Source organism: Mustela lutreola, chromosome 12 (genome assembly GCF_030435805.1).
Source record: "Mustela lutreola isolate mMusLut2 chromosome 12, mMusLut2.pri, whole genome shotgun sequence".
Taxonomy (NCBI): domain Eukaryota; kingdom Metazoa; phylum Chordata; class Mammalia; order Carnivora; family Mustelidae; genus Mustela; species Mustela lutreola.
In genome coordinates, this window is record NC_081301.1 from 99,071,407 (window position 1) to 99,359,764 (window position 288,358).

Genomic DNA, 288,358 nt, shown 5'->3' on the forward strand with positions numbered 1-288,358 from the left:
CGTCGTGTGCATCTTCCACACAGCAGGTGCTGAGGTCATGCCACGGGGGACGGCGTGCCCGTGGGTGGGCCCCTCCACCAGAGGCCTATTCCCTGCGGCCTGGAAATCACAGCAGGTGCATTTAGGAGTCACCTTCGTCTACCGCGCAGATGGTGCGAGCCGGGGCAGCGGACTCCGTCCTCCACAGTGGCCACACGCGTGGGCTTAGGCCATGCCACCAGTGCTCCTTAGGGTGCGACGCCAGCTTCCTCGCGAGAGCTGGCGTCTATACTCTGTCCCGGGATGTACGGTTGAAGCCTAAGTCCCAGGACCTCCGCCTGTCACTGTGTTTGGACACGGGGTCTTCGAAGAAGTAATTACATTTAAATAAGGTTGTTGCCAGGGGGGACAGTCAAGGTGACCGGTGTCCTTATGAGGGAAGAAGTCGGGACGGAGGTGCAGGCGGAGGAACATCCGCGTGAGGACACAGGGTGCAGACAGCCGCGGGCTGCAGACAGAAGGCTCAGCCCCAGCGAGCCCCTGCTCACACCGCATCCCCGGACATGTGGGCTCCGGGCCACGCGGCGGGGAACGCCTCCGTCCGAGCTGCGGTCTGTGGCACTTGGATCTGCAGCGCCGGCAAACTCCTCCCTAGCCGGGGCACACTTGGTCCCGGCCTCACCAGCAGAAGGCCGCGCAGGCGACTCTGTGACTGCGGGTCTAGGTCGGCTTCCTGTCTCTCCAGGTCTAGGTCGGCCACCATGCTGTGTGGGGCCCCAGCTCGCCAACATGGGGAGACCCCAGCCGAGGGCTGACAGCAATCACCAGACGCTGGGGGACTGAGGCCACGGGGCACCCCAGGCCCCAGACTCAGGGTCCTTCGGTTGAGGTCCTGGGCATGGTGGAGCAGAGCCCAGCGACCCTCTGCGCCCCGTCTGAATTCCCAGTCTACCCAGCCTGTGGGCATAGTGGCGAGCGGCACCATAAAGCAGCCTCGGTTCACCAACAAGAACACCCGCGAAGAGAAAGTCGTGACTTTCCAAGGTCACAGCTGGAAGGAGGCGGGCGCGGGCAAGCGCCTTCCCTGTGAGGAGTGGTCGTCAAGGGGCTCTTGCCGAGATGGAAGCTCGCCCAGCCAGCGGCCCGGGGGAGGCCCCTCGCGTGCGCACGCCGGCTGTCCGCCCGCCACAAGGACGCTCCCCGCGAACTGTGTAAGCGAATCTGCTGGCCGAGCTCCAAGCAGTGGCATATTTATTGAAAACATTCCTCCCCAAAGAGACGGCCAGAACTGATTCTCAGCCGACGGCGTCGGACCCCTGTGCCAGCCCCGTCTTGGCAGCATGGTGGGGTTTCTGATCACTGGCAACGCTTTTAGTCCTTCCACAATTATCTTCGCAACCTGATATAATACACTTAAATCAGCAGACGCAGAATCATCACTCGGAAGCTTTATCTGGTGTCCTCATGCTGCGAGAGCCGAGGGAAGCAGCATAATTATACCAGTTTCCTTTTTCTTGCTCTCTCTGCATCTCCAAATTCTTGCTAATTATATAATTATCTCTAAATTGTCATGCTGGAGCGTTTGCGTCCCGCTCCCTATCTGGAGTTTCCACGCGCGCCGCCTGCGTGTCTCTCTTTGGGCAGACGCGGTGCCCGCCGCCCGGTGTCCGGTCGCAGCCCTCGAGCAGGGCGGCTGGCGCGGGGTCCACCAGCAGCTGCTTATCGGCGGGGCTCCCGGGGCCACAGGCGCCGAGTCCCTGCTTGTTTGCTGTTTTCTCGTCCCTGACTAGTTGGCAGCCTTCCGGGCACCACCCCTCGCCTTCGGGGGTTTCCCACAAAGGACACATTTTTCCTTAGCTTTGACTTTCATGGAGATGCACAGGCTGGATTGTTCCTTTGACTTTTAGCCATTTTGTGTGCATGTTGTTCACCTGTCCTGGGTTTACGAGCCCAGACCCTTCGCGGGGTCTCTGCTGATTATGAGCAGCGGCTCTGCAGGTTCTGCTGGTGGTGACCAGACACAGCTGAGGGACGGTGCTGGAACGGATGGGCAGGGGAGCAGGGATGTCTGATGCCCAGCTTCCACCTGTCCCTGCCAAGCACCGCACCCTGGGGCCTCTTTACCCGGATGGCTGGGGTCGCTAGTGCACCGTAAAGCCTGAGCTGTCCACGGTGCAGGCTGCCCTCACCTCTCTGTCTCTCGGCCGTCCCGCAGTCTGACAACAAAGGACAGCTGTGGCTGACCAGTCGACTGCAAGCCCCCTTCTTCCAGAGGGCCCTGGAGTAGATCGCGAGCCCCCTGGCCCGCCACAGTCTCCCGCGTCTCGTGCTGCTTCTCGTCCTGCTGCTAGAATGGCTCTGCCGAGAGCTCTCCGGGAAGATCATGTCCTGGTTTCAGTCCTGCTACCCACGTAAGGGCCCTGCTTGTTTCCTGCAGCAGCTTCACTAATTAGAAGAGATTAACCTTGGATAGAAACACAGCCTGAACGTGTGCAAATCATATGAAACAGTGACTTTCACAGTGGGACAGAGGGCAGCCTAAGGGACTTATGTCTGTGAACAGCTGTGCCCTCAAGGCGATCCCCAGGGCTGTTCCACCGGGACGGGGCTACTGATGTCCTGGGTTCGCAGGGACCCATACGGGTCACAGAAAGGTCATGGGTGGGATTACTGCTCTGTTTCCCCAGCTCCCAGGGAATCTCAGTGAGGGGCTGGGGTCTGGAGTCCTGATCTGTACTGGAGTATGTGGCCTTCGGGTGGTGACCGTGCCTGCTTTCCTCCTGAAGTAAATGGGAAAGTGAACTCAGGTGAAGTCAAAGTCATGTGTCACCTTGGGTCGCAGGTGCCTCCAAGAAGTTTCAAACCAGAAGAAGCATCTTCAGAGGCAGAGGGAGACAGAGAATCCCAAGCGGACTTCCCAGTGGGTGCAGAGCCCACCGCGGGGCTCCAATCACACTCCTGAGATCTGACCTGAGCTGAAATTCAGAGTCGGACCCTGTGCTCGCTCCGGCAGCACATATACAGAGTCGGACCCTAACCTCCTGAACCCCCAGGCGCCCCCGCTCTAACTGTTCTGAAGGGCACAATTCAGTGGCCTTTCGTGTGTTTACACTGTTGGGCAACCATTTCCACCCTCTAACTTCAGAGTATTTTCATTACTCCAGAAGGAAGCCCTGTGCCCTGTGAGCCTCCTTCTGACCTGCGGTCGGGCTCCTGCCCTCACCCGGTGACCTCAGGACCACACACAACCCCAGCGCGCGTACACCGGTTGCTCCCCACCGCCTGGCCTCCCAGCAAACCCTGGCTCCCAGGCACCCCAGAAACCTTTTTAAGAAGGAAAGGCAAAGGGGCTGCCTGGGTGGCTCCGCTGGTCGTGCACTGACTCTTAATTTCAGTTCGATCATGATCTCAGGTCATGGGATCGAGCCCTGCGTCGGGCTCTGTGCTCAGTGGGGAGTCGGCTCCGAGATTCCCGATGCTTCTGCCTCTATCCCCCACCCACTCTGTCTCTCAAATAAATACATAGGTAAATTTTAAAAATGAAGGAAAGGTATAATATGGTTTATAAATATTTGTTCCTAAAATCCTCAATTTTTGAAGGCAGTTTAATGCTCCCTGGAACTTTACTGTATACGCACTGACCTGAGCAGATGTACGTGTGGACGTCGGTATGTGTCTACAGGTTTCTGCAGCTCAAATACACGGTCTGAGAGTTGCTTTTTAAGAATGTTATTTATCAGATATTAGATTCCGCTGAGTCCTGTCTTCCCCTGACTGTCAGGACAGAGCTGGACCTCGTGTCCCTGTGCGAGCAGGTGGGCTGGTTCGCACGTACGTGCAGGGGTGTGGAGTCTGAACTGGGGGCACAGGACTCAAGGACACACTGGGTCCCCACACACAAGCTGACACGGGAGCGCACAGACTGGGGCTCTGAGCAGGGCAGCGGGTCAGGAACAAGCAGTGTCCCCGCCCTCTACCGACGGGACCTCGAGATCGCCGAGAGAAACGCAAGAATTCGTGTTTCTCGTGTGTCTGGGGTTTCGTTAAGGTTTCTTTGCTTTTCTTTCTGGGGAGGCTGCATCTCACCTGCCCGTGGGAAGTTCTTCCACAAACCTGCCTGGTAATGAGTTTTCTAAGTTCAATCAAAGTATGCCGCCTTCCCACCAGAGCCTTCGGGGGGAGTATGAATGGACAGGCTCCCAGCGCCGGATTGCCAAGCCTCACGCTGTCCCCCAGTTCTCAGGGCACCTACGTTCTTGCTGCGTTTCGAGGGATCATGGGGCCAAGAGCTCAGGACGTCCAGCTGGGCTGGGCAGCTGCCACAGTCCTTTGCAGATGCGACAGCTCCACAAGTCACCCCAAGGGCCGGTCAAGGGGTGTGCCCGTGCCGCCGAGCGCAGGATAGACTGACAACACGGTAAGAGCCGCACAGAGCACGAGGCAGAGCGCTGTCCAGAGCCGTGAGGTCACGGTCACAGCACCAACGTGGTTTCCGTGTTTCCTCCTCTTTATATGTACTTCTCTGTGAATGGGAGTTATTTGTGGCAAATGAATATTTACCTCCCAAAACGAAACCCGCATGAGAGATGGATGCCACAGCCCAGAGAGGCATATGAAGAAGTCATCCTCACTAGGTGTGTGTCATGCGTTCACAGACCCCTGCTGCCAGTACCCGTGTTGCTTAGTCGTGGGAAATCGGAGATCTGAGCAGAGTGTTTGTGAGTGGCGTATACTGAAGCCAGTGAGACGGATGGACGGATGGACCGATGGACAGATGGACTGATGGGCAGATGGACCGATGGACCGATGGACCGATGGACGGATGGACGGTGGACGGTGGACGGTGGACGGTGGATGGCGGTGGATGGAGGGAGGGAGGCCTGACGTGTGATGGAGCAGACGCAGCAAACTGTTACTCGCATCGTCTGGGTGGTGAGGGTACCGGGTCCCTTTTAGCTTTTCTCTAAGTTTGCAGTTGTTTGTCATCGGTGTCGGAGAGAAAGCCTGTGGCCGAGTGTCCCTCACAGTTTCGTCCTTCACAAACCCAAGGAGCTTGTTAAAATCAAACCCCTGCCCCCGCCAGGCCCCCATGCGAGTTTCTGGGAGCGAAGACAGAGCCGCCGTTGGCACCCCGTGCCGCACTTCTTAGGGACCTGGCGTGTTCAAGACACGGGACAGAAGTGCCCGGGGAGCACTCACCCCATACACCAGGCGCAGCCCTGCCTCTCAGCACAGGAGCCCACAGCGGCTGTCTCCAACGAGCGGCTGTGGGCCCGACAGCTGGCCGCGGTGCCGGGGAGCAGGCCGCCAGCCTCCAGCCTCTGGGGCAGCAGAAGCCTTCCCCTCGGACATCGGACGGTGGGGAGGTGCCCCGCAGCCACACGTGCGAATTAGCACCATGAGCCGACCCAGGAAACAGCCGGACAATGCTGAGGCTCCCCACCCAGCCCCTGCGGCCGACCCTGCAGAAAAGATGTACAAAGAAACAAAATGCCAATGTGGGTCTGTACCCAGGAATGTCATGCTGTGTGACCCTAGGGTCAGCTGTCATCTGCAGGGCCAGGAGCCAAATATTAGTACGGGCCCTGCTTCAAAAATTGTTAAGAATTTCAGAATGGGGACAGCGGAGCAGGAAAACCAGCCCCGGCTGCCTCCAGGCGTGGGGCCCCGAAGCCGGCCCCGGGAGGCGTGTTCCGGGGGCTACAGCCACGGAGCCAGCGACACAGGGCACTTGAACGTTTGTGCTTTTGAAATCCATTATCTGGTCCAAAATTATACACATCCCCACCATAATCCCAGGAACAGCCTGTGTTTCCTAATTAAGTCACCGGCTCCACATGGTGTGTTTTTCACCTGAAGTGTGGCGGACAGGTTCTTGGTGCACCGCACACATGTCTCCCAGGCACCCAGGAGGCCTCTTGGTTCTAGAGGAACAGCGAGAAGGGGCAGAGTCTCCACATGGAAGTGACAGAGAAGGAAAGACACAAGTCTGATGACCACACGTCGCCCTGCGTTTGGGGGCAGAGGGGCCGGGCTGGGGGCTGCACTGGGACCTCTCACCATTTTGAGATTCCCGAGCTCTCTTGTTTGACCCTGAAGGGTTAATTGTGCAGGCCGTGTGCGTCCTGGGCTGTGGGGTGAGGACGTTTGAGCCCGTGGTCCCCCACGAACCTTCCCCTGTCCCTGAGCGTGCGCCCCGGACCCTGAGCCCCCCAGGCTACACGTCCCGGTGCCCCTAGCCCTCGGGAAGGACAGCCCCACGGTGCCGGTTCTCCGCTGGGTTCGAGGCTCCGAGGGCAGTGGGCTCCAGACGCACAGTGTGAGGCAGGTTTGTAGTAAGATCGGCCAAGACGAGGTTAGGGACGGGCTCCCTGGCCTTTTTCTCGGAAGAACCAGATTCCCCGAGGACGAGGCAAGCGCGGGGCCTCCGCGTCGGTCACGCAGGCCCTCCTCAGAGCCCTGGACGATGAGCCAGAAGTGTCGAGTAGGGCCGCGCCGGAGCCCTCAGCAGAGCGCCCGCAAGTGGGACACGCCTACGGCCTGTGGCTGCAACGCCGCGGAAACGTTTGCCGGGACCCTGCACAGGCACGTGTCGCCTCGAGCCGCGGCTCCCTCCTTGGACTGGCTTTGGTGGGGCGGCTGGAGAGCCAAGGCCGGGGGGCGCCGCTCGCGCTGCTGGGGGCGAGTGTCCGGATCCTTCCCGGGGCCCCAGTGTGGCTCCCCGAACTGATGCTCCCCCACCCGCTCCCAGCCTAGGGACCCCTGCGTTCACACCTCACGAAGGTCTACTTCACCCCCTCACCAGCAGTGCTGCGGCGCAGAAACACCCGGGGGCCTGGCGCGCTCAGACACTTGGATGTGAGCCGCGTGGCCGGCGGCACAAACGCTCACAGGGCAGGAGCGAGGTCAGCACAGAGAGGGCTGAACACACGACACACGCCGCAGAGGCCCGAGACACACACGCAGGCCCCCGGGCACACACGGGAGTGCGCACAGGCACCCGCTCAAACACGCCGGCTGACAATGCTCACAGGATTTGCACCGTCGCCGCGGGAACCTCAAAGCGGGACTGTGGCTGGCTCTGGGGACGCAAGTGGGACCTGGCTGGCCAGGTGGAGGCGGCCGGGGGCGTTAGGAAGGACACCTCGCGCCCATGCCGGTGACGTACATCCTCTCCACGGCCCCCGGGAGATGCGGTCAGAACGACTCAGTAAGCAGGCTTGGGTAGATCAAACGGGCCCGGGACCGACCCAAGGTCGGTGGCAGGCCCAGTGTCTGGACCAGTGACGTCCAGGTCTGGCTTACCTCCCCCACACGCTGGAAATGAAGAAGGAAATCACGCGTTCCTGTGTGTTCTCTGCCACTAGTCACTGGCCACGTGCTGGAGGAGACGCCCCGCTGGGTCCTGCTGGGAAGCGTTGGCCGTGGAGCCATCTGTGGTCTCCTCGGAACAGAGACTGAGCCATGGAAGGCTCCGGGCTGCCCCGCACAGGCACGGAACCCTCTGGCCTCTTCTCCTTCTAGAACCGACCGTCCATCTTCTCCAGAGGAAAGCTGCTCACTCTGGACAGCAGAAGGGTGTCGAGGTCGCAGGAACAGGCTTCGACCGAGCACATGGCCTACGGTTCCTGCAGAGAACCAGGCTCCGAATCACGCAGCGAGGACGTTAAACGTCATAGTAAGGACATGAGTGTCACATGCGTGACGTTGGTGCAAGAGTCTCTCTCGGTTGAGCCCTGGGCTGCACCCCTTCCGGTGTCCGAACCCTGCGCAGTGCGGGCGACCTTTGTGCCTGTGTTGCGCTCAGGAAATTAGGGAGTAGGGATTGTCAGATGCGGCGCACTCCGCCCCCATGCTGCTCCCCTTCTCACGGCTGCATGCCCGCCGCGGAGGGGGACAGCCGGGTCGCCATCCGACGCGGATCTCACGGCTCCATCATCGTGAACGCACACTCATGACCCGCTCAGTGCCTGTCTGGTTACCTTCCCGCGCCGGCCCCCGAGCAGCGCTCCCAAGCCCAGGCCCGTGGTGCCGGCAGGGAGGACCGCGGCTCTCCGGGGCGCCCTGCGGGACAGGCGTGGACACCTCAGCCCTTGCCCCCCTCCAGAAGACTGAAAGTCACCTCCAGGATGGCGGAGGCTGGGGCGGGGACTCGGGTGGCGGCAGAGCCTGAGGTCCTGCCGGGACGGACCGAACACCAGTGGCAGGAGATGCCCCGCCCCGGGGGGAGAGTAGCCGGCGGGCCCACCTTCCCGCTTGTGCAGCATCTACGCGGGTAAAAGACAACATTCAGCCCGGCAAGCTTGCCAATCTAACTAGCATTGTCCGACGCCGATTCGTGACCAGGCGGCGTCCCGTCCGGCGAGCCAGCGCTGGAGCAAGGGCGTGCAGGTCACGAAGGTTTTCTTGGGCCGCGGCCGGGCAAGGAGGTGCGAGCGAGAGGACGCCTTGTGCGATGCCGGGACGGCACTGGGGCGGGGAGCTGGGCCATGACGCCTGTGCCGTTGGGATGATCTCAGCAGCGCCGCCCGGGAAATGTCGGACGGTGAAAAGGTCACATTCCTGGGAGAGGCCGAAACTGTAATTAAGTCCGGGTTTGTGGTCACGGGGAGCGAATGACCCCATTTGTGCGTGTTGTTTCCTAACGTGTGTGAGTCAAGAGGAGCTCCTGCCCGGGACAGGAGGCCGCGTCCACGGGCCTGGAGGACAGAGCTGAGCGGAGGACAGGCTTTGGTCTGGGCAGGAAAGGCGCACACGGGCCCTGGGAGCAGGGGCAGGGGGCACAGGCGGTCTGGAGACCCTAAGCCCGTGGGGACTTCCGTCCAGCACCCACCCGAGGCTGGACGTCCAGCTGGAAGGGACTGGGCCGTCTCTGCTCCGCGTGGGGCAGCCTCCGGTAGCCTTTAGGACCTCGTGGGAGGTGCTCCCGAGGGAACCCAGGGGTGAAGGAAGCGCGGGGCCCGGGCCGGCCGGCCCTGCCAGCAGGAGAGTCGGCAAACGCCGCTCAGCCACAGTGGAGGGTGAGTCTGACGTGTCCCGTCGGCTCCGCCCCGCGTCCTGCATGGCCTTTCTGTGCGTCCCCAGTTCCGGGGTCTCCCGTCAGCAGACAGGGGAGGGGAGGAAGAGCGGGGAGCCCCGTGAGCTCGGGGTTCGCACGGAGTTGGCCAGCCCCTTCCCAAGCGTGTGAGGGAAACAAGCCGGAGTCCGCAGTGAGGACGTGAGCGCGGGAGGGCCGTGCTGTCCAGGGGGCTCTTCCCGGAGCTCCACGAGCCCCAGGCCGGACACAGGTGCAGGTGAAGCGGAGTCCGGCTCCCCCTGGGCGGGAGGGCGGGTCCGGAGGGGTCACCTCCCGAGGATGCCTTCCTGCAGGCGGCCCTGGTTGGGGCCTTACCCTGCCGCGCGCCACGGGGTGACACGGGCCACGCGCACGGATCGAGCTCAGGATTCCCGTCCGAGCGGCAAAGGGGACTTTCTTCTGTGGTGTGACCCACCCCGGACTCCTCCAAGGGCTCGGCTCGCGGAAACACCGCAGACCCACGACCGGGAGGCAAACCAGCCAACCTGACTTCCCCACCCCGTGGCCTCTTTCCTCTCACTCGGAGGCCGAGCCAGTGCGCTCAACGGGGGAGGGGCCCGGCGACCTTCTCCCTCCTTTCCGACAGGCCGGTCTGAGTCCCGCGCGGCCGCACTGTAGAGGCGACCAGCCTGTCCTGGGGAGGAGGAGGCAGGTCCCCTCTGCCCCCGAAGCTGGCGGCCGGTGCAGGGGCTGTTGTTTCCAATTTAAATTCTCATTTCTTATTCTATTTTGAGATTCTCCCGGGGCTTGGGGAATGTCGAGACGTGCCGGTTGTGAAACGCGGAGTACAGACCGGTCACGCCGGCTGGAGGCGGGGGCAGCGGGATGGACACCCGCCCCTCGGCAGGCCTGGCCTCCAGCACTGGGGAGAGAGCACGCCGGCTGGCGGGGAAGACGCTGCGGGGCACTCGCGTTGTCGAGGCCGCCTCCGGACGAGGCCCAGCTCCCGGCACGGACAGAAAGTAGGGCAGGCAGCCGGGCTGGAAATGCAGCGTGTCTGTGCGGCTGTGGAGCCACCAGACGCAGCCTAGCTCGGACAACGGGTCCATTCGGGAAGGCCAGCTGCTGAAGAGGTCACCCGACTCAGAAAGGCGGGGCCGGGAGCTGACAGAGGAGGGGGGCCGGGCAGAGGAAGGCTGCCCCGAGATCTCATGGAAGCCCGAGCTCGTGCGGCAGAGCGGCGGGCCTCAGTAGGACCGTCCGGACCCCTCGTGTACCCTTCCCTGGAAGGCGTCTCACACATTTAAAGACGTTTCTCTACTCTCCTCCCCCCGTGAGGCTCTGTAGTGCATTTCTGGCTCTTCTCCTAACGTCTTAGCTGTAGAAAGGGCATTTCCGTCTCTAGGGACCCCCTGGCGTTCCTCTGGCATTCGGCCGATTGGGGTGGGCTGGGTTATCGGATTAACACCGACGGAGCGCCAGGGAAAAGGGCATTCGGTGTTTTCTTGGCTCAAAGAGAAATCGTGAAGTCAGCCTTGATGCTGCCGACAACGTTCCCGGTGTCCTGGGCCAGACCCCGCGCGGAGAGAGGCGTCTCTCGGAGTCTCACCCAGGTTCCGCGGCCCCGAGGGCCGCCCAGGGCCAGCCTGCCCTTGGGGTCCCGCTCACTGCCGGTCGCCCCCCAACCCCGGGGTCGCAGCCCTGCCTCACCGCCGCCGGGGCTCCCCCAGGACACGGAGCTGAGAGGGTCTCTCTTCCAACTCTCCGCAGGCCGGGAGACAACGAGTCAGGAAGCGGCAGGATCCGATTGCTTGAGGAGAAACTGCTGGAGGTTTTCAGACAAGTCCGGCGCGCTGTGTACGTCAAGTCACCGCTTGTGTCTACTTGGAGTATGAATTTCCATGTTACTAGAGTTTCTTCTTTCTTGAGAAAGTGCTAAATATTTAAAGTTTAAAGTGGCCAGGAAAGTCATAATCTTACATTCAAAAAGAATCTCATTCTGTTCTAAAATTAGAGGTGGAGAAAGTCCAGAGAATCAGAACCCGTCGTTTCAGTGAGGATTAATGTTGGATCAAGTCTCGGCACTGGGTCCTTTCTCGCTCGTTTTATTGATTCCCGACAAGCCCTCGCCTCCACCCAGAGCACAGGTCATAAAGGGGGTCCCAGAGGCGGGACGGTCTTCCCAGGACACTTCTCGCGTGCGGGGAACGGGCCGGGCCCCGTCGGGATGCACGGTGCCGCTCCGGGAATGTCAGCTGCGGCGCAGCGGGTAATTACACGCTTCTGCCGTCGGAAGAAGCATTCAGGAAACGGGCCTCAGGCATATCCAGTTCGTTGAAACACTAAGGATGTTCCCGTCCATGGTTTGGCCTCCGCCTTGGCACCGGCGACTTACTATAGCATCGTCATTCTTCTGTGGGGTCAGGATGCTAACGGGGGAGCTGAAGAACTCGTGGAAATGCGCCAAAAAGAAGCACCTGCATTTGGTGCGGAACAGCTCTCGACAGGAGCAGCAAAAGCACAGTATTCTCCATTTTATCGGAGGCACTGAAGGGCACTTGAAAAAGAACCATGAATAGACCCTCACGCCCAAGACTCAGGTAATGTACTAGTGTCCTGAGCAAGTCTGGAAAGCTGTGCTTCCAGGCCCACCCGCTGGCCTCGGGGCCACCGTTCACCGCCGGGCGCTCTGGGCCGCACTGGGCTGGGCCAGGCCCTGGCGGGTGTAGACGTGTGGACTGCACACGTGACGCTCCCCACACTTTCTTCGCCGTGTTTCCTGGAGCTCGCCACGTGTGCAGATGCGATTCCTTATGTGAACGAAATGTGATCGACTTAACACTTGGCTCCTGCTGACAAATGTTCAGGTTGTTCCTGATCCAATGGCCCCCAGACCCCGCCGCTCGTTTGAATGTGCGGTTCCCTGAGACGTGGGCATCTTCATACGTGATTATCCCCGCGTGTGTGCTTCATTATCTGCGAATCACCTACTTATCTCGCCCCTTTTTTGTTGTTTTTTAATTTCCCTCCTTGCAGGGTTCTGACCATTTCGTAGGCACTCTTGATATATTCTGGATATTATTCCTTTGGTTGCTCAGTACTTTCTCCCTATCTGTTCCTTGTCTTTTCCAAACGTTTCGGAACGTTTCTTCTGTTCCTTATTTTTCATACAGAGGTGATCTCCCGCTTGCCAACTCAAAAAACAAAAAATCTTGTTTGGATTGTGATTGAAACAGATTTGTGTGATTTGGGAAGAACTGCAATATTTACGACACTGAGATGTGCCTCCAGAAGAACAGCGTCTCGGTACTGACCCAAACCGTTTCTCTGATAGACGGCCTCTGCCAAGTCATGGAAACATTTTCTGTTAATTCAACTGCTCACTTATTTAGGACCGCGGCTCGATTCCTTCAGCGGTGAGGGGACCCCTTCGCGGAGCCACCGCAAGCCCGTCACACACAGTGCTCAGAGCTCTGGCCACACTCACTGCCTGTCCTCGTGACCAGCCTCACAGGCCAAACGAAGCCCTAGAAGCTTCCGCCGTCAGCCCTCACAAGCCAACCACCTGAGCACCCATGGGAACAACAGTCTGGAAAGCAGCCGTCTAGAGATACACAAAGTACAGGCAAACGATTGGCGAACTGGGCAATGGTGTGTGCGTCTGTCCGTGTCTGCATGTGTCCCTGCTTACATGTTTCTTCTGTGTTTATGTGCTTGGGTACCTGTGTGTGTACCCAGGTGTGTGTGTATCTGGTGTGTGTGTGTGCACCGTGCGTGTGTGTACCTGGGCATGTGGAAGGGCATCTGACTGAGCACATGAGCGCACACGCGCGTGTGCACGCGTGTGTACGTGTGTTGGGGAACGGCGCACGGACGGCATGCGCGTGTGCACGCGCATGCACGTGTGTTGGGGAGTGCCACACGGACGGCAGAGAGCGTCTCCTTCTGCAGCCCAACGTCAGCCGCGCAGTGTCTCGGCTTCCAGCAGTCTCTAACCCCTGCGTCAAGCGCAGCTTTGCTGGTGTCGCTCACCCAGTGTGCAGAGGGACGCCCGGCAGTCCCTGCAGAGTTGGTGTTAACACAGACACTGCATTAGCGGGACCGGCCGGAGTGTACTGGTCTCTCAAGAGACGCTGCAACACACCCCTGAGACACTTAGACACATACGTGTCCCACATTTGCATAAAGCCCGAGACAACCCCGGCATGTGGCCCACAGTGGGGGATGGGAGGCACGCTTAACATTTCTTCAAATAAAAAATTTATTCCTAAAATATGTATGGATTGGTGTCCTAAATCACTTTAGCATCTAGAGAAGAATCGGTCCGTTCACCGCCTCCCACAACATCCGTGTCCTGCGGCTGCGATCCGCCTTGTTTCCATCAAGCCGGCACGAGTGAGGGGCTGTCCCCTCAGACCAACTGTCTCCTGAAAGCACTGGGAGACTGAATTATGATCTGATATTCAGGACTTTCTGTAATTGTTGAAGCTGCTTCTAGGAAGTCGGACAAAAGTCCGACGATGGTGTTTATCGTGTCCTTCCTTAGTGGGACAGACTCGCTCGTCCGGGCAGACGCGTCAGCGCTCCCGGTGCAGCCCGGAGCGCCGCACAAAGCAGGTGGGCTTAGCTGTGGTGCTGCTGCCGCGTCTGTGTCTTAATGAAAATATCCGCCCGGTATGCGGACCTCCACGCCCACAGAAGGGTCCGGCTTGTCGTTCGGCGCTGTTACACAAGGTGCCGCGCGCTGGGTGGCTTCTTTCCCCCCGTCCTGGAGGCGGTAGTTCCAGGGTCGGAGGGGAAGCGGGCACCTCCTGGAGGGCACAGTCCCATCACAGGTCCCCACCCTGTGGCCTCACCTCATCTATTGCCTCCCAAGGCCCCCACCCCGCCGTGACCGTTGCTCTGTGGAGGTAGGGTTCGACACATGAAATCCGAGGACACAGACTTTCAGCCCATGAGAGGCTCCAAGCCGGTGGTGGGGTCTGCTCCGGCAGACAGACACAGGCCTCCCTCGAGCCCCCTCCACAGGCTCGGCTGTAAGGCAGGGCACTAACCAGCTTTCCCCAAGCAAGCTAGCTCGGCCGGTGGCCAGGGAGCTGCTGCCCACCCCGGCCCCCCACGGCCGCACCCAGAGCACGCGGCGTTCCCGAGAGGCCCCGGCCACGGCTCCAGGAAGCGCCTCGCAGGCCGTCTGCAGCGGCAGGACCCACAGCGCTCTGCCCCTGAGCCTGCGAGGCCAGTGCTCAGCCAGGCACCTGTGCCCACGCGGCCACGACCAAGCGCTTCTCTGCAGGCCAGACACCGCGGTGAGGGAGCCCCCGGGCCCCCGGGCGGGCACCTCAGCAATGCGGGGCTCGGCCTCCCGGCCTCTGCCCTCAGGGGACAAGGGGGACGCGAGGAGCTGCGTGCAGACGGGGGGGGGGGGCACGCTGGAAGCCGCGCAGAGGGGCCACCAGCAGCAGACCAGCCGTTCCCACGTGCTTGCTGCTGTGACGTCGGGAGGCAGCGCTCCGGCCGGGGAGACTGAGCCAGGGTGTGTGCAGCCATCAAGACCCCCCCGTGGCTACGTGCACCCGAACGAACGAGCTCCACCTGCACACCCAGAGCCCGCACGGTGCCAGCGGAGGCCCGACCATCTCCGTGGGGCAGGCGGGGCTAAGCAGCCGCTGTGTCACTGGCATCAGTGAGGACCGGACCAGTGACAGGCTGGAGGAAATGGGTGCGTTCCCGCAGAGAAAGGAGTGCTAACCCGGGACGCTGACACAGGAGCCCCGAGGACAGGCCCCCGGTAGATAAGCGGGTCACCAGAGGACCCTGTGAGTCCTCTTGGCAGAGGGGCCTGAGTCCCTGGCCTCAGAGGCAGACGGCAGAACGCAGGTGAGTAGTCACAGCGCGGAGTCCGGGGACTCGCCCTTCAGGAGGGACAGAGTCCGCTGTGGGAAGACGGAAAGTTCTGGGGGCGGACGGCGGTGCTGGCAGCGCAGTAGTGGGAAAGCACTTAAGGCCTCTAAACTCCACACTTAAAATGGCTCAAGTGGTCGCTTTTAAGTTCTGTGTGTTTCGCCACAAGAAAATTTTTTAAATCAATTTCACCTGTTTCTTTATTTGAATATTTTTTCTATGAGAATATTTCTGCATTTAAGTTCATTTGAGATGTTGTAGGGTTTCTGGGAGCACATTTGCCGCAACGGATGTGGCTGCCTGGGTCGTTGGGACGGCTCGGGCTGGAGGGCACTCAGGGGCCAGTCACGGTGACGGTTCCAAAGTGCCGAAACATGAACACGGGGCAGTGTAGTAGCCACGCCCCGAGGGCCACTGGCCGGACAGGGGAGGCCCGTGTGCACTCGTGCATGCGCGTGTGTCCAGTGTGCACAGGCAGATCACAGCTCACGGAGCAGAGCCCCGCCAGCCGAGGCCGCCTGTCATTTGAGAGGCGAGACCCGCCTCCGGCCCCAGGCCCCATGTTTATTGGCCTGTGACCTCGAATAGAGGCCCTCAGACGGGACAGGATGGTCTACACGATGGACCCTATTTTAGGGTAGTTTTCAAGCTATTCCTATCCCCTTTAAAGCAAGCTGTGTATTCTCATCACAGGGAGGCGTGTACTACCCCTTCGGCATTGCGCACTCCCACACGTGCGACACTCTGGAGCCCCCGTTTGACTGTTGTAAGATGTCTGCGTGGCGCAGGATAAAACCCACATATTTGAGTCTGTGCTAACTAAAGTAAACAACACGACACGTAAGTCCATCGGGGAGAAGAGGTAGGTCACCGGCCGGAAGGTATCTACTGCTGAGCCCAGGGAGAACAAAGACAGGACAGAATTGTTACCAAACACCAGAGTAATCACCGTCGCAGCAAGATGTGCCCAACGTTCATGGAGAACAGGGTATTGCAGGGTCTCAAAGGAGCTCCCCCAAGGTCTTGATTAATTACAAGGGCAAAAAGAATCATTGTACTGGGGCACCTGGGTGGCTCCGTGGGTTAAGCCTCTGCCTTCGGCTCAGGTCATGATCTCAGGGTCCTGGGATCGAGTCCCGAATCGGGCTCTCTGCTCAGCAGGGAGCCTGCTTCCCCCTCCCCCTTCCTGCCTACTTGTGATCTTTCTCTCTGTCAAATAAATAAATAAAATCTTAAAAAAAAAAAAAGAATAATTGTACTATTTTCTTATTTATTTTTACCTTAAAACTTCTAATATTTCTTATAAATATTTGTTTACCTTATAACAATTTAGAATACTCCTTTTTTTTTCTTCTAGGAAATCCAGCAGCACTGCCTCAGTCCAGTACTCAAGGTCAGCAGCACCAGTCATCACTCCTACCGACATCTCGAGCCCCAGCCCCGTGGCCCGGACGGCACGTGTCGCCTCCAGAGCTTGTTGCCACAGCGGCGGACCCAGACTCCGGGACATCCTACAAACTCCCAGACCAGGGCTCCTCCGAGTGCCAAGTTCCGAAGGACAAGGAAAGATGGAGGGATCCTCACGGCTTCCCGGGAATTGAATGCCACGTGGCAAAGTGGGGAGGCCTAAGGGGAAGCGCACGGTGTCCGGGCTCTTCCTCACGCCGTACAAAGGCGCCGTGTTCCGACTCGTCTATGACATGGGTGCCCAGACGACTCCGTGCCGTGGAAAGAATGTTTTCCACAGACGGTGCTGGGACCACCGGATATCCACAAGCAAAAGAATGAAGCCGGATCCCCACCTCACGTCATGGACAACAATCAACTCAAAATGGATCACGAATACAAGTGTAACATCTACAACCATACAGCTCTCCAGAGACATACAGGAGTAAAATCTTGGGGACTTTGGATTATGTAATGATTTGTTAAATATGATACCAAAAGCACAAGCGACAAAAGAAAACATAAAAACAAAAGTGAACTTCATCCAATTAAACTTTTCCTTTGTGCAAACAAGACTATTAAGAAAGTGAAAAGATCCACAGAATGGGACATGACTTTTATCCAGAATATATAAAGAACTCTTACAATTCAACATTAAAAAAACAACGAATGTAATGGAAAAATGACAAAAGGATATAATTATGCACTTTCTAAAGAAAATGTACGAACAGCCAGTAAGCCCACGGGAAGGTGCCCAGTGCCATCGGTCGTTAGGAGAGCGCACGTCAAAGCCACACGGCGGTGGCCGCCGGGATCTGCACCACAGCAGGGCCGTGAGGGCGCCAAGTTGGCAGTCGGAATCTGCGCGTAGTTATTGCTCAAAAGAAAGCGAGGTGGTGCAGCCACTGTTTGAAATGACTCGTCAGTCCCTGCAACTGTTAAACACGGGGCGGCCATAGGACCAGCGATCCAGTCCTCCAAATCGACTCGAGAGAGATGAGACACACACACACGCCCTCCGCCGCGGCAGGACTCGTGACCGCCGGGAAGGAGACCCACTTCAGCCCTGCATCAGCCGGGGAATGGCAAGTGAAACGGGACGGACCGTTCGTACGTCGTGGGTGTGTGTGATCTGTCCTTCCTGGGCCATACAAAGGAACGAAGTCCAGAGAGGACAAAATGTGGATGGGCTTGGGGCTCCTGACGCCAAGCGGAAGCGGCCGGTGACAAATGACTATTGTAGGCTCCGCGGATATGACACGTCCGGAACAGGCCCTGCTAGAGAGGCAGAAACTACATTCGTGGTCGCCGGGGGCTCGTGGGAGGGTAGGAGGCGTCCGCTGGTGGAAAGGACACGGGGTTTCCTCTTGTGAGGGGTGAAAACGTGGTGAGGTCGGAGGGCCCCACAAGCCCGTGAACACACCAGAAACGACCAGCTACGCTTTCAGGCGGTGACGTGTGCGGTTTAATAGGAAAGCTCAGCACAAATGTTAAAAATGACCGAACGAATAATAAACGAAACCAAATCAAACAAGATCAAGCTCTGAGAAGCCAATTCTTCAGAAGTTTCCAGTTCCCGGCTGTCTTAGGATGTGTCCCCGCCCCCACCCCAGGGAGGGAAGGACCTCACGGGCTGCCCTTTTGCTTTCCCTTTCTGGGAACCTGTGCTCAGGCCGGGGCGTGTGTCCGGGCCCCTGCGCGACTCAGTCTCCATTGTCGCTCTTCATTCGTTTTCTTTTCTCTCGCGTCTCTGCCTGGGCTCTCTCGCAGCCCCGCCCTGAGCACGGCCCAGGAGCCTGTGCGGAGTGGGGTTTCTGGGTTCCAGTTGTGACTTCTGGCTGCACGACCCTAACATGAGTCTTGTTAGAAATGTGTGGAAAGAGAGCTAAAACCAGCCCTTAGAACGAGGATCAGCATCTCCCCTGACTGGGGGAAAAAAAATGCAGACTTCAGAGCACGGATCTTAGCAACACTGATTGGGTGGCTCAGAGGCCTTCAAGGTTCCTGCTTGTCTGGGGATTAATTCTCTTCCTACCTGAATCGCGGATGAGTGAGTCGTTTACGTTTGGCTCCAACAGTCCTGCTCACGGGCCATAACTCTGCCGTTCTGAAACGGCTTATCACGTGCCTGTTTGCTCCTGTTTTGTTCGTGCACGACCTCCAGCCCCTTCCAGCCGGGTCTCTTGCTGCTCTCAGTTAACTGTTGGAGACTCCAGCTCCTGCCCCCTGCCCCCACCACCAAAGCCTAGTGTATCTTTTTCATGCATTTACTTACTTTTTTTTTAATTTAAAAATTACCTAGCCCTGGAAGAATCGCCCAGAGTTCAGAGTGAAATACCAGTATGTCAACCATGATTTTAAATTTTCATTTCTGAAATCTTCTAGATTCTAAATTTCTCACGCACACGGACTATTTCCACGATGGCACAGTCATGAAAACAGCACTAGCGACTGGTCTGCTTTGACTCGGATCCCTGAGCCGAGTAACTTCAGAGCTGGCCTGTGCACGGTGCCGCTGCGGTTTCGGGAGCCGAGTTTACTCCGGGCTGCTGACATGCCGTCAGGAGTGAAGCAGACAGGAGGGCAGGTGACCCGGCGGGACCCTCGGGTGACCGGAAGCGGCGGGTGCCGGAGGGAGCCTGGCTCCACAGCCTGCCGCATGGCCACTCAGACACAAGCTCGCGCACGGAGCTCAGGCGGACTCACCGTTTGGAGAAGTTGGTTGGATCTGTGCACGCCGACGTGTCGGGAAGGCAAACGAGAAAACATACACAAACTGTGTCTGAAACAATTCGACGTCCTTCTCAAGGCGACACCGAGCCTCTGACCAGAGCCGTCGTGTAGCTGTCTCGAAAGAGGCTCTGGGACTAGAAGTGGTCTTTGTCCTGCTGGCCGCGGTCCTGGGCTGAGCTCCCCCCCGGAATTCCTCTGCCGACCCTGGCCAGGCCCGCCCTTCTGTGCTCTCCTCTGCAGCCGAGGGGATGGACGTCCGCAGACGGCACGCCCGGGACACCCCAGGGCCCACCATCCTCGCCTTCCTGCTCCGAGGCCAGCCTCCTGGTGAGCTGCCGCTGGAGACGTGAACGGAAAGGCGAAGGAAAGGCCCTTTGCTCTGCGCGAGGCCCCAAACCCAACGGCCTGGTGTCCTGACAGGAAGAGGGAAATCTGGATGCAGAAACGCACGGGCAATGCCGCGTCGCTTCCCAGAGCCGGCCACGGAGGAACACCAAGGGGCCCCAGGACGGTCTGCTCTGCGGTCCTGAGCAGTCGTGGCCTCTGGCCAGCAGGGCAGTGGTGGCAACTGGGTCGTGGGGACCCTCCCTAGCAGTCAAAACTGAAGTCTGAACAGCGAGGCAGTTGCCCAGCACCCCCAGAGGGAAGATACCCCACCCCCGCCATTGTACAGGACCCAGCGGTCCCTCCTGGCCCACAAGCCCGGGCACGGCCAAGAAGCTGGCGTATGTGTCCTGCCCCTTGGTCACTCAGCCGCCGGTGAAGCACCTGTTAGCGGCTGTTTCGCTAGATGTTTGGGCCACACAGGGTGTTGTCTCCTCTCGTGGATTAGAGCAGCTCCTATGCCAGTCGCTAGGATGGAACCGACTGGTAGGCAGGGACGAATGCTGCTCACCAGATGTCCCCAGCTGTCCACCTTGGGCACAGGCAGCACGGCACCTCCTGACGCCCCCGACGGGTGGGCCTCAGGACTGCCTCTGGCACTGGGCGGCAAGCACAGCCGTGTGTCTCCCTCGAGCCCAGAGCACAGCTTGCCAGAGCGGCCTTCCTCCTCCAGGGTCTCCTTCCCTCTGCTTGGCGACGGCCACCCTGGGGGCGCTACCCATCCCATCAGCCCCGGTGACTGAGGGACTGTCCCAAGGAACAAAGCCCGCGCCCCGTCAGCCCGTGGTAGACACAGTGCGAGAAAGAGAAGTCTACGGACTGAAGGGGCTCTTGTCACGGCAGTGACCAGCGTATCCCGAGTGGCCCAACAGGAGAGAACCAGTATCCTCTTTTTGGCTGATTATGGTCCCACAGAGGAAACGCACGTGCAAGTAGAGGGGCTCACGAACGTGCAGTCCGCGGCACGGGAGTCTGGGCACAAGACGAGGCAGCGTTGCAGGACCCATCAGGAAACTTCTAGAGGAAAGTCCCCCTCAGTGGAGACGACGAGGCAGACACAGCACCGAGAGCACCGGGAACATAGGCTCGTGGACACCAGATGGTCAGGCGCTGCGGTGCTGGCCAGGAGGGGCGGGGCTGGGCAGTCTCCTGGAGACCAGCATTTGAATGGGTCCCAACCAGCAAGCCAAGAAGCGGTTCAGTGCCCTGCACTGAAATAGCTCCAGTGTGCAGCCAGGCTCCTGTCCCGCAGGACGTGCCACGGGCCCGGGGCAGGAGGCGCGACGTCGGGACCAGCGACGTCACAGAAGCGAGCGTGGGAGACGGGGAGGGGCCCGGGGAGGCCGGAGCTGCTCAGGGCTGCGCGGCTCCATGTCCAGGCTGCCCTCCGGGGTGCTCTGCAGGCCAGCCGCGGTCAGGAGCGAGGCCCCTTTTAGAATCGGCCTCCAGAGACACAGAAGCCACGGGAGCTACAGGCTATAAATCCGGACGTGGCTAAGACATAAAGACAGAAGGACAAAGAGCCGAAGGGCTTTCCTTCAAGGAACGGGCCCTTGCGCGAGGGAGGCCGGAGAGCCTACTTGTGACGGCGCGCCGGGAGCTTGGGCGGCAGACGATGCTGTGATCCCGGGACAGAATTTCTTCTCCAGGAAACCTGTGTCTTTGCTCTGAACCCTTCAGTGGCCTGGTGACGCTCTGAACCCTTCAGTGGCCTGATGAGTGCCGCTGTCGCTGTCAAGAGTGGTTAGTGCCCTTTCCTCAGGGGCCGCTGAGGGCAGAGGCGAACCACGTCTGCTCAGTCCGTCCCTGTGGCCCCCGGGCGGCGAGCGGTTCAGGAGCTGGGACTCCAGCTCCCCGTCACGGCCCCCAGACCACCGCCCCCGCCTCCTCCCCCAAACCCCAGCTCCTCGGAGCCCAGGCCTTCCCTCACGAAGCCCCTTCTTCCTCCCGTCCACACAGGACCGACCCCTCCCCCGTTTGTGGAGACACTTCGCTCCCCGCCCTCCCACTGCCCCCCCTTCCCTGCTCCTGCGGTTGCGCTTGGATGGGCCACAGTGGTGCCGGCTGAGTCACCGTCCGGCCCTTCGCCCCGTGACCTGGCTCTGTCCCCACCGTGAGGGAGACCGTGGAATCAGCCTCACCCTCCTGCTCCTGGCCCTACCGCTGCACACTTGTCATCAGATAGTCATCGGGGCCCATGCATAGCCCTCGGGTACGGAGCTAGGACATCCCCGGACCTCTAGCTCCATCATTCCCACAAGCCAAACCCCTCACGCCTCAGAAGCAAACGTTCTGAGGTTAAAGCAACAATCATCCCGAAAGCAATGACTTCCCAAAAGGGAAACTTTTGAGATACGCCTGAGCTCAGGCCATTATGAAATGGTATCTGGGCAAAATAATGACCTTTCGAAAATGAGGTGATTTTCAGATAAACGTGTAGATAAACGTGTAGAGAAACGTGCAGAGGGCGGAGACGTAGGTCTGTAGGTGAGATATCGTCTCGTTTTATAGGAACTAACGTATCCAGGATCAATACACACAGATCCATACCTACATCTACATCGACTGCCTCCTCCACGCACGCGAGCACCCACTAATACCCGTCCGTCCGTCCGTCCGTCCCTAGCCCTCCGTGCACTCTCCTACCCTCCTGCTCCTCCGTCCGTCCAGCTATGCACGCACCCATCCGCACCTCCTTCTACCCGTCCGGCCATCATCACCATCTTTCCCTCCGCCCATCCGTCCGTCCGTCCATGCACTCCCCCACACCCCCTCGTCATCTGTCCGTCCACCTGTCTGTGCACGACCGTGTCCTTCGGCTCCAGTGTCGTCTTCCTTGCTTGACAATGGGAACGAGATCTCGACGTTCTCCTTTGTGTACACGGCCAAGGAACCGGAATTGTCCTCGGCTCAGCGGTGCGAAGGAAACCCCGTGGCACCAAGCCGCCCTCTGACGTAGAAGGGCTGGAGGCATCGGGAGGCCTGGCGTCGTTCCCTGCAGTGTGGACTTGTTGTGACCCACTCAGGGAAGACAGGGCCCAGGGCCACCTCCCAGAGACACACGGCAGCCCCGCAGCAGTCCCTGCTCCACAGCTCCGGCCGCTCCCGGCTCTCACCGCCGGCCCAGCTTTCCAGAGCGGCCACGCGGGCCGATGCTGGGTGACGTGTCCCCCCAGCCCACAGCAAAGTGCAACATGGCCAAGGTCTGGGAGCGGCAGCCAGCTTACGGGCTCAGGCGGTCAGCGGGGTGGTTACGGGGGCCCGTCAGGCCAGGGCAAGGCCCGAGGACTTACTCTGAGGCCTAGGAGCAGCTGGTTTTATGTTTTATTTTCCCCGTAACCTTCTATCGCTATGAAATTTCAGACAGAGAGGGAAGTTGGAAACACAGCAAGTGTCTGACGGCCACGCAGGGCAGACTCAGCGGCTGCCTGCATTTCCAGCGCCTCCTTTCGTGGGCACTGGGGTGCTCTGTGTCTGCCGGCTTGGGTCATCCGGAAGCGGCAGACTCAGGACCCTCTCCCTCGGTTACCCCATGGAACAAAACGGACGCTAACCCCCTCCTAATGTGCTGGGCCCAAACCACGTCCAAATGTCCCCGGCTGTCCCCAGAATGTCCCTCAGAGTCGGTGGAGAGGGCTCGCAGGTCACCACCTCAGCTGCCCCCAACAGGCCGTGTCCCTGCGCCCTGCGGCACCTGGAGCCGCACCGGCTTCCTGAAGGGTCTGGGCCCTCGGGAGGCTGAAGAATTCCCACGTCTGTCCCACAGGCTGGGTCCGTCTCACTGATCACTTCGGCCCCGTGGGGTTCGCTTCCTTCTTCCTGCGTTCCTACGCACGGAAAGGGACCCGGGTGCCCCCGTGACATGCAGGTCACACGTTTCTGTCGAGACCACTTCACAGACTGGCTTCGTGTCTCACGAAGCTGGTGCAGCTCTCGGGGGAGCTAGCGGATCGCAGGGACAAGGTGGGCCCCAGGGCCCTTGCCCCAGAGCAGGCCATGCCCTCGCACGGTACAACAAGCCTCGTTGCGATGCTGGGCCCCGGGGCCTGTGGTCCACGTCCCTCTCACGAGCGGCCGAGCACTGACGGTCAGCTCTGCGCCGAGGAGGACGAGCGTTCTGCCGCGTGGCAGGCCGGGGTGGCAGCCCCCGGGGTCTTCTGCCTGACGTGGGACGCTGGGAACCAGGGCGGGACTGGGTCAGAGGAAGAGGGCAGCACAAAGGCCGAAGTGGCAGGACCTGGAGGGGCTTGTGGAAAGGGGGAGTCGAGGTCTGGGGGGGGGGGCCTACGGGTGATGCGGGCCTCTCCCCGCCGAGCTGGAGCGCACAGGAGGGAGCGGGAGGGCTCCCGCGCCGGGGGATCTGTGGGGCCTGCGCAGGCGGCCGTGCACGGGGGGCGGGGCCGGGGCTCCGGGGCTCAGCTGTGGGCCAGGATCGGCAGAGCCAGGAACGGGGAGAGGCACCAGAAGGCACCCGGGGAGCCTGCGGGGGAGCGGGAAGGTCTCCAGACACGCTCGTTCCAGGGCCTGGGAAGGGGACCCCCGCGACAGGGTGACACGTCGGAGGCAGGGAGAGGAAAGAGCCGGGCAGGTCCCCGCAGCGCCCAGACCAAGTCCTCCCGAGGCCGCTTCCTGACGCCGCGTGATGGGCCTGGAGACAGAGTGAGTGGAGACATTTTCGGACAAAAAGAGGATTTTTTTTTTATTCTTTTATGTATTTTTTATTCTGCTTCATTTTCTTCCTCCAAATTGCGATGTAACTGACGTGCGTCATCGTATGGGTTCAGGGTCTCGGCGCCGTTTCACGCACACGGACCGCGCCGTGGTCGTCCGGGAAGGGTGGGGACCGGCCACCGCCCACAGACACAGCAAAGAGGCAAAAACGAGAAAAGGGAACGTCTCCCTTGGTGACGACGACACTCGGGACCGACTCGCGCGCGGCTTTCCCGGCGTCCGCGGCCGTGCGAGCTGTCTCACGTCCGTCCGGCCCTCCTCGCTCTCGCTCCCCCCACAACGGCGGGTCCGAGTCTCCGACCACCAGCATCCCCTCTCCCCGCCCCGGCTCCTGGGAACCACAAGGCCCGTCTCTTTTCTCAGAGTTTGGTGGTTTTTCGCTTTAGGGTTTCTGTTCTGGTTTGGGGGTCCCTGTGTAAGTGGTCACACGGTGCGTGTCTTTCTCTGACTGACTTCACGTAGCGCCACATCCTCGAGGTCATCCACGGCGCCGCAAACGCCCGAAACCCCCGCTTTCCCACGGCTCGGTGAGCCTCCGCGACGCCGACCGGCTGCGGCCTCTGTACCCCTCACCCGCTCGTGGGTGACTTGGTTTCCGCGTCTCGGCCCCTGGAAACAAAGCGGCTACGGACGTGGGAGGTAGAGATCTCTTCAAAATCCTGTTTCCGTTCCTCTGAGCATCGATCCGGGGCGGGACGGCCGGGCCGTGCGGCGTCTCCATCCGGAACTTCCGAGGAGCCTCCGCGCCGCTCCCGGCCGTGGCCGCACAGCCTGCGTTCCCACCGCAGCACTCGAGGGCTCTGTCCCCCACGTCCCCCCGAGAAGTGCTGTCCCTTTGGTGATGCTGTCCCAGCAGGAGGTGAGCGCTCCCTGTGGTCTCGAGCTGCGCTTCCCACATGACTGGTCACGGCATCTTCCCGTGTTCCCGTTGGCCGCACACGCGTCTGCTCACATCTTTCGCGCCAGTGACGGCTGCCCCGCCCGAGGGGCTCCTGGGGGCGCTGTCGTCCCCCAGGCAAGTCTGCAGAACGGGGCAGGCCGTCTGGCCGGGTCTGGTGGGCTCGGGGCGGGGGTGGGAGGGCGGCCCAGAGAGGGTCTGGGTGTCTGGACGAGCCCCTGCCCAGGGGACCCCTTGGTGCTGTACGACGTCACACTCACCGGCGTGACCCAAGTGACCCTAGCCCCTTGCGGCAGTGGCTGTGCGAGCCTGTCCTCACTGCACACCCTGCACCGCGGGGACCAGGGACCCACCCCCTGGCCGGACCCGGCTCAGGGCAGGAGGGACAGCAGTTTCCCAAACTTCCTTATGTAAAAATCACAACGAAACAAGAACGGGGGCCTGCGTCCTCGCTGGCCCGGGCCGAGGGATCTGCTTACGCGCCTTCCCTGGCCGCCCCCAAGGCAGAGCGGTCCCCTCTGTGGGACAAGGAGCATCCAGCCTCGGATTCTTCGTCTTTGGTTTTGGTTTCAAGCTCCACATGCATCCACAGACGGTGTTGGGGACACGGAAGGGCGGCCTGAGACTCCGATGCTGGCCGGGTCGTTCACGCACGCCCCCGGCCCCACACCCCACCTGGAAACACCGGCAAGCGGCTTGGGAACCACTTCAGAAACTCTCCTGTCAGGCCCAGAACGGCGCACCGGGCCAGAGAGGAATCACGATGAACGGGAAGCGACCGCGTTGGACGCTCAGTGAACCCGCCCTGCGTCCTGCGGAGGCACGAGTGTCCCGATGGGTCGACAAGGCAGTGCGCGCGGGTCAGTCAAGGCCGAGGCTCTCCTGTCCCCATGCCACCTCTCGCTCCCGCCCCCCCCCCCCGTCTTTCAGGAAGGAGCATTTATTTTTTGTTGTTGTGATTGTTTATGATTTTATTTATTGGAGACAGAGAGGGCATGAGCAGGCCGCAGCGGGAGAGGTACGCCGCCCACCAAGCAAGGAGCCCGACGTGGGGCTGGATCCCGGACCTGAGATCGTGACCTGAGCTGACGGCGGACACCCAACCCACCGAGCCCGCCAGGCGCCCCCAGGACGGAGCACCGGACGCATTCACGGAACGAGGAAGAAGGAGCACTTGGGTCGGGATGCGCAGAATCCCCTTCAACGGGGGGACGTCTCCGGCTCAGAGCAAACGGGAAGCCCGGAGGACAGAGGTGGCTCCGTGGGGAACGGAGAAGAGCCCGGGGCACCGCGTGTGCACGGGGGGTGGGAAGGCGGGTGACGTCAGGACACGGGGCACCTGGCCTGAGGCAGCGGCAGCCTGAGGCCATGGGGAGTGGCCGGGGGCTCGTCCCAAGGGAGCCCATGCGCTATAAAATCCCCCCACACACAGAGCCACGGGGCAGGGGCAGCTGGAGGCAGGATGGGGCGGCTTGCAACATTCTGTGGGCAAGACTTGGGGGCCTGCAGTTGCCCCATGTGTCCGGGGACCCTCAGGCCTCTAGGAGCCACGGACACCCCTCTGTACATAGGACAGCCCGGGGCCCTGAGAAACAGGTGACCGGGGAGGAGGCAGAACACTGGGCAGGGGCCTTCTGGAGCCCAGCAAGACGCATGTTACAGAGGCCCCAGGGACCAATCCCTCCAAGAGTCACGGTCACATCGTGTCTCTCCATCCTGTATCCAAGTACGACACCCCACGAGAGGAGGCGGGCGGAGGAGACCGCGTCTTCGCCACGAAGTCGTGTGAGCACAGGTCCTTCTGCTCGTCTCGGGGCGTCGCACGACCAGGCCTGGACATTTCTCCCAGGAACTCACAGCAAGGTACACAGGCGGCGGGCCTAGGGCAGGATTCCCGGCCTTGCTTCCAGTACAAGGGCTGTACACCCCACCGTCTCCTTAAAACCCGTCAGCAGGGTGATCCCCGCATCTCCCTCCCCACCCCTACGCCCCGGGAGGACCGTCATCCCCAGAGATGCCCAGGGTCCCTGCCCCCAGCTACCCTGTGCGGCCACCCGTATCCCATCGGGGCTGGCCCCGTGACCCACTAGAGAGGCCGGGCTGAGACTGCTCCAGGACCAAGACTTGGAAGCAGAGTCTGCGTTTGTGCTTTTAGGAGTCCTGGGTCACCGTGTCAGACGGAATGACGGCCATCGGACAGATCTGGCCCCGATGCCCGTTTTGTCAGTAGAGCTGTACTGGAGCACGGTCAGGCCTAGCCACCTCGCATGGTCTGTGGCTGCTTCTCCGTTACAACTGGAGGCTGCGGGACAGAGGCCGTGTTCACAAAGGGAAAAATACAGAAAAACTTTGCAAACCCAGATTTAAGGAGTCCACACACCACACACCACACACCACAGACAGAAAGAGGGCCCTGCCGTTCCTCGGGGCAGCCACGGTGCCCGGGGATTGGTGGCCTAACCGCCGGGTCAGCAGGCCCAAGGAGGACGGGCCGTAGAAGGGCCCTGTGGACCCCGGCAGCCCGCCGCGTAGGCGGGGAACGGCAGCCTCGAGTCACTGTGCCGGGTCAGCTGTCGCACAGTGGCCACCCAGACCTTCCTCCTCCTCCCGTCGCCCCACGGTGATGGGGCTGCGGCCTGGGTGCCGCCAAAGAGGAGACATGTGACCGTGGCCAGGGCCATTCCCGACGTGGCCAATAGCAAGACGGATCCGAGGGCAGAGCTTTTCTGGAGAAGCAGCATAACTCATCGTGAAAGCAGCGCCCCGACCACACACTTCTGTTTCCTGCCCCTCATACGTCACCCTACTCTCGGCAACAGTTTGACCGCACTCGACTTTGTGGGTTTTTGCCTTTTCAATGAATCTGATCGTTACGAAGGCATGGAGAACCCGGAGGGTCCCGCGGGACGGGAGCTCCTCCCACTCCCACTTGTGGGTTCTTGCAGAGGCCCTGAGTTCTGGAACGCCTGCTTAAAGAAACGGGCCTGGCACTTACGGGCCCTCGAGCGGCAGAGAGACAAGGAGGGCTGGGGCCTCGCCATGGTGCTCACGGTCGGCGGGTGAACCCGTCCACTCTCTCTGCTCGGTGCTGCCGTGACGATCAGAACACACTCCTGTGTCCCGGGGGCTCCAGCGCACCTGGCAGAAGCCTCAGGGCCTTTCCCTCTTGGAGTGGAGGGTGCTACCCTCAGAAGGCAACGGGCAGGGTCACGGTGGCCGACTCGGGGGATGCCGGGGGGACTGCCCGCCGGGGGAGCAGGTCCCTTCTCCAGATGACGGGTCAGGTGGGAGGCCCCACAGGCCTCCTCTTGCACGGCCAAAGGGACTCTACAGATGGGTCCAAGGTGATAGATTTTTAAATAGAGCCCGTCCTGGCCTGACCATGGGGCAGAGGGTCCTGTCCGATCTCATGCACCCTTAGGCCCAGAAAACCCTCCCGGCCAGAGGCACAAGTACAGGAGGCGGCTTTGGACGTTGCAGGCGTGATAGGGCTAGGTTTGGAGAGTCCGGGGCAGGGGAAGCGGTGGAAGGCCCCCAGCCACTGGGCAGACCCCACGGACGAGCAGCACCTGGGCCGGCTCAGCCCTGCTGATGCGAGGCGCAGTCTCCTGGCCCCTGGGTCGCACTGAAAAGCTCCACGGCCTGTCACGGGCTCGTCTCCTCCCAAGGAAGTCCGGCGGTCACCCGACTCTGCAAGACCAGTGCTTCTGGTTCTCACGACGCTGGCCCCAAGGACGGAGTTAGCTCTTTTCAGGGGAAAAAGAAAGGGCCAGTCCCCCTGCACACCCAGCCACTGTAGCCTTGCCTGTCCGCGTTCACCAAGGTGACCTCTCCGCTAAAGCTTCGTCCTCCACCGAGTGTGAAATCTCAGTGCTTACTCAGCAGGGCGAAGGCCGCCCGCTCCTGGCAGGCATGGGCCCTTCTCCGTGGCCCTGGGGGTGCGGTTGTCCCGGTAAGCAGGAGCTCCGTGGTGTAAAGCCCAGCGAGGGGCTGCTGACTCCCTTCAGGGGAAACCGAGGCAGGAGGGAAGTGGGGACACAGGACGGTTAGCCCTGGATTTTACCATTTTAGAAGCCCTCCTGATTTTACTCAATACTCAAGGAAAAGACCTGATGCGTGCAGTAACGTACCTGCAGGAGAGAACCACGACCCCCTCAGACCGGAGCTCCTCCGGGCACAGGAAGGCTCCTCCGAAACCGAGGCCTCAGAATGTTAGTCTCAAAATCCCCACGCACTGCTGAGTCCTGCTTCCTGGCCCCAGGGGCAGCGGCTGCCCCAGCCCAGGAGCAGCGGCTGCCCCAGCCCAGGAGAGTGGGCAGTGGGAGGGCAGGAGTGTCCCCACCCGCAAGGCCCTGGCCTGGGGGCCGTCCTGGGCCTCAGGCCGCTGTGGATGCCGGGGGTTCCCTCTGGGATGCGCTGTGGGCTCTGGAGGACTGTGGGGCCCCACACGGCGGTCACAGAAGGCATCCAGCAGGTGCCCGTAGGGCTGTGTTCCTACCACTGGATCTCCGCTCTCTGCCTGCCCCAACCCCTGCACCAGGTCAGGCCACCCTGCCCAGCCTGGCCTGGCCCTGCGTGCTGCACGAGTGTGGGAGGGGCCGGTGGAGGCGGACGCCCGGCAGGGAGGGGCGCTCATGGGGACCGTGGGTGGGACAGAAGCCTGGCCCCAGAAGGGCCTCTTAATGCCCTGAGCGGGGCTGTTATTGTCTGGATGGAGCTGGGAGAGAACAGAGCGGGGTCTGTCCTGACTCGGAGGGCCACGGCCAGACAGGCCTTGAGTGACGCTGGTCATGTGTGGATGCCCCCGGGGCCCATCAAGGTCCGTCCTCAGGCCAGGCCGGGTCCGCGAGAAGGAAAGAGACCCCAGACTCAGCGACTGGCCCGTCGCCGCCGGCCAGGGACTGCGAGGGACCGAGGGCTCCTTCTAGCACTGCCGTCTGTGCTGGCGGGAAGGCAGGGGGACGTCAGAGGAGCCCTGCCAGCAGCAGCCCCTGGAAAGCCCATGGCTTCCCCTCCCGTCACGGGGGAAGTCAGCCAGCTTCCTCGCCACACCTTCTGGAAGCTCCGCGGCGTGCAGGGGCCCCAGAGAGGACCCTCCAGGGCAGCGGAACACACGGTGGGCTCCAGGCAGCGTGAGTCCCGAGCCCCGAGCTGAGGGCTGAGTCCTCACTGGCCCGCCGGGGTTTAGCATGGGTTCCCGGCTGGGACATTCGGAGCGAACATCAACTGAGGCCCTCGCCTCCTCTGCACACTCGCTCCAAACCCTCCACTCCCCGGCCCTGCCCAGACCGCGACTGCAGAAGCTCTGGGGTCGGGACAGGGCTTCACAATTTTAAAAACCGCCCCGGGGGCAGCAGGGGGTTCAGGAGGCGCCAGGCGGGCGGAGGAGCACCTGCCCAGTGACGGCTTCAGACCCCAGTGCCCCCCTGGGGTCCAGGAGCCGCCAACCGGGCACAGGCAGGCAGGGGAGGGGCGTGCCGCGCGCCGGCAGTTCCCACGGGCTCCAGGGCCCCGCGCCCACTCCGGCGGCAGACACACAGCCGTCCCCAGGCTTTATTTACTTCTGCTTGACTCCAGCCCCGCCGCCGCTTCACATAAAAATCCCACGTACCGGGATATTAATAATGGCTCTGAAGCCAAGTGTCGGGCACAGGGACAAGGTCCTGCCTGGCTTCCACAGCAGCCGTGGGACGCCTGCACCAACGCCCGGGCTGGGAGCACAGGTCCCCGCTCCCCGCTCTGCACCCAGCCCCGCAAGCCCACGCCCCTCGGGGGGCTCTGACCCCCATCACCAACCAAGAGGTCAGCCAGGTGACCTCCGAGGGCCTGTGCTATGCACCAGGACTGTTGATCATAAATCAGCTTTGAGCTTTCTTTGTCGCGTAAGCAGATGGTCTCCGACCGCCGCTGTGACTTGCAGGAATGAGGTACTTTGCACTGGGGTCACCTAGGCCAGGTGCCTTTTCTGAGAAGGGTGGGACCGGCAGGCCAGCGCCAGAGACCATCCCCCAGCATTCCAGAAGGACCCATGGCTCAGGCCCAGAGTCAGGAAGTCGAATGCACAGGGCCCGACGCTATTTCAGGCCTCCCGGGCCTTAAGCTGTGGCCACAAGGTTCAGCTCTGCGGGGGGAGCACAGACCACGGGGACACATGGGTGTGGCTGTGTCCCAATCAAACTTTATTCACAAAAGACGCGGAGGGCCCTGGCCCACAGGTGGTGATTTGCCAGCCCTTGGCCCCACCAGAGCAGCTGCAGCCGAGAATCTCCCGGGCCCAGCGGCACCGCAGGATCCCACCCTCTGGAGAGCCGCTGGCTGGGGTGGGCAGTCAGAGCTCATCTGGGCTTTTGTACGCACGCCCCAGGCGCCTGCGCCTGTCAGCCCTCGCTCAGCTCCCCGGAGCCGGCGGCTTGCTCACCTCCGTGAAGGCTGCTCTCTGGGGTGCCAGCGCCCACACCAGCGCATGTCCCTTCAGGGAACCTTGGTGTCTCATTGTCAGGCATCTCTTGACCTCAGCGGAGAGGAATAAAAACTCTCCCCCTGGCAGGCGGCTTCACAGAAAATGTTAAATGCCTAGAGGCGTGCGGCGACATCGCCCAGACATGCCCGGCTCTCCTTCCGCACGGGGCCGAAGCAGGCGGGAAAGCCACAGTCTTCCCAGGGCTCGGAGGGCCCAGCTGTCCCCACAGAGGGCCGGCACTGCCACCGGGCCCGACATCCTGCACCCGGGCTCCACCAGGAGCCTGTCCCGGGTCTCGCCCCATAAGTATGTTCCCTGTTTTCCTGCCTTGGGGTCTCGACCTGCCCCATGTGATGCTGGACTGTGGGTCTCAGCTTGCCAGTGGGACCAGGGAGCGGCAGGGGGCCAGGGAGCGGCAGGGGACAGGCCCCGGCCGCCCACCCACCTCCAGTGCCTGCAACCACTGGGCATTTAACAACACGAAGGGGACGTTCTGCGCCCAGTGGCAGTCCCCCCGCAGCTCCAGGGAGGAGGTGTGGCGTGGGCCTAGCGCTCCTGCTGTGGCCACTGCAGAACCAGATGGGGACACGGGCTGGGGTGCCCTAACTCCCTCACGCCCACTGCCCGCCCACCCCCGAATCCAGTCTTCTGCAGGATTCCTGGAGCGCAGCCCCGGGGGCTGCCCAGGCTCACCGCAGCCCAGGGAGTGGGCTTCTGTTCCTTCTAGAGCTTCCTCCCTCCCGCCTTCCTGCTGTGTGAGCAGAAGCAACCCTGCAATCGCACCCCTGCCTCCTTCTCGCGTGCCCGGCCTGTCTCTCTCTACAAGGGTGACAAGGACGGGGGCCTCGCCGGCCACTCCCTGGAGCTTGGGCTCGATCCCTGGGGCCTGGGCCTCTGCTTCTGCAGCCGAGTCGTGGGAGGGCAGGCTTTGCCCTTCTGCCTGCATCGGCTCCAAGCCCTTCCTTCCTGCAAAGCCCTGGCCGTGTGAGTACGGCCTGGTGAGCGTCGGCCACAGCAGCCTGTCAGAGGAGGACGCCCCGCAGGCAGGCCGTGCCCGGCAGTGGGCACCAGACTTGCTGCCCAGACCTCCGTCCACGGCCAAGACCTCCGTCAGAGACCCGACGGGCGGCGGCACGTCCCCCGGCTCCAGCGACCACCCACCTCCCCCAGGGTAGGCGACCACAGAAGGGCGTGCGCAGCCCAACATGCCAGCCCGAGAAGGGGGGACAGACGCCGTGCTCACAAACCACAGCCCTGTTCTAGGAGCTGGCGGTATATATAGCGGAGCAGGATGTTTGCGGTGAGTCAACATTGCGCCGTAAATAAAATTCAAGCTGAGGACTGCAGAAACTTCTTTTGCCTGCAACGTCAACGAGACGTTTTCCCGAAACCAGCTCGGCATGAGCCTTGTCTCAAAGACGCCCCTCTCGCTGAGGGCTCAGGTGCCTGCGTGGCAGGGGAGGTGCCTCCGCTGCCGGGGGGGCCGGAGCCTGAGGAGCGTGGAGAAGCGTGCCCCTGGGTAGAGCAGCACGCTGACCCTGTTCCTCCTCACGCCTGCGCTCTGTGGCCCCAGTGGCCCGCCTGGCCCCCGGCACCAGGCTGAAGACTTTCCGTAACAGGCTGCCTCTCGGTGTAGTCCCATGGATGGGGCTCACGGTTCTTTAAATCGAGGGCTCCAGGCGCCTGCTGGCCCCACGCTGGGACTGACCAGTGAACGACTCTGCATGAACGTCAAGCCGCCTCGCGCACCTGCGCATCACGTGGACAGGGCGACTCCATCTCCAAGCCTGTCTTGCCCCAACTTTTGGGAAATGGAATTTGGCTCGTTGCATCGGTGCTGCTGGAGAATCCCGGTGCGGAGGACATGGGGCCACGTGTGAGGGAGGAAACCTCAAGGTCCTTGTGGCTGCTGCTCCCTGGATCTGAGCTGACCAGCACGGCCGGAGTGACAAGTGGAAACACAAGATCATGGCTACAGGAGCTCGGCGCTGGGTGGCAGCAAGCTTTGGGCCCCGTCTTCGTCTCTGACAACTCCTGCCCTCACCCTCCAGGCCCACGAGGATGCCCCAGCCGTGGAGAGAGGCCAGGGGAGGCACCCCCGCTGGAGCCCGCCAGAGCTTCCAGCCGCCAGGGGCCAGCAGCACGCGGCTGCCTTCTTGGACAGCCGCCCAGCGAGGCCTCTGGGTGACCGCACCTGCAGAGCAGAGCCCGAGGGCAAGCGCCCCACCAGCCCGGCCCACACTCCTGACCTGTGGAACTGGGAGCAAAACCAAATGGTTGCTTTAAGCCGCGGCATTCAGAGTGGTTTGGGCTTCAACGGATGGTCAGAGCACTGAGGCCATGACTCTCAGGGACACTGCACTGGGCATCCTGGTGGGACATTCTAGAAAGGCTTCCTGGAAGAAGGAGTGTCTCGGGGCAAGGGAAGGACAGGGCTGCGATCTCTCACAGAGAAAATCGCCAAGTGTCGGGCGTGCAGGCTGCGGGAGGAAGAGGGCAGACAGTGACGACGTAGGCAGAGACACTCCGGAGTCCCCGCTGGGCTGACCGCGGAGGAGGCGCACCCAGCCGTCACCCGGGGCCTCTGCGGGGGAGCGGCAGTCCCCTCTGCGGCCCCGGAGAAGTCGCGGCGGCTCTGCTGTGCGTCTGTCTGGCGGAGACGACGGGTGTCTACAGCAGCAGCTGGCGACCAGGGCACGTGCCACTCTCCCCAAGGCTCTTCCAACATGCTCAGGGCTGCGAGCGGGTGACCCTGGGCTCCCCGAGACGGGGCGGTGAGGGCAGCTGCCACACGCAGGTCCCACTCCAGTGGAGAAGACCAGGCCTCGCAAGGCACAGGAGCTGCCCGGGACCATGTCTGAGGCCCGAGTGCTGGAGACGGTTCACAGGCCGCCGAGAAAGCTCACTGGAACGGAAGGTCCCGTGTCTGAGACCAGAAATCCAGACCCTGCGGCCGGAGCAGCGCCACGACAGAGGGGCCTGGTCTACACGCCACCCCGTAAGGCGTCTCGTTCAGAACCTGTACGAGCCACACTCCCGGGCAAGGCGGGCGACCACTGGGGACGCTTCAGTGCCTGGGGGCGACCTGAACCGAGCCTCTGTGTCAGGGGGCCTGAGCGGGGTCTGGGATCGTGAGTCCCTCCCAAGCTCCCAGGTGAGTGGATGCTGCCGTGGGGCCAGGGCCATACCCGGGCCAGCCAGGATTCGGACAAGGTCTCCGAGAGGATGGGCCATCATTTCACAGGAGGCCTGCAACAGCTTGGAAATCGAAGGCTTGTCATATCAAAAAAAGAGGGAAAAACCCAAATAGGATGATACCCGTTGTTCCTGGAAACAGGAGACAGGACAGAGCAAACAGCTCACTGCCGCGATCACAGGAAGGCCGTCACGTGGTCGCCTTCTGCTCACGACAGTCACGGACGCGGCACTGCCAGTCACTGGTTCGCAGACTCTCGGCTCTGCAGGCCACAGGCCGGTGGGCGGGCCAGTGCTCTGCTCGGTGCCCCGGGAGGTGACGTCGAGGCTCCCATCGGGAGGCATCGGGAGAACCGTTTCCGGGCTCATCCCCGCCCTGCCCAGATAATCTCCCCTTTTTCAGGTCAACTGATGCCAACCCCTTTGCTGTGCAAGGTGACAGGTGACACAGCCCCGGGAGCTAACGCTGGGGGTGGGGGTGGGGGCCTGCTTAGGTTTTTTTTCTTTTTTAAGATTTTATTCATTTGTGAGAGAGAGAGCACAAGCAGGGGGAGTGGCAGGCAGAGGAAGAGGGAGAAGCAGGCTCCCTGCTGGGGCTCCATCCCAGGACCCCAGGATCATGACCCGAGCCGAAGGCAGACGCTGAACCGACGGAACCACCCAGGGACGCGCCGGCCCCCACACTTTAGATTTCTGCACCACAAGCTGGAAATGGTACCTGAGGCAACAACAGACAAATCACAAAGACTTTCTTCTAGGAGTTTTATGTCCATGATCGTTTTGAGTTAACTTTGTGCATAGAACACGGGCAGGATTGATGTGTTTCTTCCCCCGTGCAGATATTCAGTTCTTTGAAAACCTTTCATTTCCCTATCGAATTGACTGGGCATCTTTGTTGGAGATCAGCTGACTACTGCTGTGTGGTTCTCAGTCCACTGACCTACACCCACACTACCTGATTACCGTGGCTTTGGAGGAATTCTGGAACCCAAGGGATATCTATCCTCTAACTTTTCAAAAATCGCTCGGACTATTCTAGTCCAAGTACAATTGGACTATTGTACAGCTGACCTTCAAACAATGTAGGGTTAGGGGTGCCAAACCCCTGATCAGCAATCCACACAGAACTTTCGACTGCCCCAAAGCTTAACTAAAATAGCCAACTACCGATCAGAAGCCTTACCAGTAACACGAACAGTTGGCTAACACAGTATTCTGTGTTATATGCATTATGTACCGTACTCTTAAAATCGAGTCAGCTAAAGGAAAGGAAATGTTACTAAGGAAATCATAGGGAGAGAAAGTACATTTACAGAACCATCCTGTATCTATTGGAAAATGATCCACATCTAAGTGGACCCACCCAGTCGAAGCCCGTCTTGTTCAAGGCTTGACTGTATTTTCAAAGTATATTTTAGGATTAGTTTCTCAATTTCTGCACACAGCCCTGCTGGCATCTTGACTGGGATTGCACTGAACCTAGAGACGAGTTTGCAGAGAGCAGGCATCTCTGTGACAATGAGTCTCTCCATCCAGTAACACGGCGCATCTGTCCACGGACTCACGTCTGTTAGAGTCTGTCAACACTGTCGTGCAGTTTATCTGTGAACAGGAGTGTGCATCTTCTGTTAAATGTGTTTTTAACTATTTCATTTGGTGTTAGAAATGGAATTCTTTAAAAAAAAAATGTCATCTTTCAATTGTTTGCCGCAGGTACATACATGTACAATTAATTTTTGTACATTAACCTTGTATCCTGCGATTCATAGTAGTGGCTTCATCCTAGAGATTCATGGAGACCTACCATGCAATCATGCCAATTTATGTCCCCTACCAATTTATGTCTTTTACATCTTTTGTTGTTTTATAACCATGGGCTCTCAGTAAGATGACGACAAGTGATAAGACTGAGCATACTTCCTTATCAGGTTCCTGATCTTAGAGAGAAAGTATTCAATATTTCAATAGTAGGTACAGTATTGTGTTAACTCTACGTTTTTCACAGATGCCCTTTATCAGATGAAAGAAGTTCTTTTTTTTTTTTTTTTTTTGCTCAGTTTTCTAGAGGAAAAAAACAATTGCATAATCATAGTAAGAGATGTTAACTTTCCTCTCTCAGCAATTTATTATCAGTTAGAGAAAAGTATCAGTAGACACATAGAGGAGCCAAACATCACCATTTACTTAACCTAACTGTTATCAATACATCATTACATTTACTTTTCAAGTACAGGAGAAAATGACACATACCACAAGTCTCAAAAAATGGAAGTGATCTGAAAATATATGGTGCAGATTCACTGACTGCAACAGAATTAAGTTAGGAATCAATGGCCAAATGATATACAGGAAAAACTCCAATATTTGGAAACTAAATGACACACTTCTAAATAACCCATGTTTTAAAAAACAAGTTGCAAACAATTTAGAAAGTATTTCAAACCTTAGTGGGAGTGCAGATACATCGTATCCAAATGTGTGGGGTGCAGCCAAAGCAGTGGCTCGAGGGAGAGCTATAGCTATCCATGCCTGTGTTAGAAAAGAGGAACGGGCTGAGGTCAGTGCTCTAATAAGGGTCATTCTCAAGAGCCACAAAAGAAAGTAAGCACAGGAAGCACAAAGGAAATAGAAGGAAGAAAATAATCAAGAGCAAAAATCAGCAACATAGAAAACCAACATCACCAAGAAATTACAAAGTGAAATCCTAGTATTTTCAAAGCAACAAAGCAGGTAAACTGATACCCGGACTAGTCATGGAAAAAAGAATTACCAGAACATAAAGCATCGATCCCGAGCATGAAAGCCTGGTTGTCCCAGGGGATATGACAGTAACAGGACGACAGGTCGGTTTTGTGAAGGACTTGAGGCCAGTCAGCTTGGTGACTTCACGAACTGGACAAATGCCATGACAAATGCGACTCACCAAAATCTGGACGTGCTTAACGAGAAAATGGGAGGAGCCCTGTATTCATTAAAGATCTTGGCTTTGTCATCATAAACCCTCCCACCGGGGAAAGTCCGGACCCACCGAGCGCCCTCTGTGAACTCTGTCCAATATTCACAGAAGTAATAACACCGATCGCATATGCAAACACTTTCAGGAAACAGATATGGGGCAGCGCAGTGTATTCCTGAAACAAGCATAATGTAGACAGCAAAACAGTACAGAACAGTACACAAAGACGGAGGGGGCTTATTCTTCAAGTGCTGAAGTCAGAAAGGTAGCGCTCGGGGGAGACTCAGAGTCGGCAGGTTCCGTGGCAACAGAAATGACTAATGTAAGGCAACAAGCACGGACTTCAACTCCCGACATCATAATATTAAACTTCATGCCACGATGTCTCTTTAGAGCTTGCCACGTTTGATAATAAATCATCTTTTTAAAAGAAAAAAAACACCGAAAAACCCTTACTCTGAGCAAAGAAACACAGAAAAACACATTATTGGCGTAGCAGAAACCCAAATATAGTACATAGGACCCAGAAAAACTATGTGTCGGGAAGGGAACTGCAGGAGAAACACACCGGAAAGTCCAAGAGGGATACGGCCCGGGCTCCTTGTCGCTGCGGGGAGCGCGGAGTGTTCTCGGGGTGCAGCGGTGAACGCTTTGGACAGAGGTGAACACTTGCAACGTCTACTTTGACATTGTTCTCGCTGTGGTTTCTCCCTCTCTGCGCCGAGGGACCTTCTGGCGCAGCAGATGCGGGAGGACTTCCTGAAGTAGCTCTTCGGAGCCTGCATGCTACCTGGAAGCCGGCGCCCGGTTCTGCCTGTGACTCCTGCGCCGTGAACACCCTTGGGGGCCGCAGGAGGCCGCACCTCCCCAGAACTTCTGATGGGAAGTTCAGGACCCTGGTTCTGACAAAGGACTCCGTGGCCGGCATCTGACAGCCCCGGGGTCTGGAAGCACCTGGTCAAGCTGGAGCACGGTGGCAAGCGGAACAACTCGCAGAAGCTGGTGTGGGGCGGCACACGCCGTCACCATGGGACCCAGGGTCCGAGGCCCCGGGTGCCGGCTGCTCATCCAGCTACTGGACAAGACCCCCAAGAGCAGCGACGGGATCTGGAACTGTCACAGATTTCCACAGCCCTGTGGCCACCAGGTGTGGGCACGGGGCTCTGGAATTCAGGTTTATGATATTTTACACAAGCACCAGTCCAAAGAAACGGGTTCTTCAGCACGGACTGAGGGTGCGGCTCTGCTGCGGGACAGCAGCTCCCTAGCGTGGTTTTCCGGCCACGGGTTCTGGGGGAGCACCAGGGGATAGAGCACCGAGGAATGGACGGCCGGATGACATGGCGGGGGCTTAGCAGACCCGAGGGCAGACACAGTCTCCCCAGGCTTTCCGGCATGTTCCGGGAGGACACAGAGCGGCTGGAGCCCCTGTCCAGGTGCCCCTGCGTGGGGGACCGCCGTCACGGCGTCCCTGCATCGAGGACAAGGCAGCATGAGGCTTCTGCTGGAGACAAGGGACCGTCACACCACGCGGCGACTTTGGTGGGAGGCGGGAGCACAGAGGCCCAGCTCACCTTGAATCTTCCGAGAGTCCTGAAATGAGTCTGTTTCTCTGAGTCGGCCCCAAGCTTCACTCGCGTGCGGGGCCTCGCACACGGAGGCTGGAAACGCCACGTCTCCCTCCCGGGGCCACCTCCAGCAGAGAGCACAAGCCGGCCCCCGGCCTGGGGTCGCAGCCCCGCTGGCCAGCACTTCAACCTTCCACATCGCCACGGTTCTCTTCTACAAGGTGAACAGACTGCGACCTCCTTCCTCGGCTCTGAAACATGCCGACCCCTCCTCAGGAAAACCAAATCCCAGTGAGCTTCGCCATGGCCGCTGATTTCCTGGTAAACGCACCTGGGGACTCGCCCGGGCCGGCTGCAGGCGCGTTTGCCAGGAAGCGGGCCGTGCATCGTTTCTGTGGTTTGGCAGGGACATTGCCAAGCGGGGTGGGTTTGGGAAGCAGAGAAGCAAAGTCAGGTGGGTGAAGGTCTGGCTAGGCATAAAAGGACACTGGTGGGCGGTCCAGGGCTGGGACAGGCCAGCAGAGGCAAGGGCAGCCCCTGGGTCCTGGCCAGGAAAGGCCGTGGGCCCGACCCACCTGGCTCCTTGGCCACGGCCCCAGCTGCAGGGCCGTGCCCTCGGCGTCCCTACTCCCATACGCCGTGGTTAAACACCTCCGGAGGAAGGGAGAAGCGGGCTCTTCAGGGTGCAGGGTGAGCAGAACTGGCCTGCGTCCATGGGGACCCGCACCTGCGTCGTGCCCCGCCCGACACTCGCCCTTGAACCCCTCCTCCCCCGAAAGGCTCTCGGACCTGCCGGCTGGGGATGTGCAGGAAGCCCAGGGACACGCTGTGCTGGCCCTCCCCATGCCAGGGTGTGTGGGGTGGGGACAGATGGCAGGTCAGTCCAGCGGTCCGTGGAGCTACCAGACAGCACCCATCATCTCCGTCAGAGGCCTGCCCGACCCTATAAGCTCGGCGTCTCCCCCAGGACCCCCAGCACCTGGTAGAGCGCCAACAGCACGGGCTCGAGACAGAGGACTGGGCCTCGCCACACCCAGGAGTTGGTGGCCCAAAGGCTTGCCACAGGCCACCGTTGTGGCCACCTGTGCCTTGCTTCCATGTTCAGGGGCTGCCCTGAGGGTAGGGGCACCATGTCCCTTTCCCAAACACACTGTGCAGCGACAGCTCTACAGCTCCACATGGCCCCACCAGTGACCAGTGACCAGCTGGCCCAGTGATAAGGGCCACCCTCCTGGCCACAGCTGCTTGGGACAGAGGTATGTGCCTTGGCCAACGGCGAGCCACTACAGCTCCACTGGGAGCCGAGAGCACAGGGCCAGCCCTGGACAACTTGCCAACTTGCTACCTTACGTCGGGGGCAGGTGCAGGGGGCCCAGGCCCCTCACTGAGGCCTGACGGCTCTTCCAGCCTCTCCAGATGCAGCAAGCCCAAGGACAAGGACCCTGGAGGCGCACAAATTCGAGCAAGCATGTGACGAGCAGGCGTCCAGCCAGGCGGACCTCACGTCTTGGAGCTTCCCTCAGAGCCAGACGGGGAGGGTGGGTGTGCACCAGGGGCCGGGCGGCCGCTCTGGGCTGCATTGTCCCACCTGCGTGGACAGGAGCTCAGATGCCTTGAGACAGCACCGGCCCATCCTGCCCTGCAGTCCTGGGGGCATCGGGAGGCCAGGTCCTTGGCCAGGTCTGCACCTGGCCAGATACACGTGGCCTCCATGCCGGCCCCAGGTGAGGGGCACAGGAGGCTGGTCGGTGGCCCACCCAACAGGCCTATCCTGGGCTCTGGCCCAGAGCAGCCACCTGCCCCTCCACAGCCCTGAGCTCAGCTCCCACGTGACTCAGGAGAGATCATAAATGCCCCAGCACAGATTCCTGAATGCCTGTTTCCTGAGGTAGCCACAGAGCTGAAAAACACCGGTCCTCCTGTGACGGGCCTTCCGGAACCATCAGTGGCTGAACGACTTTCCCCTCGGTTCTTTGCAGAGTGAGCACTTCACAAGTACTACCACGGGCGGCAACACAAGCCTCCCAGTTTAGACCTCTTTCTTCCCTGAACGCGCTCATTTGGCAAATTAGCGGTTTGACCAGGTTGTTGATCATCTGTACGTGGTTTTTTTGGTTGTTGTTTGTTTGTTTATAAAAAGGGGGATTGGTGAAGGCTGTCACACGAATACTAATTGCAGAAATGCAACGAAACCAGGACAGCTGTTTCTCAAGGACTGGGCTGGCAGCGTGCTGGGGCCGCGTCCCCTCCTGTTGGGGGTGGAGACGTCAACCCGCATGGCCAGGGGGAGACCGACTGGCAGGAATCAGGGTGAGCAGTGGGGCAGTATCTGGGAAAATTAAAACAGTGCCTCCTCAACCCAGGGCCAGCCCTGCAGCTGCGAAGCCTCAGAGCAGCCACAAGGTCCAGCAGGAAAGCAGCAGCTACGAGGAAGGGCAGCCCCGTAAGGAAGGCTATGTTGCCGACTGGGGAAAATGTTCATGATTATTCTGAGTTCAAGAGCCAACCACGGGCCTGTCTGGAGAGTATGATGCTATCTTCTGCGGAAAAATGTACATGTGTGTTTACAGGTGTGCGTGAGTGTCTGTGCGTGTCCGCATGCGTGTTCCTGTGTGTGTGCCAGCGTGCACGGGTGTGAATCTGTCGCACGTGGGTGTGCACATGTCGGCTTTGGGAAGCAGTCAGGAATAATGAGGTCGAGGACACAGGTATGAGGACAGTGCTGTTGGACATGCTGAGCTGTGCCCTGGCTGGGCACGGGCCGAAGCACTGCAGCAACCATGTGCTCTGTCCCATAACCACCCGGCCCGGGGCTCACTACTGCCATATCCACTTCACAGATCAGGAAACTGAGGTAGCCAGTAGCCAAGTGACAACCCCCCCAGGCCCCTCGGCCAGTGTGCATCACATCCGAGTGCAGGAGACCCGCTTCCGAATCCCAGACCGCCACCACGGTTTCCCCGTCTGGTCGTGAGCGGCGAGGAGGACTGTCCAACACTTCAGGTGGCTGCGTGTCTTTTACTTTATTGTTTTTTTAACTTTTTGTCTTTTTTTAATTTTTTTACTTTTTTGTCTTAGTTCTTTTTACTTTTTCTCTTTTCAGAAAGAAAAGTACTCGGTATTTCCAGTTACTATTTCACAGCTGAGCGCGGTGGCCCCGCCCCCTCACGCGGGCGGGCGCTGCGGGACATCCCCTGGCCTCGGCCCCCAGGCGGGTGACGGACGCCAGCCCCGCGGAGACACAGCGGGAAGTGCATGGAGTTACACCACCAGGCATCGTGTCCCCCAAGTGGCTGCGGTGCTGGAGACGCTGACGAAATCCTCAGGCTGGGACCCGTCCAACGCGGCTTCGAAAACAGAAGGAATAGGCCTGCCACACCCTGCCTGTGGGACCCATAGTTAGCGGGGGGACCGGGAGACCCGTCCAGCCTCGTGACCTCAGCCACCCGCCCGAGGGGCTCCTCTCCCGCGGCCTCCCCTGCCGCTACTTTCAAGGTTTTCTGGCTCCGGTTCCCGGGGCTGCTACTGAAGGGGCGAGCGGGTGGATTCCGCGTGGTCCGTCGGCTGCACGAGCGCCCGTGCCAGCACCGCGTCACAGCCACGGACGCCAGCTCGGGCGAGGGGACGTGCCCGGCCTTGCGGCCCAGCCAGCCAGCGGGGTCTCGAGCTCCACCAGCCCCCGCCTGCCCTCGGCCGCCGCCTCCAGTCCGGCCTTATGTAATCCCCCCGAGACGGGCACAGGTCATCTGGAGTCTGGATACATGTGAACCCCCAGGGGAGCAGCCCGGGACGCCCTCCGGCAGCGCTGGCTCCGGGCTGAACAGCTCCTGCATTACCCGCAGCTGCCAGAGACCCCGGGAGACGGCCGGCGCTAACCGGGGGAGCCCTCAGAGGCCCCCCGAGAAACAGAGGGCCATGTGGGGGATGGGGTGGTCTTCCGATGACAAGCAGAAGGACAAACTGCCTGCTCAGAAAATGAGGGTCATGTGGGGGCCGGGACAGAGAGAAGAGGCTGAGTCCCCTGTGGGGAGCCCTGGTGGCCGTGAGGACCTTTAAGGTCCCGAGTCTTTGGAGCAGGTCCACAGACCCACAGTCTAAGACAACACCGGCCACTCTGAGGCAGGAGGGTGCCCCCCCAAGCCCCAGCAGGCCAGGGATGCGGCATGAGTGGTAGCCCCGCAGCTATGCAAGGACAGGCAGCCCCGCATCGGCCCAGAGGCACACACCTGAGCAAGGTCACCAGTGCACACCTGCGGGGAGTGGGCAGGGGCTGGGCCCCACAGCCGGAACCAAGATGGTACTCCAGAGAGACCAAACCTCTCCGGGGCGTCAGGGACCCTGAACCACAACCTGGGGATCTGCAGAGCTGAGCAGCGGGCTCTGCCTTCTTCAGAGTGTGGGGTGTGGTGTGTAGGTCGTTGTTTCTAGGTTTCGAGGGACTGAGGGGCATTCCAGAAGTCTGGCCTTGCCCCCTCGCCCACCCTGGGGGTCCTGTCTCTGCATTTGTCAGCGTTCCACGTGCAAGCTCCCTGGGCAGGCACACGTAAGGGTGGGTGCTCCAGGGATAGCAGCAGGGACCAAAGGGGGTCCCAGCGACGGACACAGCCCCTGCAGGGAATACTGAGTGTCGGCACACCTCGTCCGGAAGTGGTCTCGTTGAAGGCCTGCGCTGGCTCACAAGGCCTCTTGCCTTCCTCTGCACAGGCCTGGCTACTGCTCTGAGCACAGACTGTAAATGTGTCCTTCTGAGACTCTCATGCCCGGTCCTTACGAGGGTCCGGGCATCCTACTTCCCCAGTGCCACCCGCGGGACGCGTGGAGATCCGAGGTCCCACGGTGAGGCCCTGGGGACGGGGAAAGCCCAGCTGCCCCGCAGAGCGCTGTCCAAGTTCTGCAGGACAGCAAGGAAAAAAGGTGACGTGGTCTCGAGCACAAAGTCTGGGGATGGCTCGTTACGCAGCAACACCTGAACCACACTCAGGCTCCTCTGTGCCGCCCGCTCCGTCAAGGACCCGGGAACGGAAAGCCACGGTATGAAATGAAGGCGAATGAGTGAATTACTGTGCATTTAGCGCTAACGCCGAGAACCGGACAACGGGATCCAGAAGGGAAGGAGTCCGTAAAGCTGGAAGAAAAGCGCACACGGAGCGCCCGGATCACTCTGGGGTCCCCTTCTCCCTGGCTGAGTACAGACAGGCACGCGCATCTTGTCCTGAGCACAATACTGGTCTGTGTCCTCATCCTAGAACCTGTACATAAGCCAGGTTTCTTACCCTGGGGATTAGGGCAGCAGAGGAAGGTAATTAGGAGAGAGGGAAGGTTGTTAATCGGCTTTAAAACTGAGAGAAGACTCCGGAGAGCCTGGGCAGGCACAGTGTGGCCACAGGTCCCGGCCGGGGCTAAGGGCAGAAGAGACGGTGGGCGGAAACGCAGAACCGGGGTAGCTGCTCTGTGGGTGCCGGTGGAGACTCAGCCCGAGGACACCCGGATCACCTCCAGGCCTCCGGAACCGGGAGATCGCAGGTGTGACCGTGGGGGGCCACGGGGTTGCAGGTGTTTATGCTGCTGCTGCTGCTGCCGCACAGAACGGACGCAGCTCTGGGGAGATCAGGAACAGCAGAGACGCTGCCGGCACATCACAGGACAGCAGGGTCAGCTTGTGTCTCCGAGCTGCGCCTGCTGTTCCAAGCACGCGGGGCCCGTGTCCCCAGTGGTCGCACACTGCTGCGGTGGGACTCCCGGCTGTGGGAGGGGGGGGGGGCTCCAGCTGAGCACGGACCACCACGCAGGGCTCCTGCTGTCCACCTCCGGACGGAGGCCGTGGTCTGTCCCGGAGATGGGCGGTCCACGGTGCGAACTGGGTCAGCGTCTCGGGGTGAATCCCTACAACTGAAGGACGGAAGGCTCTTTCCCCGCGGGCGGTTTCGATTCCTACCACCACGGCCGTGCAAGTCGTCCACGGCCCTGGACCCTCACCCACACGGGGTGTCATCACGCCCACCTAGGGGCTCGGGAGACGGTTTCTCCTGAGAGGTCCCCTTCTCCCGAGCCTTCCGTTCTCAGCGCTGGACCCGGTCTCAGGGATCATGTCACGGGGGCACAGCTGGGTGAGCTGGGCTGTGGGGCCATCCAGCCAGGGGGAGCCGGCCGTCCCCGCCAGGACTGTCACTCTCCCGAGGGCTCCGATGCCGTCGAGGCTTCACCGACCTCCCCACTCTGTGTCTGATGGGCTTTTCGTCCCTTTCCTAACTTCATCCCGTTAAGGACCATGTGTCGGGGTCTAGATTTGGGGCCGGCGCTTTTAAATTATTTTGAAATACAAAGCTTTGGTTCTTTGATGTGCCTGCGGCTGGAAGCGTGATATGTGGGAGCAGAAGCCCACCGGGGCCTTGCTTCACGTCGCCCGCTGGAAGCTGGGGGCACAGCCTTGTCCCCTCAGGAGCCTGGAGGCCCTGGCCAGCAGTGTCCAGTGAGTGTGTGCCCAGGGCTGGCATCGCGCAGGCGTGTGGGCTTCTGTCCCAGCTCAGCTTCGGGAAAAGCCCGAATGGTGAATCTGTGCCCCCCTCGGCACAAACCGGTGAAATTAAGCGAATTCAGCAGCGAAGGAGACCCTAAGCCACCGAAACAATCTGCGCCGGGCCGTCGGCGGGGGCTCCGTGCCTGGGTCCGCTGTGGTGGCCTCGTGGGCTTGGCGGGGCCTCGCCCGGCCCTGCCCTCCCGTCCGTGGCACCTCCCTTGTCGCCCCGTCCCCTCGGGTACGTGACCAACCCCGTCCCAGGAGCAGTCACGCTCCTCAGCACACTGTGTGCGTCTGTGTCAGTGTGTGGTGTGGTGTGCATGCGTGGGGGTGTGTAGGTGTGTGTGCACGAGTGGGGGTGTGCGTGGGGGGTGTGGCATGTGTGTGTCTGCGTCGTGTGTGCTCTTGCACACCGGCCCCGAGCTGTCTTCGTTACTCCCAGAAGGCGTGTGCGGGTCAGGCACAGTGGAGCCCGAGTGGGCTCAGTTTCTGAGCAGAACCGAACCCTGTTGTCGAGCAGCCGGGGTTTGCTGTGCTTGATCACCAGGCAGCGGCTCTGGGAGGCCCTTTCTGTTGGCTGCCTGGAGCCCGTCCCGCTCAGGGCCAGTGGCTGACAGGGACCTGCACGTGCTGGGAGCTTAGCTGGTCGTGGTCCGACATGGGAACCTCCAGGGGTTCCAGGGGCTGAGCCCGGGGACTGCCAGGGGACGTACCATCCCCGTGGGCAACACGTCCAGCCACCCGTGACTGGTCCAGGGTCCACCCACCCGTGACTGGTCCAGGGTCCACCCACCGTTGGCATGTGGGTCATTTCCCAGATGTCCTGATGGCCCCAGGTACCTTGGGAGGGAGGCCTTGTGCTCCCCAAAGCCCAGTCCAGGTCATAACAAGTGTCCGTGTCGGGGAGTCCCGCCAGCCAGACTCCCCCCTCCTCCCCCCTGCGGAGCCTGGTCTTCCCAGGAGGGACCCCTGCCCACTGGCCCTGGGCCCTGGTGGCCGGCCTCCACCCCCCACCCCCCTCCACCCCCCCCCCCCCCCTGGCCTGACCAGCCTTGGCACTGAGGCTCTAGAACAACAGATGGGGATGTGTTGACACCGAGAGATTTAAGGGGACTCGGTTACAGCCGGACTGAAAAAGCTTTCTCTAAAATAAGAAAGCACACAGATTCCTCAACTCCCAGAAACTGCTGACAGCTTTGTTCTCAGCCCGGCAGGAGTAAAAAGAAGCTGACGACTTATTTTTGCAGGTTATGCTCATTCAAGTCTATTTTTAGGTCCTTTTCCTAAGTCAGTGCACTAGAATAGCACCGGGCTTGAGAACCACCATCTGCTCTGAGCAGCGAGCCCGGCTAGCAGGTCCGGGCCTGGCGCGCTCGGCCGCTCCCGGCTGTCCCCACGGACCAGAACGAAGGGCCAGCTTGCGCCCTGGGGAGGGGGCCCTCTATCCCACTGTCACGGGCCCTGAGCCCCGGGAGTGTCCACCGAACAACAGTTATGAGTTATTTTCTTTATAAACTGAGCACCACCAAAAAAATGCTCTTGGCTTTTACAAACGGAGCTCAGACAATCCCTTGCATTTAAATAGATTTCTTATAAAAAGGCCATCCAACCTTATCTCGGTCGTTGAGATAAAAATTAACCTATGGAAACAGAAAGCCACGCAGAAAGCTCTGAGGGGCCCCTTCCCCTGCTTTCCGGTGTCTGACAGCCACTCCCTCCCTCTGGAGCCCGGTCCTTCTCGATGCTCAGAGAGAGCCTCCCCCCACCACCCCCCGCTGGTGACTCACAGGCTTCTATGGAAATGCAGTTGGTGCGTGACGTACCTCAGCAGAGAGGGGAGCTGACATATGAGTAATGAGCTGCCCGGCACCCTCTGGAACCAGCACTTGCATGTGGTGCCCTGGGAGGCCCGGGGTGCTGGGCCACGGCCCTGAGCCCACAGGCCAGACCCGCCCTGGGGCTCTGCTATGTTTAGACTCCACTAAACTTAGCTCACTCCACCCTCTCGAATAACCAGGATAAAAATACATTTTTCTCCTCCGGGCCCAAGGGAATTTTGCAAGGGAAACCGGACACCCAGGTGGTCAGTGACAGGCATTTAAGATGCCGCAACCAAGACAAGCCTGTCCCGGGGGGGGGGGGGGCGCTCAGCTTGGGGAACCACCAGGCAGGATTCAGGGACGGTGGCTCCCAGGCACTGGCCCAAAGGGCCCATCTCGGGGTGGTGTCCAACTACGGACACCATGCGACCCATGGCAAGGGAGGCCCCCGATGGTTACTATTTCTGGCCTCTCTGAAGGTTTTCTGAAATAATCCCCCAAAGGAAATCACGCCGGCTCACACATGCACACACGCCTCCTGTCTCCCCTCCCCAAACACACAGTCCTTCTTGGGGAGACGAGCACGGACAGAAGCCTGAGGGAAGCTGGGCCACGCGGCTCTGCGACTCGCGGTGCAGCTCCTCTGCCGTCGGGAGCCAACAGGCCACCTCTGCCCAGCGCCCCCTCCCAGGAAGGGGCAGCGCTCTTGGCCCCGGCCCTTTCCAGAGCTGCCGCGCATAGGCAGCCTCAGCCAGCCCGGGGACCGGCTTCCTGGGCCTCTACAGGGACTTTGGGACAACTCCAAAGTCAATGTTTACCCACCGCCCTGGAACTTCAGGGCAGCCGGGGTGTGGGAGGTGAGTGCGGACAGGAGTCCAAACGCTGAGCCCTCAGCAGGGAAGCCAGGACGAGAACGGTCCCATGGGGAGCACGGCGGCCGCCCGCATCTCACCCAGCTGAGAGCTCAAGTACCACGGGGCCAGGTCCCTCGCAGGCCGCGGCTTTGGAAGGGGCTGTGCGTGTGTCGGGGGGTGGGCAGCCCCACTTCCCCTTCTCTCTCCTGCTGTTCGCGGCCACGTGGGGCAGTGCTGTAGGCTCGCGGACCTTCCCCGTGCACGTCGTTCAGAAGGAAGAAAAGCAAGCGGCCTCCTTCAGAGGTGCTGTTGAGGGAGTGGGATGTGTTATTGAGGAAAAGTCCCCGGTGGTACCTGGCCTACTAGCAGTAGAAGATTCTAGAACTGACCCCGTGCGAGACACAGGGGCTCCTGTACTTCTCGGCTAACACCGGCGGTTCTGAGGGGCTGGCCCCACGTGGAAGGAACTGGACATGTCTTACCCTCCGGGAAGAAAACGACTGTAAGTGACAAGCGTGGCTTAGGTGGCCGGTGAAGGGACCAGCTCTACGAGACGCCGCTCTCACGGAGCCGGGAAAGTGCGTCCACGCACAGGCAGCTGCTTCAGTGGGAATGTGGACTTGAAGCAGCCGGCGATCACCAAGCGGTCTCCTCGGTGTCCTAGCCGTGGGGCGAGGGCAGAGGTGAGCGAGAAAATGCACGAGGAGCAGAGAGGCCGGGGGAGACCTGCCCGGGGGTCCTCCACATGGCCGTCGGTTGTCCTCACAAGCCAAGGGTGGGGACGTGACCTGCTTCGTCTCCTCACCCCACACGTGGTGTCCTCAACTCCGGCCACAGGGCCCGAGTCCTCGCCCAGATAGGTCTGGATGGAGCAGAGGTCAGCTCGCCCGCTGCCTGGGGGCAAGGCTGGAAGCCGGCCAGCTGGCCGGGGAGGGGGGAGCTGGGAGATGGGGCCACGGGCTGGCGGCCCCGGGAGCTGGCGGCTCCGAGCATGCCCTTCTCTGGTCTAGTTCACTGCAAGTCGGGTGTGTGTTACTCGCCAAATAAAAAGATCCGCCGCGGGCCTCGGAGTCTCACCCTGCCCACACCCCTGCGCCGGCCGAGCCCGCGCCTTCGGTGGGCTGCAGCCGTACCTCTCCGGCCCTCCTCGCCCAGCTGCTGGAAGGCGGATCCCACTAAGCGGAGGTCCAAGGAGACCCAATCGCAAAGACAATGCTAAGAGAATTTGGTGAGAATCACATTACAGGGTTGACAAGCTCTGCCCTCCCTGCACTAACCCCAAATGCGGTTGTGAGGGGATCCTTCGCCCCAGACAAGTTCCAGGACCGTCTACAGCAGCACCAACAGAAGTGAACGAAGGAGCCACAGAAAGACCCCCCCCCCCCCCCCCGCCGCCACAAAGAAGTTCTCTCCAGGGACCCACTGGGGGGACCATCAGCAGGAGGCTGGGCGGCGAGACCGGCTAAGGAAAGTGGGTCCGCCGTGGACGTCCGGCCTCCACCGACCCAGTCACATCCCTGCTCTGCTGCGGAGTGCTCGGAGCAGGAGAGCTGCCTGCGCTTCAGCCCGGGTATCGACCGGTTCCTTCCCTCGCTGGAACAGCGTGCTGAGGCCTGAGTCGGCTGAGCAGCAGGCAGGCCAAGCCCGTCTGGCTCTGGAGAGCGACAGAGACCGCTCGTATCGGGACGAGCCCGCGAGGGCTGGGCTCAGAGCCGGGCTCGCTTGCTGGGCAGAACCGTGCCGCGGCTCCGAGCAAGCATGTGCACCCGCGGACACGCAGGGAGACGGCGCGCGGCAGTGGGGGTCGTGGGGACGATGATAGCCGGCTGGGCCAGGGCCGGCCTCCGCGGCTGCCATGCTTTCGGCGGCCGGAACAGCAGCCCTCCCCGCGGTTGGAAAAGTCGCCTGCCCACCCTAGAGCTACGCCCACGGCCACGGAGCGCGTGATCGACGTCAGCCCCGCTGAGCCCTCTCCGGGGCGCGTTCCGAGTTGGCGGTGAGGGAAAGGATCCCCTCGCCCCCAGTGGGGAGCCGGGCAGCTGGGAGCGGCCACCGGGGAAGCCAGTCGCAAGACCAGTCCCCGAGGAGGAGGCTGCGTGCCCGCGAACACGTGACGAGACACAGCGTGTCCCCGCGGCCGAGTCTGACAACGCCGCTCCCCGTCCTGCCCGCAGGCTGTGCCGGGGGTCCCAGAGCTCGCTCTCCCCTGAGCTACCCTGGGCTGATTTCCTGCCGCTCACCGGCCCAAGTCCCAGGACACCACGCATTTCCAACCGCACCCAACTGGGAAGATTTGGAAACCTTTAACAGGAGGCGGAACTGCGTTTGACCTTCTTAGTCCCATGAAACCAGCAACTGCCGTCACACTCGCGCCCGCCCGGCACGGGCATGGGGCAGTCCCATCTCTGTGGCCCGAACAGGGTTTCATGGGAGCGACAGTCTCGTCAGTGTCTCCGTCACGCGATGGAGACACTGTAAAAACTGATCCCCATTTCTTACGGCAAATTAAAGTACGTAAAGGTAAAATTAAAATATGGTAGAAGAGTGTTCATGCACAAGCCAATCTCATGAAACTCCTCCTCCTGGAAGAAAAAACCACAAACAACCAAAAAACCCCCAAAACTAAAACCTCTCCCAGAGGCTTCTCCGTCTCGCTCTGTGGCTTTCAAACAGTTGTTGATCGCATTCACGTTAAGACACTAGAGCACATTTGGTTATTTCTGAAGCACGTTATTCTGAAGCTCTGTTTGAATCTGAGTGTTGCGAGTATGTCAGGAAGTTCATCGTTCCCAGGACGTGCGCATCTGGGTAATGAGAACCGTCTTGTGCAAGTGGCCGTGAATCAGCGAGTGCTGTTGCGTAACGGGCTCCGGGGCGCGCGTCAGGGGATCCGAGCCTGGCGGTCCTGCCTCCTGCTGACCTTTCCCGAGGCAGAACTGGAAACGCGGGATGAGAGCTTCCTGCTGACGGACACTCATGGCCAGTAATTAAGTTGGATAATGTGGAGGAGCAGAAGGAGGGATTTCAGTTCCTTCAGAGTCCTGAAGAGAACCGTCTTTGAAGTCCCTGGTTCCCGGCCCAGTGCTGGGGCTGACTGGACTGTGTTCCTCTTGATCATTATGAAAACCACCCATTAAAGTGGAAATAAAATATTCTGCTAAGTGATTCCTGGCATTTGTGTTAGAAACAATAGCCATAGCCCCACAATAAGATTACTTTAAACGTAAGAAAAGAAAAGCAAAAAAAATCAAAGGCACTAGGAGCCCAAGCTGTACGCGTAATCCATCCAATCTGGGCCCGCCGCATTTGATGTGCTTGAGCAATACTGCTAGCGAGAAACTATTACTTCATCTTGCCAGTATTATCCAAAGAGAACACTTGCGAAATCCTCAAGACAAATATGCTGTAATTATTACATGAATAGAGAGCCTGTGCGGCAGAAACGGCCTTTGGAACATGCACTCAGGCCCGAGAGCAGCAGGGCGGTAATAAGCCACAGCAACAACAATGCCGCTGTGTCCGAGCGGCCCCGGGAGTGCGTGGCGCCGGCCTGCTGCTGTCAGCGGCAGCTTGACCAGAAAGCTCTTCGGACGCCCACCTAACAGCCCACTGCACAGTCTAGTTAGAGGGTGGCTGTCCCCTGGCACGGATTAGACATCACAAGTCATCAAACTGCACCTTGGTTATTTTCATTTTACTCTTTGTTTTGTTTTAGAAAAGGACTCTTTTTTCCAAAAAGAAAAAGAAAAAAGAAAAGAAAAGAACAGGACTCTTTCTTGGATTCCATCACTAGCGAAGTCCTGCTGTACTGGAAATCCTGTCCAAGGTCTGACAAGTTCAAATTAGCACACGGTTTGGTCACCATAGTTTCAATGTCCAGCAGTGGAGCGTGAACTGAGGAGCACGGGCGGAAAGTTCACACTCCTCCGGAAACACAGAACACCCAAGTGCCAGATTTCAACAATTACCTCTTGATTTTTACTACTTGAATTCTGCTTCTACGCACTGCTTTGCTTTACGGCTGTTAGCCTCACCGCTGGTGGTAGAGCACAAATCCTCCACCGACCAAGCCAGCCTCCTGGCCTGGCAGGCGCTGCTGCAGCTGGAACAGCAAACTTTTGCTTCCCGGGCCTAAATGCACATTTATGAGACAACACAGCAGTGAACCCTGTATTTCTCTGACTGCGGATACACTTAACATTTGGGGCATAAGGTGTATTTAGTATTGAGGGCTATAACAACAAGACAAGAATAAATATTATAATATGATTGATATGGTATTAGTATTAATGATAACATACTATTATCATGATTATTATTCAACAAACATCAGTTTTGATGTACCGGAAGTCAGGTGGCTACATGCCTTATTTTCCAACATCCGGGATACACGTGGTTACGTTAGAATCGTCCTGCGGGCAGGCGCAGTGAGCATCTCCAAAGACCAGCTTCTCCGTGTAAGCAGTAATTTCTAAGATCAACTTTTACAAAACCCAAAAACTAACCAAAAGCTTGCGAGAATCTGCTGAACACTTATGCCAGGAACGGAGCTGCATCCCATTGAGAACAAGCAGCTCTGCGGCACTTCGCACTGCCGCATCTCCGGTCCACTTTCCCAGCTCCTGGAAAACCAACACTCTCAAAGTCTGGGTGGCCATGACCTGCCCGCCGTCGTGTCTGTGACCCACCCAAAGCTCTTTCCTTAGAAACGTGTCATTATCTGACCTGTCGGCAGCAGCCCAGAGGATGGAGGACTGAGGAAAACCCCTCCCCGCGGGCCTGGTCTTTAGGAGACCTGCCTCAGGGGCCCCTCCCTGTGAACAGCTCTGTCTACCGGGCATCTGCAGAAAACAATCAGTGGCAACTGCTTAGCATCAAAGTGACCTAAGCCAGTGACAGCAGTGGTACAAAGAAGAAATGGGCCAAAAAACTTAAAAGGAGAAACTGGAGAGTGAGATGCTGTACAGGGCTGTAAAATGCTCTTGACATGCTCCTAGGAATCTGGAAGGCAGTGTGTATATGCAGGGTTGTCTGCCCACACAGGGAAGACCTGAGAAGGCCCCAACTCTCATCTCTGGCCGACCCCAAGGCTCTGCACAGAAAGGCAGTAAAGGCTAAGACAAGGCTGCCAACTGTCCCGCAAAGCACTGAAGGCAGGCATGGCCCTGACATGCACACGGCGCCCTCTGCAAGCCTGGGGCCCTTCCTGCCGCAAGGGTTTACAGGAATCCTGGTCCAGTCATTACCGGTCACTATACTAACTGGGTGGAGACTTCAGGGACCGCAAACAGCAAAGAACACAGAATTATGTCAGGCGTCCACGCTGCAACCCTAACAAACAGCAACCACAAACCTGGGGGAGGGGAGCAAGGCCCTGGTTTCCAGCAATGCCGTGTTAGATTATTTTATTTGTTGCCATATTAGGTTATTTCAAATACCCATTATTCAGTAACATATTGTCAGACGTGCAAAGAAGAAAGTGTCACTCTATACAAAGAAAAGAGGCAGCGACAGAAACTGTTCCTGAAAAAAGCAAGACATGGAATGTACTAGAAATGGTTTTAAATCCGTTAAATATCTTCAAAGAACCAAAGAAAAGAATAAGAACAATGTCTCATCAAACACGGACTCTTAATTTTTAAAAAATGCAAAAAAGAACCAAAGACCAATTCTAAAGTCAAAAATACGCCTAGAACAAAAAAATTCACTAGTAGTCTCAAGAACAGATTTGACACAGCAGAGGAATCGATAAACTTGAACACATATCCGTAGAAATCTTCGAATCTGAAGAGCAGAGAGAAAAAAGTTCAAAGGAAAATGAAGAGCACCTCAAAGGCCTCTGGGATACTATCGAGTGTGCAAACACGCATACCGGGAGTTCTGGAGGGAGAAGAGAGAAAGGGGCAGGAAGGGTGTCTAAAGAGACTCTGGCCAAAGACTTCACAAATTTGAAAAAAGACATGATTTCTACACCCTGAGCCTCTGTGAAATCTAAGCAGGATGAACTCGAACAGATCCACACCACGACACAGAATAAACTGCCAAAAGCCGAAGCATCTTGCAAGCAGCAAGAAAGAAATGACTTGTCATTCACAAAGGGCCTCCCGAAAAATGAACAGCCCATTTCTCATCAGAAACCACAGAGCCCAGAAGGCAGTGAGATGACATATTCACAGAGCTGAAGTAAAAAGACTGTCAACCCAGAAGTAGATAGCTAACAAAAATTCCCTCCAAAAATTAAGAAGAAATTAAGACATTTCAAGATAAACAAAAACAGAGAATTTGTCACTAGCAGAACTTCCCTACAATAAGTTCTACAGAGGGAGCCTCTGGGCTGGAGTGAAGGGACACTGGCTGGAGAATAATTCGAATCCACTGGAAAACATTAAGTGTACTAGGAAAGGAAACAGCACATAAAAACAAAACAAAACAAAAAAACCCAACCCCAAACCCAGTATAAATGTTTTTCATCTTTACCTTTTTGGCTCCAATCAGAATTAAAACACAAGTGTGTGGGGCGCCTGGGTGGCTCAGCAGGCTAAAGCCTCCACCTTCAGCTCAGGTCATGATCCCGGGGTCCTGGGATCGAGCCCCGCATCGGGCTCTCTGCTCAGCAGGGAGCCTGCTTCCTCCTCTCTCTGCCTGCCTCTGCCTGCTTGCGATCTCTGTCTGTCAAATAAATAAAATCTTTAAAAAAACACACACACAAGTGTGTAAAACGAGGGTATAGAGCTGTTCTCGCAGACTTACCATGCATACAGATTTAAATTCTATAACGGAAACAGCACAGAGGAAGCAGAAGAGTTCAAACCAACATAGGAGCAAAGTTTTTGTATACCATTGGAATTGGTTGGTATTGATCCAAAATAGATTTTATAAGTAAAAACTGTAATTGTAGTTCCCAAGAAAAAAGGTAAAAAAAAATTATAGCAAATGAAATAATAAGGAAATAAAAATGGTACACTAGAAAATACCTATTAAACGTAGAAAACCAGTAATGCAGGAAAAGAGGGAGAAAAAGATATGCCAGAAAGTGAAGCAGCAGACGTATTTCTTACCTTATCAATAATCACATTAAATGTAAATGATCAAACACTCTAATCAAGAGGCAGCATGGGCAGAACTAATTAAAAATACGATACAACTTTATGCTGTCTATAAGAAATACACTTTCTTTCCTTTTTTTAAAGATTGTATTTATTTGTCTAACGGAGAGAAAGCAAGAAAGGGAACACAGCAGGGGGAGCGGGAGAGGGAGAAGCAGGCCTCCCACTGAGTAGGATGCCCAATGCCGGGCTTAATCCCAGAACCCCGGGAACACGACTGGAGCCGAAGGCAGAGGCTTAATGACTGAGCCACTGCGGCACCCCTAGAAATACTCTTTAGATTAAAAAACGTAAACAGTCTGAAAGCAAAAGAGCAGATAAAAGAGATGGAATGGCCGTCCCAGTATCACACCGAGCACACGGCAGGACAGTAACGTCCACTGTGGAGAAAGAAGCACATTTTATAGCGACGAAGGATAAATCCATCAAGAAGACATAATGATGACGAATATATACGTGTCCCAAAACATATAAAGCCAAACGGGACAGAACCGAAGGGAGAGACAGACAACTCACCGACAACGCTCACAGACTTCACCGTCTCACTTTAAATCAGAACAAGGAGAAGAGCCACAGGAAACAAAAGAAGGAAACAGAGAGCGCCCGGGCGGCTCAGTCGGTTACGTGTCGGCCTTCGGCTCACCTCATGGTCCCAGAGTCCCGGCATCACACCCACATGAGGCTCCTGCTCAGGGCGAGTCTGCTTTTCCCTCTGCCCCTCCCCCACCCCCTGCTTGTGTTCTCTCTCTCATTGTTTCTCCCTCAAATGGACAAATAAAAATACTTAAAAACCAAAAAAGAATGAGGGAGTCCTGAGTGGCCGTCAGTTAAGTGTCTGCCTTTGGCTTAGGTCATGGTCCCAGGGCCCTGGGATAGAGCCCTGCATTGGGCTCCCTGCTCGGTGGGGAGCCTGTTTCTTCCTCTCCTTCCTCTGCTGCTACCCCTGATTGTTCTCTTTGTTAAATAAATAAAATATTCAAAAATAAAAAGAAGCAGCAGCAGCAGCAGCAGCAGCAGCAGCAAGACTACAAATGAACCAGACCTGATAGAACGCTCCTCCCAACAACAGAGGAATACATGTTCCTCTCGTACACACACGAGATTTCTCCAGGACAGATCATATTTTAGGCCACAAAGTTTCATTAAAATTTGCCAAGGACTGAAATTATACAATGATGAGACTGAAAGACATTTGTCAACCGCAATGTAATTATATTTGAAATCAATAATATAAGGAAATTTGGGATATTCACAAGTATATGTAAATTAAGGAATACAATCCTAAAAGACCAAAAGAATACAAGGAAAAAACACAAGAGAAATTTAAAAATACTTGGAGATGAATGAAAACAAAACCACACGTGTCAGGGTCCCCAAACCACCTTCAGGTTTGGTAATTCAGTAGGAAGACTCCTAGCGCTCAGCATACAGCTTACTCACGGCTATGACATATCACACAATCAATAGGATCCCAAGCAAAAGCAGCAAAGGAAAAGGTGTAGGGTAAGTATCAGGGGAGACCGGTCCAAGCTTCCACAGGTCCCCTCCCAGTGGGGTCACACAGCACGAGGGTGATTCCTCCAGCAATGAAGTATAACCACATGTGTGAAGTGTTGCCAACCTCACTAGAGACTCGGAGCCCAGTTTCCAGGGGGTAGACAGGCAGGCATCCTCTGCTTGGCAGATATCCAAATTCCATATCCCAGAAAGGAAAGCATAAACCATTTTGTTTGCACAGTGCAGGCATAACTCTTATCAGTTCGGGAAACGGGGGGAACTCCCCCAGATCTAGGTTTCCCAATGCAGGCCAGGGGCTGATCTCACAGCCAGCCCTTCCCGAGGACAGAAGCTCAGAACTGTTAACTCTTTTCCACAAACATATCAAAACTTATGGGATGCAAATAAAGCTTGATTAGAGAGACCAGTAGAGGTGTAAATGCCCATACTGAAAAGATCACAGATCAAATAACCTAAGATTCTACCTTGAGAAATTAGAAAAATAAGAGCGAACTATAGCCAAAGTAAATAGAGGGGAAGAAATAATAAAGATTAGAATAGAAATTAATGGAAAAGAGGACAGAAAAATATTAAAGAAAAGAAAACAAAACAAACCAAAGTTGACTCTGAAAGGTAACCCAACAGGCAAACCTAGCAGAATGGGCAATGAAACAAACAGGGAAGCCCCAAATCCTAAACTCACGAATGGGTTAGAGGGGGAACTACCACTCATCCAGAGAACCGTGAACCCTGCCAGTGAATGTGCAGGACCCAGATGAAATTCACGATTCCTAAAAAGAAGCAAAGTACTGAAGCTGACTCAAGAAGAAACAGAAGCTCTGGATCGAGGTGAAACAAAGAGGTGACCCATCAAAGCATTTCCAACATAGAAAAGCTGAGGTCCAGATGCTTTCACGGATAAACTTTATATGACTGTAGTAGAATTAGCACCAATCCTACACAAACTCTTTTTTTTTTTTTTTTTAAAGAAGGAAATACTTCCTAAATCATTCTATGAAACCAGTATTATCCCGATACCCAAAACAAAGAAAAACACCACAAGAAAGAAAACTGAACATTAATATTCCTTCTAAACATAAACTCATAAATCCTGAATATAATATTAGCAAGCTACATCCAGCAAAAAGGAGTACACACCATGATCAACCAAGCAATTTACCCCAGGAATGCAAGGTGGGTCTAATATCTGAAAATCAATTAAGATAACAGCATATCGGTAGAATAAAAAATAACCACTGCATCCTCACATCAACAGACGCTGGCATGTGGTAGAACAGTTTAGAAATTAACCTTTTTGACAAGTTTATCAAGAAAATACAATAGGAGAAAAATAGCCTTTTCAATAAACAGTGCTGGGACAACTGGCTATCAACATGCAGGGAAAAAAAAAGTTGGATCCTACCTCACACCATATACAAGAATGAACCAAAATAGATTAAAAAATCTAAATGTAAAAGCTAAAAGTGTAAAAATACTTAGACAAAACCACATCTTCATCACTTTGGGTTAGGCAATGGTTTCTTAGATATGCCACCAAAAGCACAATGAAGAAAAGGAAAAAATGAACTTCATTTCATCAAAATCTAAAATTTAGTGTTTCAAAGGACACCATCAAAGAAGTGAAAAGACAACCGATGCAAGAAAAGATTTATAAATCAAATATCCAATAAGATACTCATATCTAAAGTGACTCGTACCCAGAAGATATAAGGACCAGTCACAACTCAATAATAAAATGGCAACCCAATTAAAAATGGGCTAAGGGTTCCCACCGGTATTCTCCCCAAAAAAGATACACAAATGACAAACATGCATGAAGATTCCCAGCATCATCAGACATTAGGGAAATGCAAATCAAAAGTACAATGCGGTGCCACTTCACACCCACTGGATGGCTATAACCAAAGTCACAGTCACCGGCGAGCGCCGGTGAGCACGCTGAGAAGTTAGCACCCTCGTATGTTGCTGATGGGACTGTCATCTGGTGCAGGCACTTTGGAAACCAGTTTTGCTCTTCCTTGAAAAGTTAAACATAAAGTGGTCGCACGACCCAGTGAAACCCCACTTCTGGGTGAGCGCCTGCGACAAACGGTACCATTGATCCACAGGACCCAAGCCGCACCCGCTGTTTGTAGCAGCGTCGTTGGTGACAGCACCAAAGTGGACACACCTAAGAGTTCGCCAGCTGACGAGTGGATGGACACAACACGGCATGTACGTGCGCTGGGGAACGTCCAGCCCTAAAAAGGATGAAGTGTGGGTGCATATTACACACGGACGAACCCTAAAAACACTATAGTGAATGAAAAAAGCCAAAGAGAGGTTACTATCGTATGAAATTTATACAAAATGCCCAACATAGGCAAATCCAGAAACAGAAGAGTAGATTACTGGTCGCTGGAGGTTGGCAGGAAGCGCAGTCAGGAGACTGCCAATGAGTATGGGGCATCTTTAGGGGCCCAGGAAATAGTCTACAACTACACAGTGGTGGGCTGTACAGCTCTGTGAATACAGGACGATCACTGAACTGCACAGCTCAAAGGGTGACTTCTATGGTATGTAAATTATGTATTTTAAAAAATAAGTTGAAAAATCCACAAAAGTCAAAAAAGTGTCTTTTTTTTCAATTCTGATGCTAGGCCTCTAAACCCAGAATCAATACAAAATAGACCCCCCCCCCCAATGTATCCTTGCTTACTTTTTAAAAAGATTTTATTGATTTATTTTTGACAAAAACAGAGAGAGGATGAGCATGAGTAGGAAGGGGAGGGGGAGGGAAGCAGGCTTCCCGCTGAGCAGGGAGCCCGACGCGGGGGCTTCTTCCCTGGACCCCGGGATCATGACCTGAGCCAAAAGCGAGGCTTAATGGCTGAGCTGCCCAGGCGTCCCCCACAATGCACCCTAAACATGACTTCTCCAGGTGCCAGCAGCCGCGGGGAACACTGCTCTCCTGTGTGACAGACACGCCGAAATCGTTTTCTTACAGATGTGGCCTTTGCTCTGCGTCTGCCGGAGGTCATGGGCCAGCACGGGAGGAGCCGTCCCGGGCCAGGACTCGGCTCCTTTCCCTGGCTCCCATCACCACCCCGCACGCTCACTTTCCAAGGCTAGCTCATCCCTGGGGCACACCGGATACAATTAAAACGGTCAGTTCTGCTGAGTTTTATGGGAAATTCAACACAAATTTTCCTACCTACACACGCAAACGGGTTCAGATGCGCACCAAGCGCACGGAAGGTCACACACTGTCCCTGAACTCGGGAGTGCAGGCGAGAGGACGGGCCAGGGAACACTGCTGGTCTCTGGAGGAGAGCGGGGGGACGGTCGCATGCCATGTACACACTCCCACAAGGACCAGAGGGAGAGGACGTGCCCTTTCCTGTTGTGTGCCGGCGTCCACGGGAGCCACGGCCACCGCGCCCACCAGGCTCCCCAGGCATCCGAGTACCTTTCCACCAAATCAGCTGGGCACTGCTGCTTGCTGGCGGGTACGGCACGTCACCTCAAATCGGGGCCACTTGTGAGCAAGTTCTAAGCCTCACAAAAAGTGGGCGGTTCCAGAAAGAGCTGACAGACAACTCAGAAGAACTGTGACTCAACCCACGAGAGGCCGTGAGGAGTTTGAACTTCTCGGGCGAACCCGCGCTTCACTTTCTGTAAAGGGCACACGGGTCCCGTTCAGCCGGCTGCGAGGCTGGAAGTGAAAGTGAGCAAACTGGTTTTGAAAAGGTCAGAAGAGGGCACTTGCCCATCTTCAAATTCCTCCGAACCCTCGGCCTGGAGTCATCATCACGATGGGGTCCAGCCCTGAGCCGTCACAGCCCCGAGCCGTGGTGCCACTGTTTCCCTCGTCGGTGAAATGGGTTCACCACGTCTGACGAACCCACACGGGGCGGACTTCAGGGCTGCACACCACGGCCACGCCTCGGCAGGGAGGTGGGGGCCGTGGCTGTGTGGGAATGCTGCCCTGCTCCGGGGGTGGGCACACGTGCCCGCGGCGGCGGCCAGAGCCCCTCGGCATGTCCCCTATGGCAGCCGCGGGACAGCCGGCAGAACACGACACAGGGGCTGCCTTCCTCAGGGACCTGTCCCTCCCCAGCGCTCCAAGCTGGCATCCAGACTCCTGCTCACGGCCAGGGTAGGGCCCAGCCATGGGTCGCCACGGGGCACACATGGTTCTCTGTGCCTCCTCTGACCCAGCCCACCCGTGAGCAGCCCCGTAGCCGAGCATCTCACATCTCAGCCCATGCCAGAGCGGAAGAGCACCATCTGGGGGACTCTGGGGACGGACATGGTGGAGCTAGAGGGCTGCCCTCTGCCCCGCCACGCCTGCCGACAGACCTGCCCCGATGGCTCACCACCCGCTTCTGCCCCTGCGGCCAGACCTGGGAGGGCCTCAGCAGCTTCTCCTCCTGTTGACGATCCTTGGGTCTGTGAGTGACAGCACAGAGTGGCCCGTGCAAGTGTCCCTGGGGCCGGGGGCAGGTGTGGCTGCTCTGGCCAGTGGCGGCCTCTAAGGCCCCAGCGTCACCCTGCCCTTCTGACCCACAGACAGCTAGCAACCAGCTCTCCCCCACGGCTCTTTCCCTGGGTAAAAGACGGGTTTCTGGATGCAGCCCTGCACCCCTGTCCCTGACCCAGCCCATCCCTGGTGAAAACAGACGCCACATCTGTGGAAGACGGTGTTCCTGGCCGCAGAGCCCTTGGGCACGGACTTGTCCCATCTGGCTTTGAAAACCACCAGCAGCAGCCGGCAGGCCCGGGGGCGGGAGATGCTGAGCTTGGGCTCGGCATCGAATTCAGACGGGACCTGGTCAAAGGGCTCCCGTGTGCCTTCCAGAAAAGCAGAGTGAACCTCTGACCGAGCCGGTCCTGAACGCGAGACCCTGGGTGAGTCTGGCCAGTGCGGAGACAGCAAGACGCTCGCGACACTGCCCCGAAGGGCAGGGTGACCTGGGCCCCATGGGCTTCCTCTCCTGCGAGTACCACGGCGGACCTCAGCTCGCAGCCCGGGAGCCGGTGGAGCCGTCCGAGTCCCCGTGTGCTGGCTGCGAACACGCACGGAGACGGTGGGCGGCCTGCCGTCCTCGGGCCGCCAGACACGCACACGTCCGGGAGCTCCCGGGTCGTGAGGAAACCACGGCACCCATCAGGGCAGAGGCTCAATCTGTCTCTCTCTCTCTCTGACACACACACACACCAGCCGTCCCCCAGCTGACCAAGATGGCCCAGTCTCTGGCCCCAGGGGCGACTCCCAGCCCCACCGCCCTCCGGCCACCACCCTGCGCCCCAGATGCCGCTCCTGGAGTTGCCAGAGCCTCTCCCCTGGGGCTGCTCCCGAGACGACTCCCGCACGCAGGACACGTGGAGACGGTCGGGGCCTCAGCTCCGGTGCCATTCCCCTGACAACTAGCCCGAGCTCTCTGTGATCTGGTCCATGTCCCCATGAACCCAAACCGGCCACGGAATACAGTGTGTTCTGTACTTCCAGAGGGACTGACACCCTGCTGGCTCTGAGCTCACCCTGGTGCCCCCCGGGAACAGTCAGCTCGCTGAGGACGGCCGCCCCCCTACCTTGCCTCCCGAGGCTTGCGCTGCGTGGACGGGCGCCGTGAGGGCCGGCCCCGGCCACTCCAGGTACACGTCTGAGCCCGTCCTCGGCACCTTCCGTTCTCCCCGTCAGGCGTCCTGCTCTCACGCTGCCCTGAGAATTCACCTGGAAAACAAAGGCCACACACCAAGGGCTGGAAGGCTGGGAGCCGTCCCTCTACGGGACAGCCGGATGCCGGAAGGCTCCTGAAGAGAAAGGACTCCACGGTATGGGAGACAGTGGGCTCTGGCACCCGAGACCCACAGGTGTTTTGAGCAGAAGGTTCCGTCCCTAACGCCCCAAACACCCCCAATCAGGAGCCTGTGTCACCTATGCAGGAAAGTGGCTCTCATTTTGCCAAAAGATTACCCAGTAACTGTAAAATGCTATAGTTTTTCCTCTGTGACAAAGGTACACTTATTCTTTAAAATAAGAGCAATTTCACTGCTGCTTTGATGAAGCCTCACAGTGCTGAGGAACACAAGTTAGTATCTAACTGGGCGGGCAGAGGAAGACACAGCGCTATGATTAATTATTAGAGAGCGCTGCCTGCCGGGATTTTTGGACCCCAGATTGCAGCGATTCGGGACCTACCACCAGAAGGGAGAGCCGTGGTCCAGTGAGCGGAGGGTCAGCGGCCAGGCCAGCCAAGGTCAAGCGCGCAGCAGACACAGGCCTCTGCCTGCCGTCGAGCACGCCGCCCGCGAGGGACACGCCGCTGCTCTGGTCCCTACAGAGCTCTTTTCCAGGTGTGGTCAGGAAGCTGAGCTCAGTGACAAGCCAGGTTCCTGGCAGCCGGAAGAGAGGGGAGAGAGACTAAGGAAAACCATCGATTTTTTATTGAACACAATGAGCCAGTTTTCAAGTTTTATTGAACTGGAAATAATCTTTTAGATCACAGAAAGGAGTCCAGAAAACCTGAGTCTTCTCTGGGCCCCCGTGACAGCCCGTTTCGTCCCAGAGCGTCTGGGACGTGGCGGCCTCTTGTTCTTCGAGAGAGAAGTGACGAGTGAGCCGGCACGCGGTCCTGCAGACCCCAGACGACGGAAGGTGCTTTTCCCCGGAACCGGGGCAGTGCTCGGTTATGCATCCTCTCTCCGGGCCTTCTTACACGTCCCGGGGAGGCATGGGGGTCGCCGCGGCGTCGCCGGCTTGCGTCCGCTGGACACGGCTTCGGTGCAAGGACACGCGAATGCACAGCGTGCTGGGGGGCCGGCGGGCACCAGCTCGCCCCGGCTGCGGCCCTCTCCCTGAGAGTCCCGGGACCCCGCGCCGGCGTCAGGACCAGGCCCAGCAAGGCCGCTCTGCGGCAGACGAGACCCCGGCAGAGGCCGACGTCTACACTCTGGCGCCGCGCCCTAACACGGCAGTCCGCGCTCTCTGAAGCCCCAGGAGGGATGTCTCTGCTTCTGGACACACTGCAGTGACTTCCTCAGAACTCTGCCTGGCATCCAGCGGCGCTCGGTCCGCCACAGACCCGGCATCCGTGAGGACACACAGGTCACCCAGCGCGCGCCGAGCAGTCTCCCATGAATATAACTGTTCCCGCACAGTGAGAACGTGCTGCAGACAGACAAAGCGGCCCTGGAGTCTTTAAAGGACCACGAGAACCACGGCCAGCACCGCACCCGCAAGTCACCCCGTGTGATGTGAACGGCACGAGGCGATCGGAAGACGAAGCGTGCGCCTCCGCTTCGCCGAGCCCCTTCCCCAGGGCACCCCTCCCCCCCCCCGGGCCCCGGCCGCGAACCTGCCGGTGAGCGCGACGCCCTCCCCCCACCCCCCGCATGCGAGCACCGGACGGGGACTCCATGCTGGCCTCCTGCAACTGAGCGCTCAACTTCCCCAGGTGAAAAACAAAAGTTTTGGTGATTTTTAAAAGGTCAAAGTCTATGTGCTTTCCAAGGAAGCCGCGGTGCGGAGCGTGGGAACACGCGAACAGTCATCCACCCACACGCCGAATGTCCCCTCCCTGCAACAAAGCACAGCCGTGCTGCTCGGAGGGCAGCGGGCGGCCCCCAAGCCACAGGTGAGGAGGAGCAGGTCCCAGAAAAGCAGGGCTTCCCCAGTACCGCCGGACTCGGCCCTGGACACAGCCTCAGAGGGCAGTCTGCTCGGATAACACACCAAAGCTAGCTCCAGCCTCCCGGGAGAGCTGCGAAGGTCTCCCCACGCTGCACTCTGAAGCCCACAGCTCTGGCCACGCATGTACACGGTTCCCTCCCCAGGCGAGGCCAGCAGCGCAGACGTGCCCCCGAGCCCTCCATTTCTAGTCACTTGGCCTGGCCAGGGGTGAGTCGAGGAGAGGGGCTGCAGCGGCCGTGTTCACCTCCTTTCCTTCCTGAATCCAGGTGCCGGTGCCGGGGCGAAGCAGAGCCGCTGGGCTTCCCCTCAAATCCCTGACCCCACGCCGCTTCGACAGCCCAACCCGGGCGACACCACCTTCTTGGGGAGTTAGCCCAAGGGCCAGGCCGGGTGCTGGGCGATCTTAGGAGAACTCTGGCTCCAGGCCTCCTGCGGCCTCCCGCGGCCACGGGCCCCCGCTGAGCTCACACTGTCCACACTGGCTCTAAGACTACAGGGTGACCCGGCAGACTCGGCACTGAAGGGCGGCTTCTCCTCAGATCAGGGTGCGGTGACTTATTTGGTTCAAAGAGAATCGGGGAACAGAAAAATTCCAAGTTTTCTTTCCACCAATTTTATTTTTATTTGGTAATTTTCACTCAGAGTCTTCCAATTCCTTTCTCAGTCTGAGATGTATTATGCGTGGATGTACTGTATAATCCCTTAGAAACTTTATTTGGTATAACTTCACATTTTTGGTATATAGAAATAATTTTATTTCGTATTGCAGCACAGTAGACATACAATCGATATTATTTCCTAGAATGTGCAATATATAAATTATTCACATTAAAAAATCAAGAACAGAAAGCCTCATATGCAGGAAATATTTAAAAATGTGTCCCTATGTTGACTCTGACAGTATGCACTACTAGCTTTGTAAATCTGAGGGAACGCGACAAGACGCACATTTGAGCGACGTACACAGATGGGTCTGCTCCAGAAGCTGAACTCACTCGACAGAGGCTCACTTTGGTCATTGGGTCTCCAGGCGCGGAGGCATGTGTGGGTCCGAAAGATCCTTCCAGAGCTGCGCTCCTTACCCTGGGGCTGCGAGCATTTCTGTGTCTTCTACTCTCCTTTGTAGCGCGGGGACCTCTTCTCTTTAAAAGCAAGAAGACCTTCAAGCCTGTCTTTTGTTGGAATCGTCTAGAGAAACAAAACATTGTGTTACCTACACCAACAGGAAGAAACTACGAAAGTCTAACAAGCTTTATTTAAGTAGGAGAAAAGGAACTAGAAGGCGATCGAAAATTTTGAAATCTACCCATCATTTGAACAATTCTGTGACCAAATTTACATTCTAATTCCAAACACACTTTGCCCCCAATTTCAAATGTACTTTAAAAAACCGACATACTTTATTTTTTAGACAATTTTAGGTATACAAACGACTGAACAAATTTCAGGGTTGCCCCCTTACTGACACCTTGCGTCAATGCGGTACATTTGTCACAACTGAGGAACCAGGATCCACACGTTCTTGTTAAGCAAAGCCTGAATGTTGTGTGCACCATGGGTTCTGACAAAGGCACGATGTCACGGATCCACCCTAGAGCAGCCACGGAACAGCTTCCCCGCACCAAGTTCTTCATGTTCGATCTTCTCATCCCTGCCCTGTGCCGCCTTTCCAGAGGTCAGACCGTTGGAACCCTATCGTACCTGCAATTTTTAGACGGAAACCCGTACCTTAACAGTACGCGTCTGCGGTTCTTCTGTGTCTTGTCACTGAGTAATACCTGACTGCGTGCATGTGCCTGCACCTCCACATCTCAGCCGCTTCCACATTCGGCAGTTAGGAACTGAGCGGCTAAAACGCCAAGTGCAGACTTTGGTGCAGACATAAGCTTTCAACACAGTTGCGTGAACACCTAGAGCTACAACTGCCGAATCACATGCTAACATTATGCTTAGCTTTGTAAGAAATGGGCAAATCGGATCTTTACACCGTGTGATGTGGAGCGTCTGCTTCTGGGCTCACTCGCCATCAGCGCATCAACTTTGGGCAGGCTCAGCTCTTCCACCCGCTTTTTAGTGGGTTGTTTTCTTACTGTTGAGTTTTACAAGCCCCGTGTCTGCTTCGGTGCGCGTCCTCTACCGATGTGTACTGCAAAGACCCTCCCTTCCTGGGGCTTCTCTTTTCATCCTCTGCACAATGTCACTCCAGAGGGGAAGTTGTTGATTTCAATGAAGTGAAACACCAGTTTTTTCTTTCATAGATTATACTTTTGGTGTTAATTTTAAAGAAGTCACTGCCAAACCCAAGGATGCCTCCATTTTCTATGTGATATTTAAGAAGTTTCATAGTTTTTATTTTACATTAGGTCTATGGCCCAATCGCGTGAGATTTTGTGAAGGGTGTAATGTCAGTGTCTACATTCATTTTTTGTCACTGAAGGCCCAGATGCTTCAGTACTACTCGTTTTGAAGACCATCTTTTCTCCACCGAACTGCCTTTGCTCCTTTGTCAAAAGTCATTTCATTTTCTATGAGTCTTCTATGACTTTCATATGAATTTACTTCTGGGTTCCCTATGCTGTTCCACTGATCCAACTGTCTGCTCTTTTGTCAACCCACACTGTCCTGCTTACTGGAGCTTTACCGTAAGTCTTGGAGTTGGGCAGTGCCAGTCCCCCAGCTCTGCTCTTCTGCGCTACTGGACTGCCTAGTCTAACTCTTTGGACTTTCCATATGAACTTCTGAACTGGTCTGTCGATACAGATCAAGTAACGTGGCTGAGGTTTTTACTGGGATTGTACTGACTGACTCTCTAAATAAAATTGAGAAGAAATGACTTCTTAGTAACCCCGAGGCTTCCTATCCATGAACAGGTTGACCTGTCCATTTGCTTACACCTCCATCTCTTTCACCAGTTAGTTTTCCTCCTATAGATCACGTACTTTTTTTTTTAGATTTATACTTAAGCATTTGGTATTTTATATTAATGAAGATCATGTTATGCTTTTAATTTCAAATCCCGGTTCTCTACTGCCGGCGTACAGGGAAGGGGCTGAACCTGTCTACTACCCGTATCCTGCAACCTTGCTCTACTGCTTCTTAGTGGCGTTTCTGTTGTTGATTCTTTGAGACTTTCTACATGGACAATCACATCTTCTGTGAAGTTTTATTTCTTCCTTCCCAATCTGTGTATCTTTTATTTTTTTCTTGTCTTATTACATCAGCAAAGGTTTCTAGTAGATGTTGACAAGGAGCAGTGAGGACGATGACCTTGGCCTGACCTTGGCTATGACGTATGACGCTGGCTCCAAGTTCTTCTATAGAGGTTCTTATCAGGTAAGGAATCCCCCATCATAGTTTGCTGAGTTTTTATTATGAACGGCTGTTGGATTTTGTCACATGCTTTTTCTAGATCTACTGATACGATCATCTGACCTTCCTGTTTAACCTGTTGGTGTGATGGTTCATGGTTTATAATGCTTTCTGACTCTCAAACCTGGCTTGCCTATCTACCAAAAAAATCCATTTGGTTCTTTTTATACATTGTATCCATATATTTTATACAAATCAGACAAACTGAAATTGTTTTTAAACACCTTTTTATACATTGTTGGATTTGATCTGCTAATATTTTGCTGAGAACTTTTACATCTAGATCAGATCAATGACCTGTGGTTTTCCTTTCTTATAATGTTGGGTTTTGGTATCAGGATAATACCGACCCAGAATGAGTTAGGAAGGGTTCCTTTTGCTTCTATTTTCTAGAAAACTCACTTAAAATTTATATGACTTCATCCTTAAATGTTTGGTAGAATTCACCAGAGAAACCATCTGGGCCAGGAGCTTCCTATTTTAGCAGTTTATTAATTATTATTTTATTTCTTTAACAAACATAGGGTTATTCAGATCATCTGTTTGTCCTTGTATGAGTTTTGGCATGCTGCGTCTTCAAAGGAATTGGTCCGTTTCATCGAAGTTATCAAATCCGTAGGCAGAGTTGTTCAAAGTATCCCTTTATCATTCTCTCCGAGTCCATGGGATCATTCGAGGTGGCCTTTCCTGCATTTCTGATGTTGGTGATTATCTTCCTCTTTCCATGGTCAGTCTGCCTGAACGTCTGTCAACTCCACAGGTCTTGACAGAGAGCCAGCTTTTTCTTGTTGTGGTCTTTTCTTTCTGTTTTTCTGTTTCTGATTTCATGGGTTTTTGTTCTAAAGCTTATTTTTCCTTTTCTTCTGCTGACTTTTTCTTTTCTTTTGCTCTCCTTTTTCTACGTTCCTGAAGCGGAAACTTACTACTGATCCTCGGTCCTCCTTCTCACACACGTGTGTTCAATGCCGAAATGCTGCTCTCCCTAAGCAGTGCCCTCAGTAGCTTCTCCTCTGACACACGTGCCATTGAAAAGTACGCTGTTCAACCCAGAGTAAAAAGACTGATCCTACCATTACCAGGTGGGATTTCCCAGCTATCTTTCTGTTACGATTTCTAGTTTAATTCCACTGTGGTCTGACAAAATGCTTAGGATTCCTGTTCCTTCACATTTGGTAAGGTGGGATTTACGGCCAAACATACTTGTAAATTCTTCTCTGGACTCTAAGGCTGTCCATTTGTGGGAAGAGTGTAATTTTCTTCATTCGCGGCGTGTGCTCATCATGAAAGGTTGCAATGTACACTCGCAGACCAGGTGCAGGGGAACATTCCACTGTTCCTCCTAATTCAGGACACCGCCATGCTTAAATGGGAGCTCCAGTGAGTTTCCAATTCTCACAAAAGGTAGAACAAAATTCTTTTGCTACTTTGGATGCCCTAAATGAAGTTACATCTTTTAGAAAACAAGGAAGGAAAGAAATAAAGGAGCTTTATTCCTCTATACAAAGTCCTACTAATTTGTGTACGAAACAGAAAACTGTATACACAGAATCAGGGAACTTTCAGTGGGCAGGAGGGAAGGCTCAGAACCACTGAGTCTCATACACGGATGCTCCCCCCCCCCCGTAGGTCCACACCCACACCACTGCCTCCGCCCACCCATCCACACTGGAGGGAAGGTTCATATTGACACCCATAAAATATAACAGGAGACTGAGAGACAGCGACAGCACACATGGTACTAACTTGATAGAGTTTTCTAAATTAGCTAGACAAGAGACATTAGTGTATGGAAGAGAACCAGTGATTAAGGGCTAGTATAGTCAAAGAGCACAGACACCCACTTTCAACTCATTTGTATGATTTGAGAAGAGGTGTGGGCGTAGTCTTGCTCTGAGACATACCATTCACTTGACTTACACAGAAGGTTGACAGCCTCGCTGAGTCTGGAGTTGCATTACATACCTGAGCATAACAAGCTTCTTCGATGGCTAATCCTGTTACTAAATCAACCTGAGGATGAAAACATAATACATTTCAGCAGGAATTACTTTTCAAAACATGGAGCACTCGATATAAATTCAAACTCATAACACTGCTCCGAGAGCACAGAACACTTCGATGACACACAGCAAACCGGCCATGCGAGCAGCAGAGCAGGCTGAGCTGATGGCCTGTGCTCCAGTTCTGCCTCCGCCACGTGGGGGCTGTGTGACCGTGGCTGAGCTGGTTATGCTCTCCGTGGCTCAGAGAGGCTAACTGTACTGTCTACCACGCAGGGCGATCTCGCCTTGATAAAGCACGGATACACGGCCTGCCATGCAGAATGAGCCACAGGGCATTTGCTGTTAGTGTTGTTACAATTACACGAACATTTTTAAAACCATTCTGCTTTGTACATCTTTAAAACTGTATTTATTGCTAACAAATTCAACCTCTTTCTATTGCTAAGAGACCAAGGAAGATATGGCGGCCTCTGAGTCTATAAGAAAGAGTATCTTTCTGCAAAATTCTGGTATTTAAGCAAAACCCCACCGGGGTAATTAACGCCCAATGTATACCGGTGCCTGCATCGCTCCCCTGGCCTGAGGCCTGTGCTCCTGAGAAGTCGCCTCCCGGGGTAACCCCAGGACACGCCACACATCCGCCTCGTTAGTGCGGCTCCCTGCGCAGAGCGCGTGGTGACGTAAGGCAGAGAGAGCTCGCTTCGGCTCTGAGCCTGGAAGTGCTTCTCAGGATGTTTTTTATAATGAACGGTGTTGAGAATACACCGAGTGACCTTTTCTTTTGGTGTTCTAGGAACCACCAGCCAATAAATCTCTTAGCTGAAGGCAGAGACAGGAAGCGTGCCACAAGCTGCGGGACTCCAGGGCAATTCCCGAGTTCTGTGACGGAGGCGAGTCAGGAAGAGCCTGAGCAGAATGAAATCAACAGTAGAGCTAAAAGCAAAAAAATAACCTAGCCTGCAGTAACAATAGCATTGAAACAGCTGGATTTGGGAACATAAAATATAATAAATTAAACAGAATGAAATGTCTACTACTTCCTCCGACAACAAAGTCGAGTATCAAGGCACTCACCTCCATCCCTTGATTAATTGCTAATTTTGCCACTCTCATTGCAATGGGTCCCTAAAATTCAATTAAAGAAATAAGATATTAATTACGATTTATGCAAATTATGTCGTATGAACCAGTAAAAATCAGAAATTCCCATTGCTGGCACCATGGCAAAGAAACATCCGAAGCTGTAAGACAGTTAATGGGAAATCCCTCCCGGCTGCGCAAGGTCTGAACAGCACTTGGAGCAGCTCCCACGTCGGCGACGCAGCCCGCTTGCAGGTCGGCAGGGGCTGTGCCCAGGAGGGGGCTGACCGCCCTCCAGCAGGTCTCCCTAGAAGGGAAGCAGGCAAAGAAAAGGGGGCATCGTGCTTGCCATGATAGCACACCCACGAACGGCCCGACAGGAGCCCAGGCTGGCGATGAGGCCGACACTCCTGTCCGCGTCCGTCCCACACACTGGCCCCGCCCCTGTCCTCCGTGGGCCCCTGTCCTGTGCAGACACCGGTGCTCCGCGGGCCCCTGTCCTCCGCGGGCTTTCGGCACTGAGCACAATGACGATGTACGGGTAAGGCTGTGCCCTCCAGCCAGTGCTCCCACACCATACGAAAGCTTAGAGCCCTGATGCGTCCTTGGCGAGTGTGAGGGTCATAGACGGGAGAACTGGGTGTCCTTGGGAGAAGGAGAACATGACTTCTGTCATCTTTGAAAACAAGAGTGCCCCAGGTGGAATTTAGCTGTCTGATCACATTTTAAATCCCTAAGAACAGTTCCCGGGTCAGGAGCTAGGCCGCAGCAGCATCTCTGCAAGCGTCTTCCGGACTAAAGGGCAGGCTCGAAGTGAGGGGAGCCGCGGAGGGTCTGACGAACCAGTGACAAACGCCCGACGGCATGGAGCGTCCATTTTCCCGCGCAGGGGCTCTGTCATCAACTTTAACCCAGCTAAGTTCTCTCCCTAATCCGGACACTTAATAAATATCTTTCTCAGAGGCCACAGGTCTTCGAGGTTCACACAAGTATCTTTGTTAGAGCCCCCCGGAATGCCGTCTGGGGGTGTGGGGCTCACACGAGAACCGTGTCTTTGAGAGCGTCAAGTCTTCGACTGTTTTCTGAAGCGCGCGCCTCTCAGCGACAGCCTTAGCTGTGCCCTCGTGTCCCCCAGATGACGCAGACAAGATGCCGTCCCGCTCCCGCGTGTGCATGCGCCCCCAGCCCCTCGTGAAAAGGCAGCGGGTCTGGGGCCCACTCCTGAGGATGCCTGGGTTGTACTGGGCAGTGAGGCTCACATAACTAGAAAAACAGGAAACTGGAAATGCTAGCAGATGCAATGCTTATTTAACACGCCTCTTTCAAAACACAAAACCAACAGCTCTTCTTCTGGACCAACATTTTTTTCTTGAACAGGACAAGGGAACTAACATCCACTACAGAAATCTGATGGAAATACTAATTTTACAGAGGCTTTCTAGTTTCTGGAAGAGTAATCATTCAGTGACAAAAACTAGAAATAAAGACCACGGCCCCTCGAATTTTGTTCTGTAACTCCGGCATATTGTACAGTCACGCATCTCCCGAACCATTCAGCGTCTCCCTTGCCCTGGAGAGAAAGCTTAGGGGTTAGTGTCCTCAGAGGCAGGTCCCCCAGGCGAAAGGGATGGGCCGTAGGGATCCTGGCTTGGCCGGCGGTGAAGTGCTGCTGGCTGTCGGGTGGCAGGCGGGAAGGCGCGGGCACGGAGGGCACAGGAGAAAGAGTGACGAGGCCCAGCGGTGCCCAGGGACGCAGCTCACAGCAGGGAGCTGAGCACCGCCGTCCGAAGACCAGGAGAGGCCGTGGTGCTCTGCACGGGAAGGATGCACCCCTCAAACACAGCCCTGTTTCGAGGCAGACCTGCACCGGTCCTAGAGCTGTAAGCCGGAGGAAGCCGCGAAGCCGGTCGTTAGTCAGACCCTCCTCTTCCTCACACCTGCGCCTCGACCGCTCTTCAGGCGACACCACTCCAATCGCTTGGGGAAAGATTAATACCGAAGTTTCAGTTTACCTTAAGACACTAAAAATCTTTTCTGCTTGCTCTCTCCATCAGCTCCGAGTGCAGGGCTCTGGTTACTTACACGGACAGCAAATCCCGCAAGAGCGGAGTCCCGGGAGAGGGTGCCGCGGGCTGAGTGACAAGGACCTCGGCATCCGCACGGAGCAGTGTGCTTCCCGGAACCAACCGCACAGGGAGGCCCTGCCTGTCAGCAATCGGCGGACTGGGGCCCCTGTCGGGCCACCGGAAAGTCTAACAGCACCTTCTGAGGAGGGATGCAGAGCTCCCAACAAATGTGGAGAGCGTGTGCATTTTCCTAGAGGGAGTATCCTGAGATTCCCAGGAGGCTCCGGAGCCCCAGAACAGGCTACGAGTCCTGTTTGCGCCAAATGGTGCAGTCGGAGAGGAAGCCACTCTGATTCCAGGACTGGCCAGGGAGTGGTAAAGCCTGAAACCCCACTAGGGATAAAGACAAATCGCTAATTACTTGCACAGCAAAAGTCCTCTAATCTGTGATCTCAGAAGAAAGGAGCATCTGGAAAATACACTGAAGGGAGAGATGGAAGAAACTGCTGGAACGGGCCCCAGGATGCGCCCCGCTAGCCCTACCCTACCGTCACGCTGCTCCTGGGAACATCTGCGAGGAGATGCGGCGTGTCCCAGACTCCAGAGCTTCAGTGTGGGCAGACCACGGCGCACAAAGGGGCTAAAACAGTGCCTACGTCACCATAAACACGAACACAAGGAGGGATGTCTGGGGGCTCAGTCCGCGAAGCGTCTGGTCATGATCTCAGGGTCCTGGGATTGAGCCCCGTGTCGGGCTCCCTGCTCAGCGGAGGATCCGCTTCTCACTGCCTCTCCCTCCTCTATAGTGACGGGGGAGGACACACAAAGGCTGCTGTGCAGGCAGGTCACCTCACACCCGGCTGTGGCAAGGACAGCCCACGCTGCCTAACCGGCTCTGGTCTCCCCAGCATGTGCTTCTCAGTGGGTTTCAGCTTGAGGGGGACTCAGGGTGACAGCCCATCCATGGCTGTTTCTCTCCACGTGCACAGCTCAGGTCAGAAGGGTCAGATGGTGAATGACGTCAGTTCCTAGGAAGCTCCGACCCATGTGCCGATGGGCGCGTCCGATATTACCGAGCCCGGCCACAGTGGGGGCCCCAGACCACCTCCATTCTCCCGTCTCGATGCTGAAGGCCCTGCACGTTGATCTAGCTTACTGTTCCTGGTGTTAGGGCTACCAGGTACTTCTCTGCTTGGAAAACAGGACACGCACATCCCCGGCATGTGAGATGACTGTTGTGTCCATTTGCTATAAAGGTCTTTAAACAGAAAAAAGAAAAGAAAAGAAAACAGAAAAGCAATGTAATTAGCAATACCTGAGGTAAAAACTCTCGGGCTAGGTCCAGGGCCTTGCGGTAGGCGGCGTCCCCCTCTGGGTTCTGTTCCAGCACGTGGCTGATCAGGCCCACGGCTTTGGCTTCTTGGCCATCGAGCACGCGCGCAGAGAAGATGAGCTCCTTGGCCAGGGACACCCCAATAGCACGCGGCAGGCGCTGCGTCCCCCCTGCAGGGAGAACGGGGGAGTGCAAGCCGTGACTTCAGACCGTTCAGTCCTCACATCTAAACGTTTCACTCCTCGGTTTATAAAATAAACCAGGGCCACAAGTTTCTATGTCAAGATTAGTAAGCGGAGAACCACTTCAAGGCAGAATCCAGTTAGTTTATCAAATTAAGCCCACCCAAAACAGAACGTGAGCATCTTCTGTAACCATTAAGCGATTCTGGCACGATCTAGTCCTTGCGACACGGCTGCTGTGCTCCCGAATCGCACCCACAACCGTAACCACATCAGCGTCCCCCCCCCCCCCCCACGCCACGACGACCAGTGGGGGGCAAGCAGCTCCGTCCCTCCGTCCATTCACCAGTGGGGTGACAGGTCCTCTGGCTCCGACTAAACTTGTCAGAGCCCGAGGTCTTCAACTCCCCATGTGCTCTGTGCAGAAGCGCGGACGGCAGATGAACCGCCCACTAACGTCACTTTAACAGAAAGAGACCAGGCAGTCACTGGCACAGACAGCTCTGTCCCGGTGGCCCCGGAGCTTTCAGCACGAGCAGGAGGTACCCACTTCCCTGCCACCCACTGCACTCTAGCGACAAGACCAGGATCTCGTTAGAAAGAAAGTTAGACGAGAGCTAATATGCTTCCATTAATATTCTTACCTGGAAGCCTCAGTTTCTACCAGTACGGATACGGAAGTGACTGCGACATTAGGACTCATCAACACATCCCCCCCTCAGGACAGCTGCGGGGCGCCCGAGGCCGGGGAGCTGGGGCAGGCGGGCTACCGGGAGCGCACACCCGAACAAGCTCCCGGCGCTTTCTCTGGCCCACAAAGTTCAGATTTCTTTTTTTTTTAAATATGAGTTCCCAACACTTAAAAGTGGGTGGTGATTTCTGACAAACACTAGTTTCCCCCTGGAAGCCGACCGCCCCTGCAGGGCTTGAGACGGACAAGCTCTGCTTTCGGTGAAACAACGTGAAAAGCAAAGCAACATCTTTTCTTCTTCACATCTCAATCCAAAGTGGCCACGTGAAAAATAACGATCCCCAGTTCCAGAAGGCATACTTCCTCCACATGCAGCGCACACCCCGACACCCAGCGCAGCACGTGCGCCCGTGCCGGGAGCACACAGCCTCTGCTGCCGGTATGCAGCCACGGCAGCACAAACCACGGCAGCACGAACCACGAGCGCTGATTTGGGAAACGCGCGTGATTCAGAAACACACACACACACACCCCCCTCAGCGAACTGGAAAGCACTGCTATTTTCAATACGGCCTGGGTTTGAACATCAGTGATCACTGTGTCTGTAAAACACAGCTTAAGTGTGCACACTGCCCAAGCAGGGGGAGATGGTGAATCTGCAGGTGCTTTACTCGATATGGCAGAAAATGTGGGTTTGAAAAAAAATGAAGCATTGACAAATTTACACGAAACCATACACAGTGATATTGCTCCGTGTACTGAAGACAGGTCCGAGAACTTACGGGACACGGTGCAGGGAAGAGACAAGGTATTCACGGTGCTCCCGATGGCCGCTGATTAGAGGACAGACAGAAACACAGCTCATGCAGCTGAGGAGAATTCTCCGCAGACGGAAGAACTTGTGGAGACAGCATTCGTCCTGGGCACAGATCAGGAAACGACTTTCTCGTTTCTGGGAGAAGCTGGATGTCGATTGCTCAAAATTAGCGCACGTGACCCGCAACGGTCCTTGGCAGCGTCACACGTACTCAGCCGGAACTGCGGAGTCCTGCAGGTCCGTGAAGCTTACGCCTTTCACACTATCATTTCATCCACGGTGTCCTCCCCCACGAATGAGGACTTTGCAGAAATTAAAGAAAGGAACAGTGACGAAACCAAGGCCATGGAACACATGCACTGCCTGAGCTGAACAGCACGTACATCAGCCTCTGCCTGGAGAAACGGGTGCAGAGGGGTCCGCTGGAGGACGAGACTGCAGGGCGGGCTGAGCGCCATGCTGCTGCCGAGAGCTTTCTGGGTTTGCTGGAAACAGTGCACCAGAGGATCTAGGAGAAGTCTAGCCTTGGCTCACCAGCAAACACTGAAGCCTCGGCCTGTGGGCTGACATCACAAGCCATGCAGCCCAGGGACCCCGTGTACGTGGGCCATGCGGTGCTCGTCCTTCTGTGTCTGGCTTACTGCACTAAGCATCTTGCCCCCCAGGTTCGTCCTAGTGCTCCTTCCTTCAGAAGGCTGGTAAGACTCCACCAGATGAAGACCCAGTTTCATGTACTCTGACCTGGGGATGGTCACTCGGGTTGCTTCCACCTCTCGGCTATTAGGAATAAGGCCGCCATACACGTGTGTACCTGCTTCCTGTCCTTTTGGGTAGATACCCAGAGGCGGAGTTGTTAGGTCATACAGAAAATCTTTTTTTAGAAATTTTTTTTAGAAATAGCCATACTTTTCCCTACTAGCTGCACCACTAGAGCACAAGGATTCCAGTTTCTCCACATTCTCAGGAACATGCGCTCTTAGGGGGTTTTATCTCTTTTGGAGGGGGGAGGTTTGATGGCAACCAACCTAATGGGTGTGGAGGGGGATCTCGCTGTGGTTCCTGACTCCCTAACAGCCGGCCTGCTGACCTTCTGCTCACGTGCTTACTGGCCATCTGTGTATCTTCTTCGGAGAAACATCTACTGGAGACCTCTGCCAATTTTTTAACCTGGGCTGCTCTCCGGCACCGAGTTGTAGGGATTCTGTCTACACTCGAGACAGCAATCACTTACCAGGTACAGGAGTTGCAAATATTTCCTCCCATTCTGGGGATTGCCTTTCCTCTCCGTTGACTGTCCTTTGAAGCATGAAAGCTTTTCATTTTGATGAAATCCATTTTTTTCTTGTTGCTTGTGATTTTGGTGTCATATCCAAGAAATCACTGCCAAATCCAATGTCATCAAGCTTTTCTACCATTTTCTTCTAAGTTTTTGTAGCTTCACCTCTTACATTACAGTCTTTAATCCACTTGGGGTTAATCTTTACAAATGGCCCAAGGAAAGGGTCCCACTTCATTCTTCTGCATGTGGAAATCAGTTTTCCCAACACTCGCTGCTGAAAGGGGCATTCTTAAATAGTCACACAAATATGTCATTTAATTCACTCATTCCTACTGAAATCTTATCTTCAGGAAACCTGTCCGGTGAGAAGTTATCTGGCCCCGTTTCTTCTGCTGCAGTCCGCCGGCAGGAATCAAAGACTGACGCAGAACTACGGTACCTGCCTCCAACCCTCGGCACGTTGACTTTGTCATTTCCAACTTCATGAAAAGACTGTGTCCGGTACAGTTTGCCTCGCTCAGTTAAGACGGACACCGTGAGCGATAGCTAAGAACAGAAGTTACTACCCTGTGCACACGATCGACGAGCAGCCTCGGGCCCCCCCATCCCGCCAACAGTGCCCCTAAAGAGGAACGGCTTATGTCAACACTCCTGCAGCTGGAAAGCGCTTCTGTGGACAACTGTTCTCTAGCGTAAGATTAAACGGAACACGAGCACCCGTCAGGGAGTCCAGGCCGCGAGCCGCATGGCGCCCGCGACCAGAGACAAAAGATGCATGGCCGACACCTGCCGCCAGGGAAAAGGCACCAGATTTTCTGTCCCACGTGCACAGAGAAGTACTAGAGACGATGTATTTCGATTCACCTTTCATTAACTTCTGAACATTAGATTCCAGCTTAGGTATTAGCGTTAGGTCAAAACAGACACGCCGTGTCGCATCTGTCAGCCGCTTTTCCTACCCCAGGCTCAGCCACGAGATCACACAACCAGCTAACTTCCCGCAGGATTTGAGTTTAGGACCGTAAAATGCCACCTCCAGACAGAGTCTCGGGGACCAAACCCAGCACGGGACCCCACTGAGTCTGTCCCTGGCACAAGGAGAACCGCTCCACCCCGGCAGCGGCCCGGACACAGTCAAGGTCACGGAGCGCCTCGAGCCTCTGCGCAGAAGGTCGGGCACTGTCCGTCCTCCGCGCAGCTGTGCCTCGTGCTGAAGCCCCACTGTGCAGCTCGGAGAGTGGCGCTCATTCAGTCAGCTGGCAGAGACAGGATTCAGACGTGTTCTGCTGACTGTTACCTACCACGGGGTAAGAAAGCACACAGGGCAGATTATGAAATGCACTGATGCTTGTTTTAGAAATAAAAGGTGTGTATCTGCTACGGGCCGTATGTGATCACATACATAGGCAGACACACATATCAAACGTGCCCGGAAAGTTGTCTCTGTGAGTCAGAGAGTACCTGCTTTTCCTTCGTTTTTCATTCGTACAGCCTGGCTGTATTTCCAAAATGTTGTGCAGCGTATAGGAGCAGGACGGCAGGAGTGTGATCTCCAAGATGACAACACACGCGTGCACGCATTCAACGAGGACGTAGGGCCGCTTCCAGCCCTGGGTGCACACATCCAGCCATGAATGAACAAAGCCCCGACCTCGTGGACCCCACACTCTCACCGGGAAGCCCACAGCAAGCAAACAAATCCCTACTGTCAGAGAGCAGACGGGAAAGTGCCGGGGTGCGCCACGCATGGAGCTTAGACGGGATGGCCAGGGAGGGGCTCTCGGGAGGGGACACTGGATCCAAGACCAGGAGAAAGTGGGGCGTGAACCAGTGCGCTGGTCTTGGGGAGACCATGTCTGACTCACAGAGTGCAGGGAGACGGGGCAGGCTCGAGCCCAGAGTAGGGACATGCGAGTGGCAGCAAACATGGCCCAGGAGGAGCAGGGCCAGATCTGGTGGGCCCCGGAAGGCCCCAGGGAGTACTCTGAGGGTGACAGGAAGACACTGAGCATCTGAGAGCATTGTCTGAAAAGAGGGGCATGGGAACACCCTTCCATAGTGAGGATCTGGGTCTGAGGACAAGCTACGGTCAAGATGAGTGAAGATGAGGAGCGCAGTATGTTCCCACTACTCGTTGTAGGTTCCGACAGGCTTGGAAGAACCTTCCAAAACGAGTTCCCAAATGCTTTCAGTATCTGCCTTGTTTTGGCTGCCCCCATTCAAATCCTGGTTTTGCTTTTGGAGACCCCTAAGGTACGCAGCCTGGGACAGTGAAAATCCCCCACGGAGGCCAAGGGGGCCGGATCCTCCTCTCTGCCCTAGCACAGCCGGGCAGGCATTCAAGTGAGCTCTGCTCTGCAGGATGGGATTTCTTGGTGCGGGGCGTCCTGAATGGGTGGCCTTGGAGGGCTTATGGGCGATGCGGGGGTTGTAATGTGCAGACCCGATGACCCCGGGCTTCTACGGAGCCCTGCTGCTCCGCCACCACCGTGGCTGTCTGATGCCAGGTCTTCCGGCTTGTGTGCTAAGCCTTGTTCTCTACAGACTCGGGCCACCTGACAGTAAATGTCTTTTTCTTTTAGGATGGCCGGAGTCCATTTCTATCGTATGTTTCATGAAGGACATGGTCATTTAACCAGCAGTTTTGTTTTCCTCTTTCTCAAAACAGATGAAGCCAAATGGGAGTTTATCTGTTGTATTTCTTTGCAAATAAGATCCATTTGTTCAATCTCAAATTTATTGGTTTAGTGACCTACTATGTGCCAGATGCGTCCCAGGTGCTGGACACACAGCGGTGAGCCAGGCCGACCCCTGATCTGAGAAAGCTTCCGTCTGGGGCAGACAGGGAAGGGAAGGCGCACTAGAGCAGCGCAGGGACAAGACGGAGCGAGTGTCGGGGCGAGAATTTAATAAAGGCAGGGGAACAGCTTGTGACAGAACCACCAGGTCTAACGGACATTGAGTGGCCGGGGAGGCCTGCCGGATCCAAGCGAAGGCGTGTCTGCGTCGTATGGAGCAGCCCACGAAGACCACGGACAACACCCAGGGATGGTCCCGGCCACGCGAGGCCCCTCCAGTGAAGCCAGGCTCAGGCCGTTGGGAGATGAGGTAGAGGCCGCGGCAGGCCCCCAGGGGAGGGACGTGAGAGGCGTGGAAGGAATGGGGCTGGGCAGGCTTCGGAGCCCACAGACACTGTGCAGGCTTATGGCTCACTCTGTGGGTGGTGCAAAGAGCCTGGAGGGTTTGGAGCAGAAGGTGACGTAATTCAATTTGCATTTTAAGAGATACTTTTAAGCTTGCCAGAGGACAGACTACAGGCGCAGGACAAAGGCAGGTGCCCAGCAGGAGGCTGCTGTGTCCTCCACGCGCCACAGGATGGCAGCTCGGACGGACGGAACTAGAGTGAGGGGGTGAGGGGAGGCATTTGGTGCAAGTGTCCGAAACTGGTGAGAAATACACGGGCAGACAGGGAACCACTCTGTCAGCCGGCTCTCTGACCGGAGCAGAGGAAGGGGCACCGCTGTTGACACCGGGAGGGCAGGCGGCGGCGGGGCACACTCGGCCTGTGACGCGGGCATCTTTTACGTACAGAAGTGCGGCAGTCGTCCCTGCTTAGCAAGCATCACTGTCCCCCCGACGGTATTCCGAGCCAGGACCTGCATGAGATCCCTTGGGAGAAGGGTCACAACACAAAGGAGCAGAGAGCGTGGGCAAGACCCCGGGAGGTGCCCGGCGCGGCGAGGGACGCAGCAGAAGCGCAGGAGGAAGGCAGTGCTCGGCTGCAGCCCACCACTGTGGCATGGCTACGCCCCACAGCCCACGACAATGCTTCAACCTCCCTCACCGGGCACTGGGTCACATGGGGGTGGCAGGAAAGGTCACCTTCTTGCTCAAGTGTTTTGCCACCAACATAGGGAATAAAACTGGGGCTCATATTATTAAGAGAAAATGAAAACAGGTAATCAATTAGCAGTTGCCACCCCAAGTGGCAAAACTATATTAATCATAGAACAAAATGTTCTCATGTTTATCTATTATTTGTGTAGAATAAAAATATATTTGAAATGTTATAGTCCTGTTCAAAATTTCCTCCCATTTAACATCTATGAGTGTAAGAAGGCATCAAGAATCTTTCCCCTCTATCATCTCTCCCAGGACTCTCTGCTTCTAAAGTAGCAACGTCCAGCTAAGCCATGGCTTAAACCCAGCGAGCTTGTTTTTGCAGCAAAGGCAAGAGGTGAGCGTTTCCATGTTCCTACGATCCGCCCGCTGCTCCAAACTCCCTGCGGCCTCGTGGGCCTGCTGGCCTCCGACGCCACGGGGAGATGCGGGCCCCAACCCTGTCCTCCCAAACCCGAGTCCTAAACTGAACGTGTAAAGTAAAGCAAGCATAGACGCCACCTTCCTGCTGTTCCACTGACATCATGTGAACCGCGACGGCAAGCGTTCCCTGACCTTTCACAATCATACTGCCGCAGCTTCCGGGCTGCGGATCAGGTTTCAGTGGCATTTACAAGGTAGAAGAGGTTTCTGCTCTTTAGCTTTCCTTTTCAGCCTTTATCTTCTCCTTTCTCTTACAACTCCATGAGAAAAGAAGCCACAGTAATACCGGGGACACTTCCAACAAATCAGGCAAGTTGGAAACTGGGCAGCTCCCACATTAAGGGTATGGGCTGCTATAATGAGAAAGGATCTCTGACTTCTAGAAGTAGCCCTTCTGAATTATGTCCGAGTCCCCTCTCATAAATAGAAAGCCAATCAAGGTTACTTTTTCCTTGAGTTGTGGAAGAAATACTGCAGGAAAACGTTAGTTGTGGATTAGAATGCCTACAGCAACCGACCCCTCTGAAGCTCTGTCAGGGGGCTTCAGGCAGGGGCTTTCTTGACAGATCTGGCCTGGATGTTTACAAAACCGACTTCCTCTTGCTTTTATACCGAAACATCCAGGTCTCTGAGGAATGTGCTCTGTGAACAAACATGAGCGTGTACTGGTCTCATGACCGAACATGTCACAATCATGCAAAACCATAAAAATATTTATCCTTCAATCTGTGACCAACGTTTGAAGTGTTGCAATACCTTCTGTTCCCTGAGGGGTTATAGCACGTTGTAAAGTAAACACACACACACACACACACACACACACAGAGGAATGACACAGGGGCACGTGGGAAGAAAGTCCTCACTGGCTACCCCAGCAGCACCCACAGAAACACATCCGTGTGAGCTCTGTGTGTTTTATCCTAGAGAAGCATTGTTAGCAAAAGCTAAGAACTTTTCAGAATCGGGGCAGAGGAAAAAAGGTTGATTATCGAAAATAGTTTTCCAGAGCACGTTCAGCTGACCGGCAACAAATCAGCAGCCTGTGATGTGGTGTCTATTAGCGCGCACTCCGGAACCCCTGCTCGACCCTTCTCCCATTCACCATAAAGGGAAACAGACGTGGAAAGGTTTTATTCATATTAAGAAAAAAAAAATGTACTTCTTTAAATTGTCTGTGTAATTTCTACAGAAAATATCTGAAGCACTTATATTTATTTTAACTTTTGAAAAGAGATACTGCGGTACACCAGATGAAAGATAAAATCTCACTTTCTCCAACCGTTTGAAGACTGCCATGGTGGACCTCTGCCCACTTCGGACCACCCCGCGTCCACCACCACCCTGCGCCGCGCTGCCCTCTGCGACTCTCTGCGGTGCGGGGGCTCTGAACTCCGGTGCTAGCCCTGAGGCCGGGGGTGGCTCCGAGGGGCTGCTGGCGGCTCCCACCGGACCCGAGTCAGCCCGGCACGGACAAGCGGCCGGCAAACGGTCTCCCTCACGGCAGAATCGTGCGTGGAGCACGGGGACGACGGGGGAGGCGGCTGGGCTCCCCCGCTCCAGCACAGGCTTCGGGCGCGCCCAGCTGCCGCGATGCTGCCAGGCAGAGCTTCCTGTGAAGGTGGCGGCCGTGTGCGTCTGGGCCGTGCAACATGGGGGCCACCAGCCGCACGAGACTCCTCTGCACTGGAAACGCGAGGCGCGAGGCTGCGGTTCCAGCGGAGCTCATCTTCGTCAACCCAAACGGCCCTGCGGTCTGCAGCCACGGCACGGACCGCACAGCGTGGAGTCACCCGTCCCTTCCGCCCCCACCGTGAGCTCCTTTCTGGTCACAAAGTTCGTTTCTGCTGCAAACCCAGAGAGTCTGGTGAGATCTAGGCTTCATCGGACACGGAGAGCACCTCAGTGGGTAATGCGGCCGAGGTGCCAGGTCCGGCACAGCTCACCTGTCTTGCAGGAGGACAGGCCCCAGCACAAGGGAGAGAGGAGGCGGCACCTGCCTGGCGACAGACGTGGTTCCCCGGGCTCGCCGGCCTCTGGCACGCCCATGAGAAGGGCGCAGCCCGAAGCCACAGGAACCGCCTGCTCCTCCGCCAGAGCGGGGCCACACACGAGAAAAGGGGGCGTCCGCAGCTGGGACCGTGCACATCACGAAGGCCTTCCTAGCAGCCTGCAGCACAGACCTCTCCCGGTCTGCTGCGCTCAGACACGGCACCTGCTCCGAGGAAACGGAGCTCATGGAGAGAAGGGACCCACGGGCTCTCTGTATCCTGATGTCCGTCTCGCTGTGTACGTCTACCAAGCAAACTACTACTACTGTGACTGCAGAAATGTCCCTCCAGCAAAAATTCTGGGCCATGAAGTGACACCACAACTGCCGGACATATGTTCCATCTTCTCCCTTCGGACCCTAGTTAATTATGCAGATCATATACTTTAACATTTGACAAACATAACTGGTTTAATGTCACAGTCGCATCTACAAGTACATCACAAGGATCATGACTCGGCTGAGCCCCCTGTGTGAAATGGTCTGCGCATATAACTATGGTGTGGACTGAGCATGAGACACACGCGTATATCCATGACAGCCTTAGAGAAAATTCTTAATTAATTTTCTTTAATACAGTGATATTTACTGTATTAAGTTTCATGTTTACCGCCCGGTAAGTCATAGGATTCCTGAAGTCAAACACCAAATTTAATAGCTTGATATTTACAGAGATGCATTTACCATTTTATACTTAAAAAAGATCTCACAAGGGGCGCCTGGGTGGCTCAGTGGGCTAAGCCTCTGCCTTCGGCTCAGGTCATGATCTCAGGGTCCTGGGATCGAGCCCCACATCGGGCTCTCTGCTCAGCGGGGAGCCTGCTTCCCCCTCTCTCTGCCTGCTTGTGATCTCTCTCTCTCTCTGTCAAATAGATGATAAAATCTTAAAAAAAAAAAAGTTAAAAAAAACAAAAAGATCTCACAAACACCGGAAACAATTAGGCAATAATACTCCCCAAGTCAAATGGCTGGCGAACACGGGAAAGCAGCGGGCGCGCGGTCTGTGCTTCAGGAAGAAACGTCTTCGGAAGCCGCGAAGACTTCCCTAGGCACCGCCGCAGGAGTCCGTGCGTGGGGCAAGTCACCTCAAAACACAGCGGCGGGAAACAGTTCCTCCTCCACGGTTTCTGTGGGGCAGGAACCGCGGCCACGCATGGAGCCCTGGCCCTGGGCGTGCAGGCTGCCTCTCGACGCCTCGCCCCTGCAGCCCCCTCCGCACCAGCCACCCCCCAGGGCCGCACGCTGACCCGGCAAGAGCCGCCCACGATGAGCCGCTCGAGGCAGCAAATGCACAAGCCGGACCGGGAGGCGATCTCCCGCGCACGCTGCCACGTTCTCCAGGCGGCCTCTCCATGCCCAGGCCTCACAAGGGAAGGGCCCCGGTGGGGGGGCATCTGGACGGTGCCAGGCACAAGCACGGGGCCTCGGTGGGCAGCCGTGCTGTAAAGGCCACCGCTTCTCCTGCCCATGTGCCCTTTCCCGAGAGCCTTCGTCCAGGGCGCGTTCACAGAGTATTTCCCAACCGCACGATCACTCTCCCGTCTCGCAAAATGAAGGGGGGCGAGCGGACACGTCAACCGTTACTTCAGAAAGGAGCGGGGCCCGGTGCGGAGAGGACAGTGCGGCCGGCGCTCCTTCTGCAGAGCTCAGCCCGCAACGCAGCTCCGCCCCTGCCAAGCGAGACCGGAGCAGAGTGGGTTCTAAGAACCAGTGAGGGTGCTTTCGCCGCCGCTGTGCGAAATACGGCGTCATGTCAACGATGGATTGACAAAGATGTTCCTTTGAAAAATTAAGTTTGAGATGCAAGTATTAAAATTAAGCCATACTGTCAGTATTTGAAATGGAAAGCTTTAATAACACTGGAGACATAACATGCATCGATCACAGATTTAAAACGTATGTGGCAGATTTCTGTAGGGCAGAAATTCCGTGAGCTCGTGACTAACTCTTAGACTCTTCCTTTAAAAAGGCCACAAAAATTAGCTGAAAACTTGATGTGGGAGGAGGAAATAAAAGGGAGAAGTGCCACCCCAGGGCATAATCGTTGAGAAGCAGGTCAGGAACACACACGACGGACGTCCAGGACGGGCCACGTGGGCAAAGCCCGGGAGGGCAACACCTGCGCGCTGCGGCCACAACCCGTCTCCGGGGTGAGGACGGAGGGCGCGAAGGCAGCCCGTGACAGACCCCGAGATCGAAGCGGTCTTTGAGAGACAGGCGCGCTGCCTCCCTTCCTCTAGCCCACCGGCCTTCAGACACAGGGCGCCCGCAGAACTTCAAACACGATGGCCCAAAGCAGCCTTCAGAAATGATCTTCCGGGTCTACAGCCACAACATCACAGAACTGCTCCCCCGACCCACCTCGTGCTCCCCATCTTCGCTGAAGTCACCGACAGGCCGTACTGTATCACTCACATACACAACACCGCGACCCAGCATTAGGCTGCATTATGAAATAATGTCTAAATAAACAATCTCACTAACTCAATCCTTGGGGGAAAATGTCTATTCGGGCCTGATGCCCATTCTTTAAGTGGATTGCTCGCGGTTTTCTTGGTGAGTTACATGAGTTCTTTATGTATTTCGGATCCGGACTCCTTAGAGAACGTATCCTTTCTAAGTACCTCCTTCTGTTCACTAGGTTGGTTGCCGGTTTCCTACCCTATGCAAAAGCTTTGTTTGATGTAGTCCCAAGAGTTCATTTCTGCTCCTGTCCCCCATGTCTGTGGAGAAAGATCCAAAACCGCGTTGCCGAGATAATACCCGAGAGCTCAGAGCGCCATTTTCCTGTCAGGACTTCTTGAGTTTCCGGGGGTCCACATAGGTCCCTCCACTCTGAGCCCATTTCCGTGCACGGGGTAAACAAGAGGACCAGTTTAGTTCTTCGGCATGTAACTACCCAGTTTTCCCAACACCATTTGTTGAAAAGACTGCCTCCTCCCCACTGTGTACTGTCATGGACTACCTGTCTCCTTTGTCATAGCCTAACTGACTAAGTGTGGGTTTGTTCTGAGGTCTTCAAGTTCCACGGACCCCGGGTCTGGTTTTGTGCCTGTACCACCCTTTTTTGATTACTGCAGCTTTACAGTGTATCCTGAAATTAGGGAGTGTGAGGTCTCCGGCTTTGTTCTTTCTCAACCTTGCTTTGGCAGTTCAGGGTCTTTTCTGGATTTGTACAAATGTTAGGACTATTTACTTTAGTTCTGTGAAAAATGCTATTAGTATTCTAATAAGGATTGCATTAGATCTGTGGACTGCGTTGGGTAGGATGGGCATCTTAACAGTATTAATTCTTCCAATACACAAACATGGTATATTTTTTTCTATTTATTTGTATCATTTTCCATTTCTTTCCTCAATGTCTTTTTCTATTCCTTTTTTTTCGCCCCCCCTTCAGAGTTCAGGTCTTTCACCTTCTTGAATTTATTCATTCTCTGGTATCTTGCACTTTTTGATGCAACTGCAACTGGAATTTTCTTGATTTTTCTTTTTCGCTGGTCTGTATGTATTTGCACCAGATGTCTGTCAGTTCTGTATGCTACAACATTACTGAACCCATTTATTAGTTGTGACAGGATCTTGAGCATCTTGGGGGAGTCTTTAGGGTTTTCTATACATACTATCATGTCACCTGTAAATAGTTTGACAGTTTGAACTCTTCCTTTCCAATCCGGACGCTTTTTATTTTTCTTGTCTTACTGCTATGGCCCAGACTTCTAGTACTATGTTGAATGTAACATTGGCAAGAGTAGGCATTCTTGTGTGGTTTCTACTCTGAAGCTTTCAGCTCTTTATCCGGGAGCATGCTGTGGGTCTGCCGCACGTGGCCGTCAGATGGTGAAGGAGCTTGCCTGCTGCAAGTCTGCTGCAAACAGATGCTGACTTGGTCAAATGCTTTCCTGCGTCTACTGAGGTCATCATATGATCTGTAGCCTTCATTTTGCTAATGCATATATTAAACCATCATGCATATATTAAACCATCCTTACATCTCTGGGATAAACCCTGCCTCATATGAACCTCTTAATGTATTGCTGAATCTGGTTTTCTGTCACCAAAGACATGGCCTGTAATTTTTGGTTTTAGTAGTGTCTGTCTGGTTTTGGTGTCATAGTGATGCTGGTTTCACAGAATGAATTTACAAGTGTTCCTTCCTCTTCAATTTGTTGGAATAACTTGAGAAAAATAGGTTTTAACTCTTCTTTAAATTTTATTAAGAATTCAATTGTGAAGCTGATTAATTCTCAACTTCTGTTGAGAGGTGTCTTTTTTGTTTAATTACTGACTCTGTTTCACTACTAGTAATTCATCTATCCTGAGTTTCTATTTTCCTGATTCAGTCTTGGAAGACTATCTGTCTCCAGAAATTTATCTGTTTCTTCTAAGCTGTCCAGTGTGCTGGCATGTAATTGTCTGCCGTCGCCTCTCATGATCCTCTGTGCTTCTGTGATGTCCGTTATGGAACCTGTCGTCTTCCACTTCTGACTGGAGTTCCCTCTCATTCTTCCTTGATGAGTCAGGCTAAAAGTTTATCAATGTTGCTTATCTTTTCAAAACACCAACTCTTAGTTCCACTGATCTTGTCTACTGCATTTTTTGGTCTCTGTTTCATTTTTTTGCACTCTGATCTTTATTTCCTTCCCCCCTTTTGTTAACATTGGGCTTTGTTCTTTTTCCATTTCTTTCAGTATAAAGTCAGTTTATGTGAGATTTTTCTTGTTCCTTGAGAGGCAGGCCTGTCTTGCTATGAATGTGCCCTTGGAACTGTTTTTGCTGCATCCCAGAGATTCTGGAACATTGTGTTTTCTTCATTTGTCTCACGGTATTTTTTTTTTTTTAGGTCCTCTTTGATTTGTTGATTTAATGTAATTTAGTCTTAATGGACTTATTCAGCCATTAAGTCCATGTGGTAAAATGTGTTGTTCAAAGCTGCTCTTCTCTTCCTTTCTACCTGGATGACTGACCCACTGATGTAAGTGGGCTACGAAAGACTCTTATTATTACTGTATTGCGGTCATTATCTCCCTTTATGTCTCATTTGCCCCATGTATTTAGGTGGTCCTGTGCCGGATACACAGATATTTACAAAACTGTAATATCCACTTGTTAGATGGATCCCTTTAGCTCTATGCAATGCTCTTTTTGTCTCTTGTTGTGAAATATAGTTTTGTACATTTTGTCTGATATACGTAGCTTTTCTTTTCATTTCCATTTGCATGGAGTATCTTTTTCTAACCCCTCACTTCGTCTGTTTTTAGGTCTGAAATGAGTACCTTGCAGGTAATATACAATGGGTCTAATTTTTTTAATCCATGTCTTTTTTTTTCTTGCCCTGTATCTTCTGATCATAGCCTTTAATCTCTTTAAAGTAATTACTGATTAGGTACACTTACTGCCATTTTGTCATTGCTTCTGGTTGTCTTACAGTACTCCGATTCCTTTCCTCTTCTCTTGTTCTCTTCCTTATGATCTGATGACATTCTTTAGTGTTACGTTTAGATTCCTCTCTCTGTGTGTATCTACAATCGGTTTCTGGGTTGTGACTACATGAGGTTCATGTAACACCCTATGTATATAGCAGTCTATTTTCAGTTGATGTGGCTTCAGTTCGAGTACACTCTAAGTGCACCACATCTGTACTCCACGCCTCTGATATTCTTCCTTTGTGTGGGTTTGCCACGCCCGGACATGGGTCCGATCCGACAGCATCTCTGCCTTTCCTGTCACTCTCAATGTGGCTTTTTCTTTAAACCGTAAGCCATGGAAGAGCTGTTCTGCTGGTCTCCGGGTCCTTCTCAAAAAGAGATGTTCTACATGTTGCTGCAGGCTCGGTGTCTCCGCAGGAGGAAGTGAACGCGAGGTTCTCCTATGCCATCTTGACTGGGAGTCTCAGGCATTTTCATGTAACTAAGCTAAGTAAGCTGATTTCAGAAAAACTAAGTTGATGCATTTTATTATTTTTATTTTAGTAAGTCGTCTGTCATTATAACAAGACACATGGGACACTTCAGGCTGAAGAAGGAAAGGGAAAATGCTATAAAATAGATGGGCTTTTTTTTTTTTTTTTTCAATTTTTAACTTACATTTGTCAAACAACTCTGAAGTTTCCCTCAAAACAAAAGTAACACATCAATTTTGGATTAAAACCTAGAATGGTGTAATAATTTTTTGATAACGGGTGTCCAACAAAACACCCAGACTGCAGCTGCTGTTCTCGCTGGTTCTGAGTACGAGTGTTATACCACACCCCACCCCTGACCCCAGGCAAGGACAGTCGTGTCAAGTACATCAGCCAGTGGTGCACACAGGGCTTCAGCAACACCTGCAGGTCTCCTCCACCTACACTAGACTGCACCGTAACCAGCCAGCAGGCAGGAGGAAGAAGGACGGGTGAAGGCTGAGTCAGCCTAGCTGTCCCAGGTCCTAGCTGTCCCAGGGGGTCTGTCTTGGACCAGCCACGTGGGCCAGCTACCAGGCATGTGAGCAGCCCCCCAGCAGGACTAGGCCTGCTTGATGGGCTCAGCCTAAATCACTCCTGAATAAGCACCAGAGCTAAATGCATGGTTATTATTTTGAGCCACTAACTCCAGGAGTAGATTGTTCAACACTGACATTGTGGTAACAGACAGATGAACGCAGACAAGATCCCTCACAGGGAATAGGACCAGAAAGACACAACTGCAGTGAGACAGGTCCTGAGAACACAGACAGTAAGTACACAGTACGCAAGGGAAATTCTGATCTGCCCTATGAGAATCTAGCATGTGAAACAGACGGACACAGCACGGGTATACTCAGAGGCCTATCCATCTATGGCTTGCTCTGAACGTGACGTCATACGGGGACACGCCACACCCACCTCGGTGTGTGGTCCACGGGGCCCATGCAACGCAGCTAAGATAAGGAGTTGGCCCCCCAACCACTAATGGCCCGCAAGGCCTGATAAATTTACCAGCTGGTCCTTTAGAGAAAGTTTCCCCACCCCGATTTAGATACAAATACTAAGTTCAAGCTAAAGAACTCTGCACCCCACTTTGCTTTCAAATACGTAGGTAACATGTATGAAAACTAAGTGTACCCTAGGTCAGAAAGCAACTCTCAGCAACGACAAGGTAATTTATGCCAGTCTGTCATCCACAGAGCCATGAAGATCAGGTATCAAACCAAACAGTCTGCAAGGCTACCTACACTTCCACATTAAAAGCATACAAATAAGTTAATGGCAGGTAACTACCACAAAAAGACAGTTAAAAACCAGATGAGATTTCTATGTAAGTGACTTGCAAGAAAGTACCTAATATGATAAATATCTCAATCCTAAAATTCATCTGTATGTTTCATGAAAAGCAGAAAAGTCTAGCCGACTGAGATATTCGGATCAGACAGTTTTCCCTTCTAAAGCAAACAAAAGAATGCTGGGTTTCAAGATTTACATATGGATCAAGTTAAAAGCCCCGGGATCTGAAAGAAGAGCCAGGAACACCTGACCCACCCCAGGGAGGAAACCAGACTCACAGAAGTAAGCAGAATACAAGGGCCCCCGTCACCCACGTCCCAGCGCAACCCTCGGGTGCCGCAGCCCGGGCTCCGGATCCAGGTCCCAGGGCTGCGGGATGGAGGGTAAAGCTACAGCCAGAGCTGGGTTGGGGAGGCCAGAGGGGTTCTTTAAGAAAGCTGCCCTCGGGCTCATGTTGAAGACAGCAAGCTGGTGGCGGGGTCGGGGGGCGCTTTTAAAAAAAGAAAGAGGAAAACTGCTAGGGCAGTTTTGGCCACAGACCTGCAACCCTGCAGTCCTGCCTACCAGCGTCCCAGAACCTGGGACCGAGCCCCGCGTCGGGCTCTCTGCTCAGCGGGGAGCCTGTTTCCCCGTCTCTCTCTGCCTGCCTCTCTGCCTACTTGTGATCTGTCTAATAAATACTAAACAAAAAATGTTTAAAAAAAAATCCAATCAAGAAATGGGCAGAGGACATGAACAGACATTTCTGCAAAGACATCCAGATGGCCAACAGACACATGAAGGAGTGCTCCACATCACTCGGCATCAGGGAAATACAAATCAAAACCACAATGAGATATCACCTCACACCAGTCAGAATGGCTAAAATCAACAAGTCAGGAAATGACAGATGCTGGCGAGGATGCGGAGAAAGGGGAACCCTCCTACACTGTTGGTGGGAATGCAAGCTGGTGCAACCTCTCTGGAAAACAGCATGGAGGTTCCTCAAAATGTTGAAAATAGAACGACCCTATGACCCAGCAATTGCACTACTGAGTATTTACCCTAAAGATACAAACGTAGTGATCCAAAGGGGCACGTGCACCCGAATGATATAGCAGCAATGTCTACAATAGCCAAACTCTGGAAAGAACCTAGATGTCCATCAACAGATGAATGGATCAAGAAGATGTGGTATATATACACAATGGAATACTATGCAGCCATCAAAAGAAATGAAATCTTGCCATTTGCGACAACATGGATGGAACTAGAGGGTATCATGCTTAGTGAAATAAGTCAAGCAGAGAAAGACAACTATCATATGATCTCCCTGATATGAGGAAGTGGAGAGGCTACGTGGGGGCTTAAGTGGGTAGGAGAAGAATCAATGAAACAAGATGGGATTGGGAGGGAGACAAACCATAAGTGACTCGTAATCTCACAAAACAAACTGAGGGTTGCTGGGGGGAGGGGGGTTGGGAGAAAGGGGTGGGATTATGGACATTGGGGAGGGTATGTGCTAAGGTGAGTGCTGTGAAGTGTGTAAACCTGGCGATTCACAGACGTGTACCCCCGGGGATAAAAATATATGTTTATAAAAAATAAAAAATTTTAAATTAAAAAAAAAAAAAGAAAGAAAGAAAAATCTTCTGTAACAAGGTAAACTGCAAAACACTGCGTAATTCCCGCCCCCCCCCCAGCAGCACATCCCCTCTTTATGTCCTATTATCTTAAAATAGTGTACGTTACAGAAAGAACTACGTTTCCTCATCGGAGGAACTCGGATGGATCTCTAACAATGGGCATTTTCAGTGTCTGTCATTGAGAGATTACTTGGATGCTTTCGTAAGTACGAACGCTCTTCATCTTCAGGGAGAGTCACAGCAAGGACTTTGACAACAGCTTTCTGATATCTTGAAGGGTAACACAACTACAGGGTAAGAATTTCTAGAACTAATGGAAAAACTGCATTCAAGAAAACAAGGATTAACTACATGCAACTGCATAAACTTACCAGGAGGAGGATTATGATTCTTTTTTCAATGCAGCAATTTAATCAACTGTATCTTTGTAAACAAAGATGAAACATTTACTTTTTCTCCCTCTCTGCCGCACCCAATTTCAGGAATTCTTGATTATTCTTCTCATGGCAACAGATCTAGTTATCTGCTTCAGTTCTACAGTAACCTGTTCTGCTCGTAACAGGACAGAGTTGGGAACCCTAGCTATTATGACCGTGGCTCCGACTGGAATGATTCCTGCAGGTAAAGTCTCACAGCAAATCCTTGGCATGGCTTCCTGGCCTCAGGGGCTCTCAAAGGTCCGATCTGAGATTCCCTACAAAAGGTTTCAGGAAAGCAGTTTCTAAAATGAGCTACAAGGTCAAAATCTATTCTTGCACTTAAGTAAATAGTCTGGCCAAGCCAAATGCAAATAAATTAAGTCTCACTGTGACCATCTTCAGTAGAAAGTGGGGGTCATCATAGAAACAAAAATTAGGTTCGTACCTTTGAAATGATCAGATTCTAGTCCTGTTAACTGTCTTTGAGGTTTTGTTATGTAACTTTAAACCGGACTGGATTTGGAATTCTGCTGACTTCCTCAAATATCTGGGTATGACTTTGCAAATGAGTGTCTCCTATGTTCTTTGGAAGGACTAAGAATGGAGACTGATCTTGAACCTCCTCGTAAGGCTCGATACCAGGTCCTCCTCACTACGCAGGTGGCAGGCAAACGTCAGCGGCTTGAGCCTGGGTCTCCATCTCCTGGCTGAAGAAGGACCCCCCTGACATCTGGTCCTATGTGCACGCTGGAGACCCCGAATAAAACGGACTAGGAAGAGAAGTAGCTGACCTTGAGGCAGATCGCTTCCTCCCAAGACATCGGATCAAGACATCATACTTGAACCATGGCACACTTTCTTACCTCCTTCTGCTGCTCCTTTCCTTACTCTGGCACTTGGCCTGTGACGATCACAGCCTCAGCCGTATGTCCCAAGCCACTGCTAAATGAAATAACCTCTCAGACTCCTGGATTTGGAGTCAAAATCTCTCATCTGACCAAGCTGCTCTGCCCCACTAGCAGTGCCAGCCTGGCAGGCATGGTGTGGCCCTGACGCGATTTACCCGGGTCTGTGGCGGTCTTCGTTCCCCCGCACCTGCGAATGCCTCGCGGGCTGGCACCTCACTGGGCAATGCCTCTTACCAACTGCACCCTGACCGCAGACAGACACCCGCCCAGCCCGCCCTCCAGGACTTACAACGTCGCCTTCAAAAGATCTCCCAGCCCGCGCCTTCCCTAACCCCCGGCAGGCGCCTACTTCCCCGGTGAGGGGTACGTGTAAACCCCGCTACGCTCGGGAACCTCTCCCGAACCCTCGGAAACACCGCAGAATCCACTGCCGAGACAGCTGCGCACCGGAAACCCCGAGACACGTAGGCAAGGTTGTTCTTGGCAGGGGAGCCTGGATTTTCTTTCAGCCCGGCACGGAGGGCCTGTGCTGTGGTCAACACCACCTCCTGTACCTGTAGTAACACTTCTGGGGAAGTTGAAACTCAGCTACGTAAGACCACTGAGCCACATGGCTTAAGAAAATGACTCCTTCAAAGGGGTCTTTTTTGGGTTTACTTGATTTTGAGTGGTTTTGGTCTTAAGGACCTGTGTCTGGTATTTTTACCAGAAGTCTCTCTGCTGTAGACATCTTTGCCACAAACATTTGTGCCACATGACTAATGACTGTAAAGCGATTTGCCATAAAAGATAAAATAACACAAAAGAGGGGCATTCACTAAAAAGGATACAATGAAGCATGAAAAATAACAAAGTAACTCAATCAGTTAAGCCACTGCCTTCGGCTTAGGTCACGATCCCAGTGTCCTGGGATCGAGTCCCACACTGGGCCCTCCACTCAGCAGGAGCCTGCTCCTCTCTCTGCCTCTGCCTGCTTGTGTGCTTGTGCTCTTTGTGTCTATACGACAAATAAATAAATAAAAATCTTAAAAAAAAAAAAAAGAAAGAAAGAAAAGTAAAAAAAATTAAAAAGATTTTATCATACAAAATACAAAATATTTATTACATTTAAAATGTGTGTAGATTAATGGCAAGACTGCACAAACGACTGATTTTGTTTTGTGGACGGTACCTAAGTACTCGTCTTTACATTCCTTTGTTCACAGTAATACACACACACGACACACGTCCGCAGCCACTAACCACCAAGCAGACGATCTCCTGAAGGCCAGAATACCAGGAGAGGAATGAAAAAATAACCACCTAAGAAGCTGTGAGCCTGAAGTTGTGACTATGAATACCACAGAGAGTCAGAAAGAAAGAAAACACACACCCAAAGCCATCATGACTTGTGACCGTCACACAGAGATCACTGAAAGCCGTGAGGACAGAGAGGTCCTAGCCGAGAGTGACACTAGAGCCTGAAACTCTGATCGCATCTTTCAGCTCGGCTGAGAATCCAATCCAAAGGGAGGAAGTGTTTAGAAAAGACACAACTGGCCCCAAATGAGAATCCCGTGTGCCCAGCCCCACGTCAGCCAACCAAGACCCCCTACCCACCCGACTAACCCTAACCCGACTGCAGCTTCGGCCTCTCGCAAACGCGACACCTTTACCCAAGCAGCATGGCATCACCTGGTCGGCACGAGTGACACTATCTGCCCTATGGACCCCTTCTTCCCCCAAAGGAATGTAATTTTGCCCAAAACAACCAACTCTTCACCAGAATCTTCCCTTCTATGTCCCCTTCTGCCTGTAGATGCTTCCACGTGGTACAGCTCCTTGAAGCTCCGCTCCATGTGCTAAAAGGATGCTGCCGATTCATGAATCATTAAATAAAGCCAATTAAATCTTCAAGTTTACTCAGCTGAATTTTCTTTTTTCAACAGAGTCTACACCAAATGAACATATTCTTCAAGATTGAAGGCAAGAAAGTAAGAAAGATGAGATCATTTCTCCCAGCACATACCAGGTTAAAATTCCAAACTGAGGTCTAAAAGTAAAAAAAAAAAACAAAGCTATTCAAAAACGAACATCACAAACATACAAAAACAGATGAATCCTTAATCACCTGGGCTTGTATCTCAAAATCTATAAGTAAAAAAGATCAATGCATTTTTTAAAAAGCTCATAAACAGAGAGAGAGAGCATGTGCTAGCAAACTTCCAAGACAAATTAGTAAAGAGGAAAACTGGTCAAGAATGGGCCGGTGGGGGAAAAAGGCACAAGGAACTAATTGTTCATGTGTAACAAACTACTCAAACTTAAGACTGACAAAGCAATTTAGTAATAATGGAGAAAGCCAAAGTTATGAACAGACCATGGAAAATTCAAACGGTGTGCGGAGACCAGAATATGCTCCAGAGAATGCCACTTGGGCAGGAGGACTATTCTGAGCTAAAGGCAACGGAGAAGCAGCAGACATTAAAGCTGTAAAATCGAGCCTACATTTTCCTTTGGTAAAAGGTACATTCATAGGAATTCCCATCTGTAAAGGCGTCTCCCTCTCTCGCATCGGGAAGAGGCCAACTCCTAGTAATTCCCATCCGTGGAGAAAGGCAGGAACTTAAATCTATCTGCGTTGCGAACCTTACTCAACAGGACCCGATCACCACTGTTCTGCACACCCCCTCCCAACAGAAATCCAAACCTCTTTCCTTGGGTTCAGCCTAAGACGGCACAGAAGATCCTGAATCCCAACGGCCTCCTGGAGTTACTCACCACTGAATTTTCTCCCAGGTAGGGTCACTGCACATTTCCATACACTTTCTCTCGCTAATCTGTCCTTTTGTCAGTGTGACTTTCAGGGCCCCAGGCAGACACCTGCCCATGGGGGGCCGAGGAAAAGCGCTTTATCTCCCATACAGGCCCTTGAAAACACAAAACTACTAACTTTGCTTATAAAGAAAAATGAAAGTTCTATGAACTCAAAAATGCCCTTCCTCACCTACCACACTGGAAATGTCCCACAGACGGCCACTGTGTTAGTGGGTGCATGGGGTGCATGGAGTTAGCCCCCCATTCAGGAAGGCCAGCGGTACCTGGGGAGAGCACCCCGGGCCTCGGCCGCCTCACTCCTTGGGACTCTCCTCAAGACACACTAGTACGGTCCTGTCATGAAAACAGGTACAAAGCTTTTCCTGTGACTTCGCCATTACAAGAGAACAAACAAGTCTATCAGTAGGGCACAGGCCTCGTGGACTAGAGCACAGCTGCACAACAGACGGAAGCAGGAAAGACGTCTTTGCGGCTGTGACGGCAGGTGTGTTCGACGTGTCTTCCCGGTGCCTACCATACGCGTCACGTGGCAGGTGTATGCTTAACTTTTTAAAAAAACACCAAAATGTTTTCTAAAATTGGTGGTACCATTTTACACTCCCGCGTGTGGTGTAGTTCCACAGGCCACGTCCCTGCCGGCACGTGGGGCAGTTCATCTTCTTAATTTTAGCTACACTCGTCACTCAGGGTTTCGCAGGGTTTCTCAAGTATGAATTTTCATAGTGTGGGTTGAGTATGAATTTTCATACTCACTGTGGGCTCAGTATGAATCTCCCTTGTGATGCTGGACATCTTTGCACGAACCTATTTTCTAGTCACCCATTTTTGGTGAAACGTCTTCTCCAATCTGTTGATGAGTTTTTAATTAGGGCAAGTCTTCCCCGCTTCCTACTGAGTGTGGACAGTCCTTGTGCACGCAGAGAGCGCAGCGCCTCCTCCGACCCCGTCTGTACACACCTCCCCACCCACCACCCCCCGGCCCTGGGCTGGGACTCTCTCCTACTCTCTCAGCCCCGTCTTTTGACTAGAAATGTGTTCATTTTGATCAAGTCCAACATTCACATTTCCTTCTCATATAGACTGTGCTTTTGATATCTAAGAAATCTTAACTTTCTACCTGAATAGCAAAAAGATTGTAAGTTTTCTATTTTGAGGCATCGTGTTTGTGCCTGTGATCCATTTTGAGTTCACTTCTATATATGGGGAGAGATAGAGATCAAAGTCAATTTCTCTGGACAACCAACTGTTGAAAAGACTATTCTTCCTCCCAATTTTCTGCCTTTATGCCAAGCTTTATTTTTAAATGTTCGCATTTGTATTACTCATTACTTTTGTCTGTTAAGGGGCCTACAGAGCAAGTCTCAAAATATATTCCTTCTTCCTAAACATGTCTAAAAGTAGGGGCGCCTGGGTGGCTCAGTAGGTTAAGCCGCTGCCTTCGGCTCAGGTCATGATCTCAGGGTCCTGGGATCGAGCCCCGCATCGGGCTCTCTGCTCAGCGGGGAGCCTGCTTCGCTCTCTGCCTGCCTCTCTGCCTGCTTGTGACCTGTCTGACAAATAAAAATCTTTTTAACAAATACTAAAAGCATAAATTCTTAACAACGCTGGATTTTGACGAAGGAGGCCGTAGCCTAAAGGCTGTAAGAAAGCCCAGGGGAGGGGAGCAGCTGCAGCAGAAGCAGACACATGGGCTGGGCCGCTGCCAGGGCGATGCGCTGGGACACAGAAATTTCAAGAGTTGGCAGGTGAACTATACGGTCTAACCACCGCTCACTTAGGCAGTACTCGTGTTTGTCCGTCCCGTTTCCCACTGAAATGGGGTTCCGCGCACGCACGCACGCATGCACGCACACACGCACACCCTGGAGCGTGGCTATAATTAGCAGGCCAGCCTAACGGCATCTTGCGCTTATGGTCACCGGTGGAACAGAGCATCTGTCCGAGGGGAGAGCTCGGTGGAAACGGCAGAAGAGAGAATCAGAGAAATGAGCAGAGACAGCAGTATTTCCGAACAGCGGCCGAGGGTTCTGTAAACGCTCAGGCGGCTCCGGGAATATGAAGGCCACGGGCTCTGTGACGCACGAAGGAAACAGTGTGTCACAAAGCACCGCGGCAGCCTCCTCCTCCTGCTGCCGTCCCCCGCAGCCGTTGGTGTAGCAGTAACGTAAAGCCAGCGCCAACACACACTCCGTGATCCAATATGTTGTATACCTTTGCTCATTATCACGAATGTGACAGACAGAAGTATAAAGACCATGTTCAAAATACGCTTATCAACTACTCTTTTCTTCATTTTAATTTTGAAATGTTTAAATTTAAAAACTCAGAGCTCCTTGGAAACTGCAGTCTCTACTAAGCCCCTGCTCTGGAAAATGGAAAAAAGCTGGAGAAATAAGCAACAGTCTCCGGGTCCAGTGGGAAGGGCGGAGAAGCTTTAAAGGGACGCGTCTGCACCCGAGGAGACAGGCAGTCCCAGGGCGCCCAGGGCGTGGGGGAGAGTCACCCCGCCGCCACCACCTCCCCGCTGGCCCCTCGGCCCCAGGCTCCTCAGGCCTTGCCCGTCCCAGCGTGTCCTGTCGTCCAGGCCTTGCTCACACCCCTGGAAAGTCACCTTCGTGCCACAGTCGTGTCACACCAATCCGTGAAGGGCCATCGAGGTCACTGTGTCACTCAGCAAACATGTACTACACTTTCCAAGTTCTCGTTCTCTGCCGGGTCTGGTGTAAGGCTCAGGACTCACAAGAACGGGCCTCGTCGGTGCGCACACTTGGACGCGGCGGGGCCTCCCGCACTCCAGGGAGCAGCCGGACATGGGCCGACCACCTGGCTGAAGCCACATGTTTAGCGAGTATTGGATTCTAAACCAGTCATCAGAAACCTTAACCTAAACGTGGAGGGCGTGTTCATCGCGTCGTCCTGCCTGCGGAGAACAGCGCCCACGACCGAATCTCCTCACACGCAAGACAGTGTCAGTCTCCCGCCGCCCGTGAGCCGCGGGCTTGCTCCTCCCGCGGCCGCCTCCCCGCCCAGCCCCCTATCGGACTGTGCGCCACCGAGATGTGCCGACTCGCTCCCCGGGAGCTCTGTGTCCTCCAGCCCAGAAAGGAAGTCCCATTTCCTAGGTCACTCGTCAGTGCACCCTGCGGGGACTTGCGATGACACACAAGGGCCTGATAACCACTAGAAATCCCTCGCGCTGAACTGGCAACTTCCCTCCGTACGCAGAGAAGCCGCGAGCCCGTGTGACATCTCGCTGTGGCCTCAGAGGAAGGTGCCACTCCAGGAGTTTGGGGACCGGGGCTGCAGGGTCCTGAACCAATCTCAACATCATGAAGGGGAGGAAGACGGATGACCTTGCCACAGTCACTCTTCGGCAAGGTCAAGCACACCAACTCCCGGCTGGCCCCTCGGAGAGCGGCAGCAAGGGGCCCCTGAAGTTGGGGTGACCAACGCACGTTCATCTAAGTGCTGGGCCGTCAGCCGAGACGCGGCCGCGAGCTCTTCCCTCCAGTCCAGCCCGTACAGAACGTCCCCCTCCTGGGTCCTTCCACCGTGCAGGAGGCCGGGTGTGCAGTGCGAGCGCTCACACTCACTCCTGCTGCGTCTCTGCTGCTCACAGAGGACCCGGGCTGCTGGTAGGGTCACTGAGCAGCGGGAAACCCAAGCCAGTCACCGGCCGAGCGAGTACTCACCACAAAAGCCAGAAGCTGTGCCTTCCACGGCTACCTGCGCCCAGTGAGCCGTGAGAGAAAACGGAAAAGGGAGCCAATCGTGGCCACGGGCCAGCCAGAGGGGTTGTCCCGTGCCCCTAGACCCGCTCCACACGGCTCCTCCCCGGAGAGGCCTGCAGCCCGCCGGCTGGCAGCTCGGCAAGCACGGAGCACACCGGCCGGCCCACGGCGCGGGCTCACATCCGCACTGGAAGCTTCCCCACTCGCCCAGGTCCCCACGGCCCTTCCACGGCTCTGTGTCCAGCTGAGCTCGGAAGCTGTCGAGGACATCGACCAATCGACCAGCCCGTTGCCTTTCTTTTCTTTCTCTCTGTGTTCTTGAGGGCAGCATGGGGAGAGAAGCGGGGACCAGCTTTGAAAACTCTCACCAGCAGCAAGAACAGCTACCTGACAACAGACAAGCCTTGTCAAACCCAGAGGCAGGGGACATCTGTCTTGTGCTTATCGTGGGCCAGGTCCTGCTCTAAGTGCTTGATCAACTCATTTACCCTCACCCCAGCTCTGTGGGGTGCTGCCTTTGCCCCCACTTTCGGCCCCGGAGGTGACCGTGAGCAGTGCTGGGGTTTGTACACGAGCATCGATACTTCGTAAGGCTGCGTGGTTGACCGCACGGGAACCCAAACTCCCCACGGGCTGCAGGAGCACAAAGGGTAGGGGACACTTGGGCAAGAGGAGGTCACACATTAGAAATAAAACGCAAAAGAAACCTAAAGTCAGCACTACTGGGTTAAGAGACCAGTGGCTGTGGACATCACGCATGTTTGAGCTACACTGGAACAAAGTTACTGCTGAACTTTCCAACCTCAGGCTACACGTAAACGACTTCTTTCTCATGCAAAAGAAATTAGTTCTGTGGCCACTGTTCCCACGTCTGCTAGAACGCATAGGGGAGGGCCCTCTGCGCATAACGTGACATGAAGAGCTGAGCTCTCGGGTCTAGCACACACTCTGGCTTCAGACAACAGGTCATGACACATCCCGGAAACCGAGCTGCGCACACTAGCTTCCTCCGTGTTATGCGAAGTTCACACTCGCATTCCACAGACCATGTGCGGAAGCCTGTGAGCTCAGATTCAAGAGGCATGTGCGGGAACTGCCAACAGGATCAGTGGTGGCCCTGCGTGCCTTGTCACCCGTAACAGCCACCCCGTGGCTCCCATGGAGCGAGAGGCTTGGCAAGTGCAGGGAGACACGGGGGCCCCTCCGGGATTCCACACCGCAGGGTCTGTGGAGCCACGGGACGGTGTGCAGTCACGGCCCTGCAGGCCGCTCCCAGAAGTGGTTTCTTCATCCTCACGAGGTTCCTTGCGATTGAACACTCCAGAGCCTCTCTCCAGACCAGAGTCTGTCCAGGGCATCCGACCATGTCTCACTGCAGGACGTGATCTCTCTACTCCTGCAAGAAACTCTCCTGCATATAAACTGCATTTTAATGGCACTAAGTACAGTGAGAGTCGAGGAAACAAACTAAAATGAGTAAGAAATTAGCATAACAACGTCGCATAAGATCAGAGTGAAAAGAATCACACTTCAAACTAATTAAAATGGAAAGAAAAGTACTGTCCATTTTGGCAAACTTGAAGATTCAAGATCCACGGCCTGTCCCGAATGTACAGGCTCCCTTCAGAGAACAGGCAGAAGAAAAACCGGGCAAGGGTCGGGAGCGTGATTTCTGGCTGGCGCGCACCTCCGGTGTGAGCCTCGACGTCCTGGAGCTCGTGATGTGGGGCTACAAGTGCAGGGTGCTCTCGTGGCGTCGGCAAGTGCCCCGGCAGGGCCCGGGGAGGCTGCTGGGAGGAGGGGCGAGGGGTGCGGGGAGCCGGGAAGGGAGGGCACGGCCCCCCACCTGCAGCTCGGCTCGGGCCCGCGGGGAGAGGGAAGGTCTCCAAAGGCGGTGACGGGGCATGGACGCTGGTGCCCACGGCAGCCCCAGGAGGCAAGAGTCAAGTGGTCACCACCGGGACGAGTTTACGCTTTCTTCAGCGAGCGGCGTCGGCTATGCACAGGTCCGCAGTGAGATTCATTCGGCAGTCATCACACGGACGTACACACGGACGTACACACGGACGTACACGTACGAGAGAGGAGGGACTCCCAAAGCCCAGAGCTGCGCGGCTCACCTGGCCGGTAACAGAAGTCCGGGGAACCGAGCGGAAGAAACAAGAACGAGCTGTAACGTGAGAGACGGCAACCGTCCGAGCCCGTCCTCGGTTAACGCGAAGAGTAAACAGCTGGCGACGTCGGCAGCCGCGTCGGGGCGGTCAGCGCGGACGGTGTACAAGTGAGGGGCCGTGCCCGATGCCTGAGCACTGCTGACCAGCGACAATCCGGAGCGGCAGAGGGGCAGGACAAACAGCAGGACCCCACACGGTCAGTGGCCCCGGGGCCCCGGAGGAGGTCCGGCTTCCGCTCCCGCAGCGGCGCCCGCACGGTCTAGGGAGGAGCGGAGACGAGAGGCGACGGCCACCACCGCGCCGCGCTCCAGGGCGGACTCCAACGCCAGCCGAGTCGCTTCATGCCCGGAACGGACGACGTTTCAGCCTGACACCGGACGGCGGCGGTGAGAGTGAAGTCTAAGGTTAAGTAACAGTTCATACATTCCGTAAGATCCCCTCTGGGTCACAGGTTTGGACGTCTGGACTTCTGACAGTCTCACACATCCACTGAACGTGCGCGCCAGCACCTGCACGTTCCCCGCACGCGTCAGATGCTGCGCTGATCTTGGCCCTCGGGATGTAAGTCCAGCCACGGCCGACCTCAGCACGGGAAGTTTCGGAATCATAAACCTAAGCACGATAATCCACATGACTCATGACTTGTGTTATGGCTGAAAAAACTTTTACTATTTCCACTTTAAATGGCCCCCAAAGACTCGTTTTTCCACGAAGGTATCATGACATAAACATCACACACTTTGTCTAGCTCCACAGTTTACTTGCTTTTACACATGTAAGATGTGAGTGACGGCGTCACGACAAAAGGATGTAGCCCTGAAAAGCAGCAGCTTTGCACAGCTGCTCGTCATCAAACCGCCAAACCTCGCAGCAAAGGCTGATTAGATAAATATAGTCACACATGCCTAAGTCTGAAACAGAGCTGAGAAAAACTGTCACAGAGGACATTTCCATGGCTGTCCTGACAAGTCATTTTTAATAATTACATGTGCCCATGCAGTACACGCATGGTCTCACAGAAAAGCTGTTTTGGATGCCCCCTTGTGACTTCAGAGTCACAAAATGGCATATGTTAAGCTCCCAAACGCTAACCTGGTACCCCGCCATCATTCACCGGTGACGTCTATTATTTAAACTCAAAAGCATACCGTGAATTAACTTAGAAAAGGTCTTCTCTTAATTTCTCAAAACAGCCTCTTTGCTCACAAAGTGAGGCGCTGGAGGTTGTGCAGCTCTGTCTTAAACACAGATAAAGCACAAGTTCTAAGTGCTAGCATGTCATCCACTATTTACAGGAATAAAATACAATTAGATTTAAATAATGTCATAAAAACATTTTGTTTCAGTTTCACCTTATTTTAGAGACACCAGACACTGGTGGTACGTGGTACCTGGGAGGCCCTGAAATCGCTCTGGCCGGTCTGGGAGAATCCGTCAGTGAGGCTGAGCCGTCAGACACACCCAGACGGCACCGAGTAAGCTTACACTTCAGTTAGCGGCCTAAAATGACACTTCGTAGAACGTGTCCTCAAATAACCGTTGCTAATAAGACTACGACCGAGATTCCGTGAAGTTCCGACGTCTCTCGCAAGGGGACAGGAGGGACGTCCTTCGCCGGCCCGCCCCTGGCCCCCGCCCCCGGCCCTCCGTGCCCGCGCCTCTCCCCCGGCTCTGTTCTCACCCCAGCATCGGGACGTCTCGCTCGGGTGTCCCTACCTTTGCCCGTACCAAGTCTTGCAATCAGGCTGTGTAAGTCAGCCAACATTGTTCTTCGAATCTCCCTATAAATTTTACCATCTCTTTCCCATTTCATGCTAAAAAGGCTGCTAGGATTTTAACTAAGACCGCGCAGAATCTACTGATCAGTCTGGGGCGAACAGAATTTCATCTTCCGATGCACGAGCAAGTTATGTGTCTCCATCCGCTTTCGTCTTCTTTCGTTTCTCTCTGCCACGTTTGAGCGTTTTCAGTGCAGAGTTTGCACAAATTAACAAAATATTTCCTATTTTTAACACTGTTATATGAATAGCATTTAAAATTTCATTTTGCAATTGTCCCTTGCTAGTATACAGAAGTACAACTGGTTTTTATGTATGATCCTGTATCCAGAGACTGCTGGATTCACCGACTAAATCTGACAGGTGTTGGTGAGGTTCCTCTGAAAAGGATCCTGGCACCTGTGAACACAATTTTCATTCTTCATTCAATTTGTATTCTTTCCGATCCACATGCCTTTTACTTCTTCTTCTTGCCCACTGCACGGGCGAGAGCCTACAGTTGCAGTGTTAGGCAGAAGTGATCAGAGTGGACATCTTGCCTTGTTTCCATTATTAGTGGGAAAGGGTTTAGCTTCTCCTTACTGAGTGTGTGGGCAGGAGGTATTTTATAAAGGCATTTGGTCAGATTGAGGGGGTACCCTGCTAGTCTAATTTACTTTAAATCATGCATCACTGTTAATTCTGTCAAATGTTTTATCTGCAAACATTGGCATGATCGTACAATTTTCCTTTTCTTCTGCTAATGATTAATTATACCAACTGATTTATAAATGAGATGAAATCCGCTTAGTTGTGATATATTATCTTTCTTTAAATTTCTTTTCATTTTCTATAGACGTTTATTGATTGATTGTTGACTGACTGGGAACTGGATCCAAGGCATTTAGAACAGCGCCTGTCACGCAATTTAATCAGGGTCAGTCAGTGAGGGAGCTCGAGTTCACTGAGCAAGAAAGTGGCAGAGCAGGACAGACACGAGGTCTTCAAGCTCCCAGCATGTAGCCCTGCATCAGCCCTGCCCAGTCAGAGTCCTAACCCCCACTCGTCACCTCCATCCCCAGCCTCTCGGCAAAAGACAGGAGGAGAAATATAGCCATAGAGTTCCGACTCTGAGAAGCAAAAAGCTCAATCCCAGTGGACCCTTTTCCAGCATTCACAACAGTGTCCACGAACCGGGAGCACCTACGGGGGCTTCAGTTTACTTCCCACACCCAACTTTCCTTTTTATATATTATTGGGTTTGATGTCCTAAATTGTCAAGAATCACTACATCTCTTTTCATGAGGGACACTAGGTTTCCTTCCTTTTAATAATCTGGTTTGATCTGGCAGGAAAGTTGAGGACATCATAAAAAGTCAGAACGTATTCTCGCCTCCTGTGCTTCCGGAAAGGACTTGGGTAAGACTGTTAGTAGTTCTTCCTTGAAAGGCTGATAGATTCTACCAGTGAAGCTGTCTGTGCCCATAGTTTTGGTTGAGGAAAAAAATAATAATTACAAATTCAAAACCTCTTAAACAAAATACGTGAGTATTCAGATTTTCTATTTCTTCTACTATCAGTTTTGGTTCTCATGGGTCTTTCCAGCTGGTGAATTTTCTAGCATAAAATTAGACATACTATCCTCTGATTATCCTGTAATGGCTACGGGATCATAGCCATAGTGACGGCATGCAGAGTCCTTCTTCAGTAATTCCCGGTTCTTAAAAGTAGAGGTTTATTAGTTCACTAATCCCAGATCTTTCTTTATTCTGATATAAGCTTTTAAAACTGCAATTTCTAAGCAGTGCTTTAACTATATCCCACAAAATTTAGTGTTGTTTTCATTTTCACAAAGTTCAAATATTTCCTATTTCTTCACTGACCCCCGGATACACTCTGAAGTGTATTCTTTTCTCTCCAAGAATCTGGAAACTTTCATGTATTTTTCAGTTACTCATCTTTAATTCAATTGTGTTGGGGTCAGAGAATACAGTCTGTATTATTTCAATCTTTCGAATTTATTAACACTGATTGAGATTTATTTTATGTATTTAAGTTCCATCTTTCTATTCTGATGAATACTCCATGTACGACTTCAAAAGAATGTGCGCTCCATAGTTGTTGGGTGGAGTTCTCGGAAAAGATCAGTCAGGCCACAGTCATTTCAGAGTCAAGTTCAAGCTTTCTATACCCCACTGACCTTCCCACTTCCTCCATCAACTTATGTGATCCCTGGCAAAACAGGTGATTTCTTTATTTTCCTTTTATTTCTGAGAAAATTCTGCTTCTCGTATTTTGCAGTTCTGTTATTATACTTGCCGGCATGCTTGGGATTCTACCAGCCTGCTGGTGAATGTGCTCTTGTGTTATTAGGAGATGTCTCCGTGACCAGGCAGTTTCCTTGTCCTGAAACCCAGTTTTCTGGCACTAGTGCGGCCATTACGCTCTCTTGCCTCTTGTTAGTACGGCGTACCTTCTTCCACCCGGACGGTTTTAAACCATCAGCAAATAACTGAGTCTTACTTTTCCAACCAGTCTGTCTGCTTTGCAGACCTTACAGAAAAACTCACTAAATATAGTTATCAAGAAGGTTAGTTTTAAGTTCGCCATCTTGATTTCTGTTTTCCACTTTGCTTGTCAGACGTGTACTGCTGCTTCTTGTCTTCGGGACTGACGATTTTTGAGCTTTAATCCGATTTACCTTCACTATCGCCTTCTTACTCTCATCTGAGAACTTTCCAGCGGTTTGCCTGTAGGAAAGCAGCCCTTCTTGAACAGTCTTGTGGAAACAAAGCTCACAGCAATGATAGGAATGAGTGTTTATGCATCTCCCAATAACACAAAGACAGTATGCAGTTCCCATGCCCTTTAGCCTGCACCAAATCTGAAAACACTTCGGCCATTACTTTTTCAAGTATTTTTTCTTTCCCCACCTCTACTGCTAGCGTGGAGACCCCACGGACAACATGTTAGACCACTTGATACTGCCCCACAGGCCACTGAGGCTCTATTCATTTTTTAAAACTTTTTAAAAGTTTTATTTATTTTAGTAATTTCTACACCAAATGTGGGGCTCAAACTCGAAACCCCGAGATCTACTTCCTGAGGTTCTACCTACGGAGTCAGCAGGGCATCCCTGAACTTTTTCTATCCTTTGTGTGCTTTTGCTTTGATTTTCTACCTGTGTCTTCAAATCACTACAGTTTTCTTCTGCAATATCTAGTTTGTTAATTCCACCATTTTTTTTTTCACTTCAGAAACTGTAATTCTTAGCTTTTGAAGTTCCGCATGGTTCTCTGCATGCTTGCAATTCTCTCATTATGCTCATTTTCCTTTTAAATCCTTGAGCACAAATATAAACTATTCTGAGTGTCTTCTGCAAATAGCATCATCTTTGTTGTATCTGTTTCTTCCTGTTCACTGCTTATTCTTCTGCGGCACATTTTTGTTTCACTGTGTCTACTAATTTTTGACTGGGTGCCAGGCATTATGTGACCCTGTCTCCTGCTACCTTTTGTTGTTCTCCTTTAAAGCACACTGGGCTTTGTACCACAGGCAATTAAGTTCTCGGCAGAGCAGGCGGTCCCCTTGTGAGGTTTGTTTCTAAGCTTTGTCAGGGCAGGATTAGAGAATGTGTTATTTTAAGGCGAGTGCAGGTCTCCTATAGCATAACCTTTCCGGTATATACTTGACTCACAGTGTGTCCTACGAAGCCTCTCGACTCGGAATGTGGAACCCTTCCAGTCTCTCTCTGTGGAAGTCTGGGGGTTATTCTTCTTACAGTTACCAGGTCGTTCTCGGACTGGACAATGCAAGCACATCACAGCATTCAGCAACAAACTCAACAAATTGTGCAAGTTTCTGGAATTCTTCTTTGGTATAACTACTTCCTCTCTTATACTCCTATACTGTTTCCCACATATTTAATCCATTTCAACTTCCCATGAGACCATCTCAGACACCTTGGTTCTACTTTCTTGCCCTGGAGTCTAGAAAATGACTCTAGGAAGAAAGCTGTGCTGATTGCAGGGCTTCCCTTGACTGACTGTTTTGTCTTAGGATTAAGGATCTCTACTCTCCGTACCCAGTTGTTTCATATATTTGCCCAATTTTTTGGTATTTAAGATAGAAGGGTAAATCTGGTCTCAGTTACTCCAATATGGCTAGAAACAGAACAAGGATACACTTCTGAATTAGACCTAAGACTGAAACTTTGAACTGGGGTAAACAGAGGAGTGTATCTCTCATAAGTTACAAAAAGTGACTAAAAAGTTACTGAATCAATGAAGAATTCACTGATGGATGGAAAAGAAGATTTTAAAAAGTTCAGCTGAAGGCACGTGAAGAAAAATAAAACCACCCCAAGTTTCTATTCCATTTAGTTCACACTTTTCAACTAACTACCCAGTTCTCTAAATATATTTCTTTTTGCAAAATGTTAACAAAATACAACTTTAAAGGGTGGTTTGTAATATTTATTGTCTGCCAACCTTAAATTTACATTAGTTATATTCCTATAAAATTTAATGTAACCTCAAACAATCTGGGTTGAATCTATTTTCCAACAGCAACAATTTTTTTTTCAAGATTTATTTATTTGACAGAGAGAGATCACAAGTAGGCAGAGAGCTGATGCGGAACTTGATCCCAAGACCCTGGGATCATGACCTGAGCCGAAGGCAGAGGCTTTAACCCACTGAGCCACCCAGGTGCCCAGACAGCAACATTTTAATGTAGCATTATTTCCTAATCACAGAGAGATTACTTGAGGATAGGAGGATCATTTATAAGAGGTAGCAAAGCCCTAGACCAGTTGCCATGGTCTCTGTTCTCCCCTCAAACACAGTTAATTAGACAGGATTTTTTCCAGTGAACGCAAACATGGCCTCCCAGACTCTCACCATGGTAAGTCAGCACATGAAGGTCAATTTAATGGCCACTTGAACCCTATTTCAAACCGTAGCTAAGCTTGAAAAGCAGCTGCATGGCCTAGGCACTGTTCTCAACTACCTAACATATGTTACCTCATTTAATTCTCACAAAACCATGTGGACTGGTGCTTCCATTATCTTCAGCTAAAGCTGAGAAAACAGAGTAACTCAGTTAGTGGGCAAGCTAAGCTTCAGATCTAGGTAGTTGGTTGGCTCCAGAGTCCCAAGTATGACCTTTGGGCCAGCTGCCTATTTTGTAAAGAAGAAGTTGCTTTTGCCAGGAGGAGGGACGACAACTTTTGGAAACAGTGACAAACTAAAAAGGCCCCCGTGAGAAATTTGCCTGGGGAAGATAAACGGGAGTCATCAACCCCACTTACAAGGAACTCAGGAAGTGAACAGCCCTGGCAACCGCGTCCTCCTGTTGGAGGCCCTCTGGTTGTGCGGACGCTGCGGCACAGTGTGGCTGTGTTTGAAGTGACTCACATGTTCGTTCTCCTTAATTCCATGTATCTTTATCTTCAGTAAAGACAAAGAAGAGCACCAGGGCTGCAGACAGATCTACTTTTCAGTCAACTCGACCGGAAGGAATTACACACGACACGCGCGCTACATACGCTGGTAAGTGTCCTGTGACCCCTCCTCCCTCCAGTACCGCGGTCTACTACACGGGATGTTATCTGGGCCCCCCATGTGCTTACTACTCTACTGGATTCAGGGCTGGAATTCAAATCTATTAAAATAAAAGTGAGCTGAATTCACTTACTCTACCCATACGCCTGAGAGTACAGAGCACAAATGTTTTTGGCAGGGGTGGGGGGGGAGCTGTTCGGTTTAGTAAGGGGAAAGAGAGTTACTCATTCAATTGATGACTGCTATTGTTGTCCAAAGTGATGACGCCTAAAAACCCAAGAGCAAAGAGAAAGTTCTTATTACTTTATTTCCTAAGGTCATTATCACACTAATTCAGGTAATTACTTAAATCGTTAACTCTCTTTGGTAAAACTTTATTATTGGTCTGGATTAGTGAAACACTAAATTAGGAAATATTTTAAAATGCTTCATTTTCTCAAAATATGCACATGTAGAACAAATCTAATACAGAATTTATGTGTTCCCACCCTTCCTGAGTCCCATTCTCCAGAAAAACATTTCTGTTGTTTTTTGTTCCTCTGATAATTACCTCGATGCCCAAGATAGTAAACATATTTAGGTCTCCAGATTTAATAACCTTACATAATGTGTACAGGTTTTCCTAGATTAAAAAATCAGAATTTAGTTCATCAGTCTTCAACTATCTCTCTCAATTTTTAGCCCATCTACCAACTGTGATTTTTAAGTATACGGAGTGTAGTTAAGCTCCCTGTCCCACGGACGCGGCACTGGGTCGCACCTCCTCACTGGCGCGGAGTCTCTGTGCTCCCACAGTACACCTTGGGTCTGCCACACTTTTCCTGTAACAACGTCAGGACTGTGACCATTCATACTTTGAAGTAAACAGCAACCAAGCCTTCTTTATTACAGTCTTGTTCTAGGTGCTGACGATCAACTAGCATCTACAGTGCGATATATAAATACGATTTAATGCCAAGCCAAGAGGCATGCTGAAGTTACATTTAATTCTTTACAAATCCAATGTCATGATCTCCTGGCCACTCCAAGGGAAAAAAAAAATACTAGTTTTAAGATTGAAGAGCTCTACACTTCCTGCTGATTACTTAAAAATAAGGCCTCTCCTCCTACATTTAGGCCACAACAGGAATGTTTCCAAAGGTTTCTAATTGTCTCTTTCAGGGACGGTAAGGTCAAAGGTAGACAGAGGTCATTCCCCAAAGGTCCGCCCTTGCGCTCCGGCTCCCGTCTGGAACGGCTGCTGTCTGGACCTGTCTCACAGGCCATCCTCCTGCATCAGCTGTGGCCGCCCAGTTAGGTCACCTACTCCGTTTCGGGCAAGTCTGTCTTCTTGGTATTCTCCTGCTTTGCTGGTGTACACACTCAGCTACATTCTTAATAAGGGTACCTGGGGAGCTAACTTTTCAAGTCCTCAGCATCTCAATGTCTTTTTTTCTGCTGTTGTAACTGAATTCTAAGTAAAAAAAAAAAAAAAAGTATGTTTATCTTCGGAGTTTGTAGGCAATATATATAACATCCACTACCACTGATGAAAACTTTGATGCCAGTTTGACATGGAGAATTTTCCTTCCTCCCTGAAAATTTCTGCAATCTTATCTTCATCCTTAAAGCACTGAAATTTCACAAATACATACCCACGGATGACTTGTTTCCATTAATTGTGCTGGATCTCCATGGGTCCTTTTAATATAAAGACCCCTCTTTCCTGGCCCAGGAATGATCTTCCTTTGCTTTCCTGACCACGGCCTCCCCTCTCTTTCCTTCCGTAACTTCTGTGAAAGCCGAGTGTCACACCGTGCAGCTTGTATTCCTTCGGACTTGGATTTCCATTTTGGAAGATCACTTTATCCTCTTTTTACTTACGTTTCATTTCAGCAATCCTTTTAAACAATAAATCTAACGGCCCCTCTGGGTACCGCCACTGCTCCTGCATTAGCTCCTTCATCGAGGCCCTTTTTCCTCGTCCACGCTTGCAGCTGTCGTCCGCCCGGTGACCCGCAGCTCTGAGCATGGGAGCTGGTCTCCTGCGCTCTTGGGTCAGCTGGCATTTTAGGAAGGCCTCCTCTCTGAGAGGCAATTCTGAGCTCTCTGCACGAATAAGACAGGCAGGCTTCGCCTGACGTAAACAGAAAAGAGCCTGACTGTTGAGCAGCGGACGCTGAACAATGAGGAGGGCTTTACTGTGGGACCAAAGTCCACACGGAAAGTCCCAGTTCTCCCAAGTTCATTTCGTGTGTACAGAAGAATCAGTTTTTGCCTGTTCTGGCTGATCCCACACCCCAGCTGCCTCTGCTCTGAGTGTGCGCACATGCACTGGGAGGCTGGGGCGCAGGGCCCTGGTGACCATGACAATTTTATACCTAGCTCCTCAACTGGACCCTGTTTTGGGAATCCTCAGCTCTAAGTTATTACCACTAAAACAGCTGGTGGCTTTGAGCCCCTCCAAGATTCCTCTGCAGACAATAACGCCTTCCCCACCTTCACAGGCCCAATGGCAATACACAGGCTAGAGCTGTCTCATCTCCTATATTCCTTTTTCTTTTTTTTAAGACTTTATTCATTATTTATTTGACAGACAGAGAGAGATCACAAGTAGGCAGAGAGAGGGGGAAGCAGGTTCCTGCTGAGCAGAGAGCCCGATGCGGGGCACGATCCCAGGACCCTGGGATCATGACCTGAGCCGACGGCAGAGGCTTTAACCCACTGGCATCTCCTATATTCCAAACAAAGTTGCTGATATCTCATTTGTTGATGAATTCTCTCCCCTTGGTTTGCTATTTATTGGCGAATGGTTATGATTCCCCCACCAATGTTCTGTGCTATCATTTTGATGAGGTTTTAAAATAGGCAGGTAGCAAGTACCAGTGTTCAGGGTCTATCCTCTTGACCGGAAGACTTATGGCCTAGAAGCTTATAGTGGCAAGTTATGACACACAAGAACAGAGAGAACAGCCTAATAAAACGTCATTTACTGATGAGTAACACTCACAAATATTTTAAACAAATAAAATTTGATCATTTGTGGCCTCGACAATAATAAACTCTATGGGGCAAAGTCCCCTATGACCAACCTAGATGGATAAGAATTACACAATATCTAGAAACCACTTTGTAAGAATGAGCGTGTTGTATAATTTGATTTTGTAATCAGGTCAGGAGTTCCTTGGGATGTGCACTACGTGCGCTTTCACAGAACAGCTGCCCAGAAGGGGACACAGGACACAGTCAATCCTCTTCTTTAACAAATAAGAACAGCCCAGGAACTGGGGGTGTGCGCTCCGAGGTCCAGGAGCACGTGATGTCACTGGCTGGGCCCCCCCATCCTGTCCACCAGTACAGAACAGCCGGGGCCCCTTCCCTCTTTTTAACATCTTGTTCATGGGTAACTGAAAAGGTAATCGGAACTTAACAGAAATATTGTTTGGGCTGGACTGCAAACTGTACACAAGCTGGGAAACAAAATGTGACGTCAGAAAAGCCACCAGCACGTGAGGACGGCCTGCACAGCCTATGTGCGCGTGTTCTGGGTTACGGGTGCTTTGGAGGGAAGTGTGAGCAGCACAGTGCCAGGAGCATCACGATGCGGGGGTCTTCACTGTCGGTCCCGGTGGCACCAAGCGTCAGCGGAGCCCCCAACCTACCAACACCCAGATTCAGCAGCACGTGCACGAGAAAGGTCCGCCAGCCGGCAAGTGAAAACTCCCTAGAAAAAGTAGCACTTGCATATGGTGTCTGTCGTAGTTTACGGAGCAGTTTTTAAAAGGCGGCCGAGATAGGGACTTCGCAACAGCTCAGCAATACAGATAATCCCGTCACTGTCACTTCACAGAGAAAGAGAAGCTCACAGACCCAAGGAGGTGGCCCTGATGAGGACCCCGCCATGCAGTCAATGACGTAACCCCAAACCTGCAGCACACGGGATGCAGCCTGTCCTTCCCCTGACCACTCAGCCCCTCCCGCCACACAGGTCCGCGCTCGTGTGACAGCTGTGCCCGCCAAGAAGAGCCACGGCCTCCAGCTGCCTGCATTCTCCGGTTCCTTCCGACGCCCCCGATCGCCCCCTGCAGTCCTCAGGCCTCCGTGGGCGCAGACGGGAAGCGACTACTGGGACCGCGCACTTTCCCTCCTTGGCCGCCGCTGCAACTAGAGATGAGCACGTTCCACTGCCCCGTCCGTCCTCGCTGGCGGAGGCTCAAGGAGGTGTCGCCCATGGGCGACACTCTATGCCCTCGGAAAGCAACCCCCGCCCTGCTCCCTTCCCCCTGCTGTGTGTACTGTTCTCCGGAGGCAGCTGCCACTGGTTCCACACGGTGGACAGCAGAAGTGCCGCAGCGGGGTCCAGCCGGCTCCGGCCCAGAAGCCCGAGTCCCAGCCTCCTAGGCGGGTGGCAGTGTCCCCAGCTTCAGCCCCACGGTCCTGGTCTGCCAACGGTGGCTCCGGACGACCGCGAGGACGGCCTGCAGGCTGGCGCGATGGCGAGCGGACTGCCTGGCCTGGGGGCCGCCCAGAGCCCACTAGCCCGGCACGCTCCGCTGCGGGGGGCGGGGGCAGGAAGCACCGGGCCTGAGTCTGAGTCGGTCAGGCTGTCCCACTACTGCACCGGCCCGCCGCGCAGCACAACGCTTCTGCAGGGACAACGTCCCTGGGACGCCGCAGCGGTGAAAGCTTCGCCACGTCTCCGTCCAAGCCCGGCAGCTCCCGCTTATGCTTCGCACGGGGTCATTACAGCACCCGGTGGTGAGGCTGAATGTCTGCTCTTTCTTTTCTTTCTGGAATGGATCAACAAGATATTAAGATCGCTTCAGTCAGCTTTCCTGTCGTCTTCACGCCGACAGAAATGAATCTTCAATCACCAGGCGCGAGCGAGCGGTGCGGGGAGCGAAGAAGGCCTGGCGGCGGGAGCGCCTTCCCTCGACCCGGCGCGACGACCGCGGCCTTCACAGCTTCTGCGCGTAGCAGCTCCCGTCCTGGCCAAGGAAACGCGGCTCTTCGCTGGGCCCCACACGCGCTGCGGCCGCCGGAGTCGGACGAGACCGGGCCCGCCGCGGCCCAGGGCAGGGTGGCGGCGAGGGCGCTCTGCAGGCCGCGCTTCGCTTCCTCAGGATGACAACGGTCCCCGCGCGCCGTCGGGTAAACGAGCCGCGGCGCCTGTGTCCGCTCTCCTCGCCCCTGTGCTTGCAGAAGGCCACGGAGGCCGCTCTGGTCTCCTGCGGCCCCAGCGCCGCGGCCGTCACCTTCCCGGGCCCAGCCCGTCTCCGGACACAGGATCCGGGCGCCGGGAGCCGACCGCGCCCCAGGCCCGCAGACTGCCCGCGCTGCGGCGTGAGGCCGGCGTGAGGCCGTGGTGAGGCCGTGGCAGCCGTCCGCGGGGCAGCCCTGCACGGCCTCTGATGGCCTGCGGCCCGGCGCCCTCCTGCGCTGCGCTCCATCTTTCCGTCCGTTTAGCGCCGGCAACGGGCACTCCGCGTGCTCCCCCCGGCAGGGGCTGCTCTCCTGCGCGCCGCTGTGTTTTCCCGCACTACGCGCACCTGATACACAGTAAGGGCTTCCTCTAATACTTGAAGAGCAGGTGAATACACCGCAGACTCCGAAACAGGCCGGGCCACACATCCAGGCACAGCAAATGCTCGCGAGCAGAAGGACACGACGCGGCGCGTGAGCCTTCGCACCTGAGCGGTAACCGGCTGGGCTTCACCGCCGGGGGCTTGGCGGACGGAGTACGGGGTCGGCGGCACAGGCTCCGTGGCTGCTGCCAACGGAAACCAACTTGGGCGGATTTACAGACCGAGAATTCACGAAAAGGTTTCTGGGCGCCTCCACGGAACCAGGAGCGCTAAAGAACTGTGCTGAGAAAGCAGGGAGGAACCAAGACTCCCCGAGCGAGGATGACAGCCCCGCACCCCAGCGAGGCCACTCTAGTAAGAAGCCTGCCCCCCAGGGTGTGGACAAAGCTGCCAGGGCCGGAAGGAACCCTCCACCCACTGTCCCTACTTCTGAGGTCACGTTTTGACACAAAATCCTGAGCAGAAGCCTCCGCTAGCAGCCACCCAGTCAGACCCATAGAGCAGGGAGCCACGGCCTTGGAGGAAGGGGCTCCGATGCCGGGCAAGTGCACACGCGGCAGCAGAGTCCGTCAGGACAGGTAAACACGCTTCCCCTAAGAGCCCCTCCTGGCCCGCAGACACCCTAATATCCGCACTGCCAAGGACTCCACCGTGCTCGGCTCGTGATGCGTCAGTGAATCGGCTGCCCACAGCACCGTGTGTGAGAGCAGCTCCAAACGCACATGCTAGCCTTCACACATCTGAGCGGCGGTGCAGATCTCTGCAGTATCAACCGGCACAGAAAATGTCACACAGGCGCCGGGGGGGGCTCCGTCCGCCGAGGGTCTGCTGGACTCTCAGTGCAGGGCGTGATCTCAGGGTCCTGAGACGGAGCGCTGCCTTCAGGCCCCAGCTGGGCGTGGAGCCTGCTTCAGACCTCGCTCTCCCCCTCCAGAAGGAAGGAAGAAACAGACGGACAGAGGGAGGAAACTGCCGTCCAACTTAAGGTTTTCAAAATAAGGGCACCATTAAAGTGTTTTGAACTGCCCGCCTTTACAACTGAACAGAAATGATTTTCAGGGCATCTGGAATAACAGGAATATGTGTGCATTCATGAAGCAAATCAGTGAAAACCTAATTACACAGTGACCCAAATAACAAGGACTGGGCTGGGGGGGTGGGCACTGCTCCAGTTACAGAGCAATCACTGACTCTTGACAATTCAGTTGTTTGCATCTAAAAGGAGCCTGGGCTCTATGACTAATGCTCTTTTTGCAGCTTTAATTTTACGCAGCCACAAAATACAAACAACTCCTGAATCTAAATCTACTTTATTTCTCACTTCTCAAAACTGTGCAAGGACCAGCCAGCTTCTCTTGAGTTTGAGAGAAATAATCTGTTCCTTTCTTCCTTAGGCTCAAATGATGTGCACAAAAAGCCTCCGCAGGTCCACCAAAGGCAGAGGAGCGAAACAGCTTGTACAAGGTCTCTGGAATCTCAAGAATGTGTCCCCAAGGGCACTGAGATATGCCTAGTTAAAGACAAACTATACCAAGGAAAGCAGCAGAAACAGAACACAAATGTGCTAAAAACCGATCCAAAGAGCACGTAAACAAAATTTCGAGGTATGCCGCCTAGAACTCCGGGGAGCTACAGCATTCAAAAAAACAAACAAAACAAAACGAAAGGCTTCACGACAGGCTTCACTCAAGGAACACTTCCTCAATACCTACCAGTTAACAAACCCGGGACTGGACGCTGCCGTGAGTCAACCCAAGGGACCAGATCCACCCCGGCCACACACGGCTTCTTCTGTTTGCAGTTTCAGATTTTTTTTTTTTTTTAAGATTTTATTTATTCATTTGACAGAGATCACAAGCAGGCAGAGAGGCAGACAGAGAGAGAGAGAGAAGGAAGCAGGCTCCCCACTGAGCAGAGAGCCCGATGTGGGGCTCGATCCCAGGACTCCGATATCATGACCTGAGCCGAAGGCAGAGGCTTATTAACCCACTGAGCCACCCAGGAGCCCCCAGATTTTTTTTTAAGTAAACTGTACCCCCAACGTGGGGCTTGAACGCATGACCCCAAGATCAAGAGTATATGCTCCACCAAATGAGACAACCAGGAGCCCCCAGAACCCTTTTAAAGTGGCACCGCTGACTCCTTCCATTGTCACAAGGCCGGAGTCAAATCCTTGGGACTGTCACCGCACCTCACAGGTGAGAGACAGAAGCACGGGGAAGCAAGTCACTTTCCCAAGGCCACAGAGCAAGGATTCCACCCACTCCAGGGCCACTCCTGGCAAGGTCAGTGGTTTTACAATGGGTCGTATCTTCTCTGCCTCTTTCAGAAACCCTGAATTAATATATGGCTGACTTCAAAGTCGCTCATTTCAACTGTCAGGTATTTTGGTACCTACAGATCATTAGCTTTAGAGGAGTGCTGGAGTTCTTCCCTGTTTTTGCAAGTACTTGTTTCTGGCTGCGTATGAACATGGAACTTTCCCAATCATGTTTAAAGTTGGCCACAGCAAGAGAGAATTCAAATATATATATCCAGAGAGAGAGAGAGAGAGAGAGGATATCTGTATCTATATATTCTCAACGACAGGAGCCAGTGGGTCCCATCATGGCATCAGGCAAAAGTCTGCTTGATAAACAGGTCCTTGGTTTTCATAAGATATCAACGATCCCAACAGGCCAACCTCCAAACTTAACAAAACCGCACGACATAACATCCAACGGGGAAACGGACAATGACCATTTCCAGACGCTGCTTCTGCCTCTGAGACGCTCATGGTCATGTGTGATCATTAACAGGTCAACGAATGAGTGAGTTCCAGGGCCCTGGAAATTATGTTCATGACATGAAAAGTGGCCTTGCTGACATCGCATCACTATTTCCAGACAGTGCACTTGAACATCAAATAAATCTCACATCATGGAGATGTGCCAAAAGCTAGTGACCTAGTTTCGTCAGGGTGGTAAAGGAACAGCAATCTGTCCTTCGAGAACAGCACCAAAATAGCTTCCTGAAGCACAGCGTCACGTTTCTAAAAAGTTTTAAATAATTTTTCCATGCAAGAGCAAAAATAATATCCAGAGTCAGTATCAAACATGAATTTCCTCCACGTGAGCCCGTAAGTCCATGTGAGCTCTCAGAACGTTATCTCTACTTTCAGCTTTTGTGAAAAATGAAGGATGAGTAGAATTAAATGAGAAAGTATTTCCAACATCTACCAACAGCCATACCAGCAGACTTAGATTACTTTTGAGAAACTCCATAAAGGTAATTCGCTAACTTTGAAAATTCCAAAGAAAAATGCAAGTATGAAACAAAACTTTTAATTACATGACATGTACATAAAGATATCAAGAACAACGGAGCCCGCAGACAGCATCACAGAAGCAAAGCCTGGCACGACCAGCAGGGCCCAGAGCAATCGCTTTCGGACAAAGGAAGGGCAAGAAGCCGGTCTGAAGACCCCGGGACCAGGAAAGATGAACTCTGAGGTCCACTTCCGAAACAAAGGACGTGAAACATGGGATAAAATTACCTCTAAGAATTCATTTTATAACATCTGCAAACTGTAATGTCTGCATGACACACACATATAACAAAGCAACTCCAAGGCAGAAAGAGAAGGCTGCGTAAGGCACATCTGGAGCGTGACGCTCAAATGAAGGGTTCTTAACCCTCACAGGTGGGTACGCGAGACGTCAAGGTAAAGACACTTCCTGGGAAAACGGGCACATCACACTGGTGGAGTGCTCTAAACCAAAATGAAGACATGTGCCATGTCTAGAGGGCGCCTGGGTGGCTCAGTCAGTGAAGCGTCTGCCTTCAGCTCAGGTCATGATCTCAGGGTCCTGGGATCGAGTCCCACATGGGGCTCTCTGCTCAGGGTGAAGTCGGCTTCTCCCTCTGCCTCTGCCTCTACCCCTGCCACGCCCCCCACACCCGTTCATGCACACTCCCTCTCTCTCAAATAAATAAAAATCTTAAAAAAAAAAAAAAAAAAAGCAACGCAAGCACTGGGGCAAAGAAAAGGTAGAATTAAGGATCAAAAAGCAGGAAGTCATAAATCAGAAAAGAGAAAGAGTCAAAGAAAACAGAAACCGTAAATCTAAGAGTCGGTTCTGTGAAACAGGAAATCGGGAGAAAAGGGAAGGAAATAAAAACAAATTGAAGAAAGAAGAGAAACACCCAAATGACAGAAAATTCAAACAACGACAAGAAAACATAACATAAAAGTCTATATTCATACATCTGAAAATCTGGGTAACGTTATTTCTCTAGTAAAGTCATTTATTACAAGGGAATTTTAAAATGTCCAAACATAGCAGGATACACAAGTAAAATCAGCACAAAATTTCAAAGACGAGTTAATGCCATTATTTCAACTATTCCAGAAACCAGATAAATAATAAGACTTCTAAATAATTTTTTAAGATGTTAAACTACTACCAAAATCTCACAAGACAACATATGAAACAAAACTCCAAACTAATCTCACCTATAAAAAAGATACCCAAAAAGTACCGTTCTCATACAGGCACCTCGAATCCAGAAGTATCATTAAGAATGAAAGAATAACACAGCACTGTCAGAGCAGTTCATTCAAAGACAGCTACAATCTTTTACCAATAGAAAATGTACCTAAATATTGCAAGTACCAAAATAATTCAAGGTTATTCATATATCATAATATACCCCCATGAGATTATGGATATATAAAAAGACCAGGAGAATGCTTTACGGTGAAACACTGAAGTTCTTCGGCTAGTTGTAAGACAGACAAGCAGAGACACCTAAAATACCAGCGAATCCAAAGCAGCAAGTCTCAGAAGGGAACGTCCAGTCTGGTCACACTTTTAGAGAAAACAAGCCCGTGGACGCCTGTACTCATACCCTGGGAGATGCATTTAGAATCGGGAGGGAAAGCTCCAAACCACTATGGGCATGATTACTAACGGAAACCAAACCAAGGGACAGTAGACAACATAAGCAACCGCTTTTAAGAAATTCAGTTACTAGAAGATTAATTCTGAAATTCCCCAAAACTGTCACCCATTATTATTTTGTATGTCTCATCAGACATTATTAGTGTCTATGTTTCTCTTTAAAAAGCCCCCGCAATATGACATTTGTATGCAAGGGCTCCGGAAGGTAAACTCTCACGTAACACTACCACTTCTCCTTCAGGGAGGGTACCGGAGGCCCGCCGGCAGACCCCCCAGGAGGCCGGGCCTCGTGGGCGCCCCGTTCCTGGCTCCCTGCTGGAAGACGCAGGGCGGGGAAAGCAGGGGCTGTGCTCAGGAGAGAAACTCCAGAGGCAGAAGGCGAGGGCGACGTGCCGGAAGAGCACACAGCCAGCCACACAGAGCGGGGCCGCACACACGCTCCCAGAAGGCTGCTGTGACTGCTGGTGCACGGGGGCCCGGCAGACACCCAGTGTCACCTCAAAGGAAAACGCACACACAGTCAAAGGGGAGATGCCTGACTGCAAAATCACATTGTGGCTTACGGTGTCACCCCGCTTATACCAAAAGTCTAGTAAAAGCCCATTTTACACACACACACAAGAAATCTGAACATTAACCCACGTTTCTTAGTCCCGCCACAACCAGGCCACACAGCGCGCTCCTGACCAACCAGCGCCACCACCGTCCGCTGTCACGGAGCCCTTCCCAAGGAAGCAGACCTCGGCAAACATTGCATGCCAAACAGCTTTTAAGATCTTAAGATTTCAACATTGTAGAAAACAGACCCTGGAAGGACCCTGGCAAGATCTCCGTGAGTGGGAAAATCACCATCAGGACGCGTACACTGAGAGACCCTTTCTGCTTAACGGTCAGTAATTGAATAAAATAATGCGATGGATTCCAGGTCCAGACAGTGGAATACCAGGACCCTGAGCCGACCTCCTCCCGTGAGCACATCAGATCTACAGCTAAATACAGAACAATTTCCTATAAAACACCCAAAAAGCTGGCTGAGGAGTTCTTACACAGTGGGTGAATGAGAGAAAACCCGCGCAGAAACAGCAGGAGAGGCTGAGGGACCATCTGGCCGTCAGCGCCCCCCAGCACGGCGACACACAACCAAGAGCGAACTCACGAGCGCAAGACTGTGCCTGAGCAGGAAAGGGCTCGAACTTCACCGCGGGCAGCACCCACGCTTCCAGCCCTGCGCCCCGACAGATGAAAGCACAGAATGTCTAGTTTTGAAAGTCATCAGAATTCATGCCGGAAAACCCGCAGGGTTAGTGACCTGAGAAAGAGACTTCAACTGGCTGCCCCCCGGACCCCCCCACCCCCCACCCAGCAGAACACAGAGAAGCACCCAGTGTTCCTGTGAAAGAGGCCTAGTTCGTGTACTCCGTAACTTCGTGCTGGGGGCCGCATCTCACGCAGTGCACGTCCAGGGGCTCCAGAAATACTCTTCAGGAATTACAAGGCTGGTGGCACAGCTGTGTGCACCCCCCCCCACCCCGATTCACCCCAGGTCTCCGGCGTCTTCTGGAAATGAGCCTGCGTGCAGGGACAGCACGCTCATTGTTGTGCCGACAGCCCTCGACCCCCTGGCTCTGGGGGCAAGGCTTCCACGTCCTGTACATTATGTGGAACCCAGGGCACACAATGGCAAGTTAAGTGTTCCGGGTCCCACAAAATGGACCGTGGAGATGCAGCCCTGGACAGCCCAGGATTCTGGTGACAGCAGCTACCCACTTACCTTCACAGCTGTGGCCAAGGGGCCACACATCGAGGAGCCCACCACAATCCCCACAGCAGGGGCCACCTGGGAGCGCTCCGTCTGCTCGGCTCAGGTCGCTGAGGAAGAACCCTGTGCACATCTGGCAGCCCAGCATTTGTGGCTGCCGCCCAGAAAGCCTGGATCTAGGGGCCAGCTGGGCCGTGTGAGCACGTACAAGAGGACAGCGACAAACCAAGTCACAGTTCCTGACCGGCTGTCGCACCAGGGCTCAGAACGGACAGGAAACGGACAGAAACACCCCTTGCCAGTTGCCCCCAGGGGTGTGTCTGCAGACTGTAAAGCTGCCGCATCACGGTGGGGCTTGCAGGCGGCCTGCGGCCAGACGCTCGCTGAGACCTTCCCCTGTGGGGCACTGACAGGGCAGCCGCAGCCTCCATGACGGGGAGTCACTGAGGATGAAGCAAGCCGCTCGGACCAAAACCTGGTTGTGAGAAACAGCTAAGAGCTGTGTCAGACGTGAATGACAAGGCTCACTTCCACGACTGGGAGAGGCAGCGGTTCCACCCAATGCAAAAAAAGCCAACACAGACTCAAAGAAAAGGAAAAACCCCCGAGGATACATCCCAAGGGAAAAACCAAGACGATGCCTCACAAAAGGCCTCAATGAAATGGCTCTCAAAATGAGGGCCCTAAAACTGCTCACGGAAGACGGGAGAAGCATCTGTGAACAGAGCGGCAGTTTGAACAAAGGCGAATAAAAGGTGGTGGACAGAAGTCACAGCCTTGAAACACAGGACGGCCACTGTAAAAAACCCCAGGGGGCTCACGACAGACTCAGCAGAGCAGAAGGAAGGATCAGGGACCTCAGAGACCTGCGGGACTCTCATACGCAAGGTGGGGGTGCCCGCGGGAGGGGAAGAAGGAAAAGCAGCTTAAGAGGCTCATCAGACGCCGCGAAGAAAGCCGGCACCCACGCGACAGAGGCCCCAGGAGGGGAAAGAGAAAAGAGCAGAACCCTTCTTGAGAAAACAATGGCTGAAAATGCCCCTGACCTGGGGGATTAAGGACATAAGGTTCCAGGAAGCCCAGAGAGTTCCACACAAGAAAAACCCAAAGAAACCCGCACCAAGACATATAACCAAATTGCCAAAAGTGAAAGGTAAGGCGAGACTCTCAAAAGCAGCCAGACAAACACAACTTGTTATAAACAAGGGGCCTTCCCCAAGACCTTGGGCAGATTTTTCAACAGAAGCTCCGGGCCAGGACGGAAGCGCACAGAATGGTCCAAGTGCTCAAACGAGACCTCCAGCGGAGAATGCCAGGCAAACTGTCCTCCCGAATTGGAGAGAGTTTCCTCAAATCACCGCTAGACTGGCCTTCCAGAAAAATCTTAAAGAAATGGCTTTAAGCTGAAATGAAAGGCTACTAATTACTAGCAGGAAAGCCTATGAAAGTATGAACCTCCTGGCAGAAAGTCCAGAGTAACTTAATGCTGTGAAGGTGGTGGGTCAATCACTTCCTCAGCCAACATGAGGTACCACGGAACAGGCAGTCAAAGGGACTGGCACCCCGATGTGTGAATGCAGCACGCAAGGATGTGAATAGCATGGATCATCAGAAGCAGCACCCGTGAGGGGGAATGACGCGCAGAATGCATTCCAGCTTCACCCGACGTGGATGAACCTCGGTTCTGAAACGTGAGCGTCTCGGTCACCACCCGCACAAACCAGCAGCAGACCCACTGCAGACCAAGGGCGAGGGGTCCGCTCCCCACACAGAATGCCATCGAGCCACAAAGGAAGACAGCCCAAGAAGGAAGACAAGGAATGACAAAACCACAAGAAAACCATTAGCCAAGTGGCAGTAAATATATACTGATCGGTAATTACCCTAAGTGTAAAACGATGCGACGTCCAGTCCAACGACACAGAACCGCTGAAGGAATGAGAACAAAATAAAAGCTGCCTCGGAAAGACAGACTCGAGCTCAAAGGACACAGGCAAACCCAAAGTGAAGGGTGGGAAAGGTCTTCCACACAAACGGAGCCCAAACACGGGACGGCTCCGTCAGTACCGGGCGCAGTAAGCGTCAGGACAGAGACGGTCATAAAAGGAAAAAAGGGAGCGCCTGGATGGCTTTGTTGTTGCTGTTGTCTGCCTTTGACTCTGGTCATGTTCCCAGGGTCCTGGGGTCGAGCCCCACGTCCAGCCCCTGCCCAGCAGCAAGCGCGCTCCTCCCTCTCCCTCTGCTGCTCCCCTGCTCAGTCTCCCTCTCTCTAATAAAGTCTTTAAAAAAAAAAAAAAAAAAAAAAGACAAAGAAGGCTGTTATGTAGCGACAGGAGTCAATCCAAGAAGAGAACAGCACAGTTACAAACACTGATGCATAAAGCGGACATTAACAACAAGGGGAAATCGACACCAGTGCACCAGTAATGGGGACCTGAACACCCAACTACACCCCAGTGTACAGACTGTGAAGACAGGGAACCAATAACAAAACACTGTTCTAAATGACACATCAGACTGGATGGACTTAACAATCGTTTACAGAAAGCTCTACCCTAAAGCAAGAGCATTCTTCTCAAGTGTGTGTGAAATACTCTCCAAGATAAATCATAGGTTAGGCCACAAAAACGGTCATTAAGCTGAAGGACACGGAAATCAGACCAAGCATCTTTCCAACCACCATGGTGTAAAGTCCGCAGTCAATTAAAGAAGAAAACCAAGAAATTCCTAAGTATGTGGAGCTTAAATAATACACCACTGAACAACCAGTGGATCAAAGAACTCAAGAAGGAATAAAAAGTTCTCCTGAGACACAGAGAGTGGGGGAAGATGGAGCAGGAGGGTCCTGAGCTCCCCTCCGGCCACGGACACACCAAGATAACAACTACGTATAAAGCAATCTGCTCTTAGAACATTCTGAAGATCAGCATAACAGATCATTCACGACCGAAGACATTTTTGAAAAGGAAAGGAAAAGAAGCCGCATCCAGAAGGGTAGGAAGGACGTAGAAATCCGCATCCCCATGCCCACTGCGGCACTAACTGCAACAGCCAAGACACGGCAGGACCTAAGTGCCCGTGGACAGACGAATGCTTAATGCAGCTGGGGTGGCTGTTCTGCAGTGGAATATTATTTCAGCATAAAAAGCAGGAAATCCTGTCATTTGTCCACAACCTGGATGGACTTTGAGGACATTATGCTAAATAAGTAAAATATGTTAAACAAAGACAAATAGAAGATGTTCTCACTTATATGCAGAACCTTAAAAAAAAAAGAAAAAAAAACCACCACAAAATCATAAAAAAGAAAACAAATTGGCAGCTGTGAGAGGAGGGGCGGGGCACGATGGTGAAGACAGTCTAAAGGTGCAAACTTCCAACCACACGGTACGCAGCCCCGAGGCTGTGGTGAGCACACTGGGGACTACAGTTAGTGACACTTGCTGCAGAATAAAAGTGACTAAAAGTAAATTACGAAGTTCCCATCAGAAGAAACACTTTGTAACTTCGTGGGGTAATGGATGCGAACTAGATGCGAACTAGATTTAGTGCGGAGATTTTCTACAACACATACACAGAGAGAATCATCGGATCGTACGCGGGAAACTAACGTAACGCCACATGTCCACTGCATCCCGATACAAAATTAAATAAATAATAAACAATGCAATTAATGGATGCGTGCACAAGTATTCACTTAAAAAATAAGAGCTCGGGACGCCTGGGTGGCTCAGTTGGTTGGGCCACTGCCATCGGCTCAGTTCATGATCCCAGGGTCCTGGGATCGAGTCCCGCATTGGGCTCCTTGCTCGGCGGGGAGCCTACCTCTCGTTGCCTCCACCTGCCTCTCTGCCTGCTTGTGTGTACTCTCTCTCTATCTCTGGCAAATAAATAAAATCTTAAAAAAAAAAAAAAAAAGAGCTCTTCCTCTTCCAGCCATGATACGGTAGCAAAGACTTGATTTACCATCTGCCTGAAACAGCCAAAATTCAGTTTTCTTGACAGTGGACATGAGGCAACATGGGACAGTGATGACAGGAAAAACAAGCAAGGTGGGCCCTACTTCTGCACAAACTTATCAACCAGAAAGAGCTGCCAGGACACAGTACAGGGGCAGAAGGAGGCCAAACCCAGTGCACCTTCAGTGAAAGATGAGCCGTGGCCCTGAGGGACGTGGGTTAGGGTGTGTGAGACAGAGGTGAGACTCCAGAAATCTGAAGAGACTCCCTCCTGCACATTCAACAGAGTCCTGAGCCCTACACATGTGAAGAAATTCCTCAAGGCCCAGGAAAGAAGCACGTAAAGGGAGCAGAGTCAAGAACCACAACAAATACCAAGCAAAGGGCAAGGAAGAAAACCATACCAAGGCACAGCGTGATTCAAGCCGCTCACAGGGAGTGATACAGAGAAGATCCTAAAGCAGCTCTAGAAAAAAACATGCTGTGCTGGAAGAACAAAGGTAAGGACGGCAGCAGGGCCTCACAAGAAAGACAGACTCAGCTAAGATACCGCTGTCACAGTACCTTCAGCACACTGAAGATGAGTAAGCCAACCCAGAACGCTACACCCAGCACATATGTTTTTCAAATACAGAGTTAAAGACTCTTTTGGATATGCCAAAGCCAAGGAAACTCATCAGCAGTGAGCGTGCACTACAGAAGTGTTCCAGGAAGACGGATATTGGTAACAATCGCAAGTATGTGTCTCCACAAAGGAATAAACGAAGTGGGAACAACTGCAGAAATAAATGTATGACATTTTCCTAATTACTTACATCTCTTAAGAATAACAGATTTTGGGGGGTGTCGGGTGGCTCAGCCAGTCAAGCATCTGACTCTAGAACTCAGCTCAGGTCTGACTCTAGAACTCAGCTCAGATCTCAAGGTTATGAGTTCAAGCCCTACACTGGGCTCCACACTGGGCATGAACCTACTTAAATTTTTAAAAACAGAATAATAGATTTTTTTAAACAAAATTAATCGTGAAGCATGCGTTTAAAGCATACATACGATAGCACTTATATGAAAGTACTTACTGTAACATTCCTGTATATGAAATGTTTTATTCATGTGATGGTAGTCTGTCATAATGAAAGATGTACAGTTCCTGCCCTAAAGCAATCAATAAAATAAAGAATAATAGCGAATAAGTCAACCAAGCAGATAAAACAGAATCATAAAAAAATATTCAATTATGCCATACAACGGCAGAAAAAAGAAAAAAAGGGGAACAGAAACAAGAAATAGAGAATAAATATGAAAACGAGAAATTTTTAAATATCAATAATCAGATTAGTAGTAAACAGTCTGAATAGTCCAATTGAAGGCAGCCATCGTGAGACAGGATGAAAACGCAAGAACCAACCATATGCTGCCTACTAGCAACATGTTTTAAATAAAAAGACCCAAATAGCTTAAGAATAAAAAGGCAGGAAAGAACAGATGAGGCTAATACCACCCAAAGTAAACTGGAGTAGTCACATGAACACCAGGCACAGCAGAATTCACAGCAAAGAACATTACCAGGGATAAAAAGATTATTTTAAGATACACAGAGCAACCCGTCATAAGACATGACAAAACTAAGTGTTTCTACACCTAACAGGGACTCAATACTTGAAGAAAATACTATAGAACTGAAAAGAAAAACAGAAAATTCACAATTATAGTTAATTCACATTTACAGAACATTCTGCCAAACAACAGAACATAAAATTTGATCAGGAAAAATTAACGACCATGGAGCTGCCTGGGTGGCTCGGTCGGTTGAGCGTCTGCCTTCAGCTCAGGTCATGATCTCAGGGTCCTGGGATCAAGTCCTGCATCAGGCTCTCTGGTCAGTGAGGAGCCTGCTTCTCCCTCTCACTCTCCTTCTGTGTTCTCTCTTTCTCTCAAATAAATAAATAATACCTTAAAGAAAAGAAAAAAGAAAAATTAACGACCTAACAAAATAAAGAGAGTTACACGGTGTTCGTGGGTCTCTGAATACAGTCGCAAACTCCCCGGAGGATTTTCCGTAGAAATTAACATGTTGATTCATACAGCAATGAAAAGAATATAGATTAGACAAAACAACTTTGACAACACGTAAGAGGGCTAACAATACCTATTTTCAAGATTTATTTTAATGCTACAGTAATCAAGACCATGAAGTTTTGGTATCAAGATAGACAAAGATTAATGGAACAGGAAAGAGCCCAGAGAGAATCCTACACACACGGACACCGCATATCTGACAAAGGTGCGAAGGTAAGTAAGAGACCAGAACATTCTTTTCCACACACACGGGGCTGGAACAGTCAGATGTCTACATGCAGGCATTTATCAGTACACTATACACAGTACACTATACACAAAAATGGACTCAAAATGGATCATGGATCTAAATGTAAACCGAAACTACAGAAGTTCTAGAACAAAACATAGGAGAAAGCCATTTATGACTGTGGTTTAGGGGAAGATTCCGTACACACAACACCAACATCACAGTCCATGAAAGAGTAGGTCGATAAACTGAACTTCATCAAAATTAAGATTTTGTTCTTTCAAAGAACTGCTAAGAATAAAAAGTCAACTCACAGATGGAAACAAAGTCTTTGCAAAGCATATACTGGAAAAAGGGCTTGTATCTATAAAAATAAGAAGAAAACACATCAAGAATTTAAAACTTAGAAATAAAACAATCCAATTAAAAGTGGGTAAAAGAGGGGTGCCTGGCTTGCTCAATCAGTTAAGCGTCAGTTAAGAGTCTTGATTTTGGCTCAGATCATGATCTCAGGGTCCTGAGATCAAGCCCCGCTTCAGGCTCCACACTCAGTGCAGAGTCTGCTTCTCCCTCTCCCTCCCCACGCCTGCTGCTCGCTCTCTCTCTCTCTCTCTCTCTCTCTCCCCCAAATAAATAAAAACACTTTTTTAAAATGGGTAAAAGATCTGAGGAGATACATCATAAAAGAACCAGAGATGTCAAGGAAGCACAGGAGAAGATGCACAACATCATTAGACATTAAGGAACCACCAATCACGTCCACAGGAAGACTGTGCCAGGCTTGGCGAGGAGGCAAAAGACGAGGGAAGTCTCATTCCTTCTGCTGGGGACTCTCACATGCTGGTCCAGCCAAGTGGGACAACCAGTTTGGCCATTTATTAAAAACATAAATACGTACTTAATCATATGAAGCCATTCCCATCCTAAGCATTTACCCAAATAACTGAAAATGTATGTCCACACAAAGGCCGGAGTGTACAGCAAATGTGTACAATATATACAAATATTTACAGCAGCTTCACTCGTAAGACCCCCAGAACTGGCGATAAGCCAAGCATCTATCCAAAGTGATCAAGCTGTGGTATACCTATACAATGCAGGGTCACTCGGCCATAAAAAGGAATTAAGTATGTTAATTCACTATAAAGTAGATGAGTATCAAAATAATTATGCTGAATAAAAAGGCCAGGCAAAGATTACAGAGAATATTACATTTACATAGAATACTAGACCACGAAAACTAATCTATAGTGACAGAGAGTGGTTCAGTTGTTGCGTGAAAAAGCTTTTGGGGGTGACATATTTATTCTCTTAGCTGTTGATGGTTTCACGGGTATACAAACGTCAAAACTCACCAAATATTTTTGCTAAAAATACACGCAGTTTATTGCACATCAATTATAAACTAGAGCTGTTAAAGTTATCTTAAAAATAAGAAAAATTACAGCCAACCACCACTCAGGAACAACACAAGTCATAATAACAGAATGGGTGTCAGTACCGCCCAGGAGCCGCCTAGCGTCACGTGGACACACCTTCATGTTCCCCCTCTTTCTTCTGTCGTGTCTATCCGGTATTCAGTCCATCCACCTGCTTCTTATTTTGGCTAATGTATTTGTCACCCCTAAAGTATGATACTCTGTATCTTTTCTTTCTTTTCTGAAACTTGCTGTATTTCCACCTGCTTGTGTGGTGTAAGGCCTAAAATTAAGGCCCAACAGCACGTGCTTCCTATCATCTAGGGACACCAGATGAGCCGCAAGTGGCCTGAGCACAAGCCCCCCACTCTGCTCCCACGGATAAGCGCCCTAGACAAAGAACCCTCCTCACTGAAGAGACCAGGCCGGGTTCCTACTCATCTCCGGGGAGTGGGTTCCAGCGTCAGACCATGGAATCCTTCAAACAAGCCCGTCAGGGCACCTGGCTGGCACAGTCTGGAGCATGTGACTCTTGCTCTCAGGTTCCTGAGTTCCAATAAAATTAACAAGAAAAAACCAAAGCAAAAACAAACAACAAAAAAACCAAGCCTACCACACCGTCCTGTGGGACGCATGGGCAGCCCACCCTCCCGTCGCTCCGAAGCTGGCTTCTCGCAGCCATGCCGGATCCTCTACTCCAGATCACACCCGCGCTGTGGCCCCGTGGGGTGTCCGCAGTGTCCTCCTCCTCCTCTGGAATGGGAACCGATGTGACTGAGAAACCGCTCGCGATCACATCTCTCCGGGTCAGGCGCGAGGTGTCTCGTCATTCCCAGACAGCCAGCACGGGAAGCCCTCGTGCACGGGCCAGGTGGAGAGGAGGAACCTGGAAGGTTCACCCTTACTTCTCGGAGCATTTTTACAGTAAATGCTTTAAAATCTTTCTCAGGTAATCCTAACATCTACAATCTTAGAGGGCATCTGTTCAATGTCTTCTCCCATGCAAGTTGAGATTTTCGGGTTCTTCACACGCTGAGTAATTCTGGCCTGGACGTTTCTGTTTCAGCGTTCGGTCAATGCTACACGGACTCAGGCGACACATCCCAGCCAGCCTTCTGTGGACTGTGGCTTCAGCGCCGCTATGTTCGTGAGGACTTCGGCCAGTTTCGGATCCGGGCAGTGGCCCATCTCTCGGTGCAAGTCCTCAGCGTCTGATCTTCTGTGCAGAATCAGACACACGCACGCACAGCCCAAGAGTGAGTCAGGAGTTCACAAGCGACGTGAAGGGATCTCCTTCCTACGTCCCCCGCTTGACCATCTCTTGGTATTTTCCAATGCCCTAGGGCTCCCCCAGTTTGGACCTCCGTCCACAACCCTGGGGTTGTCTACACCTTGCTCTATCTTGCACTTTCAACAACTACACCTACGTCCAAGGCAAAATGCAGACGGAGAACATAAAGCAGCAGGAACTTGCCCTCACCCCCTTGAGACAGCAGCTCTTGTGACTGAGAAAGGTTCTCTTCCCTCTGAATTCCTGACGTTTCGGGTTCTGCCTGCCACAGCAGTCCCTACCAAGAGACTCATCTCCCATTTCCCAAACTTGAACAAGAAAGATTCTCTTGAAGTTCTCTCTGGCTGTGCCAATGGCCCTTTCTGGGATTTTTTTTTTCTTTTTTTTAGACCAGAGGGATGGATGCCAGGAAGAAACTGAATTCATACTTTTATTTTCAGCCCACAGCACTCTCCTAAACTTCACACTTGCACAACCTACTGCTTAATACGGCACTTGGATGTATAACAATTATTTTTAACCAAACAATACTCTTCACTGTGTCTTCTAAACCTGCTCTTCCCACATCTCTGCTGAAGGGAACCTTTTCCTCTCGGTCACTCCAGCCAGAATCCCGGCAGTCGTCTTCACACCGCTGCGCTCCGTCAGGAGAGTCTCCAAACCGCGGCACACCCCCGGGTTCCACCGCCACGTCCCAGGCCAAGCCCCGCGCCCTGCACCTGAACCGCAGCCACAGGCCCCCCGCAGGCACGCGCTCCGCCTCTCACCGGCCTCGCCGCAGAGACCAGAAAAATCTTTAAAAGCCTCCGACCGCACTGCCCTCTGCTGAGACCCTGCCGGGGGCCCTTCTCATTCAGGGTGGACGCACGGCGGCCAGTCGGGGACCCCCTCGCTTCCCTGCCAGCAGCTGCTGCCAGTCTCCTCCCGCCCAGCGCGGTGCCGGTGTCGGGGCAACGCTCGCCTCCATCTGCGCGGCTCAGCCCTCGACTCCCCCATCGTCCCTCCAGCCCCCGCGGTCCGGCGCAGGCCCCTTCCTCTCCTCTCCCCAGCCCTCTGCGCTCCTGCCCCGCGTCCCAGCGCGCCGGGCGCCAAGCCCCCGGCCCTCTGCGGAGCAGCCGCTGCACGGCCGCGGGGACCTGTCCTTCCCGGTCACGGCCGCAAACGCGACCAGTGCTTCCTGCAAGCACACACCCCCTCGGGCACCGTGCGAGCAAAGCACACGGCAGGGGGCCTGGAGGCTGAGACTGAGCCGAGAAGCCACCTTGGGGCCCCTGTGAGCGCACACCGAGAGCGGGCAGAAGCCACACTGCTCTGTCGCAGTCGTGAGCCGCCCGAAGCCTGTCCGAGTCCGGCGAGTGAGCAGAGGGCAGCTAGGGTTCTTGCGCGCCTGCTCTCTGCTGCCGGGTCTGACTCTGACCCGGCAATTCGAAGGGAACACTGCCGAGTCACACGCACGATGTTCCCTCCACTGCGACTAACGCAATGGCCCGTCCACAGTGTGGAGTCCACAAACAACTCTCCAAACACTGCAGTTAGAAGAGGTCCCTGAACTACATTTTTAGTACAAAGAAACGGGAGTCTGCAGAGTAAGCAGCGTGTTACTAAATGCACCTAACGGGGCGCCTGGGGGGCTCCGTGGAACATCTGCCTTCCGCTCAGGTCATGACCTTGGGGTCCTGGGATCGAGTCCCACATGGGGCTCTTTGTTCAGCAGGGAGCCTGCGTCTCCCTCCACCTCTCCGCTGTGCACCACTTTCTCTCTCAAAATAAAATCAATAAAATCCTTAAAATAAACCAACCAACAAACAAATGCACACACAAGAGAACCAGAGAGCGGGCCTCCGCAGAGGTCAGCCGGGGAGCGGGCACGAAGCCCAGCAGTGCTGCCCACGGCTCGCAACACAGGTAAACGTCCGACCTCAGGGGAACCTCGTAAGAAAAGCAGTCTTAGTTTTGCTGTTACACTATTCTTCCTCCTGAAACAGTCTGACCTTAATTAATCAGATTGGGTACAGAAAGGTCTCTTGCTATTTGTGAAAACCAAATTCACCCTCGCAGGATAAAGATGAGTCACTACTAAGGATGTTCGCAAGAAGCAGCTGCCATTCTGACGTGAATTCTAAGAGGATTTCAACAAAGGTTACGAACAACACTTTCCAAATGACTACGGTGTTCAGGACAACAGGCGCGCAGGGTCTAAACATCCACATTCCTTCACGGGCACACCCTAAATGGCATTCCTGCTCCCCGTGCCCAGAGCCGCCTTCCTGCAGGGCCCGGCCCGCAGACGGAAGGGACCCCCACCCCATGCGCATGACGCCGGCGTTCTCGAGTTTCCTTCCTCTTGCTTTTATTTGGGGAACGGTCAATGCCAACCGAGTAATTAAAGATTATTTTCCTAAAAGGTTTCTAAAAACAGAATGTTCAAAGGTTAGTCCTAGTTAGTCACCACATGAAGTAAGGGATCAAAATTACTGTCCCCCAAAGCGGGACAACCTACCACCGAGAGTCACCGCTAAAACGAGAAACGGAGCACAGCCCACTGAGTGTTCTTGGCTCAATATTTTCACCTACATCTAAATTTGAGGAAATGACTCAGTCATATCCAGAATGTGTAAACCTCAGTAAGATAATTTGCCTGAATGCTTAAAAAAAAAATGTGTTATAAAAAACAAAGAGATGGAAGACTGGTCTAGATTTAAGAAACAAAACAGTAAAACCCCATAGATCTAACCAAATACAACATGAATTATTAACTCGATCCTGAAGTGAAAAAGCAAAGCCAAAAGCCACCACAAGCACGGTGAGCCCCGTGGGGAACCTGAAATTTGTGCTCATCTCGTGCGGGGTGGCGGCAGTTCTGTGGTTCTGTACGGGTTTCTTCCCAGGAAAGGCGCTGCTGGCACATCCAGGGTTCACCTGCTCATTCCGAAACGGCTCCGCAGGAACAAACCGGTGTGAACGAGCCCAGGAGGGGGCCCGAGGGGACCGGCAGGGCTCGGTGAGGCAGATAAAGAGGATCAGTTTTCCGCCTTTCAAATGTTCGGAAGTTTGAGTATTCCCAACACAAAAAGCTGGAGGAGATCTGAGAGAACCATGGGGCGATGAAAGCAGTGCGGAGGGTTCGTGCCCCCAACCCCAAGTCCTCCAGTCGAAGCGGCAAGAAGCACAGGCCGGGCACGAGGCCGTCTGCCACTGCTTTCTGCACGCACTTACGAGAAATGTCCTCCACTGTCACAAGAACTCTAACCCTCTGGACTTGGTTTTGCTTGCTTCTCGCGAAGGCGTTAAAGGGCAGTGTCATCAGAGGGGCTGTTTCTGGAAGGGACCTTCAGCGTGCACTGCTGGAGCGCTCGCCGCTGGGAAGAGCGGAGGAGCCGCAGCCGCCGTTGGTAAGGAGAAGAGGCCGGAGGCCAGAGCAGAGCTGTGAGCCGCACGGAGACCCCCAGTGTAATTCAGGATGCTGTACCAAGGTCCTTGGGGACAATCTTAATTATTCTCAGATCGGCTAGTGCTTTCACTCATTGACATTGTGTATTTTGTATTTTATAGTATGTGTCTATAATCAAACATACATATTACGAGTAAAAGCACGGGTTAGAGTATATGATACTTCGTCACGTTTAACTTTTCCAATCACATCTGCTCTCACACTATTTAAAGATGTTCAACTCAGACCCGTACGTTCCGCATTCCTTTCCATCAACTACTTCCGACAGTCGTCCCTGAACAAGCTCTCGTCTCATAGACAATAAAATTTAGAATACTTGTTGGGCACAGCAAAGATGGCGCTGGCCTGCCTCCTCTTCCGGCTAGAAAAGGCGCCAATTTCACAGTTTCGGTTCCTGAAACCTATGGCACTTCCTCCTCTCGCCCGATCTTATTGGCTCTTCCCCCTCTGTCCTCACTTCCCTTCTGCTGCTCTATATAAGGTGTGCCCCTGCACAATAAAGTGAGATCCTGCTTCGACAGATCCCCGAGTCTGGTGTGGTTCGTTAATGCGCCTGGACTCGCGACACTCGCCATCCCGCTCAGCCCCAAGGGGAGCTACCGGCTGGCCCGGACGCTCTCCTCGTGCCTGTCGGCCTGCAAAACCTACCGGAGTCCGACAAATACTCACCTAAGAATCACACTATCGGTGATGGCCCACTAGTGCTCATGTTCACTAGAACAGTACTCTCCCCAAAATAACCATTTTTCATTTAACTTGGTTTGCGAAGATTTATAAAATATATCTTAAAAGGAACCGTATTATCACTCGGGCTCAAGCTCAAGTGAAAATGAAAGGAAGGAAGGAAACCTTTAGAAAGCTAAATGCTAGGCTTTGTCGACTGTTTCCCCGTGAGCTGTCATCCCAAAGGGGAAGAAGTGATGCCAACAGGACGGCCAGGGCCATCTGGCAGGGGGCGCAGCCTCTACGAGCCGGGAGGGGCTCAACCCTACCAGACCTGCAGCACCGCGGTTTCCAGTGTGCATGCAGTCAGACCCTGCACCCTCAGGAACTGACCGCCGTCTTCATATGACGAGGAAAGCAAAGCATTTGCTGTTTCCACAGTACTGTCGCTCCTGCCCCGTTCTCTACCCCAAGGTGGCCGTCACAGCTGGTCCCGCGTGAAGTGGAGGACCAGCGGAGCTGTGGACACGGACAAAGGCTCAGGGACGAGGGCCACGCTGCATCTGCAACAGGAAGCAAGTTCAGCATCTGCTTTTAGCTAAGAGGTCCACCAACAAGGGAGAAAGAAACTCCGTCTACACTGTCTATTCTAAGGAGCTCTTACAGCAGTTCACTGCCCAAAAGACGACATCTCAGGGATCACAGGAGCCAAGGCAAGTCTGTCAACTTAAAACCAACTTTAAGAAGGGGCGGGGGGGACGCCTGGGTGGCTCAGGGGGTTAAGCCGCTGCCTTCGGCTCAGGTCATGATCCCAGGGTCCTGGGATCGAGTCCCACATCGGGCTCCTTGCTCGGCAGGGAGCCTGCTTCTCCCTCTGCCTCTGCCTGCCTCTCTGTCTGCCTGTGCTCCCTCTCTCTCCCTCTCTCTCTGATAAATAAATAAAATCTTTAAAAAAAAAAAAAAAAGAAAGAAAGAAAGGAGGAAGGAGGTGGTATTCTCATCTACACGAAAGGAGAGGGCAGAAATATCTGGGGTCACAAACCCACCAGAGGATTCCTCTCCACAGAGAGTGCAGAAGCGCCCCCTTCAGAGAGTCCACTAAACAGACCTTAGAGAAACTACATTGTTTAGAAAAACAAACAAACACCTGGGCCTGACTTAGGGTGCATGAGTCACCGTCACACGAACCTGAACGCAAATGCCTGCGTCTTTCTTCATCGAAGCGGCACGTGGCTCCCAGAGAACTCGCCTCTCTCGACAGAAAGTGCAACACGACGGAGATGCACGTGCACGAGGATGAACTTGAAAGTGACATTAATTAAAGGAGCAACTGAGACACATTCCCTCAGACTCACTTAGGAAAAAAGACAAAGACAGAAGACGACTCTTTCTAAGTAGATGGGAAAATGGTGAAGCATTCTGAATTTTATCACAAATTCACTCAATAAAAATTTTGGAAATAATTATAATCATGAGACTGCACGGTCCAAAATGAATCAAACTTACAAGTGGGTTCTAATCAACGGGTCCCTGGCTGAGGAGGACCCTGAGCAACTTCCGTACCCTGGAAAGAAGACGCTAGTCCCCAGACCCAAAAGGCGGGGGTGGCTCAGGAGCCAAGAGGGAAGGAGCGGACGCTCGCACTCGGGTTTCTGCAGGGCAGCCAGTCGGGCCGCTTCCCTCTAACCAACACCAACATGAGGCTCATGCGGCCGTTCTACCTTCTCGGGCTTTTAACACAACATTTCATCTCCGAGATGATGACAAATACCCCAAACACCAAGTTCTTCCTCCCGCCCTGTACCGCCGCCACCCACTAACCCACTGTCCGGAAATACATCACTGAAACGTTAACCACCACCGTATTAGTCTCCAAGGGCTGCTGTAACATACTACCGTAAACGCGCTGGTTTAAGACCACTGAAGTCTCCTCTTAGAGTTTTGGAGGACAGAGTCCAAACCCGAGATGCTGGCAGGGGTGGTTCCTTCCAGAGGCTCCGAGCTTCTGGTGGCCGCCGGCAATCCTTGGCCTTCCTGGACCTGCGAACGCTTCTCTCCCATCTCTGTCTTCACAGACCTTCTGCTTCTCCTCGTCTCTTCGTATAAGGACGCTTATTGTCAGATCTGACATCCGTTCCGATCACCCAGAATGAGGTCATGTCAAGACCCTTAACACGTTATCTGCCAAGACCTTTTTTCCCAATAAGGTTACACTCACAGGTTCCAGGCTGACCTGTCTCGGGGGGCAGGGGGAGTCGTGAGAGGGGGTGGTCACCATTCTACTACAGGCACTGTCTTGCTGGGGCCGGCAGTACCCCAGTAACCAACAGATGCTTCTTAGAAGAATCCAGAAACATCCCACCATCCTCTTTTCCTAGCCCTTGTTCTATTTCCAGGATCGATTTCCTGATCATTCTTTTCTGTTGGATCCATTTCCACGGAAATCCACCTGCCAGCATCTCCGTGAGCATCTGTGAACAGGAGCCGCGCGGTCCAACAGGCAGTTACCAAATGCTTTTACCCACAAGATTAGCGTTTTCACGGACAACTGAAGCAGAAACCTTTCCGTGAGTCTTACACATTGACCTGGGTCGTCACCAATTTAACTGAATTGTGTTTTAGTTTCTCCCTGATCAGGATAAGCACTCTTCTAATGATAAGTTTAAACACACAATTTTAACTTGTCCAGGTGCAAACATACCTAAAATGTTCAAACGCCGCTTTTAATTTTTACATTGTTACTGTTTGTTTTTTTTAACGCTGTTACTGTGATTTAATTCATACACTAAATAAATCACCATCTCAAATGAACCCTACTTTCTGAGAGAACAACTTCATGAAAACCAAAGTAGCTCCAAATTCTCTTATCGGACAAAAGAACGCAAATTTCAGATTTATTGGGTGATACAAGATTTCATTATCAGTGTTGGAAAAATGCTTTCTTAAATGAGTCTTCCCCAAAGGCAGCTCACCTGTCTTTATTGTAGTGACAAAAGAAAGACCTCCGCTCCAAATTCAGGCCACCCACTAACCCCAACCTTTGTCCTGCTGCCCAGAAACAAAAAAAGCCGGCATGAAGCCTGGGAAGCCCTGCCCACTCCTCCAGCAGGGTCGGACCGTGTGCAGGCCGCTTTCAAAGTATCAGTGCAATGTTTCAAGAAAAATGTGGCTGAAAACAATAATTTAAAAATTAAGAAATTATACAGAAAAGCACAGGAGACACCACAAAACCAGGGCAGCACCCAACACACCCAGCCTCTTCTCAACCACCTAAATAAAAGAGCACATTTTACATAAGGCAAACAATACAGTATTAGTCTCTTCGCCCAAAATGTCACCTTTTCAATTCACACCCTTTTGCCTTACACCCTGTTGTTAAGAATAAATCAACGGGCGTGGACACTTCATACCTCCACCAGGAATAATTGCCAACTTCGTCTCGACCAAGCCCATTTTCGCGGAGGAAGCTAGAAAAGGAAGGAAGAAAATTAAGTAAAATCCGTATCATCAGATTCAAATATTACAACTTGAAAAAGTTACTGAAATCAGCTACAAATATTCTATTTACTAATTAAACCTGTGCCACAGATCTCTTTACGTCACTTCAGAAGGCATGTAGTGACAGAAATAGGTAAAGACTGTAAGTGACAGACATTGGGGGTTCCCGTAACATTTCCTCTTCAGAACTGGTCGGCAGTGAAGTAATCTTCGACGCAGAAAGACCAGGGTTGTGACCGCATGATTTGACCCGACACAGCCTGCAGGCTGAGGCCCCGTTATTGTTCGGGATGAGGCGCGAAGCTGTGTCTGACAAGCAGGGCCTCCAGCGGCCTGAGGAGTCCGCGAATCAAACAGCTTCACGTACCACGTCACATATGGCAGCTCTTCAGGGCCGAATCTCTGGTTACTTCTGACAAACCGTTTTACTATTCTGACGGCTGGACAGGTTCCTTCCTCCTGCTGGGTTTTGTTTTCACGGCTACTGGAAAACCTCTTAATTGTTTATTTGCATCTGGACCACCTCCCACACCCTAACGCCCACAGTCCGCACTCTTTCAGAAATGGACTATGGGTACCTCAGCTTTTCCATTTAAAACTCGTGATTTCAGACAAGTAGGTAGAAATCTAAAATAAAGTAGAAGGAAAGGGGGAAAGAGCCCACATGGACCGGCAGCTACAACGCCCAAGAAATAGTCCAAAGTGACTGGAACATAATCACACCGACTCACTGTTAGCAGGCGGCTGCTTCAGGAGTCCCGGTGGGAGCCGGGGGAAAATCGGTGACACACAGCCTGCTGCCTGCTTCACCCGCTCCTCAGGGCCAGGGTCCCTGTCACCCCACCGTGGCCATGTGGTGGCAGTCCGCGGGGCTCTGGCAGAATGGGGGGGGAGTGTGGGCCGTGGTGCCAGACCGCCTGGGGTCCAGTGCAGCTCGGCCACGGCCCCGGGCCCCAGCGTCCTCCAGCAGCTCGGAGCCTATCACGGAGGGCCGCGGGGCCGCGGCGTGACGTCATCCCATGGGGGCTCGGAGCCAGGCCGGGCAGGGGCAGCGCTCAGCACGGCCGCACTCATTGTTCTCAGTATTATTTCCATGAGCGTCTCATCCCACCCACAGGAAGCCAAGCGAGCAGCGAGTGAACCCCAGAGAGATCAAGCTGCCGTTCCCGCAGCGGACATGACCGAAGTGCCGGGACCGGGCAGAGGCCACGGATTCGCTCGCTGGACCCTCGCGCCGCCCTGTCCTTTCCCGCACTGCGGAGGAGGAAGCCCCTCGGAGAAGGACAGGGCCCGCGCCGCACTTTCAGTCCTGTCTGACCCGATTCCCGTCTCCCTCTCCTCCAGCAGACCGTCCCCACACGCTCCGTCCCGCCCAGCGGGTGCCTCCTTCCAAACGTTCTACTCAGCACGGGGCAGGAGCAGAGCGTCGGAAGCACCTGGAGAGCGAGCACACCGTCATCTCTGACGGGGCCGTCCTCACCTGCCACGCGAATGTCGCACGCCAGAGCCAGCTCGAGGCCACCGCCCAAGGCAAGCCCGTCGATCGCCGCGATGGTGGGCACCGGCAGATTAGCTGAAACAGAGCAAAGAGTTCAAGGTTCTTCGGGAAGATCGTGACCTTACTATGTAATTTATCTTAGACTCTTTTTGGTGAATTTATTGTTCAAGGGCATACCGTACACAGAGTTTTGCAGCCCGTTTGCCTTAAACAAAATAGTCATTTCCTTTGTTACTGTTCTTCAAACATGCGATTGTGCAGAGTTCCAGCAAATAAACACGCAAGAATGTCTTTAAGTCTTCCCATATCCCTGAAATATTCCCATAAATATTTTCTGCTCAATTAGCACAATCACAATTCTGACTTCGTGATTTTTTAAATATTTTTATTGTGTTATGTCAGTCACCATAGAAGACATCATTAGTTTGGGAGGAAGTGTTCCAAGATTCATTGTTCACGTCCAACACCCAGAGCTCCACGCAACACGTGCCCTCCTCAATCTTTGAGCCTAACGTCCTTTATGAGACGTTTGGTTCATACAAATTTCTGTTTGAAATGACTTCTGTGTAACTGCAAAGTTCTAGATCCTTTATGGGCCACCAGGGAACTCGGAATGATGGTCTCACCCGAAGAAGTAACCGGTCGCTCGGCGCAGACAACAGCCGACTAAGCGGCTGCTGGGACCCCGCCCACTAGCTCCGACCCTGCGGAAGCAGCAGGACGCACCCCCGCTAGAGAACCAGGCTCTACCCGGCAGCACGTTCCAGAGGCACGCGGCTCGGAGAAGGTCCCGAGGGCCTGCCCAAAAGCATGCCTGGGGAAGGGTCAGCCACCAAAGAGCTCAAACCAGACTTTCTTGAGCCCCAAATATTATTTTAATGAGATTTTATAAATTGGAACATACAGACTTCGTTTTTATAGCTGGTTCAAAAGCTGACTGATGATTAGGTGAAGCAGACTCCTCCTATTTAACTTTACTTCTGACAATGGGACTGCGAAGCAAGGCCGGCCAGCCCTGCTCCCGGACGAGCAGAACGTGGGCATCGCCTCTGACTGCCCTGACGACAAAGACGGAATAGTCACGTGGCGGGAGGTATTGGCTAATGCTCCAGGGTAATCGTATCGTAATATATAAATACAGCTAATCCACACGTTACACACCTTAAACTTACACGATGTTACATGGCAATTACAGCTCAATTTTTGGAAAAATAAATAAACTGGAAGGAAGGAAACAGACGACACCATCCCGAACAACCTCTTTCTTCCAAAGCTGTTCTGAAATAGGACGTTCCCGTCAGAGAGGTGCATTCTCGGACTTCTTAAACATACAAATTTGCTGAAGTACACTGACTTTCATTCACACGTGAGAACTTATCAGACTTATTTTCCGAGCAAAGACGGAAGCGCCGGGCCGGAGCACAGACACTCACTGCCGCCAAGACAACAGCCGACCCGGAGAGCAGGCATGGGTGCAGGGGGCAGGCGCCTCCACCAGGCGGCCCGGCCTCAACGTCCGGGGAAGGGGAGGCTGAGGGGCTCGAAGACGCACCCCGGGTGCACGCGACAGGACACTCGGGGAGCAAGCAGACAGCTGCGTCAGGGTCTACCGTCAGGAAATAAATTGAATGAAAAAACAGTGACTGGTAATGTTTATCTGACCAAAAAAAAAAAAAAAAAGGAAAGAAAGATCAGTAAGGAAATCTGACAGCAAGTCCCTCTGAGCGGCTTCCAAGATCTTCTCCAACCGCGACAAGTCAAGTGGGGTGACTCTGCGACCCAAGGCTCACGCCTTCCTTCCCAAGATCCTGGCGGCAGAAATGACTGTGACTTCTACACTCCCCCGGTCTCCTGTCTCCGCAGTCTCATGGCGCTCCCAGCAGACCCTCCCCTCAGCTTCTTGCCAGCTCCCGTCGAGGACAAGAGGACAAGCTTCCCGAGGGAGGACAGTAACGGAGGACCGCCCCGGCCGCAGCCCCTCCGTCCCCCGCTGCTCCTGCCCTGCTTCCAGGGACACCAGGAGGCGGTCCCGAAACCAGTGGCCACGGTCTGGCCCCTGTGCAACTTGCTGGCGCCGAGGACCACACACTAGGGCCGCACACTCCTCTGTGAGTTCCTCTCTTCGTCTGCCTGGCGAACCCCTGTCAACGTCCCTGTGTTTCTTCCCATTTCCCGTTCTTTCTCAGCCTTCTCCTTCGCCCAACAGACACCCCGCCCAGAAGGTCTCATTCCCACCCAGAACCCTGACCACACAATGCCAGGGACGCCCACCTCCGCCCAACGTCCCTGTCGGCCGCACTCCTGCCCGCCTGCCTGCGGCACGTCCGCAGTACCCCATGGACGTGCTTCAGCTCAAACCTGCTTCTCTCCTCGCCAGCCCTCCTTCTAGATGCTGGTTCACACCTCGTAGCGTCTCCAGCCCCACGTCACCCAGGACAGAGGCCCAGAGCCGTCCCGGAGGCCCTCCTTCCCACAGCGCACAAAGCCGCGAGCCCCTCCCTGTGCTACAGTCGGTTCTGGGTCCCCTCATCCCTCGGCAGCAGAAGGCCCTGCCAGAGCCTCCCTGCGACTGGCCCTTCCAACGCGCCTTCCAGACTTCCTGGGGTCTAATCCTTCTAAACGCCAATGCGGTCATGCTACTGCCCCCAGGTAAAAGGGTACAGTGATCTACTCCACACGCGGGATAAAAATGGAGAAAACAATAAATACGGCACAGGAAGCAGCCGATAAACTAGGCTCTGTCCACCCGCCCGACCTCTTCGCCAACCTCAGGCCCGCACTGTATGTTCCAGAAGCGCTTCCCACCCAGGCCTGCGGACAAGCTGCCCTCTGCCTGGCGCGCCCAGCTAGCACCTACGGGCACTGCCCCGGGGTTCCTGGCTTCGCATCCCCGCGGCACCCCGTCCACGCTGTCCCGGCGCGGCGCCGATCGCCGCGCACCCACGCTGCAACGGAGATGAACAGCACAGGCGCGCGGGTCAGTAACTCCTTCTTCCTACCTGGGACTGCTGCTCCCGTCCCTGTGACGCTCAACCTCCCCTTCTCCCTGCTTTTCTTGTCATCACGAACGCCTTTCACTTAGTACTTTAAAGAAATGACATGAATGCAGCTATGGGAAAGGCAGCGCGCAAAGGCTCCCGAGCGGGGAGAGACCAGAGGAGGACGGGCGAGTCCTCCCTCCGCCGGCCTCTGAAAACGCCCAGGGCACTGCCCGGCGGGACAGGGGCTCTTCTGAGAGCAGAACCACAAAGAGGAGGGTAAAGGCCTCTACGGTCACACCCGGGCCTGAAACATACGCACTCCTGAGTCCAGCTTCTGAAAATGCCAAGTCCCGGCTGAGAGGGTGGCCTCCCCCCGCAAATGGGAACAGACCGGGAACTGAACATGCAGACTAAGTTAGGGGTCCACGGAGTGAGCTGACTGTAAATTACAAGAGGAACACCCCACAAGCTCATGAGCCCCGAAGCGTCCCAGGAAGCACACGGCAAGTGGTTACAATCCGCGCCTATCTATAACGTCCGTGTTAGTACGTCAGGGGACGGAGGCCCCAAAATCATCAGGCAAGGCTTTGCTTTACAATTCTGTTAGTTAGTTAATGTTATCAAATAAATATCATACTTAAAAGTCACACTAGCCAACAGAAAGTTTAAAAGCTATTATTTTTTAGAAGTAGAACAGGTCATTAAAGGGAAATAAGAGAGGTACTACACATTAAAAACACAAATAAAGGGATGCCTGAGTGGCTCCGATGGCTGCACATCTGCCTTTGGCTTGGCCCGTGATCCCAGACATCTGGGGTCAAGTCCCACATCAGGTTCCCTGCGTGGCGGGGAGTCTGCTTCTCCTTCTGCCTGCTTCTCCCTCTGCTTGTGCTCTTTCTCTCTCTCTCTAACCTATAAATAAAAACTTTTTTGAAACATTAAAAAATTTTTAAAAAACGCACAAATAAAATGGACTAGTAAATATACCCTCCTGTGACTAAGAGGTGCTGTAAACACACATACGTTGATAAAATAAAATGATGGGAGAGAGGGCATTCGGGGTCTGCTCGGCCCGGAGGAACAACGTAGGAACGAAGGAGAAACAAGCCAACGCAGCAAACACGCTCATCTGGGAGGTGGGGGTGGGGAGGCGGAACGATGACTCGCCTCCTGCTCAAGTCTTAATCCTAAAGTGCAAGAATCGGCACTTTTCCCCTATATGCTTAATTCTTTGGAAATGATGATAATCATTCTTAAATTTGATAGTTAAAAACTGAAGACATTTTCTCAAGGGGCTGAAAGGTTTTTAACATTACATTTTATGTGAAGTATCTAAAATAAAAGACAAGAAGTGTAGGGTCCTTACACAAAACAAGAACAAGGTAAATAGGGTATGAACACTCAGATTATTAGAAAGGTAAATTATTTGCACCTTTCAAATGCTAATTAGCATAAATTAGCGTTTCATAAAGCAGTCTATAAAACTTTTTCCTACCAAAAAATTATTTAAGAACAGCTCAATTAGCATTCAATGAGTAATTAAATTTCAACCATTTTACAATATTATAAATTCTGAAGTTCTAGTGAGTCAACTGTATATACTTCAATTTAAAATTTTTTTAATTAAATTGGTTTTTGAATCTTAAACTTTATGCAATCTCAACCTTTCCCTGAAAGATGTCTCTCTTAGCAAATTTTCTTGGGGAAAAGATGAGCCATCCCAAAGCACATGCTCGTTTCACAGTTACCTCATACGCTGGTTTTTACATCCAGTATTTTTTCTGCTTGGTAGCACTTAATAATCTCAGGGGACTGAATACACACACTTCAGAAGGGCCGATTTCCCGTCCCCGAGAGCTGGGAACCAGCACAACGGCAGTTGTGTAAGAGCGCGGCTGGATGCCATCGGAGCTGCCGGGAGCACAGGTTATCCCAACAGCAAAAGGAAGAAGTGATGACTCCGTGTGTTACGCAACCAACAGGATCAGAAGCTATTTTGAGTTTAGTACCAGGAAATGGGCCAGGTATGACAAAGAAGATAATAATCCTTTGAAATGCTCCTAAAAATATAATTAAAAGCAAACAATTAAAGTTCTGCTATTTCAAGAGAAAGATAAAGGAGCTGCCCGGGAAGGCTGGGGTCTCCCTCAGTGTCCGCAGGAGGACCCCAATGACGGAGGGGCACCGGAGTCAGACCAGGAATGAGGGGGAACAGGGAGCAGGCCAACTTTCAGCTCCAAAAAAGAAACTATACGTAACAGAGGTTTTCAGATGTTTCCAGAAAAAGAGAGATTCAAGTATTAAGGGAAAACGTTACTGTCAGTTGTGATTTTTAAATATGGCTTTGACTGAAGAATCATGTTCTTCTACAAAATGGAAACATTTCAAAAGAAATGCTCATATAGCATACTGGAGGTCTGACTTTACTGGTATCATTCAAAAAGAATAGAAATAAAATGCAGGTTAATTGAAAATCACAACCAGTCCCTAATTATCACGCATTCCAACTCCAACCTTCACACTCACGCGTCCCCTGCCATTCCCATCCCCAGGTTTCAGGGGAAGCACAGAGACAAAACACAACCACTCCCGGCCCAAGCACGCAGGGGCTGCGCTTCTGGAGCCCAGCCAGGACCTCTGAGCAAGAAGGAACCAACCCAGATGCCAACACACACTCGCGCCGCATCACAGCTGGGCTCGAGGCCTGTCAACGGGAGCCACTGTTCCCACAAGCCAGGGGCGACCACTGTGCAATCTGAGAAAATCTGATGCTTGATTTTCCTAGCCCTACCTCTTCTCCACCTGTCTTAACTTTCCATACGGCTGCCTGTGGATTGAGCACATGCACAAAGTGCTTACGAGGTGGGTTCACTGTCCTAAGCACCTTACGAACATCACGTAACCTTCCTCCCAGCGTTGTGACCTCAGCAGCACCCTGACCGTCACTGCTGATGGGGACACAGGGCAAAGGTTAGCTGCCGTCGCCTGCCTGCTGCAGCCGCAACTGAAGTCCCGCTGGCCCGACAGACCATCAGCAGCTCTCACAGCCTCGACCCAGAGCCCGCGACCCAGGCCTCAGCTCGGCAAGACAACAGTCCGGCCTGCCTCGGGGACCCATGACTATGCGTCTGAGGAAATCTGACAAGCACAGTGGCTCTGCGCTCTGCTGTCCGTTGACTGGAACGGATTTCTGACTGGAGGCTTCCCTGCACACCTCCAACCCAGACTGTTCCCAGTGCACGATTCCAGGTTAGCAGACGAGGGCCAACACCAGAGCATCCCTTTCCGACCAAACTTCCAAAACAAACAGGGAAACACAGAGAAGGGGAAGCAAGGTTAGCCGTCCCCCGCCCCCCACAGCCGTGTCTGGAAGAATAGACCAAACAGAACTGAGTGGTCACGTTCATCGTCAACTGCTGCCCCGGTGCTCACGACAAGCATGATCGCCCGAATGAAAGAGAGGCGGTCTGCTGCGAGCAAGCTCTTGGAACGTCAACTGCTGACTGACATGATACGTGGAGGTATCTTCATTTCTGAGGAAAACCTGATACTAGATGTAGCCTACTATTGCCTGGTAGGAAAAAATACACTATTCCGTCTGGCTCCAAGAACACCAGGCTCTGTACCCTCGCTCTGCAAAGCGCGGTCTCGGCCCCGCGGCCCTAGCACCACCGGGAGCTCCTGAAACGCACAGCCCCAGGCCGCACGCCGGAACTACCGCACCCCGCAAAAGCGCAAAGACCTCCGCACGAGTGTCTGTGGCAGCTCCATGGGCACCTGCGTAGGACGGACACTACTCGCGGTGAGAAGGAACCAGCGTGCTAGACATCAATGAACCTCGAGAAAAATCTGCTGCAAGATGACATGCAAACTGATACAAACTGTGCTCCGTTTATTAAAAACTCTAAAAATGGAAAGTGGTGTCCAGTGATGGAAAGCAGCTCAGCAGTTCCCCGAGCACAGGTAAGGAATGGGAAGGGGCAGGGAAAGGGACCACTGCGCGCCACCAAGGAACTCCTGCGGGGGAAGGGCGCGCTCGCCACGTGAGCTGGGCGATGTGTGCGGAAGTCAAACCCCACACACGGCACGTGCTATTACCTCCAGCTCAGCACACGCCACTGACACCTCAACGGGTCTCCTCCTACAGCATCCACGACTGCAATAACATGAAAATGGTAAATCCAAGAGAATAAAGTAGACTATTTCTGGGTCTCTTATAAACAGGGCTCAACTAAATAGATAATCTATGTTTATTTTTTTAGATATAATTTAAAATCAAGTAACACAGGTATGAATCAATTTAAAATGATAAAGAAATAAAATTTGAAAAACCTGAAGGATGGGTAGGGCGTATCCCAGAGTCCAACACAGAGTCATCCCAGGATCCTAACAAGTAATGGGAGACATCTGAGCAAAAGCATTACATGGGCAGAGGAGAAGCACTTTAGGCTTAATACGGGGAAAGTCCACAAGGAAGGTCTAGCAGCAACAAAATGTCCACTGCACACAAAACACCACAGCAGGGGCATCCACAAAGCAAACACATGAGAAACAACAAATTCGTCACAGCACAGACATTACAGCCCCTCTCTGGCCGTTATATAATGATTAAACTAAAAATCAAAACAAAAACACTAGCTAGTTGGGGACAGACAAATACAGATGGGCTGAGGGCACAAGTCTTCCCTGTTTTAGTGGCCGGGCAGAGACTGCAGGCTCCACGGCTGAGGACGGGTCCCGTGGAAGGTCAGGACCCCAGCCCCTGCCTCCAGAGGTCATTCCCAGCAAGGCCACCTTCGCGCCTGCAAAATGTCCAGTGCACACGGCTGTACAGAGATGTTCTTCCTCCCCGATGCCTCCCTGTCAGAAATGGGACCCACACTCTCAGCACTCCAGCCCCTAAATCTCTTCTACCCCAACAAATCATTTATTTAAACGGACAGGACAAGAGAAAACAGATGGGCTTATCCTTAGCTCAGCTACCCCTGCTTCGCTCCCAGAACACCGATTCTCCTCCACGCCCCTGTGAAGAGTGCCCGGGAGCCACACAGTGCCGGCGCCGGGGTAGCTTCCACGGGCAACTTCAGGTGCCGACCCGGTCGCTGTGGTGGGGAAGCCGGCCTGAGAGGGGACAGCCAAATGAGCAAACCTCCTCATCAACAGATCTAAGCCACAACCTTCAGCTTGGCTGTATCGGTGATCAAGAGAACATTTTGTCCCTGTTTCTATACTTTATTTTATTTTTCAATTTATTCCAGACCTTAGACAGAAGGAGGATTTCCCTTAGATACCGTATAATATGGATGATGTTTTCTGCACTGTTGTTTGTCATAGTAAAAAAACTAAAATTATCCAAATGTCCATCAATGAAGGAAATAATCACATACATTATGGTATGTCTAAAGCAAATAATACAGGGAAACAAGTCTTTTAAATGCAATGGTAAAACATTCCACACTACAGAACACTAGACTCCAAACTATTCCCAGAAATAATTTTTCAAATACAATGTTTATCATACAAAGGATAACCACGAAAACGAGCTACAGTAGGAAAAAACATTAAGAAAACACCCATACAAATCTGAGACCCATGATCTTCTAACGCTGACTCTCAAATAAAGACATGAAGCCATGCATGAAACTGTAAATGACAGAGAGTGACAAAACAGTTTTTTAAAAGAACGAAAAAGTATTGTAAAATGAAATAAAAAACTCAATGTCTGTAACGAACTGGGTGCAGCTTCTGAAAAACCAGTGGAGCTGCAAAGTGTTCGGTGGGAAGGAAGGAGGAACACACGGGAGACGGAAGGGGAGACAGACACACAGAAAGAAGGTCTGGCACGAGTCAAATCGGCAGAGAACAGTGAACCAAACATCCCTTGTCATGGGTTTAAAAGAAAGCAGCCCATGTATCCTGAAGAAACAAAATTTAATGAAAATCAGGATGGAAATTAATAAAACAGAAACAAGAGACGGGATTAACAAAGCCCAAAACAGATTTCTGAAATGTGTACTAGATAAACCTACAGGGAGGCAGACCCCAGCAGCAGACAGAGCGAGCCCCCCAGCCGGCCCACGCAGCGTGAGAGGAGACAGCCACTGCGGACTGCTCAGAGACACTAAGAGAACGTTACCAACGGCTTCACACTGATGCATTTGAAAATCTAGGTGAAATGGATAATTCCTAGAAAAGTATTAATTTCCAGAAATAAAACTTAAATACAGACAACTTATGCGTGTGGTCATTTTCATATATGTGTTTGCATATAATCTAAATCAATGTAAGCATACAAATATATATTCACGTAGCAGCCAAGAAAAGGCCGACAAATACTAAAATCAATAAATATTACAATATTAAATCAGGGCACTAGCGGTAATTACTTATGTGGACAGAAACGGAATGGGGGAAAGCTGCTAAAAGAAGTTCTAATTTTTTCATTAAACACACACTCAGATATTCCTTATGGAATTCAAAGCTAGCAAACATGAAAAGGCTCAGAAATGATGCAAGTATTTCCCTTTTCCCTTCAAAAAGACTGAAAGTGAAATTCTAGAATATTCCAGGGTAGTGTTTTAGAGTAAGCGACCGAGCTCGTTGATAAGCCTGCTTCTTTGGCTATATTTAGCAAAACAGTATCCTTTGCGCACCACCAAGCCAAGTCAGAGTGTGATTAATACCCAGTGGGAGTCAGCAAAAGCAAAGAATTCGACAAAGGGAGGAGAAGTTGCCAAGCGAAGTGTAACTGGATTCGAAACTGTGACTCAGCAGGCGGGGATGGAGCACTTCCAAGGGAAGACAAGCGGCTCCCGGATCCTCGCGCCGGCCGCCTCCGTCAGATGACGAAAGGAGGAAGGGAACGGGACGCAGGATCTGGAAGTTTCCACTTGGCAACTAGGAAGGACAGTTAACATGAGTGTCCACAGTCGCTCCCTTACACACCGTAACTGAGCTCTTCCAGTTTCTACTGACTACATCAGGTTAGGGGGAAAGATAAAAATACAGGCTGAAATTCATCTAATTTAACAAAACTAATTATTTAAAAAATTCCCTTGACCTTCAAACAAATAAAAATAGGCGCAGTGAACGTAAATATTTTGGGTCAAGCCGGCAGACTGACAATTCTGCAAACCTCAAAAATGTTCTTTACTGGGGCACCTGGGTGGCTCAATGGATTAAGCCTCTGCCTTCGGCTCAGGTCATGATCTCAGGGTCCTGGGATCAAGCCCCGCATCGGGCTCTCTGCTCAGCCGGGACCCTGCTTCCCCCCCACCCGTTCCCCCACTCCCCCCCACCACTTGTGATTTTCCTCTCTGTCAAATAAATAAGTAAAAATCTTTATAAATAAATAAATAAATAAAGGTTCTTGACTAAACAGTTCTTAACACATCTAAAATCCAAGTCAAATAACCAGCGCATAGCAGAGGAAATGCAGCAAGTATACAACCTTCCAACCGGGTGTGGTAGCAATCAATGTGGCACTAGGGAAGTAATTTGACAGTAAGTCCTGTTTCAGGTCAAGCGACACACAAATGAGTGTCTGAAAAAGCTCTGAATGGTATAACGGTGATAAACTATCAAACTAAAAAAAAAAACAATCACAATTCCCAGAAGTTCACCGCACAAAGGTAACGGATGAACGCCACTCTTCTGCAGCAAGTAAACACCTTATGGCAACTTCTCTGGGCAAACGATAAACGGCGGCGACGTCTGACTCTGTGCGCACCGGGCGCCTCGGAGTCAGCGGAAAGCGTAAAAGGGGTCTATCTGGAATCGTATGCAAGCCCTTTTGCATTCATCCCTCAAGAATGTCTAAATATTAAAATGGGACCCTAGGGAGTTTTAAGTGGACTTACACCTTTACAAAGCACAGGCCTCAGTGTAACGTGTTGTGTCATTAAAAAGAATGTGACGACGAAATGCATGAAGCCAACAGGTACACTTTCTAACCTTTAGCAAAATGTTGATCAGACCTTATTCATGTTTCAAAGCTCTGTGTCTTACCCCAGAGTAAATCAGACTTCATGCTACAAAGAAAGGTGTATACAAAGTTTCAAGGAAAGAAAAAGAAACCTTCCAAAACCCTCACGTACAGTTTACTTAGAGGAAATCGAACAATGGCAAGTTTTCATCCATAACCAGCACAAGTTTCAGATAACTAGTTCTTTCTCCAAGGACCTACACCAGAAAGCCCAACAGTCTGTCTAAGGGGCCGTCCACAACCGTCCAAGGATGGAGCTCTTCCACCACGGCCAGCCGGCCAGGAAGCAGCTGCCCCGGGCCCCAGCGCTCAGCTCCAGAAGGATCCGCGCAGACGCGCCGGTGCCGACGGCGCTGCCGGACTCAGCCGTCCGTTCTGCCTGTGCGTCCTCCTGGACACGGCGGCAGCGTGCGATCGAGGCCCCCCAGATCAAGGACTTTCTTCACCTGGCTCTCAGAGAACTATCTTCCTCCTATGTCTCCCTCTGAGTCTCCTCTCTGGTTCTTTTCAGCCTAGTCTTGAAACGTTAAAGAGCTTCAGCTGGAAATGCCTGGCATTTTAAAGGGTTACTAAGGAACATCGATTCTACAACTGAATATTCTGGTGAAAACCTATTTCAAATATCTCTTTATCATTAGACGACAATTTGTAGAGACCTCAACCTGCGAAGGAAGTAGACTAGCTCCCGCAGACTGTCGATCTGAGAGAGAATTCTGCATGTTTTCTAGCTGTTTATGAAACACCATCTAATGAGTCAAGCCTGGCCATCAGGAAGGAAGTAACACCTCTGCAGCGGGAGCCCCAACAGTGGTAAGCCCATGTCACAAGGGAAAACAGGAAGGGAGGTGCAGACGGAGAAGGGGCGGGAAGTTCAGATCAGCAGCTCTCAGGAGATGCAGACCATCTCACGGCTGAGCAGCTGTGGCGGCCTGCTCAGCCTCAGATCTCAGAATAACCTGTTACTGCTCCCAACCTAGGCTTCCCCTGAAAGGGGAAGGAACTTGAAACAGTGATTAACCTTGGAGATATCTGAGAATTCACCATTTCTTTACAATGAAACATCTCAAAAAGAGCCTTTTCTCTTTGAAAAGAGCAACAGAACCAAGTTTTGTTCTAGGATTTTGGAGCTACTTTCTAAGAAGAGCCTTTCTAAGAAGGTAGGAGCATTAAGTAAGGAATTTAGTGACGGGGAATAAAATACAGAACTTCTTTCAGATCTGTATTTTAATTACAGAGAACAACTTCCAAATGAGTCCCATTCCCGTCAGTTCCTTACAAACTCTTCCATTACAAACAAGAGGGACGCAGGGGCCACCACGGTCAAGAAGGAATTCTGTGGCCGTTGAGACCCCAGAGAAAGATTCTCCAGGTGTGGAAAATGCAAAGATAACAGAGCAAGAGGAAAAAGTGGTATCAGACAGGCAGGATATACTCTGATTCACACCACTACTGATGGGGCCACAAGGGCTGTGACAAGCAGCTCACCCAGTTTTTGAAGAGCAGCAGTCCTCCCGAGCCTCCAGGAACAGGCGTCAACACGTCTGCGTACGAAAGAGCCCCACGAGTGCCAGGGAGGGTTCTCACCTGCCGCATCCACTCACATCCTCCAGACAAGACCTCTCCGTAGACACACTGACCTTCAGAAGCCCTGGACAGAAAACCAACTGACCGCACCGGCAGAACTGGTGGGGAAGGACCAACAAGTAGGCTGCAGGCCTCCGTGCAGAATCTGGTCCATAAACCAACTGTGTTGCACATTCAAAGGGTTTTTTCCTCTCTCCTGAAAACCTAACTAGGAGATTTTTTCTAAAAAAAAATCTAGAATTCTGGCTTCTCCTGAAAATAAGAATCAAGGTGGAAAATATAAATCATTCAAAAAGTAACACTGGAAATGTCTGCAGAATTCAAGATAAATGAGTATTTTAAAAACTGATCTAATTTGGCAAATATGAAGACCGTGTACGGCATACCCACGGAAGGAGGCGCTAACAACAGACTTCCTCAGGATCACCGACGTAAGACCCGTGGGCAACCCCCTGCGCCCGAGCGCGCCTCACCGGCTGGCCGGCTGCCTTCCCAAACCCAGCGTCCTGCCTACTGAGACCTCCCTGCGGGCGGACCGCCCTCTCACTCTTCCTGTGGCTGTGCCCGTGCGTGACGGCAGTACACACACACTTCTGCATTATATACTGTTCTGTATGCTTTCAGTTTGATAAAAAATTCCTTGTTTTAATTCGATGTTTCAAAGATTTACCTGTGTTGTTACACTTCCGGTTATTCATTTATGTACCGCACAAGCGCACAAAGCCACAAAGCCGCCCATCCGTTCCCCTGCTGCGGAAAGCTGGTTGACTTCAGCTTTTTATTAACAATATTGCTATTAGAAAACCTTTCTCTTATATTCTGGCATAAGCTTCCCAAGGACACATGCACAAAATGCACAGACTCCAAGCAGCAACACATTCACTGGGTCCTATCAGGTAGTTTAAAAACAAGTGAGCACAGCGCCCGAATGCAGCGCACAGAGGAAGGTTACTATTTGCGGGAACCCTTGGTGCCACCCTATGTGTCGACTGGGATGAACTTTACTACGGGTCCCCTGGAAGCAGTGTTAAAGGGCTTAGGCTTACCCTCTAGGTAAATGCCTTCTACAGCAAGTGAACGTTCGAGGTCGCGTGGAACGTGAGTGTTCGACGCCGTAAGACAGCAGCACACCGTCCTCCGCCACACCTACGTCAGTTCGTGTCCCGCTTCTTCAGCAGCTCGTGGTAGTTTCAGGCACAGAATACGTGGCTTATCTCACAGATGTGTGAGACAGGACTCTCTCCTGCCGTCTTACACACTCCCAGGTGGCACACACACGTCCCTGCTGATTCACACGTGCAGGCACACGCACGCACGCACACACACCTCAGCAGCTATGTGTTTCGAGTATTTCTTCCCAGTCTGTGGCTTTCCTTTCTAATTTCTTTATAGCACCTTCTAATGAACAAATGTTCTTAAGTTTAATTTGGTAAAATTTATAGACTTTTCCTTTTACGGGCTGCATTTTGTTTTAACAATTTTACTCTGTCAAGATCACAGACATAGGGGCGCCTGGGTGGCTCAGTGAGTTAAGCCTCTGCCTTCGGCTCAGGTCAAGGTCTCAGGGTCCTGGGATCGAGACCGGCATCGGGGGTCTCTGCTCGGTGGGGAGCCTGCTTCCCCCCTTCTCTGCCTGCCTCTGTGCCTGCTTGTGATCTCTCTCTGTCAAATAAATAAATAAAATCTTCAAAAAAAAAAAAAAAAGATCACAGACGTCCACTTTCTGTCACAAATGCCTCCCCTCCCCGGCGGCAGTGCCCCATTTACGAATGTCTGCCGGCCGTCTGCAGGCCATTCCGCAGTGCGTTTGTCTATCCCAAAGCCCATCGCGTACCAACTTAATTCACACATCTGTAGCGTAAGTCTTGAGTGCTGCTAAGGCCAGGGCCCTCTGCTGCTTCTTCAGCAGTGTCTGGCTTCATTATGCTTCTTTATGCTCATCAGATTCCTCACAAAATTCATGCTGAGAATGTAAGTGTGATTACAGTGAATCCGTACGCGGAATCATTCGTGAGAATCATCTTCTGGATACTGTGTCCTCCTATCCAAGAAGATAACGTGTCTCCGTTTAATCTTTTTAACATCTTCTGACAAAGTTTCACAATTTGGAAATAGCTCACATTTTTCTAGATTCATTTTTTTCCTGCTGTCAGTAGGATCTTTTCTTGACTGACATTTCTTGGCTGTTGCTGGTAAAGAACAATTAATTATTTTTAAACACGCATCTATATTTGGCTCTGTCGAGACACTCATATCCTGAATAATTTGTTGATCCTTTGAGATTTCAACCAAGACAATCATACCACTTGAGGCAGGCAGTGCTGTATTTCGTCTTTGTGTCCTTCTTTTATTTCTATTTTCTTGCCTTTGCACACCGGCCAGGACTGTCAGAGCACTGCTGTACGGAGGTGGTAGCGATGGGCCTTTGTTTCTTCCTGATTTGGAGAGATGACTCTTAGGACTCTTAGGTTTTACTGCTAAGAAACAGACACCTCTCATCAAGCTAAGGAACTTCCCTTCTCTTTCTTGTGTGCCTGAACCTTTCTCTAAGGAGGGATCTGACATCTCAAATTCTTTTCATTAATCTAGTAAGACAAAACATGATTTTATTTTAAATGACTAACGTCACAAATTAGAGATTTTCAAATGGGAACCTCCTCCTCCCCCTTATCTTCCTGAGAAAATCCAACATGGTCTTTTTATTTCTAAACCTATTGGATTTCATCCATGTTCCTAAGCAGGACGGGCTCCTCTCACTCTCTGTTCTATTGTTTCTGTCACATGTGCATGTGAAAGTCATGCTAATCAAAAACACCGAGTTTAGGAATAAAGTCTCGCTGCCCCGTTGGGCGGAGGAGTCCGTGGAAGGCTGCACCAAGCCGGCACACCACCCGCCGGCACACCACCGAGCTTGTGAAGCTAGGCCTGGTGCTGTCTCTGTGAGCAGACTGCCAACCCCTACTCAGTCTCTCCCGTGGGAACAGGGTTACTCCAGAATACGATTCCTTCTGAGACAAGAACTTCTTTACTGGCATAAAGACTGCCTCAGCCCTTCCCACAAGCGACATAGTCTCTGCTTTACCTGCGATCACGTCCCTCCTTCCGTCTGTGACACCCGTCCAGGACCCTCTCCCCCTTTGCTAGAGGCGCGGCCTCAGGCCGACTCCCCACTGCAACTCCAGCTTCTGCCTCATTAACTCCACAGCCCTGTAATACTGCCTTCCTTCCCCTTTCTTTGGGTTCATAGCTTTTTAAGGCAATGTGTGCCACTTATTGCCGGTGGTTTTCCCTTGCTAACACAGGCACTTAAACTGTGACCTTCCCCTCAAACTATCACTTTAATCAGATCTCAAAATTTTGGATATACAGAAATTTTATATTCACTCAGTCTTAGTACTTTTTCCTTTAATAGTTCCTTCTTTGACCAATGATTAACTTAGCAGTTCTTTTTTTTAATTTATAAATATATGGTCTTTAAATCTCTAAGTTGGTTTATTTTATTTCTAACTTAGTTGCATTATGAACAGAGAGCATGGTCTCTATGTATTAATCTTCTGAAATTTAACAGAGATCTTAGGGTCCAGCACATGATTCATTTTTGCGAATGGTCTGTAGGCTCGTGAGAAGTACACATGTTCTCCGATTTGGGGTTAAGGGTCTTTTAAGTCAACTTTGATACACACATTGTTCAGATCTTTATTTTTAACTTTTGTCTTTCAAACTCATGGTAAGTTGGGAGAGAGGAGCTGAAATCATCCACAATGATGAAGGATTTGCCAATTTATCCTATACATATCCAATATAGCTTCATTTATTTGTATACTTTTAGATCTCTGTTTTCAGAAACATACAAGTTTAATCTTCTGGAAAATTTAACCTTTTAGTACATGCAGTGTCCTTCTCTTACTACTAACGGTTTTTGTCTTAAAGAGTATGACTCCTAATCTCCTGGTATGAAAAAGGCTACAACAGAGGTAGCGACTACAAACAATACACACTTTCTTAATCAAATCTGAACATCCATGACTTTAACAAGTTTAGTCAACTGACATTAATGGTGATTACCAGACTTATTTCATCTTATTATTTAATTCATCCTAAGATTGTACCCCTTTTATCCTCTTAACATTTTGTTAACGTTTGATGAACTTTCTTTTGGTTTTTGGTTTTTTTTTTACTCTGCTCTCCACTCTCCAACCTCCAACTCATTTGTAAGAATTATGCTCCATTCCTGATCCATGAATAATGCCTTAAACTCCCTAGGAAAGGACACAAACACCTTAAAACCTTTAAATCTCCAAAATGCAAAAATCAAAAAGGTCTGAACCAAACACGAAGCAAGTTATCCAAATCAGAACTAGAAGTCAGTAGATTTCTTTAAAAAAACCAAAAAACTAAAACTAAAACTAAAAAAAAAAAAAAAAAAAAAAGTGGAAGATTAGAATTCCAAAAAACAGGAAAAATAAAGAAGACAGGAGACATCGGAGCTAGAAGAAATGGATGCATGACGGGAGGAAGGAAGAGAAGTGCCTGTTTTAGTAAAACCTGTGAGCTAATATGGTTTCTATATTTTTAAGCAGCTGGAAAAAAGTAAACAAATAAAATAAACTGTTTCATAACACGTGGAAACTATTTAAAAGTTAAATTCACAGTGCATATAGTTTTACTGAAACAGAGAAACACACATTTGTTTAATACATTATGTCTGCGACTGCTTCAGCACTATCTGTCAAAGTTGAGTACCTAGTACATGGCAAGGATGTCTCCTATCACTAGTTCTTTTCAACATTATACTAAAAATCTTTGCAAATGTAATTAAACAAAAAAAGGAAATGAAAGGTAATACAGATTGAGAAAGAAGACATCAAACTGTCTTTGCTTTCAAATGACATGACTGTCTACAACACAGAAGATAGGAGAGAATTAACAAAAAAATTTTTAGAACAAATACACAATTATACCAAGGTTGCAAGACACAGGGTAAATATACAAAAGTCAATTATTTTTCCACATACCAACAATGAACAAGTGGAATTTTAAGTTGGAAACAGTTACATTAACATCACTTACATTAACATCCCTCATAATAAAATACTTAGGTATAAACCCAACAAAATGTGTACAAGAGCTATATGAGAAAAAATATAAAACTAAGTATGAAATCAAAGAATTAAATAAATGAAGAGACAGTCCATGTTCATGGACAGGAGGACTCTGTATTGTCAAGGTGTCAGTTCCTCCTAATTTGAATTATAGATTAGATGCAATCTCAAGCAAAATCCCTACAAGTTATTTTTTGTGGCTATCAACAAACTAATTTCCAAGTTTATGTGTAGTGGCAAAAGACCCAGAACAGCCAATACAGTAGTAATGGAGAAGAAAAAAGTTGTGTCACTGACACTACCCAACGTGCAGACTCATTGTAAAGCTACAGTAAACAAGCCAGTGTGGTTACTGGCCAAAGAACAGACAAATGGACCAAGGAATAAAACAGAAAACTCAGAAACAGACACCCATAAATCAACTGATCTTTGACAAAGACAAAAAAGCAATACAACGGAGCACAGATAGCTTTCCAACAAATGATACTGAAACAGCAACATTCTCCAGCAAAATCAAGAATCTACACACAAACGGGCCTTATATGCCCTTTACAAAAATTAACTCAAAATGGATCACACATCTAACTTTGTAAAGCACAAGACTATAAAACTTCTAGAAGATAACAGAGAAAACCTAGATGACCTAGCAGACAGAAAACTTTTTACTTACAACACCAAAAGCAAAATCCATGAAAGAAATAATGAACTGCACTTCACTAAAATGAAAGACTTATTACAAAAGATAACGTCAAGAGAATAAGACTACAATGAAAGCTACAAGCTGGGAGAAAATACAGAATTTTCTGATATTTGATAAAGAACTATTATTTAATACCTACAAAGAACTCTTGAACTCCACAAGAAATACAACAACTCAATTAGAAACTGGGCCAAAATCTCGACAGCCACCTCACCCTGGGTATACAGACAGGAAACAAGCAGATTAAAAAGATGTTCCGCATCACGGATCATCACAGAAATACAAATTAAAACAAGATACCACTATACACCTATTAGCCTGGCTCAAATCCGGAACACTGGCATCAAATGCTGACAAAGATGTGGAGCTACAGAAACCTCCTCCATTGCTGGCGGGAATGCAAAGTGGCACACTTACTTTGGAAGACAGTGAGGCAGGTTTTTTTGTTTTTTTTTACAAAATGAAACACTCTTGCCATTTGATCCTGTAATTATGCTTCCTGTTATTTTCTCAAAAGCATTAAACCTGTGTCCACACATAGATGTTTCTATGAAATACAGGTGTTTCTAGCAGCTTTATTCAAAACTGTCAAAACTTGGAAGCCACCAAGATGTCCTTCAGTAGGTAAATGGATAAAAGAACTGTGGTCCGTCCAAACAATGGAGTACTTTATTCAGCACCAGAAACACAGAACAACATTAGAAACACAAGACAGCAAGGCATAAAAAGGGAGAAAACTTTCAAGTGGCTACTAAGTGAAAGAAGCCAATCTGAAAAGGATACATACTATATGATTCCAACTATACGGGAAAAAAAAGGTGCATAACCACAAAACAGAACATACAAAGCCTAAGTCAGTATCTGTCCCTTTAAAAAAAAGTCGGCCTGCCCTGCGTTAATATATTAAATGAGTAGATTAGGTGAAGACACTTAGTTTCTATCTGCCCCTTCAAATCTCAGTAAGTCTCCACAAAAGACAACTTAACAATTTCATGTCCAAGGGCGCCTGGGTGGCTCAGTGGGTTGAGCCTCTGCCTTCAGCTCGGCTCATGATCTTGGGGTCCTGGCATCGAGCCCCACGTTGGGCTCTCTGCTCGGCAGGGAGCCTGCTTCCCCCTTTCTCTCTCTGCCTGCCTCTCTGCCTACTTGTGATCTCTGTCAAAAAAATAAATAAAATCTTTTAAGAAAAAATTCATGTCCATTGTAAGGTTGTAATAAAAAGTATTATTAACAAAAACTGGGGAACTTGTGGGGCAGAAAAAAGTAGACTGGATTAGGATTCAGACAGAAATGCTACAGCTACAATCACTGAAAAGAAAATGCCATTGAAAAAACAGAAACATCCTTCATTTTAAATGTCCCAGAAAAATTCTAATTTCAAAACCAATATAACAAAAAGAAGCTTGGAAAAAACATCAAGGTAATGTCTACAACTGGACAGTCTCGGCCACTCCTCCTCCCACACGTACAAAGTTAAAGACAACATCAACCTCTACATCCAGGATCAGGCTCTCTGACCAACATGGAAACCAAGTCGGTGCTCTGTCTCAGGGGACATCTGATCTGACCATGAGGCCGGAAACGAAGAGAGAAGCAAAGCGGAGCCACGAGAAACAGCAGCACGGCATTCAGAAAAGGTAGAAAGTTGACAACAACCATTCCAGAAATCAAAACAAATATATTCTAAAACTGAACTCTAAAACACAAAAAGTAGGGCGCCTGGGTGGCTCAGTGGGTTAAGCCGCTGCCTTCGGCTCAGGTCGTGATCTCGGGGTCCTGGGATCGAGTCCCGCATCGGGCTCTCTGCTCAGCAGGGAGCCTGCTTACCTTCCTCTCTCTCTACCTGCCTCTCCGTCTGCTTGTGATTTCTCTCTGTCAAATAAATAAATAAAATCTTAAAAAAAAAAATAAAACACAAAAAGTAAGTAAACAAAACCACACAAGCCCCCCAAAATGTTACATGGTCAAATTCTACCAAGCTGAAAGAACAGACGACTGCCCTGCACAGCACAGAGAAAAAGACAGAGAGCTTTTCACCTCATTCTACGAACTTAAACCACCTTGATACTAAACCAGAAAAGGGGAACAGACAAAAAACTGGAAGACTGATCACAGCAAAACACATAAAAATTGAATCCCCCGTTTATATTAAAAACCGCTACAGCCACTAACCACCATGACCAGGTGGCGCTGATTCTAGTAACGCGAAGCCAGCACAGCATTAATAACTCTACTAATACAATTCAGCATACTACAGGCTAAATAAGATAAATTCTAGTATTGGGGCGTCTGGGTGGCTCAGTGGGTTAAAGCCTCTGCCTTCGGCTCAGGTCATGATCCCAGGGTCCTGGGATCGAGCCCCGCGTCGGGCTCTCTGCTCTGCAGGGAGCCTGCTTCCTCCTCTCTCTCACTCTCTGCCTGCCTCTCTGCCTACTTGTGATCTCTGTCTGTCAAGTAAATAAATAAAATCTTAAAAAAAAAAAAGATAAATTCTAGTATATTCAGTTGCAGCTCATCCTTGAACAACACGGGTTTGAATTGTGCAGGTCTATTTATACAGAGATTTTTTTCAGGAAATACAGGACAGTACTGTAAATGTATTTTCTCTTCCTCATGATTTCCTCAGTAACATTTTATTTTCTCTAGCTTACGTTATTCTAAGAAATTTACTATATTAATATTTAATTATTATTAAAATGTTACTACTTTATTGTAAAAATATACTATATAATACCTATAGCACATCAGGTATGTATTAGCAACTATTTCTGTTATCAGTAAGGCTTCTGGCCAAGGGGAGGCTTCTGCAGTTAAGTCTCGGGGAGTCAAAAAGTAACACACACCGTTCAATACACCCCCACATTGCTACGGCTCAACAGCATAAATGCTGACATGCACCAAAAACGCATTTGACAGACATGAACACGTGCTCCTGATGAAAAAACAGTAACAACACCTAAGGAGGTGAAATAGAAGAAAACTCCCCCAACTTGCTGATTACTGGCAAACACTAAAAGCACTCATCAGAGTCGAAGAAAGACAAGGAAGACAGAGATGGACACACTGCAACCACTGAGTGTTGTACCAACCAGCTTACCAATATAAACATGAAAAATACGGAAGAGTAAAATGCTAGGAGAAGCAAAACTAAAAACAGCATTATTTACAGATAATGAACTTTCACCTGGAAAACACAAAAAAATTAACCTAGAAGTAACAACAGCTAATAAAAGTAATTATCAAGCTGCTGTTACATAAAATAAGCACTTGAAACTTCGTCACTTTCCTACAGAACTACAATAACCAGATTTCACCAGGAGCAAAAGGTCCCGTTCAAAGGAATAAATGCTATAAAAGAGCAAGTGTAAATCTGAGCTGGAGAAAAAGACGGAAGACCTAGCAAGGCAAAAGTCAAGAAAACTTTCTTGAAGAACATTAAAAAAAAAAGACACCCCCCCGCCCCGGCCAAACACACGGAATGAAACCCATACACATCACAGATGGAAAGAATCAGTATTACAAAAACGCCAATTCTAAATAAGATTCAGAGAAATTCCAATCAAAGCCCCGCGACAGCAGTTTCCCCCCTTGCTTTAAAAACTAGCAATTCCAAATTCATCTGGAAGAACTGACATGTGGGAACCAAAGAAAATCTTCACGGAGAAAAGAAAAAGAGTAACGAGGGAACGTCATACCCTCAAGATTTAATACCGGCACAAGTCAGGGTGACGCACCAGGAGCCGGGCACCAGGAGCCGGCATCGTAACACACTGACAACGAGAGGCCGAGAGGCCGTCACTGCGCACTTGTTAATGAGCGCTGCGCAGGGGAGGGGGAGCGCCGCGAAGGGGCGATCCACACAGCGGGGACAAAGTCTAACAGGAAAGCATCTGCCAAAAGCAAAATAAAATGCGAAGATTCAAAAAATAAATTTATTCAAATACAATAAAATGTTAAGATGTCTTTTGTTTTAAACCTTGGCAAACTTGAAAAGCAGCAACATTAAATGCTGGCAAAAATATGAAGAGACAAGTACCGTCATGTAAGTGATGGGAATGTAAATTATGACAATCTTCTTGGAATATAATCTGGTAAAAATGATTAAAATATAAAACAACATGGGGCGCCTGGGTGGCTCAGTGGTTTAAGCCTCTGCCTTTGGCTCAGGTCATGGTCTCAGGGTCCTGGGATGGAGCCCCACATTGGGCTCTCTGCTCAGCGGGGAGCCTGCTTCCTCCTCTCTCTCTGCCTGCCTCTCTGCCTGCTTATGATCTCTCTGTCTATCAAATAAATAAATAAATATTAAAAAAAAAAAAAACACATGATACCTAGAATTGCAATGCCACGTTCAGGAATCTATCCTGTAAGTACACATTCTAACGCTCTCGAAGACTTGATACAAAGATACTCACCGCTTTATTATAAATAACAAAAAATGGAAAGAAATCCCTACACATTAATGAAGTAATTTAAAATTTCGGATATGACAATGCTGTGGATTACTACACCGCAATATAATAAAAAGTATTAATAATCCAGTAGGTTGATATGCACTGAGACATTCATATTACCCAGAAGTCTCTAATTCTAAGGAAATAGCATGATCCTATCTACACAAGCAACAACACAATGCCAAATGCGTAAATATGTGTGTATGCAGTTATATGCAGGGAGACATTCTCTTTGGCTGCTAATAACCACCTTCACACGCCATGTCATCACGTATAGGAAGCATCTTTAACTATAAAATATTTTTCACAATTTTTCAAGTCAAGTATATTACATTGCGCTCCACAGCAACCCGCTAGAGATGATGATTATCTAACGACACAGTAAGTAAGTACCCTAGCGAAAGCTTCTACGGAAGGACCGCGTGCAACTCTCGAAGTCTGACATTTACGGTCATCTTCAGCATGCTAAAAGGAGTTAAACTGAGCTTACCGATTTCATTAATCACCGCTCTTATTTTGGAGACGAAAGGACCAACTTCACTGGGATTCATTTTGACTCTCTCCTTAAGGTCAGCACCTGCAAAGTATTTTATTTACAAACACAGTCTAGTTAGAAACAAGATTTTAAGGCAATGAATTGAAAATTTACTTAAGATTCACAGGTAACTTGAATATCAACTGAATTTACCCACTGAAGGAAGTAAGTTACTTAGGTTTTCCCTCTCGAAGACCAGCACAGGAAAGAGTGAAACACCTGCTCATACAGCATGTGCCCACAGCAGCGGTTCTGGAACCTGGTGTCTCGGGGCCCCTTTACTCTCTTAGAGGAAGAGGTTTCCTTGAGACGGTATCTACCAATAGTTATTCTATTAAAAACTATTAAATGTTTTTAAATTATGTATTCATTAGTTTAATAATACAAACGAACCCATTCGTGTTAAGATAAATGACTGCAGACGGACGCCAGCCACCTGCTCGGCGCCTAGAAAGCCGGCGGTCTGAGCAGTACTGCATTCGGCTGGAAGTATAAACGTCAACCCGGTGCAGAGGCCATAAATTTGGAGCAGAGAAGAAATTCTTAAGGGATCCCTTACTCTGTAGCTCAACAAAGAATTCTTTTTAATAAAATAAAATTGTATGAGAAATGGCTCCCATTTACATGAACAAATACAAAACAAAGTAAAATGACAACCTAGAAGGTACACACTCAGCTATTTACTCTCTGAAGAGTCCGTTATAAAGAAATTGGGACTAGACAGAATACCAAGTGCCAGCCAAGCTGGGATATTCTGAGCCCACACACTTCCCTACAACTCATCAGTTCTTAGCTATATTTACCCTAGAAAATTGCAAACATATGCCCAAGGAATATGTACAGTAGCATTCAATGCAACATATATAAAATTGAAAAAAAATCAGAAATAACCTAAATATACATCAGAAGAATTTTTAATAAAATTAAGATATATTTATACAGAATATTACACATTCAGCATGAAAATGAAGGAATTAAAAGTAGAAATACGGAAAAAGCTAAGTGTTGAAGAACACAGAATTATGTATATTTATTATACCTTAAAACACTAATACGCATTTATAGATTTAGTGACACTACGCTATCATATTTACAGAAACACACACGGGATGCTCATCACCGTCATAACTTTTCTTTAAACGAATGCTATTGAGGGGGGCAGCTGGCGGGCTCAGTCAGGGGAGACGTGACTTTTGATCTCAGGGTTCTGAGTTCAAGCCCCACACTGGGCACATAGCTTAAGAAATAAGTAAACAGCAAACGAAAGCTCCTTAGGGAAGTGAAACGTGCAGGGAGAGGATAAATGCCACAGTCGATCCGCAGCGAGCTCTGTGAGAAGGGAGTGCGGCCGGCAACGGTCACTGGAACGGCTTAGTGTGACACGGCGCGGCTCAAGTCCCCGACGGCCACTCGTGTGACACGGCGCGGCTCAAGTCCCCGACGGCCACTCGTGTGACACGGCGCGGCTCAAGTCGCCGACGGCCACTCACTGCACCGGGCTTTAAACACTTCCGAATGCCTGATGTATGTCTTCCTAGGAAGCTTATTCCGTGAAAAATATTTTTAGGGCCAAACACTTGTTAAGCCACTTGGATATGTTTGTGGAGGAAAAACCTGTGGAGCCCTGAGGACACAGTGCAAGTGACAGCACGAGGCGCGGCGGCGGCCCGCGGCTCCCAGCACCGGTCTGTGGACGCGGCTGAACGCGGGGCCGGCCCGGGGAGGGCGGACGGCAGGGGAGCCCAAGCGACAGAGGGGAGAAGCGGATGGGAGCCCCCGGGGCTCTGCTCGCGGTGGGCCTGCAGGAGGCCGGGGGACCACGGCACCGACCCTCAGCGTGGGATACGCCGCAGGCGGTGCCCTCGGACACGGCACCGGCGCTCCAGACCGGGCTTTCACCGGCCTCCGCGCCCCGGTTCCAGAGAGCGCGTGTCGGGAGCCCGCGGGAGCTCGGGCGTCCAGGCGCACACCCAGGCCCCGCAGAGCTGGACGAGGCGGTCTGGCCCTCACCACTGTGGGAGACCGCCACGGGATCCAGCGTGTGTTTTAGAAATCATGTCCCTTCTCCGTGGGATGTTGGACACTTGTGACCTTGAGACTACATGTTAAACACTGTAACACCCTGTTGTTTTTACTTTAGAAACGCACCCTGGAACCTTGAACACGCGGAACCTAAACGTGCAGTTTCGCCTCGATCCCTCCAGAGTTTGTCAATTTCTCCTCCGGTAAGATCGGGTGTATTTGAGGTCTGGCATCTTTCTCTTTCTTTTTAAATCCCCCATGTCCACGACCACTCCCTGCGGGTGCGAGGGCCTTCGTGCTGCCACGGAATCCCACGGCAGCCCCCTCCTGCTCCACCCTCAGGCCATTTCCTAACACCTCGCGCTCCTTGAACCTCAAGCCTCCCAGCCAAACCTGACACCAACTGACTAAGAAAACGGATGCACTCAGAAGAAAAGTTTCACCAACACCCACCCCCAAACCTACCCACGCACCAGGAGCAGACTCTTACACTCTGCTCCTCCTCTCACTTCCGACGAACTGCTCACGACCAAAGCCGACTCGTGCCCTAGATCCCACCCCTTCTCTCTTCAGGGCCACCACGCGAGCAACCATCCCTTTCCTGGCTGGCATCGCCAACAAAGAGTCAAGTATCCCTCTCCTGAGAACCATTCCCATCAGCTACAGGAACACCGTAACCCTGCTCACCTTAAAAAAGAAAAGAAAATTATGTGGACTCTCACTGCCAGTTCTAATGGAAGAGTTTATTATCAGACCGATTCTCTCATGAAACCCGAGATACGAAACATAAGGCAGCTAGTTTGAGGACAACGGAGAACAACTAAGACGGTCAGAATGTATGAGAACATCAAGGCAAATATAAGTTTCTAAATAATTTCACAGAAATGAGAAAAAAGTTGGAGCTCAGGGCTTGCCAAAAAAGACCACCACAGGCTTCTGTTCGGGACCTCTGAAGGTTAAATATAAAACAGGGTGAACACGAAGAAAACCATACCGAGACCAAATGCTAAAGAGAAAGGACCCAAGTGAAAAAAAAAAAAATTTAGAACCTGCCCAAAAAATAACTACTCACGTAGAATTTTAACCTAAACAAAGCGAGCAGCAAGAATGAAAAGAGGGTAATACGCCAGATTCTCCTTTGATTAAAACAAGAGAATATTACCAACAACCGCGGCCCTATACATTTAGAAAGGACGTGAAATGGTCACATTTCAAAAAAACACAGCTTATTAAAACTGACAAAGAGAAAATCTGAAAACACCAATAATTATGAAGGAAACTGAATATGTTAATTTAAAACTTTGCTACAAAGGAAACCCCATGCTCATGCGGCTCAAACAGTAACTTCTTCCAAACACACAACGAAAACACTGGATGGGCGGGGGGAGGGCGCCTGCAGGACTCAGAGGTTAGCGCACGCCTGATCCCGGGGTTGTCTTCTGGAGCCCCACGATGGGTACAGAGAGGACTTAAAAAAGACAAAATCGTTAAAAAAAAAAAAAAATTAACATGAATCTGACACACGGAAAATTGCAAAACAAAAACCCAATTAAGAACACCTTAAGAAAAAAACATGACAGGCTAATCTTTCTCATAAATATAGTCTCAAAAAATCCCTAAACAAAATATTAGTAAAGCACACACAGTGGTAACATAAATAAAATACCGTATTTCAAGACCAAGTTACATTCAGTCTAAGATTCAAGACTGGTTTAGCATCAAGTGCTTAAATTTGTAAAACTAACAGCATAAAAGGGAAAAATCATATAAACTTTCAGTAGGCATAGAAAGAGTACTTAAAATTCAACTCATTCTTTACCATCTTGAGACATAAGTTACAGGAAGTAAAATTCAGTCGTTTTAAGTACAATTCAGTAACCGTTAGTGAATTTATGAAGTTGTACAACCCGCACCTCCGGGCAACTGCGGAGCATTTCCATTCCCTCCGGCTCACGCTCAGACGCTCCCCGCTCCCACCTGCTTCCCCGGGAGCCACTGTCTGCCTAAACCCGTGCCTGCTCTGGACACTCCACAGGAACAAACTCGTACAACAGACAAGACAGTTCCTGTGCTCTCCTCCCGCGAGGCAAGCGCGGCGTGTTTCAGGCTTACCCACGTCCCAAGAATGGCTCGGGGCTTTTTTATTACTGAAGAGTATTCCTCCGTAGGGACAGAGACACGTTTTGTCTATCCACTCCCCCCCTGAGGGACACCTGGGCTGTTTCCACTTTTTGACTGCTATGAAAAATACTACTGCGAGCGTTCACACACAAGGTCCTGTGTAGACGCGGGATTCTGTCTTGAGCAGATGCACAGGAGCACCACAGCTGGCTCATACTGTAAATTTCTACTTAGCAACAACAAAACTCAGCTGTCACTGTTTCTGCACAGTGGCTGCACCGCTTTACGTTCCTACCAGCAACGCCTAAGGGTCCCTGTCACCCTTGTATGGCCACCAGCACTAGCCTGTCATTTTTTTATAGCATTTTATGGGAGTACAACGATATCTGTTATGGTTTAAACGTGCATTTCCCTAATGACTAATGAGGTTAAGAATCTTTTCACGTGCTTATTAGCCATTCACACAGGTCTTTGGTGAAACATCATTTCAAATCTTTTGCTCTTTTTTTTTTTTAACTGGACAATTTGTCATCTTACTGAGTTAAGAGTAATATCTTAGATACAAGTATTTTCTCCTAAATATGATTTACAAACATTTTCTCCCCATCTGTGGTTTTTTTCACTTTCTTGATTTATTTTTTTTTTGAGTTTTAACTTCAGTGAAGTTCAATTTATCAATCTCAATCACACATGCTATCGTTGTCATATCTAATCAACAGTCACTCTTAATGAAGTTCATAGCAAACTAGGAAGAAAAGAGGATCTTTCTGAATCTGGTTAAGAGTAATAATAAAATATCTCTAACTACCATCACCTTTACAGGTCAATTACTAAGACAGTAACAGATAAAACAGTCAGTATAAGAAAAAAATTTAAGTTACATGGATCAGAAGGGAAAAAATGAAACTGTCACACGAGCAGATGACTTCATTATATAAGAGGAATAGCCAAAAGAATTTAGAAATCATGAAAACAAGTGAATTTAGTAAGGTTGAAGAATACAGTTCAATAAACAAAAATCAACTGTCTTCATATATACTAACAAAAGAAATGTGTAAAATTTAAAAAAGATACCATCTCAGTAACATTCAGAAATCAAGGAGCCAAGGAATGACTCTAACAAAAGATGAATAAGATCTTTTTTTTTTTTTTTTTGACAGAGAGAGATCACAAGTAGGCAGAGAGGCAGGCAGAGAGAGAGAGAGAGGGAAGCAGGCTCCCTGCCGAGCAGAGAGCCCGATGCGGGACTCGATCCCAGGACCCTGAGATCATGACCCGAGCCGAAGGCAGCGGCTTAACCCACTGAGCCACCCAGGCGCCCAAAAGATGAGTAAGATCTTGACACAAAAACCTACAAAATCTTCTGAGATGAATTAAAGAACTAATTAAATGAGGAATACATCATGCTCATTTTAGAAGACTTTCATGCTGAAAGATAAAAAATTTTCTTTGAATTAAGAGTCAATGCGGTTCCAATTAAAACCCCAATGCTTCTGGAAAATGAGAAGCTAAGAATGCAAAGCGCATTTTCAAAGCCTCCTGCAGGAGAAACAGTTGGACCATTTATACTAAAACAGGAAGATGTTATTATAAAGCTACTCTAATTAAGAAAACTAATACAGCCTCAAAAATAGAGAAAAGAAAACAAAAAACCAACAGAACAAAACAGCAAGTCTGAAAAAGACCCACCTGATTTATAACAACGATGGCACTGCGGGAGGGAGACCAGACGGACGCCCTGATAAATGGGGCTGGGACCACTGAACGCTCATGCGAGAAAACACAGTTCTGGCCCTTCACCTGACTCACACACACACATCAATACATGGTAAATTATATCCTAAATGTGAAAAGGAAAACAATCAAACTTCTAAATGAAAACCAAAAATATCTTCAAGACCTTGGTATACACAACATTTTTTTAAAGATTTCTCCAAAGACTTAGGAAAACACTGGACTTCATTAAATTAAATATTTCTGTTCATCAAAGCACACCATTACAAGAATGAATATGCACGTGAAAGAGAGAGAAAATGTCTGAGAAAAATGCGGGAACTAGAAGCCCGGCATGTGTAAATCACAGAAAGTAAAAGGTAAAAAGCAGGCAGAAGACTCAGATAGTTCTAGAAAGAGGAGACTGGCTAACCAAGAGATGAAAAGGAACACCCATGATTAGTCATCAAGCAAACACGGCTCGGAGACACAACTTCACAAGCCAGCCACAGCGGAGGTGTTGGGGACGGCACAGCGCAACGGGACGCTGACTTCATGCTGCTGGAAGCATAGACTGGTCAAAATCCCTCTGGAAAGTGATTCCACCCCAAGTGCAAACACCCATATCCGAAATACATGAACGTGGAATAAAAGCACATTCCCAGAAGCATTATTCACGGCAGCTAAAACCCGGCAACGCCCCGATCGTCCGGCACCCACAGAATGGCAGAGAGGTGCCACGAGGAACAGGACTGTAACACTCCTCGCCGAACGGCACAAACCACGTCCCACAGACACGGCTGAGTCAAAGTCAACCTTAGAAGAGTACCTGCGGGATAATTCCAGGTACGTAAGATGAAAAACAAGCAAACTTGGGATCTGACGATCAAAATCACAAGAACCCCAGTGGCTCTGGGTGAGAGACGGTCAGCGAGCGACAGAAAGAGGCTGTGGGCCTGCTGGTCACCGCCGTAAGGTCCACTTCTTAAATCGGGGGGGGGGGGGGGGCTGCACAGGTCAGTTCATTTCACAGAAACGTGTTACACGCTCAAGACTTGTACAACTGTCTGTATGTATATCATAATCCAACTGAAAAGGTGAAAACAAAGTGCCTGACTCCATCCGCTCCGCCTCCAGCCGCCGCCGCCCTCTCCTCTTCCTTGGAGGCAGCTTCCCCCCAGGGGCTGCTCTGTCTCCCGGCTCCCCTCTGACACGGGGTCTCTGAGGCAACGGAGAGGGAAAGACAACAGAAAAAAGACTAAATAACCAACAGAGGAAGTGGCAAAGGTTTGGGGTGAGAACAGGACAGTGCCACAGAGGTGGGGGCTGGTGAGGCTGTGGACAGCACGACAGTATCAGTGGTGCGGTCACCCTGGTGTCTCCGAGAGAGTAGCATGAACTTCGGTCACATCTGCTTGCCACGTTACTGAAACAGTAACACAGTAACACTTCCGCCGCTTCTGCACTGTCGGCCTACTGCAAACTCGTCCCGTCTAAATACACAGTTCAGTATTTAATACACCAGACACACAACGCAGAGTTAATATGTGATTTAGCAACTTAGCAATTCTGAGAAGAAAACCTATTTCACTTAAATATTGCCCACTAAAATGGCCCTCCCCTAAAACTCCTGGACTTACTCTTTGATATAAATTCCCACGTTTAAATATGCCTTCAGATGACGGTGTGTGAGGTTTCTGCTCATTTCTACGGGCAGTGGACCATCCAGGAGGACGTAAGAAAAGTCACGAGAAACAGTAGCACTCCTTGTCACACACTGCAGGAGGTCTACCTTCCTTGGCCCCCAACAGCCGGACCATAAGGCCCTGCTCTCACTGCACCGACCGAAGAACCCCCTGGAATTCCAACAGGCTCCCCTGTGTGTTCCCATCCCTTTGGAGATCTACTGCGTAAGCCAAGGGTCTTCAACCTTTTTCATGCCTGCTAAATACTGCTAAAAAGAATTTTGAAAAATAGGCTGTACTGAAACTTTGTATATGACATTTACAACTTTTATCACTTGCGTTTAAACACTTGTAAAGATTACAGTGGGTCCTAAACACTGGCATCTTACAAAACAGCTGACTCAGACCATGGCAGTGTGCCCAGTACAACCCCAGTGACCGGATTCACGAAAGCACCCACGTCTAACACACGAACAAAGCCTAAATGTTACATTGTTTCTGTTCTATAGGAACTACTATTTCTACTTCTTTCCTGTAACTGTTTTTGCTGATATACTCAGTATTTATGCATAGAAAACTTTTTTGCAATGAAATACATAAATGGATTGAGTTAATTTTTATTAAATTTCCTGTAACTATGATAAAGCACTAACTTTAAAGTTTTCCTCTAGGGGTGACCGGGTGGCCTGGTTCATTAAGTGACAGCCTTCGGCTCAGGTTACGGTCCCGGAGTCCAGGGATCGAGTCCCACATCAGGCTCCCAGCTCCATGGGGCGTCTGCTTCTCCCTCTGACCTTCCTTCTCATGCTCTCTCTCTCTCTCTCAAATAAATAAATGAAATCTTTAAAAAAAAAAAAAAAAAAAAAGGCGGGGGGGGTGGTTTACCCGGCACTGACTTCATTACGAGTCTGAACCGGCGCACCCCCGGCCGCAGCGGCCTTGGAGCGCACGTCCGGTAACGATTCCATACTCAAAGCAACCTTACACTGGACACGTGTCTCACTGAGATCCTGGGTCCATCTGCCTCCTTCCACTCATTATCTCGTGTATCTACGCATGCAAGTCCATGCTAGGAGGAGGCAGGGTTCCTTATCAAGTTTAGTCGTGTGGAGAAAGCTTTCTCACATAAACAAAGGAGTTCCACTTCCGCAATGCCGCCGGATATCTTCAGCTCCTTCGGATCCACCACTTGAAAAATCATATAGTAATCAAGAAGCATTTAACAATTCCATATGAACTTTATTAGGCAAAGAGCTGGAAACTGCCAGAACAGGAACAGGATCCCAGTTGAAATTCTCAATATTCATATTAAAAATAAAATAAAATAAAATAAACCCTTTTTGGCAATTCAGAACCTTTTCTCCATTCCTGGAGCAAGGAAGCAAGGAAGATCAAGACGACTTGTGAAATGCAAGGACCGCTGTGACACGGAAGATGGTGGGAGTGACCGTCACGCACAGACTGGTCAGAAGTCTCATGAAAGCGCACCTACGTCTGTAAGCTGTATCAACTAGACAGTTTGAAAACAAGCTATTCCTCCTGAATATTCCTCCCGAAAGCCTCTAGAATGCCTAGAAATCTCCCCACCCCCATCTGGCAGATCGTCGCTGAAGTCCTTTTCCCCGGAGTGCAGTGGCCAGATCATACGGATGGAGACGGCGGTCTTTACAAGTTTCCGAGGTATTCCCACCTGCACACCTGGCCAGCAGTGCGCTGCACCTGTGCCTGGCACTGCCACACTTGCTAAGTCTTGCCCATCTAATGGACAAGAAATGGTAGCTTTAACTGCCTTTTGCTCCGCAGCAGAAGATGAAATGCCCACGATTTGTAGTGGTATCGATATGTGCAGCATCGAAGTTGACGTTCCCAGTCATTCCGGTGTCCATACACGGGCTGCCAATCCAAACACCTTGGTCTTTCTCGCTCGTACCCCAAAAGGGCTTTTATTCCTCCCATTCAACCCAAGTATCAGGTCAAGATAACAAGGATTTCCAGACAGCTCAATCTACAGCACAGGGGGAGCCGATGCTCCCAGGGTTCTGGGCAGGCGTCCGTCTAGACGCCTCCCGTCTCTTCCCTCCTGCACGGCTCTAGCATGGTGCACAGAGCCGGGTCAGCCTAGCCTCACAAAGAAGCTGGGCAAGGGTCTTCGTCATCTTCTCCAAGAACGATGTGAGACTGGAATGATCTGTTCCAGACATTCCGCGTAGAATGCCTTTCTGCAATCATCGGGCCACGTATCTTTCCACTGTTCTGGGATTAGTCAATTTTCTGTTTCTTAAGTCAGTTCTGATTTAGTTTTATTTTGTGATAATTTATCTATTTCATGTAAAATTTTCAAATGTATTGACATCAATTATTGGCAAACATGACCTTACCAGTTTAATGTCTATGGAATCGATACCTCTGGTGTCTTTGTGCGATCTGCACATTGCGTGTGTATCCGCCCTTGATCTAATGCCGCGTTCTCTGCGTCGTACGTGTGTGCTCACCTGCACCGGCTTCCTCCAGGCCTGTCTACGTCTCGCCTGCAGCTATCTGTGTCTTGCCTCAGCTGGATTCTCAGTCTATTCACTTCAAAACTTCATTCTTTCCTCAAATACAATCTTAACTGTATTACACAACTTTCAAAGTATTTTGTTAGAATGTAATTCTGAACATGCTCTATTTTACATGAAGATTCCTCTGTTGAGCCGTAAGTTATTCAGAAGTGATTTTAAATCTCCCAACGTATGGAAACTTCTTCTAATTACCTTTTTGTAAATGACTTCTATCTTAAGTGCTTGCAGTCACAACACAGCCTTTCAAATCTGGAGAGGTTTTACAGCCAAGCAGATGGCCGACCGTCAGGCGTACTGCCCCGGGAACGCGTAATCGCGGCCGGCGGAGGGCAAGGACCCGCTCAGGTGCATCCCCCGACCCTCAGCACACCTTCATCAGCTGAAGATGAGAAACCATTGTGTTTTATTTAATATGTGGGTCATTTTATAAATAATTTACAGAAAAATGAAAAAGCAAATTTGACATTTTAGTCAAAGTATAAATATACAAACCCCATATTTTTAAACACTCCTGGTATGTGCATATATGTGGGGACACACACACACACACACAACACAAAGACATTCATATATATGGATACATACACAAATACACACACACAAAGACACACCATGTGGACAAAACGGCCCATCAACTGACACATATGAACTTGGAACATGTAGTTTTATAAAAATCTGATCCCAGATTTTTATAAAATAGATGATCATTACTTGCAGTTCTTCTTGAACTTGCACTGTAGAAATGCAGTGCTTTCAAAAGTTTGACAGCTCCCAATTTTGTTAGAATAGTCATATTCTTTGTACTCTGTGAAACAGATTCAGCTTAGGACGTACAAACCTTGGAGCGACAAAGCCAACGATGTGTTTTCATCCGCACACCACCTAGTCCTTCCTACCGCACATTGGTGCGTGCACCAGCCTTCACCTCCCGCCCCTACAGCTGCGTCGAGGAAACAATCGCGCGTGAACATTACGGGAAATTCGGGAATACGGACACACAACCTCTTAGCAAAATGGGATGTCCGAGAGCTCGTCACAAACTACTGCGTAAGGAAGTCCTTCCTACCAAGGGACTCACTGAAGGCACCTCCACACTTCCTTGTATGAATCACTGTCCACGGTTCACACAACAAACTGCTCACTCCTCCAGTCTTGACTTCAAGAGAACTCACCCGGGACACTGTCGTCTGACCACTCAGTCTCCGATTTCCCTTACATGATCAACTTCACTTTCAATGATTAGAGCCTGGAGTCCTGCTGTCTCTATTGATGATTATTCATCTGATAACGAAATATCTTCCTCTGTCAACTTTCTACTCCTGGTCATCAGAGGGAGAAAATTAAAAATTCTAAATTCTTAAATGTGTTCAATAAAAACTAAAAGAAAGAATACAGGGGCGCTTGGGTGGCTCAGTCGTTAAGCATCTGCCTTTGGCTCACGTCATGATCCCAGGGTCCTGGGATGGCGCCCCGCATCAGGCTCCCGGCTCAGCGGAAAGCCTGCTTCTGCCTCTCCCTCTCCCACTCCCTGTACTGCCTCTCCATGTCTCTCTCTGTCAAATAAATAAACAAATACATACATAAATAAAAGAAAGACAGACTATGAAGATGGTGCCTCCCGATTTCATTTTTTAAAAATTTTTAAAGGTTTTATTTATTTATTTATTTGACAGATCACAAGTAGGCAGAGAAGCAGGGGGGTGGGGAGCAGGCTCCCCACTGAGCAGAAAGCCCAACGCAGGGCTTGATCCCAGGATGCTGGGATCAGAGGCTTTAACCCACTGAGCCACCCCCCTCATTTAAATTTTTAAAAGACGATGCAATTCTTGAGGCAATGCAATGAAGAAGCAATGATCTGACTATTCCTTCATCTTTCTGGGCAGTTCCATCATTCTTCATGTGTGTACTGTAGTCCTTCTCAGCACAGCCGTGACCAAGAGGTAAGTAATAATAAATCCATTCCCAGATGATGAAATTACTAATACAAATAGTGATACAAAGCAAGAACCCGCAATGCATCTTAGATTCAGAAAAAAAGGTCCAATGAACCCACACTGTAATTGCAAGAGGAAATGAGTTTTCACCTTTTTTAAAATAAATTATGCACAACTAAGTGGGACTTATCCCAGGTACGCAAGGCTGCTCAGCATTCAAACATCAATCAAAGTAATCCTCACATCAGCAGCTATATAAGAAAAAATATCACATGACCATATTAATAGATGCAGAAAAAGCATACAAATACCCATTCATGATATGCATACTTGATAAAGTGAAACAGAGGGGTACCTTTTCAACTTGGTAAAGAATATCTATAAAATATCTACAGCTCGTATAATGAATGGTGAGAAATTCAAAGTTTTCCCACTACGATCAAGCAAAAGTCAAGCACGTCCCCCCCACCACACCTTTCAGATCTCCTACTAGAAGTCCTTATGAACGTAATATAGCAAGAAAGAAGTAAAAAGTAACAGACTGGGAAGGAAGACATAAAACAATCACTATTTTTTTGCAGATGACATGAAAATCCAAAAGACTCAATTAAAAGAAAAATTCCTAGACTTTGCAATTATACCAAGACTGCAGGATACAAGTTAATATATAAAAGTCAATCACTTTTCAATACCCAAGCAAGGAACAAGAGGGATTTGAAAATAAAAACATGATGTCCCTTACATTAGCACCCCCAAAAATGAAATACCAAAGTATAAATCCAACAAAATATGTGTAAGGTCCGCAGGAGGAATACTACAAAATGAACAAAATCAACGAAGAACTACGTAGGTGGAGAGACAGTCTGTGTTCACAGACAGGAAGACTCAACATGGTCAGGATGTCCCTTCTTCCCAACCGGGTCTACAGATGGAGGGACGTCTCCAGCACCAAAGTCACGACCCGTGAAAGACGTAACGGATAAGCTGGACTTCATCTGAATGAAGAACTTCCGTTCTGCCAAGGATAGAGTCAAGAGAACGAGAAAGGCAGCTGCAGAACGGGAAAAGTATTTGCAAAAGACACACCTGATAGAGGGCTGTGATCTAAATTATACAAAGAACTCTTGAAACTCAAGAAGTAAACAAGCAACTCAATTAAAAACTGGGCCAAATGGGGTGTCTGGGGGGCTCAGCCAGTTACATCCAACTCCTGATCTCAGCCCAGGTCTTGATCTCAGGGTCATGAGTTCAAGCCCCGCACTGGCATGGAGCCAACTTAAAAAACCACCACCACCAAAAAACAAAAACAACAACAACAAAAAAACTGGGCCAAAGACTTTAACAGACACTTTACCAAAGCTATAGAGACTGGAGATAAACATGGTGCTCCACATCACATGTCGTCATGGGAATACAAATTAAAACAGGGAAACACCACTGTACACCTATTAGAATGGCCAAAACCTGGAACACTGACACCACTAAATTCTGGCAAAAACATATTGTTCATGCTGATAGGATGCAAAATGATATGCTTCTCTAGGAGACAGTTTGACACGTTCTTAGAAAACTCAACTCACTGTTAATGCATGATCCGGCAGTCGTTGGTATTTAACCCGAAGAGTTGAAAACTTCGGTCTGCTTAGCAGCCTGGATACAGGCCTTGATAGCAGCTTTCTTCACAACTGCAACACTAGGAAGCTGCCGAGATGTCCTTCAGTGGGCAGAGGACCGAGCTGTGGCACGTCTATAAAGTGGACTGTCATTGGTAAAAAAAAAACGAGCTACTGTGCCACGGACATGGAAGGACATAAAGAATCTTCCGTGCATCTTATGAAATGAAGGAAGTCAATCTGAAAAGGCTACACAGTGTGGTTCTGGTGTAACATACCGGAGAGGGTAAAACCACGGACACAGCGAAAGATCAATGGTCACCAGGGCTTTATAAGGAAGGGACAAGTGAGCTACAGACAATTCTTAAGGCAGCAGACGCATTCTGCATGATAGTGTAATGGCAGATACGTGTTCTACATTTGTCCAAACCCACGGAGTGCACAACACCAAGAGTGAACCCCAACGCAAATGAGAGACTTTGGGTGCGTAGGACATGTCAGTGTAAGTTCGTCAGACCCAGCACACGGACCGCTCCGGTGGAAGGTGCTGCTTATGAGGGAGGCTACGTGTGTATGAGGCAGGGCGATTATGGGAAATCTCTGTATGCCCTTCTCGATTTTGCTGTGAACCTAAACTGCTCTAGAAACACTTAAAAAAATTTTTTTTAATTATACAGTAAATTTTCCCCAGGTCATTTATAGTAACTCCCATTTGACAAGAGACTGTTCTGCCATAGGATTTTATCTGAATTCAAAGCTCTAATACACAGAGCTTCACTCTCCCTCAGTGAAGCATCCTTTTACCATCCCAAACCCAGAACTTTCCTTCTACCCAGTGTGCCAGGCTCTCCAGCTCACTGGGAGGCCTCCCTGCTAAGATGGTGCCATTTCTCCATCCCCTGCAGAGTCTGGGTCCGTCCCGTCTCCGCCAGCTGCCCACCGTGGCACAGTGGGTCTTCAGAAAGGCTCCCGAGCCCCCATCCGCTGCGGGCACCCTCACATTCCTGTGAGCTAATCTCTACGCTGCTATGAACTGAAACAAGCACAAAGAGCACAGACAAGATTCTACATGAGGAAAACGGGACCAGGCACACAAGCACGTCCTTGATTCTGTAAAAAGGAAACCTGATGGGTGAACGAGGAGCTGATGAGACGCCGTAACGCCCTCACGAGTGCGGACCCGCTGGCCGGGCGGAGGGAGGACGTGAGCGGGGCACGTCCGCGGAGAGCTTTGGCTGTGGAACGGCGCTGGTATTTCACACAGTCAAGTAAAAGAAACAAGTGAGGAAACCTAACTCGATTTCATAGGAACAAGACAGAACTGCACCGAACGAGAAATGACACGAATAACTTCCAGTACAGCGCTTTACTCTGCACCCCAGTCTAAAGCCAGAAATGCTCTAAGGAAATCGTGAACCCTCGTTAGAAAGTGCGCTTATCACAGCGGCATCAATCCAGCAGTTCTGAAACGATTTTCTGCATACTGCAGAACTGAGCAGATGAATACATGTAGTTCAGATAACGCAAGGATAGAATGGGAGAGGAGGGGCGCCTGAGTGGCTCAGTGGGTCAAGTGTCTGCCGTTGGCTCCGGTCATGATCCCAGGGTCCTGGGGTCAAGTCTCTCACTGGATTCCCTGCTCCCTAGGGAGTCCGCCTCTCCCTCTGCTGCCACTCCCTCTGCCTGTGCCCTCGCTTTCCCCCTCTCTCTCTGACAAATAAATAAATAAAATCTTTAAAAAACCTAATGGTAGAGGAAAATGGATCCTACAGTGAGGAACTGGAAATGGAGCTGTCAACATGAACTCAAGGCTTTCCATTCATAAATGCACCGATAGGAGAGTGTGCGTGTGTGTGTGTGTGTGTGTGTGTGTAATACAGTGTAATTCATTTATCTAAGTAGCTCTTAGCTTTATCCAGTAAAAGGGCCTAGAGACAAAGACACCAAGGGACAAAGAGCACGGTTAGCACCCAGCTCTTACTTCCTTAACACCATTCCCTACAAAGGGAACTGAAAATTTAAAGCTCTGACTACGACGGGCTAAGGGACAGCAGACTAGCCTTTTTTCCTTCAAATACTGGAAACTTCCTCCAGAAGCTGATCAACAGGTAGTGACAGACTGCACGGGAGTCCACTGACGGTTCCAGCTTTCTTTCTAAGGGTGCTTTCCAGGATGGGTGCAAGGCGGGGGGCCCTAAACAGAGCGAGCAGGGAGGCTGGGTGGCTGCAGTTTGCAGAACAGAAAACCAGAGAAATGTCACTCAGAGAAAGAGCTCCCCTAATCTGCACCCAGTTCCCTTAACCTTGAAGATGAAATGCCCATTCACAGGCAGTTATCAAAGAAAGAACATCGACAGGAAGCCAGGGTGCGAACAATTCTGCTGTTCGCCTTATGACCAGCAGGAACTGAGAAAATCTACAGAACACCCTGGGCACTCAGTAAAGACATCAAAAGCTTTAAAAAAAAAAGCCTTGTCAAAAGGGTCAGGCAGATCGTCCCGGAGAACACACCAAGTAGGGGTGGTCTATTCATCACAAACGTAACTGATGTGGGAACAAAGGCAGAAGAGAAATTATTAAATTTCCTTACTACCTACAGCCCACAGACAAGTCCTTGAAACAGGCGGCGTGACCTTGGTCTAGGGACTCCACTGCCTCGATGCTGACACTTTGCTGAAGGCAAAAGTCCATTTTGGACTTGTGGACCTATAGGATCCTTCAAGTCTACTTTAACACAGAAATTCTTTTAGAAACTTCCTTTATCGCTACTCCCCAAAATAGAGGTTAGCAATCACCGTCCAAGCATACGGCCCACTGACACACATCTGGAGGGTCTCAAGACTAAGGTTTCATTTGCCAGTGATAAGTGAATTTTCCCAACAACAGCCGGCCCCCTCGAGGACCTGGAAACCTTGCTCCCAAATTCTTTAGAGACTTATGCCCCCCTAACCCCCTCTCGACTGAAAGTATGTAATGGGCCCCGGCGCAGCTCTTTCTGACTACCCGTCCCGTCCCCAGGCTTTAAGAAAACCGCCTTTTTGCACCAAAGACATCTCAAGAATTCTTTCTTGGCCATCGGCTTTGAACCTAACATCTTTCTTACATCAATAACCAATCACAGATATTTCATACAATTCAAGAAAAGAAAATCACCAAAAGTTTATAGTGAGGAAGAGATAACAACTCAAAGTACGTGACATTTTTATAAGTGTTTTAATGAATACATTACATTGGTATCTGTTAACCATGTGGCCTATACTTCTGTTTTAGAGAATGTGAAAATACTGACTACTTCCATGTCTCAAACTTGATTTTGCTGAGCAAGTCCTAAGTTATTCAAATGGACATTCTAATGGGGGGTTTCCAGGAACATAAAGCACAAGGTGATCCTCGCTGACAGGGGCCCCAAAGGCCACTAACGCTACGCACCTGTGCCACTGCGGGCTGCAGAGCTTTCTGCAGGGTCACTCCTCAGTCGCATAAGACAAAAGGGCACTTTCACTGCTGATTAGAGATGCAGTCTCCAGGGGCCAGGCATCTAGCACCTTCCGTGGAGCCCTACGGAACTCAGCCTGGCTTCTCCAGCTGCAGGCCGAGAGGCCAGGTCCAGGGAAAACATGTGGACCAGCAAACGGGAAAAAGAAATTGAGTCTGGCCTGGGGTGAGCACATCACAGCGGGCAGGCTGGTCTGCCCCCAGCTAAAAGGGGTCCTGCTTGTCTCCTGAAGCTCAATAAAAATAAACCAGACAAACAGATAGGTAGTCAGATACATGACAGATACATGACAAAGACTGTAAGAGGCCCAGAGAGCCTAAACTATCTGGCCCTTTACTGAAAGCGTTTGCTGAAGCCTAGTCTAGACGAACTTTCCCCTCAGAAAGCAAGCTCTGCAGCTGAGTCTCCACCGCCAGAGCACACGGATAAACACTCGATCTGTTTCTAAGTCTTTGTGTTGTTTTTTTTTAAAGATTTTATTTATTTATTGGACAGACAGAGATCACAAGCAGGCAGAGAGGCAGGCAGAGAGAGAGGAGGAAGCAGGCTCCCCACTGAGCAGAGAGCCCGATGCGGGGCTCGATCCCAGGACCCCGAGATCATGACCCGAGCTGAAGGCAGAGGCTTAACCCTCTGTTTCTAAGTTTTTAGGCTCTGCCTTTGTAGCCCCTGGAGCTCCATGGGACCTCACCCAGGGTCACAGGCTGAATTACATCCCCTGGGACTCCCCACACGCAGGAGCTCTTCTGGCCTCCAGTGCCCTCCTCGCCACTGAAGGCAGCAGGGCCTCCCTGGGAGACCTGGCGAGGGGCCCCAAGAGACAAAAGCCCAGGCCAGCCACCTCCGGCCGAGCCGCCGCCTCTGGAGGGGCCCATTCTCTCCTCTCCCCAGAAGAGGCAGCTCTGTTCTTCGGAGACATGCTTGCACTTCAGATGGTCCCTTTAATACGGAGGGTGAGGAGACAGAAGGCGCACAAGTCCCTCCTTTTCGCCACAAGCCGCCTACACGAGCCGCCTACACGAGCGCGACTTCTAAGGCAGGTAAGATGCTCTGCCGGCGGCGCTTCCTCAACGACCAGAGCCCTTCCGCTCTTCCTCCCGAACTCTCTGCTCAGGACCTGCGACGGTCCCGGCAGCGCTCTGATAAAGGCCCTGCCCCAGTTCCAGGGAATCGGCAGATCTGCAGGAGGAGCGGGCCGATCACACAATCACAAGCAAAAAATAAATTCCGGAACTGAAAAGTGCCAAGCAGCAGCTAAAATAGGAAACTGTGGTGGAGGGTGGGGGGCGTGGCTACAGCGACAAGGGAACAGCCAAGGAGATGACATCTGTGCCAAGGTCCTTCGGAGCCACGGGAGCTCGGGGTCTGAGCGGAGAAACGAGCTCCGGCGGGCAGGGACCAAGGCGGGGAGAACGCGAGAGAGGAGGAGGCCGACGGGGCAGGGAGGGCGGCAGCCGGACCTACGCGCCTGGCGTCCGTCTCCTCCGAAGAGCCGCCAGCTTCGTGGCATCGCCCTCCGGTTTGAGGTCAGAAGCAGAAACTGCAGGCTCCTGGGAGGGTGAGATGCCGGGCCTTCCCCAACACCGGAGGCTGCGCACGGGCCCGGGCTCACCCCACTTCCCAGCTCCGTCTCTCCTGCAGATCCCTGTCCTCCTGCCTCTGACACACCCTTGTCGTTGGGCTGCGCCCACCAGCTAACGCGGGATAACCTCCCCAGCTCCAGATCTTCAACCGATTCCTGAGGATGACGTCCCTTGTGTCATAGAAGGTCACATAGCTCCAGGTCCGGGGTTCAGGACATGGACAAGTTTGGGGACCACCATTCAGCCACCACACCTTCACTTCGGAGATCGGCTGAAGCAGGGCGGTGAGGCGATCCTTCACATCAGCCCGCCGGGCCACTCTGCTGGGCAACGTGCTGCAGCGGGGCTGGGCTGCCAGGGGAAGTCGGCGGATCACTCCTATCGCGCACCCCCTACTTCTTAAGAAGAAAACAGGATCTACAGAGCATAAAGTATTACTTAGGACATTTTTTTAAGATGCACTTACTTTAGAAACAGAGACAGAGAGCAGGGGGAGAGGGAGAGAGAGACCTCCAACAGACTCCCCACTGAGTGCACAGCCCAGCGCAGGGCTCGATCGCAGGACCCTGAGAACCACGTGAGCTGAAATCAAGAGTCGGACACTCAGCCAGCTGAGCCACTTACTTAAGAAATATTTTTTTAATGGAAATAGGGTTAGAAATGAATTAGCAACAGCCAGTAATTATTACTTTCTCAGAAAGTCCATGAGTACCCTGAGTCATTCTTAATGGTATCTCTGGCATGTCCAAATGAAAAAATTAAAATTACTTATAATATTAAAAGCATCTATTAGGAAAGAAAAAGGTTTAAGATCAAAGATCTAAGCTTCCATTTTAAGAATCTAGAAAATAAGGTATAAATTAATACCAAAGCAAACAGTGGAAAGAAAAAAATGAACCAATGAAACCAAAAGCCAGTTCTTTGAAAAGATCAAGAAAAGTAATAAATGTTTTGCCAGAATTTGAGAAAAAGACACAAATTATCAACAGGAAAAATGGGAGATATCTCTAAAAATTCAGTCGACATTAAAAAGATAAGGGTATATTGTGAACTTTATGCAGTAAATTTGAAAACCTAGATGAAACAGATAATTTCCTTAAAAGACACAAATTACCCCAATTTAAGAAGTGGGTAACTTGAATAGCCCTAGATTTACAGAAAAGATTAAATTCACAGTTAAAAATCTTCCCACTGGACCCAGATGGCTTTGTTGGTGAATTTTACCAAACAACTACAGAAGAAATAACAGCAATTCTACACAACCTCTTCAGCAAAACAGAAGAACCAAAATTGGAACACTTTCTGACTCATCTCACGAGACCAGCAATGCCCTGACACTAAAACCAGACACAGACGTTACAAGACAAACTGTACTTGAATCTCCCTCATGGAAACAGCTGCAGAATTCCTCCACCAAACGTTAACACATCGAATCTAACAACATGTAAAAATGACCAAGAAGGGTTCATTATAGGAATACAAGGTTGTTTAATAGCTGAAAATCATTTCATAATTGCTATTTTTAAGAGAGTCAGGGAAAAAAGATACAATCATCTTAAGAGACACAAAAGGGGCGCCTGGGTGGCTCAGTGGGTTAAGCTGCTGCCTTCAGCTCAGGTCATGATCTCAGGGTCCTGGGATCGAGTCCTGCATCGGGCTCTCTGCTCAGCGGGGAGCCTGCTTCCTCCTCTCTCTCTGCCTGCCTCTCTGCCTACTTGTGATCTCTGTCTGTCAAATAAATGAATAAAATCTTTAAAAAAAAAGAGAGAGAGAGAAAGAGATACAAAAGAAAGAAATTTGACAAAATTCAACACCTATTCGTGATTTAAAAAAAAAAAAACCAGCAAACTAGGAATAGAGTCTTTTACAACCTAATAAAAACACATTTCTGAGAAAACCACAGTGAACAGTATACTTATGGGTGAAAGACCAAATGCCGCCCCTCTTCAGCAGAGAGAAGACTAGGACGGACATTCTCATCAGCTTTATTCAAACTGTAAAGGAGACCCCAACTGATGTAACAAGAAACAATAAAGGCCAACATACTAAAAAGGAAGAAGAACAACTGGGTACAGATGACTGCCTACAAAGAAAAATCCCAAGAAATCTACAAAAATAAAAAGATTCCCAGAACTAAAAAGTGAGTTTAATAAGGTAGGATACACGGTCAGTATATGAAAATCAATTGTATTTCCACATGCCAGCAATAGAAAATCAAAATCTAAATTAGAAAATACCACTTAGAATAAATCAAAAAACTATGAAATATTTAGGAATAAGTTTAGGAATAAATTTAACTAAATATGTCCAAGATGTATACACAGTAATTGAGACTGAACAGCAAAGACAGCCTGGGTATAACTCACACATACATATATTTTTTAGAAAGTCCTAAGATAATTCAATGGAGGAAAAGTTACTCTTTTCAATAAATGCAGTTAGAAAACTTGGAATATGCATATGCAAAATTTGTTTTAAAAAACCTGCAATATAATACAAAATACATTTGGTCCTTTTCACAGGATCCTGGCATAGGGCTTTCAAAATCCTTTAACTATCTGGAGTGATAGAGGTGTTTTTATTCTTATTCATAATGAGCCCCTCTCAACCATCCTTAAGCTTATGCTAATGAGACCACTGCTGGGGGGCTCCGAGTAGCTTCAGGACAGAGGCTCCTCACCAGGAAGACAGGGGCACAGACAACCTCTGGGAGCCGGCTGGGCCAGAGGCTGAGTTCAATCACCAAAGGCCCATGTTTTAATCAATCGTGGCCATGTAACAGAACCTCCATAAAACCCATGAACAATGGGGCTCAAGGGCACTTTCAGGTTGTTGAACACACGTGCTCACCATCCACCCTACTCTTGCCCTACGCATTTTACCTTGTTCCTGTTTTCTATCCTTTATAATAAACTACTAATGGTAAGTAAAGCACCTCCCGAGTCCGGGAGTCAATCTAGCAAATCTTACTCCTGACACCAACTGGCGGGGCGTGGGGGCACGGGGCTCCACACCAATTCTCTAATTATCCACGCCAAAGGCTGTCCAACAACTTAATTCGATCCTGATGCTAACTCCCAAAGTCAGCAAAGACCCTACAGATTAAAGGCTCAGGGCCGTGAGCCTGCTATCACTTCAGATACCAGTCACTGGTCCCAGAAGGCACCCAAACTTCTGACTGGCCAGCTCTAAATTCAAGGGTTTCCACAAAACCCTCATCAGGTTCAAGAATTCACTAGAATGACTCACAGAAGCTGGGAAACACTTTACTTACATTTACCAGTTTATTAAAAGGATAAGACTCGGGCAGGAACCGCCAGGTCGAAGAGATACTGAGAGCAAGGTAAGAGGACCGGGGACACAGAGCTTCCACGCCCTCTGTGGGCACGGCACCTCCCCAAACACCCATGTGTTCAAGAACCCAGAAACTTCCCACTGTTTATGGGTTTTGACAGAGCCTGCACTACACAGGCACCAAGTCCTTCGGTGACTGAACTCCATCTCCAGCCCCTCTCCGCTCCTCACACTCTGGGGCAGTGGGACTGAAAGTTCTGACTCTTTAATCCCATGACTGAGTCTCTGGCATCCCGCCCCGCCCTAAAGCTATCTAGGTACCCCCAGCCTTGACTCAACTCTTTAGTATAAAAAGGCCCTCTTAGCACTCCGGGAATTCCCGGGTTTTAGGTGTTCTGTGCCAGGAATCTGGGGCAAAGACCAAAGACATGTTTTATTTTACTACAATACCTAAATCTACATCTCACAATATATACAAAAATTAAGTCAGAATGCATCAAAGGTCTAAATGTAAAACATAACAACTAAAAAAATTCTAAAAGACAACACAGTTTGACAAAGTCTGTGCTCTGGAATAAGATAAGAGTTCTTAATTCACAAAGTAAGTACAAGCCCCACAAAAGAATATACAAATGGATAAATTAAACTTCAAATAAAAACCTTCATTCTTCAAAATGAACTGTTAATAAAAAGGCTAGTCATAGAATGGGAGAAAATACCCCGGAAACACTCCTCAGATGAAAGACCTTGTATCAGGAATATGCGAAGAAGTCTGTAACTCAGTAAGAAGACATCTGATAAAAACATGGGGAATAGACTGAATAAAGAGTTCACCACCAAAAAAAAAAAAAAAAAAGACCAAAAAAGCACCAGAAAAGATGCTCAAAACCACTAGGCGTTAGACCCAGGACAAGCCGCTCGGCACGCAGAATGAACACGGAGCCCGCAGCACCCCGCCCCACGAGCCACTGAGCTCAGTGACGGAAGCTCCTGCACCAGACCACCTTCAGCAGGGGTCCCTTCAACCTGAGTGATCGCCACACCCGACACGGGGCTCGAACTCACTGCCGAGAGCTCAAGAGTCGCAAGCTCTTCAGGCTGAGCGAGCCAGGCGTCTCGGGAGACGCTTCACAAGAGGAGAAACTGTAGGAAGAGCGAGGGAAGCTGTCCGAGCGGCCAGAGCCGTGGATGGGACTGACCACACATGAGCACGAGAAAGCTTTGCCAGCGATGAGCCCGCTCTAGAGATCACTGCGGAGATCGTGACCAAAATCTCAACACTCAGCAATTACATACTTAGCATCGGCACATTTTTTTCCAAGGTGTTATTTTACTAAGTAATCTCTACATCTACCCTCGGGCTCCAATTCCCAGTCCTGAGATCAAGAGTGGCAAGCTCCTCGCTCTGAGCTGAACGGGAGCCTCTAGAATTGGTGCATTTTATTGCAAGAAATTCATACCCCAAAATTAGATTATTTTAATTCAAAAAAAATGATACACAACAAAAGAACCCTATGCTAAACTATTACAGATTTGTGGGTACCTGTCCCTTCCCTTTCTTATCAAACTCTGTAAGGGACTAACGTTTAAGTACATTACTACAACTTAACCTGAGATTCTGAAATAAGACTGAAGAGAGAACCTCACCCGTCAACAGCCCCCATGGATCTGTATCATGACATCTGTCTATCTGAACACTACACACAACATTCAATAAAGCATGTTGACAATTTTAGTGAGAAGTTTTTAGTGAAATCATAATTTACTAGAATTCAAAAGCAGAAGCAAAACTACATTTCCTTTAAAAAAAAAAAACCCACACTATTATGTATAATTCAGTGAAACACTCAATTTAGAGTTCTGAATACAAGAATCAATTACCAAGAATTGTTTATAATCTATTTTAGTAATTTCAAAGGAAAAAAAATCCTTATTCTCAGTAATTTCTCAAAACTTTCATTTCTAAAAATTCGATGGTAAAAACGACACATATGTCCTTTGCTACTTAGTGTTGGAACACTGGAAGAACAAAAGTAAAAATCCAGGGTTACGCACTTACATCGACTTCAGTAACCCAGCCAAAAGAACTTTTTCATAATTTCATTACAGGCAATATGTTAAAATTGTGTAGTAGAATTATTTCAGCTTTCCTCTGTGTGTGGATGTGAGTGTGTCTTTATGTGTGTAAGAAACAAGGTAAAAGTTTTGAATGAATAAATAACATCTAGACTATGCAGGGAAAGCAAGCACACATTTTGGCCACGGCTTCACGATGACTGTGACTATGAGACCGACATGTCTTGTAGTCCCGGAGAAACACAGGCAGGCCGTGAACCCAGACGCAGCGTCTAACCTACGAGGAAGAGTGCACTTCAGTGATTCCCAACCTGGGTCACGCCTGGGTATGGCATGGCATCTGAAAACATCCACGTCCACCCGTGATAATTATGATTTCTTTTTCTGTAGCTAGGTATCACTATTAATTAACAGAAAACTCACTTCTATACAATGCTGTACCCAGACTGGCATTTTGACATTATCCATCTTCTCAATCGACTAGGACATGTAAGTGCATGGAGTTTGCAGAATTTAAGAAGAAGTCCTCATACTCCAAAAGATTAGAAATCACAGTGCAGTTAAAAAACGAAACAAAAGAACCGGGCTCTAGGAGTCCAGAGAAGTACTCCAGCTAAGTCCTTCCCTTTAACCAGGCCCGTAACCTCACAGGGATTCTGTCAAATAAGAGCATCTGAATGGCTGTATGAGATCTTCTTATTTTAAAGCTTTTCCTCTCACATGTTGTAACAATAATTCAGAAACTCGGTCAATGTCACAATTTTAGGAACCTGGTGATTTTTTCCCCCAAATTATTTACTTCGTGTATCACTGGTTACTATAATTTATGACTGGAAGATAATTATTTCACAGAAAGCGTGGAAACAACAAGAAAGTAGCACTCGGACTCCCGGGAGCGCACAGCCCTGGTCCCGAGGCCGGCCGCGGCACACACGGGCCCTCCCAGCAGCACCCGCGTCCCGCCCCGCGCCGCCCGCCAGGCCGTCCTGTCCATCTTCTCCCTCCCGAGATTCCCCTAACGTCCCACTGGGTCCGTGTGCGTATCCGTGTGCGTCTGTATAATGAAATACTAAAAGGATAAAAATAATCTAATACAAATTTCAACTTTTATTAGGAAAAGAATGAGCAGAAGGGTAGAAGCGGGACTTCTCTATTTGTACACATTTTAGACATTTTGTGTACATTTTGATCACCAATTAAGTGAAATACGGCTATCGATTTTAATAGTACACTTAAAAGGCAAAGTAGGGGGTCACTCAGTCCAACCTTCAACACACTAGGGATCACTTCAATAGCGCCCCTTCATCTGCTCTCTGGCATATTCGAAAAAGGATATAAGAACCTTGGGACATGTGGGTGACTCAGTGGGTTAAGCCTCTGCCTTTGGCTCAGGTCATGATCTCGGGGTCCTGGGATAGAGCCCCGCATCGGGTTCTCTGCTCAGCATGAGCCTGCTTCCCGCTCCCCTCGCCCCCCGCCTGCTGCTCTGCCTACTTGTGATCTCTGTCAAATAAATAAATACAGTCTTAAAAAAAAAGAAGAAGAAGAAGAAGAAGAATGAACCGAAGTCGAGCGCCGGAGCCACTGTGAGTGAGCAGAAGGCGGTCTGAGACGGCCGTGAAGCCGCGCACTACCCCCGCGCTCCCTGAACCACAGCGGTTCAAAGCCCGATCGGGTTCAGCAACCACACGCCGAGTCCCTGTCGGGCTGTGTTCCCAGAATACGAAAGATGACTTTTAAAGAACGAAAAGAAGTTCCCGTCCTCAAGAAATCTGAGGCAAGACCGCTTTACAGCTCCAAGTTTCGGGAAACAAACCGGGCTCCGCTGGAATACAGACGGAGGAGAGGAACCACCGGCGGAAAGGGAAGGGGAAGACCGACCGGAGGGGCTGCAGGACTCAGAGTAACGAGCAGCGGATGACAATGGTGAAATTAAAGTTCTAACTACGTGACAGTCTGCACTCTTCAACAGTAACACACGAGGCCTGGCTAAATCCAGATTTCTACACTGGTACAAACTATGAAAATTTTAAGTGCTCATTGTCCACTCTGCAAAGGGATTTTATGAACTGGACTTAGAGTTTATGTGCACCTACTAGTAATGACAGGCCTACCCAACTGCCTCTTTCAAATATATGTAAGAAAAGAAAAACCTTCCCGAGAAATTTGAAAGAATGATTCCATTACATATACTGAGTTACTAACATAAATGACCTGCCCCAATTTTACTAAAATTCACACTCTGGTTTTTTTTTAACAAAATCCAGTAACAAATCTCATGAGTTAAAGCATACAGCAGAAGATGATCCTGGTCGTGCAGAAGTTACAAAGCAATGCGACAGAGGAAATAAACCTGATGGAGCCTCGGGAAACAGTGTTCGAGGCCACTGTGTTCATCTGGGGAAAAGCATGTGGTATATTACTTAATACGTCCCCCAAAAAGCAACCTATAAAAAGGAGTTGTAAACTGATCTAAAGCCCCACAGGCTTTCTCAGGGTGCCAACAAGCGAGAAAAGCAAAACACACAGGCAGCAAAGGAACCGGGAAAATAAGAACTCTCCTAGGAGTGGCCCCGTTCCGTCAGCCAGCGGCGGGGAAGCCACAAAGGCAGGAAGGCCGGCGGGCTCGGGAGTGCTGAATTCTGAAACGCTGTTCTGCCTTCACCGGATCTCTGTCACTCCTCAGAGATTCAGGTCCCTGGGCTTTCCTTCAAGGCCCCTGAGCAGCCCTCCCAGGCCATCGGACGTGGGCTGGACTCAGTCGCCTGGAGATGTAGTCTCCTGGTCCTACAGTCACAGATACAAGAATCCGAACTCGAACTCTCTCCGTGGAAGTTCTCCATCCTGTTCAGGCAACAATGGAAATGTACTTAAAGCCTGCCGTGTAAGAACTGCTAAGGGCCATCAGTGAGGGCCTCATGTGCCATACCGGACCGGCCCCAGGCCTCCGACAGCCCCGCCAGGCGGACGGCCTTCTCTGCCTGCAATTAGGGCGGGGCAAGCAGAGGCTCTATCACAAAAGGCCTTCACCCCACCGCTGAGGAGGATAATCCCACTCTCTCCGATTACCCAGCTGGAGTGAAAACTAGTCTTTTCAGGCATGCCATGGTACACTGGAAGCCAAAATGTAACTCATTTACACTCAGTGTTTCTTAAATACCACAAAATTCTGCAGTATTTTAAGGTGGAAGCCACAGAGGCTGAACCCTGACTGACTGAGGGCTCTTGAGAAAGAAACTGAAACCTGTCGCCCACAACAAAGACACTCTCCACATTTCCCGTCACTCTCGGCCTTATTCTGGTTTTACTCTAAAGCTTTAATAGATACTTGTTTAATGAACAAAATACTATGTGCTGTTCCCTCAAACGTCTAATTGCCTGAAGGGGATTATCTCATTTATATTTTTACTGAAAAAAATGTTTACGCTTCAGCCAACTTCTACTTTGATTTGTAGATAACGACGATGCTGTGAGTCATCAGCATCTACCTTCCTCATCTACATTTTTAGTCGTTTTTACTAGTTGAAACCGATTCATTCAATCTCATGGCACGAAACAATTATAAAAGGAAAAGGCAAGGCAACTTAATCTTTAGCTTTTGGTAATACAGTACCATCAGGGGGGAAATCCTAATTTTCACGGCTGTAGATGCCAACTTATAAAGACAGTCTGTAGACACATCACATCCTTACGCAGGAGCTACTACAAACAGCGTCCAAAGCAAATGTCTATACCCAATGCTTTTCACTGGGGGAGCTGCTGCTAGGCAGTCAAGGTCTTCGGTGAGCAAATGCGCACAGAGCACACTGTTCTGGGTAGAAGACTCGACTCTTCCCCCCAGCTCATCTTTCATAAATATTTCACATGCACTACAAATATTTTAGTGGCTCAAATTATTTTTTTGACTTACGAAACAATCAACAGAAAGCTCCTTAACTAATAGAAAGCTTTTTTTTTTCTTGTAAAACAGTAAAAAAACAGACAAAGAAAATGCTGGTAACGGAATTCAAATCACAGAACACTTCATAATGGAAAATAGGCTATCACAGAGGAAAACTTAAACTATAGTTCAACGTCCTAATAGAGTGTGTGTACATACCAGCACAGAATACCCCCGGGACTTCACTCCGGACTATTATGGTCCGCACTTTCTTATCAGATTTTAAAGCATCCACAGCTTTTGAGAGCTAAACAGATAAAGGGAGGGTAGGGAAGGAAAAAAAAAGAAATGAGGAAAAAAATCACTTTTCAGATTGACGTCAACATTGTATCTTAATGTTAGAAACAAACAGCTTAATCTTTATACTCACCATTTTTATCAGATTTTTACTGAATGAATTTTTGGCATAAGCTCTGTTTATTCCCAGCACCACAATTCCTAGTGAAAAACAAAACAAAATGGCACAGCATCTGAGTTAGTGAGTTCTCAGGGTATAACGCCCCCACACACAGCTGGTAACTTGGGACTTGGGAAACCTGCCCCTTCCTTGAGGTTCCCGCCAAGAGCTTCGTCCTCACGTTCACGTTTAGCCTCCTTTTCAAGGTAAGCAGATTTCAAACAATGCGGTATCCGCGATACATCTGTAAGCGCAATCCAGGGCTCCACACGCAGTTTCTTCTATCAGAAACACCTTTATTAACATCCTGACGCCTGCCCTTTCTCTCCTCTTAAGCCCCACCAAGGTAATCTGGCACATTTTACTACATGTACTTATTAGTGAGAACTCTCAATTACAGAATACTGTTTAAAATGTGGCTTCATCATCTTCAAGCCCATACAGAAGTCACAGCCAGCCAGGCTTTGTCCCAGGCGAGCCCCGTGGGACCCGCTTTTCCGCAGACGTCAGGAGTTGGTATCCACGCACTCTTTCCACCGCACCACATCATTCCAGCATTTCCATCCCAAGTTTCTCGCTGGCTCTGTCTGACATACTTACCTGAAAGCACTTCCACTGGGACTGAGCCCAACAAGTAAGTCAACCTCAATCTCTAAAAGCAAAGCTCCTTCCTCCCATGAAGCCCGCTCCTGCCTCCCCACTCCCCTAATTCTACAGGGAACCCACCACCGCACTCCAAGCGCTTCAGTCCAACCATCAATCTTCCAAAAGCAATTATGCACAGAATCCACCCCTCCTTAAATTCCTTTGTCTCCAAAACATCTGCATACAAAGAGTTTGGCATGATATTCAAAGCCCTATATGACCTGTACTTGACCGTGCTTGTCCCATGAATAAGTACAACTTCTCCCAGTGCAGGGAAATGCCTTCCACCTCCTTGGGGCTGGGGGTGGATACGATCCTTATTGAAACTGAGTTAGACTGAAGACAACAAAACGTGTGCATGCCTTCTCCAGGCAAGAACCTGCAAACCTATTTTCAAAGTGAGTACAGAGATCAACTTCAGCTCACAAAATAAATTTTCAAGAATTCCAAATGATCTCAGCATGGAGAAAATCAGGAAGAACTCGTATCTAGGGGTGCCTGAGTGGCTCAGTGGGTTAAGTGTCTGCCTTTGGCTCAGGTCATGATCCCAGGGTCCTGGGATGGAGCCCCACACCGGGCTCCCTGCTCAGCGGGGAGCCTGCTTCGCCCTCACCCTCTGCTGCTCCCCCTGCTTGTGTGCTCTCGCTCTCTCGCTCGCTCTCACTCTATCTCTGAGAAATAAAGAAAATCTTTTTAGAAATAAATAAGAATTAAAAAAAGAAAAACAAGAACCACCACCACCAGCAGCAGCAGCTGCATCCAGAGCAGGCTCTGCACTAAACCCGGATGAGGACAGCCCTGTCACTAGCAGAGCGCGGAAGGATATGCCAGACAGGCTCCCAGGGCTTCACGAAGCCAAAGACCCTCACAGCAACCCGAGAGGAAGGCACTATTTCTATCCTACTGAACAGGCATCCCCCGAGTGTGCATCCTTAATTTTAAAGATGCTCCTAAAAATACTGTCTCCATCAACCACCCAGCCAAAACACTACTACCTATTTGTTCACAAGAGCAGACGTCAGTGGTATGAAAGACATCTTGGAAGGCATTTGGAAAATGTAAAGACACATCCTGTAACTGTCACCAAGTGGAATCCAGGGTTTGCAGGCCTGAAGCTTCTAAAATCTAGGGAGCCCTTGTAAGTAAAAGAATACAAACTCACACACAGAGAACCAGGGACAGAAATAAACATTAAAACCTTCAGAATTTTAAAAACTTGAGAACTACTACATTTTCTTTCCAATTATGTATATGACCTACACACTACTTTCCCTACATCTTTCAATTTTTATATTTATCAATAATTCTGAAAAAATACACAAAACTAATCAAATGGAATTGTAAGGAACCCCAAGGGGTGAAAATCTTGAAAAAGAAAGATGGAAGTCTTAATTGAAGGACTTAATCAGGACACTTCCCGATTTCAAAACTTACTACAAAGCTACAGTAAAAACAGTGTGGTACTGGCACAAAGACAGACATGCAGATCAATGAACTGAGAGTCCAGAAATAAACACCTACTCTATGGCCAACTGGTTTTCAAAAGAGATACTGAGACAATTCAGTGCTAAAAAAAAAAGAGTCTTTTCAACAAACAAGGGTGGGACAATCGGAGATTAACCATCACAGAATGAAACTGGACCGTCCCCGCACACCAAATATAAAAATGTTCTCAAAATGGATGGTAGTCAGTCACACTGTGAGACCTAAAACTGTAGCTCTCAGAAGGAAGCACATATAAATCTTCATGACCTTGGATTAGGCAACAGAGTCTTAAACATGATAACAAAAGCACAAGCAACAAGAGAAAAAAATGTAATTCATTAAAACTGCCCAGTTTAAAAAAAAAAAAAACTCACACAACAGAAAGTATTTGCAAATGATACATCTGACACAGAGCTAATATCCAGATTATGAAAGAATCTGTACTACCCACTACCAAAGGACAAACGGCCAGAATGAAAAATGGGCAGAAGGTGTAAACAGCTGTCTCTACAGGAGACACACAAATGGCCAACAAGCCCACGAAGTCACGGTCCACGTCGTTCGTTAGCAGGACGACGCACACCAACACCACCGCGAGTCACCACCTCCGGGCAGCAGGACAGCTGCACGGAACACCCAATGGAAACAAGCGTTGGCGGGCAGCGGGGGGAACAGGAACCCCTGCGCGCTGTTGGTGAAGATGCTGAAATGGCGCAGCTGCGGTGGAAACCACTCCGGTGGGTCTTCCAGAAACTAAACATAAAATCACCACATGACCACTGACTCTAAGCCTAGTATCTACCCAAGAGAAACGAACACGTATGTCCAAACAAGTCAGTCCAGTGTTCAGCAGCATTACACATAACACCCGAAAAACAGAAGCAAAATGTGGTCTAGCCATTCCCTGCAAGACAAAAAGGGGCAGGGCACATCATCAGCATTCACAGCTTGAGCTCAGGAGACCTTTAAAGTGCGACCTTTGGTGGCGGGGCCTGAAAATAGAAAAGCTGGCACCATCCCACCGTGCTTATTCTATTTAATCTTACCGTGTGCATATATAACATTTTTACTTTAGAAATTTTGTGAACTTGAATAATTTACTACTATTACTACAAAATAACATGTAATGCACAACGTGCTGAAAACCAGGAACAGATTACCTCTAATAAACCACGTACAGACCCAAGTTCTTCAAAATATACCATTAAAAAACTGAAAACTGGGGCGCCTGGGTGGCTCAGTGGGTTAAAGTCTCTGCCTTCAGCTCAGGTCATGATCTCAGGGTCCTGGGATCGAGCCCCACATCAGGCTCTCTGCTCCATGGAGAGCCTGCTTCCCTCTCTCTCTACCTGCCTCTCTGCCTACTTGTGATCTCTATCTGTCAAATAAATAAATAAAATCTTAAAAAAAAAAAAAACTGAAAACCCACAAAATGGTGGGAAATTTTTCTGCAAATCATAGATCTGATGAGGGACTTGCATCCGGAATATATAAAAAAAACCACTCTTAGAACTCAACAATAAAAAGACACACCCAGTTAAAAAAAAAGGCAAAGCCTGTGAGCGACACTCTGTAAAGAAGATACATAGGCTCCATCGTTAACCATTAGGAAGCCCGAATCAAAGCCACAAGGAGACACCGCCTCGCAGGCAGCGGGACGACTAGAACCAGAAACACGAGCGAGCATCGGTCAGGACGCATGGAAGCCGGAGCCCCCATACCTCCCTGCAGGGACTGCGAAATGCTGCAGCCGCCCTGCAGAAGTGGGGGAGCTCCTCGAAACGGTCCCCACAGAGTTATCAGGGCACCCAGCAATTCCGCTAAACGGAGTGAAAGGAAGCGCCCACCAAACGCACACGAAGTGTCCACAGTCCCCAGCACGCGGCAACGGCCCAACTGTGTGTGAATGACCAACAAGCCAAGCGTGCCCTGCTCCATCCCAACACGGGACGTTACCCGACGCCGAAACGGAAGGAAGCGCGGACACTGCTGCAGCACGGACGGCGGCCAACACACGGGGACTGGACGCCACCGAAGCCCGCATCGACGACTTCTTCACGTGCAGCGCCCAACGGCGACACAGCTGCTGCACAGAAAACGGACACATGGGCCCGATCCTGCGGCGAAGGGAGCGAGAGGATGGGCGGCCGTGACTAAAGCAACGGGGCTTCTGTCTGGGCTGATGAAATGCGACTTCGTTCCCAAGCCGGACTGTGGAAACGGTGGCACAGCGCTGTCGAGTACTAGAATCAGCTCCGTGTCTGAATGTTGTGGTATGTGATTTGTACATCAACGAAGATTTAAAAACACATGCATCTTGGAGCACCAGGTGGCTCAGTGGGTTAAGCATCTGACTTCAGCGCAGGTCCTCACCTGGGGTCTGTGGCTAGGAGTCCGCTCGTCCCTCTCCTGTCCCCTGTCCGCGGCCAGAGCTCTCTCTAGGTCACATGCTCTCATGTAAATAAATGAAATCTTAAACATATTCATACTTTAATATGTATGTTTATAAATGTAATTCCCATGCCATAAAATGTATGAAAATGCGTTGTTAAAAACATGAGAGAGTAAATAAATAAACATAAAAACACGAGGGAAAATATATGAAAGAAACCAATGTGCTGAAAACGAGAAGCAGGCGGATGTCGGAAGAGCGGCCGGCAGAACCCCAGCCACGGCCCCGTAGGGACGAGCCGGCTGGACCCGAGCAGCGGCGACAAAGAAGGCCGCAGAGACCCTGGGGCCGTCCGATCACCTGTGAACTGTGAGCGGGGCAGGGCTGCGGCATGACGCGCGAGGGCCTCGCTCGTTCGCTCTGCTTCTGTGGTTTTCCTAACGTGGCTCCTAAAGGATCTGTGGAACGGGTCGCCGTCGGGAGTCGAGGCCGCACGACCCGGAGCAGCCTGGGAAGCAGCAGGAACGGGTCGCCGCACCCCGCGAGGGGCCTGGGAAGGACCCGCAGAAGAGCAGGGAAGGCCGACGGCGGCACCAGCAGCTCCGAAGCGGGCAGAGCGGCCGGCCTCGCCTTGAGGGAAGGCAACCCCCGGGCACGAGTGAACAACCAAGTGCTGAACCGCCGACCTGGGAAGGAGAGACCCCGATGAACCGCGGCCCCCGCGGCTGCTGACAGCCCGAGGAGGTCCACGACCACGAAGACACCCCGGCCACAGAACGGGCCACATCAGGATCCGGACCCAGAGCACGGACGGAGGCCAGGGCATCCCGCGCCTGCACTTCCAGCAGCGTCGAGGGCCCCAGGGTGGACAGCAGTTCGGGCTGCTCTGACCCTGCGTCTCAGGGAACTCTGGGCTTCTCCTGCCCTCGCGGGCTGCGGACCCCCCAGCTCTGCACGGCCCCCAGGGACGCCGAGGCACCGAGAGGCTCCCGCACCTGCCGGTTCCGGGCCTCGTGTCCCCGCACGGTGCGGGCTGCGGTCGTGCTCCCGGGCCGAAGCTCTCATCCCCAGGAGGCGGAACGCGCCTCGCGGAGAAGCCAGGACTCCGCAGACTGGGTTCCCGCAAGCTGGCGGCCTCGTGGGCCCCGTCCTCTCCGGGCTCCGTCGGGACCGTAACTCACGGACCGACCCGACCCGCGTCTGGGCCCCCGTCCGTCCGGCGGACCGCAATCCCGAACACGCGCGACGGCGCACGGCGCCCGCACCTCGTCCCCGGAGCGACCCCACAAGCTCGCCCGAAAGGCTCCGACTCACCCCGTCCCAAATCTACTTTCCGGCTGGACCTTCAGTCCTCGCCCGCGGGGCCGGCGCCGCTTCTCCCACTGCGCACACCGGCCGGAGCCCCTGGAGGCCGCGCTGCCCGGTCAGCCGCGCCGGGGACGCCCAACCCGGAGCCGCGAACACCCCGCCGCGCCCTCCACCGCCCCAGGCCGAACTGCCGCCGGGTCTCCGCGGCTGTCCCGGCCCCGCGCCCCCACCAAGCCCGCAGGGGCCCTTCCTCGCCCCGTGAGCAGACGCTGCGTCCCGCACCCGCTCGGCGCACGGCAGGGGCTCGGGACCCCGCGTCCCCGTGGGCGGCCGCTCGTCCGGCAAACGGCTGTGCTCCGTGTCCCGCCCCCGCGGCAGCGCAGGGACCCTCGGGCCGGCGGCGCCCGACCCCGCGCCCGCCCCCGCACCCGCGCCCGGACCCGCACCCGCGCCCGGACCCGCACCCGCACTCGCACCCGCACCCGCACTCGCACCCCGCACCCGCCCCCGCACCCGCGCCCGGACCCGCACCCGCGCCCGGACCCGCACCCGCGCCCGCCCCCGCACCCGCACCCGGACCCGCGCCGTCGCTCCCCGCCGGTGGCTCACGGGCACGAACCGCAGCCCCGCACCCGCCGGAGCCGGACACACCGAACGTCCGAAACGCGCCGGGGAAGGAGCCGCGGCGCCGAGGGCGCGAGTCCCGGGCGGAGGCGTCTGGCCGCGGCCGCCGGAACCCCCCGGCCCCGGTCCCCGCGACGGGCGGCACGCGGGGGGCAGACAGCACCGCGGCCGGCGACCTCGGCCCGGCCGGAGACCCCGCGCGGGCGCCGGAGCCGCTCCCGGGCCGCCCCCGACGCTGCCTCGGGCTCCGAAGGCGCCGACCGCGGGCGCGCGGGGCCGGCGGGGGCAGGCGGGGCTCCGGGCCGCCCCGACACGGCCGTGGGCCGCGACCCCTGAGCGAGCGACCCCGGCCGCGCCCACCTCGGTTCTCCGCGTCCAGGTGGCGCACCCGCAGCTCGTCCTCCGGCCTCACGTCCGAGCCGTAGCCCCTCCGCGGGGCCGAGCCCCCGGCCGCGCACGCCCAGCCCCGCGCCCACACCGCGGGCGCGACCCGCGGGCCCCTCCAGGAGCCGGGCAGCCTCGCCCCGGGGCCCAGCCGCCAGCGAGCGCAGCAAGCGGCCGCCAAGCGAGCGCGGCCGGCCCGCAGACTGCCCAAGGCCCGGGGCGCCGCCGCCGCCGCCATCTTGTCTGTTGACGGCGCGGGCCCGCGGCTGCCCCGCCCCCGCCGCACGCCGCCGCCGCCGCGCACGCCGCCGGGCACGCCCACGCCACGCCCCCGGAGCCCGCCCCCGGCGCCGGGCCCCGCCCCAGGCCCCGCCCCTCGCCGCCTCGCCCCGCCCCGGCCCGGGGACGCCGCGCTCCCGCGGCCACTTTCCTCCGCCTCCCCTGCCCGGCGCCCGGGACGGAGCGTCGTCCGGCGGAGGCCGGAGCGGGCAGCGCTCGACCAGGGGGAGGGTCTGCGCAGGAAGAACTCCCGGTCTCCCTAGGACACGCCCTGGGGGCCCGTGAGAGCGGCAAAGGGGAGCGGCACGGTCCGCTCTCAGGTTCCCGGGCTGGTGGCAGCGGTGCGAGGGGCTCCCGGGTATCCGCGCGTCCGCGAGCCGCAGGTCGTCCGGGCACGTGCCTGTGAGCGCGGGCGAGCGGCGGGGCTGCGGGCTGGGGGGGGGGGGGGGCGGGGCCGGTGCCGCTGCAGGCCCCGCCCACCCGGAGCAGGCCCCGCCCACCAGCGGCAGGTGCACGGCCTTCCCCGGGCCCCGCTGAGGCCCCTCGACGGACCGACGGGCCGGGGTGGCGCCGGGGGCAGGGACAGCGTTTGGTCCCGCCTCGGCCGCAAAGGCTGACGACCGCCCGGGGGTGGGGGGCGCTCATCGGCGCCTCGGCCGGTCCCCACCCGGTCCCCGCCGGCCGCCGCGGTCGTGGGTCCCGCTCGCGCGCTGCAGGCGCCTGTCCGCCCCGGAGCCTGTCTTCGGCGGGACCCGGTTCTGCCCGGGGCGCAGGGGGAGGCCGGGCGCGCGGCCGCGGGCGCTGTGCAAGCGTCCTGGGGCCCGTCTTGTGTCCGTCGTCCCCCCTTTTCCGATGCTCAGGTTCACGTCGGTGCCGGGACACTCGAGGACGTCGTTCCGAGCGCGGCCGCGGCAGAGCCCCGCGTCCTGAGCGACTGGCTCTTCTGTCCAGCGCCGGCGCGCGGGTCCCCGGCCAGGGCTGGGGTCTCGCACCGGCGTCGGTTGTGGCCCGGGCCAGCCGCGACGGGCGCCCCACAGCGCAGTCACACTGCGCAGCCGGGGTGGCCACTGCCCTGCGGGGCCCAGCTCTCCCGCGCACGCACCTGCCACATACCGACGCGCTGCCGCTGAAAGGCCTACGACGCCTTTTAAGAGACACAAAAAACCTTGAGCGGAGCCCTCTGACTCTAACGAGAACATTACAAGATGTGTCTTACCCGCAAGCAGGTAAGAAATACAGTTGGGTTGCCTTACACAGCTCTGTAACCCGTCTTTTGCCACAATAAATGAATCCAATGATAGAGACCATCTAGAAGACTTTACTGTAGAGCCGAGAATGTGACACAACGCCATGGCCACCACCACACCACGCACGGAATACAGCCCGTGGTATCTGGGGTTGTAACGAGGTTGTGTGGTGACAGATCGTGGCTATGCTTGTGGCTGGCAGGGCGTAAGGTATAGGGGAGGTCAATCACCGTGTTGCACACTTGAAACTGATGTACCATTGTGCGTCAACTATACTGAGAATTTTTTTTAATTAAAAAAAATGGACACTATGTAAATTTGAAAATACGTTCAACTTTATGAAAATTTCTAAATTATAGTACACATTCTGTACTAAGTTTTTAATAGGGTCAGAAGAGAGACACTCAGAAAGTTGTTCGGGAACCATCAAAAAAGCAAAGAATGTCAGAAAAATACAAATTATTTGTAAAGGGCCAAAGTTTCATATTTTAACAAACTGGATAAAGGTAAGCAAAAAATAATACAACCTCAGAAAATACGTGGTTGATTAGGAGAGCTGCAGAAAGACCATCGTAGATTGTCTGGTTATATTAGAAAGCAGATGAAGAAGGACAGCCCTGGTGTGGATGGGACAGAGCGGCACAAAGACACTAGCTCCGTCCTCAATAATTTTAACTCTGGCTCTCACTGAAAGACAGTCATGGGGATACCCCAGTCTGTGAAACTGCCTCTTAGAAGTCAATGCGGGAAAATATCTAAGTCCCTTTAGTTCCTTTGTACTTTTCCATAGAAGATGTACACCAGGAGCAGAGGGTGAGTCGGCAACCAGTATCAGTTTTCAAGAGGAAGGTAGGGCTGGTGTTGGGGGTATTCGGTTACTAGTGCCACTGTCTGTCTGTAGGACTGGGACCTTCGCCTCCAGCCAGCGCGCAGCTGCCACTCTTTGATTTGCCTCCCGCTTACTTCTATACCATGTTAAGTGCGTGTGAGTGACACAGGAGGGCCACCCGCGGCCTACTAGAATACGGGCAGCCCTCAGTGGCAGAAGCCATCCCTCCTTGAGCACAGCTCTACTGCCCAAAACCGCAGGAGAACAACAGGTGTCCCCGGCAAACTGAAACACTTGCCAGCACGTTATCAAGCACAAGTGGAGAGACAAAACTGGTTTAGCAAATGCTGTGTGAAGATTGAAGCAGAACTGTCTGGACTTTTCTGAAGACGGAAGCATAGTCTTAAAACTATCTCGCCTGAAACAGTCGACAAGAAAGTAGGATTTAGCGTAAAGTCCAGGCCCCAGGATCTGAGGCACCCATGGACGTGACAGCTTGCACTTGAGAAGTGTTAACAGTCCCGGCATATACGACAGCTCCCGCGTCTTCAACATGGGGCGTCCGCCTCTGGGTCTCGAGTGGCCACTCCCTGCCACCAGCAGGACGGAGGAGTGGGCACCTGGCCCTTCTGCTTCCCTTGGGCCGCACCAGGCAGCAAAGTGGGACTAAAAATGTAACCTTGCGCAGGGCGATATGTACCCAGCTTCGATGCTATTACTGCATGCAAAGGTGGCAATGACAGATCGTCAGGAACCCAATCTGCCTTACACTCTTTGGATTTTTTACTCTTAAACCAAAATTTCTGTGAATCCTGAGAGACATTCACAGCCCTAAAAGGTGGTAGGTTTCACAAGAAACAGCTGGAAGACTTTTGTCACCGTGAGCTACCTGGAAACAATTGCGGTTCTGTCTCCAGCAGTGAAGAGGCAGGTAAAAGACAGCATGGGATGTTGTGTGTGCGGCCACAGCCATGTTGAGTCTATGAGGATCTGCTCACACAGCGACGCAGAGAGCTTGCAATCTGCACGTTCTACAATATACAACTGTGGGAAACTTTCACAATGGTGTGTGCTCATAGATAGCGGTAAGAAAGTGATAGAAAAAATATATGTAATTGTCTTCAACTTGAGGTATTTGTGTGATTTTTAATACAAAGTTCTCTAGGTATTACACAGGCATTTTGAGTATCTGTTTCTTTAAGGCACAAAACAGTGGTCACAGTGCATTTCAAGAGGGGTGCAAAGTTTCACTCATGCTTTAGTCCCAAAATAAAAATCAAAACAATAGCCCCTTTGAATTTCTTTGAGTCTCTTTTTAATGCTTTGAAATAGGCTTCTTTCTCAAGTGTTCTCTAAGCCTCCAGAGTGGATTTCCTCTCCAGAACCATCTCGCTTTCCATCCAACCTGAATACTCACCTCAGAGTGGGAGGGGTTGAATGGCAAATCCAGGACAGCCCAGGTCCAGAGTCTGGGAGTGTTCCAGCAAGCCTCGCCCAGGGACATTGTCCCCACAGAGAAGGTACAGCAGAGAACACCCTCTGAGGAAGCCTCTTGACTGGCCGCTGCACTCCGCCCCTGCCGAGATTTTGTAGGTGCCCTTCCTAAGCAGCAACCATGACGACTTGCGCCTGTGAGCTCCCTCTACCTATAAGGCAAAAGATAAGTGTTGCACAAACAGGGAACGTGAGGCTTTAAATTACTGAGAGTTCCATGACTAGACTTTGCAGAGCAGAGTCTCAAACACTCAACGCCACAATCATCATGACTGTGTTGCCCCCTTCTCTTGGGTGGTCATCAGGGCTCTGCCCTACCCGTCGCCACCCCCACTCCCTGCTGTGGGGACTTGACCACTCTCTTCTCCTACCCTCTCATTTGGAAACTTCACCTTCCGCGTCAGATCCTCTGTGGTTATGATTTCCCAGATACTGCCTCTTCCTCCTGCCAACGCCGTAGTTGCCAGTTGTGTGTGCTTCCATGCACACAAACATACATGCACATGTTCTTTAGGCTCTGAAGGCACATGCCACCGCTGTCTAGGGGGAGGGGAGGGATGGAAGGATGGAAACATTGAGGGATGGTAGGTAGAGGATATGTAGCTCCATTTGGGGTGAGGGAGATGTCCTAAAATCGACTGCTGATGTTTGCATGCCTCTAAGAATACACCAAAAACCACTGAATTGTGCATTTTAAGTGGATGAATTGTATGGCATGTGGAATTATATTTCAATAAAAAGAGGAGGTGGATTAGGGTTTCTAGAAGATACGACTGATTCTATATCTGAGACAGAGAAAACACAAGGCAAGTCCAGAATATTGTTGTCCCAGGATGCAATGAGGTGCTCAAAGACTGGCAGAGGTGAGAGAGACGTGGATTGAAAGAGATCTCTCTGGCCAAATCTGGGACAAGGGGAACATCAATAGGAATAATGCCAGTAATGGATATTAATGATTATAATTTCCTTTTAAGTCAGTAAACAATTAACTGAATGTCTGGCCGTTGGTGTGTGAGACTACAGATAAGCCAACCAGGGGTTGTGCTAGGATTACCCATGGGATAAGGAAATCACACTGGAGACATCCATGTAAAATCATGCTTAGTTTAGTATGGATGCAGAGGGTTACATACAGAAAGAGATAAATGCATATCGATGCAAGGACTTACATGTCCTTGCCCCCAGTTGTGATGACTCAAAAGCAATGGTAGCCCAGTAGCAATGAGCACACTTAGTTCCCAAATCTTGGTTTCTAATACCATCCCTCAGTGAAAGTGCTCCTTGGAGAAATAGCTGATTTTAGGACTGGGACATTATAGAAAATATATGGAATGAGCCAGAAGGATGCTGCAGAATCAGAAAGTAAGAAAGTGCTAAAAAAAAAAAGAAAGAAAGAAAGAAAACACAGAACAAAGAAACCCACAATCATGGGAGTATGTCAAAGAGACTCAGTAACCAAGAGAAAGACCTCTCCGGTGGCCAAATCTGGAACTAGTTGGACATAAATAAAGCACTGCAAGATTATAACAGAAAGCAGAAATTAAGTATCCACAAATCCCACTGATATAAAATAAATGATTGAATAAATAAATGGGAGAGAAGAGACAAATCTCCCAAGTAGAAGAATTCGGAATAACGTACATAGACACTACCCTCAAGGAGGAAAAGCACAACCACTCTGAGTGGGCTGCACACCTCCTCTCCATTCTGCTGTTAAGCCCATCAGTGAATTTTTTACACTCAGAGCTGGAGACTGCTGAGATTTCTTATTTGATCATTTCTTCTGAGCACATTTACATTTAAAATTTTGGGCATATTTATAATAGCTGCTTGCCTGCTAATTTAAACATCTGGGTGATCTTGAGGTCTGACTCCATAATTTCCATTTCCTCCTGTGCAAATGCTCTGAAAGTATGGTTTGCAAACTCCTGAGGTTCCCCAACATGCTTTCTGGGGCACTGCAAGGTCAAAACTATTTTCATGGTTCTACTAAGATGTTATTTGTCTGTTTCAATATGTTGACATTTGCAATTATGGTACAAAAGCAGTTGTCAATTAAACTGCTGGCATGGGAGCAGGAATCAAGGCAGTATATACTATACTGTACGACTGAGAGAATTTCTTTGATAAAGCCGGATGAGCTATTATTTTCTTTAAATATCAGCCTTTGAGAGCATATCTTTTCAATATTCTATGCAACAAGATATGAGTCATCCATAAGTCACTTTTGCTGTATAATGAAGCAGATAGGAAAAGCACTTATGTGAATGATTCAGCAGAACTCACTGATTCTTTCATGAGACAACACTTCTAATTGAAAGAACAATGGGTAGTCACACTGGTTTCTCAGAATTTAGTGTTTGATAGATATTTTCAAAAAAAAAAAAAAAAAAGGAAAGAATCATGTGAGTGTGTAACTTCAAAGAAAGTGACTATTTTTGGCCCACAATGAAATCTGAAGTTTCAAGTGAAAATTTAAATTTTGAAAAACTTGTATCTACCGCTATCATGAGCATAAGAGTTTCTTGATATTTAAAGATTGACCTGGGGGTGCCTGGGTGGCTCAATGGGTTAAAGCCTCTGCTTTCGGCTCAGGTCATGATCCCAGCATCCTGGGATCCAGCCCCGCATTGGGCTCTCTGCTCAGCAGGGAGCCTGCTTCCCCCACCCCCTCTGCCTGCCTCTGTGACTACTTGTGATCTCTGTCTGTCAAATAAATAAATAAAATCTTAAAAAAAAAAAAAAAAGATTGACCTGGTGAAATCAGTTATGATACTCATGAATGTTTTTTTTAATAAAATATTGAACAATGAAGTATGCCAACATCTGAAAGATCTGCATAACTCAGTCAGTATTTTACAAATGACTAAAGCTAATATTGCACAATAAAGGATCCATTCAAAGTGCAATATAAAATAATGGATTTTAATATAATAGAATGTGAAAATCAACAGGCTGTGATATAGTTTCAAATTCCACATTGCAACAATCCTTTAAGGATCTAGCACTTGTCAAATTTTAGTATAGTATGAAAGAAGAATATCCACAATTATCTGGAAAGGCTGTTAAATACTTCTATCTTTTGAACTATGGGGGAACCACATTATCTTCACAATGCAAACAAAACCAAAAGATTACAATAGATTGAATGCAGAAGCAAATATGAGAGTCTTACTAATCTTCCATCAAATCAGACATCAAAGAGACTTGAAAAAATACAACAAAGCCATTCTTCTCATTGTTTCTGTTTTGGAAAATATAGTTATTTTTCATGAACATGGGTTGTTGTTGTCAACATGTGTGAGGTTTATTTTTTTAATAATAAATATAAAAATTTAAGGAAATATTTTTAGATTTTATCAGTTTTAACTTCTAACAAATTGTTAGATTTATCAGTTTTAACTTCTAACAAATATCAATAGAGGTAAGATGCATAACAAAGTCCTAGCAGAGCCTCAGTAATGTTGGAGTGTAGAGGGACCTTCCGTTCACAACGTTTGAGAGGTCCTACTCCTCTCTTTATTCCTGTGTCTAATAATTTTGGATTCTATTCTGGACATTGTGTGACAGATTACAGACTCTCGAGTGTGTTGTTCATCTACTAGTAGTGATTATTTTGTTTTAACGGGTGGTCCACTTACGAGAACGCAGACTCTGTCTCCCTTACAATGGGCAGTGGCAGAGGTCTCTCCTTAGTCTCTCAGCCTTTCTTAGCTGTGCTGCTTGGAATCTGCCCGGCTCAGGCACCATTCAGGGACCAGTGGGCGATCTGGGCAGCACTGACACACGTAATTCGGGACGCCTGCCCGGCAGCTCCACCCTTCTGAGATGTCTCCCTTTATTTTCCAGCTTCTGTGCTTGTCCCAAAGTTTCTCCTCTGTTATTTCAACCAGAAATCTGCAGGTTTTGGAGTTCCAGGCACCGTGTATAGCACAAACTGAGGCTTGTTCTCGGGCAGAAAGCTGCAAAAGCAGGAGACTCACCAGCACTGAACTTTTCTTCCATGTGTCAACCCCCTCCAGTTTCTCCCCACATTCTCCTCTGCAGGGCCAGCAACAGTTGTGTTTGTAAATTTGTCTCTATGAGTTACTCTGCCTTTACCAGAACAGAGCTCCAAACAAAGGCAAAAACAAATCAGTTGTACTTTTTTGAGGAAAAAAATGATTTACTGTGTTTGATGTCACGATACCCAGGATCTCATAGCAAGTTCCTTAGAAAATAGCGTCAGGAGGTAAGGGAGACTTTCCCTATTCTTCTCGTGCATATTTTCCTTCCCATTTACATTTTTAATACTATTTTCAAATATTATTTGAAAATTTTAAAAATGTAAAGGAAGAAAAAAGGAAGAGAAGTTAAAAATATATTGCAGAAACTCAGGTGCCTTTTTCAGGTGACAGCATGGCAAAAGCATGGCTTTGGGCTTCAAACTACATACATTTCAGCAAAGGGATTTCTCTTACTAGCAGCATGAGCCCAAGCAGAGAGCTTTCATCTACAAGAGGGGAAAATAGTATCATTTGCTCTCCTCGGTTGTTTGAGGATTAAATGAGATATGGAAAACAGTTCGTACTGTAGTGCGTGTTGTAAACATCCTGTACGTGTCAGCTCTCATTCACTGTTGTCTTTAAGAGATCGTTAACTGAGCAATGAGCTCCAAGACAATACACATTGGGGTAGGATAGAAAATGTTAGGACTTCTGCTCACATTTTACCCCTTCCTAGAACTGCTATTTGTGCATGTTTATATGCACACACGTGAAAGTATATGCTTACCATTTTTTACCCTCTTCTTGATGGTATTTAAAAAAGGGTGATGGTGATTTAAAAAAAAAAAAAATGGAGACTATTGGCTCAGAGATTCAGTCAAAACCCAGAAGCATATTTATATTCTCCCAGAAGCATTTTCATTCTCAAAATGAGGCTTCTTTTATGCAGACCACAAAATATTTTCAAACCATTCATTAATTATTTAAGTTTGCCTACCTGTCCTAGGGGACGGGATAGTCCCACTTTGGACTCTGGCCTGAAAAGCCAGTGTGCTGTGTTCATCCACAGCCTCATGCAGTCAATGAACGCTCCTTTGTCAAACCCCCAGATCAGGAGCGGTGTGTTGCCTTGGATACTTAGTTTATATTAAGCAACCGGATTTATAAATAATTCAGGAAATGAGACAGACCTTGTTTTAATCAGCAGCATTCCTATAGATGCGTCCAATAGCAAAACTACGTAAGTCATCTCATCTGAAGTCACTCGAGAGTTAGGCAACTCCAAATTAGAAAATCGGGGCTTGGGAGGCATGGAAGGAAGAACTCTTGACTTGAATCCCCGCTCGTGTGCAGCGGCGCAGACCCTCTGGTTCCCCACACACTTGTCCTGTGTTACGTTTGTGCGCGGCAGCCACTCGAGAGATTAACACACGTACGTGCCACGGAGGGCCCTCTGCCTTTTTTCTAAAAACAGGTAGTGGTAGGTAGCAGTTCAGGAGGAAAGAGAAACAACATCAAAGTTTTGCCGAAGGAGATAATAATCACATTGAAAGAGAAAGAGGAGAAAGCCCAAGAAATGACGCGCTTAGGAAACAGTAACTTTTAAAAACCTGAGATATGTCTTTCCAGAACGAGAGGTGTTGGGATGCAGAGCCCAGGAGGGGGACGGCGCAGTCTGGAAGCTCTTGTGATTGATGTCAGCTTCGAGGCAGTCTATCATAACCTAGCAAATGCCCTGGAAACTTCTGGCCTTTCGAGCCAAAAGTCACGTTCAGCCCCAAAGAGAAAGCCAACTCTATTTCCCATTAAATACGATTGTTAGAGTGTGTGTATTTTACAGGCGCATCCCTGTGTGTACTGCTGGCGCGTAGGTTAATTAGGGAAAATGTAATCCAGACCCACATGTCAAGTTTTGCTGTTTGGGGTTGAGCACTCTTCCTTTTCAAGTCAATGAGCCAGGACTGATTTCTAAATTATGGTGACAAAGGTCTGTGGCTCTTAAGTATGTTCTCAGGATCAATAGCTAATTCCTACTAGACTGTAAGATCCTGGGAAAAGCCCCTCTTGTACATCGTACTCGCCACGGCATCCCAGCGACCTCTGCAATGCCCGAGACACATTGGATAGTTGAAAATATCTGTTCTTGGGGCACCTGGGCGGCTCAGTCGCTTACGCACCTGATTTTAGCTCAACTCATGATCTCAGTGTCCGGGGATCGAGCCCCCGAGATCGAGCCTGGTGTCTCGTTAGGCTCCCCACTCAGTAGGGAGTCTGCTTATCCCTCTATGCCCTACAACTGGTGCTCTGTCCCAAATAAACAAATCTAAGAGAATGAAAGAAAGAAAGAGAGAGAGAGAGAGAGAGAGAGAGAGAGGAAGTTGGTGGGGGGGGTGGAAGGAAGCAAGACAATATTTATTCTTCTTGTTGGACAAATGAAAATAAGGTGTGTGGCTTTCCATGAAGTCAGAACTAGAACTCACCCCCCAAAATTCCGCCTTAATTTTAGATGTATCTCAAGACCCAACATGTGGCTTTTAAACTAGAATTGTTAAGTAGCCAGTGTCATTCTGATATCACTATACTAATTCTCACAGAATAAATAATTAAATCATCATTTCTTTAATTATAACATTTTTTAAAGATTTTATTTTTATTTATTTGACAGAGATCACAAGTAGACAGAGAGGCAGGCAGAGAGAGAGAGGAGGAAGCAGGCTCCCCGCTGAGCAGAGAGCCCGATGCGGGACTCGATCCCAGGACCCTGAGATCATGACCTGAGCCGAAGGCAGAGGCTTAACCCACTGAGCCACCCAGGTGCCCCTGATTATAACATTCTTTACACATTTCATTCTTCAGTGGGGTCCATGAATTAAATGACAATATTTAAAGGTATTTTGAGATGTTACGGTAGGTACACATTTTCAGCTATTTTCCAGTTAAAGATTATTGTACCTTTTGCTTTAAATATCACAGGTTGTTTCACTTATCTCTGAACAGTTAAATTCTATGATCAGTATATTCCTCTGCAAGCAATGTAGTGTTGATTTAATAATGTGAACTTTCATAATAACATTGAGATGCTCAGAAAGTTCTGCAAGAAGTCTGTTGATACAAAATCCAACAACTAATCATCTTGACGTCTTGTGAACATAGGGCTGTTGTGCCCGGGGGCAGACACGCCCCACATTTGGGAGTTCCAACAGCTTAGAACACCCCTTACACATATTATCAATATTAGGAATGATTTCTCACTCTCAAGTATTGGGTGAGGTTGAAAAACTGAACAAGAGAATGACCTAGGAAGCGTAACTACTACTACTACTACTACGCATGTTCATGCAGTCATCTCTTCTGACTCGAGTACTAGAAATCCTCATTTTGTCCTTGGGAAGTCTGTTTGGATTCTGGTACCATTTTGTATTGCAATTCTTTTTCTTCCCACTTCTAGAAAACCCTATTTCTGTTGTGTAGTTTATGAAAACACCTGTAAATGTTAAGACTGAATAGGTCTGATTAGTCCATAGTATTTCATCAGAACGGAGAAGAGTGCAGTCCCCTGTCTGGGTCTATTTAGTCCATGATGGTCCAGAGGGGACAGACTTGGGATCAGTAAGGATACTGACAAGTGCCCAGAGCCTTTGGGTTCTTTTGTTATGTATTCCAGTTGCTAGGGAATTACTAGGGTTCTGTGTCTAAGAATACACATCAGTTCTTGGACAGTTTTGCCCCAGTCGTGATGCACAAGGCCATGTATGTTCTGCTCAACCTGAAAAGCAAACAGTTAGTGACATACTAACTGTGTGTGACATTTTAACACCGTGTAATCAATCACGTTCTCTTTTCCCATCTGCCAGTTTTGTTTTCCTTGTGGACCTAGATCAGGGCAGGGAAATACCAAGAGTGTCATCCAACATTTAAGCGCATCAAGATACGCGCATATGTCCTCGTTTTCTAAAGAAAAGAAATTATTAAAGTCAGAAAAGCAAGGTTTAAATTAAGCACACCGGTAAGTAGATTCAGCTTTTTAGAAACGAGGAGCTTTTGTTTAAAATGATTTAAGAGGCACGCCGGGGGAGCAGGGGACGGGCTCATCGAGTTCAGCCTCTGCCTTCCGCTCGGGTCATGATCTCGGGATCCTGAGATCCAGCCCCTTGTCGGGCTCCCTGCCCAGCGGGACGTCAGCTTCTCCCTCAGCCCCTCCCCCACTCCTGTTCGTTCTCTCTCTCTCACACTGAGACAAATAAATTAAATCATTAAAATCAATCCATCCATCTGTCAATCAAATGATTCAAGAAATCAGTGCAAAGCTACAAACAGGAGTAGCTTCCTGAAGTTCTGTTCCTGGGGAGATGAGAGGTAACGGGATGGTTCTGTCCTCCACAGAGACAAAGAAACGGTTTGTTGTTTCCCGGGTTTTTTCAGAGAACACTGTATATTCAAGGATTAACATGATACTTATCTGAACGACTCCTCCTCCTCTTCATCCCTCATAAGCTTTTTCAGTTAAACACATTTCACATGCATGTTTACTCCTTTCAACACACACACATGCATGTACGCAGTTGGACAAGAACGTAAAGTTTTAAAACAAGTTAACCGTATCCAGGCAATATACATCCCACATACTCAGTCTTAATTGGAACTTCACAGAAAGCAAGGATGCGTTAAGAGCGTGACGGATCAGTTTTAGAATCTGTATTTATGCACTTTAATCCCCCAAGATTTCAGGTGACCACGTTATTCACTAAATTAATTTATTATTAGTCCCAGGTGTTAAAAATCCAAAGATCTCAAAAATTACATCTGAAGTGTAATATAATCATCAAGTTTAACAATGAAGGAACGACATTTAAAAATCACATACGGACCGCAGAGGGGAAACAACCGAGTTAAAATGATTTGCACTATTTTTCGGAGTCTGCAAAAACCAATTTTTGTTTAATAAAATGGCAGTTTTCTTTCAGTTAAATACACATGTTTATATTTTCATGCCCTCAAATACTTTCTATAAAGAATAATTTATCTGACCCACTAAACCAACAGACGAAATTCAGAAGGTTTAAAATAATGAGGCTAGAATGAAGACACACAGACACTTTTTAACTCAGGACGTTAGACCGATGCGGTTGGCCCGAGGACTGGTGTAAGACGGCGCTATCACTCCAACGTTCTCAACACGATGCGTACGCCTCTGCAGGAAGCAACAGAATGTTTGAGCTTGTTTACCTTACGACTAATTGCATTGATTTTTTTTTTTCGTATTTTATTTATTTATTTGACAGAGACACAGCGAGAGAGGGAACACAAGCAGGGGGAGTGGGAGAGGGAGAAGCAGGCCTCCCGAGGAGCAGGGATCCCGACGCGGGGCTCGATCCCAGGACCCCGGGATCATGGCCTGAGCAGAGGGTGGACGCTTAACGACTGAGCCACCAAGCATTCCAGTATTGACTTTTTAAGTATTTTTTCTGCCTTTTGGTCAATCCAGTATGTGGAGATTCCGTTACTGTTACAGGATTCCTCTTGGAGCTTCTGCGAGAGAGGGTTTATCTCGAAACACCGGCACCCGTGAGACCGCAACCGTTTAGTCTCCTGTGCACCCTGTTTTCTTGTTTTTGAGCTCTGACCTATTTTTAAAATTTATTTTCTAAGCTTTTTAAAAATGTTCCTCAAAATGTTGAAAATAGAACTGCCCTATGACCCAGCAATTGCACTATTGGGTATTTACCCTAAAGATACAAATGTAGTGATCCAAAGGGACACATGCACCCGAATGTTTATAGCAGCAATGTCCACAATAGCCAAACTATGGAAAGAACCTAGATGTCCATCAACAGATGAATGGATCAAGAAGATGTGGTATATATACACAATGGAATACTATGCAGCCATTAAAAGAAATGAAATCTTGCCATTTGCAACAACATGGATGGAACTAGAGCGTATCATGCTTAGCGAAATAAGTCAAGCAGAGAAAGACAACTATCATATGATCTCCCTGATATGAGGAAGTGGTGATGCAACATGGAGGCTTAAGTGGGTAGAAGAATAAATGAAACAAGATGGGATTGGGAGGGAGACAAACCATAAGTGACTCTTAATCTCACAAAACAAACTGAGGGTTGCCGGGGGGAGGGGGTTGGGGAGAAGGGGGTGGGATTATGGACATTGGGGAGGGTATGTGATTTGGTGAGTGCTGTGAAGTGTGTAAACCTGGTGATTCACAGACCTGGGGATAAAAATATATGTATATAAAAAATATATGTTTATAAAAAATAAAAAATTAAAAAAAAATAAAATAAAATAAAATAAAATAAAAAATAAAAATGTTTACTTACAGTTGAAGTGTAGTTGACATACAATGTTGTATTAGCTTCACGGGTGCAGCAGGGGAACGGGGCAATTCTGCCCATTACTCAGGGCTCCCCAAGGTAAGGGCAGCCGTCACCTGTCACCGCTCAAGGCCATTACAATATTATTGACGGATGGTCCCGTTCCTGCATTTTCCTCTCCGGGACTTATTTATTTTATAACTGGAAGTTTGTTCGTGATCTCCTCTATTGTGCCCTACACCGTACCCCTCTGGAAACCACCAGTTTGTTCTCTGCATTTCTGGGTCTCTTTCTGCTTTGTTTATTTTGATTTTTGGATTCCACATGTAAGTGAACTCGTATGGTATTTGTCTTTCTCAGTCTGACTTGTTTCATTTCGTGTAACACCCTCTAGGCCCACCCATGTTGTCACAGCAAAGATCTCACTGTTTTCTGTGGCTGATGCGCACGCGTGCGTGTGTGTATGTGTGTGTGTGTGTATGGGGACACACATGCCACCTCTTCTTTATCTGTCAATGGATGTCCGGTTCCTTCTGTTTCTCGGTCATTGTAAATGATGTTGCAGGAAGCATAAGGACACATGTACCTTTGGAATTAATGTTTTCATTTTCTTTGAGTGAATGCCCAGTAGTAGAATTACGGGATCAGATGGTGGATCTATTTTTAATTTTTTAAAGGATCCTCCATACTGTTTTGCACAGTGTTTGCACTGGTTTATGTTCCCGCCAACTTTTACTTGGTGCTTCTTAACTCTCTCTAGGCCAAAGGAGTCAAAGGAATTCCGTGCACTTTCCATTTGGAGAGGAGAAGCAGCAGCCTTGCGCGCGCAGCAGCCCAGTCGGTGCGTCTGTGGGGAGCGGTGCACCGACAGCCGCGGGGGCCAGCCTCCTCGAGCCGAGAGTTTGAACCTGTGCTGGTGCGACTCTGTTCCCTCACTCGGTGTGAAATCTGCTGTCGCCCGTCCACTGTGTCCAGCTCACATCATCTCCTGACTCCGTTTCTCCCAGGACGGACAGAAGGCTCACTCCCTTGGACGGCTGTTAAATGGCTTTCTGGGTCGGGGGATGTGGCTTCGTTCCGCCCTCATTACCGAAGAATTTTCCCGCAGTGTTCTGAAGGCTCAGGAGCACAGCTGGTGGGCTCCTGGGAGAGGTGAGATGCGTCTGGTCCCACCAGCGTGTTTCTGTCCTCTCCGAGCCCTTCGCCCACCACGTCCTGTGTTATGGCTCCGGATTTTCTCCTTAAGGTGTGCGTTGGGCCACGACCCACGTGTCCCTGGGAGAGGTTGTGACTTTGAGCTGTACGGCCGGAGCCTGTCGCCGACAACGCCTCCACGCACGGTCTGTAGCTGGCAGTCCCGGCACCGGCCACTCGGCACCGTTCAGGGCTCAGTGCAGAGCACGGCTGCGTGTGCAGCAACGAGAAGGGACCCACAACTGACGCACTTAGCACGTGGGGTCTGTCTCGGGGGCCTGGCTCAGGGTGTCAAGTGTGGGGTGATCCCATCTGAAAGACATTCTTGGAAAGGCAAAGCCACAGTGACGGAGTGGCCGGGCGCAGCGTCTTCTCCTCCTCACTGTTAACTCATGATGTTTCCCAAGACTTGATCCAATAATTTGTTCCTCTTTAGAGTCTGACCTGTTAAAGTTCTTCATTTTCGTGACGGGTGACAGGGCCACGGGCAGTATTTTCGGATTTGCAGGTCACGCTCTGCACTGTGGACCATAGCGGTCCTCTCTCTGCCCCCCGGGCATTGGTGGGGGGCTGGGGTGTGAGAGCACTCTCTGAGGTCAGCTCCCACCGGACGTCTCCTGCACCCCTGTGCCCATGTCCTCACAGCTCCCAGCCCTGAGGACATTGCCTTCGGCTTTGCGTTTTCTTGGCTTTTTTTCCTCTATATATTTGATCAGGCCTCCATTGAGTTTTGACCTGGATTTACTTCCTAACCTTCTGCTTTAACAGCTTTTTTAATGCTAGATTAGTCGTTTTTCACAGTCTCCCAGGTTGACGGTGTCCACTTAAATACTGCCTTGATCTCACAGAGCCTTCCCCAGACCCAGCCGGGGCTCACCCTCACCGTCAACGGACACCCGCAGCCCAGCGACCCCAGACGCCCAGCACAGAAGGTCTCATCGGCCAAATGAAGCTGCTCCGAGGACTTTGGTTGTGAAGTCCGTTAAAACACAGCGAGGAGCGAAGGGAAAGGAACAGGGTTCAGGAGCGGCGCAGGGAAGGGTGCGAGCAGGCGCTGGGACTCGCTCCCCGAGCCCTGGCCACGCGGTGCTACTGTCCACTGTGTGTCTGTCTGTCTGTCTGTCTGTCTCTGCCGTGAGCAGGCGCTGGGACTCGCTCCCCGAGCCCTGGCCGTGCGGTGCTACTATCCACTGTGTGTCTGTCTGTCTGTCTCTGCCGCACAAAGCGCCCCAGCCCTGTTGTTGACCTGGGAGCAGGGAGACCCGTCAGAGGAGAGGCCGCAGCCAGGCACCCCGTCCCATCACGACGGCCCGGGAGCCTGCAGAGTGGCCCAGGCTACACTTGGGTTTCTCAGGGCCAGGACACGGAGGCCACAAAGGGCGGTTGAAGGGAACCCTCGGGAAACGTCAAGTCTCGAACTGCAAGGAGCTCTTCGTCTCTCCGCTCCTCTCTGTCCGGGTCCGACACACACATGCTCCGCTTACGAACCTCCATCTGCCCGGCGTACCTGGGGCGCTGCGGCGCGGGTGGCCCGCGTGCAGCCACGGACCAGCTCAATCCTCCCCTTTCTGTGTGTTCTCATCCTCGCCGGCAGCCCCGGACGTTAGCAACGAGACCAGAGATGCACATTATGCCCCATGGCCCACCCCACCCTGCGGAGCACAGGGGCGGTGGGAGAGTCAACCCCGTGTTTGTGCTATCGCGGCCGCCTCTCTTCCTCTGGTCGCTGTTAGGGCCCTCGGCGAATGTGCTTCTCTGTCCGCAGCCGAATGCGCTCGCTCGCAGCAGCTCCGGAACCAGACCCTCCTCCTCAGTCCCTGACGAAACTGAACGCCACTGGAGGGGACCCAACTGCTTGCCTCCCGTCTTTGGGGGACCGTCCCCTAAGACCCCGGCGTGGGGAGCAGAAAAGCCCACTGCTCCAGAGAGGTAAAGGCAAAGAGAGCAAACAGAAGGAAGGGGCTAAGCCACCCGCCCTCACGTCCCTCTTCCCAAATGACCAATCAAAATCCTTCTACCATAATGTGAAGAGTGGGGGCGCCTGGACGGCTCAGTCGGTCAAGCATCTGCGTTCGGCCCAGGTCATGATCCCAGGGCCCAGGGAGCGAGCCCCGCATGGGTCTCGGGGAGTCTGCTTCTCCCTCCGCCCCTCCCCCTGCCTTGTGTGCTCCCCCCACTCTGTCTCTCAGATAAGTAAATCTTAAAAGAAAAATAAAGATTCAGAAAATGACAAAAAGACAAACATGTGGCCTAATGATTTTTTGTAAGGTATATACTTGAAACCACCACCTAAGTCAAAAAACAGCTTTGCCCTCCAGCCTGGAGGTAGCTCCCACGCACCCACTCCCAGCGCAGACACCCCTGCAGCAACAGAACCACCGTCTGACGTTGGTGCTGATCAGTCGGACGAGTCCTTTCTCTCCCCCGGGGCAAGGCAAGCGTGGAAGCAGCCCAGAGGGTCACTCCAGCAAGCTCCCTCCCCACAGACACTGGTGACGTAAGGAGGTGTCCACTGCCAACCTCTGGTCCCCACGAGTCTGATCAGAGCAGATCTTTCCCGTGTTGCATCTTGTTCATTGCTCTTTCTGCTTACGGATTGCATTTATGGCCTTAAAATACCATTAAAATCCTTCTTTTTAACACGTAAAACAGCTCCAGCTTTCCTCTTTAGAGTAAGAGCCGTGCACAGCCCTATCTCTACGAATACACACATACCGTGTGCTCTCGGCCCCGTGACTCCACGAGGCACATCCTATGTACTCAGTTCTTGCACGGGCTATTACGGGGCTAATGCTTTGAGATGGAAAGGTAAAATTTATTTGCTTTCACCCTCAAAGTCACCTACTTCTCAAAAATTTGTTCCTCGGCAGTGTATCTGCATGAGAAACATAGTTAATATGATCAAGAGAGAAATTTAAGTTCCAAGAAAAAGCAAATAGATTTAAAATCAGTGGCACATAATACACGTATATGTTTCTATCCATTTAAAAGTAATTGGGTAGGTGCCTGGATTGCTTAATCATTAACGTTTAGAAACGGAAAGCAGCTCAGGAGCTGTGTTATTTAGACTCTTCATTTCATGGAAAAGGAAACTGAAATCCAAAGAACCTGTTTCTCTCTATCTCTTTTTTTAAATTTATTTATTTCACAGAGAGACAGGGAACACAAGCAGGGGGAGTGGGAGAGGGAGAAGCAGGCTTCCCGCCGAGCAGGGAACCCGATGGGCTCGATCCCAGGACCCCAAGATAGAGACCTGAGCTAAAGGCAGACACCTAACCGACTGAGCCATCCAGGTGCCCCCAAACACCTGATTCTTGTCAATCAGGAATAGTAGTGGCCCAGGGGCAGCCCGGTGCCGGCAAACGTGAGCACCGTCTGCTCCCGCTCTGTTTGCGTCATTAATGTGTGTGCGGGAAGTATCGCGTGGGAACTACGGAGGGAACATACAGATACTGCGCGGCTCCTCCCAGTAAAGACCCCCTCCCCCACATCTTCCCCTGCAATATTGGCGATGGGAGTCAGAGACATTTTGGCAGTTCATCCTGAACTACTTAAGTATCATTTCTTGTATTTAATTAAAAAGAAACTTTTACTTGATACTCACATGATCACTGCCAACCTGACCAGACCCATCGTGCCCTGGGACCTCCAGCGTCCGGCCGCACCGCAGACTTCCAGTTATTTTGGAACTTGACTTTCGGGGCACCCCAGGCTCCAGTGACTGTCCTGTTGTATCTGCTCGTGTGACCTCGTGTGACCTCTCTTAATAAAACGGAGGCCCTCCCGTCCCCCGGGAGCTCACTGAATGACCCCGACCTTCGGAAGGGCCAGTTCTGCGGTCCAGTGAGGGCGGCTGTAGGCGAAGGCCCCACCCCCTGACTGTATCTGGTGGTTTCGCTGTGGAACTGCTTCCCTCGCTCCTTTATCCTGGATTTATCCGTAACCCACAAGGCAGCTACAAAGGCTCCTTCAACTCGGGCTCACCCCTTTGAAGAAGGACACTTCCTAAGGGCTAGCATGGAGCTCCCATCGTTCCAAGGAGGAGGGGCCGCGGTCGCACGGGCTGTCGGAGGGGCTCGGCCCGGAGCTGCCAACACCCACCGCGCCCGGCCCTCCCGCACGGGGAAGCCGGGGTCCGAGCGGGGGTGTGCGGGCACCCCACCCTGCCAGCTGCCCTCAGAGCCTCAAAGGGAAACGTTCTAAGAAGCCATATCCCAAGCAGTGACATTTCAGGTAAATACAGAGGAGCTACGAAAATTGAGCAAGCCGGTGTAGAACATTGGCAGTTTGAGTGTCTGCGGTCAGCCAGGGGAGGGCCCAGATCCGAGTGTGGACGCGCCTCCTCCCAGTGCACTCCTGCGGTCGTGCTCGGGGCTCTGCGACAGCCAGGCCCTCCCCCTCCGGCTTCTCCTGAGTGTCATGCCCAGGCCCTTCCGGCTCCCCAGTGTGGACGCTGGGGTCGCTGTCCCCGGTGCCGTCTCTCTGCTCCCACCGGGCCCTCCTGGGATGTTCTCACCCACAAATGCGGCTTCAACTGCAGCCTGTGAGTCCTACATCTCAGTCCTGGGGTTTTCCAGAGAATCCGAAACAGAGCCTGTAGGATGTGTGTTGACTTACAGCTACGTACGCGCAAATATCCGCACGACAGATACATATCCCGCGTGTGGGAGAGAGACGGGGAGAGAGCTTTATTACGAGGATTGGCTCGGGCAGTCATGGAGGCTGGGTAGCCCTAACGTCTGCTGTGCAAGCTGGAGACCCAGGACCCTGCAGCGTACGGTCCAGTCCGAGTCCCCACGCCTGAGACTCGGGGGCTGTTGGCATAATCCCAGCCCAAGGACAGAAGCCCGTATCCCAGGCCTTCCGCCGACGGACTGAGGACCACCCACATTGGGGAGGGCAAGCTGCTTTATTTTGTAAGTGGACTCCTAATTCCAGTGTCAAGCTATGTGGAAACGCCCTCACAGACGCGCTCAGAAACGTTTAGCCAAGTGCCTGGGCGCCCTGGGATCCAGTCCAGCTGCCACAGAAAGTGCAGCATGACAGCCCGTGTACGTGGCCTCTCGGCCCCTGTGACCGCTCCTGCCCCCCTGGCGGGTTGAAAACAACACCGCGTTGCAACACCGAGCTCGCTCTGCAGCTCTTCCCAACAGTAGCTCCTGTAACGTGTGTCATTACTCGGGTGTCTCAAGCTTCTTCCTGCTTTAGGAAAAACACAAACAAAAAAGATCTCTGCCTGTTGAACTTGGCCCGATCTAATCATTTGAACAGTCGTCCTCGGCTTCTCGGATGACCTCCTCCTCCTCCTCCTGCCCCTGCTGTCCCAGAGTGGGGGACACGTGTCCCAGGGTGGGGGAGAAGAAAGCATGAGGGAGGCTGTGGCCGTCCTGGTCCCCTCGGGCACTGGGAGCACCCGCAGCTGCTGGAGTGTAACGTCCTGGCGTCCCCGACCACCTCCGAGGTTCCGTCCTGGGGAAGAAGACAGCATTGGACACAAAACAGAATGGAAGCACACGGGGGAGCAGCCACAGCTGGACGACCCTACAAGGTTCTGGGCTATTCCACCTCCTTTAAAATAGAATGAAAAAACGAAACAAAACAACAAAAAAACCCAAACCGAAAACCTGAAGAGGAAGGCGCTGGGGATACAAACAGATGCGGGACGCGCCTGGTGTATTTTCAGATCTTCTCAGTATCTTTCCCACCGAAAATCTAACACAGAGTTGGCTAGCGTTTGTTTTAAGGAAACTCTCTTGAGGCAGAGGTCCTCCGTGCCTCTGTGCCCCGTCCCCCGTGCAGCGGACCGCACAGGTGAGAATCTCATTCGGTTCAGCACCGCTCTGTTCAAGCAACACGACTCACGCAGAGTGTTTACGTGTGTCCAGTCCGACGTCGGGAAGAACGGCGACGGGTCATGCAGCGGGATCATCGTTCTGCCTTCTTGGGCTCCCCACGGGAAAACCTGTGCGGCGGCCCCGGGGTCACTGTAGCCGCGGCCAGGAGCTTCCCTACGTGTTGAACGTACTCTGCAGCCGGCGTGGAAGTACATCTAACCGTCGCCGGTAGGAAAGGGAGCGGAGATGTGGACCGGTGCGGGGGATCCTCGCCCAAGGTCCTACCGCGCAGGGACTGGGCCGGAGCTCGCGCTTGGCTTTTCCTGCTTCCCGCCTGTGACCCTCCCCGAGGCCGTTGTCCCGGAGGACACCGTTCTGTTGACCCCGCGCTCTCACATCCAGGGAGAGTCCCTGCCCCCGTGTCCGCACCTCTGGGATCTGTTCTCTCTCCCGAGCCCTTTGTCAGAGCTACTCACCGCGTCTTGATTTCTTCGGCTTTTGCCGCTTCCATCCGTCTGTCCGCGCCGCGGCCCGCGCTCACCGTCCGGAGTGCGGGACCAGACCGCGCGGCTTCTCTGCGGAGCAGCGTCACGGTTCTCATTTCAAATCGAGGCCTATTTTTAAAACTACGTTTTGTTTTTCCTTCTGCAATGCTTAGAGATTCTTCCTCCTAAAATTCCTTCGAAAAATTTTAAGTCCATAGAAAACTCGGAAAAAGAGTACAACCCACACCTGTGTAGCTTTCACCCATTCGTTAACTGGGAAAGTCGTACTGGTCAGCGGGGAGCAGGTCCGCTCACCAGTGGTGGCGTTGGTTTCGCTGAGGAAGTTGCGACATCGCGACACCGGCCCCCACGGGTCCGCGTGTGTCTGTCTTGAGGACGCGGAAGCTGTCCTGGGTGACACCCTTGTCACACCAACACCGGGTAAGCGCCCATGAAACCACCTGCACTTACGGCTTCCTGCTGGGTCCTCCGCAGCCCGTTTCCTGTGAAAACGGCGCAGGTTGCTCTGGGATAGGCCGGTCTTAAACTAGAGCAACCCCCACTCTTTTTATTTTTTTTTTTTGCTTCTGAAAACATGCCCCTTCTTGACGAGGCCAGTTGTCCGTAGAACATTTGGGTTCCAGGCTGTGCTTCTTTCCTGATGGTCAGGCTGAGGCCGCGGGTTTCGGTGTGAGCACCTATGCCGGCGGGGCGGCCGTCGAGGGTGCTTTCCCTTCTCGAGGGCGGCTCCGTCCGGCCCGCCTGGGGGGTGGCCGTTGCACCACTGCACCGCGCAGGCTTCCCTTTGGCCGCATCTCCTCGCTGCGAGATTTGGCATTCCTCCGACGGATGTTACAAGCACAACACAATGGTGGACGCCCTAAGAGGACAGAGACACGGCCGGCTTGGCCATGAGACCGAGGTTCCTGGCCGGGGTCTCCTTCCCCGAGGCTGTGTTTGCCACCTCCCGCGGCGGGGGCAGCCCCGAGAAGATGATGGCAGGGGACGGCGGAAGCGAGGAGGGGACACGAGCACGCGGCAGGCACCTCCGTGATGCCTGCCGGGGCAGCGGTGGCGGGAGCAGTGGCATCTCCTTCCTGACTGCAGCCGCACGTCTGGCCACAGTGCGCAGAAGCCCGGCCCCGTTCTCAACTCTGGCCTTCATTCTCCCGCACGGCTTCTCTCTGGGACCCTCAGGTTCTCCCTCCTTCCCACCGCCCGCGGCAGCCCTGGGCCGAGCCTCTTTCCCTCTTCCTCCTGGACTGCGGTCACCCCGACGGTCTTCGGCCGACCTCCCCCTGCTGCCCACGAGTCCACTCTCCTGCTTAAAAATCTGTGCCAGCTTCCTGTTTCTCTTTTCTTTCTTTTTAAGATTTTCTTCATTTATTTAAGAGCAAGAGTGACCAAGAGCAGGTGGAGAGGCAGGGGGAGAAGCAGACCCCCCCGCTGAGCACAGAGCCTGGCACAGGACTCGATCCCAGGACCCTGAGATCATGAGCGGAGCCCAAGGCAGCGGCTGAACTGACTGAGCCCCCCAGGCACCCCTCAGCCCTGTGTTTCTTAGAGAGAAAGTTCAGAAGCTTTTCCTGGGACACAGACTTACCCTCATCCATTTTTAAGTGCAAGAACTGTGTCCGCTGAAGTATAACAGAGGCACAGAAAATACGGGGTGATAACTGCACGGCAGGACTGTCCTCACAGAGGGACGCGCCAGGTCAGGATACCGAGTGTCGCCAGCATCCCTCTCCCCGCCGCATGGCTCCGTCTGCCTTTCCCCACCAAGCCGCCACTTTTCTGACTTCTGACACCAGGCAGGAGTTCTAACCCCTTTTTTAAAGTTTCTGTCAGTGGGATTGTGCAGCGTGGACTCTTTTAAGTCTGCGTCTCTTCTCGCCATGTCGTGTTTGTGAGCCTCGTGAGGTTGTCTGTGGCTCTGCAGACCGCCGTGTGTTGCACAACACTTCCGTGCGGGAGACGCGCAGGACTGTGACCTCTTTCACTGTTGATGGATGGATGCTTAGTTATTTCCCGTTTGGGGCCCAGAGTCATGCTGCTGCCGGCACTCAGACAGGCCTTTGTGTTGGGCTTGTGGCTGCAGACCTGCTGGGTCAGGACGTTTGCATACGTGCCCGTCCTTGGTAGATACTGACAAATAGGTTTGAATTTATCAGACCAACTTAGATTCCTACCAACGAGCTGTGAATGTTCACTTGCTCCATAGCTTTGCCAATACTTGGGATTTTCTGCCTTTTGATTCTAGGCGTTCTGGTGGGTGGTGGGGACTGGCTGTGGTGGGGACTGGCCGTGCTCTGATAACCAAGCGCGGCGGGCACTCCTCCATAGCTCGTTAGCCAGTTTGCTGTCCTCTAGGTGAAGTGCAGCCCTTTCTCGCCACAGGCACGCGTTGTTCGTAGAATCTGACCGGGACTCTCTTGCGGGCTGCGGGCGTGGTAGACATCTTCCACTCTACGGGCCGACCACTCACTCACCTCATCCTGTGTTCTGATGAGCACACGTCCCTAATTTCAACGTGGTCGCTTCCTGGGGAGCTCTTCTTCTAGAAGTTGGCCCGGCCCTGCCCCCTGGGCCTGGTGGCCTCAAGCAGCTTTATCTCACGGCAGAGAAGAGCGTCGTGAACACTGTCCCTTCATCGGGAGACACAGATCTTTCTCAGAAGCCACAGCTGGCTTCCCTCATCCATCCCTGACAAATCGGGCCGTGTTAACACCCTCCCTGCAAGGGAGTCTAGGAAGTGGACATCTCTCTTGCTCCTACCTCTCCACCAGACAGGGCACGGGACATAGCGGTCAGGGGACCGACCTGCGAGGTCTGCACTGGAAGTCCGGCGGGACTTCCTGCTGTTACCGCAAGTGGAAGGTGCGTCCCGGTCCCCTCCCCCGAGAGGTGCTGATGATCGTACCGTTGAGCTGTCACGTCCACTTCCACTGAAATCACGTCACGAAGCTGCGATATGATGACAGATGACTGATGAAAGTGAAACGGGTGTGAAATGCCTCCATGCGGAGTCCCACGTGTGTGTACGTCTGTGTCCACTTTCATGTGGAGAAAGGCACGCTACTGACCTGCTTTGCACTGGGCATCTGAGAACGATCGGCTCGGAGAAGTGGACGTCTTCGCATTTTCCTTCTATACTTCTGTGTTTCTTGTACAGCTTTATCGCCGGAAACTCACTGTACACGCATCTTCACTTGAGTCCCACTGGAGTCGGATCCTGCTGCCGGGAAAAGGGTGGCTTTGGCTCGCCGGTGCTGGTTTCGTGGTGTCTGCATTTCCGAAGCGACGGGACGGGGCTGGGAACTCACAAGTGGCGGTGTGCGTGGGGAGAACAAACCCAGTGGGACACTTTATAAGGCTTCGCTTTCTGAACACCCCAGCAGACGCTTGCTGCGCTGACCGTAGTCACTTACGGGCTGAATCTGTCCTCTCCAGACGCAGGCGTTGAGGCCCCATCCCCCGCCCCAGACCTCACCCCGGGGGCAGGGTCTCCGCAGAGCTAATGGAGTTGGAACAAGGTCATTCATGTGCTAATCCAGTGTGAAAGGGGAGAGGGATAGACACACACGCACACACGCGCACACACACACACGCACACACACACACACACGCACGACAGGACCACGTGGGGTGCAGGGAGAAGACGGCCGGCCCCAAGCCAGGAAGAAAGGCCTCAGGAGAAGGCTTGACCTCGAACTTCCTGCGTCCAGAGCGGAGAGAAGTGAGTCGTCGGACGCCCGGCTGTGGGGCTCTGCAGCGGGAGCCCGGCACCCTGGCCGCCCCATACGCGGAGGCGGGTCACCTTCATTCTCTCCGTCCCGGCTTGCCGAGGTCCCGCCAGCAGGACCGGAGCGTGAGGGGCTCGGCCAGAGGACAGGCCGCGCTCCGTGGCTCTCCTGGGACTTGCTCGTCCCGGCCGCCGGCGCTCGCGCTCGCTCGCTGGGGCCAGAACACTCAGGGTCTCCTCTCGCAGCAGGTTTCAGCTCTACGGAGTTTTGTGTCGGAGCCTCAGACCTCGGCCGCTCACAGCGGGACGCGCGTGTCCCTCCACCGGCCTCTCCGCACGCCCCGGCCCGGCCGATCCGCTCTCCCTGCTCCCGGCGCTCGTCTGCGCCCGAGTGTTCGTCTCAGCTTGACCTTTCGGAAGTTCTTCCGCAATTCTCTCCTCTTCCCGGGCAGGATAATTCAGGGAGGGGAGGTCCACGGGTCCTGCTGCCTCACAGACAGGGAAACCGAGGCACCAGGGGATCCGTGACGCGCCCCGCGTGCGGCGAGGGAGAGGCCGAGCCAGAGCGGGCCCGGCCGCGAGGTGCTCCGTTGGCCGCCGTCGTCCCGTCGGACGGAGCGTTTGCGGCTCTGGACACACCGGCGGCTGCGGGGTCGCGTCCCAGATACGCCCAGGACAGCCACGGCCGCTCGCTGAGGCCGTGTGTGTCGTTCCTCAGGCAGCCGAGGAGACAGCGACGGGGACGGGGCATCTGCTTCGAGGGAGCAGGCGATGCAGATGGGCCGATGGACGCCGACACACGCAGCACCTCGGCCGGCGGGACAGCCCGCGGCAGCCGCGTCCCGGAGGCCCTCCCGGTGCGGCCGAAGGGCTTGACCTTGAAGCAGCAGGTCAGACGGGGACAGGGACTTGCTGCAGAAGGAGCTCCACGTGTCGAGTCCAGAGTCGTGCGAGCTGCAGGACAGAGCCCGGGACGGTGGTTGGAGGGTGATGGCAGGTGGGGACGATCGCAGACGGGCTTCGCGCCTGCGAGGGAGCTGGGCCTTCGCTCCATACTCCAGACGTCCCCAGGCGTTTGCGTGTCTCTCGTCCGGTGGACAAGAATTAACGGAACGCTGACACACAATGATGGGTTTTTATTTTCCTGAGTAAAGAACCAGACTGCTGCCGCCTGCGGTTCAGCATCCGTTTATACAAGCAACGCCGTGAGGACACAGAGTTCTACTTTTCTACGACAAAAACCAAAAAGTTGGATGCACTTGTTTAGCTCTATGAAAAACTCACTCTCCTGGCCATTTCCCACACATTTCACCAACACAGCGTTTTGGGGTCCGGCCCTGTGGACCACACTTCTCACACGACTCACGACTCTCCTTACAACAGGCCAGTCCTGAGACACTTACGAAACGCAGCCTCCATGCCGAGAGAGTAGAGGTGTCGAAAAGAGTTCAGAACTGGAAAATATCAATAATGCTCTATTACCTACTAAAATCCAGGCTGGGGAAAAGAAACGCCTTCGCTGCCCGCCCCCGGGTGACGGCCTCGCTGTGCGGAATGCTGACCCGGACGCACGGTCCGTCTGCGGACACGGTCAGACACCCACTCGCACAAAGCGTCGGAGAGCCCGGAGGACGTACTGACGGTGCGGGAGGGCAGGGAGACGTGTTTCCCCGCACGTGCATCGGTGGCCCCCCTGGGCCTCTGTGCCCTCCTCCCTGCTCTCCGTTCCCTGCCCCTTCCCGGCCAAAGCGCCCACGTCCATGTCTCGCACTTTCTCTGCCCCGCACCCACCGCTTTCTCTCGGGGCCTGGGACCGGGGCTGCCACTGTGTTTAGGGGCCCCCTGGGACCCCAGCAGCAGACCAGAAGTTATTTTCTCAAAGAGAAAGTTCCCCGTCTCACGGCTGGTAGACTTCTAACCTTGTTACACTGAACCATCTGCTTCCTGCGGGGGTGGTCCACTCTGGGCGCCTCCTTCCTCGGCTCCCGTGCTGGGCCCCAGGCCGGCAGACCCACGGTGCTCTCTCTTCCATCCTCGGGGTTTCGTCCATGTGCATTTGCAGAACGGCTTTGCTGTGGACCCCCCAGAACCCTGGACTTGACTCAGGCGCTTTCCCCACGGTAACCTTTTCCTTCTCGAGGGGGAGGACTGACAAGGGGGGGGGCAGCGGGCGTGCAGGGGCTACTCTGCTTGCTCAGTGCGTCCGCTCAGCGACAGCCACGCCTTGGTGGCCCTCGCACGACGGCACGTCGGCGCGTGCTTGCTCTCCGGACTCCCTAAGCAGTGCTCCTTGTCACCGGACGCCACCTGCTCTCCCTTGCCTGCATTTCTACCGCTTAGTTCCGTTCGTCCTCCGCTTCCTTTTCCCCGCGGCCGCTCGGATCAGCATACGCCGGCTCCGTGGGAAACGCTGCCTAAGCCTTCCTAGCAGTCGTGCGCTACCTCACCATCCGGAGACATGCCCGTTCTCTACAGGGCAGAGTCGTGCATTTTCTCTTCCTCCTCCGGCCTCCCAGCCATCCCGGGTCCCCACCTCTCACGTCCTCCGCAAGTTTTTCCTATTTCAGTTTTCCTGGTGCCCGTAGCTTGGGGGCCCTGGGCAGGTCACGCCCAACAATTGTATCATTTCCTAAACAACCTCCACTCCCGGCCCCCCAATCACGGAAGCAAAACCCAAGAGGGTGCCGCCGGTGACTCGCACTTCCGAGGCATAATTCCTAGTTTCAAAAATAAGTTTCATACCTGCCAGTGGGTTGGCTTTTTGTAACGTAACATGATTTTTGAAAGTGGTTTGTAACGCGTAATTCCTGTGTGCCAAGACGTGACTCGGCTCCGGAAGCGGCTACACGTGGAGACGCGTGCGGACCCGAGCGTGGGAAAGCCGGCAGACATTAGCTGTTTTCTGTGGGAATAGCTGCCCCTTGCAGATAAGCAAAAATGGTTCTCCCTCGACTGCTACGCAGCAGAGAAGTCGGGATTTCTGCAGCAGCCCCCGTAACCTATGGAGAAAAGCCACTCACGAGCCCGACCGGTTCTCAGATTCCCGGTCTTGCGCCTGCCGCTCGGACATGCTGCCACTCATCTCGCGGGGCTCCTCCTGGGCATGGACCGAAGGGTCACACCGGGTACACTGGCCCCTCTCTGCCTGGTGGCGAGAGGCCCGGTGCTGGCTGCTGAGAGTCTCAGTCTTCCCCTTCCTAAAATGGGCGCAGGAACTAAAGAGATCCTGTTGCATGGGGCAGGGGACAGGGGACAGGCATGTGCTGCTCGGTGGGCCCCGCTGGGGATGTATATGCCTGCCTTCTCCGCCAGGCCATGCCCTACCTGTGGACCCTCCTCCTGGGCAGGTCAAGGGAAACGCAGCCGCTCCTGCGGCCAGGGCCCGGGGACCCCTGCCAGTCAGCGGGCTGCCCTCCCTCTGTGGCGCCCCACGGCTGCGGTGGGGCCTCTGGGCCTTCGCAGTTTCCTCCCCATCAAGCCCTACGCGAGCACCGTCCTGCTGGCAATGCTTGGGGACTGGGATATTCGGAGCCCTCTCATGCTTGTCTGTGGAGTACGGTTACGGATCGATTCGGCGTGCGGGCATCTGACAGGACTGTGCGCAGCTCTGTGAGTGGGAGGGAGAGGCAGCCGCATTTCCCCTGCACACAGTGACAGAAGTGCCAGTGTATCCGCATGGTATTTCTTTGGTTCCTGGTGAGTGTGGAATTGGTTTATGCCATTCTGTTATTCTTAAGGAGCAACATTCTTCACGTCATCCCAACGATATGTTAGATCCCTGAAATTATAAGCCAAAATGATGGAGGAAGAAGGGCCGCAGTTGTGTTTCAATCCAAATATTCACTTGAGGGTTCCTGTCAGCAGTTACTGTGGAAGGTGCCGGGGCCTCAGGCAGGCTGCTTTGCTTCTGCACTGCTCTGACAGAGGCCTGCTTCTTCCCTAAAATAACTCAGACCTACCTTTCTTTTTGAAATATGTATTTTGTAAGTTTATTTATTTACGTGCTCTCTACCCCCTTGTGGGGCTCGAACTCATGACCTGGAGACCAGGAGTCACGTGCTCCCCTGACTGAGCCCAAGATTCACCTTTCCTGCTCTCATCGGCCGGCTTTCACCCCCGCTCCAGCACCACACAGCACAGATGCTTCCCCGTTGCGGGGCCGTTTGTCCAGTCTCCTTAATATCTTCTATTTCAAAACCATAAAGGGGTGAGGCTTTATGACAAGTATGAAGGAGTAAGGCCGTGGGGTCTGACACGTCTGCTCGTTCCTTTGGAGCGCGCCCGCCTGGGCCTCGTAGCGCACCTGACCCTGGGCAGCGGGACAGGTGTCCTCAGGCTTGGACACAACCGCATCCCCCGCAGCGACTCCTACAAGCCGGAGGACACCAAAGCCCCGCCCCCCACGGACTTACTGTTTTGTTTTCCCAACTGTGAACTCGGATGACCTCTTTTTTCCCGTTCAACACAGGAATCTGACTTCACACTGTGTCCCTACTGTGCCCAGGCTGGGCTCGTTTTACCCATTCCAGGCTACCGAGCACTTTGGGATCCTGACCCGCATGCAATCTTTTCGGTCTCCTGGGCTTCAGAACGGTGGAAATGAGAGGGGTTTGCCTCTGGACCTCACCCAGTCACTGGTACAACATGAACAGGGAAGGCCAACCGCTGAGAAGAAGCCACATTTCTCTACGAGCCACGAAATTTCCAGAGAAATCCGGTCACCGTGACCAAGGGACAGAGTGGAGGGCACGTATGCGCATTATTAACATTGCCTTTAATTCAGAGGGCAGAAATATAAATAAAAATATCATTTCTTTATATTTTAAAAATACAAAGGACTGAGCTTTTGCTCAAACCTGTCTGCCAAAAAGACCGCAGCCCCGAAAATGGGATGTTCCCATCAGGCCCGTGCCGGAGGGGCAGGTGAGGTAGCGGCGGTGAGCAGAGCGAGGGTTAAGTCCCTCCGCACACACCCCTGAGCCTGAGCCCCTCCACCCTCTGCAGAACAGGTCAGTGTGGAGTGAGCTGGAGCCAGAGGACAGCAGCTTCGGAGGGGGCTGCACGGGACCAGCCTCCGCCCGCCCTGCCTGGAAGCCAGGCCCACCCTGCCACAGAAGACTTTCCGAGCCACCACGCCGGCTTCCACAGGCAGCTCCGGAGGCCGCGACCATCCGAGCGTCAGCGGGCGTACAGGGACACTCTGCTCTGGGCGTCCGCGTTACCGTGTCTACTGTGAGCGGCTGGTTACGTTCATCTCTGGCAAACCAGAAAAGAACAAGGATCATGCACACCCAGACCACGCGTGCCCGCATGGGATAGCTGGTGGGTTCTCTGAAATTCCAGAAACTAAATAAAAATGGGATTTCACTGGCTTAATTCCCTAGACTGTTAGAGTCAAGAACTGTTAAGATTTAGAATAACACAAAAGTGACCTCATCCTAGTCTTCAGACGCTCTTTCAAAAGAACCTGTAATTAATAAAGTGGGTCAGTGACTCAACTATTCACATGGACGTGTCAGACTCACAGAAGAGACGACCCAGAGAGGGGATGCTGGACCACTTGGATTTTTCTACTTAAAACAACAACAACAAAAAATACCCAAAACTGAAGCTGAGAGCAAAATGGATAAAGGGAGTGAGTTAATAAATCAGCCTCAAATGCAAGAAAAGTCATTGTGATTTGTTTGCCCTCTCTTCGGAATGTTTCTAAACTTCCTATCGCCCGGACCAAACTAGAAGAAAACCAAACCATGTGCTGAACTTACATTTCGGCTTCCTGAACGCAGGGGAGTAAACTTCCCTGAATGAGTAAAACACGGAATATCTTAATACCACTTTTGGAACTTAAATTGCTTTTTCTCTTCCGTAAAATCATGTGCAATGGAGCAGAGGTTCTGTGTCTGTCCCCAATCCTTTATTGAAACTGGCAACAGACACGCTTTATAGCAGTACAACAAAAATAATGTCCGATATATACAGTCTTTGCATGGGCTATGTGACTATACACAAGGCAGAGTGAGAACACGATCTAATCTCCATAATAATTTGTGCACAAAAAGACACCCAGCAGACAACGTGTGAACATTACAGTGGAATGACATCACAGGTCCAGTGGAAATTCAGCCTAATACAAAACGTACTCATCTATTGCAAAGGACGGCTTCGTAAACAGCCAGAGCTTCTCAGTAGTGATTCACCCAGAGTCCGAAGCAGAGATCTGGTGTGTGGCGATGAGTCTCTTGAGTGACACCACCTCTGCGGACAAGCTTGCCATGCCCCGCTTCAGAAACAAACCCTCTGGGTCAGACACTTTGTAGCCACTGTCTTGCATCTCCACAACTCCCGTTTTGAAGCTGTTCTGAGCTTTGCCGTTCAGTTCTTTCGGATGCCAGTGTTCCGATTTGAGAGACCAATCCTGAATGTTGGTCACCTGCACAGAGAAAGGGGGGAGAGCAGAGTGTACCATACTCGGGGCGGCGTGCTTCTCCAGTCCGAAATGTCTCTTGGGCGCCGCGTCGACAGGCGAGGGCGGTTTCGGCGTGGCGTCGAACTCGTGATCCAAGGCTTCCACTTTGATCTGCATGGCTTTGGCTTTAATGCGCAGCTTGTGCGGCAAGGCGGAGGAGTTCACTTCGGGCACCTTCACCACGGTGGCGTGGGCGCGCTGGAGCTCCACGGGAGAGTGGATGGGGCCCTTGGGCACCTGCTGCTCGTCCTCCCCGTCGGACGACTTCCCCACCGCGCCGTCGTCCGTCTCGGACGTCCTGGGGGAGCTGCTGGAGGACCGGGCGACCTGCAGCAGAGGGGGCGAGTGGGAGAAGCCGGGGAACGCGGCCCCCATGAGGCTCTGGTACACGGAGGCCCGGAAGGCGCCCCGCTCCTCGCCAGGCTCCCGCACGTAGGTCTCCAGCTCCACCGGCTCTTGCTTGATGGCCTGGAACTTGCCGTCGGGGCTCCCGCAGCCGCCCCGCGCGGCCCCGTCCAGCGAGGGCTCCAGCGAGGACGCGTCGGAGACGTCGGACAGGGAGGCCTGCGGGGAGTGCTTGATGACGGAGATGCAGCCGCTCACCACCGACGGCTCCTGCTCATCCACGAAGGGGCTGGCGCTGGACTTGGACGCGGGGTAGTCCTGGAAGTACACGGCGGTGGAGTGACTGAGTTTCTGGATCTCCTGGGCATAGGCTGCGGAGCTAATTAAACCAAACTTCAATTTGAGGGACAGCAGCTCAGCTTTTAAAGTCGCGTTCTCCTCTCCCAGGGCGATCAGTTTGTTCTCCAAGACCAGGTCATTGAGGCGGCGCTTCTCCCGAGACCTCTTGGCCGCTTCATTATTTTTCCGCCTCTTTTCCCAATACATGGCGTCCTTCTTCTCGTCGGGAATGAACTCCCGCTTCCTCCGGCAGGCCGAGGACTTGCTCTTGCCCACGCTGCCTTCGCTCAGAAGCAGCTCCTCGCCCGCCGTCAAGTCTTCCGAGACCTCGGTCAAGGCCGCGTTCAGCACCATCTTGTCCACGCCGTTGCCAGCGTCCAGGGACACCTGCTCCTTCTTGATGGTCTGCATTTTCCTCAGCTGCATCAGAATCACACAGACCCCCTTCCCCAGGATTCACAAGTGCTTTAAAAGCTGCGGTGCACAAGCCATCAACGTTCTCTCTCCGGCTCTGCTGTCGAACGAGTCTCGCCGGCGCGTCTTCCGAGCGGAGCAGGCGCCCTCCTCTCACGTCCCTGCAACACAGGAAAAGAACGTCACCCACCGGCCAACAGGTCCCGCCAGGCGCGCACGAGGCGCTGCGCTCCGCAGGGTCCGAACTCAACACAGCGCTTGCCCTCGAGGGGGCTGGGGACGGAGATGGGGCCCCGCGGCCTGGGCTGGAAGCGGCAGAGGACAGTCCCCAGCGAGACCTCCCAGCAGGGTGCCGCGTGGCCCATGACGGAGGGAGCAAGCACACGCGAGGCCGGGGAGAAACCCAGGAAGCCGTTTCAGGAGCGGAAACGTGTGTGCGCGGGGTGGGAGCAGGCGGGGACAAGACATCCCGGGAAGGAAAGCCCAGATCGCCTCTGGCTGGTTAAGTCTTAAACGGCAGCCGCGCGTCGTGGTGGTCCTGAGTAACGTCGGCGGACACCCCAGCAGCGCAGGGCGAACACGCTCACCCACCACGAGAACTTTCCCAGGTGCACGCGCGCCCGTACAGAAATTCTGCAACTACGCGGAATAAAGTACATTCCAGAGCAAAATCTGTGTCTGAACAAAAATGAGAACAAAAGCCACGAGACGGCGGAGTCGTGGTGGTTCTGCTCCGACTCCAGCGCGGAGGCACACCTGCCCGCCAGGCCCGGACCGCGCTGTCCCAGGACGCCCACAGCCCCCGCCCCGGCGCCTCCCCAGCGCCAGATCTTGGGGTGCGTCCCTGCTATGACGTCAGATCCGTTCCTTCTTTTTTCTGGCTCCTCCACACTGATTTATCAAATGTCCCCTTAAGGCTGAAGCACGCCAGCCAGGTGCCTGATTTGGTCCTGGAAACTCTGTCCCAGTAGATTTCATTGAGGCAACAGTTTGGGACTAGAATAAACAGTTACTCTTCAAAGGGACCTTTTTCCCCCTTTTTTTAAAGTACAGTGCATTCTTGAAACTTAAAATTATTTTAGACCCGGAGAATGTAATTTCTTTCCATTTTACTAATTAGTTTTAAACAAAATATTAAAAAAAAAAAAAAAACCCTCAAAAATAGAACCGTCAGCTAGCTTTCTTTTCCACTGATGAGATATTTATAATCTGAATTTGGGTTGACATGAGGTAATAAACCCATATTAGATTCCAGTAACAATCTTTTTATGGTGCTTTTGGGATCCCACTGTGTTTCTCGACGGCTTCTCGGCCCGATTTCCCAGTAGGTAATCCTCTCGTAAAGCAGACCACCGTTCACTCAGTGCTATCTGCATACGGCACTCTCTCCTGCCACATTAAAAAGATTTAATGTTTTTGTTTTACATCACTCTCCCTTTCTTGTGCATAGTTTTGTAATGACTAATGAAGTAAAGGTTAATTTTATCAGCTGGAAAAGCTTGCCAGCTTCTTGCGCCTTTTCCAGAAGGAACAGAAGAAATGATGTAATGATTTCAGGATCATAAAGACTAAGGTTTTAATGCCACATTTTTGTCCGTCAGGCTGAGCCAACGTGGAAGCAGTTGCGACTTAGCGAAACCCATGATTAATAATACCGAGGTTCTGTTTGTTTTTGACGATAGGACGGGAAGGCGAGGAGTCTTTACGGCAGGCAGAGGCGGCGTCAAAAGGAATCTCGTTATCACTCGGTACAACACTGTTCTGCACATTCCCACTCAGGCTTCGTCTTCCGACACCAACACCCGTCTTTCCTCGACACTATCAGTGGACTCCTGGCTGCGGCCCCCTGGGTACTACTGTTTTTCCAAGCATCATACAGCTCCTTGAACACTCATTCTGGATAGATTTTCCACCGGAGACGCACTCTTCTCCCCTGCATTTTAAAATGCATCCCCACCTTTTTTTTTTTTTTTTAAAAGTCACATTCCTTTTATGGCCGCCTTCCCCAGTGAGCTCCCCACTTACACGTTGGAAATGCCCCACCATCCTGCCTTAGTTACTCTTCCTAAACTTTTCCTTATTTCATCATCTCTTACCCATTTTCAGCATTTCAAATCCACCAGGGGGTGGAGACTTTCCAGCCTCCCGGCCCAGGGGCCTGGCAGAGTGGGGCAGGCGGCCCTCACCAGATTGCCCCGCTCCATCTACCAAAAGTACCCCTAGTCCTAGCATCTCCATGAGCCCTGTCTTCTCGCCGTCGGAGCACTGTGTGTCCACTCTGTCATCTCTAGAACTTCCTCGGGGCATTCAAAACCTACAGCAAGTCTCCTTTCTTTTTGATCTTCTTCCCACGTGAGTTTTACCACACGGACTAGGATCTGACGTCTGCCCTCACCTGCAAATATTGTCTCTCTGACTCACAGGCAAATCACCACCTACTATCTTAAGAGGATCTTCTGTAACATTTTTTATCAAATAATCTTGCAGCGTTGGAAAAAGTTTCTCATGCACGTGAGGCACCGCAGAGCAGGTGCAGATTTCGTACACCGCACCCTCCGCGGGTCTGCTCTGTGCCCCCAACCAGCCTGCAGTCCTTTCCAGGGGCGCGTCCTCGTAACACGCTGGACACAGGGCATCTGACATTGGTCTGGCAGACGCTCATTCGCCTTACCTGAGAGAATTCTGTAAATGAAACACTTTCTGATAGTTTTCTTGACCGAATATTATTACGTATTTTATGACATCACGTATTCTAAAAAAAGACGTCGTACTTGTTAACACACAGCTTCTCTCATTAACTGGTTCACCCAACACATGCGGCGTGCCGGCCACCAGGCACTGAGCCAGACGGGGGCACATAAAGAGGGAGGGAAAACCAAACTGGAGAGTCCAGGAGCTCCTCGTCTCTGGCAGGAGCCAAACGGGAAAACCCAGCGCTCGGGAAGGCACGCACTACGGGCGCCATCAGCGTGGCGTCGGGTCCCACCGCACATCCCTTCCAGCCCCGATGCTTGTTTCTTGGTCGTGGTGACAACAGCACAGCAATCCCAACGGGTGCCATGTACGGAACACGTGCTGCACAGCAGGTGCCGGGGGCCTGGCCTGTTCCATGTGCATCACCCCCACGATGACGCTTTTCAAAACAGAACCGGCTTGGAGACGTTGGTGGCTTGCCCCGCGGCCCCGCAGCTGGCGATGCAGCAGAGCGGACTCCAGCCCGGATCCCGGTCCAGCTCCGGCCAGTGGCGTCTCCAGGCTCGCGCAGGTGGGTCTGGCGCGCGCCCGATTCCTCTCCTGGACGCTCCGCACGGACACCGTCACTGCCGGCAGTACTGCACCACAAGATGCGGCCACGACTGCCTTAGGGCAACCCGGGTGCCACCCGGAGCTCTCCCCCGCGTCTCTGGCCGTGGTGTGAGATCCCGAGTACAGAGTCAGCCGCAGGAACAGGCTACGCGCTGGCCTCTGCCGAGCTGCGGTCTCCCCGCGATGCGGCGCGTTACAACAGGGGATGAGGGAAACTGCGGCGGCGGCGGCGGCGCCTATGATTTTTGGGTCAAAACCAAAATGTACGCAGGTTCAGCGTGGAGGGTCGGTGAGTGGCTGAAACACAGAGAGCCTGAGTGACTTTCCCAGGATCACACAGCGCTCATGGGCAGAGAAGCGCCTTAGAATGCAGTCGTGTCCCCTGACAGTGAACTCACAGGAAAGACCTCAGGGGGCTTATACGCGGCCTCTGATACATCGTTTGTACTCCGCCTTCATACTCCACTAGTGACTTTCTTCCAAACCCCAGCATTCTCCCTTTGGGTGGATTTAAGCCTCTGCATCACGCTTTCCGGCCACCACCCGCGCTGGGCTGCGGGCACCCCTTCGAGTTCCCTTCTTGAGTAACTGTCCCTTAGTGTCCTTTCTGGGACGCTGGCATGCTCGGGTGGTCAGCCTCATCAGCTCCATTAGGTGACAGGGCTGCGTCATCAGGACACGGATGAAAAGAGCAATCGAAGCACAGAAGACACCGCTTTCCAGCCGATGGGTCCTCCCGTCCCCAACATGGGCGCGCCGTCTCCAAGTGCTTTTTCACAGCACGTAACGTTCCCTGATTTCCACAGGTGGGAGCTGGGTTTTGTAAACGCTGAGTTGTGATGCGTATTCAAGTCAGAAGACCCCAATGTGATCTTTAATTAAGTCTAAAATTTGGTTTAAAAAAGTCTAAAAAAAGAATAGAAGTTCACAACATGAAGCCTCCACCTAATTCTTCCTCAAGGACGGACGGGGTCACTTCTGCTTCCGGAGACAGAGCTGTGCCTGTCCCGGCCCCCAGCGCCCCTCTCAGAAGAGCCAGGGGAAGTCTTCTTGCAAACAGCCTGTGTCACATATTTTGATTTGAAAATTCTGTCTACACAAAATGCGATGCTATCCGATGTGCTTCATGTTTTGGAAACATTTTCTAATAGAACTCTCGTCCCCCACCCTCCGGATGTGCCACTTACGCCCTTGGAGCACAGTGTAGATGCCGTTCAAGGAAACAAACCATTTCATCTCATGGTAAACTCTCGCGGCACTAAGCAGACAGCTGCTTGTCTTTGCGACAGGTGTCATTTCGGTGAAAAATAAATGAAGTTAATCAATTCACAGCTCTTTAAGCTATTAAAACGAGCAAAATGTCAACTGGGCTTCTTGCGGTAGGTGAACCACCGAGGACACGACTGTCTCAGTAAAACGCCTTACTCTGTTCATGGATCAGAACGACATCAGGACTGAAAAGCGGAGCCCAAACGGGGAAGAAACACGCATGTGCGGTCAAGGGGGCTGGGCGATGAGAAGCTCAGGGAGCACTGAAGTCGCAGGGGGATTTTCTAATCAGGCTGAAAAATTAAAGGCTTTTACTTTTTAAAGTAACCTCTATGCCCAACATGTGGCTGGAACTCATGACCCAAGATCAAGAGTCGCACCCTCTACCGACTGAGCCAGCAGATGCCCCAGAGATTTTTTAAATAAACAAAACTACGTTAAACCTCTCTAATTGCCAATGAAGTACCTTCCGTTCAAGAATATAATTGTGTCCCGTAACACCGACTTCAGCCCTAATGTTAGACTTCAGCCCTAATGTTAGAGAGGAAAGTGTACTGATCCAGATAGAAACACACATATACAGGGACCCTCCTGCTTTGCCAGAATCTGTCCTGTCATAGCAACAAACTAACCTACTTTTTCTCCTTGGGCGTATTTGTAAACAAATGTGTCAAAATCTGATCAAGTTTACGCTCCGCGAAAATACTTCAAGTTTCCTGCTCTCTCGACCTCAACAAAGGACCACTTAAAAATTAGATTCAATCTTAACAAAAAGGACAACATCGCATTCTGTGGTAGCTGGTACAACTTAAGGGACTGAAATATGAAACAGTAGCACTCGGCACTCTTCTGTAAGAGAGTGTCTGTGACCTACAGCGCATCGTGGAAATTTTCGGAAGACGGTGCGGAAGCGCACAGATGCTAACACACAGGAACGACGGGGCGGCTGGAGAACAACAGACCAAACACACCCTCCTGACGAGGGAGAGGAATGGGGAGCGGGGCCGGGGGGAGAAGGAAGAGGAATCATAACGCATTTTAAAAAGCCACACACAGTCCCTTCAAAGTGGGGACCCCTAGTTTCCTTGCTACTTCCAAAGATCGATGCATCTTTGACAATGAACCTGCAATCCTAAGGGACGCCAACAAGCCCCAAGTTACCCTGTTACAGGAAATGCTGCCATTGGCTCGCACCAGCAGAGCCTGTGCAGCCCGCGGACGGGTGACAGGAATGGGGTAGGTGCAGGGCGGGGAAAGTTCTGGAATGCTTGTCAGTTCCCTGAAGAGCCACTGCGGCGCTCCTCAGCTTGACACTCTGATCTCTTCTAATTTCACTTTCCTGCCCCCTTGAGCAGAGAATCACAAATGTCATTTACTTTATTACATGCCTTGTGAATAGGATGGATTTTTAAAAAAAATGTTTCCATGTTTACTTGAAGACTATTGAACTGCCAGTTGAGATCCTTGGAGAGTTAATTGATAAAAGACACCATATTCTGATAACTAAAGGCCTATAATACAAAGATCATTCTGACTCCAACGAAATTCAGTCCTCAAAGCACATATTATTATGAATGGCATCTAGAAAAATCCCTGCTAACTTTCTTATCATAAAAACAACCTTAAGCTCTCTAATTAAAACCATAAGAGAAGTGGTATTTTTTTTAAAGTTTTTTTTTTTTTTTTTTAAACTACAGGAAAGTTATTTGCAAAGAAATTTGAGAGGTAATTGGGGGCAATGGTAATACAGATTCATTTTGAAACCGAAAAACTCTTATGTAATGTCTGTGATCAAAGGTCAATGTCTTTCGACATTCTCAATGAGTCTGATCTGGATAAAAATCAACTCAAATACAACTTAGGAAAATAACAGGATATCAGACAATGTGTCAATGCTGTGAAATACTGGCACACCTCACAAAACCCAGAAATGCATATTAAAGGAGCTTCAATTGCATTGTTTCTGTCATATTTTGAATCGAATCCCAAGTGTGCTCTCATTCCCTCAATACAAATTAAAAATAAACAACTCCTCACAGCATCAGTGCCATCTGGATTACAATGGAAATAATGAAGTATGTGTGATTTCAGCGCGGGTAAAAATAAAGCCGAGGCAATATGACTGCACCTTTTCCATTCCATGCGGCAATCACATTCACTTCGCGGAGCTGACGACCGACCAAGGCAGGGTCAACTACAAATATCCACTCCATGGGTGAGTCAGGCAGTTGCTCAACACGGGAAAGCGCTCTAACAAAGGGTTTTTAATTTTCAGGTTGTTGCATCACACTGATGTTATAATTGGGCTGCGCAAAGATAAGCCTTTAACACAGAAAAGGAAACTGTTGCAAAGACTCCAGTGAGCTAGCATTCACACTCTGGGGAGGGAGGGGGAGTGTTACTAGCACAGCCCACCCCCCCTTTCCCATTCTCGGGCTGGTGGACTGGGCTGCTAACCCATGTCTCCGTGCCTCCAGTCCCTCACCTATAAAATGGGGATGGTGACAGAACCAGCCCAGTGCCAGGCACAAGCAGGCGAAGGGGCTGGGAAGTACTAGGTCTTCGTCTCGGCAGCATCAAGGCAAGGAGGCTGGCGAGCCAGGGCGTTTGAGCCTCTCGCGATTCTTAGGGAAGCCCTGCCCTGCGCCGCAGGTAGAAGACTCAACCAGATGAAATCTTGTGTATTAATCAAAAGGGCCAACCATCAGCAGTTTCACGGGGCACGGCCTTGGCTGTCAACCACGCAGCCCGCACACATTCCTTCCCAGAGGGCTCATCTGTGGGGTCTAAGCAGCCTGCGCTGGTCTGGGGCCACAGAAGCGTAGAGATGTGCATCATCAGGCCATGGAAAACCATCAGAGTGATCCAAGGAACTGGGCAAAGCCAGGGCTCTGTGGCACGCGTCTCGTCACTCCTGCCACAGCGACTGGCCTCTCTGTTCCTGCCAGCACTTCCCCTACATCAACCCGGTGATCTAGGAGGCCTGCAACACGGCCAAGAATTCACTTCCAACTGAAGTCACCATCGAACACAATGGCACACAGTTTTAAGAGAAGAAAAAAAAAGTAATCATTGTTACAACAAAAATGGATCCCAAGGAGGATCTTTAACTACAGGGTTTAACTCAAGCCTCAGTCCCTACTACTGTTACTGGACAGAGATGCAGGCAGCGAAAAATGAAGGTGAATATTTTTATTTAAGACAACGAACCAGTCTGTTTGCTGGTGGTTTGCTGAGCTCCTCACAACTGCCCAGCCGGATAGGTCTTACTCCCTCAGTTTACCGTGGACACCAGTGGAGATCACAGCGGCTCCCAAAATCACAGGCCCGGGCTGAGGGCGCAGCTCCTCTGGACCCGAGCTCTCAGCACTCCGCCAAGCTGGTCGCTGGCGCTGGACAGTGGCCTGGACTCCAGAGAGGAAGTGGATCAGGGGCACGGACTTAGGATGTGATCGCACAGAAACCAACGTTTCAGCAAAGCGGCCTGCCGGAGAACACCCGTGATGTCGCCCGAAGCCCCGGCACACCGCTGCCCGCGGTCTGCGCGGGGACGGACGGGCTGATGTCGGACAGCAGGACCGCGGCGTCTGCGTGGGCGGTGTGATTTTTGTTTTATTTTGAACTCGGGGGATTCAAGTTCTTTCTACTCTAGCCTTTGACCACACTAAGCGAAGGTTCAAAAAAGACCAAAAAACACATCAGCTCGACTGTGGCCACAGCCAAGCCCGGCGCTCCTTTCCGTCACCAGCGGGGCGGGAGCGCCCCCACCCCCGGGGCCCGCGGGCCGCTGACATTTGGAGGCGTCGTCGGTCTCCCTCACTCCGCGAATCGAGAAGCGCGCGGCTCCAAATACAATGACGGCTCCAGGAACAAAGGTGTCCGCGGCGCTCGGAGGCTCCCGGGGCAGAGGCAGGAGGCAGGCCGCTCCCGCCGCTCCAGCCGCTCCGGCCGCTCCGGCCGCCCTGTCCTTGCGCCTCGCCCCGGGCGCCGCTCGCTCCTCCCCAGCTCCCCTCCCAGCCCTCCGCCGCCGCGCTCCTCTCGCCGCCCTCGGCCCGGCGAACCCCCAGCGCGCCCGCGCGCCCCGGCCCAGGTCCCTCCGCGCCCCCAGCGCGGCGCCTCACCGGGGCCCGCCCCCGCCGGGTGGGCGGCGCAGCGGGGCCTGGGCGCCGGCAGGACCCCCTCGCCAGAACAAAGGAATGTGGGGAGGGGGGAGGACGCGCAGGCCGCCGTGCGGCTCCGGCCCAAGCGCCGCCCAGGGCGCTCCCGGGTCCCGACCCTGGGCCCCCACGCGCCGCCCCCACCTCCCGGCCCCCTGCCTCCTTCCCCCCAGGGCCCGCAGGCGGGAGGGGCGCGCCCCTGGAGGTCGCGATCGGAAGGTGGCGCTGCGCGTTCCGCGGCAGGCCCGGGGCTCCCTGCCCAAGCTCCAAAGTAGGTCGGGGTCTGACACCGGGGGGCCTGGAGCAATATTAGCTTGTTGGAAAGCAGCTGCGATTATTGGGGGTAATATAATTTGTTCTAGGGATGAATGTCTGTAACACGCGCCCCCCCCCCCCAAAACTCGAACCCTGTTCTGTAGTTATTTAAATGTTAAGTCAGGGGGGAAAAAACCTGACATATACACACCATCATATACATATATTCACACCTAATTACACTACCTAAGAGTGCCGGAGGAAATTTAAAATCTCGGTATATTATATGTCCATATATACTCACAGGAATAAAACTGGGGTATCTACACCAAAATGCAATCCACTAACCTATATCTGTTTCCCATAAATCATGTCTAGCCTGGAGAAAAAAAATACCCACGATGTAAAATAAATACTTGTGACCTCATTCCCTGTTGTTATTTACAAAAGCCAAGACCAGAAGATGACACTTGGCCATCCCCTGCTGTTCTCAGGGAACACAGCAGTTTCCTCAAGTGTCCTTCATAAAGAGAAACGGGAGTCCGCATCCAGCAAGTCACCCGGCTCTGCGAAATGCCTTCCTAAAAATACAATCTTATCAAAGGTCTCCGAAGGCGTGGAGTTAAAACTACGGCAAATGGCCTTGAACTTGAATCTGCACACAGCCCTGGAGAAAACACCAGAAATAGCGCCGCGAGGCCACAATTGTGAAAACGCGATAGGCTAAATTTAGAAGAACGCACATTTCATTTAGGGCTAAAGACACACATTCGGCAGCGGGAGCCAACTCAGTGCTTTACTCGGTTGTCTACTTTCCTGTTTAAAATATCCTTAAAAAAAAGAAAGAAAGAAAGAAAAGAAAGAAAGAAAGAAAGGAAAACTGTTACAGTGACATTTTAAAGGCTGGGACTGTCCTACTTTCTTTGTAGCAAGAATATAAAATCACGTAATGAGCTCCCGTTTCCTATGCTGACTGCCAGCAAAGTCGGCGGTTACATAAGGCCACATTTCCAGGAAACTATTATGTGATCTGTCTCGTGTCTGAAAAAGCAATGACAAGAAGGTGAGAAACGGCGGATGGGACGGAATGCGCGAAGATCAAGCAGCTGGGGAGGTGGACGCCACAACGGCTCGTCCCGGATTTAAACAGACTAGCTCGGGACACCTACGGGGCGAACCCCGGGAGTATCCAAGACCGGAACGCGGCGCGGGGGATTCTTCACGGCGCGTAGGAGCGCTGAGGGCACGTCTTTCTCCTGGGGTCGCAGCATAGCTGTCCACAACGTCCCCAGCGCCCGCATCCCGGCGCCCGTCCGTGCACACGCCCACCGCGGCCCGGAACCCCGGCCCGGGTCTGGCCGCGGACAGATTATGCAATCCGCGCAAGGACACATCCCACAACCTTCCCGGGCGCCGGCCGCGCGCGCTGACGACAGACAGGGTGGGAGACGTCGGAGCCGACACAGCCCCTGACACGGGCAGACGCGGGCGCGCATTCCCGGGATGCCGTCACGGTTCACGCTGCCGACGCGCCTGCTCCGCCGGCCGCCCCGGACGAGCCCCGGCCCTCGGCGCCCCGCGCCCCCGCCGCCCCCGCCGCCGGCCCCGCGGGACGGACGAGGAAGCAGGCAGCGCCGCGCTCCCCGCTCGAGGTGGCTCAGTCCCCGGCGCTCTCCTCCGCCGAACATCAATTTTCCCGAAATCCGGAGACATTATGCAACCGCGGCGGGGGGGCGCGGGCCGGCGCGAGGGCGCTGCAGCCGGGGCGGCCGCCTTAGGGTGGCGAGTCCCCGCCCCCCCCCGCGCCAGGGCAGCAAAAGTTTATGTAACGAACGCCCCGCGCACTCTCGCCGCCGCCGGCCAGCCCCGCGCGCAGCCCGGCCCGCGCCCCGCGCCCGCCGGCCGCGCGCCCCGGCAGCGGGCGGGGAGCGGGGCGCCGGGCCGGGCCGGCGGTGGGCGGAGCGCTTACCGTGTTCCTGCTCTCGGGCCGGCGAGCCCGGGCGGCGGGGAGAGCGCGCGGGCGGCCGGGAGCGGCGCGCGGGGCGCGGGCCGGGCCTCCGGGGCGGCGGGCGGCGGCGAGGGCGCGGCGCGGGAGGCGGGCGGCGCGCCGGGTCCGCGGGCGCCGTGGCCGCGCCGGGAGATGTGTGTTAGTAGGTCAGTTCCGAGCGCCGCGCTACGTCGCCGCCCGCCAGCCTCCCGGTGATGGGCGGCCGCGGCCCCAATCGCCGCGCCCGCACCCGCCCCCGGCCCGTCGCCAATGGCCGCGGCCGGCGGGGGCGGGCTCTCCGCGGCCCCGCCCCCGGCCCGCCCCCCGCGCCCCCCCCGGCCCGCTCCCCGCCCCCCCCGCCCCGCCCCCACCTCCCCGCTGCGCCGCCAGCCGCCCGCGTCCCTCCGCGACCGCGGCCAGCGCCGCCGCCCGAGCGCCGCGAGGATCCGCGCCCCGCGCTGGGCTTGCGCAGCGGCCGGCGCCGGCGTCCCCAGCGGAGGGACCGAGACGCCCCCCGCGGCCGCCGCCGTCCCGCTCTCCCGCCGCCGCCTTCGCCCTCCGGCGCCGCGGAGCCTCCGGGAGCCCCGGTGCGCGCTCGCTCGCGGGCGCTTTTTGTCTCCGAGCACGCAGCGGCGGGGCTACCTGTTGCCGACCCGCTGCCCGGCCGAGGCCCGCGGGCGGCGGCGACCCGGGCGTGGCACGGACCTCCGCGGCCCCTCCCCGCCCCCTCGCCGAGGACCGTCCGCCGCCTCCGGGTGGGCGCCGGGGAGGGGGCGCTGGCGAGCCGCGGGCGCTCGGGGCGGGGGCGTGGGGAGGGGGCCGGGCGGCCGGCTGGGGCCCCGCGGCGCTGCGTCGGCGGCGAGTACAATGCCCCGCGCGTCTCCCCGGGGAGCGCGACGGCCCCGAGCGGGAGACCGCGAGCGCGCAGACGCCGCCCCCTGCACGATTAGGGCGAAGATGACGGACGCGAAGTTGTTGCGTAACGGCACTGGGGAAGGAGGCTGGCCGAGGTCCGTCTGCGCCCGGCCGCGCCGAGAGGCGGCCGCCGCGGGTGCCCGGCCGCTGGCCCGCCGGCGCGCGGAGTGTCCCCGGCGACCTCGGAGCTGGCGCCTCCGTGGTGTAGTTTCTGCCCCGACCGGACGCGGCTGTCTTCTCCCCGGAATTCCCGGCTGCGTAAGACGCGTAAAGGAACCGGAGAAATGGCCCCTCGCAGCGCGTTCCCCGGGCAGCGCGCGCGGGAGGCCGTGGCGGCACGTGCGCACCGGGCGCGTTTGCGGACTGAAGCCGCAGACCCGCGGGTCGGCCTCTGCCGGGGGAGCCACGCTCCTCGCGGGGACGCACACGCTGGCCCGGGCGCGGCCGTGGCAGGTGCGGCAGGACCCCCTGCTCCGCCGGGACCGCGGGAGCCGGACGCAGTGCCTTCGGGGACGTTCCATTCTTTTCCCCATGACACATTTTTTTTTTAAAAGAAGAAAAATTTGAACCAAACCCCGAAGGAAAGAGGAGACTGAACCCCCGGCGACCACAGCCGTGCCCGTCATCAATAGAAAACCCTCCTGTGTCTCCGTCTCCCCCGTTCTCCTACTACACAGTAGTCACAAGCACCCAAGGAGTGATGCTTAACAATGTTGATCACTTATCACCTGATTTTTGGAAAGCTTCACACTTCGAAGTGTTCTTCAAGGACAATGCTGTGTTTCACAACACACACTTCTTCACAACCCGACTGGTAAAGTGTAGGTTTACCAACAAGGCCCTGACAATTTAGGCACGCGAAATAGGTTTCAATATCTTCCCCAAATCCACTGTCTGGGCCCTCACCAGTTCAAGAGGCATGTCCCTGGCTCTGAGTCTGCCCCTTCTATTAGATATTCATTCCACAGAGCTGACTCTGCTGATGAAAATAAGTCTTGGTTTTGGTTTATAATTTCCACTTCTCTCTCTCTCTTTTTTTTTTTTTTTTTACTATTATGTTTGCTTTTTCCAAACCCTCACAATGCCTATTATAGTTTGAAAACTTCCCTTAGATGAAATTAAAACAATATCCGTAAGTCAGTTACCTTTTCAGGGTTAGAAATGCAGCTAATTCCTAGAACCCCAGAGCAACAGAACTCTCTTACCCCACAGGTACATATTCTCCACATTGTTCTGCTTTTTGCATAATTTTATAAAATTCCAAAGGTGCTGTAAAATGAATAGTGAATAATGGTTTTATAGAAGGAAAAACTGAAGAAAAGTAGGTAACATGCTTGCAGTCACCCCAGACAATGATGGTGGGGGAGGTGGGGGGGAGTCTCTGAACTTGGAAACTGGTTCTATATGCTGGATTTTGAGACCCGATGTTCCCTTCATTACTGGGGGAGGGTTGGTTCTAGACTGTGCCTGTGTCATATCTGTGCATCAATTTTTGGTGCCATCCTACTCGGAAATCAGAGGCAGTGCAGGAGAGGTCTGTGATACCAACTCAGAAAGTAACTCTAGAGCTCCTCCTGGTGATTGGGAAACCACAGAGCATTACAATGAAGGATCTGTCCCCACTCCCCAAGATGTGGGGTGCCTGATGGCGTATCCTACAATGTTCCGCAACAGGCAAGTGCTTGCAGATGAACACAAGTCAGGGGAGCCTGCGTTGGAAAGAAATGACTCAGGGCAGGGAGGCTTCTAGGAAGACGTTAGCAGGGGCCTGACCGTGGAGCAGGGCTGTGACCAGGCCCCTGAGAGGAGGAGGAACAGGGTTCTTGTTGAAGAATGAAGTCACAGCTTCCTTGCTCTCAGCCCCTGTCAGTCCAGGGGCGGGAGGATGCCAGGGAGGAGGAGGAAGAAAGGGACTCTGATCGGGACGAGGGACAGAAGACGGTCGATCCCATTCAGCTACGTCTGATGACACGCCCAGCGTACTTTCTGGTTAACCAGATATAAGGAGAGCAGAACGATGGACTCCAAGGGTGGCCTCTCCTTCCCGAGCTGGGCAGTGACCTTAAAACTACAGAACATGGCAAGCTAGAAGATTCCCGAGAGGCCATCTGTCTCCAGAGGTCTTTCCTCGGGGCCTCGACAGGCAGAGGAAGATGCAATCTTGGATACGTAGCGAGAACTGGGGTTAACTGTGTTGGACCGTGGGAGAGCCGCACACCCTGCTTCATCCCTCGTGGGTCCTTGCAGCACAGGACAGAGTTCCGGGGGCCTCAGGCTCCAGCTTCTCAAAAGAGAGTAGACATCAACAAAATTTTTATTTGGTAAGCTATCCTGATTTTTCAGTGTTGGCAAGCAATTGGTTAAAAAAGAAAAGACCCCATGGCTTGGCGGGCTGGATGCTGGGCGGGCTATGCCACCTGATGGAGAATTCTACAGGATTGCCCAGGGTAGGAGCCATCGAGGGGAGGAAGGCAGGCTCCTAGCTGGTGGCCCCGCTTGGACAGCTCCACCTCACCTGTTCCAGACTGTGGCTTCTGGATTCTTTCTAGGAAACCGTCTGCAGTTAGAAACCCTTTGGCCACCGCTGGGGCCCCAGAGCCAGGCTCAGGGTGGCGAGCCCAGGACCCCGGTGTTCCCACCGCACTGGGCCGACAGAGGGTCTGACGCCCATCCTGTAAAGTTCCCAAACTCCAGGTGAAACAATTTCTAGGAACGCAGAAGCTATAGATTTGTTTTGTTTATGAGGTTAGGCCTAAAGCCGAGAGCTAGTGATTGCCACAGCTGGTCCCCCACGGGAGGCTGCCCACACCCGTCAGTATGCGGTACATGCTGGCATTTTGCTTTGACCTCATGAGTCATCGACTGTTTAGGCAGAAACTTCCTGGAATGGGCATTTCTTTCTTTCCTGCTTGCTCTTTGTTTTGTGTATTTGATGCCATTTCCAGTCATCGGGCTTGATCCTGTCCTCCCCGAGCCGCTCTTTCCTCCTCCTGCCGTTGACCTTTTATTCTTCTTCTGTGTTTTCTTCTCCTGATTTATTCCATGTAGGCTTTTTTTTTTTTTTTTTTTTTAGCTTGCAAGGAGGAGTGGGGGGAATGGTGGGGAGTGGCCAGGAGGAGAGCAGAGGGGAAGGACGGACAGAGACCCGTAAGCAGGATGCACACGGGCACAGAGCCCATTGTGGGGCTCGGTCCCACGACCCTGAGATCATGACCTGAGCTGATCAAGAGTCCGACGTTTAGCCAACGAGCCAGGCGCCCCTTACTCGATCATTCTGTTTTTCCTTTGGCCTTTCCCCAGACGTCAGGCCCTCACTAGTCCCTGGATCGCCTCCTTTACCAAGCTTCCGCCTCCCGTGCTGGGCCCCTGCCTCTCCTGGCCACAACCCAGACAGCGTGAGGGTTTAGAATCCCCACCCTGTCGGCCCGTTCCCTGCCGCATGGTCCCATCCGAGGAGCTCCGCGGGCGTGCTCGGCCTTATTATTCAAAAACTAGTTGTTGTGGGAAATTGGGTAATAGAAGTTGGTCAAACAAAGTCCCCTAGAAGCACAGGCTTTAGAGTACGAGAAGCTGAAATGTTGCGTGTTAAATGGCTCTTGCTCAAGCTAAGAAAGAAATTAGATCTCTACACCGACGACATGATTTCCCCAGACAAAAGCAGCTGATGGCCTGAATGCATTTCAAAGCATCTGCAAAGACCCAGGAAAAGACCAGAAAGAGACGGTTTTGCAAAAGCGGACAGGATGTTGCAAGTCTAGCATTACAGACACCGAACCGGGTCTTCAAACTCGGCCGTGCGGACGGCTCACGCCAGCACGTGTCTGGTCCGTGTCTGTGCTCCTTCCAACTAAATGGCCGGTGTGAGTAAAGGTGTCAAAATAAAGGAAACTCCGAGGAACGGCAGGTGACGAGCAGGGGAAGACACCAGAAATGGTCCAGACTTGGGAAGCGGCTGATTGCATTTATTGCAAAATCCCTCAGTGATGGGGCAAGGCCTGTGGCAGCAGTTAGCCGGCGACGGGGACCTGGCAGGGTCACAAGAGTGTGAAATAAAAAATTGTGAAACATGTTCTAACACAAACATCTCACTGAAAATAAGAGGTAATCCATCCGCCCAGCAATGCAGCTCCCGCCACCGAGGCAAACCTTATCTAAACATTTCTGTGAAGTCAGGCCCCGGACGTCCGCTGGAAGGAGCCAGGGCTGCAACCCAGGAGGCGGGGTGCTCACGCATGTTTGACCCCAGACACACGCAGGGAATCATGTCACCTGTCTGATCCCCGTTTCTTCCTCGGATGGCTGATGGGCTTGACCAACTCCCAGCATCCCTTCTGGCCTTGCAGTGCGGGGTTCTCCAGGACACGCCCAGGCGGAGGGCGGCACATTCAGCATCTGCAAAGAAGCAGACCCTGGTTCACGCTGGCTCTGCCCCTGAGCTTCACTTTGCCTAATTGCAACTCACACCGTAGGAAGTTAACGGTGAAACTACATGGACGGGCTTGGACAGAAAGCCTCTTCTTAGGTGCGGTTTGTTTCCGCAAGAGATGCAGAGGAATGCTATCAGTTTGGTAAAGGCCCCGGAAGCCCGGAAACTGGGTGCTTGACCACATTTCTGGTCTTCTGAGAAGCTTCCAGCTTCAAAGACTCTGAGCAACGGAGCAGAAGTGCTTTAGACTTTTGTGCAGCTCCGAGGTGTGACGACCTTCCTGAGTAGGGCAAAGCAGCTGCCGAGGGCTGTCGTAGGGTCTGCTGTCCGAATGATGGCTGTGCAGGGCCTCGGGGGGCCGTCACCCAGCAAACGGGCGGAGAGCCTGGCGGGGAGGAGCAGACAGTGCTGGGTCCGCCCCTCGGCCTCACGGCCCACGAGCTGCCCATGAGAGGCCCACGAGCGGCCCACGAGCTGTGCGGACAGAGCAAGTTACCTCCCTGCCTTCTCTCTTGGTCTCCGCTTCCGGCGACTGTTGACGACCACAACGCCGATGTCACAAGTTGTTGAAGGTGAAAGTGAGCGAGGACCCCCCACCTGCTTCGGGAAGTACCCGACACGCGTTAGGTGTTGTTATTAACCCAACCCAGACTCGACCTGCGTCAGGGAAACCATATTCACCAGCAAAGCGGGTGTCCATGTGCATCGCTGTGTATGTGCACAAGTGTGTGTCTCCATTAAGTGGTGTGCACGATGAATGACACTGCAGAGTCGGTGCCTCATTCAGTGGGACTGACCAGTGAGGGCTCACTCACATCTGCGCGAGGGCCCCCAGACGTGCCCTGCACCATGAGTTCATTCCTTCCCCCCTCCCCTGACATGCGTTCACTGACCAGGGCCCAGGGACTAAGCTGTGCCTGTGCGATCGCGACGTGGAGCTGTCACACACGATGCCGGACCACGGGCCACCAGACACAGTCCCCACTGCAGGGAGACGGGAATTCTTCCGGAAAGAGGTGCAACTCGCCAGAACTGCTAAGACGGGTGGGCGTTCCCCAGGTGTGGCCACTGGTGGAGGGGACCTGACGGAAGCAAGTGAGGGTGGAGGTCAGGGACCTGGGGGGCCCAACGAGCTCCCGAGTCCGGGGTGTGCAGGGCTCTGCGGCCGGGGAACAGGTGGGAAGGCCGGCCGGGCCACACCAGCGAGACCTGACCGTGATCCAGGCAGGCAGGAGCACAGCCGGTCTGGCAGACGTGGTCTCCAAGAGCGACACCCTGTTTCAAACATGTTCCTATGCAAAATGTCACACACCAAGCATCAGCGTGGGAACCGGTTGAAGGCCTGGACCTTGCCGCCTGATGGCCCTGCGTTCCACCCTGTTCAACAGGCGACTTGCTCAGAGCCGTGTGCCAGAAGGAGCAAGCTGGGAGCGGCGGGCAGGATGAGCCTGCTGGGGGGGCTGCTGGGGTGCCGCTGGGGGGACTGGAAACGGGCCACTCGTACAGGCGAGAGGAGCTGAGGTAGCAACGCCTGGGTAGGTGGGGACGTGCGGGGTGACATGGTGGTCCCAGAGGACACAGGCCCCCCCATGCCGTTGGCAGCAGACAGGAAGGTGGCGGGAACAAGCAGTGGCCCAGTGAATACGGTCCCCTCCCAAGACAAGGTGGCAGCAAATGTCACACGCTCTGGGATTTTGAGCTGCATGGCTCTGCCCCACTCCCAAGCCCCCAGGTGTCCTGATGTTCCTGCTCTGCTCTTGGAGAAGACACTGTGTGACTCCTGAATGGTGGGCACCGGGGCCCCACACTCCCAGGGAGGGGACACTGAGATCTGCGCCTCCCCCGGGCTTGCTGAGCTCACCAAGACACGCGAGGAGGAAATCTTGATGTGCGAAGTTGGTTTACTTGCCCACGGCTGAAAATTCCTGACCGAGGCCTAAATGCGTAGGGCCGGAACGAAGCCAGATGCACCGAGGCTTCAGCAGGGGCTCTCCGTGGGCCGCACGTGCCCGTCCATTCCAGTCGCGGCTGTGGTCACGGGGTCCACCGGGGCTCTTGGACAGGACTGTGCACACCCACGGCGTTGCACTCTCGTGCCATCGCGCCGAGAGGTGAGGGGTGCCGGGACCAGGGCTCAGACCCCAGCTGTCCACACTGGAAGTGAACGGGGAGCTCCGTGCCTCGGGGCTGCTGTCCTCCTGCACGGTGTCCGCCCCGTGGGGACAGCCCGACTGGCCCGTGAGGCAGGAACAGGGGTTGATGGGCAAAACTCCCGCCGAGGCCCACGTGTCTTCGGCCCCCGGGCATTGACCCCTCGGCTCACGGCCGGCCGTCTGTTAGGTGATTCCTGATGCAGTACTCGTGCTGCCCCCCGCCCCCCGACCCTGCCACACAGGACCTCCTTCCTAACATACAAGAAGGAAACCTCTTCCTGATGAGAGCGACTGCTGCCCCGAGTCCCGGGGTGCACTCCCCTTGGACTGCCTGGCCTCAGCCGTCCGCCCCACCCCCACCCCCACCAGTGGCTGTCCCCCCTCGCACCCGACCCGCGGCCCAAGCGCTTTCCTGTGTGGGTGGCCTCATCTCCGCTTCCTCCCTGCACCACGTCAGCCCCAGCAGACTGGACAGACACCCCAGTGCCTCCATCACTGAGAAACTCAGACTGGCGCTGAAGGGGGGAGGCCTGTCCTTTCCCGAGGTTGCCCGTGGGGTGGGTCGCGCAGACCTCCGAGGGCAGGGGAGACGGTGCAGCGCAAGGAGGCCTCACAGGTTGAAGCGGGAGCTGGACAAGCCGCGCTCCAGCGGCCTGGTGCTCCCCTCACTGAGCAGGGCCCGTTTGCTTGGGGACCTGGGGTCAGCCTGGTAATACACACCTCCGAGCCGGTCGCCCCTCTCTGCCTGGCTTCCCTGCCCTCATCGCGCAGTTCTGGAACCGTCCCTCCCAAGAAAGCCTCAGCGCACCGGCTCTGACTCTGGCTCCAGTTTCTAGAAATCCCAGTCAGCTTTTTTCTTGCTTCCAGAGTCTGTGGAAGGTGTAAAATGCGGGGGCGCCTGGGGGGTTCAGTAGATGAAGCGCCTGCCTTCGGCTCAGGTCATGATCTCAGGGTCCTGGAACAGAGTCCCCCATCAGGCCCCCTGCCTCACCCTCTCCCTCTGCCTCTGTGCTCTCTCTCTCCCACAAATAAATAAAATAAAATCTTGGAAGAAAAGGGAGTTAACGTGTTCCTGAGAAGTATCCATTTTTATCATTAACTATCAGAAGAGTCTTCTTTTCCAGGACAAATGTGATCACTTAACAGCAACTCAGGAAAGCCTTCATATTTAAATAGGAAAACCAATGAGAACACCCCATATTTTTTAACGTCAAAACAGAGAAATGAGGAAGGGAAAGAAAAAGAATCATCATTATTACAGGGAAGATGTGACCCGCTGCATTCTTTTGCGTAAAGTAGGCAGGAAAACAAGGACTCAGCAGCGCAGCGGGACCAGGAGTCCGTGCTTACAACGGCGGCTTTCCTGCCTCCGGGAGCCCAGTGTCCTGGAGCGGCTCGGCTGCAAGCTCGCAATCGGCGCCGCAGCTGTGTGACCACGGCTCGTGGCCCAAACTCCTGGTCCTCCTGCTCCCTCAAGCGGGAACCAGGGGTGCGGGTCCCGCTGCCCTCGACCTTCTGGGCGGTCACCGTAGTTTGGCTCCCTCGACACCTAATCCCAGGCTTCTCCTTCCAGCCCCCTGGTCTTTGGGGGTTTTGCAAGTGTCATTCACTTCCAGAGACTTCCTTGGAGCCGGGGTGACTCTTTGACGCAGTTCCGGCCAGAGAGGCCGACGAAGTCCAGGTGTCTCCTGTTTCCCTCGGAGATCAAGGTCACGCTGGCGATGCGGCCCATGTGACGAGGAGGGAGGGGCCCGTGTCGGCCTCTGACCACGTCTCGCAGCTTCTCAGACGCGTGAGAAACAGCCCCGGGTTTGTTCAAGCTGTTGTTGGGGGCGTGGCGGGCCACCCACACGTTTTCATTTGAGTCTGAATAATATGTAGCATAAGACACAGTTCTCGTGCCTAAAGAACGCTTCGTGACCGTCCGCAGGCTCTTGCTGTTCTGTGCTAACAGACTCTATTTAAATGTATTTAAAATACGATTGGGAAAAGTGTGCGACTCATAATAAAAACGGGTAAACCATACCGCATCCCGCGAAACAGAGCGGGCTGATCTGGCGAAGAAAACCGCTCGACGCTGAACACGGGTGTAAAAAGAGACACATAAGTGGAAAGATTGAACACATTTCTGGTTTAAAAGAGTCAATATCGGGACGCCTGGGTGGCTCCGTCGCTTGAGCATCTGACCCTTGGTTTCGGCTCAGGTCACGATCGCATGGCTGTGGGATCGAGCCCGCGTCGGGCTCTGTGCTCAGTGCAGGGCCCGCTTCAGCGTCTCTCTCCCTCTCTCTCTCGCTCACTCTCTCTCAAGTAAATAAATAAAAATCTTTAAAAGAAAAAAAATGAGTCAATATTATAAGGAAGACAGTTACCCCCAAATTAACCAGTAAGGATAACCCTACGCGGTCAAAATTCCAATGAGCGATTTGAGGAACTTGGAAAGTCAATCCTCATTTTCAACTGGAAGAATAAATATTCCAAAATAACTGAACTGGCTTTGAAAAAATAAAATAAATGTTGTGAATTCATTAATTAAAACAATGCGGCATCACGGAAAGAAACTGACCAATGGAACGGAACTGAAATTCTAAAAATAGATTCTCCTAGAAACGTAAGACTGTGTATGATAAATGGTCATTTAAGCCAAAGAATGGATCCGTCGGGGATGAGCGCCAGAAGCAGAAGTTCTCCGGGTCCTGCAGACGTTGACAGCACCCACAGGAGTCCTGTGGGGCACCTTCTAGGCGCCCCCGCCCCCGGCATGACTCCGCACAAACAGAGCTGGTTCAAGGTGGAGCCTTCCTGGTTACTCAGACTCCGCCGCCAAAGCAGGCCAGAAGCCAGCCGCCGTCCAAGAAAACAAGAAGCGACACATCCAGGAATTCAGACCATGGTGTCCCAAGCTGTGCTCTGGGACCCAGAAGTCACAGTAAGATGCTGTCCCTGTCACCACTGCTTCTGATTCCCAGGAAGCTGCAGGATGGACATTGGGGTGTCAGGCAAGGAAGCTTCGCGTTTCCTGGGCTCCTTGCAGCGGCCACATTGAGGGGCGGGGAAGACGGCTCACAGCTGCCCTCTGGACGCTCTGGCGAGTGCGTCTAAATGATGGGAGGTGATTTGCTCCGGAACCTCGGCTTCGGGGAAGTCTAGAAAACATTTTCTCTCGCTTTCCGGTTTGGCAGGTGGAAGCCGGATTAGACGGAAGCTCAGAGAACTGACCCGAAGCACCCACTCCTGATGGAAAAGAGCATGATTTCAGGATCATTGGTCAGACCCTCACCTCCTTCCAAACATAAAAATACTCCCACGTGATTAAAGATCTCAGTGTTGAAATCATGCTCAAAACTACTCAAAAACATATGGGAGAACTATAATCTTGGGGTAGGGGATCGCATGGAACCCAGAGGTTATACAAGAAGAGATAAGCATCTTTAATTGAGTAAAAGTTAAGCGTCTTTGGTGTGATCGTGGATATGATAAACCAAGTTCAAAGACAAAAAGCTAAGGGTGCGCGGGTGGCACCGTCCGTTAGGCGTCTGACTCTCGGTTTCGGCTCAGGTCAGATCCCACGTCGGGCCCCTCACTCAGCCTGAGTCTGCTAGAATTCTCTCTCCCTCTCCCTCTGCCCCTTTGCGTGTGCTCTCTCTCTTAAAATAAAGTAAATAGATCTTTAAAACAAACAATCAAACAAAAAACCAAAGACAGAAAGTCAGGGGAAATATCTACAATTTATGTTCTAGATAAAGAGTTAACATTTTTAATATGTAAGAGTTCTTACAAATCCACAGGAAAAGATCAACAGCCAATCGTAAACTAGGCAAAGGACAGGAATAACTACTTTTTGGAAAAACGCAAATGCGGATGACTTTGAAGCCCATGGAAGCACGAGTAGCTTCATTAATACTGAATACACGAGATTACAATGCGAAGTTTTTACTTATCCAACCGGCAAGCACAATGGGTGATAATATCCACGGCCGGCGGGAGCGGTGTGGAAATCAAGGGCCAACGGATGCGAACTTCAGAAGTGAATCTGGCCGTGTGCGTCGGATGTTCAAGTGTCCTCACCCTTCAACCTGCATTACACTTCCCAGAATCTGTCCCTCGGACGTCGCCACGCCAGCGAGCAAGGACGCGTGCTGCCAGGGTTTTGACTGTAGAGTCATTGGTAGGAGGGAAACCTGGAAACGACTGTTCGTGCCCATCAAGGGGCCATTAGTTGAATAACTGATGATACAGCATGCAGTGGGATACCAAACAGCCATGAAAAAGAAGTAGCTCTAGTTCTATGGACTTCGAAAAATGGCCACAGTATGGTAAGTCGAGAGTAGGTGGGTAACATGATTCTACGTGCTCCTTTTTTTAAAAAAGGTTTTTATTTATTTTTCTGAGAGAGAGGGGGAGAAAGACAGAGAAAGAGAGAGAGAGGGAGCACGAGCAGGGGGAGGGGCAGAGGGAGAGAGAGATGCAGGCGCGCCGCCGAGCAGGGAGCCGGATGCGGGCCCCATCCCAGGACCCTGAGACCATGCCCCGGGCCGAAGGCAGAGGCTTCACCCACTGAGCCACTCAGGCAGTTCCACTTGTTTCTAAAGACAAAAATGTTATTATGCCCACAGCCACTCGGGAGGGGTGCACGCACAGTTGACCGCGGTGTCCCCCGCCCGGGCCGCAGGCGTAGCGGTCAGTGTGGGCTGAACCCCACTTCTCACCGTGCGAACTTCTTCCAGCTTCCACACCTCAGAAAGACGCGTATCTAAAAGCATGAAGGAGTGCTGTGAAGTGTGTAAACCTGGCGATTCACAAACATGTACCCCGGGGGCTAGTATTATATTATATGTTAACAAAAAAAATTAAAAAAAAAAAAAAACACCACGGAAATAAATAAATAAATAAATAAAAGCATGAAGATCCGTACAGGACAAAAGCCATTTGCCATAAGCAGCACGACACCGTGGTGACTAACCCCCCTTTAATGTCCGAAGTTGCTTAGAGCTCACGCCGTGCAGATGGAAATTAGGGCTCCCGCCTCCTGGGTCAGAGTCTAGGTGGGAGGGATTGCATGACTTCCGGAGGCCATTATGTCCGAGTTCTAAAACCAGAAGCAGAGAGTGTTCTGGCATTTTAAAGTTGCGTTACACCTTCCTCCAGAGAAACTTCTGCTTCTGGCTGGCGCGATCCGCTTTCCTGCCAAGGCCGTCGGGTCTGCGAGACCAGCGCCTTCCAGCAGCCTCGAGGTGGCCTGCGCAGAGCTGCTCTCCTGCTGGGCGCCGCATCCAGGACGTGCCGTCGGCCCCTTGCCTGCCCAGTGTGCGTTGTTTTGTTATGTTGTTTGCCCAAGCTCAGTCCCCTTATCTTGGCTTGCTGCTTGCCTGTGCGAGCTGTCGTAACTGGCCTGTTGCCGTAATTTCCTGCGTGCGATCATAGATGCTACATTGCTTAAAAATTTCCTTTGAAATGTTGCACGGGAGCCTTTGTTTTCAACCCCGCCTCGCTTGTAAATCTATCCTTTGGTTCTTTCTTGCAAAGAAGTCAATGTCTCTGAACCATTGTCAAGAAAGCACTATGCTTCGGTTAACAAAAAAATAATAATAATAATTTATTTTAAATTTGTCAGAAGAGCCCAGAGGATGTGACAGAGTGCGCAGCCGGGCCTCTGTGCCCCTTACCTGCTGCGTGGCTTTGGGCTGGTGGCTTCGCCTCTGAGTCGGCTGCTTCCTGTGTGAGGTCTACGCCAGCGCTTGTTACCCTGAACAGAACACTACTGTGCTAAGTTTTGCTCAATTACCTGGTCACTACAGCATCAGAGCTTCACTCCTTCAACAAACCTTATGTGATGATCAGGTTACGGGGAGCCTCCTAGCTGCTGGGGTGGGGGGTGTGCGGACGGTAGAGGACCCCAGGTAGAGCAGGGAGCCTCCACATCTGCCCCGTCTTCCCGCCTTCACGGTCTCCACTGCGGTCCCAGCCATCCTCCTGTCCACGGCTGAGAGACCTTGTCTCAGCCTGCCGGTTCTGCAAACGGACCAGGACACCCCCAGGCTGCCCCTGCTCTGCGGAGCTTCTCGGCCCCCATCACGCTCAGGGAGAAGCCGCCCTCTAGCTGCGATCCGTGAGTGTCTACACAGCCCGCTCCCTTCCATTTCTCCAGCTCGTATCACGCCCCTCTTCTTGCTCCCAAGGCGCCAGACACACGAATCCTCCTTCAACTTGTTGACTGTGTTACACTCCTTCCTGCCTCAGGGCCTTTGCCTATGCTCTTTCCTCTGCCTGGAACATTCTACCTAGTGTTTTGGATGGCGTCCTTCTCTTTCGCTGGCTCCAGCTTAAGTATCATCCCCAGGAGGAGACCGGCGTGAGTCCGCCCGGCACCGACTCCCGTATCTCTTTCTTGGGGGACGGGTAGTGCCCCAGATTTCCTCTGTGTTCCTCCCACCCCGCATGGGGTTGACACAGGGCAGCCACACCAGGCCCAGCAAGTAGGAGCTACGGAGTCTTTCTTTTCGTTTCCCCACAGAGGGATCTTTCAGGCATCCCCGTGATGGCGTGGACACAGTGACACGGTGACCACGTGGACAGAGCACTGAGGAATCGAAGCGACCTTGTACCCAGACTCTCTGTCACTCTCCACGTCGCCCCCAGCTTCCCATTACTGGTCCCGAGTCGGCTGACAACTGCGCAGGGAATCTGAGCCCTTGGCCCCAGTCTGTCACTGTGGGCAAACTGTGGGCAGCCACCCCCGCTCTGTAGGACCCGCTCCGCACCCCGTCTGGTCCGCGGGCGCGGCTCGTCCTGCAGCGGCTCCTCGCCCTTCCCGTGCCCTGCGGCGCTGACGCCCCAACCAGCCCGGTCCCCTCCTGCTGCTTCCCCGGAGTTGGAGTGAGAAGAGACCCCTCAGAGGACGTCTGTCACCAGACTTCAAACGGGGCCCAGCACGCGCTGCCCGCACTGCTCAGGAGAGGACGCGGCCTTTTCCTGCTTCCCTCAGACCTCCTGCCTCGCCAGCGCCCTGCCCAGGCCCAGGGAATGACCTCATGTGCCCTGGTCCCGCAGAGGAAAGCGAACTCCCCGCGCGGTCTGTGCTGGCTGCAGGGCTCCGCTGCGCCCATAACCTCCTTTCTGTCTCTCGTCACCACGGAAGAGGAGCCCTCTCCTGTCTCAGCCTGATAATGGTCCTCTCAGGAGGCTCTGCCTCAGTCTGTCCCCGTGGGGCCTCGCTCTGTAGCCGGGCCCCCCTCTTTCCAGCGCTGGACACGAACCACATCTCATCAGCGTCTGAACGTATGGTGACCGCCCCTCGGTTACTGGGGAGTGAGGGGGTTCCCTGGACTCAGGGAATTTTCAGCCACTAAAACCAGAATGGATTTTCACAAGGTTTGTCTCCGGGATCGAGAGCGACGGCTCCCTGCCCTGCCTGTGCCTTCATCTGCTTCCGTGGCTCGCCCGACCCACGCCGGCTTCTTAAGCAGGTGTTTGTAATCTGGGGGTTGCCCACCCCCCCCCCCGTCCCTTCAGTAGAAAAGCAATAGTCTGGTGACCCCAGGAGCACCTTCAGGCGTCTGCCTGCCCTGCGCTCCCCATTCTGCGGGGCTGGGGTGGGCCCGTGCCCTCCATCCCACGCACGTTGCCACTAGCCCGCCATCACCCTGGAAGTGCCATCTCGTTGGAAGTGTTCTGGGCAGGGTCAGCGGTTCTCGTCCGGGCACACGCCCATCATCATCCCGCCTGGACGTCCGGTCAGCGATGCTCAGCAGAGGCGAGCCCCGGCCGCCGCGCCCTCTTACCGTCTCGGGCCGCATCGAGCTCTGCAGCTCGCTCGCAGGCTCCGTCCTTCTGACACGGTGTTGCTCGGCCCTCTTCTCATTTTACACACTCACCGCGGGAGCCCACCCTCTGGGCCGGCTGGACGTATCCTCTCCATGCTGGCAAACACAGGTGTGTCTGCATCACATCCCTCCCGGGGACAGGACCGGCATGTCCCATGGACGCACCCGTTGGGGTGTCTCCAGGGCAACGCCCGCTCAGCTCGTCCGATCTCCTCGTCCTCCCGGTATCCGTCTCAGGTAGTGGGACCGGGACCCACCCGTCGCACAAGCCACTGGGCATCTAACTGTCACTCTCGATTCTTCCCTCGCCACCTACTAGGGCAGTGAGGATTCTTGCTTGCAGCCGGGAAACCAATTCTGATTCAGCTAAGTCCGGAGGATTTTACTGGAAGGTCCTCGGTAGCTCACAGATGCTCCAGCCAGACTGCCCAGCCAACAGTCCATCTTAGCCGAGCCAGCACCGACGCCTGGTCACCGAAGGAACCGACGCTGCCTCTGGGCGCAGACACACTACTGTGCCCACGACGAATGACGCCCACCCGGGACCTGGGACAGCTGCTAAAATCCCAGCAGATGCCACCATCACCAACGTCCCGGGACAGAGCGCGTGTAATCCCAGCTTATCTTCATGACTGGTTGACGACCAAGAGAGAAAGACAGGCTCGGGGGGGGTGGGGAGAGGGGGCGTTTGAGAGACGAATATAGTGGCTTCATGCGGGGTCGCTGGGGAGTGAGGGTCCGGCATGTTTTGCTTCAGGAGTGGGCAGAGTGGGCTTGTGCGTCACAGGACGGTCGGTTCCTCAAGCATAGGACTGAGGTTCTGACGTCCAGTGGCCACCAAGAATGGACAGCACCCACAGCCCCTCCCACTGACTGCTCAGCGTAAGCTCTTCACACACCGACACTTCCTTGCTGTTTTAGATTTTGCTTATTTATTTGCAAGAGAGAGAGAGACAGTGCGTGCACACAAGTAGGGGGCAGAGGGAGAAGGAGAGTGAGAAGCAGACTTCGCACCGAGCGGGGAGCCTGACTCGGGGCTCGATCCCTGGACCCTGAGATCCTGACCTGAGCCGAATGGAGCCCCCAGGAGCTCCACACACACGTACACTTTTTAACGCTTAACATAATGCAACTCTCCCTCCTACAACAAAGCCCCTCTGCTACCTGCCCAGACCTTATCTTATCCAGACCCCGGATCTTGCTATGGCCATTTCTGCCTTATCTCTACGATGATCACCTCTCCATACTTTCTCACGTAGGGACTATATGTCAGTCACATCTCAATAAAACTCAAAGAAAAAGAATTCTTCTTAATGGTGTAGGAGAAATTCACATGCAGTAAAATTTACCCATTTAAAGTCTACAGTTCAGTGGTCTTTGGTACGTTACATTATGAATGTTCGTAATTTGGGATAAAATACGTAACATAAAACTTGATCTTTAAACCATTTTAAACGTACAGTTCAGTAGCAGTAATTACATTCATAACGGGTGAGCCAGTCTCATCATTCCAAAGAGAATCTCTGTAATCATAAGCAATAATGTTCTCTTCCCCACCCCGTAGCCCCAGGGAACCTCTGATCTACTTTCTGTCTCTATGATTGTCCCTGTCCTGAGATTTTGTATGCGTAGAATCATACAATATTTGTCCTTGAGTCTCGCTCACTTTTGTGTCTCGCTTAGCATAAGGTCTCCATGGTGTAGCCCGTACCGGATCTTCATTCATTCACGGCTGAATGATGTCCCTTGCGTGCGTAGCTCCCATGTGTTATGCATCTGTCTGTTGGCGGACACTGTCCCACCTTCGTGTCATCCTGAACACGGGCCTGCACGTGTTTGTTGGGACGCCCGCTCTCCACTCCCTTGGGTATGTATCTAGGAGTGCAATGGCTGGTTCACATGGTAATCCAATGTTTAGCTTTCAACCCTAGCAAAAATATAAGAAGCCTGCAGGTTGTTTTCCGTAGAGGCTGTGCCATTTTATATTCCCCCCAGGAATGTGCAAAGTTTCAATTTCTCCATGTTCTTGCCAACTCGTGTTATTTTCCATTATTTTATTGTAGCCATCCTATTAGGCGTGAGGTCATATCTCAGTGTGGTTTTGATTAACATTTCCCTGATGATTAGTAATATTCAGCATCTTTTCATGTTTAGATGCATGTGTACATCTTCTTTGAAGAATTTTTATTCAAGTCCTTTGGCCATTTAAAAAATTGAGTTATTTGTCTTACTGTTGTTGAGTTGGAAGAGTTCTTTATATTTTGTGAATAATGTACCCTTATCAGATATACAGTTTTCAAACAATTTTCTCCCTCATGTGGGCTGCTTTTTAACTCTATTGATAGTGTCCTTTAATGCACAAATATTTTTACATGTGATGAAGGGCAAGTTGTCAGTTTTTTCATAGTTGTTACTTGTGCTTCTAGTGTTCTATCTAAGAAATCATTGGCAAATCTAGATCTTGAAGATTTACTCCTAAGCTTTCTCTTAAGAGTTTTATGATTTTAGCCATTATCTTTAGAACATTGATCCATTTTGAGTTAATTTTTAATTTTGTATATGGTGTGAATTAGGTGGTCTAACTTCTTTCTTTTGTGCCACAAGTTGAAAACTATTTTTCCCATTAAATGCACTTGTTCCTCTTGCAAAACCTGTCCACCAGAGATGCATGAGTTTATTTCTGAACCGTCAATTCTATCCTACTGGTCTCATGTCTATTCTCACGAACACCACACTGTTATAATTCTAGTTTTTGTATAAAGTTCTAAACCCAGGAAATGTAAGTGCTCTAACTCCATTCTTCTGTTTTCAAAATTGCTTTGGCTATTCAAGGTCCCTTATAATTCCATAGGAATTTGAATTTTGGATCCTTTATTTTGGCAAAAAAGGGCCATTGGAATTTTGATAGCAATTGTATTGAATCTGTAGATCTCTTTGGTTAGTATTAACATCTTTACACTACCAAGTGTTTCCATCCATGAGCATGGAATGACTTTCCATTTACATAGGTCTTAATTTCTTTCAGCACTGTTCTATAATTCTTAGTGTTCAAGTATCTCACATCCTACGTTATATTTATTTTCAGGTATTTTATTTTATTTTATTTTTTTCAGTTGCTATTGTTCCTTAATTTCTTTTCAACATCCTCTTCTGATTATATGTAATGGGTGTATAAAACTACAACCGATTTTTGTGTTTTGATCTTGGTTCCTGCAATTTTGTTGAATTCGTTTATTACTCCAGTAGCTTTTTTTGTGGATTCTTTGGGATTTTCTGTATGTGGAATAATGCCATCTGTAAATAGAGATATTTCACCTCCTCTTTTCCAATTTGGATGCCTTTTAATTCTTTTTCTTGTCTAATTGCTCTGGGCAGTATGATTTTAAGTAACAGTGGTGAATGTAGGCATCCTTGCCTTGGTCCTGATCTTAGGGGGCAGTTTTGTCTTTCACCATTAGGTATGATGTTAGCTGTGGGTTTTTCAAAAGTGCCCGTTAGCATATTGATGAAATTCTCCTCTATTCCTCATTTTCTGAGTGCGTATTTTTCAAATCATGGAAGTATGTTGGATATTGTCATATGCCTTTTCTGAATTGACTGAGATGATCATATGTGATCATATGGATTTTTTCTTTCATTGCATTTATGTGATATATTACGTTTATTGATTTTCTTATGTTTTACCACCCTTGCATTCCTAGTACAAATTCCACTGGTCACAGAATATAATCCTTTCAATGTGCTGTTGGATTAAGTTTGCTAATGTTTTGTTAAGGATTTCGCATTTCTATTCATAAGGGATATTGGTCTGTCTTTATCTGGCTTTGGAATCAGGGTAATGCTGGCCTCACAGAATGAGTTAAGAAGCGTTCTCTCATCTTTAATAGAAAAGGTTGAGAAATATCAGTATTAATTCTTCTTTAGATATGAGTGAAATTTACCAATGACGCCATCTTGTCTGAGACTTTTCTTTGATTCAGTCTCTGTTGAGATTTCTATTTCCTTCCACTTTTTTTTTTTTTTTAAGATTTTACTTATTTATTTATTTAAGAGAGAGAGCAAGCAAGGGAAAGAGCAGAGAGTGAGAGACAGGTAAACTCCGTGCTGAAGGTGGAGTCTGATGGAGGCTGAATCCCAAGACCCTCTATCAAGACCTGAGCTGAAATCAAGAGTCACATGCTTCACCAGCTGAGCCACCCAGTTGACCCCAGATTTTCTATTTCCTTTTAAGTCAGTTTAAGTAATTTGTGTTTCTGGGTATTTGCCCATTATATCTAGAGTATCCAATTTGTTGCTCTACAATTGCTCATAGAATTTTTATGATCCTTTTAATTTGTTTTCTATGGTCAGTAGTGATGTCCCCACTTTCATTTCTGATTTTAATTATTTTCATCTTCTCTCTTTTTTCCTTTGTCAGTCTAGCTAAATTTGTCAGTTTTGGTGGTCTTTTCAAGGAACCAACATTTGGGTTCATTGATTTTCTGTATTATTTTTGTATTTTATTTTCTATTTATCTGTGCTATAACGTCATTATGTCTTTCCTTCTGTTACATTTGAATTTAAATCACTCTTTTCTACCCCACCCCCCATTTCCACAAGGTGTAAATTAGGCTATTGTTTTGCGATCTTTCTCATTTTTTTAAGATTTTATTCCCAAGTAATCTCCATACCCAGCATGTGGCTTGAACTCACAACCCTGAGATCAAGAGTTGCACGCTCTACCAGTTGAGCCAGCCCGGTGCCCAAATCTTTCTTATTCTTAAAATTTTTTGACAGCTATAAATTTCCCTCTGAGCTTTGTATTTGATGCATCCCATAAGTTTGGGTATGTTGTATTTTCATTTCATTTGCCTCTAATTATCTAATTTCCTTTGAGCCATTGGTTGTAATTAGAGTGTGTTGTTTAATTTCCACATGTTTGTGAATTTTCCAATTTTGCTTCTCATTGATTTCTAACTTCACTTCATTGTTAAAGATGATTTATATGATTTCAACATTTTAAGTTTATTGACACTTGTTAATGCCATATAGTCTATCCTGGAGAATATTCCATGTGCATTGAGAAGAACATGTATCCTTTTTTTTTTTTTTTTTGCTGTTGTGTGCAGTATTCTGTGTGCACACTAGTTTATAGAAGTTGGATCTCGCTGGTGTATTGTGTTGTTCAAGTCTCTGTATCCTTATTGATCTTTTGTCTGATATTCTATCTATTACCAAAAATAGAATATGGAAGTCTCCAAATATTATCGTAGAACTGTCTATCCTTTCAATTCGGTGAATACCAAAGATCTCTCAAATCCATCCTCGCCGCCAGACTTTTTCCTTTTCCACTGTAATGGCATCTAACTGGCCTCAGCCTTATCTTGATTAAATCTGTTCTCCTAAAGCAGCCAAAGTGGTCTTTCTTTCTTTCTTCCTTTCTCTCCTTCGTCCTTCATTGTCTTTTCTTTTCCTTTCTTTTCTTGTATCTTCTTTTCTATTTGTTTATTTGAGATAGAAGGAGAGGGAGAGGCTGGGCGAGGGACGGAGGGAGAGGGTCTCTCGCGGATCCCCACTGAGTGTGGAGCCCAGTTCTGGTCTCCATCTCACAGCCCTGAGATCAGGACCTGAGCCGAAATTAAAAGAGTTGGAGGCTCAACCCACGGAGCCATCTGGACACCCCAAAGTGGTCTTTCTGAAATCAAAACTCATCCCAACATTTTCCACACTACAACCATTCTCCCTAGCTTTCCATGGTACTCAAGAAAAAAGTCAAATTCTTTAGTATCATTTCAAAACCCAACATGTGTCCTTGAGTCCTGTCTCTAGTTTTGTCTTCTTACCACCGGCCTTCTTAATTCCAGCTCCAGATATATTGAATGTTTCCTGTTTTTAATTGCACGAATTCTTCTCTAACCTCTGACCTTGGCTTTAATTTTTTTAATGCTGCCTGGAGTTGCCTTTCATCCTGTACCTCGACCTCCTCAAATAGAGAATTCCTGCTGACCGCTTAGGTGGCCAATAAGCTCTCAAATCCTCCCAGAAACCCACCCTGAGTTTCTTACGCAACACGAGGCACACTTTCCTTTTGTTTTTTTTTTTAAATTCTGCCCTTTCATGTGCTTTGACACTTACTCATGGCGCTTAATATTTCATCATGAGAATTACTCTTTCTTTGGCTTGTTGGTCTACACCACTGGAGCCTTTAGCCTTGTGCCTGGCACACAACAGCTCTGTTGGAAGAGCCAAGCCACAACTGGCCATGGATATCCTCACATGTTCTTATTGGTTATCTAGGCCTTGGCCACTCTTTATCGGGGCCACTTACAGTGCGTAATCCCAAGGGACGAGGCAGCATGTCCTCCCAGATGAGGGGCAGGTTTCCTTCCACGTCCTGCAATGGTGGTAACTCTCCTAAGCTCTGTGCCTTCCTGTTTTGTAACATAACTCACTGCACATACAGGCATCCATTTTGGACCCATTGTGTTGTCCCTGTGGGACTGGGGGTGGGTGACAGAGGAAACCCATGCACGCCTGCTGTTTTTGCCATCCACAATCAAAGTCTTTTTTCTCTGACCCAGGAATCTCATTTCTTCTGTTAATATCTTAAAAAAGAAAACAAAAGCCAACAGGATAACTTGTTAGCTTGCAAGTAGAATAAAATCCTGGACTCTTCACTGTCCTTCACAGAATCAGGATATGGTCATTATCTCCAGGGAGAAGAACCAGAATTGACACCTCTATTATTTTGCAAGGGCTGCCAACAAGCATTGTAGACTGGGTGGTTATACAACAGAAATGTATACTCCTGCAGTTCAGAAGGCTAGATATCTGAGATCAAGGTACTGGAAGGTTTGGTTTCTTCTGAAGCTTTGAGGGAAGATTATGTTCCTTGGCTTGCTGAGGGCCATCTTCTCCCTGTGTCTTCACCTCACCCTCCCACCGGACATGTCTGTGTCCAAATTTCTTCTCACAGTCATATTGGAATAAGGTCCACCTAAAATCCTCGTTATAACTTAATTACCTCTGTAAAGACACTGTCTCCAAATACGGTCACATTCTGAGGTACTGGGGGTTAGGACACTGACATATGAGTTTGGGAGGACCACAGCTCTGCCCATAACCTTCTGCACCATAAAGAAAAGCGGAATATAAGCATTCATTAGGTTCTATAGAATCAACTCCTCCTTTTTTTATTATATGTAATGAATTATCAATAAAAAATAATAAAAAACCGAAACTTAAAAATGTCAAAGTTATTTTGGAAAGATATGAAATTGATTTTTCCCTAGGGATTTTAAAAATTGTTCTTAAATCCTTGGAACTTGGCACTTTCCTCAAGTGGTTACACTAATAGGTCTTTTTGACCACCTGAAACTATGTTTCAGAGCAGAGATATTTCTGGCATTGCACTAAAGCAATCATTTATTACACATATTAATTTAAAATTTTCTCTGAAATTAAAACAGAGGAACAAGGAGCATCTTTCATTGGTAGATATTATTTAACTAAGAGAAACGATAGAACTAAAACATTACAATTAGTCACAACATGATGGCAGTCTATATTGACTTGGGATTTATGCTTTTAGCTTATAATATCACATTTCTTATTTTGTTTATTATGTGAAATTCAACATTAGCTTTTGATGTGGAAAGAGATTTCAAGTGAATGAGCCTTGAGGAATACAATTAAAGAATAAAACAGCTAAAATAAGTCATAATTTATGTTCCCTCAATACAAACAAACCAGACAGTTGGAATAGAGAAAATCTGTCTATTCCATGGAAATCATCTTTCAGAAAGGCTTTTAATCTCAAACATTTACTTTTTCATTTTTCTGTTTACTAAAAATTGGGTTTTGTCTCTGAAGAACTACTACAGTAGAACCACAGTCTTAATTATGTGTAAGATCATACATTTTCTTATAGATTTGGCCATAACTGAATTACCTCAAAAACTGATCATCAAATTTTACTTTTAAAAGTTTTCTTGAGAAGAGGAGGCTGGGTGGCTCAGCCTTCTTTCGTCAGTGTAATTATGTTGCCCTCTCTCCGCGCTGTTGTGTATGTCCATAGTGTGTTCCTTTTTACTGCTGAGTAGTATCCCATGGCATGGATGTACCGCAGTGTGTGAAATATTCACCGTCCGATGGACGTGTGGGTGTTTCCTGGTCTGGGTTATCACCCACAGGCTGTGCATTTCTATGTTGGCTTTTGTGTGGACGGGAAGATTTCGGTGAGGGTGATGGGGAAGGTAGAGAGATTGGGGTTTTACATGTTCCTTTGATCACTAACCATTTTAGAAAGAGAATTCTGAGCCAGGGGCACCCTCAATGGAGTCTGAGGCCTGCACTTACATGCCCGTACTTTGAGACATAATCCCCAGAGCGGGAGTGGGGGGCCTGGGTGTCTTGTGCGGGGAAGAAGGTAAAGTCAATACAATGTGTTTTACTGGTGCTGCCATTTTAAGCAAGGAAGCTTGATTCTTTAGTATATGTGCTGCCAGAGCGAGCACAAGGAGCCTGGTTCTTCATGGACACCTCACGAGACCAGCATCGTCCACCTGGAGGGCAGGAGGTGGGGAGGTCTCTCCACCAGGTCTTACTCCTTCTCGTGCCAGGGCTTTCCCTGGAGGAGTTACTCCAGCTTCTGAGCTGTGCATGTGCCAGAGCCTAGCACACACTGCTCAGCTCTGTAGTTACGAAACAGAGAAGTAAAGAAATGAGCATCTGGCTCATTATGCGTGGCATATGGTGTGAGTACATTGGGCACCCTCTGAAAAGCATCATAAATCCAAAAGTACTATTTTACTTATATCCTGAAAACTGCAAAAATACCTCATCCATCCTAAGCATATGGGCAATATAGAAAGATTTAGAGTGGAAACGAAATGTTACATTGCGATTCAGTTCCTCGTGTGTAACTTGAAGAGCAATGAGTAAACCCATTTCATGGTTTTCCCGCCGGGGAATGTGCACATTCTGTGCCCTCCACGCCCGTAATGTATGCCATGTTTGTGGTTTCTCGCGGATCCTGGGTGAAAACTTAATCCTGGTCACTGATTGGTGGAAGATTTGCTCAGCCAGTGGCACTGATGGAGAAGAACATGTTATGCTCCATTGTATTTAGAGCGACATGGGATCCCGGCTACCCAGGCAGCCCTATACGGTCGCGTCCTCCATCGATATACAGAAAAACAAAATCAGACCCTTGGGACAATGAGGTTAAGTTTAACTTTTAAGCTTTTTAGACTAAAAATGAAATAAATGTAAAAACCCAAAAGATTATGAAATTAGACACAGAAAGTAATAAACCTGGAGGGAAAACCGAGTTGCTCATTAAAAATCAAAAGATAATGGTGTTCGCTTCCTGGGCTTCCCGTAAGACCTCACCACGGACGCAGTAGCGCAGACAACAGAAATTTATCCTCCTGCAATGCCGGAGGCCAGAAGCCTGAAATCAAGGTGCGGGCAGCGCTGCGATGCCTCTGGAGGCTGGGGGGATCCTCTGGCCTCCACCAGCCGCTGGGGGCTGCGGGCAGTCCTCCACCTCCCTGGCTGGGTCCCCATCTCTGCAACTGTGTGCCTCTGTCTTTGCCTGCTTTTCTTCTCCTTCTCTTCGGTGTCTGAATCTTCCCCTCTTCCGTGTAAACCACTATCTGCTTTTCTCCTACAACACTATTTTTTTTTTTTTTTTTGTGATTGAGAGCGCGCGAGCGAGCGTGAGCACAAGCATCGGCAGAGTGAGCGGCAAAGGGAGAGGCGGACTCTGCACTGCGCAGGACGGAGGTGGGGCTTGATCCTGGGACTCGGGGTCATGACCTGAGCCAAGGCAGACGCTTAACCGGATGAGCCACCCGGACATCCTCAGATGTCCCTCTCTCAGGACACTTCTGATGAGGTTTTGGATCCACTCATAATCCAGGATGAGCGTCTCACCTCAACATGCTTCATCGTATCTGCAAAGACTCTTTTTCGGAATGAAGTAACGCAGATGTGGGGACTAGGATACAAACGGATCTTCTCGGTCTCCCCATGCAACTCAGTACAGTAACTGCTTGAAAAAAGGAATAAAACAGACATGTCCTGGGCAAGTCTGGTCAAGGGAGAAAAAAGAAGAAAGAAGACACAAGGGAAGAACAACGGGAGTAAAGGGTGTGATCATAGACTACGGGTACAGGAGAGATTTAAAATTACGGGATGACAAAGAAGACAACATGTACAGCTTTATACCAATACATTTAAAGACTTACAGAAAACTGGCAATTTTCTAAAATGCTCAGGTTTGCCAAACTTGGCTCTAAAAAGCGTAGATCATGAATTGCAAGAGGCCTTGAAACGGTAGTCGAATTTCTTCTAAAACAGATATTACTCAAATGGCTTTAGAGTTGCGTTCTACCAAACCTGCAAAGAACAGAAAAATGCTATCCTATATTCCAAATACAAAACAAATAAACAAACAAAAACAAAAAAAAGATCATGTTCATTTTCCTGAGCTGTCGTCACAATGTATCACAGGCTCCTTACCTACAACATAGAAAATTACCTTCTCATCGTTCTAGAAACCAGAAGTCCAAGATCAAGGCTCCAAGAAAATTCAGCTTCTGGTGAGACATGGTTGCAGACAGCCCTTTTCTTGCTCTGTCCTCACCTGGCTTTTTCTCGACAATACATACAGAAATTGATGGAGAAGGCTCTGGTGTCTCTCCCTCTTCTTATAAGGACATCAGTCCCATTACACTTGGCCATCCTGACCTGAACCGCGTCCTTACATCTCACTTAAGCCTCATTACCTCCTTAAAGGTAATATCTCCAGATAGAGTCCCATGGTGGGGGGCTGTCAGGCCTCTAACAGATAAACCTGGGGGTGGGACACAGCCAGTTTTTAACAAAGACAAAAAATTAAATACCTGAGTGTATGACAGTACTTTAAATCTGATATTGAAACAGGAAAAGAACATCAGAAATCGGAATTTATAAGACGATGTTGCTTGCACATGAGTATAGATGGAAGCCCTCAGGATATTAAAATAAGTTTATGCAAGGAATGGGGAGTGTTTCAAAAATAGAAAAATGCCACTCCGTGTTTTCAACACAGACACTATTCAAAGCCAAAATCCACAGTATCTTCAATTCGACACTAATGATAAAAGAATAAGCATAATTTGGAGAAATTAGTCATAGCAGGAAACAGCCTAAGTCTGCGTTGGGTGCAGAAAGCTGCCAACAGACTCAAGAGTGCTCTGCGTAAAGTCAGAAACAAAACTGGCCGGTTCCTCCCCGAGTCAGCCTTCTCCTGGAGACCCGAGCCGAGGCACTCGCAAACAAGAAGAGGTATGCACCTCGGCTAGGAAGACAGGACAACACGATTTTCAGATGACACGATTTCTTTCTTAAAAAGGGGCATCAACTGGTTAATGATTAGTTTCAATAAGTTACTTTAATCAGACGGCCAGACACAAGGTGAGTACCAGCGATCAACAGCATTGCAAGCCTAGATGGCAATAATCAACTTCAGAGCCATAATAGAAAAAATTATAAACAGTAGTGGCCAAACTTTAATAGCTACAGGAATAAGTCTAACACAGGGAGTGGAAGATCTACACAGAGAAATCTATAAAATATGACCGGATGAGTTAGAAGAAAATTTAATAAGTGAGAAAATATTGCCAAAGTTCATGTCTAAATTCAATGAATAACACTCAAAATCTCAACTATTTTTCTCATGGAAATTAACCCCCTGATTTTAAAATTCATAGGGAGACATAAATGCGCACGAGCTCCCAAATGCTTCTAAAAGGGGAGCTCGGACTTCTGTGCGGGTGTACAAGTGTTACAGATCTGGTGGGGTAGACGTGGCTGGTCTATCTGACATCCATTCTGTCTCTTGGTTCCTAAATTTGTTTGGGGTGGTGAGATTTTCAACCTCCCAGTCTCCTTTGCTCTTGAAGTGGCCCGGTGACACAGTTTAGGTCAATCGGATTTAAGTAAAGGTTGCCATGCAAGACTTCGGGGACAGGGGCGCAGGTTGGACGCTGGTATGATTTTTCCTTCGCCTGCTCCTTCCACCTTTACTCTGCTCTGATACACGCCTAGAGGTTCCTCAGCCATCTGGTAACCACGACGGCCAAAACCTCGGGTGACGAGTGGCCCTGCTAACAGCGGAAGGATTCTGGGTCACAGATGCCGTCTTGGACCTGCCGTGCCTGACCTGAACCATCCGGCTCTGGTGTTCTCGTTACATGAGGATCATTAAGTCCGAGGAAGCCACTGCTCTCAGAATTCTGTCCCATGCAGCCCAGTGCAGTCCTGCCCGATGCAGAAACAGGGATGTTGATGCCAGCGGGGGAAGAGACAAATCCATCTGTCTACTGAGGAAGGTGCAAAGTCCTCCATCAGACCCATGCAAGTATGGGATTCTGCATAAAGCAGTTAACGGCAAAAGAATGGGCTGACGAATACATCATAATTGGCTACCGTTTTGAGGGAAAAAAAAACAACACAGAGATATTTACCAGATACCAGGGGACAGAATGCAGGGTGACCTGGCATCCTGGCTGGACCAGGACAGGCCCCTCTTACTCTTGTAACTATCAGCAACGCTCCGATTCAGGCTCAGAAGCAAATTGTGCGGCCGCCGTCAGTTGGGAAAGGAAATTGGCAGCGGCGCTGCAGAGCCCGGGCTGCCCTGCGGCTTGTGCAACCCTGCGGGCCGGCACAGAGGCCAAACGTGGCCCGTGACCGGTTACACAAACAAGCCACTCGCTGGCACCGAGAAGGGCCTGCCTATCCCCACTAGCTCTGTAGGGCGAGCGGTTAGAATCGTCAATCTCACATCTGCTTCTCGAGGCTGGGCCCTGGGAGCCCGAGTGAGCGCAAAGGAGATTTTGAAAAAAATACAGAATCAAAATGAACTTGCTAGCCAAAATTCTTTCTTTTTATATTTTATTTATTTATTTGACAGACAGAGATCACAAGTAGGCAGAGAGGCAGGCGGGGGGTGGGGAGCAGGTTCCTCACTGAGCAGAGAGCCCAATGCAGGGCTTGATCCCAGGACCCTGGGATCATGACCCGAGCCGAAGGCAGAGGCCTTAACCCACTGAGCCACCCAGGGCGCCCCAGTTTTCTAGGCTGGAATAGGATGTGCGCAGCTGTGATTTTATTGGTATTTATGGTGCTGGGAGTTCTTTGAACTTCTGCATTGGTCATTTGGTGTCTGTCGTTAATTTTGGAAAGTTCTGGGCAATTATTACTTGAAACACTTCTTCCGCTCTGTGCTTTCTTTCTTCTTCTGGTAGTCCAGGTGCACATGCGTTACACCTTTTGATATTATCCTGAAGTTCTTGGATACGTTGTTGTTGTTGTTGCTTTTGTGTTTTCTTAAGCAGGCTGCACACCCAGTGTGGAGCCCAGTGCAGAGCCTGGACTCACAACTCTGGATCAAAACCTGAGCTGAGATCAAAAGTCAGACACTTCACTGACTGAGCCACCCAGGTGCCCCTTGGTTATAATTTTTTTAATCCTTTCTTCACTTTGCTTCTCAGTTTGTGAAGTTCCAACTGACCTGTCTCCACTGTGCATGACCCTGTCCTGGCCACAATGAGCCCTTCAAAGGTATCCTTCATTTCCGCCATTGTATTTTTTTTTTTTTTTTTTAATTTCTGGCACTTGATTTTGATTCTTTCATCTCTGCTTGCATTATCCACTTGCTTTTCCATGGTGCCTATTTTTCCATCAGAACTCAACATATTAGTCATATTCTTCTACATCCCTGTGTGATAATGTCACGGGTACGCCGTACCTGAGCCTGGTGCTGGTGCTCGCTTTGTCTCCTCATAGTGTTTTTTTAAATTCCCCTTGGTTTGCCTTTCCGCTGGAAGCCTAGCGTGCTATACTGAGCAGCCGGGGTGGCGGGATCTCAGCTCTGGCACGAGGACTTACATGAATCTGCGTCAGAGCTGAGCCATGGGCAGTGTTTGCTGTGGCTGTAGGAACCGGAGGCTTGAGATGTCTCCAGTGTCGTCCTCACTTTGGGTTCCCTAGTGTCCTCAGAGGTAGTCCACAGCGCACAGCTCTTCTAGTAGGAGCCCACGGTTACCATCCTGGAGGTCTGTTGGTGCAGTGGTGGTGGTGATGATGTGTGCATGTGTGTATAGGTCTGTGTGCGGTGTGTGTGCATATGTGTGCGGTCTGTGTGTGTGAGCACCCTGTAAGCATGTGTATGAACCTCAGTCTCTGCGCTGTGTCCCTTACAAGTGTCTCTCCCATAGACTGGCTGTTTTCCCGTCCTGTCCCCTCCTCCCTGTCCCCAGGCTGCCACATTCCTAGCCTGTTTCTTGAAACCCTGACCCCTCTTGATGGCAGAGTCGCCCAGTCCTTGCTGTCAGGTGACGAGAGGGTTGGAGGGGGCCGCAGGGAAGGAAGAGGCATTTCTCCTTCACCCGGCAGAGGCTCTGGCAGGTCTCTTTCCCCAGAAGAGGCTCTGGGTGTATTTCACGGTGACACTTCTTCCTTTCCGCGACCTTAGTCACCAGGAGATCGTTCTCAGATGAGAAAGATGAGAATCTGCTGGGTTTCCTGCGGGGAAGGCTGGAGGTGGGCCCCCGAGACGGCCGCCCCAGCATCGCTCACTCACACCAGCCCACACGTGGCCCCTGGAAATTCATCGCAGTCACCGTGTGGCTTTTCTCAGCCGTGGGTGGCTCCACAGCCCCAGCCCCAGGAGGCAGAGCTCGGCCGTGACTCTCCAGATCTGCCCCTTTCCAGATGGGGGGCTCTGGTCACGCTGCGACCTCAACTCTGCCCTGAGTCAAGCGAGGCGACTGGGCACAAGGCTGGTCCTGGGCACGAGGGTGTCGGCCTCCAAGCCCTTCACACGTCACAGTTGCATCTGGAAGCCTCTGTAAGAACGTACACGCGTTATTATTGGTTATTACCTGTTATTTCAACATAGAAATTCAAAAGCACGTCTCAGAGTAGAGAGAAAAGCATAATGACCCTTCGGGGTGCCCAGGTGGCTCAGTCGGTTGCGCGTCGAACTCCTGGTTTCTGCTCGGGTCGTGGTCTCAGGGCTGTCGGATCAAGCCCCGCGTGGGGCTCAGGACTCAGCAGGGCGCCTGCCGAGACCGTCTCTCCCTCTCTCCTCTCACCCACACGCTCTCTCTGAAGTAAATCCGTCTTTCAAGAAAAAAAGCACAATAATCCCTCAAGTGCCCCTCCTCAAGGTACGTCCTGCTTCCCCCGGCAGCGTCCTCCGGCCCTTCGGCTGCAGCCCATCCCACGGCCACAGCAGGACCGGTATGTCAGCGCCCCAGAGACCAAGCTCATGGTAGACGTCGGTTACCGTGAGGAAACCCCAGCTTCGACCGGTATCAGAGTTCATGACCCGCCTGCTCCCCCGAGATCATTTTGAAATAAGCTGGATTATTAAAATTTCATCCACGAACATTTATTTAGAATTTTTCTATGCATGAACATTTCCGCACGTAGGTCTAGAGGGTTCCATCATCGTATCTGCTTCTCTATCCCGGCAGTGTCCGCGTGTCCCGTCACCTGAGAATCCTTTGGTAACAGCTCATCCCCATCGGGCCCAAGTGAGGACCTTCCCATGCCAGAGGCCTCCAGTGGCCCCTCCTCCATTCCTTTATGTGGGGAAAAGTGGGTGATTTGTCTTCCAGAGCTCGTCATGGTCAGGTTTGCACGAATTACCCCTCCGTTCCCCGTACTTGCTACAAACCAGTAGTTGGAGCACAAGGTTTGCTCAGATTCGCTTTCCATTTTATTTTCTTCTCTGGCAGGATTCCTTCTGGACTCTCCGGGTGAGGTCCGGGGGCTCAGCCCCCGCCCCCAGCAGGGACTGCAGAGTGCTCTTTTCTCACTCACAAAACCGTCTTCGTTTGTGGCGGGAGTATTTCTGCAAAGAGAGACTCTGCCCCCGGCCGCGGGCAGGAAGTCACCCTTCACGGCCGTGTCCCGGCCTGGGGGCTCGGGGCCGCTCAGCAGAGACCACACTCTCCTGTGTGCTGTGTCTCGCCCGGTGGAGACGATACTGGCAGATGCAGACCTGAGCCACCGCCGCCACGATCCACCGCGATTGCATGAGGAACCCTTAACACCTAGGAGAAATGAGGGAAAAAAAAAAAAACAGACAAAACATCGAAGTATGTTAGGATTGAGTTCTTACTACACATGGATGTTGATTGTGTTATACTCTACACATTTTTAAATTTTAAAGTATCTTATGACAACAAGTCTTGGAATGCAAGAAAATGTGTTCATGACCTTGAGGTAGTGAAAACTGTAAATAACTTGTCCAAGTGCGGGAGACTGACAGCCTAAATGTAAATAGGCCAGTCCGAGGAGCAGAAGAAAACTAAAGAGCAAAACCAAAGGGTGAAGGAACATGGGATAAATCCTGGCCGGATGGCGCTAGCAGTGAGGGTGCAGAGTGAAGTCGGGGTTAGATGTGAGATGCCATTACCTCCTTTCATTGACTTTTACTCCTCGGCAATGGGAGGGTTTGGGGCACAGAATTTTCCACTGAGTACAACTAGCCAAATGCCCTGAGCTTTGTTGCGTACGTCTAAAAACAATTCATTCCTTTTAGGTGTTGTGCACTTTTGATTCTGAGTACCTCTTGGAGACAGAATGTGTTTCTTGTATGAGAGAAAATTAAGCATTTTTGATGTTTGAGTTTTTCTGGTTGTTCCTTTTCTTTTATTTCTCCTCAGTGCCTTTTGGTCTAAAAATGTTATCTGAATTATTTCTACTTCACAGAATTATTTTCAAGTATCAAGGACTCTCTATAATCAAATATTTCAAATTCAAACAATTCAGGATACTCTGTGTTCTTCCACTGCCCCCGAACAGTGTTCCGTATCGTCCAACACACTCACCTCACTCGGTGTGTCTTCTACATTTTCTCTATCTTTTCTCTTTTAAAGTGTTGTCTGTGCGTTAGACTGTCTGGAGAGCATGTCCAGTTCCGATGCCCGAGCCCTGCTCCAGACCGACAGGTCTCGAGTCTTCTGAATGGCATTTGAAGAAACATCACGGATCATTCCGTGTCCATGGCACTTCAAAGATCATTTCCGTCATCTTCATTTTTCTCTACTTGAAGACACACACTTACACTCACCCACACTCACCGCCCCCCACACCTGCAGACGTGCCTGTTCTCACCCACACTCATGTCACACGGCACTGCGTTTGCACAGGAAATGGTCAGCACAGGCTGAGGTGAATCACGCTTGATCTTTGTATCTTTAACTCTTGATGCTCAACTTATAACTGGATCATTGTTTTCAGGAGCTCTGATTTTCATATTTGGTGGTCGCCTGAGGTCTTGTTCTGAGTACATGTCGCAGTTCCCTTGATTTCTGCCCTTGATCTTGACCTTGGGTGGAGGAAGGGTGTGATGGGGAAGAGCTTTGACCTTGGAGTCCTGCAGACCTGCGCTGCGTTTGACTCTCAGCTCTACCGTGCACTGACTGCAGGAACGCCAAAACCCAAGTCATGTCTCTGGGCCTCAAGTGTCTCATCTGCTAAATGGGATGACTGTGGCAGCACGGGGTCTGGACTCTCTGAGCACTCAACAAGTAGAAACGCGAAGGGACAAGGCCTCTTAGCACGACAGCTCAATATATTTATCACCAAGTGAGCTAAATCTAAAACCTTCAACGTGAAGTAAGTTACCTATTTTGATTTTTAGATGTGGAAAATAAAAATTGGGATGATTGGGAAAAAAGGAAAGCATTCTCTCAGTAGCTGGCAGGCAGAGTGTCTTGTTGCTGTTGTGTTTCTGGGTCTCTCCGCGCTGGCCTCCTTTCTTGCTTTAGGACTTTTTGACCCTAAATTGCTCAGAGCGTTAAGGTTGCCGAGCGCTCCCCATGCGTGTGGCAGCTCTGTCGTTACGGAGTGGGTCTGCTTGTTTGCTGCTGTTTGCCTCAAGTTAAATCTTCTCGGTTACTATTATTCTACCATGATTTCTTCTTAATCGTGTTTGCCGAGTACGTCTTTTCTGTCTTTTGTAATTTCAAGTGTTCTGGGTGGTTTTCGTCTTTGTCATTTTTTTTTTTTAAAGATTTTATTTATTTATTTATTGGACAGACAGAGATCACAAGCAGCAGAGAGACAGGCAGAGAGAGAGGGGGAAGCAGGCTCCCCGCTTAGCAGAGAGCCCGATGCGGGGCTCGATCCCAGGACCCTGGGACCATGACCTGAGCTGAAAGCAGAGGCTTTAACCCACTGAGCCACCCAGCCGCCCTTTGTCGTTTGTTTTTAAATGCAGCTTCCAGATGGGCTTTGATTCGATCTGAAAATCATTTTCCTTGTAATGAAGTGGTTTATCTGTGACTGGATATTGCAGATATATTTGCCTTTATCTATTCACCTCATTCTTCTCCATGTCTTCTGAGCTTCTTTTGCTCCCCTTATCAACTGCTATGTGGCGTCTCTTTCTGAGTGTGTCAGTATTTTCCTCTTGATAATTTGGAAGATTTACAGTCCATTTCATTTCTTCTAGGATTAGCCTTACAACTTTGAATCAGTTACTTAAACCTTTTTTTTTTCTTTTTCCGCTAACCAACTTCAACGATATCTATTGATTCCCTGCACGGGAACAAGCACTTCCCCTACCTCATAATTTTTGTGTTGTAATATTATGCTCTTCCAGCGGGTGCTCTGTTACCTTGGACAGTGCGTGTTCCCTTCAAGCTTTCTGCACTGGCTCCAGGCCTGGCCAACGGCTGTCTTCTCAACACCAGCAAGCCTCTTCGACTTGCTATGCCGGACCTCAGTGGGGATTCCTGCCCCCCAAAGTCTCCTTGCACACTCCCCCACGTTTCGGTAAATAGATCAGTCTCCAACCTCTGTGAAAGCCAAAAGCCGAGGGGCCGTTCTTGGTCCCTCCTTGGTCCTCGTGCAGAAAATCCAACCAGCATTCCTTCTCGCTTTCGCTTCTCTGCCTCGTCTCACCAGACCCCTCAGCTCCTGATGGCTGCGGCTCCTAAGCCTTCTGCCCGCCTCCCCTCGGCACAAGCTCGCCCTCCACGGTCCCCTCCAACCTCGGAGAGGGGACATCGCTGTCCTGCGTGAGACCCTTCGTGGATCCTGTCAGTCTCAGAATGTGACTCTGTCTCCTCCGCACTGCCGAGGAGGCTGGTCTCTGGTTCGAGACCCAGACCCAGAGCCAGGGCAGTCCACGTTTACCTGCTGCCCCGCGCAGGAATGGACTGTGCCCCCTTCCTTCCGAAAGCCTCTCGCTTGGACAGTGCGCATACAGCGCACAGCGGTCTTGGCTCCTGTCTGTCTGTCCCACAAACTCACAGCTCTTTCCCTCTTGCTCTGGTCTTGCTGCAGTCATGTCTGTTTTGTCGCTCAGGCTTGCCAGCCCTTCCCCGGCCTGTTCCAGAACGTGGTTTCCCCACGTCCACACACAGCCGCCCCATCCCCCCTCGGGTCCAGGGCGAACGTGACCTCCTCGGGGAGGCTAACCTCTGCTCCCCGTTTCTCCTCGCGCATGTGTTCGTCGTTGCCTTTCTCAGCGAGCACCCAGGTACCAGGACCTCCCTCCTGTGCCCTGCGCTGTCCCCCGCAGGGACGCCAGCCCTCACGGCCCACTTCACAACGTCTGCCTCAGACCAGAAGCTAGGCCTGCTTCATAGAGATACTCAAAATATTCGTTGAATGAATGGATATATTTAATTGACTTTTTTTTTAATTTATCAGATCTGGGCGGCATGTAACAGTTCCCAACGGAAGTTGAGAAACTTGCTCACTTTACACTTTCTCCATCTGCTCCATCGCCATGATTTTCTCGGTTCTGCTCTCATTTGCGTTTGCCTGTGGTTTGCAGTGTTTCCCTTCCGCTCGACGCCCGCGAGAGCGCTGAGCTCCCCAGCCCCGGGAACAACCGCACCGCACCCCTGCCTGTGAACCCCCGGGGTCCCACCTTCGCCAGCCTCTCGTGCCCACGCCCCACCCACCTGCGGCACCCAGTTCCCACCCGCCCCTGCCGTGTCACTGCTGGCTCACACTCTTTGGTGACATGTTTTACGGGTCAACACCCCGTCTCCGGGCCGAACCATCCGCACCATGACAGCAGACACCACGGCCAGCATTTCCTTCGTGTCTCGGTGGCACCTAGGCCTCGGTCGAGGACCTCTTCCACCCCCTGCCCCAAGAGCCCCCCAGAATGGCTGGCCCCGTCCCTGAGCAGAGGACTGGTCGGCACAGCCCAGTGGGCCCAGCCGAAATATGCCCGGGAGTGACCACCCTGTGTGGGACAGCGGGTCCTGTGGGCCTTGGGGGTCTCAGCCTCAATCACTGCGCGTCGTGACAGTGCGAGGTTATACGCCGGTGACAACGCGTGTCCCGGCGATCTGCGCTGAAGCGAATCCTGGGGGACCCGGGGTTGGCTCGGCCACCAAGACAGCAGCGACAGGCAGCTTTTTTTTTTTTTTTTTTAATTTTATCTACTGGGACGCCTGGGAACAGTCCGTTAGGCCTCTCCCTTCAGCTTGGATTATGATCCCAGGGTCACGGGATCGAGTCCCACCTCTGCCCTCTGCGCAGCGTGGATCCACGTCTCCCTCTGCCGCTCCCCACTTGTGCGCTCTCTCTCCCTGTCTCTCTGGAAAATAAATAACATCTTTAAAATATATTTTATGTATTTGAGAGAGATTGAGCCCAAGCAGGGGATAAGGGTAGAGGAAGGACCAGACGCCCGCGGAGCAGGAGCCTGACACGGGCTCCACCCCAGGACCCAGGATCGTGACCTGACCCAAGGCAGACACTTCATCAGCTGAGCCCCCCAGGCTCCCCGAGGGGCAGGTCTTTAAGGATCTCCCCCAGGAGACCTCGTGCTTCTCAGGAACAGGGGACCTGTGGTGGGTCATCCCAGAGCATAGGCCCGGGCCCTGTTTGAAAATCATGCTTTTTGCACCAAACTGTTGATCCGATGGTTTTGTCAACAGATAAATGTTTTTCGTGACGTTTGCGCACATAATCTCTGCCCCTATTTGGGGCCTTGAAGATGGCCTCAGGCGCCGACACCGCGAAAGGCGCTTTTCCTGAAGGACAAGCACCTTCTGTAGGAGCATCTCCGGGGGCAATGACTCAACTAGAGAAGGACGATGAGGCCGCACACATCATTTTATCTTCTGCTTCTGGAAATACGGGATCCCACTTCCACTGTACTCGGTTCTTCCCCGAGCTCGTTTCTTCCTGAGTCCGGGGCGAGCCGGTTCTCGCGGCGCGGGTGCGCTCCGGGAGCCTCTCCTGCCCCCACGCCTGCGGTCGGCGTCAGCGGTTTTCTCCTGCGGGGCGCGTCCGTGCGTTTATTCTGCGGCGGCTCGGGGCACTGCAGGCCTGCGGCGGCTCGGAGCGCGGCGGCTCTCCCGGCTCCGTTCTGCGGGGCTGAAGCCCACGGGCCGGCGGTCCCTGCCCTGGAGCTCGCGGGCCCACGCCCAGCCGCCCTCGGGCCGCAGCTCCCCAGGAGGCTTGTGCAGGACCCCCTGTAGGGCTTCCCGCTGTGCCCGGACCGAACCGCCGGGGTTTCCCGCTGTGCCCGGACCGCACCGCCGGGGCTTCCCGCTGTGCCCGGACCACATGGCTGGGGCTTCCCGCTGTGCCCAGACCGCACGGCCGGGGCTTCCCGCTGTGCCCGGACCGCAGGGCTGGGGCTTCCCGCTGTGCCCCCCCGACCGCACGGCCGGCATCCGGAGGGCCGAGGCCCGTTTCCTCGCCTCTGCCGCTGCGGCCTCGTCGGTCCTGACCCGTCCACTGTCCTCGCGGGGCCGCGTCCGTCGTCAGACCGGCGCCGGCGGTCGGTCCCGCGCACACGGCGGAGCCCTCGGGTCCTGTCTGCGAAGGACGCGCCCCCGGGAGATGCTGCTTCGAGCGCGGTGCGACGGGTCGGCTCCGCCCGGACTCGGTCCGCATCGGGGCGCCCGGGCCTGCGGCGGCGGCATCAGCCGGTGCGCAGGAGCCCAGCCATGGCGGCGGCCCCGGGGGCGGGCTCCGGATCTGGCTGACTCCGTGCCTGGACGTTTTTCAGTATTTTGGCTTTTACACTGTATTTTTAAAAGGATTGTATTTGTCCGACAGATCACAGGCAGGCGGAGAGAGCGGGGAAGCCCCCGCTGAGCAGAGAGCCCGACGCGGGGCTCGATCCCAGGACCCCGAGACCATGACGGGAGCCGAAGGCAGAGGCTCAACCGGCGGAGCCCTCCAGGCGCCCCATCATTTACACTTTAATTTGGCGTTTTATGTAATTTTAAGCGGAATGAGACTTTCGCCGGCGGGGCTGCCTCTTGTGTCAGCAGACGTTGTGGTCTGTGACGCTTCGGGCAGCGGAGTGACCCGCTGCACCCGGGCACAGCGTCCTGCGGACCCGGCCGCCGTCCGGTGTCTGCAGCGGGTCAGACCCTCTGCCGCGCGGACCGGACGGCCCCGCCCCTCCCACAGGACTTGCAAACCCGGGCACCGGGGCGGGCCAGGCCCGAGGAGCCAGCCAATCAGTGCGGCGTCATTTGTTTACTGCGCTGAGCCGAGATCCCATTGGCCACCTGTGTGTGGGCGGGGCTCCACCGTCTCTATAAAGGTTCGTGCCGCGGCCGGGCGGGGCAGTGGGAGGGTCCGCGCGGTCGGAGCGGGTCGGGGTCGGGGCGTCCGTGCAGCCGCGGTCGTGGTGGGGAATGGGACCCGCGGGCAGCGGCCTCGCTGGTCCGGCCTCGCGGGAGCGCCTTCTTCGGCCTGCGGGCTCGTCCGGGAGCGGGGGCCGCGTGCTGGGGAGTGCGGCTCTGCGACGTCCAAAAGGCGGAACCGTGGCGACGGCGCGGAGATCCACGGCGGCCAGAGGTCAGGGCAGGGGCTCAGAGGATGTTTAACGGCAGGGAAACTGTGTCCGATACTGTCACGGGGACGTGCGACCCTGTGCATTCGGCAACACCCAAGACCTGAAACCAGCGAGTGTGAGCCCCGACGCGGACCGCGGACTTCGCTGACTCTGACGTCCGGAGCTCGGCTCGCCGGTCTGACCGGTCCTGCCGGAGACGCGGGCGGCAGGGGCGTGGCTGAGAGCCACGGGCGCCCGGGAGCCCTCTGGACTTGCCGCGGCCTGCTCCGGCGCGGGGGATCGGAGTGCAGCTTCGACAGGCGGGGGAGGCTCATCAGGCAGGCGCCCGACGCCACGCGCGCTGACCGCACCTTCTGACGGCTCCCTTCGTCTGACCCCTTCCACGAGGACACACGCCGCGCCGCTCCTTTCCTGAGCGACTGTTCGCTGTGTGAAGCTCCTTTCGCGCCCCTTCTAGGACTTTATACGCATTCAAGGAGAACGGCCGACAGGAGAGGGACAGAAGGCGTCTCTTCACAGAACTGTCCAGGAACACAAGGGAAGGCTGCGGGGGCGGTCACGGGGGCTGGATTCCCACCGAGCAGAATATTCCAGACCTGAGAGAGCAACGCGACGCTGTCGGGTCCTGGAATTCAAAATCACGTAACATTGTTAAACGCATCCGTTTTCCTCTTCCGTCTCCTTACGACTCGTCTGTTTCTCCCTTGGAGGGTGAACATGGTCCGTCCACTCGGGGACTATTACGCAGCCGTCAGAAAGGAGGAACACCCGACTCTGCCTCCGCGCGGTCGGGGCCGGAGGAGATGGGGCTGAGTGAAGAAGGTCAAGCAGAGAGTCAGCCATACGGTTTCACTCACTTGTGGAGCATAAGGAGTAACACGGAGGACACGGGGAGACGGAGAGAAGGGAGTTGGGGGAAATCAGAGGGAGACGAACCATAAGAGACCGTGGACTCTGAGAGACAAACTGGGTTTGGGAGGGGCGAGGGGTGAGGGGCTGGGTGAGCCTGGTGCTGGGTAGTGAGGAGGCACGGATTGCGTGGAGCACTGGGTGTTCTACGCAAATAAGGGATCGTGGAACACGGCCTCCTGAACGAATGATGCACTGTACGGTGACTAACATAACAATAAATATAAACAAATAAATAAAGATAAAACCCGATTCAGTTACAGCATCCCCTGTCATTCACGGAAGATGTGCTGAGCACCGCTGTGGACCCCACGGCACGCTGCGCACGGGCCGAGCAGGGCTCCGTGGCTTCCCGGTCACCCCTGGCCGCCTTTGCCCTCAGGACACGGGATCGCGCTCACGGGGTCTGTCTGCCCGTATTCCCATCCTCCCGGAGGCCTTCCTCAGAGGGCAGGCGATTCCCAAGAAATGCCCCATAAAACACACTTGGTGTCGTGGAGAACGAGCGACGCGTTAGACGTGAGCTCCCAATATGCTGTCCCTTCGAGAGCGCCGTGCGGGGAGCAGCACGGCTGATGTCTGGGGCACAGTTTAGTTTTGTGCATTGACCGGGTGGTCTCAGCGACGGTCAGTGGCTCCCCTTCGGTCCCTTTCCATGTCAGAAATCTTAATTATGTGGAGGACCGTCTTTCTCTCAGAAGCTAGAGCTGCTGGAAGGTTACGATTCTGGACCCCGATTTTTCCCTTACGGGACTCTCAGCCCCTTCTCTGCGTCTTCCCTGCCGGCCTGATGAGGGGCCACGGCGAGGAGGAGACCTCGCTTCCTGCCCGTGTTTACCGCTCTGCCAAGGGCTTCTCTGGAGCCCCTTTTCTGTTGAAATACCATCTATTGTTGGCCGTTGTGTAAGGCTTCCTGTCAGCGGAGCTGTTGTTTAAATAAGGCATTCCTGAAAATTACCTTATCCCAACCGGCTTCTTGCACTTTCCGGACGGAGGATCCCGGAGGTCTGACGAGGTCGTCTGCGGGGTGAGGTCACCGGCTGCTGGCAAAGCCCCGTCAGTTCTCCTTTTCGCCCAAAACTGCTCTGCCCTAAAGTTTATCAACCTCTGTGGTTATCAGAAGGTGTCAGGATCGAGAGAAGGACTTGAATGCACCCCCGCAAGGAAGGCCAGTTCCTTCCAAGGTGTGCAAAGGACACAACTTCCAGCTGGTGCACCTCAGGGCCCCGCGCTGGACGACCCCAGCCGGCTGGAAGGGTTCCGTCAGGTGCTTCCCGAGGCCGGCACCCCTGCACCTCCCTGCCTTTCCCGAGACCGGCCAGGAGCTTGCCTGGCCCCAGGGTGCGGCAGACCGTAAGACGCCTCCACTCCCGATGCACCCCTGCCCCTCGCCAGCCCCCCCGCCCCCCGCCCAGACCAGCCCATTGCTCATCTCGGATGAAGCTTAAATATTCTGGCCGAGTCAAGTGGGCAGAACTGGTTTGTCTTTCAAACATTTCTTGGGTCGAGACAGAGGACAAAACAGATGCTCCTCCTGCCTCCTACAGTAACGACTTGAAGGAACATAAGAAGAAAACGTACCAATTAAACCAGCGGTTCCGACCCGTCGTGGTCCCGGGATCCCTTTATGATCATAAACAGAAGCTGAGGACCCCGGAGAGCTTCGGTTGAGCATTTCTTGACTGGTGTTCTCTGTGCTGGCAATTAAACCTGAGCTTAAAAATGTTCATTCGTAGGTATTCATTAGTAACAAATATTTGTTGGTAAAATATGTGCTCGTGTGTTTAAAATAACAATAACACACTCAGGACATGTTGGCACAAATGGCCTATTTGAATCAAAAGTAAAAACTGCCCGAACAAAGCAAACCGTGAGCAGAGTGCCCGTGCGGTTCGACGTGCCCCTCTTTCCCACGACAGCTGCGCAGCGGGCGGTGGGGGCTCGTCGCCACTTCTGAGCCGAAGCCCTGGTGATGGCACGGGGGTGTGGCCTCTGCGAACCTCCAGGGCACAGTCCCCAGCGGCTGAGGCAGAAAAAGCAAACACCACTGACACTATCACGGCAAGTTTCGACCCCAGACTCCAGCAGGGTCTGCGAAGCCGACTACTGAGGAGTATGGAGTTAAATCAAGTGTTTCACTTCAGAAAAGCCAGCGGGAGTGGTATCACTGGTCCCTCTGGGACCCCCTTTCTGATGCTGGAGGCCCCCAGGGCCCGGCATGAATACACAGGCTCGCGCTGGAGGTCACCTCGTCTCCGGCACACCGGGTGGGGTTCACCCCTTTGCCCGTGGCCCCCCGCACACACCGTCCGTCCCAGGGGACCCGAGCCTCTCTCTCTGTGCGGGTTCAAGTCATGCTCTCGAGGACCTTCTGGCCAAGACGACTTGCTGGTTTTCAGCGTTTTCACAGCAACCAGGTCCAACTTGGCATTTCCTCTTTCTGATAGCAACAGTGGGCACAGCCTCGTCTCCCGCTCTCTGAGCCCGACAGCTGCCTGCTGAGCCGCTCATTCCGCGTCGGGAGGAGGCTGGGCACTCGGGGCTCACGCTTCTGCTTGCAGGAGCCCTCCCAGCTAGAGCGGACGGTGTCGGGGCTCCCAGACAGCAGCGGGCCGGAGCAGGCAGATCCCTGACTCTCAGAAGGTCAAAAGTGTAAGCTGAGATTTCTGGTCTGATTTTTTAAAATCTTGCTTTGCTGTACAAGTGCGTCACCCCGTGTGTTCCCTTCCTCGGCAGCTCTGAGGCACCATGGCCCGTCACACCAAATCACATCTTCAAACCGCAGCGATGCCCCTGTTAGAAGGTCTTCGCATCCTTTTGCCAGTTGTGCCGCGTGATTCAAGTATTCAAGTGCCCCAGCACCGAAGCCCGCATGTTCGAACGACTTCCTGACCGCCGTCACCCACAGACAGAAACAGGGAACTCAGCTGCCCTCACTTGAGCAGTGGCAGCACGTGTGGTGACACAAACCCCCCAAATCTTAGAGCCTGGCTGCGGACTGGAAACGCCGGTCGACTCCTGTGTGAACGCGTCATGCTGTCCACCGGCACCCACAACGACTGAGGACTGTCCCCCGTCCGACTGCCTTTGGACTTTTTGTTGTAAGACACTTGACCGTACATGTAAACGTTCGGCCTCAACTTTCCGTTCTCGTCCACGGAACTGCGTGGACGCCCGCCGGGGCCGCCAGCCTTTCCCTTTCTGTTTCCGTGCGTGTGCTTGACTCGCATGAGTCACTCCGCACCGGCACGCTCCAGCACTCACCGGGGCCTGCTCCGGGATTCCGCGGGAACGCCTGGTGAGTAAGCCTTCTTCTCGTTGGCCTGGAGAGCTGCCGTGGCCGAGGAACCCAGTTTAGGGTTCGCGTCATTGACAGATGGGTCCCGACTCTCCCTTTCTATCAAGGCTTCGCGTGTCTCCTCCTCTATGTGTGTGCGTGGCCTCAGGTTCAGCCGGAGACGGGAGGATTGCCAGGCCCCCTCTGGCCTCTTGTGAGTGAGCACGTGCCCTGTGCACCAGCCCAGACTTCCAGCTCATAGAAACACGTGGGGGCTTCTCGGGCTGCACCATGGCGGCCTCAGTCTTTGCATTTCCCTGTTACACTTCTGTAAGTCTGCGAGCCGGCTGGCCCCACCCAGAACCATAGCCTCGGGCTCTCCGGGGTCTTCCTCCAAATCCGGTCATCACCCTCTGGTGGCAGAGTGTACGGATTTCGGGCCCCCAGCAGTCCGGCACTGGCAGAGCTGAGAGGTGCGGACAGGACCTGCCCCCAACGAAAGGGCCACAAACTCGGACTGTCTTTCCTGAATAAACCTTCCTCAGTTTGTTTTATGCCTTTAGTTGATTTATAGAGTCTTGAAATGGTGGTTTTTGACAGTCCGTTCTAGTTCTCTCGTCTTTTTGGAGGGTGGGGCTGAGATTGGCCAAGCTCTTCTCACAGCACCCCATGCAAGTCCGGCCCCAGGACACAGTTTGAACAAGCCCTTCATATTCGTCTGGTGTCCCCTACGGTTTGGGAACGAGTGCCGGGGATGAGCGACCCTGCTTCTGTCTAAAACCGATTTTCAGCTTGAGCCACAGCTTGTCCTGACCCTCTCGCAGGAGTGCCGCTGCTCTCTCCTGACCTTCCATCAGAAGCCGACCCACTGGGTTAGCCCTCTGCTGTGCTCTCCTCCGAGCCCTCACCTGACTCCTGGCTCCCGAGAGAGCCAGAGTGCGGCAGGGAGGGGCGGAGAGAGAGGGAGAGGGAGAGACTCAAGCCGACTCCACGCTCAGCCCGGAGCCCACTGCGGGGCTCGCCCTCAGAACCCTGAGATCACGACCTGAGCCCAAACCAGGAGCCCGCCACGCCGTCAACGGTACCCCACATGACTCACTTCTTCACCTCCTGTAAAATCTGTTCAAATCTGATCCTTCTCTTATGACTTTGTATAAAATCATAAGTTTTCTTATTTTTTATGCTGATAGTCTTTTTTCCCCGCTTCTCCATACTAGACTGTACACCCGAAAGGCATCTTTGTCAGTTTGTTCACTGACATGTCCCAGGTGCCAAAAACAGTCTCCGGAACACAGTAAGTCACTGTAGGACGAAGGCACGTAGGACCGAGAACGCTGCATAGGAAGTGACACCGGCTTATTTTAAGTAAGTTACTGCAAGGGGCTCAGTTATTTCCACCAAGAAAGGGATACTGTTTTGTTAGAATTCTAAGAGGTCACACAGGCATTGGGCTTCTTGGCTGAATCTTGGAAAGTTAGGGAGGAAGAAGAGAGGAGAATCACGCGTTATTTTCAAGTATACTCTGCCTCTGCGGTGCTCCGAAATCTCACTGTTTCCATTTATTGTGCTCTTGGAGGGTGGTAACACTGGAGTTTCTTCTTTCGTTATCTAGTTAGCATCTGGTGGTGGGAAGGACTGTATCATCCCACCCCTGGGCCTTTCTGCTGCCACTTCTAAGTGAGGCACAGGCACTACTGGATACAAGGGCACAGCACCTTGGAGAGGGATTTGCTTTGTTCTTCTTCACCAGCTTCCAGCCGGTCAGTGTGACCGCCATGATACCTGAGCTGTGGGAGCACACTGACCGGAGCATGTCCCCATGACGGGCGCGCGTTCCCACAGCAGTCAGTGCTCTTTCTCCGTCTGTTGCTATTGCTTCTGGAAAGCTTGGCTATTAAGTCCTTTGCCATTTTGTAAGCCATTCTTTTAAATATTGTTTTTGTGAAAAGCAAATGAACTAGTGATTTTTTTCATTCGTCCAACTCTGAAACCACCAACAATCAACAGCTGAGCAATATGAAAAGTGAAAGTGCAAGGGACAGACCACAGCTTTTTTTAACTTCTTATTTTGAAATAAGGATAGACTCTCAAGAAGTTGTAAAAACAGTACAGAGAAGTCCTGTGTACATGCCTGGCAGCTTCTCCTAATGGTAACAGAACACCTAACGGGGCTACACGGCCAGACCCAGGAAACTGACACTGATGCAGTAAAACAATAAGACACTTTAGAGTAAATTTAACTAAGGAGGTGAAATCTCTCTATTCTGAAAACTACAAGACGTTGATGAAAGAAATTAAGGAAGACATACAAACGGAAATGTATCCCGTGTTCATGGATTGGAAGAATTGATATCGTTTAACTGTCAGTACCAGAAAAACCCATGTGTGCATTCAACACAATCCTGACCCATATTCCAATGACATTTTTTACAAAGAATAAACAATCCTAAAATTTACATGCACCCAAAAAAGACCCCAAATAGCCAAAGCAACTCTGAGAAAGAAAAACAAAGCAGGAGACATCACACTTCCTGATTTTAAGCAATACTATAAAGCTATAGTAATCAAGGCTGTGGTATTGCATGAAAATAGACAACTAGACCAATGGGACAGAATTGAGAGCTCAGAAATGAACCTAAATATATATGATCAACTAATATTTGACAAAGGAGCCAAGAATATTTAATGGAAAAAAAACAGGGTTTTTTTTTTTTTTTTTTTTTTTTTTTAAGTAAATGGTGCTGGGGAAATTGGATATTCACACATAAAAGAATGAGTCTAGATCCTTATCTTATACCATTCACAAAAATTAACTCAGAATGAATTAAAGACTTAAACGTAAGACCTGAAACCATAAAATCTATAAAAGAAAATACAGGAAAAAACTGCCTTGACATGGGTCTTGGCAATTTTTTTTCTGTTT

At 51.7% G+C, this 288,358-nt stretch overlaps 2 protein-coding genes and 1 long non-coding RNA gene across 6 annotated transcripts; all 3 read right to left on the reverse strand.

The window, feature by feature from the left end:
* Positions 1-65,354: 65,354 nt before the first annotated feature.
* AUH (AU RNA binding methylglutaconyl-CoA hydratase) lies at positions 65,355-199,406 on the reverse strand. Of its 4 annotated transcripts, XM_059143254.1 has the most exons (10): positions 199,115-199,406; positions 192,274-192,341; positions 192,063-192,150; positions 163,821-163,907; positions 140,511-140,603; positions 138,943-138,999; positions 74,591-74,778; positions 71,204-71,254; positions 70,089-70,136; positions 65,355-65,945 (listed from the first exon to the last, which is right to left on the reverse strand). In XM_059143254.1, exons 1-10 carry the CDS (start codon positions 199,374-199,376, stop codon positions 65,868-65,870), a joined length of 1,020 nt encoding a protein of 339 aa, XP_058999237.1. In that variant the 5' UTR covers positions 199,377-199,406; the 3' UTR covers positions 65,355-65,867. The 4 variants fall into 4 exon arrangements, with proteins under 4 accessions (XP_058999237.1, XP_058999238.1, XP_058999240.1 ...); XM_059143255.1 differs by lacking the exon at positions 163,821-163,907; XM_059143257.1 differs by lacking the exons at positions 192,063-192,150; positions 192,274-192,341.
* On the reverse strand, positions 113,126-135,180 carry LOC131813090 (uncharacterized). The gene is made up of 2 exons (XR_009346592.1): positions 127,481-135,180; positions 113,126-114,948 (listed from the first exon to the last, which is right to left on the reverse strand). It is a non-coding gene; the product is annotated as an uncharacterized LOC131813090 (long non-coding RNA).
* Positions 199,407-230,449: 31,043 nt separating the features above from the next.
* Positions 230,450-243,327, reverse strand: NFIL3 (nuclear factor, interleukin 3 regulated). The gene is made up of 2 exons (XM_059142183.1): positions 243,078-243,327; positions 230,450-232,282 (listed from the first exon to the last, which is right to left on the reverse strand). The coding sequence occupies exon 2, from the start codon at positions 232,131-232,133 to the stop codon at positions 230,751-230,753; it is 1,383 nt and encodes a 460-aa protein (XP_058998166.1). The 5' UTR covers positions 232,134-232,282; positions 243,078-243,327; the 3' UTR covers positions 230,450-230,750.
* Positions 243,328-288,358: the final 45,031 nt, after the last annotated feature.

Coding starts and splice junctions, on each gene's coding strand:
- AUH (XM_059143254.1), bottom strand. CDS start 199,376: ATGGCGGCGGCGGCGGCGCCCCGGGCCTTGGGCAGTCTGCGGGCCGGC. Junction 140,604..163,820: donor AGCGGTGATTAATGAAATCG/GTAAGCTCAGTT, acceptor GCTCTGTTTCAG/CTAATCTGCCGGTGCCCACC. Junction 65,946..70,088: donor AAGAAGCTTGTTATGCTCAG/GTATGTAATGCA, acceptor TTGTTTCTCTAG/ACGATTCCAACAAAAGACAG.
- NFIL3 (XM_059142183.1), bottom strand. CDS start 232,133: ATGCAGCTGAGGAAAATGCAGACCATCAAGAAGGAGCAGGTGTCCCTG.